General features: G+C 34.5%; 24 protein-coding genes, 1 non-coding gene and 1 pseudogene across 32 annotated transcripts in view; 11 read left to right on the forward strand and 15 right to left on the reverse strand.

Moving 5' to 3' along the window:
* Positions 1 to 2,608, forward strand: part of LOC145562326 (systemin receptor SR160-like) — a 4,312-nt gene extending 1,704 nt beyond the window's left edge. Inside the window, exon 1 of the mRNA XM_081622563.1 lies at positions 1 to 2,608. This exon is cut by the window's left edge and continues 1,704 nt beyond it. Within this exon, the coding sequence (XP_081478689.1) occupies positions 1 to 2,445 (2,445 nt within the window). The 3' untranslated portion in view covers positions 2,446 to 2,608.
* An 8,571-nt stretch (positions 2,609 to 11,179) lies between these two features.
* LOC145625875 (WRKY transcription factor 28-like) lies at positions 11,180 to 15,146 on the reverse strand. Its single transcript, XM_081678592.1, has 3 exons — positions 14,622 to 15,146; positions 14,296 to 14,529; positions 11,180 to 11,711 (listed from the first exon to the last, which is right to left on the reverse strand). Exons 1-3 carry the CDS (start codon positions 14,954 to 14,956, stop codon positions 11,537 to 11,539), a joined length of 744 nt encoding a protein of 247 aa, XP_081534718.1. The 5' UTR covers positions 14,957 to 15,146; the 3' UTR covers positions 11,180 to 11,536.
* A 17,195-nt stretch (positions 15,147 to 32,341) lies between these two features.
* On the forward strand, positions 32,342 to 34,317 carry LOC145625891 (uncharacterized). Its single transcript, XM_081678593.1, has 6 exons — positions 32,342 to 32,834; positions 32,959 to 33,000; positions 33,293 to 33,408; positions 33,530 to 33,635; positions 33,773 to 33,826; positions 33,910 to 34,317. Exons 1-6 carry the CDS (start codon positions 32,514 to 32,516, stop codon positions 34,066 to 34,068), a joined length of 798 nt encoding a protein of 265 aa, XP_081534719.1. The 5' UTR covers positions 32,342 to 32,513; the 3' UTR covers positions 34,069 to 34,317.
* A 31,250-nt stretch (positions 34,318 to 65,567) lies between these two features.
* On the reverse strand, positions 65,568 to 67,062 carry LOC145638682 (transcription factor bHLH30-like). Its single transcript, XM_081689672.1, has 2 exons — positions 66,778 to 67,062; positions 65,568 to 65,999 (listed from the first exon to the last, which is right to left on the reverse strand). The coding sequence occupies exons 1-2, from the start codon at positions 67,060 to 67,062 to the stop codon at positions 65,568 to 65,570; spliced, it is 717 nt and encodes a 238-aa protein (XP_081545798.1).
* A 6,448-nt stretch (positions 67,063 to 73,510) lies between these two features.
* On the reverse strand, positions 73,511 to 76,838 carry LOC145625907 (uncharacterized). The gene is made up of 2 exons (XM_081678594.1): positions 75,455 to 76,838; positions 73,511 to 73,642 (listed from the first exon to the last, which is right to left on the reverse strand). The coding sequence occupies exon 1, from the start codon at positions 76,676 to 76,678 to the stop codon at positions 75,488 to 75,490; it is 1,191 nt and encodes a 396-aa protein (XP_081534720.1). The 5' UTR covers positions 76,679 to 76,838; the 3' UTR covers positions 73,511 to 73,642; positions 75,455 to 75,487.
* A 3,289-nt stretch (positions 76,839 to 80,127) lies between these two features.
* On the reverse strand, positions 80,128 to 88,671 carry LOC145562334 (GPI ethanolamine phosphate transferase 2-like). Of its 3 annotated transcripts, XM_081622584.1 has the most exons (18): positions 88,442 to 88,671; positions 88,276 to 88,369; positions 87,753 to 87,797; positions 87,432 to 87,599; positions 87,256 to 87,340; positions 87,060 to 87,166; positions 86,705 to 86,785; positions 85,929 to 85,981; positions 85,743 to 85,845; positions 83,939 to 84,085; positions 83,596 to 83,692; positions 83,272 to 83,494; positions 83,046 to 83,139; positions 81,813 to 82,820; positions 81,606 to 81,698; positions 81,225 to 81,508; positions 80,719 to 80,892; positions 80,128 to 80,455 (listed from the first exon to the last, which is right to left on the reverse strand). In XM_081622584.1, the coding sequence occupies exons 1-17, from the start codon at positions 88,564 to 88,566 to the stop codon at positions 80,748 to 80,750; spliced, it is 2,952 nt and encodes a 983-aa protein (XP_081478710.1). In that variant the 5' UTR covers positions 88,567 to 88,671; the 3' UTR covers positions 80,128 to 80,455; positions 80,719 to 80,747. The 3 variants fall into 3 exon arrangements, with proteins under 3 accessions (XP_081478710.1, XP_081478702.1, XP_081478719.1); XM_081622576.1 differs by having other exon boundaries at positions 80,128 to 80,892; XM_081622593.1 differs by lacking the exons at positions 88,276 to 88,369; positions 88,442 to 88,671 and having other exon boundaries at positions 80,128 to 80,892; positions 87,425 to 88,205.
* Positions 88,672 to 89,876: 1,205 nt separating this feature from the next.
* Positions 89,877 to 106,003, reverse strand: LOC145562350 (kinesin-like protein KIN-14B). Its single transcript, XM_081622605.1, has 23 exons — positions 105,561 to 106,003; positions 104,438 to 104,561; positions 104,024 to 104,110; positions 103,700 to 103,870; positions 103,507 to 103,613; positions 102,313 to 102,444; positions 102,030 to 102,208; positions 101,279 to 101,440; positions 100,959 to 101,050; positions 100,106 to 100,257; positions 99,804 to 99,977; positions 98,571 to 98,717; positions 97,219 to 97,389; positions 96,205 to 96,276; positions 94,851 to 94,906; positions 94,439 to 94,664; positions 93,197 to 93,388; positions 92,837 to 93,049; positions 92,271 to 92,621; positions 91,843 to 91,941; positions 91,256 to 91,396; positions 91,006 to 91,164; positions 89,877 to 90,546 (listed from the first exon to the last, which is right to left on the reverse strand). Exons 1-23 carry the CDS (start codon positions 105,759 to 105,761, stop codon positions 90,097 to 90,099), a joined length of 3,858 nt encoding a protein of 1,285 aa, XP_081478731.1. The 5' UTR covers positions 105,762 to 106,003; the 3' UTR covers positions 89,877 to 90,096.
* A 5,628-nt stretch (positions 106,004 to 111,631) lies between these two features.
* LOC145562359 (MADS-box protein SVP-like) lies at positions 111,632 to 116,664 on the forward strand. The gene is made up of 8 exons (XM_081622612.1): positions 111,632 to 112,480; positions 113,588 to 113,666; positions 114,547 to 114,611; positions 115,301 to 115,400; positions 115,495 to 115,536; positions 115,768 to 115,809; positions 115,933 to 116,090; positions 116,323 to 116,664. The coding sequence occupies exons 1-8, from the start codon at positions 112,299 to 112,301 to the stop codon at positions 116,339 to 116,341; spliced, it is 687 nt and encodes a 228-aa protein (XP_081478738.1). The 5' UTR covers positions 111,632 to 112,298; the 3' UTR covers positions 116,342 to 116,664.
* Positions 116,665 to 118,006: 1,342 nt separating this feature from the next.
* LOC145625923 (very-long-chain (3R)-3-hydroxyacyl-CoA dehydratase PASTICCINO 2-like) lies at positions 118,007 to 121,655 on the reverse strand. Its single transcript, XM_081678596.1, has 9 exons — positions 121,380 to 121,655; positions 121,100 to 121,211; positions 120,979 to 120,997; positions 120,781 to 120,869; positions 120,598 to 120,651; positions 119,308 to 119,378; positions 119,143 to 119,224; positions 118,450 to 118,546; positions 118,007 to 118,369 (listed from the first exon to the last, which is right to left on the reverse strand). The coding sequence occupies exons 1-9, from the start codon at positions 121,448 to 121,450 to the stop codon at positions 118,299 to 118,301; spliced, it is 666 nt and encodes a 221-aa protein (XP_081534722.1). The 5' UTR covers positions 121,451 to 121,655; the 3' UTR covers positions 118,007 to 118,298.
* A 1,143-nt stretch (positions 121,656 to 122,798) lies between these two features.
* On the reverse strand, positions 122,799 to 130,364 carry LOC145625939 (magnesium transporter MRS2-I-like). Its single transcript, XM_081678597.1, has 12 exons — positions 130,087 to 130,364; positions 128,330 to 128,609; positions 128,194 to 128,223; positions 127,341 to 127,488; positions 127,010 to 127,131; positions 126,464 to 126,538; positions 124,584 to 124,808; positions 124,349 to 124,393; positions 123,884 to 123,928; positions 123,763 to 123,792; positions 123,336 to 123,455; positions 122,799 to 123,252 (listed from the first exon to the last, which is right to left on the reverse strand). Exons 2-12 carry the CDS (start codon positions 128,582 to 128,584, stop codon positions 123,166 to 123,168), a joined length of 1,182 nt encoding a protein of 393 aa, XP_081534723.1. The 5' UTR covers positions 128,585 to 128,609; positions 130,087 to 130,364; the 3' UTR covers positions 122,799 to 123,165.
* Positions 130,365 to 132,663: 2,299 nt separating this feature from the next.
* Positions 132,664 to 133,942, forward strand: LOC145638693 (early nodulin-like protein 20 pseudogene; annotated as a pseudogene).
* A 2,056-nt stretch (positions 133,943 to 135,998) lies between these two features.
* LOC145562366 (O-fucosyltransferase 39-like) lies at positions 135,999 to 140,967 on the forward strand. Its single transcript, XM_081622619.1, has 10 exons — positions 135,999 to 136,671; positions 137,945 to 138,007; positions 138,112 to 138,190; positions 138,336 to 138,406; positions 138,504 to 138,592; positions 138,689 to 138,892; positions 139,178 to 139,445; positions 139,547 to 139,774; positions 139,875 to 140,072; positions 140,308 to 140,967. The coding sequence occupies exons 1-10, from the start codon at positions 136,558 to 136,560 to the stop codon at positions 140,515 to 140,517; spliced, it is 1,524 nt and encodes a 507-aa protein (XP_081478745.1). The 5' UTR covers positions 135,999 to 136,557; the 3' UTR covers positions 140,518 to 140,967.
* A 484-nt stretch (positions 140,968 to 141,451) lies between these two features.
* LOC145562374 (mechanosensitive ion channel protein 2, chloroplastic-like) lies at positions 141,452 to 148,840 on the reverse strand. Its single transcript, XM_081622630.1, has 14 exons — positions 148,687 to 148,840; positions 148,427 to 148,594; positions 148,264 to 148,323; positions 147,531 to 147,688; positions 146,802 to 146,925; positions 146,453 to 146,550; positions 146,166 to 146,279; positions 145,692 to 145,752; positions 145,093 to 145,242; positions 144,843 to 144,953; positions 144,282 to 144,449; positions 144,067 to 144,180; positions 143,834 to 143,890; positions 141,452 to 143,042 (listed from the first exon to the last, which is right to left on the reverse strand). The coding sequence occupies exons 2-14, from the start codon at positions 148,502 to 148,504 to the stop codon at positions 142,176 to 142,178; spliced, it is 2,160 nt and encodes a 719-aa protein (XP_081478756.1). The 5' UTR covers positions 148,505 to 148,594; positions 148,687 to 148,840; the 3' UTR covers positions 141,452 to 142,175.
* A 2,007-nt stretch (positions 148,841 to 150,847) lies between these two features.
* Positions 150,848 to 156,264, forward strand: LOC145625971 (uncharacterized). Of its 4 annotated transcripts, none has more exons than XM_081678602.1 (4): positions 150,848 to 151,044; positions 152,500 to 152,671; positions 153,035 to 153,151; positions 156,128 to 156,264. In XM_081678602.1, the coding sequence occupies exons 1-4, from the start codon at positions 150,908 to 150,910 to the stop codon at positions 156,134 to 156,136; spliced, it is 435 nt and encodes a 144-aa protein (XP_081534728.1). In that variant the 5' UTR covers positions 150,848 to 150,907; the 3' UTR covers positions 156,137 to 156,264. The 4 variants fall into 4 exon arrangements, with proteins under 4 accessions (XP_081534728.1, XP_081534726.1, XP_081534725.1 ...); XM_081678600.1 differs by lacking the exon at positions 156,128 to 156,264 and adding an exon at positions 153,247 to 153,589; XM_081678599.1 differs by lacking the exon at positions 156,128 to 156,264 and adding an exon at positions 153,312 to 153,589.
* Positions 153,621 to 156,117, reverse strand: LOC145625955 (uncharacterized). Its single transcript, XM_081678598.1, has 2 exons — positions 155,936 to 156,117; positions 153,621 to 155,615 (listed from the first exon to the last, which is right to left on the reverse strand). The coding sequence occupies exon 2, from the start codon at positions 155,572 to 155,574 to the stop codon at positions 153,841 to 153,843; it is 1,734 nt and encodes a 577-aa protein (XP_081534724.1). The 5' UTR covers positions 155,575 to 155,615; positions 155,936 to 156,117; the 3' UTR covers positions 153,621 to 153,840.
* A 3,933-nt stretch (positions 156,265 to 160,197) lies between the features above and the next one.
* Positions 160,198 to 164,008, forward strand: LOC145562379 (uncharacterized). The gene is made up of 2 exons (XM_081622643.1): positions 160,198 to 161,613; positions 163,505 to 164,008. Exons 1-2 carry the CDS (start codon positions 161,139 to 161,141, stop codon positions 163,552 to 163,554), a joined length of 525 nt encoding a protein of 174 aa, XP_081478769.1. The 5' UTR covers positions 160,198 to 161,138; the 3' UTR covers positions 163,555 to 164,008.
* Positions 164,009 to 166,444: 2,436 nt separating this feature from the next.
* Positions 166,445 to 170,538, forward strand: LOC145626017 (protein NETWORKED 2D-like). The gene is made up of 2 exons (XM_081678603.1): positions 166,445 to 166,619; positions 167,276 to 170,538. The coding sequence occupies exons 1-2, from the start codon at positions 166,526 to 166,528 to the stop codon at positions 170,296 to 170,298; spliced, it is 3,117 nt and encodes a 1,038-aa protein (XP_081534729.1). The 5' UTR covers positions 166,445 to 166,525; the 3' UTR covers positions 170,299 to 170,538.
* LOC145626034 (nicotinamidase 1-like) lies at positions 169,794 to 173,206 on the reverse strand. Of its 2 annotated transcripts, XM_081678605.1 has the most exons (6): positions 172,978 to 173,206; positions 172,694 to 172,877; positions 172,367 to 172,500; positions 171,882 to 172,067; positions 171,270 to 171,388; positions 169,794 to 169,809 (listed from the first exon to the last, which is right to left on the reverse strand). In XM_081678605.1, exons 1-5 carry the CDS (start codon positions 173,125 to 173,127, stop codon positions 171,308 to 171,310), a joined length of 735 nt encoding a protein of 244 aa, XP_081534731.1. In that variant the 5' UTR covers positions 173,128 to 173,206; the 3' UTR covers positions 169,794 to 169,809; positions 171,270 to 171,307. The 2 variants fall into 2 exon arrangements, with proteins under 2 accessions (XP_081534731.1, XP_081534730.1); XM_081678604.1 differs by lacking the exon at positions 169,794 to 169,809 and having other exon boundaries at positions 171,102 to 171,388.
* Positions 173,207 to 174,374: 1,168 nt separating this feature from the next.
* Positions 174,375 to 179,708, reverse strand: LOC145626060 (protein ecdysoneless homolog). 2 transcript variants are annotated; one of them, XM_081678608.1, is made up of 7 exons: positions 179,372 to 179,559; positions 179,005 to 179,276; positions 177,505 to 177,977; positions 176,778 to 177,116; positions 175,310 to 175,425; positions 174,892 to 175,058; positions 174,375 to 174,712 (listed from the first exon to the last, which is right to left on the reverse strand). In XM_081678608.1, the coding sequence occupies exons 1-7, from the start codon at positions 179,409 to 179,411 to the stop codon at positions 174,512 to 174,514; spliced, it is 1,608 nt and encodes a 535-aa protein (XP_081534734.1). In that variant the 5' UTR covers positions 179,412 to 179,559; the 3' UTR covers positions 174,375 to 174,511. The 2 variants fall into 2 exon arrangements, with proteins under 2 accessions (XP_081534734.1, XP_081534732.1); XM_081678606.1 differs by having other exon boundaries at positions 179,005 to 179,708.
* A 5,006-nt stretch (positions 179,709 to 184,714) lies between these two features.
* Positions 184,715 to 189,999, forward strand: LOC145562388 (nucleobase-ascorbate transporter 11-like). The gene is made up of 10 exons (XM_081622651.1): positions 184,715 to 185,634; positions 186,227 to 186,324; positions 186,444 to 186,614; positions 187,012 to 187,112; positions 187,232 to 187,367; positions 187,520 to 187,570; positions 187,988 to 188,275; positions 188,531 to 188,765; positions 188,879 to 189,159; positions 189,549 to 189,999. The coding sequence occupies exons 1-10, from the start codon at positions 185,034 to 185,036 to the stop codon at positions 189,768 to 189,770; spliced, it is 2,184 nt and encodes a 727-aa protein (XP_081478777.1). The 5' UTR covers positions 184,715 to 185,033; the 3' UTR covers positions 189,771 to 189,999.
* A 121-nt stretch (positions 190,000 to 190,120) lies between these two features.
* LOC145562394 (12-oxophytodienoate reductase 3-like) lies at positions 190,121 to 191,890 on the reverse strand. The gene is made up of 3 exons (XM_081622662.1): positions 191,532 to 191,890; positions 191,259 to 191,389; positions 190,121 to 191,056 (listed from the first exon to the last, which is right to left on the reverse strand). The coding sequence occupies exons 1-3, from the start codon at positions 191,774 to 191,776 to the stop codon at positions 190,260 to 190,262; spliced, it is 1,173 nt and encodes a 390-aa protein (XP_081478788.1). The 5' UTR covers positions 191,777 to 191,890; the 3' UTR covers positions 190,121 to 190,259.
* Positions 191,891 to 192,777: 887 nt separating this feature from the next.
* LOC145562411 (12-oxophytodienoate reductase 3-like) lies at positions 192,778 to 195,323 on the reverse strand. Its single transcript, XM_081622685.1, has 3 exons — positions 194,562 to 195,323; positions 194,235 to 194,365; positions 192,778 to 193,761 (listed from the first exon to the last, which is right to left on the reverse strand). Exons 1-3 carry the CDS (start codon positions 194,816 to 194,818, stop codon positions 192,965 to 192,967), a joined length of 1,185 nt encoding a protein of 394 aa, XP_081478811.1. The 5' UTR covers positions 194,819 to 195,323; the 3' UTR covers positions 192,778 to 192,964.
* Positions 195,324 to 195,465: 142 nt separating this feature from the next.
* LOC145562402 (putative U-box domain-containing protein 50) lies at positions 195,466 to 200,675 on the reverse strand. Its single transcript, XM_081622672.1, has 9 exons — positions 200,273 to 200,675; positions 200,031 to 200,143; positions 199,777 to 199,904; positions 199,229 to 199,652; positions 198,133 to 198,273; positions 197,500 to 198,042; positions 196,708 to 197,418; positions 196,443 to 196,611; positions 195,466 to 196,087 (listed from the first exon to the last, which is right to left on the reverse strand). Exons 1-9 carry the CDS (start codon positions 200,442 to 200,444, stop codon positions 195,990 to 195,992), a joined length of 2,499 nt encoding a protein of 832 aa, XP_081478798.1. The 5' UTR covers positions 200,445 to 200,675; the 3' UTR covers positions 195,466 to 195,989.
* Positions 200,676 to 213,314: 12,639 nt separating this feature from the next.
* On the forward strand, positions 213,315 to 213,387 carry TRNAA-CGC (transfer RNA alanine (anticodon CGC)). The gene has a single exon. It is a non-coding gene; the product is annotated as a tRNA-Ala (tRNA).
* A 17,461-nt stretch (positions 213,388 to 230,848) lies between these two features.
* On the forward strand, positions 230,849 to 236,377 carry LOC145626086 (AP2-like ethylene-responsive transcription factor AIL6). Its single transcript, XM_081678609.1, has 9 exons — positions 230,849 to 231,323; positions 231,415 to 232,102; positions 232,204 to 232,286; positions 234,591 to 234,599; positions 234,728 to 234,816; positions 234,923 to 234,996; positions 235,088 to 235,138; positions 235,237 to 235,313; positions 235,410 to 236,377. Exons 1-9 carry the CDS (start codon positions 231,167 to 231,169, stop codon positions 235,895 to 235,897), a joined length of 1,716 nt encoding a protein of 571 aa, XP_081534735.1. The 5' UTR covers positions 230,849 to 231,166; the 3' UTR covers positions 235,898 to 236,377.
* A 2,987-nt stretch (positions 236,378 to 239,364) lies between these two features.
* Positions 239,365 to 246,493, reverse strand: LOC145562418 (receptor-like cytosolic serine/threonine-protein kinase RBK1). The gene is made up of 8 exons (XM_081622694.1): positions 246,198 to 246,493; positions 245,461 to 246,012; positions 241,011 to 241,271; positions 240,729 to 240,883; positions 240,516 to 240,595; positions 240,248 to 240,389; positions 239,929 to 240,078; positions 239,365 to 239,837 (listed from the first exon to the last, which is right to left on the reverse strand). Exons 1-8 carry the CDS (start codon positions 246,208 to 246,210, stop codon positions 239,679 to 239,681), a joined length of 1,512 nt encoding a protein of 503 aa, XP_081478820.1. The 5' UTR covers positions 246,211 to 246,493; the 3' UTR covers positions 239,365 to 239,678.
* Between the last annotated feature and the right edge of the window lie 4,357 nt (positions 246,494 to 250,850).

A 250,850-nucleotide genomic window follows, 5' to 3' on the forward strand; every position in this document is an offset into this window, starting at 1 on the left:
TTGCCTGATTCTTTTTCTGTTCTTGCTAGTTTAGAATCATTGGATTTGAGTTCAAACAAAATTTCTGGGAAAATCCCATCTGGGATTTGTGAAAACCCTAGTAAATTGAAAGAACTTTATCTCCAAAATAATATGCTCACTGGTCCAATTCCTCCTTCTATTGGTAATTGTTCTCAGCTAGTTTCACTTGATCTTAGTTTCAATTACCTTAATGGGAGAATCCCATCTAGTTTGGGCTTACTTACTCAGTTGAAAGACTTGATTATGTGGATGAATAAGCTTCAAGGGGATATCCCTACTGAGCTTCAGCACATTGCAACACTCGAAAATCTGATTTTAGACTACAATGAGTTGACTGGTACTATCCCTTCTGGATTGATGAACTGCACAAACTTGAACTGGATTTCGCTTTCGAGTAATAGGTTGAGTGGAACTATACCATCTTGGATTGGTAGGTTGAAGAATTTGGCTATCCTTAAGCTCTCTAACAACTCGTTCTACGGCGAAGTCCCACCCGAGTTGGGGGAATGCAAGAGCTTGTTGTGGTTAGATTTGAATAGCAACATGTTGAATGGGAGTATTCCTTCTGCTATTGCCAAACAGTCAGGGAAGATGGCTATTGGACTTGTTGTTGGGAAGAAGTATGTGTACCTTAGGAACTATGGAGGTAAAGGGTGTCATGGCACGGGTAATTTGCTCGAATTTGCCGGGATTAGGTCTGATGCTGTTCTTAGAATCCCTACAATGTGCAAATTTCAGCAAGTCTACCAAGGTCATACTCAGCCTAATTTTAACTACAATGGCTCCATGATTTTCCTTGACTTGTCTTACAACAATCTCCAAGGTGGCATCCCTAAGGAGCTTGGCACAATGTTCTATCTCTCGATTTTGAATTTGGGCCATAACAGTCTGTCTGGTCCGATTCCTGAAGATCTTTCAGGGATGAAGAACATCGGCGTTATGGATCTTTCCCACAACCATCTCTCAGGGTCCATTCCTTCGTCTTTGGGTGGTCTCTCATTCTTGACCGAGATTGATTTGTCCAACAATGAGCTCTCCGGTATGATTCCTGAATCAGCACAGTTTGAAACTTTCCCGGCTTCTAGATTCTTCAATAACACCGGCCTCTGTGGGTATCCCCTGCCAGCATGTGATAGAAACTCGGATGCTAATTCGTCGAACCATAAAAAGCATGGGAGACAGGCTTCTCTTGCTGGAAGTGTCGCGATGGGGTTGCTGTTCTCTTTGTTCTGCATATTTGGGGTGATCATTGTTGGCATTGAGGTGAAGAAGAGGAGGAAGAAGAAGGAATCATTGCAAGATATTTACATGGATGGTAACTCACAGACGGGCAACAACACCGCGTCTGCCTGGAAGTTCACCAGTAATCGCGAGGCATTGAGCATCAACCTTGCAACATTTGAGAAGCCCCTTCGAAAGCTTACCTTTGCTGATCTTCTAGAAGCCACAAATGGGTTTCATGATGACAGTATGATAGGCAAAGGCGGGTTTGGTGATGTCTACAAAGCTCAGCTCAAGGATGGCAGTGTTGTTGCTATCAAGAAGCTGATACAAATCAGTGGGCAGGGAGACCGAGAGTTCACTGCTGAAATGGAAACTATTGGGAAGATAAAGCACCGCAACCTTGTGCCTCTCTTGGGTTACTGCAAAGTCGGGGAAGAGCGGTTGTTGGTGTACGAGTACATGAAATATGGGTCCCTTGAAGATGTCCTACATGATCGAAGGAAGGCCGGGATCAAGCTAAATTGGGTTGCAAGGAGGAAAATCGCGATAGGGGCAGCACGAGGGTTAGCTTTCCTTCATCATAATTGCATCCCCCACATTATTCACCGCGACATGAAATCTAGTAATGTTTTGCTAGATGAGAATTTGGAGGCAAGGGTATCTGATTTCGGGATGGCCAGACTTATGAGTGCAATGGACACTCATTTGAGTGTGAGCACATTGGCTGGTACCCCGGGTTACGTTCCACCCGAGTACTACCAAAGCTTTAGATGTTCAACCAAGGGGGATGTGTATAGTTATGGTGTGGTGTTACTTGAGCTACTAACAGGGAAGCAACCTACAGATTCACCTGATTTTGGTGACAATAATCTTGTTGGTTGGGTGAAAATGCACGCAAAATTGAAAATAAGCGATGTATTTGATCCCGAGCTAACAAAAGAAGATCCGAATTTAGAAATCGAGCTCTTAGAGCATCTAAAAGTCGCGTGTGCTTGCTTGGATGACCGACCGTGGAAACGGCCTACAATGATTCAAGTCATGGCAATGTTCAAGGAAATCCAAGCAGGTTCAGGTTTCGATTCAGGATCTACCATTACAGGAGACGATGGAAGTTTTACTACCATGGGCGGAAGTTTTAGCACCACAGTCGATATCCTAGATATGAGCATAAAAGAAGTCCCTGAAGGAAATTTCAAATAACATCTAAAATTTTCGAATTCGCCGGAACATGAAGGTGGTAGTGTTGAAGCTCCACAAAATTTTCCTCTATACCACCACCATGGAATGGTATAAACAAAAATTTTCACTGTATGTTGTAACCATTAATGTATGTATAATCAAAGAATCCCTTTTTTTTTTTTCATTTTATACATAGGTGGTTATTATTAACCTCCTTTTTTTTACCTTCTTTTTTGAGGTCACTTTGTAGTTTGTACATAATGTATTAGAAGAACTTCTTGTAGTTTTTTTTTTTTTCTTAAAAATGTTGCTAAAATGTTGCTAGAGAAAAAGGCCGTTAGGAGTACATTGAGCCTAAAAACAGGCTAAAATTAAGCCAAAAATACAACACCCAAAAAAAAGGTAAGTATAAAAAAGAAGTGTGCAAAAGACGTAAAAGCTTAGAAATTTGTTGGGAAATGAAAAACATTTACATAGTAATCTGGTGAGTGGGGCTAATTGCGCACTTCCACAGCTTATACACAAAATCATGCACACACGTTTGCATTAATACATGCATCACATTTTGACTTGACTTCTTTTTTCATAACTTCGTCTTTTGTTTCGTTTGCCTTTGTTTTTGTTTTTTGTTTGTAAAATATTCAATTTTTTTTTTTTTTTACTCCAAATAAGTATACTTATAGTCTTGCTAAGAGTATAAGGAAAAAAAAAAAAAAATTGCTAAATCCGTATTTTCTACATCAAATCTACATATTTTAAAGTGAAACTTTAATTAATAATTACTCCTTAACATATTTAAATGTTGGTATAGTTAATTAAATAATTATACTTTGGTTTTGATATATCATAGCTAGGTTTATTTTTTAATTTAATTAATTATTTATTTTTTTATTTTTTTATTTTTTTTTATTTACAAAGGGAACTAAAAAAACTAAACATCGTAGCCAGTTAAATCAAGAGAACATGATAATCAAGAGGTTTAATTTGTTCTGGACTACCATAAGCTTTTTTTTTTTTTTTTTTTTTTTTTTTTTTTTCCCTCTTGTATTTATGTAAGAATAATATACTTACTAATTAAATCCGTACTACTAAACATACTAGTATACTACATATTACACGATAAGCATAATGTACTTAATTAAGTACTACGGAATACTAAACATAATTATATATATTTGCAAAGTATATATGGAGCTCCACGAAGCAATTGTCCATATTGTCTCCTCCTAAAATTGCTAAAATCCCCTTGGTTTTGCTCAATGCACCAATCTATGGGACCATTACTTTGTAAATTAGGAATTTTAAGCAATTTGCAACATTCTATATATGATTTCTAAGGTAGTAAAGGATAACACGCACATTAGCGCTTCTTCCCATGCATATAATAGGGCCATTCTTCGAGTTACAACTTATTTATCCTTTCATGTGTTGAAATGCACAAACATATATAGGGTAAATAATTTGAAAAGCACAAAGATATATAGGGCAAATAATACACCATCCAAAAGAAGAAAACTTATATTATGTACCGTATCGAGGAGAAGTGTATATATTTGTACCATAGTTAAAATTTGGTGGACCTGAAAAGATAATCTCTTTAGTAATTTAGTGATATAGTATAAAACATTTTTTTGGGCCTAAATCATCAAGTTGCTAATAGAATTGAACCGAACTGAACTGATTGAAGCTGAGCTGAATTGAAATTAAGTAAATGTGAACAGACCCTAAGCTAATAGTTGAGGCCCTAGAAATATGTTTTACACTCTATTAATTGAAAAAATATACTTGTATATAACTCTATTTAGCTAGATTTTTCTCAACTTTTTTCGTCTAAAATTTTAAATGTGTTTGAAATTATTGGATCAGAACTTAATAGTGTAAGAATGTGTATTCATTCAGAATTTACTCAATTTTATTTTCCATAATAGGCTAACAAAGATACCGAAAAACATACACAAGAGAAATTGTCAGCACGAGTAACACAAAGACCCTGTTTGATTATTCACCTTAATTTTACTGAACTGAAATTATTTTTACTGAACTGAAATTATTTTTACTGAACTTAAATTATTTTTACTGATTTTCTATTATAATTCTTCTTTAAGAAACTGAATTTTACTGAACTGAACTTATTTTTACAGAACTAAAATTATTTTTACTAAACTGAAATTAATTTTACTGAACTGAACTTATTTTTACTGAAATGAAATTATTTTTACTTAATATTATTTTTTTAAGGTGAAGAGAACAGGGCCAAACAATGATCAAAATCCAATGCCCTAGAAAGTAAACCCAAGACTATAGTCGGCGAAGGACGGATGAATTAGGACAAGGTTTGTTTGTATCAAATAAGGATCTGATCTTGAGGTCGGAAGAGGCTAAGTTAGCCGAGAGTTGATATGATGATATATCATTGTATGTAGGATCGATTGCAACATTTCCTTGTTTAACACAACCGATTGACCAGATGATGTAACAAATTTCATGTGCTAAAAGTTTGGACAACTTTCAACAATAGATGAATACATAAACTAAAATTAGTACTCCGTACTTGTAGACATTAGATACGGAGTGAAGAGTATTTATACATACTCTATATATATGAGACAACTCTTTATGATAAACTAGGTAAAAATGAACAAATTGAAACATATATGAAGTATAAGACAATTTCTATTATACAATAATCTATGCGTATTATGAGTGTGAGTCAGTAAGGGATAACTCAAAAACTCCCCTTTCAGTTTCAAGAGATCTTGATATCAATTCTCATCACTATCCTTAACTCTAAACACCAAAAAAGTTCGGATATTGATTAATGTGTAAATGTACCCAAACATTTTCATGCCTTCATATGATTGGTCAAATAAGTTCTCATTTTGTATACCCAATACCATATAACATTATACTTTGTACATGGATCCAACGGGTTATTAATGAATCCGGGTTGAAAACATGTAATGCATATTCTAATCCAATTTAAATTTTTTATGATTAAATTCCTTAAAATCAGGTCTTGAACGTGCGGGTCACGAGGACCACGTGGTGGGCTCAGTGGACCCCACATGACTGGTCCAATGGGCCTTGCATTGCATTGAAGGCAAAACTCTCCGCTTCATTACGAGGTACACCAAACCCTAAACTATACGAGTACGAAGTATTTTACTGTAATTTTTTTTTTTACCCAGAAAATAAAAAACAATACCATTAGTAATTTAGTAGTAGCAGTAATTATATTTTTTTTTGGGTGTTCTCAGTTAGTTCACCAATTGAACTAATTTGGATTTGATACTCAATTTTAAGTGATTAGGTTCTAATCCCCTACCAATTATTGTTGTGGGAGATCGAACACATAATTCTCCCTACCTAGTACTTATATCCTTGCTCAGATCACATCGCTCCAATTTTGCATAGCTCTTTATCTTTTTAAATCCAACAAAGATCGATAGATTTTTTTTTTTTACTAAGTATATATATATAGTAATCAATATTTTTTCCAAACATTCTAAAATAGGATTAGCTATGTTAGCCTCTTCTTTCAAAATCTACAATGTACTAAAGCAATTGTATGTGATGATAAAATTCTATACATAAATTTCTTGGAAGTATATGAATATAAAGAATACAATATTAACAACATTGTCCACTATAGTACAATATGTGCTGATAAAAATAAAGCATTATAAGAATTGAGTAGTGAGTACTAGAGTATTAAGAATGAGTGCATTTATGTGCAAAATTATTTAGTAGGGTTCACGTGCAACTGCTTTTTTACACACAAGTAATCCTTTTAGGGTATGCTGTTAATGTGGACTTTGTAACACTATTAAATTAATCATGTATATAATTATGTCCTTCGAGTAATTTTTATTAATTAATTATTGTTGCTTAATCTTTCTCATTTTTCTTGATTTAATTTTATGTTATTTTCATTTTTGCTTAATTAATTTTGGCATTTGTCTAATGCTTGTTACATCTCCAAATTTTGGACCACAATACTTAATTTTGTTTGTCTAGCTATTTAAGTCGATTCACCAAAATATGGCCTTTGCCAAGAAAGGACAATGCCATATTATTGTTTTAATTATCGTACTACTGTCATTTGTTGATCTTTATATTATAGGATTGTTTTTCAAATATCAATCAATGATCAACTAATAAGATTGTGACCTAGCCAAATTGAAGCATGTAGGAACTAGGAAGTATTACATGCCAGTATTATCTTATTTAGGTGTCAAATGGCATATAGAAATATAATTTAGATAAAGTCCATAAAAATAAATGACATTTTTTACAATCGGAGACAATTATGAATTACTCTTCGTACTACGAATAAGTTTTGTCCATGTGATTTGCGCCAAACTAACAATTAATGTACTGCTCTAATCACGTAAATCATTATGTAAGTATGCAAGTATTATCTTATTTGAACTTGTCAACTCATATCTTAATTATTTGATCTAAAATTATCAAATCTTATCCGACCTTACTTAGCCTTATGAGATATTATTAAAACTTATTAACCGTTACCTATCTAAAACTAACAAATTGAGTAAGAAGTGTGAATGTTCGTTAATTGATATAAATCATTATAAAGTCACTTTGCTCTATCTTTATATAAGATACTAGCTAGCCAAGCTACTAATTACTAAGCTGTTTAAGATTAGGATTAAAGCAGGCTTAATTAATTAAAATAAGCCCGACAATATGAATGGTATTAGTGTTAATTATGTATGCCTAAGCTTAAGGATATCTCCTATTATGGGAGGATTCCAATGACACTAGTACGAGGCTTCGAGGAATCGTCCTTTGGACAAGGATCCGCTCTAATTGGAAATCCAACTTTATGAATCTAATTGATTCTTTAATTATAAAGAAACTAAGAACATAACAAAAATACAAATTTATTGTTACTTGTATAAAGATGTTTTTTGCATGTAATTTGCTGGCTTTAATATTATAAGATAATAAAAATGTACTTTAGAAATTTAAAAGAATTTTTTGCTCGACTTATAATGTTGAAGTTCGTACGTTAATACGTACAAAAAGTTTGGCATTTTCATACGCATTAATATATAATATTAAGAAACTCATAATTACTTGCTAATGCAGTAATGCATGAGATTTGATGATGAATTTTTAGATTTTATATGTCTCCCTTTTTGTTTAATTTTATGTTCCAATAACTTTTATAATACGTACTAACGTCATTAAAATTGTAACATAACTTGTTTTAGCTAAGAATAAAATGGTGTAATATAAAACACTTGTACTTTATTTATGTCTTTCAATATGTCTCGACACCTCAATTAACCTTATTATGGAATCTATGTTTCAATTTAACACGATTTTTATTTATAGTTTTAAGCGAAAACAAACACCAATATCATTTTTTTTATTTTTTTTTATATCAATCTATTAAATCAAATTTCTATGTTAGACAAGGATTTGATAATAAACCCTCAGGTGCTCTAGCTTACTACTCCGTAGCTAGATGATGATTATAATTGGTTCTGTGAGAATTTGAACATCTAACTTGAGGACCACCTCTATGTATATAGGTCACAAAGGAAGAAAATCCGAATTAAAATCTCATAGAATTAATTCACCATTTAATGTTAAAAATTAAAAGCATACAGTAGTAAAAAGCAAAGTTATGTTAGGTTACCAAATACAAATGCTGAAAACTTAGATGCATCATATAACCATATGTACAAATATGGCACGTCCTTTTTTTTTAAAAAAATATAATTAATCGTATTCATCCGATATTAAAATTTAAAAACATGAAGTACTATAGTTAAAATTAATATTATTTACTACATACCGGCCTAATAGTTCATGTATATGTGGTGATATAACTATATCACGGAATATAATTTGTACTAACAATGCCGTGATCTAGGTTAGCATAAGTTTTTACAAACTAAATCGAAAATAAAATTAATCAGAAAAAAATTAGAATTCAATCTACATATCTTTATCACGACCAGACAAGAATATATAAAAAGACTAACATTGAACTCAAATATCAACAGAGCACGATATTTCAAGAACCAACACTTTAAAATTAATAGTACAAGAATTTGGAGGTATTTGCACCCTTTCATGTGAATTTTAAGCACTAATACTATTACTTATTAAGTAGAAACAAGAAGAAGTTACCTCTCAAAATCCGTACACTAGATATATGTTCTTCAAAGTAAAAAAAAAAAGTGTTTTGTACTTGAAATTAATTTTGAAGTAGTAGTTGATTCTTCAAAATTATGGCTTAATTAACGGATTTGACATATCAAAATTATCATAAAAAAAAGCAATTAATTAATTAATTAAAATTATGGATTTTTGTAGTTGTCTTGATCTATCTATATATATCGAGCAACGTTGTCCACAAAATGGTGGTTGATTTTGGAGCACAAAGTCAATACAAACAGACAACTCTGTATTAGTTGGCTCCTTTAGCACGTACAACCTAGTACTCCAAAATCAATACTGTACAAAGGTACATCTCATTACAATAATCTTTGTTTAACCACTAATCCACATGCTTTCCCTCTAATCTTAACTTCTTAAGCTTATATCGACAAGTGTCGATGTATAATTAGATTATATTACAAGTAATTAATGGTATGATGCAATATCTTTAAAAAGATGTAATTTGCAAGATACTCTAGCTGTTGATATCACTTTACTAAAGGAGTTGAGGGTTTAATTTTTAAGAATATTTGGATCTTGTCCATTAATAGTTTAATACATTCTAATTTCTTATTAGTCGACTTTTAATAATTTCTAAATTTGAATATTGGATAGTCATATACAATATAAGATATACATACATTCTTATAATCTTATTCAATAGTTACAACCTTCCTTTAAATTTTCGAAATGGAGTATAATATGATTAATGAAGAGGATCGATCATGTGAACATACGAATTTTAACACAAGTTTAACCTTCAAAGTTCAAAGCCTCTTTCATAAAGGTTCTCCTTAGAGTGCAACCTTGAGTTTTATTTTAAATTTTTTTAAAATCATTTTATTTTTGTTGGGAACTAAGGTTGTTACATGCAGAATTGCGGAGTATATATTATAAAAATGTTCAAGATTAATCATGAAAAATACAAGAATTACTTGTGGTAATACTAGTAAAAATTTTGAAGACAAGGATATTAATGGGCAAGAAATGCTTAAGTGGGCCTGATTTGAAAACAATTTTGGGCCTATAAATGAGTTGAAACCAAAAGGCCTATATGACCAACAAATGGGCTAAGACAGTATTTTAAAAAGATTATGTTGTGTTGAAAAATCTGAAAAGTGAAAAATGTAAGACAAACTTGAGAAAAGAAAAAGGTCTTGGACTGATATGACCTTTTATCCTCACTGAAAATCTAATGGGCTTGATCTGGCCCAATTATAGCAGACTGACCCATCAAGAAGATTTATTATCTGCAATCCATTTAAAACAAAGGGGGCATTTAGGCCCAGCACTAATCTATTTTATTTTTCACTAATCAATGTAATCTAAAATTATTGTAGAAAAATAAATTACAATATTGTAGGGAACTTTTCAAACTCAACTTTGAACCTCATTGTGATCATGCTTTTAGGCATGACGACGTTTAAAGGAAAGGAAGCTAGAGATAGAAGAGTTGCTAACAAGTTTTAGAAACTTGTTATCCGTAAAAAATTAGGTGTCTATAGATGCACCCATATATTTAACAAATATCATATCTAATAAGTTCAAATAGAATTAGTTGAATTTATAATTAGATTCTAGGCTTTGTTATTGTCAACTTATTGTGATTTAAATTATCTTTATGTTAAATAATTTGATCTAGGAGTATACATGAACTTCGCGTAACTTATTTTGTCAAGACAAATGTGGTACTACGACGTATAAATTATGGAGAACAGAGTAACAAACCATGAAGCATCCATTAAAGTACAATCATGGTGAGAAAATTAGTTAAAAATCTTTTATCTTCTTGTTTTTATATACTACATTCCTATGAAAACTTTACTTAAGGATGTGTCTTTCTTTACAAACTGTGATATCATTTAATTTTATGATAAGTTTGTTAAACTAGAATATATGGATGTAATGAAACAAATTCATTATTAATTGTGTTAGATTTTATCACAATGTTCAGAATATTGCAATTCTTTCGTTATTTAAAATGAAAATCATTCACTACTATGTATAGTATATTAGTATTACGACTTTAGATATGATGAAATTGAATATGAAGTACTCCTTATATGACAATGAAAATAATGAAAAATTAAAAAGAGGAACTTGATGATATACATAAACATTCATTTCCATGAACATTATTGCGCACCAAACACATTGGGATCAGAGCAGAATATTTAGCAAAATCTAATCACAAACTAATACAAATTAAAGTAATAAAATTTCATACTGTTTTCTTTAGCTAAAATAAAGCAAAATCTAATCACAATCTAAAACAAAGTAACATTTGAAACTGTTATCTTTAGCTAAAAAAAAGGCAAAATAGCATTTCCTAGATACTCTTTATTCTGTGCAAACAATCTCTTAAAGTCCAAAATAACTGTTTTCATTCTCAAATAATGCAAATTAAAGTGTGCATGTTAATATATGTACATAAATTTATGAAATATCAACTATTGAAGTTGCTAACTTGACATCAAAATTTCTGTTTAAACGTTTAATGTCAAAGACAAATAGAATGGAAATGACAGCATTTAACTGTTCTAATAATTTAACAACTTCTCTTATATCAAGAAACTACAGTAAAAATAAAGTAAATTTTACAAGTGCTTTACTTTGGTATATTATTTTTCCCATAAAATAGACGACCCACATACAAGAACATGCAAAAAAAGATCAAATTTACGTACTAGACATTTACATAAATGATGATAAACATAAGTACATAACAACTAGTATATATTAGGGATGATTTTGGTTTGGATTTGGCATGGCATATTAAAAACAACACCAGCAGCTCGATACGTACGTGTTTGTCGTCGACAATTAGTGTAATTAAACGACTACATGATACCACAGAGAAAAGGCTAGGTTAATTATAAATCATATAATTCGTAGTTTGTAGCATAATGATCAATGATCACCAGAAGAAGTTGTTAAGCTGGGGTTGGCCGCCTTGCGATTCATCGAGGTCGTTGGAGGGAGAATGGATGTGTCTACCTTCATAAGTTGTGATGACCATCCTTGGATCTTCAGCTAGTCTCTCCACTCTCTTCTTCACTCTACAGTTGTCTTGTGTGCACCGGTAATAACTCCTGCCACATAAAACACAATTAATTAGGTTAACGTTTTAATCTTAAGAGCAATCTGCAAAATTTTCGTCTATAATAATATGAAACGAAGGTAGTACTTGTAATAGTGTATTTTCGTGAGTAAATATGTGTATAATACAACTATATTATTATGGCGCATTTAGTTGAATAACTTGAAAAAGTGAACTACATTACACTCATTGATATTATTACATCTTCCAATTTGATTAAACAAATTAAAATAAATCAAACTCATTAATTATACACTTGCTCTTTTAAAACTTTCGATATTTTATATATTTTTCTTAAGTTACAGATTAAACAAAAGAGACTAAATCAAGAGTGTAAAAGGAAAAGAATAATTAAAGATGAATACGTTCTTCGTTGATTCTTTACTCAACTAATTAAGCTTGACATTATTAACCAAGTTTGGTGAGAAGTCGAGTCGATTATGTTTAATCTAATGCTTTCAACTCAGATCGTCACATCCTCAAGATGCACTAGCATCACTTTTTTTCACTGCTTAGCTTTTTCGATTTGTCAAAGAGGTAGTAAAATGTTAGTTCAAGGTCATCAAGAACTAATTATTGTCATCCATATATGTTCGTTAGCACAGAATTCTGTATTGTAAATACGCGTGAGTTATACTAATAACCACAAACTGTGTTTGATTTTAACATATATGAACTTATATAAACTTATTAAAAAAAAAAAGGAACTAGAATAGCCTTTTATTTTCCTTAATTTAAGTAGTTCTAAGTTATATTACCTTGTATTCAAAAAAAAAAAAAGTTATATTACCTTAATTTTGGTGTTTTGAAGTAGAAAACATGGTTCATAAGCTAGCTTAAAAGTTAACTTGATAAAAATTAAATGTGCAAGCCACAATTGATTTGGGATTATTTATTAGGGATTTAATTAGCTAATGAAATAACATATAACTAAATCTGAAAAGAGGTGCATGTATAATCTTTGTGATGAACTAAAATAGATGTCAAATAGTATAAGATACTCAAGTTGAAGGAGTTATGTAGAGTAGCATATTTTAAGATAGATTGAAAAAACCTTCTTCCAAAATTATTATATATCCCTCTAATTTTCACTTTCACTTTCATGTTTTTTAATAGCATATTTTTTTTTTTAAAGGAATGTTTTTTAATAGCATATATATATTACTCATTTATTATTTATGGAGTTTTTTTTTTTAAAAAAAAATAGTTTGAAATTGTTAAAAAAAAAGTTTACACTTTTTTTTTCTTTTCCAAAAAGTTGTTTTCCATTTTGTCACTTTTTAACAAAAATAAGTAAAAAATAAGTATATACAATTTTTTTTTTTAAAAAAAACTTTTCAGAATAGAAAGATGATCTGATCAGAATTGAAAAGCCACTAAAATGAAACCTTGTATTTAATTAATTACCTGAGACACATTGATGAAATATTAACAATAATCATCAAAGTTACCAGATTTAAAAACTTATAATTATGCGGCAATATTCATCCCTTGATTCAAAAATTAATAGTCCACAATCAACACTTTCTCCAGAATTTTAATCTATACTATATGTTAAAGGGGTTCCTTAACCTTCAACAAATTAGAGATTATTTAATTTATTTATCCTTCACAAGATTAGAAAACAAATACATATGAGGTAAAAAAAACCATAACATCCGAGGCAACACCCCGAAAAAGTCAAACATAATTATCAAATTAAAGTAGTTCAAAGTATAAACTAGCAATCCTAGGTATCGCCCGGGACACACTAATTATTAGCTTATACATCGTTCCATGTAATTGAATTATTTATTGGGTTAAATACATTCAAATTAAATTAATGAAGATCTTACACCTTTAATTGATTATTAAATCAACAAGTCACCCCATTGCATATATCATTTTTTTTTGTGTGTTCCCACCGGGTTCATCCTTTAGGTTAATCCGGATCCATATACAATTGTTTCCTTACAACATCTATCTCGTTAAATGAAGTACTTCTTAAATAATCGATTTATTAATACAAAAAAGATGTACAGAACCTACAAAAAAGAGTACTAGATTCACAAAGTTCTTTCAAATTATAAAAAATGGAGTAATTCTTTTGATCATATATATAATGTACACCTTTTTTATTGATAGATTAAAATGTAAAATGATTATCTAAGGTCCACCCCTACATTACTTTTACCCTTATGTAAAAGGTTCCCTATATTACTATTTTTTTGGCTTAATAACGAGGAATCATTGTATAATTGTTACTCTACATAATTTTTTTTGGATCTATCAAAGAATAATATAATGATATAATTGATCATTTCTTTCTAATTCCATAATAAAATCCTTTTTCCTTCATCGATCGCCTTACAATTAATCTAGGAGCATGACTAATGATCACTTAATAGCATTACTATGTAATTCCATAATTTCTTTTTTGTAGTTAGTTCTTCAAAATAGCTTCTAAATAATTATCATAATTTCAATGCCACAACAATTATAACAATAATTATCTCATGAACATGCATGCAAGAAGTCTATAATAATTATGAAAACTAATTAAGTACTAAATTAATGAAGATGTAGTAAAAATTTACCTAGGGTGAAGGGTGTTCTTGACAACTTTTTGGCCATATTTCCTCCATTTATAACCATCATCTAAAACATCAATATCACTCATGGTTTTGAAGCAAAATCTTGGTTCTCTAACCTTCCTTCTTGCTTTCATCTTCTTCATCTTCACGGTCGATACCCCGAGTATTGGATCATCTCCATTACACCCTCTCTTGCTCCCGGCTAATTGGTACTCCTTCCCTTCACCCCACGCCGCCCTAGCCAATCCAAACATCCAGCAAAACAACAATCAATCAAATCGATTTCAAACAAATAGAAGTACTTGTAATAGAAAGTAAAGTAAGCTTACCATAGATTGTAATTTGGGGTTGGTTTTTGAGGAGAGAAAAGAGGGGGTAAATTGTTAGTAAAAGAAGAGGATAAGTAATCTTCTTGTTGTCTAGGCTTAGTGGAAGATAGGAGAGCTTGAGTAAGAGTACAAGTTACATGATCTAAACCAAAAGAAGAAGGTAGAAAATTATTCAAGGGTTTAAGATCATCAGATTGTTGTTGTTGATGATTTAGAACAAGTGGTGGAGAAAAACTAGTTAGATTTGTAGAGTTTAGGTAAAACCCCATTTGAGAGCTTGATAATCCAACTTGATGATGATGATGATGATCTTCCATTAAACTTTGGTTTAACATAGCTTGAGATTTCAAATTAATGTAATAATAATAATAATAATAATAATAATAATAATAATAATCTCTCTTTTCTTTCTCTTTTTCTCTTTTTTTTTTGCTTGGTTAGGGATGAAGAAGAAGAATGGAGAAAATGGAGAAGATAAGCTTGTAGATATATAGGTAGGTTTTTTTTTTTTTTTTTGTTTGGGAATATTATTATTAACTACGGAGTACAACAGTATTTAGAATATTAATATTCTCTTTTTTTTTTCTGAAAGAAAATGATATGATATTACCTTTAGTTTTATTTTTTTGAAGATCTATAAAAGTGTATGAAAGAAGTCTGAAACTAGGTAAAAAGAAAAAGAAAAAAAATAGTGAGTGAGATTTGGTCTAATTAAAATTTGTGTGTCTCATAACTACAAGGTTGTATAATAAGTATTACACTTTTATTATAAGACTATTTGAGACGAGGTGGAAAATTGATGAGAATTTTCTTTACTTTTTCTCTCTTTCTTAAAGAGCCTTGTCTGTTACTCGGATTAGGTTGACCTGTGTGTCACTACTACCTTTTCTTTACCTATGAAAAAATAAATAAAAAAAAAATTTTGGGGTTGCAGATTTGATAGGTTAACCATTGGATAAAAGAGCAGATAACTAGCACTTAGCAGTAGCTAATAGCAACTTTCCCTTTTTTATTTCAATTTTTTCTTTTTTTTTTCCTTTTTTTTTTATTGAAATAAAATAAAAATTTGATAAACAGGAAAAAGTAGAAATATAGTGGGAGCGTTGAAACAATATAGAGGTGATAACAGTGCCCTACCTGAGAGAGTTGACGAGCATAAGCGACGAATAGAAGACAACAACACATATTGAACGAACTACTACTACTACTACTAGCATTACTTGAGTAAGATTTTCTAGATGCACTTTCACTGTTTTTATCATATGATATCGCTTTCTTTTTATTTTTATTTTAATGGACCAAAATAATATGGCTAGTTTATCTAGCCTTTATTTAAATATAGATGTATTTAGACATGCATACCATACACTTAATAAATTAATCAACTCTTTTCTTTGCTTTTATTTGATCATACATTGATGAATTGATGAAGCATATTTAGAGTTGAAATTTTGGGATTGTGTGAACCCATCATTTTGTTGGTGGCTTCAAGTCTTCAACACTATACACATGGTATCTATATGACTAATTACATAATAGAGTCATAATGTAAGACAAATGATATAGACGAAATTATAACACTAGATATCCTTAATAGTTTAGTCAACAATGACTGGACTATCATTTAGAGGGGACCTTTCAACGAGGCCATTCAGGACCTAATCTCCATTAAATCATTGTAATTAATTAGTTAATAATGAGCTTTAATTTTCATAAATAAAATATACGTATTTATAACCTGCCATTGATTAATTATATTATTCAAATTCCGACTCCACTAATATAAATTTGTCATTGCTATCATTCATTATGTAAGAGGAGTGATGTACTAACATAGCTCACTTAGATCATAAAAAAAATTTACTTATAGCGTGCAATTGATCAACTATATCAATTGCTCTATGTAATTTTGTCATTTATTATGGCATATTATTTTTGACAATTTTCTCTTTGAGGATATGAAACATTGTCCGTCTAAGGCTCTTTTATTTTGAGCTTTTGGGCAGAGCAGGACAGAGCATAGCATAACAAAATAGAGCAGAGCAGAGCATGGCAGGGCAGAGCTGAGCAGGGCAGGGTAGAGTAGGACAGAGCAGAGCAGCTCTAAACAACAGGGCCTAAGAATACCTGAGGTTACCAATTCGGTAGTAAATGGATGCATTATATGAACTATGGAGTATATGCTTTTGAATAACTAGCTAGGTTAGCTTAGCATACAACATTAGATTAATTAAGGATTACACTAAGCTAGGGTAGATCATCCTGTTGAACGCACTTATATTTTCCCAAGATTATGATCATGAAAGCTCAGTTAGCAGGAACAAATAAAACCTAACCTATAAATATGTCGAATAAGACAAGTTAATAATGAAACTCACATACAATACATGGAGTTTTGAGCTTAAACAGAATGTTCAATTATTCCATCAACAGAACTGCTGAAAATTCCATTAAGGTTTATTTTATTTGGATGATATTAAAAATAAAAAAATTAAAAAAAAAAAAAAAAAAAAAGAAAGAAAGAAAGAACAATAAAATGCCATATTTACGCAGTTCCCAATCCCATAAAACATACACAGTAATCAAAATGGCAGTGGCACTATATATGAATGATATGGGTTTATTCTGTAAACATATGACGGTTTTCCACCTCACAATATATGAATAATTGAATATACATTCATTTAACTTATGGTGCTAATTTAACCCTCATCTTGTGGGTCGTCAATTTCTCTCTTTACAGGCCATATTTGCAGATCTAACAACAAACACATGCTACCATAACTTATTTTGTTCATCAATATATAAGATTATGTTGTTTAAAACTTTTAACTTATAGTGTTGTCGTACTGCTCCTCTGTTTTTAAAAGATGTACCTATTTATTGCAGCCTCGGTTAAAAAGTTTAAAGATAGACTATAAATTCTCACTAACATGTAAAATGAAATATTTCTTGTTAAGCGTCTTGATTTTTGATTTAGATAAGATAATCCAAATTCCTCACAATGTATGTACTACCTCTATTTCATATTATTAGCAATGATTAGACATTTATGTCAAGTTGTAATATCAAATCGTTGCAAATAATATGAAATATCTTATTTTTTTTAAACCAACCATGTATCTTGTCTAATACTATGAACTTATTAATCATTTTCCTGTAACATACAATTTTATTTTTATTTTTTTGAACGGGAACATACAATTATTATCATTGGGCCTTGGCTTATTGAACTTATTATGGGATTAAAAGGCTAAATATTATTATGTACAAATGTGCAATTGAAGAGTGAAATATTGCAATAGGTGCAAGAGGATTAGCTCAGAAATTTATGATGCAGAGAATGTAAGAGAATGAGGCAGAGAGGCAGAGAGAATTTAGGTCATTTCTCATTATTTGTCCAAGGTCTGAGAGTGCAGAATATATACAAGCTAGAGGACAAAAAAGTAGCTAGACATTACAGCTCATTACCAGTCCATGACTATTACAAAGATTATGCAAATAACGGCTATAAACTAGAGAAAAAATACTTAAAGACCCTTGGAGCTAGACTGCTGTAGAGAAATGAAAAGAGCATAATCAGCATGTCCTGCATTACCCCCCCTCAAGCTGAGAGGGAGATGAAGATCGAACTCCCAGCTTGAGAAGCAGATCAAAGTGTTGTTTGACAGTGAGGATTTTTGTGAGAGCATCAGCAACTTGAGCATTTGAGGGAACATGTTCAGTTTGTATATCACCAGACTTGATCATGTCACGCACATAGTGACAATCTATTTCAACATGTTTGGTGCGTTCATGAAGCACCAGGTTTGCAGCAATTGCCAGAGCAGCCTGGTTGTCACACTTGAGAACAGTAGGGGCTAGAAGAGTAAGGTTGAGATCCTTCAGCAGAGCCTTAATCCAGGTTACTTCACACACTGTTAGAGCCATGGCTTTGTATTCAGCTTCTGATGAAGATCTAGCAACTACCGGTTGTTTTTTTTACTTCCATGAAATTGGAGAGTCTCCAAGAAGGATACAATAACCTGTAGTTGACCTTCTAGAGAATGGACAACTAGCCCAATCACTGTCACAATAAGCTGTAAGTTGAGCAGCAGATGAAGAAGCTAGCAATATGCCTTGATTTCTGGTTCCAGCAAGATATCTTAACAGTCTCTTTGCAGCTTGCATATGTGTAGTAGTAGGAGAGTGCATAAATTGGCTGAGAACTTGGACAGTGAAAGAGATATCTGGTCGGGTCACAGTGAGATATATCAATTTCCCAAGAAGCTGTTGATATGGTGCTGGATTGTGGATAGGATCGCCCTTGTCTGCACTCAACTTTAAATGAGAATCCATAGGTAATTTCAATGGTTTCACTTGCAGCATGTCATACTCTTTCAGCAAATCTGCAGTGTACTTCCTTTGAGAAATAAACATCCCCTGATTAGACCTGTCTATTTCAAGGCCAAGGAAATATCTTACATCACCCAGATCCTTCATGTGAAATTGAGAAGAGAGTAACAGCTTGACTTTTTCAATTTCTTCTATGCTGTTACCTGTTATCAGCAGATCATCTACATAAACAAGTATAGCTGTGAATTGAGATCCAACAGTCTTTGTGAACAGACTGTAATCAGCTTTTGACTGACAAAAACCAAATGAGAGGATTGTGTCAGATAGCTTTGAGAACCATTGCCTCGGGGCTTGTTTAAAACCATACAATGATTTTTTTAATTTGCAAACAAGTTGCCCATTTTTGCAGGTAGCAGAACCATCAGAAGCCAGTTGAACTCTGCTTCCAAAACCACTGTATCCTTGAGGCATTGACATGTAAACATCCTCCATCAGATCACCATTCAAGAAGGCATTGGTCACATCCATTTGAGTGGTGTGCCAATCATACATTGCAGCCATAGCTAAAATAGCTCTCACAGTTGTCATTTTTGCCACTGGGGAAAAAGTCTCTTTGTAGTCTATCCCATATTGTTGTTTACACCCAAGAACTACAATCCTTGCTTTATGTCTTTCAATTTTCCCATCAGACTTGAACTTGGTTTTGTATATCCATTTGCAACCTATCACCTTTTTACCAGGTGGCAAAGGGATCACTTCCCAAGTTCTGTTTTTTTCACATTGACTAAGCTCTTGATTCATGGCTTCCACCCAATGTGATTCTGTCACAGCATGCTTGAAATGTATAGGATCAGCAGTATCAGAGAGAGTGGTGAGAAAGCAATGAAACTCAGGAAAGATTCCTTGTAGAGTTACATTTGCAATTTGTTTGTTGTTTTTCTTGCCTGGTTGGATATAATCCTTCATCCAGGTTGGCTCTTTTATTGGTCTTGAACTTTGTCTTGTTGGTTGAGGTGGGCTAGGCTGAGAAGTTGTTTGAGGTATTGTGTTTGTAGGTTGAGAAGATTCAAGATCAATCTCAGTATCATGATCTGAACAGTCAGTCCTCTCTTGATCATCATTGGCATCATAGCACTCAACAAATGAATGCTGGTTTTGAGTTGGATTTTGTGGAAAAGGTATGGGCAGAGGTTTCATGAGATGGTCAATTGAGTGAAGTTGAAAAGGAAATATTGTTTCATGAAATACTACATCTCTTGAGACAAAGATTTTTTTGGATGATAGATCAAGCAATCTGTATCAAATGAGAAAATCAATGACCACAGAAATAGAACAAAGGCTGAGTTCTTCAATCCCGATGTCACACCTATGGCTCTGATACCATGAAGAGTGAAATATTGCAATAGGTGCAAGAGGATTAGCTCAGAAATTTATGATGCAGAGAATGTAAGAGAATGAGGCAGAGAGGCAGAGAGAATTTAGGTCATTTCTCATTATTTGTCCAAGGTCTGAGAGTGCAGAATATATACAAGCTAGAGGACAAAAATGTAGCTAGACATTACAGCTCATTACCAGTCCATGACTATTACAAAGATTATGCAAATAACGGCTATAAACTAGAGCAAAAATACTTAAAGACCCTTGGAGCTAGACTGCTGTAGAGAAATGAAAAGAGCAGAATCAGCATGTCCTGCATTAGCAATGATGCTTCTCCATGTATACTATCAAAATGTGTTTGTGTTTAACAGTTAATAAAAATGGAATACTACCTCCGTTAACTTTTATTTGCAACTTTGGGGTATTATTTGTGAGATATAAAGTATTCAAAAGTTGCAAATAAAAGTTAACGGAGGTAGTATATATTATCACAACTACAAATCAGTGGATGGTAATTGGGGCTCGAATTATGTGATTTCTCCACCATTATTTTCACCCACCTTATTGAACTTATGATATATTAAAAATATTATAAAACTCTGTGTTGTAATTGTTGATGCTAATTGGTTGAACAAAATAAAATTTTGTAAGGGAACAATGAAAACATGTAATTCTATTTTGAAATTTTTTTCTTATTTAAATGCTAGATAATTTATATTAATTGTGTAAAATCTAAAAAACGTACTACAAGGTGAAAATAAAAAGGAGCAACAATAATGATTGTAAATCTAAGACACAAATCTCTTTAATCTGCATCAAGGAGTGAATCTAGGGCCTATTGACTTTTTTGTATAAGAGAAAAAAGTTGTCAATCTTTCCACCTTTGTGACATCCGTTGTCCAATTTTGGTTTACAATAATTATAATCATCTAACCTCAAATAATTTTATGATGCCCACCACTTCTAATTATTCTTAACTTATTTTACTTTCTAAGTTCCATCGTTTTCAAGAATATCTTGATGTTATCATAGCTTAAACCTCATAATATTATTAATACTAGTGTTTTTATAAACATGTATAACATGCATATTTTATGTTTTGTACATTATTTTGTTTGTTAAGGCCTATTTTAATAATTTCACTTTACCTAGTACCTATGTATTACAGTCTCTTCACATATTTCTAGCACTTGATGAATAATGATTTAGAATTTGAAAATTTAGGTTAATGAGGATTTTGCCATTGTTTGATGTATTATAAAAGAAAGAACTATACATTTGTTTTCTCTCATAAAACCTTATAAGAGTGTACAATAATTTGTTTTTGACTTTTTGATTATATAGATTTTTTTTTTTTTTGGCAAGATTATATAGATTATAGTTACTCTGATATAATAGACATTTTGTTTCCAAACTCATTTTCTCAGACAAATATGGTTATTATAATAAAATAATTTGACGTCTTAAAGTTATATGATATACAGAGGAAATACAATATACAACGTAAATTTCAAGTTTTTTGTGCAAAATACATGAACCAACAAAAGCATATACAATAGAAGATCAAATAAAATTATCGCTTTGAGTTGTGAGTCACAAGTGCACTATTACCAATTTACCATCAATTAAGTATTGATTTTGAAATCAAAGTTGATAAGGAGAAGGATTCTAATGGGTTGGAACCTCTCACGGGTCCTTATAACTCGAGTTAACGGTCTAGGTACTTTAAAAGTGGGGGGGAAGGGTAAGGGTAAGGGAATCTCCACCCCAAAGTACCTCTAGTGGGAATTGAACCCTCAAGCTTAAGATTTGAATGTACAACCTTTTTCATTAGACCAAGTTTAGCTTCGTAATTTATTTATTTGTTATTTAATGCAAGCCGGGATATGCCCTTGTACTTGTACATAAAATTAAGCACAGTAAAAATATAAAGCAAATTCAGTTTCAAAATCTAGTTGTAAATCTGCTAATTAAAAAAAGTAAGTTGTACATGAAATTAGGATTAGGAAAATGACCTTGTGGTAACGTATATACTGACAAAGATATTTACCTCGGGGATCGGAAAGTATATTCCAATATGTTGCTATCATTTTTGTTTGTCCTTTTCAACCATAGTCTTCTTAATCATCTTGCTATAATAATTAAATTTATTTTCCTTATATCCTTTTTCTTTGAAACCTTATCGTTGGTCTGGCTTGTTGCTCATATAGTCGGAATAGTCCCATGTAACTAAAAGAAGAGATTGAGTGCAATCTTATAAGAAGTAAGTGATTGAGATGGGTTCGTCATATCTCTAAATGATTTACGAACTCATATAAAATCTCATTTGGATTTGTAAGTAGATCGAATTTTATTTATTACGTACTCCTTGTTCGATAGATTACATAGACAAGTTATATTCAGTCTAAATAAGGGTCTTGTTCTGATTGACTGAAATGAGCTGAACTGAACTGGACTGAAAATTATCTGAAAAGAACAGACCTTAAATCAAAGCAAATTAAACATATCCTAATTACACGCATCTCTACTATGTTTATACATTTTAATTTAAATAAATTACATCACATTTAAATGAATGGTAGTGAAAATTTAAATGACAAGTAGGTTAATGTAACTTATAAATGAAGTTGCTTAATCAACGAAATGGACATGAATTATCCTTAACAAATTCATTATCATAACTATCTTTTAGTTGAACTATCAAATCGAGCATTAAGAACTAGAAATCATTTCGATCATCTCCAATAACAATTAATCTGAAAAGATGGAATTTTAATATTACATAATTAGCACTAAACAATTTACTTGTAGGAGTAGTTATCAACAGAAGCGTGGTGCTAACGTGAGAGTGATGTCATAATCGTACGTACAAAGGAAATGATAACTTGCATCATAAATTATGGAGATCGAGATAGTAATTTTTAGTAAAATATAATTAAAATAATAATTGTAGATTTTCATAATGATTTAGAATTCTTTTTTAATAGGAAAAAAAATAAAAATGAAAAAGAAAAGTTAAAAAGGGTATGAGTTGAGGGCAGTGACAAATGAGACAGAGGGCGTGGGGAGTGGCAACTGGCAAAAGACCATCATATCATTTTCTTTTTTATCAATTCCTTCTCTCTTCTGCTGCTTCCGTCCTTCTTCCTCCTGCTATTGTTGTTGTTGTTGTTGATAGGTGGCCATCATTTGCCCAAGTTTGATGTGCTCTTCTCCTATTCACTCTACACCTAATCTTTGGAAAATGATACAGGGACTGTTCCGTTTTATTGAAAACAACTTAAATGAATTAGGGTCTGTTTTCATTGACTGAACTCAACTTGACTGAACTCAATTGAACTGAACTGAACTGAACTGAATTGAATATTTTACAAGAGAAGGAAATTAGGAGCTGAACTGAACTGAACAGAGCTGAACTGAACTGAACTGAATTTCAACGTAAGAGAACAGGCCCTTAAACTGGATTGAACTGAAATAGACTGATTGAAATTGAGCTGAACTGAATTGAATAGAGCTGAAATAAATTGTTTATGAGAGAGGAAAATAAGGAACTGAACTGAACTGAACTGAACTGAAATTAAACTGAATGTAACAGGCCCTTAGGCACATCAAAAATTGATTTTGACATATTATTCACTCGCGCGACAAGAGTATTAAAGGATGTGTTATATTAGCCTGGGCTCTTATAGTAGGTTTGTCTAAATCAATTTTCATAGTTTGTAATCTCTCCCTCCCCCACCCTTTTCTCTTAAGGAAGCCCTAGTGTATGTGTATCTCTTTGATAAATAAAATTTTGTCTAATCAGCATGATATTTCTATAAATAATTGAATACACTCACTACTCACTAGCTAGTATCCATAGCGATTTTTTTAAAAGTGATTAGCGTTATCTAAAATGTAGCAATTATAGCATCCATCCCTGTGACAATAGTTGCATCAACTCTTTTCTCCATACGTATGTGATATACACCATTTTGTCTTTCTGATTCATCTTCTATATGTTATTTTTTAATTTTATAAAATGTAGCAAAAAACGAGTGAGTTGCAATTTTCTTTTTCTTTTTTTTTTTTTTAAAAAAAAATTATTTTGAAGGAAGAGTTGCAAAATCTAAAACCCTGTTAATGAAAATGATTGCACCCACTAGAAAAACTGTCCCTCCTACTCGTTCCAAAATGAAATTCCAATGAAAATGAGCAGTAGATAATAGCTGGGGGTGAGACAGAAAGAATAAGAGATAGGGGCATACCACGCTGTCCCAATTTTAAATTAGGACACGTTATATAAATTGACAAGACCTTTGCGCCCCATTGTCTCTCTAATTTAGTAATTTACTTTATATTACCATCTTCGTTTCATATTATTTACAACGATTTAATATAAATTAGAGAGGAAAAATATCTAATAATTACAAATAATATAAAACAAAAATAGTATTATAAATGACTAATGCTTAACATTGCAAATTACAAGTATATTATGTGGATAATAAAATGGTGCATTATCCGGTCGTTATTGTATAAATTTTTTGGTTGATCTACTCCATATAATTAGATAGAGATATAAAAAGTTGAAATTATTTATACATGTAGATTAATATAAAAATCAAAACATTGTAATTAAAAGAAAGCTAGTATATTCTCTTTATTACTTATGTAGTTATGTCATGATTTTGTATTTTTTTTTTATAAGACTAGGTTAAAGATTTTGATTCTGAACTTTTCATTTTTCACTATGATCACAATATTTTATTTTTTGTACTGTATAGAAACAAGAAAGCCAACCTTTTTTTTGAGTTTGAGCAATACATTATTTCATACAAGTTTTTTTAATTTTAGGTATGGAGATTAGACATCTTTGAGTTTAAACTTGTATGTTTTTTCCTCTTATACTTCATTTTCTTCTGTTTTAACCTTGTATATACTCTCTCCGTCCCATAGTACATGAGATATTGAACTTTTTTTCACTATTCATGCATTAGGTTTTACCATAATTTTTCTACTAACATAATAAAAATATATTTTATTATAAAATATGATGTTAGACAAGTTTTAATATATAGTTTCATAATATAATTTTAAAAATAATTTTCATTAACATTTAATTATATAAAAATAAAGTCAAATAAGTGCATTGACATATGTGCAATATTTGACTATTTGTCATGTATTATAGGACAGAGGGAGACTGTGTTTTTTTAAAGATTATTCATGTAATAGTATTTTATTTAGTTTCGTTTTGTATTTTAATGTTTGTTAAGTTTTATTAATGTCATTGGAATCAGCGCGTTTTCATTGCGGTCGATTGACACACACCAAAATATTAATCAGGTAATCTCTGACCGTCCAACTAACCCCCTAAATAAGTAACCCCATGCCCCAAGCCATGCGATGAGTGTATGACCAGTCACACATATAATTTTATACATTATACTCCTGTTTTCTTTTATTTGTATCAGTTTGATATGCAACTTTGATCATTAATATCTTTAATTGTTAATTAGTAAAAATTATAACGAAATTATATTATGAAACTAGATATTATGACGGATCTAATGATATACTCCGTATATTATTATAATAACATTTATTTATTTTATAGAGGTGAAAAAATCAAGTCAACCATAATATGTAAATAGTGCAAAAATCAAAGTGATACATTAAAAAAAAAAAAAAACAAAACAAAACAAAAAAAAAAAACCGGAGGGTGCATGTATTTAATACGGAGTAATTGGCTTAAGATATGATGCATTGTATATTTGTATTTAATCGCACAAGTAAAATTACACAGTCATATAATAATGGATGTCGTGGGTCTGTATGTCCTTCTGTCAATGTGCGTGACTGCGTGTAAATTGAATTGTACGAATATGAATGAGATTTGGAGTTAGGGGAATATTGAGCTGCATTCCATCACTCGCGTCTCCTTGTTTCTAACCTTTTGCACGTGCTCCTCGTCTTTTCTATTGAATTTACCTCTATCAATCAAATTTTGGAAGAATATAATGATGTGCGGCTAACAGAAAAACAAATTTTTTGAGTTAATTCGTGTTACAATTTGCACTGGTGTACCGTGTACGTGACACTCCATACGTCCTAAAATACTTGAGACGTTGGATTTTTTTATTATTTATATACGAAATACGGAGTATTAGTTTTGATCATAATTTTTACTAAGAGTCTGTTCTCTTTAACTTATTTTTAGTTCAGTTTAGTTCTTAATTTTCTTCTCTCATAAAATATTCAGTTAAGTTCACTTCAGCTCCAGTTAATCCAATTCAGTAAATAAGAGTAGGCCCTAACTTTATAAAAATGTGTTTTATCATAAAATATATGGTTAGAAGGTATTAATATAGAGTTTTATAGTATACTCGTAATGTTTAATACAACTTTCATTAATATGGAGTAGTATTAAATTATACCCTATAAAAATAAAGTCAAAGTGCATCGACATGTATGCAAAGTTAATTGTGTCAAAATTTTTTGAAGCAGAGGGAGTAATACGCAAGTTTGACTGTATTCTTTACTCTCTCCATTTTAATTTAATAGTTTCATTTGACTTTTTATACGTAGTAATTAAAATTCAAACAAAAAACTTTCATTTTTTTTAAAGGGTAATAATAAAGACAACATTAGCAACCCCTATTTACGCGAGGAATTTCCAATGCATCAGAGGAAATAATAGGGTACAAAGATGAGAAAGTACAATATAATACAGGATTATGTACCAGTATCAAAGTTATGAGATACTTTGTACCACTATTCTTACCATTTGAAGCAATTCTACTTTGAGTATCACGAACAGTGGCGGATCTTGGTCAAAACTATTAGAGGGGCCGGGATTTGAATCTTTTATCTCTCACTAAAAATAATCACTATGTTATAATATTTTTTTTAAAGTAAAATAAGGTTGTTTAAAGTTCATTAGCTAATTTATTTCAACAATTTATCGAGGCCGGGCCCCTAATGGCCCCGGTGAAAGGTCCCCCTCTGTTCACGGACAATCGGACATGATATACCAATTTTACAATAAAAATTGCCGAATTTGAATGAATATTCAAGCTACCACAATGCAAAGTGAAGTAATGTAACTATGCAAAAAAACATTTGAATCTTGAGTTGATGATGATCATTATATCCAAATTAGTAGATATCACAAATCTAATTAATATCACATGCACGAGTTAAAGAGTACACAAAATCGACAAGAATAATTAAGTACCCTACGTGTGAGACCCTTGATTGATAGATTCGTTCTAATAATTGACACATCAAGATAAAAATGCATAATATTACAGCTTATAATAATCTAGCTGTTAAAGTTATTTTTCAAGCAAATATCAAAATTAAAGTTATAAAAGTGATTCGATCGACCCCAAACAAGGTAAAAAACATGTACTATAAAATTAAAAATGTTTTTTTTACACCAACAAAATATTATTAAAAAAAAAAAAAAAAAAAGAATTTAAATAAATTTGAAATGCAAACGAAAAGGTAAAGAACTTTTAAAGATACGAAAATAGCATCAATAATAAATCTGTCACCGACCTTTGTAAGGTATTGGATATAGTAGGGGTTTAGGCAATCATCAATTGTGGATGCATCAAATCTATTTTTACTGTCTCCTCTTTCTTGTAATCATTTCTCATTTTACAGATGCACCCCAACATTCGCACTTGTCAATTTTTTTTTTTATTATTTATTTTTCATAACTTAAAAAAAGATACTCCGTAATTATAAGAAGTACTCCATATACAAGTACTCCGTAAAATGTTTGTTACGGAGTATAAGAAGTACTCTTAGAGAGTTAGAGTTGTATACTCGTATTAATAGTTGTACATTTTCTTGTATATTATTGTGTGAAAATCTCTCCTAAAATGAGTTTAATAAGATTCAACCTCTGGTTTCACATCTAAAAGCCGAACTAATCAACTATATTATCTGTCTATCTCTAAATGGGTGTTGATGAATTAGTATGTATAGTGTATTATTGTATTTACTTTAATTTAAGATTTGTACATCTTGAATACCTGTCCGTCATGCATGGTGACTCATGTCCTTTCATTTATTAAATAACTATATATGTACTCAGTAATAAAATCAGGGCCTGTTCTCTTACGTTGAAATTCAGGTCAGTTCAGTTCAGTTCAGCTCCTAATTTCCTTCTCTTATAAAATATTCAGTTCAGTTCAACTCAGTTCAGTTCAGTTCATTTCAGTTCAGCTCAGTTCAGTTCAACTGAGTTCAGTCAATAAGAACAAGCCCTAAATTGCGGACTATGTAAAATGTGATTCGTGTTAAAACACCAGTGTTATGTTTAGGGATGTCAGTGGGGTGGGTCAAGTAGGAGACCCGCCCCATCCCCGCCCAAATGGGGCGGGGATGGGTCTCAGTTTGGCGGGTGGTGGGGCGGGGATGGGGATAAAAACCATACCCGCCATGGGTGATGGGGCGGGGGTGGATTTTAAGTTGTACCCGCCCCATTCCCGCCCCGCCCCACCCGCGCCACCCCTGTCCCGCCCCACTTCGTACCCGCTCTATCCCCACCTCAATATATATTAACAAGCAAAATTATATACTTTATACTATTTTATTACCCGCTCTATCCCCACCTCAATATATATTAACAAGCAAAATTATATACTTTATACTATTTTATTACCCGCTCTATCCCCACCTCAATATATATTAACAAGCAAAATTATATACTTTATACTATTTTATTACCCGCTCTATCTCCACCTCAATATATATTAACAAGCAAAATTATATACTTTATACTATTTTATAAAATAATAACGTGAAATATAATATTAGTTATAATACTTTGTACTACACTTATATTATAAACAAAAATGTGTGTAATATTAAAAATGTTTTTTTTTTATTATTATTATAATCTGTATTAATTACGTAAGATTGTGTATTTAAGAGACGGAGATTAGGTGGGGATTAGGCGGGTCTTTGGTGGGGATTAGGTGGGGATGGATATCCAAGTGGAGGGTGGGGTGGGGATGGTTTTGGAGTTGTACCCGCCGGGGCGGGGATGGGGATGAACATTAGACCCACCACGGGGATGGGGATAGGGATGGGGGTGAAAATTTTAGGTGGGGATGGGGATGGGAAGGCCAACATCCGCCCCGCCCCGCCCCATTAACATCCCTAGTTATGTTGTCCATATGATTTATTTCATGTTACCTTCAAAAAAATATGAAAGACATTTCCGCCTTTTAAACTTTAAAGTTGTAGGTTATTGTAAGTTTGTGTAAATCTCCTTGAGTATCATATTTCAATTAACCAATATACATAGGAATTATAACCTAATCTATAAGATTATGAGAATATAAGATATACATAAATGACAAAAGATATCCACATAATATGTACTAGAGAATATTAACATATACTCTATCAGTTACTCATGTCTATTTCACCTTTTTCTAATATGAATTACGATTTACTAACTACTTCGTATATTACATTGCAAATTCTTATATTTGATTTTTTTTTTCTTCTTTATATACAATTAGAGGTGGGGCTACAAATACTAACATTGGGAATGGTGCAATTTTGTTAAGTTGGGCCTGTAATCATTTCTTTAAGGAAAATCATTTTACCTAATTATATATTTATGAAAAAATGAGGCCCTCTTATAATATTTTCACTTAAGAGTCCTATACAATCGACCACTCTGCACATGCTCCGAACCACCCCTATGTATCATGTAGGTAATGTCATTAATTTGGCTCAAATGTACATAACACCATAATTTTACAAACAATGGCCATGTTCATTCCCCAGTGAAGGAAATTGCGGAAATGCGGAGTAAAAACAAAGAAGATCTCCATTGGGCCCTCCCGTGGGCCACATGTCGTTTTTTTTCTTCTATAGAAAATAGGTGAGGGGGATTGGGCCAAAAGCCTTATAACATTATGGATAGATATAAATTTAACAACGAAATATGACATAATTTAGTTGAAATGGTTTACATCACCCCTGACGATGAAGTTATAATTAATAATTTACTCCATTTGTAAATGAATAAGTTGTTAGTTGAAACTTGAAACTAATTATAATCATCTATTGATTGCCATTAGTTGTTTGTTAAATCCATGATAATTGTTAACATGTTACTACTTAAAAAGTTAAAAAGTGCAATAGAGAGATTTTTTTGTAAAAGGGCTATTGAGTAATGTATATACTTCATCCAACAATAATTTATACATGAATTTGATTTTAGATATTATGATTAGTATTCAAACAACATATACATTGATTCTATGTCAGAAGAGAATCCATCTACATATATAGTCTCACTCTCACATAGTTACAGCGTAAACTACGGAGTAATTTGGTAATAATTGGACTAACCCATTAAATTTTCTTTTTCATTATTCGATATATTCACATGTGAAGTTTTCTTAACAATACCACAATGAGTAAGCCGGTTTATATTATGAGTACTCCTCTAGATCACACTCCATTTATACTTAACGGCTAAATATAAATTTTGTGAAATTTGCACTTTTTTGGCGGCTGGTTTTCGGTTGGTATGTTTATTTTTTCTCCTAATTCCCTTTTTAATGAGTACAATAATTTTTTGAAAAAAAATAGCTTTACTATAAGTCAAAATAATTGCACAACAATTGAAAGTTGAAAACCAACTAAGGGAGGTAGAGGGGTCCGCAAAAATGATTGGGGACAAACAATGAAATCCAACCCCTTAAATAATGTCACATTGGTTTTAGACATAATTAGGGTTATAAGATATGTGGACCCTACTAACTAATTTTTACAATTTTGCCATAAAAAGTCATTGCCATTATTACATTGTTTGCCATTATGACTTACAACAACATGATTTCCATTTTCTAACAAGAGGTAATTATTCCTTATTTTTATATGCTTTGACATTTGCATATACTTCCAAATTCATTTTATTCCGTGATAACCCCTTTTTTAAAATTCCTTTTTCCCCTTTTTTCCTTTAAATTAATGTACCCTTTATTTATTTTATTTTTTAAAAGAAAATAAATTTAAATGTCAAATGTTATGATTATGAATTAATGATTCCCCTCATCGTAAGGTCTTTTCAATTATTTTCGTCCTTTTAACATAATCTTTTCATTATTATTTGATTGGGGTTATTGATGAAATGAGAAAAAAGTAAAATATCCTTTGATTTTGTACAACGAAGGGCTTAATTGTGTTTAGTTCTATGAACTGGGTCTACAATAGAACAAAGGCCTGAAGCATAAGCCTCATTATGTAATTGTGGATCAAGCCCAACTTTGGATAGCCCATGTTGGGGTGTAAATATTCATCGGGCTGAACGTTATATTAGGAAAAAAATCCTAATAACAAAAAAATAGAAAAATTATTTGCCCTTTATTTTTAATACGTATCAAAATTAATAACAAAAAAAATCCCTCTAAAAATATGAAATATTAGGAAAAAAAATAGAACTCATTGAAAAATTGAATGATGAAATCATGGAAGTGTACATGAGGAAGAAAAATTAAATTATTATTGACATCAATTATAGTTTTGGAGGAAAATATTTTAATGACAATATAACATGTGTCTAATTTTTCTATTAAAAAAAAAAAACATGTGTCTAATTTTAAAATCGAATGATTTCAATGGTTGCTGCTTTAGTACGAAGTATCAGTTATTAAACAAAATTCCATATACCAAACATAATTTCATATTTTGGTCTAGTGATAGGGTTTACTTCTCACAACTTGGGATCAAGTTCCACTAGAGATACTTTGGGGTGGAGATTCTCTTAGTTTTCACTCTCACTCTCAAAGTGCTTAGCCCCCCTAGTAAAGGTTGTGGGATCAAACCCCACTAGAGACACTTTGGGTCTTTGGGGTGGGGATTCTTTTATCTTTTGCTCTCACCCTCTTTGGGTCTTTTGTTCTCACCCTCAAAGTTCCAATCCCGCTAACCTAGCCCGGTAACGAACCTATTGATTGATATGTCTGTAATGGTTCCAATCAATTTGTAGCACAAGCCAAGATAAATAAACTCTTCAAATTCTTAATTCTATTAAGCACAGTCAAGAGTTGAAATGAAACACATGAACCATCCGAATGAGTAAACCACCAGGTCTTCGTCCATCAAAACTAGCACAATCAAATAAAACTGTACTTTCATTCCCAGATTATTCAAAATCCAATGCATGTACACAAAATTCCGTCAAATTCCACCCTCTCATTTCATCACCACCATCATCGTTGCAAATTCAACCTTACCAATTTCGCCAATAATCCTCGAATTTCTGTTGCTCTCTTTCTCTCTCTTTCAATTTCATCAGCTTGTACACGAAGAAGGACATCTACCATGGCAGTCGCCGGCAAAAGCGGCGGCGATGGCGGCGGAGCTTTTACGACACTTGCAGAGAGGGTCACGTTTGAGAAAGAGATTAAGAAGAGCAAATTCATCGCCATTGCTGCTCCTGTTTACAGAGAACAATCTGCTCATTCCTTTCTATCTGAGGTCTTTTTTACTTAATTTTCATTTAATTGCTGTTTTTTTTTGCAATCAGATGAATTCTAGGGTTTCGTTGATTTTTATTAGGGTTTTAAATTACGGTGGTTTGATTTTGATTTCTGTTGTTTAGGTGCGAGATAATCGTGCTACTCACAATTGCTGGGCTTATAAGGTACTTAATTTTCTTAATCAGATAGAATTGTTGTTGCTGATAATATGGGCATGTATGAAGCTCAAATTGAATGGTATATGCTGGGATTAATTTAGATTATACACTCGAGAACGTGATGCTCGTGGATATGTACAGTTCCCTAAGAAATAGAGAGAATGAAAGTGTAGATTAAGTAGTAACATTTAGCACATTTATTCATTAAACAACCAATTATTAAACATACATGATTTATGTACTGCAAATTTTCACATTGCAAAGATAAAGTTGTGTAATTATTGATGTGTATTTGTAGATTGGGGATCAGTATCGATCAAATGACGACGGTGAACCATCGGGCACTGCTGGCAAACCTATATATTCAGCAATTGATACTTCGGGTGTTGATAGAGTTATGGTAGTTGTGATCCGGTAATTATGCTTCTCTGGGGATAAGTATAGTTTTTATGCAATCTAGTTGTGGCTTGTTTGTTGATGATATATCATGCATGTAGTTACACCCCTTTGTTTGTTTCTTTAAATGAAATAACAGGTACTTTGGCGGTATCAAATTAGGTACTGGAGGGCTTGTTAGAGCTTATGGTGGGGTTACGTCTGAATGTTTGAGAAATGCACCGACTCGTTTAGTGAAATCAAGAGTAATGAACTTCATAATTTGTTTTCTCTTTTTGGACTTTATTAGACCAATAAGAAACTAAATCTGAGATGAGAGTGGGCGATGTTATGATGCCCCTATTTTGCTTACACTTTTATTTAAATCTTTTAATATCTGTAGGTTCCTATGGGTGTAGAGGTTTCCTTTGATCTTCTGGGGCTTCTGTATCATCAGGTTAGCTTTACTAGCAACATTATGTCCCATTTCATTATTATTGTTAATTTTTGATGGTATTAATGCAAATTGACTATTAGCAGCTCCAATCCTTTCAAGCAGCAGATGTCAAGCAAGATTATGAAACCGGTAAAGATGATACAACTATGGTGACTTTTAAGGTTGATTTTGATAAAGCTGACAGTCTAGAAGATGCTATTAAATCTAGCTGTGGAAGAGATATTGTATTTATCAAGCACTGAATGACAAGGCTGAAAATCGCTTTGCCATTTTATGCCTGACCAGAGATTGCTGGTTCTGTCACAGTTCTCCTTCAGCATGAGTTGCAAAACAGCCATCAAGCATCAATGTTATACTCTGCTACAAGCATCTACAAGTTGGTATGTACAATATATATTTATGTGTTTTTACAAACTTTACCATGATTTTCTTGTACATACATTTACTGATTTACATTTGACATGAATGAAATTTACTACCCATTCCCTGCCTTTATGTGTCTCTTATTTGCTGGTTCCCTCCCTATTTAATGGCAATAAAGTTGAGTTGGAGCTGTACATTGTACACTCTTAGAAATAGAAAAAAGAAGAATAGTCTTTTTTAGAGTCTAAACTCTGTAGTTTTCTCAGACAAGATGAACTAAACTATGGCTTAACATAACGGCGTAGGAGCATTGGCAACCATATGTAATCCTCCAACCCGCAAGCTTAACCAATGTGACTTAGATTTTAATTATGAATCATCTAGAAATAGTATTATGCCTATAGAAAGGGTAGCAATTGACCGTTAGTTATTGGTACGGAGGCGGTGCAACAAAAGGCTCTGCTGAGATAGCAATTCGATAACTTAGTAAATGCCTAAATGGTAATTTTCGCCACAAAATGGCTACTTTGATTGTGGAAGTCTAGGCCACAAAATGGCTAGTTTGATTCTGGAAGTTTGCGCCATAAACTGACTTGTGTGATAGTGGAAGGCATAAAAATCAATGTTGGTATTTGTGAAGGCTATAGGGATGGAGAACCCCTTCAAGTGTTACGAAACTTAACTTGCTTACCTTTGAGGACAAAGGATTAAAAATTATACCGATCCATGTTGGCACTGGCCATGGGAACCATCATCTACACTAGATTCAAGAGATTCACAATTGATGTCCTTAGCAGGCTTAAGGTTATTCGTAAAAGACCTATTCTCCTTTTGTTGCCAGTGTCCATGTAAGTTATTTAGACCATAAAGTAGTCTTGTTAGATCTATATATTACAAAAGATGCGTGCTTATGAGCAGTGTTTTGTAGGTATCCCTTGCAGTGGGGTGGCTCAAGTTGCATGTTTCTTGTAGCCTAATTACTTATAAATGAACTCATTGTGACAAAGTTTATCTGTCCCATTTGTAATTTTCACGTCTCTGTCCTGTTTGTTCATCAGATTAATTTTCTTGCATTAGATGCAAAGTCTGTTAAATTAGCAACATAAACGTTAAACAATAACCTCCAGAGAGCTCTACACCAGATGCTCATATAGCACGTCATGAAAAAAAAAAATCCAACCTCAACTCTATAAAAAGAAAGCAACTACTAAATAAGATTGTAATGTTTCAGTCATTCAAAACAGCCACAAAAGGGAAGTTTTTCACTTATTGGTGGGTGAAGGGAGTTTTTTTTAATTAGTACATACTAGTATGATGTAATGAACAAATCCTTGTGATAGGTCAGAACCAGCAACTATGAACCATTACAGGTGAAAATTCTCACTTAGAATTACCACAGGTATGGTAACTACTAACCCTGCAACTTCCAACTGATGAGCTAAAAGCCTAAAATCAAAAAATGAAAACTTGATATGAAACAACACACTTTATAGAATCCCAGTAGTGTGATGGATCACCATACGAGGGTCAACAGTCAAGAAGCGGCAACCGATGGGAAGGGGACAGCAGAAGCAAAGAAAAGGGAAACTTGAGTCAACACAAGCAACAAAGAGCAAGGGACAAAATCAATTAAGAAGAAGAGAAGGAAAGAAAGCAACCTTAGTCCTATGATGTTTATTTATGTTTTTCTAAATTAGCTAAGTTTCACATGTTAAGCCTTAAGGTCATCTTTGACCATCTTAGTATAAGTAGTATGGGAGAGGCAGGCAGAAATTTGTGAGGAAACTCTTAGAGTGATTTGCAACCTAAAGTTGCTTAGGAGAGTTGCAACCTCAAGTTGCTTGGAGATTTGTAGCCTCAAGCTACTACTTTGTATCCCTTCCATTAGTCAGTTTAATGAAAAATCAGTCATTCTCTTACTAAAGAGTATTATTGAGTGAAATCAGCCTTAGTCTATTACAAATAGCCGAGTATAATTTAGGATAGGTAGTGATAGCTTGAATAATTAATTGGATGGATCTGCTGCAATGGAAGGGATATTTGGAATGGTGGTTGAAGCAATAAGCAACTAGGCATAGTCAAGAGAGGAGGTAATGTTACATTAGGGACAGAGAGCATTCATGGAAGTGGAAAATTGGCCTTTGGCAGGGGTGGAGGGGTGGCAGGGCTTGATGGATTTGGTAGTGTAATACCCGAATATTTTATGATTTTATATATTATGTTTTATAAAAAAATAGTTATTTTTATTTATTAAATAACTTTCCTAATCTCATATTTTTAATTTAGATTTCGGAAAGTTTTAAAACCCTATAAATATTCTTAACCCTCAAAAGATATTTTATATATAAAAAAAAGATCGAAGAAGTCGTTTTCCTTAGCTTTTGCCGATGCTTTAGATTTGTAAAACAAAATCAACTTGTTTCTTCTAGTAAGTTTTTGTTTCATACTCCAATGTCCATCATATGTTCATTAATTTAATTTATGTGAATGATTATATTGTGGGTCTAATAGGAAATTAAAGCTCCACAATATATTTGTATAACGAAGGCCGTATGTAGCTCGCTTGTTTCTTGCTTTGCGTTGAATCTCGTATTGCGATTTTAATTCATGGAAAGGTAATCATACGAACCTTATATTGGAGTTGTTTGTATTATATTTCGTATACTTATGTGTGAATTGTATGATTTATTATCTGTGATTGTGAACGCATATATGATTAATTATTATGATATTATATTATTTGATTGGATATGAGTATCGTATTACTTTTATTGTTTATGATTGATTATTTCTAGGGTTTTAATGTTGTTGCTATAGGGAGTATTGTTTTATTGAGGTTTTAGGGTTATTAATGCAGAGTATAATTTTTGGGTTGTGAGTTAATTATTTTTGGGTGCTAGTATTATTGCCCTAAGAGTTGAGATGTTTTTGAATTGAAATATTGAATTGTTGTCTTATTTGGGAACTTGTGCCATTGTGGAGTTATTATTGTTTGCCATTTATTATTAGAATGATTATTTTGTCCTTGGTTTGAGGCTTGACGTTATATACCTTAGTGATTGGTAGAGTTGTCAAAAGTTGACCCGACCCGGAATACCGACTCAAACCTGATTATTAACCGACCCATTTGAACCCGAAAAAATGGTGACCCAAACCCGACCTGACCCGACTTGAAACCAACCCTAGACCCGAGTTGACGCGAGTATGTGAGACCCGAACCCGAACATGAACTCACCTGGATATGACTCGACCCGAATGTAACCCGTAAATTATTGACCTAAACAGAACCCAACTTGAACCGAAATTGACCCAAACCCGTTTTGACCCGTCAAAACCCGAATTTAACCCGACTTGTTACTAACCTGACTTAAATTCAACCCGACCTGGTTCCTAACCCGACCCGAATTTAACCCAACCTGTTACAAACCTCAAATGATGCACAGGTACGCCGCTGGCTGCCGTCTCTCGTACCCAAAACGTATCGGGGAAGGGTACGCGATGGGGACGGCTAGGATGCGTCCCCAATCCGTCCCCATCAAATGTAGTACGACACGTCATCTAGGGGACGACTAGGGTCATGATCAGAAACGTTTCTGGTACGGGAAATCCCAAATTCTGCCGTAGCCAAGAAGCCCGGCCCAATTTTTTTTTTAAAAAAACCCAAATCAAGACAAAACTTACCTCAAAGTCGATTTCCCCCAATTCTCACAAACCCTAAAATTTCAAACTCCTTCATCTTCTTCTTCCCTGTGCGATTTGATTGACGGCGGCAACCGGAGACTCACCTTGAGGCCGCGACAGTCGACGCTTGGTTCAAGGCGGCGCTAGAGACCCACCTGCGAGGCTTCTGACTCTCTTCTTTCTTTTTTCTATAAGTGTTTTGTTTTCTTTTTTAATTGTTTTTATGTGTTGTTGATATTATAGTGAATTATAGTGACATAAATTGAGAATGTCAGGTGATATATTTTTTTATTTTTTATTTTTTACATTGTGTAGTACCCTATGTTATCGCTGAACATTAAGTGTTTTGTTTTTTTTATTTTAATTTTTTTTTTAATGGATTTATATTTTGCTGATTTTTTTTTTGCCGTATCCGAGCCGTACCCGTTTTTTGAAAAAAAGAATTTGCCGTATCCCGTCCCCGTATCCATACCCGTTTTTGTCCCCGTATCCATATCAGTGCAACCTAGCAAACCTCACCCGAAATCAACTTGACTTGTTATTGACCGGACCCAAGTTTTTAAATTTTTTTGACATTTTTCGCCCGAAATTAAAAAATGCCGAAATGTTTACCATGTTCCCTAATACCCTCCCAATTTGCCTTTAAACGACCAATTTACCGATTTACAACTTGCACTGATTTCATTAATTCAAGCCTACCACGAACATTTATGACAACAAATAATGATCACATATGGTTCCAAATGGCATTATATGACCCCGAGATTTATTCCCTAGAATTTCAAGACTTTTCAACACCGAGCCCCGAAACCTTCAAAATTTCGTAAAATGCGTGGATTAGTCTTCAATATTGGAATTTTTTGGCTTTTTTTCACCTGAAAATAAAAATTTCCGAAATGTTTACCATGGTCCTTAATACCCTTTGGGAGTCCAATTGGGAGGGTAAAAGTATCCAATTTGCCTTTAAACGACCAATTTACCATTTTACAACTTCATCGATTTTATTAACTCAAGCCTACCACGAACATTTATGACAACATATAATGATCTAATATATTTCCAAACGCCATTATATAACCCCGAGATGTATCCCTTAAAATATCAAGGCTTTTGACACCAGGCCCCGAAACCTTTTAAGTTTCTCAAAAAGCGTGGATATTAGCCTTCAATTTTGGAATTTTTTGACTTTTTTTCGCCCGTAAATAAAAATTGGTGTAATGTTTACCATGATCCCAAATACCCTCCAGTAGTCCAATTGGGTGGGTGGAATCATCCAACTTGCCATTAAACAACCAATTTACCGGTTTACAACTTGCACTGATTTCATTAACTCAAGCTTACCACGAACATTTATGACAACATATAATGATCATATATGGTTTCAAACGGCATTATATGACCCCGAGATGTATCACCAAAAATCTAAAGGATTTTCAATGTCGGGCCTCGTAACCTCAAAAAGCGTGGATATTAGCCTTCAATTTTGGAATATTTAGACTTTTTTTTCGCTCGTAAATAAAAATTGCCGAAATGTTTACCATAGTCCCTAATATCCTTCGGGGGTCCAATTCTGTGGGTGGAACCATCCAATTTGCCTTCAAACGACCAATTTACCGGTTTACATCTTGCACCGATTCATTAACTCAAGCTTACCATGAACATTTATGACAACATATAATGATCATATATAGTTGCAAACGGCATTATGACCCCAATATTTATCCCCTAAAATCTCAAGCCTTAGACACCTGGCCTCGAAACCCATTCTAAAAAAAGCCTGGATATTAGGCTTCAATTTTGATTTTTTTTTTTACTTTTTTTCGCCCGTGAATAAAAATTCCCGAAATGTTTACCGTGGTCCCTAACACCCTCCGGGAGTCCAATTGGTTTGGTGGAACCATCCAATTTGCCTTTAAACGACAAATTTACCGGTTTATAACTTGCTTCAATTTCATTATCTCAAGTCTATCATGAACATTTATGATAAAGTATAATGATCATATATGATTCCAAACGGCATTATATGACCCCGAGATGTATTCCTTAAAATCTCAAGGATTTTCAACACTAGAACTCAAAACCTCCAAAATTTCTCAAAAAACGTGAATATTTGCCTTAAATTTTGGAATTTTTTTACTATTTTTTACTTGTAAATAAGAATTGCCGAAATGTTAACCATGGAAGTCCAATTAGCTGGGTGGAAACATCCAATTTGCCTTTAAATGGCGAATTTTTATTGGTTTACAACTTGCACCGATTTTATAAACTCGAGTCTACAATGAACATTTATGACATTATATAATGATCATTTATGGTTTAAAACAGTATTATATGACCCCGAGATGTATCCCCTAAAATCTCAAAGTTTTTCGACACCTGAAACATAAAAAATTTCTCACACAGCGTGGATAATAACCTTCAATTTCGGAATTTTTTGACTTCTTCTCGCTTAAAAATAAAAATTGCCGAAATTTTTACCATGGTCTCTAATACCCTCTGGTAGTCCAATTTTGTGGGTGGAACCATCCAATTTGCCTTTAAACGACCAAATTACGGGTTTACAACTTGCACCGATTTCATTGACTCAAGCCTACCATGAACATTTATGACAACTAATAATTATCATATATGGTTCCAAATGACATTATATGATCCCGAAATGTATTCCCTAAAATTTCAAGTCTTTTCAACACTTGATCCCGAAACCCTAAAAATTTCTCAAAAGCGTGGATACTAGACTTCAATTTTGGAATTTTTTTGACTTTTTTTCGCCCGGAAATAAAAATTGCTGAAATGTTTACCATGGTCCTTAATATCCTTCGGGAATCCAATTGGTTGGGTGGAACCATCCAATTCGCCTTTAAACGACCAATTTATCGGTTTACAACTTGCACTGATTTTATTAACTCAAATCTACCACGAACATTTATGACAACATATAATGGTCTTTTATGGTTTCAAACGGCATTATATGACCACGAGATATATCCCCTAAAATCTCATTTCTTTTCGACACCGGCCCTGAAACCTTCGAAAAAAAGCGTGAATATTAGCCTTCAATTTTGGAATTTTTTGAATTTTTTTTGAACGGAAATAAATATTGCCGAAATGTTTACCATGCTCCTTAATATCCTACGGGAATCCAATTAGGTGGGTGTAACAATCCAATTTGCCTTTAAATATACAATTTACCGGTTTACAACTTGCACCGATTTCATTAACTCAAGCCTACCACGAACATTTATGACAACAAATAATGATTACATATGGTTCCAAACGACATTATATGACCCAAGATGTATTCCCTAGAATTTCGAGACTTTTGACCCTTAAAGACTCAAAAATATCTAAAAAAAGGTGGATATTAGCGTTTAATTTTTGAATTTTTTGACTTTTTTTCGCTCGGAAATAAAAGTTACCGAAATGTTTATTATGGTCCCTAATACGCTCCGGCAGTCCAATTGGGTGGGTGGTACAATCCAATTTACCGGTTTACAACTTGCACAGATTTCATTAATTTAAGCCTACTACGAACATTTATAACAACAAATAATGATCAAGTATGGTTCCAAACGACATTAAATGACCCTGAGATGTATCTCCTAAAATATCAAGGCTTTTCGACACCGGGACCCCTAAACCTCCAAAATTTCTCAAAAATCGTGGATATTAGCGTTAAATTTTGGAATTTTTAAACTTATTTTCGTCCGGAAATAAAAATTGTCGAAATGTTTACCGTTATCTCTTATACCCTGCGGAGTCCAATTGGGTGGGTTGAACTACCCAATCTGCCTTTAAACGACCAATTTACCAGTTCACAACTTGCACTAATGTCATTATATTAAGCCGACCACGAACATTTATGACAACATATAATGATTATAAATGGTTCCAAACGACATTATATGACCCCGAGATGTATCACTTAGAATATCAAGAGTTTTCGATACCCCGTACCGAAACCTCCAAAATTTTGCAAAATGTGTGGATTCAATTTTGGAATTTTTTGACTTTTTTTTGCCCAAAAATAGAAATTGCCTTAATGTTTACCATGGTCCCTTATACCGACCGGGAGTCTAATTAGGTGGGTAAAACCATCCTATTAACAACCAATTTACAAATTGCACTGATTTCATTAACTCAAGCCTACCACGAACATTTATGACAACATATAATGATCATATATTCATATAATCATATATGGTTTTAAACGACATTATATGATCACCCCGAGATGTATCCCCTAAAATTAAAGGCTTTTAGACAACGGGCCCTATAATCTCCAAAATTACTCAAAAAGCGTGGATATTAGCCTTCAATTTTGGAATTTTTTTGACTTATTTTTGCTGAAAATAAAAATTTCTCAAATGTTTACCATGGTCCCTAATACTCTCTGGGCGTCCAATTGGGTGGGTTAAACTATCCAATTTTCCTTTAAATGGACAATTTATCGGTTTACCACTTGAACCGATTTCATCAACTCAAGCCTACTACAAAAATTTAAGACAACATGTAATGATCATATATGGTTCCTAACGGCAAATATAACTCCGAGATGTATCCCCTAAAATATCAAAACTTTTCTACACCGGGCCCGAAACCCTCGAAATTTCTCAAAAAACGTGGATACTAGCCTTCAATTTTGGAATTTATTGACTTTTTTTGGTTCGAAAATAAAAATTGTTGAAATTATTACCATGGTCCCTAATACCCTCCGGGAGTCCAATTCGGTGGGTGGAACCATCCAATTTGCCTTTAAACGACTAATTTACCGGTTTATAACTTGCACCGATTTCATTAATTCAAGCTTACCACGAACATTTATGACAACAAATTATGATTACACATGGTTTCAAACGACATTATATGATCCTGAGATGTATTTTCTAGAATTTCAAGGTATTTAGACATCGGGGCTCCGAAGACTCTAAAATTTCTCAAAAAGGTGGATATTAGCCTTCAATTTTTGAATTTTTTGATTTTTTTTCGCCTTAAAATAAAAGTTGCCGAAATGTTTATCAAGATCCCTAATATCCTACGAGAGTCCAATTGGGTGGATGGATTAATTCAAGCCTACCACGAACATTTATGACAAAATATAATAATTATATATGATTCCAAATGGTATTATATGACCCCGAGATGTATCCCTTAAATTTTCAAGGCTTTCTGACACCGGGCCTCAAAACCTTCGAAATTTCTCAAAATGCGTGGATATTAGCCTTTAATTTTTTAATTTTTCGACTTTTTTTCGCCCGGAAATAAAAATTGCCGAAATATTTACCATGGAGTCCAATTGGGTGGGTGGAACCATCCAATTTTCCTTTAAACGACATATTTAGCGATTTACAACTTCCATCGATTTCTATAACTCATGCCTACCACGAACATTCATGACAACTTATAATGATCATATATGGTTCCAAACGTCATTATATGTCCTCAAGATGTATTCCTTATAATCTAAAGCCTTTTCGACACCGTGCCCCGAAACCTCCAAAATTTCTAAAAAATCGTGGATATAACCTTCAATTTTGGAATTTTTATTTTTTTTCGCCTGGAAATTAAAATTGCCGAAATGTTTACCATGATCCCTAATACTGTACGGGAGTCCTATTGGGTGGGTGGAACCATCTAATTTGTCTTTAAACGACCAAATTACCGGTTTACAACTTGCACCGATTTCATTAACTCAAACCTACCTCGAACATTTATGACAACAAATAATGATCATATATTGTTCCAAACAACACTATATGACCCTGAGGATGTATCCCCTAGAATTTCAAGACTTTTCGACGCAAGGCCCTAAAACCTCCAAAATTTCTAAAAAAACGTGGATATTAGTCTTTAATTTTTGAATTTTTAGACTTTTTTTCGCCCGGAAATAGAAATTGCCGAAATGTTTACCATGGTCACTAATATCCCCCGGGAGTCCAATTGGGCGGGTAGAACCATCCAATTTGTCTTTAAATGACCAATTTGCCGGTTTACAACTTGCACCGATTTCATTAACTCAAGCCTACCACGAACATTTATGACAACAAATAATGATCATATATGGTTCTAAATGGCATTATATGACCCCGAGATGTATCCCCTAGAATTTCAAGGCTTTTCGACACAAGGCCCTAAAATCTCCAAAATTTCTCAAAAAAGCATGGATATTAGTCTTTAATTTTGGAATGGAAAATTTGTCGTGAAGGGACTTATATGTTCACTATTTTGTCTAGAATGACCTTATATGCTGAAAGTTGCCTAAAAGGACCTTATAAGTATGTTTTGTTGTTTGGAAGGACCTTAACATCGGAATTCGGCATTTGACTTTGATTCTCGGTCATTGACCCCCCACGTGCATGTCACATGGCATTAAAAAAAATACCCTCTCCCTTTTTTTCCCCTTAACATTGGAATCCGGCGTTTGACTTTGCTAGTGTTTTGAAGGCTAGGGTTGGAGGGAAAAGGGGAAAAAAAGGGAGAGGGTAATTTTTTTAATGTCACGTGACATGCACGTGGGGTTGTTGTTTGGAAGGACCTTAACATCGGAATTCGGCATTTGACTTTGATTCTCGGTCATTGACCCCCCACGTGCATGTCACATGGCATTAAAAAAAATACCCTCTCCCTTTTTTTCCCCTTAACATTGGAATCCGGCGTTTGACTTTGCTAGTGTTTTGAAGGCTAGGGTTGGAGGGAAAAGGGGAAAAAAAGGGAGAGGGTAATTTTTTTAATGTCACGTGACATGCACGTGGGGGGGTCAATACCGGAGAATCAAAATTAAACGTCGGATTCCGATGTCAAGGTCCTTATAAACAACAAAACATACTTATAAGGTCCTTTTAGACAACTTTCAACGTAAAAGGTCCTTCAAGACAAAATAGTGAATATATTAGTCCCTTTCACACAAATTTTCCTTTTGGAATTTTTAGACTTTCTTTCGCCCGGAAATAAAAATTACTGAAATGTTTACCATGGTCCCTAATATCCTTCGGGAGTCCAATTGGGTGGGTGGAACCATCCAATTTGCCTTTAAACGACCAATTTACCAGTTTATAACTTGCACCGATTTCATTAATTCAAGCCTACCACGAACATTTATGACAACAAATAATGATCATATACGGTTCCAAACGGCATTATATGACCCTTAGATGTATCCCATAGAATTTCAAGATTTTTCGACACCGGGCCCTACCTCCAAAATTTCTTAAAAAGCGTGGATATTAGCCTTCAATTTTTAAATTTTTTTGACTTTTTTCGCTCGGAAATAAAAATTGCCAAAATGTTTACCATGGTCTCCAATACCCTCCGAGAGTCCAATTGGGTGTGTGGAATCATCAAATTTGCTTTTAAATGACCAATTTACCGGTTTACAACTTGCACCGATGGACCGGTTTACAACGGCCAATTTAATTAACTTGCTCTGAACCCGACTTGAATCGAAATTTACTCAAACCCGTTGTAACCGTGAAAACCCGAATTTAACCCAACCTGTTATGAACCCGACCCAAATCAACCCGACTTGTTATTGACCTAACCCAAATTCAACCCGACTTGTTATTGACCCGTCCCGAATTTTACCAGACCTATTACTTACCCGACCCAAAAATTCAACCCGATTTGTTACTAACCTGACTCGAAATTAACACGACTTGTTATTGACCCGACCTAAATTCAACCCATATTGTTCCTGACCCGATTTTAAATCAGCTTAAATGTAATTTAGACCACCTTATTATTGCTGATCAAAGCATTTTTTCTAAGGAGACCAAGTTGGTTTAGGCTAGCAAAAGAAAGGAGCATCATCCTCAAATTTAAGAGTTAAATATAGTTTATATTTGTTATATGGTCAAAGGAGTTAATTATCTTCCTAAATTATATACTATAGTTCCATAGTATATTGTCATATATACTACAATCAAAGGAAATATTTAGCTTAATAAAAATGATAATTATCTATTTATAATTAGTTGAATCCGAATATGACCTGACTTGTAAATGACCCGACCTGATTGTAACCTGCAAATTACTGACTTTAACCGAACCCGACTTGAACTCGAGATGACCCGACCTGATTATAAATCGCAAATTATTGACTTGAATCGACCTGATAGGTTATGGAATTAATCCGACCTGTTATCAAGCATGACCCAACGCAAACACGACCCGTATAAGTTATAGAATTATTCGAATTGACCCGACCCGAGTTGACCCGACTCACTCTTACCCGACCCATACCCAACCCGTTTACCTGAATTGACAGCTCTAGTGATTGACATGTTGGTAAGAGGATGATAATCATGAGTTAAGAATGAGGTACAATCTTTATAATTTATTTTGGTCTCCTACAGTGGGAATTGGCCCGTATGTGGTCTGGTTATTGAGAGTATTCAAGTTTTTATACTTGTTGGTTTGTTATTCGAATTACCCATGTCCAAGGCTAGGTAAAGAACAAAGAGCATGACACAGTTATTGGTTATGAGTTAATTGAGTGAAGGATTGTATTATTATTCGAGGTTTAGTTGACAAAGGTTATTTTCAGAGTACAATGTGTAATGTAGTTTTGTCCTACATTGTTTAATTGATCTAGTAATGTTAATTATAATATTTTTCTTTGTATTCTGATTTGTGATGATTACTCTGCTTTTGCTGGCGTGTGTGTTGTTTGTTTGTTCTGTTACTTGTGTTTGCGACCATGTCTTTTTCTTATGGTGGCCCTGCGACGATCTATTTTGGAATTTGTCCTTAATGGTGAATAGTCAAGGTTGTGACAGGTTAATCAAGTGATCGTCGTAGCTAAAGGAGCTGTGATTCGATTATTGTTTTTATAACGAGTTTGTAAAGCTATATAAATAGCTCACTTAGATTTATTGGGTTGTAATTATTGGGATTTTTGTAAGCCTTAACATTTGACAGGTTGTTAAGTGTGGCGGTAATACCTCCGATTTAGGTGTATGCTTCCGCAATTTTATTTAAAGGTCGTTTATTTTTCTATAATTCTTGTTTATTATTAATAGTAAATCGGGGGTGTTACTGGTAGACTTGGGATATTTTGCAGTGTAGTCAGAAAATTAGCAGGTAGAGATGGTAGGATTGTGGGCTTGGGCAGATTAGAAAAAATTGTTGGCAATGGTGACAAAGTTGATTTTGGTAGCTTTGGGATTGTTGGCAGCAGTGGAGAAGGCTTAGGAAACGGTGGCAATGTAGGCAAAGGACTGGCGGGCAGTGGTGGCAGGATCATGGGCTTGGGAAGGTTAGAAAAAAATGTCTGACAATGGTAGAAAATTTGTTTGTGGTAACTTTGGGATCATTGGCAGCAGTGATGGTAATGTACCTTGAGGCAAGGCTGGAACTCCTGGTAACTGAGGGAGTTGTAGAAGATGCTGGCCTGCAAAGCTCATGTGGAGGTTAGAGATTGATAAAGCTATTAGCAGACATAAGATGAAGTAGAATCGTGAATCAATTATATTTTGAAGAAACCAAGTGAATCTGGGATCTCTAAGTGTGGATGGGGATATTAGTAGGGCGGTTGTTTTTGAATTTGTTTTCCAACATATGGTGTTGGTGGATATATATAGGGAGATTTTGATGGAAGTAGGTGCCAATTAACGATGTCTTGACAAATTAAGATTTGTGGCTAGACAAAATGTATTAACACTTGTATAATCTTTATTCAGATGTTATGTACTTATGCTACTTGAACTCAGGTACCCATGTCTGAAACGGCACCTGAGTCCGCTATATTGTGAAAAAAATCCATGATTTTGTACTAAAATTAAAGTGTCCAAGTGGCACACCCATGTTCGAGTCCGAGTAACATAGGTTCCTCCGTTCCCCTAATATTGCAACATGGGGAACTTCCATAGATATTAAATGAGGAGAGAGATAGAGAAACATAGGAATAAAGACCCATGAGAGAGAGAGAGAGGTATGAATCACTGTGACAATATACTACTCAATTACTCATTTGTTTTTGAAGAATAAGTGTCTTCTAAGTTCTAATGTTATGTACTCAAATCAAACAGTCAATTTTACTTATTTTGTTCTTATTTTTGATATTTAAACAGACTAATATTGATTTGGTACTCTAAACTAACAAAAGTATTGATGATAAAATAAGAAAAGTTTGTGATGCTGAATAATGAGTTTCCAATTGGTTAACTCATGATGTCCTTGACTTTGTATCTGTTGTGCAAAGATGAGGATGAGTGGATAACTAGGCAAAAAACATTATTTTTGAATGATAAGATGTTTGTTTATACTTTCAATTTTATTTTTTCTAATTTGTTAAAAAGAGGAAAAAAAAAACATTTTGTCGTGATTACGAAGATGATCCACAGCAATTGCAAGATGTATTCAAACAGACTATACATGTTTTTATTTTATTTTTTTTATCTATTTTATTTATTTATTTTTATTAGCAGACTTGATATATGTCACCCTATACTTTCCTGAACTTTTTTCCGAATTTGTGAACCTTTAAAATGAGCGGAATCATTATACTACATGCAACTGTCTGTTTCAATGCTTCATTATAAGTTGCAAAGTAGATGTAAAGACGCAGGGGTGGCTTCTGCTTGTGATCTATCAGCTTGCTGCTTTTATATTTTAGGCAGATGACACTTGACATATCTTAATACATTAGTACTTCGTATGTTACATGAACTAAATAATTTCCTATGTCTAACATGCATCTCATTTCCTTATATATCTTTTAATTTATGTTTTATTACATCTGCGTATTGATTTATACTTCAGTTGCATGCCTGTACATGGGCCTCAAATTGCAGTTGCATTAGTATCTTTTGGTTTAACTAGAGCTGAGTTATCAAACAATCCTTTGAAAAATAATAAAATCTTTATTATAACATACTAGTATTTTACAAATATAATGAATCCAAACAATAGAGAACCATTACAAACAAAAAAACAATCTCAGATACAGCAGGAGGCCAGCTAGTCATCCAACAAGCTGGAACTCCTGACCAAAAGAAATAACTGAAATAATAGAAAGCATAGTACAAGTGATGAATATTACAAAACAAATACGATGAAGTAATTGTAAAAGCTGATTATGTAGGGCAGGTACTCATAAAATCTTACTGGGATGGTGGTGGTGTGAGGGAAGGCACAGTAGGAATGGTGGTTGGGACGGTAGGCATGGCAGGAAGAGGAGGCATTGTCAACTTTGGAGCAGAAGGCATAGAAGGCAACGGTGGCAAAGTGGCCTTTGGCAGAGCAGGGGCAGCTGGCAAAGGTGGCATAGCTGCAGGTTTCGGAAGGTTTGTTGCAGCAGGCATTGTGGGTAGAGGATTGGCTGGCATTGGTGGCATAGCTGCTTGTGGCAGCTTTGGAACTGCTGGCATAGCTGCTTGTGGCAGCTTTGGAACTGCTGGCATTGGTGGTATGGTTGCTTGTGGTAGTTTTGGAACTGCTGGCATTGGGGGCATGCTAAGTTTGGGCATTGATGGAAGAGGTGGAAGTGTTTGCAGAAGATGCCGGGCTGCAAAGCTCATTTCAAAGCTCGAGACTGAAAGAGCTAAAATTAAAGAGAAGACAAAGTAGTGCCTTGAAGGTGCCATTTGGTGTGAACTAGTATAATTTAGGGCAGGTATGCTAAGAGCCCGAGTGTTGTTTGTATTTGGGTATAAAACTATAAATGTTTGCTTGAGTTTGCTGTGAGACATATGTTTATTGATGGGAATTTATAGGGCTAATTTGGAAGGATAAAGTGCAGGTGTTTTGATGAACAATGAGATGTGGTTGGCCAAAATGTGGAGAAGTTTTTGTTAGCTCAACTTCTGTTGTTTTTGGGTGAAAGCTTACCTTCTTCTGTGACTATATGTTCTATGTTTAGAAGGAATGAATTGTTTAATTCAAGAGTCAGCAATAACGCCTATAATTAAATAAAGTAATACCTTTGGAGTCAATGGACTGATATATTTAATTAACTTTCAGACTTGAATAAGTTGCGAAATCAATCATGTCATTGAGTCATCAAAATTCTGGGCGAAGATGGCGTGTAGGTGTGAGTTTCAACAACATAACTGATGATCTACCTTTACACTATTCTTTTTTCAATTTTTTATATTTCTATTTTTTAAATGAATGAAAAATTTATTAAATTAAACCAATATAGTGTAATAGACTAATATAAAAAGCATATGTTACTTATTGATGTTATTAGCAAGTAATAAATTTGGGAATATATATTATCACACGATTAAAATGAAGGATTCTCGACACCTTATTAGGATTTGGGATGTCAGTTGGTGATATAAACAACCATCATAAGCATCTCTTTTTTTTTTTTTTTTTGAAGTTAAAAAATAAAAAATAAAAAAAATTCTTATGATGGTTGTTTATATCACCAAAAAGAGATGCTTACCATCACAAGCATCTCTTGATTCCCTTCACTACTAATTTACTAATGCAACACTATCACGAAATAACCACATGGGTGAACTGAACTCATTCTTGAGACTTTATGAACCTATTATGGTTGCAAAACCAACTTATATGACCTCAGGGACACATTACTCATTCACTTCAATTTCCCCCCCCCCCCCACTAGATTGGCTCAAAAACGTGAATTATAGCCTTTATTTTTGGACAACTTTTGACTTTTCTAAGTTTGAAAAGAAAAAAAGTCAGGGTGCTTCTCGTGGACTATTCTGGTGGTTAAAGGTGTCCATTCTGTCTTCAAACTGTCAATTTAGCTATCTACACACACGTTAATGCAACATAATACTCCTTCCGTTTTTTTTTTTTTTTTTTTTTTTTTATTTGCATCACTTGGTGATGCGCGGAGTTTTTGGAAAGCAATATAATATTGTGAGTGGGTAAATAATCTAATATAGTTTTCGACAGCTGGGCCCGAAACCTTCAAAATTTCTCAAAAAGTGTGGATATTAGCCTTCAATTTTGGAATTTTTAGACTTTTTTTCGCCCGGAAATATAAATTCCCGAAATATTTACCATGGTTCATAACACCCTCCAGGATTCCAATTAAGTAGGTAGAACCATCCAGTTTGCCTTTAAATGCCCAATTTACTGATTTACAATTTGTACCGATTTCATCTATTCAAAACCAACCACGAACATTTATGACAACATATAATGATCATATATGGTTCCAAACCACATTATATGACCCCGAGATCTATCCCCTAAAATCTTAAAGCTTTTTGACAACAAGCCCCAAAACCTTAAAAAATTCTCAAAAAACGTGAATATAATAGCCTTCAATTTTTAAAATTTTAAATTGCTGACATGTTTACCATGGTCCCTAATACCCTCCGAGAGTCCAATTGGGTGGGTGAAACCATCCAATTTGCCTTTAAACGACCAATTTACCGATTTACAACTTGCATCGATTTCATAAATTCAAGCATATAACGAACATTTATGACAACAAATAATGATCATATATGGTTCCAAACGACATTATATGACCCCGAGATGTATTCCCTTAAATCTCAAGGCTTTTCGATACAGGGCCCCCAAACCTTCGAAATTTCTCAAAAAGCGTGGATATTAGCCTTTAATTTTTAGAATTTTTAGACTTTTTTTTTGCCCGGAAATAATAATTGCCGAAATGTTTACCATGGTCTCTAATATTGTTCGGGAGTCCCATTGGGTGGGTGGAACCATCCAATTTGCTTTCAAACGACAAATTTACCGATTTATAACTTGCACTGATTTAATTAACTTAATCTTACCACGAACATTTATGACAACATATAATAATTGTATATGGTTCCAAATGTCATTATATGACACCAAGATATATTCCCTGGAATTTTAAGACTTTTCGACACCGAGTCCTGAAACCTTCAAAATTTCTCAAAATACGTGGATATTAGTCTTCAGTTTTGGATTTTTTTTTTTTTACTTTTTTCGCTCGGAAATAAAATTGCCAAAATGTTTATCATGGTCCCTAATACCCTCCGGGGGTTCAATTGGCTGGGTGGAACCATCCAATTTGTCTTTAAACAGCTAATTTACCGATTTACAACTTGCACCGATTTTATAAACTCAAGCCTATCACGATCATTTATGACAACATATAATGATCATATATGGTTCCAAACGACATTATATGACCCTGAGATGTATTCCTTTGAATCTTAAGGATTTTCGATACCGGGCCCCAAAACCTAAGAGGTTTCTCAAAAGCGTGGATATTAGTCTTTGATTTTTGGAATTTTTAGACATTTTTTTCTCCCGAAAATAATAATTGCTGAAATGTTTACCATGGTCCCTAATACCGTCCGGGAGTCCCATTGGGTGGGTGGAACCATCAAATTTGCCTTTAAACGTCCAATTTACCGGTTTACAACTTGCACCTATTTCATTAACTTAAGGCTACTACAAACATTTATAACAACAAATAATGATCACATATGGTTCCAAACGGCATTATATGACTCCGAGATATATCCTCTAGAATTTCAAGACTTTTCGACACCAGACCCAAAACCTCCAAAATTTCTAAAAAAGTGTAGATATTAGCCTTTAATTTTGGAATTTTTTGACTTTTTTTGCCCAGAAATAAAAATTGCCGAAAAGTTTACCATGGTCCCTGATACCCTCTGCGAGTCCAATTGGTTGGTTGGAACCATCCAATTTGCCTTTAAACGACCAATTTAGCAGGTTACAACTTGCACCGATTTCATTAATTCAAGCCTACCACGAACATTTATGACAACAAATAATGATCATATATAGTTCCAAACGACATTATACGACCCTAAGATGTATTCCCTGGAATCTCAAGGCTTTTCGTTACCGGGCCCGAAACCTCCAAAATTTCACAAAAAGTGTGGATATTAGCCTTTAATTTTTGGAATTTTTAGATTTTTTTTCACCCGGAAATAATAATTGCCGAAATTTTTACCATGGTCCCTAATACCGCCCGCGAGTCCCATAGGTAGGTGGAACCATCCAATTTGATTTTAAACGACCAATTTACCGGTTTACAACTTGTACCAAATTCATTAACTCAAGCCTACCACGAATATTAATAATGATCATATATGGTTCTAAACGACATTATATGACCCCAAGATGTATTCCCTTGAATCTCAAGGCTTTTCGATACCGGGCCCCAACACCTCCAAAATAACTCAAAAAGTGTGTATATTAGCCTTTAATTTTTTGAATTTTAAGACTTTTTTTTTTCTTCCGGCAATAATAATTGCCGAAATGTTTACCATGGTCCCTAATACCGTCCGGGAGTCCCATTGGGTAGGTGGAACCATCCAATTTGCCTTTATACGACCAATTTACCGATTTACAACTTGCACCAAATATATTAACTCAAGCCTGCCACGAACATTTATAACAACAAATAATGATCATATATGGTTCCAAACGGCATTATATGACCCCGAGATATATATCCCCTAGAATTTCATGACTTTTCGACACTGGGCCCCAAAACATCCAAAATTTCTAAAAAAAAGTGTGGATATTAGCCTATAATTTTGGAATTATTTAACTTTTTTTTAATTTGCTCGAAAATTAAAATTTCCGAAATGTTTACCATGGTCCCTGAAACCCTATGTGAGTCCAATAGGTTGGGTGGAACTATTCAATTTGCCCTTAATAGACCAATATACTAATTTATAACTTGCACCGATTTCATTAATTCATGCCTACCACGAACATTTATGACGACATATAATGACCATATATGGTTCCAAATGGCATTATATGAACCTGAGAATTATCTCCTACAATCTCAAGCCTTTTAGACAGTTGGCCTCGAAACCTCCAATGATTCTCAAAAAGCGTGGATATTAGCCTTCAATTTTCGAATTTTTTGACTTTTTTCGCCAAGAAATATAAATTTCCCATATGTTTACCATGGTCCTTAATACCCTCCGGGAGTCCAATTGGGTGGATGAAACCATCTAATTTCCCTTTAAACGACCAATTTAGCGGTTTACAATTTGTACCGATTTCATTAATTCAAGCCTACCACGAACATTATTGACAACAATTAATGATCATATATGGTTCCAAACAACGTTATATGACCCCGAGATGTATTCCCTTTAATCTCAAGGCTCTTCGATACCGGGCCCCGAAAACTCAAAAATTTCTAAATAACCGTTGATATTAGCCTTTAATTTTTAGAATTTTTAGACTTTTTCCGCCCAAAAATAATAATTGTCGAAAAGTTTACCATGGTCACTAATACCGTTTGGGAGTCCCATTTGGTAGGTAGAACCATCCAATTTTCCTTAAAACGGCTAATTTACCGATTTACAACTTTGCACCAATTTCATTAACTCAAGCCTACCACGAACATTTATAACAACAAATAATGATCATATATGGTTCAAAACGGCGTTATATGACCTCAAATATATCCCCTAGAATTTCATGACCTTTCGACACTAGGCCCCAAAACATCCAAAATTTCTAAAAAAGTGAGATATTAGCCTTCATTTTTGAAATTTTTTGCCTTTTTTTTGCTCGGAAATAAAAATTTCCGAAATGTTTACCATGATCCCTGATATCCTCTGGGAGTCCAATTTGTTGGCTAGAACCATCCATTTTGCCTTTAAACGACCAATTTACTGATTTACAACTTGCACCGATTTCATTAATACAAGCTTACCACGAAAGTTTATGACGACATATAATGACCATATATGGTTCCAAACGACATTTTATGAACGTGAGAAGTATCTCCTACAATGTCAAGCCTTTTCGACAGCAGGCCCCGAAACCTCCAAAATTTCTCAAAAAGCGTGGATTAGAGCCTACAATTTTGGATTTTTTTGCCTCTTTTTTGCCCAGAAATAAAAATTAACAAAATGTTTACCATGTTCCCTAATACCCTCCGGGAGTCCAATTGGGTGGTTGGAACCATCCAATTTCCTTTTAAATGACCAATTTAGTGGTTTACAACTTACATCGATTTCATTAATTCAAGCCTACCATAAACATTTATGAGATCAAATAATGATCATATATGGTTCCAAACGACATTATATGACCCCGAGATGTATTTTCTTGAATGTCAAGGCTTTTCGATACTAGGCCCCGAAACCTCAGAAATTTCTCAAAAGCGTGGATATTAGTCTTTAATTTTTGGAATTTTTAGACTTTTTTTCGTCTGGAAATAATAATTGCCGAAATGTTTTCCATGGTCCCTAATACTGTCCGGGAGTCCCATTAGGTGGGTGTAACCATCCAATTTGCCTTTAAACGACCAATTTACTGGTTTATAACTTGCACCAATTTCATTAACTCAAGGCTACTACAAACATTTATAACAACAAATAATGATCATATAAGGTTCTAAACGACATTATATGACTCCGAGATATATCCCCTAGAATTTCAATACTTTTTGACACCGGGCCCCAAAATCTCCAAAATTTCTAAAAAAGTGTGGATATTAGCCTTCAATTGTGGAATTTTTTTTACTCTTTTTGCCCAGAAATAAAAATTGCCTAAAAATTTACCATGGTCCTTGATACCCTCTGGGAGTCCAATTGGTTGGGTGGAACCATCAAATTTTCCTTTAAACGACCAATTTAGCGGGTTACAAATTGCACCGACTTCATTAATTCAAGTCTACCACGAACATTTATGACAACAAATAATGAATTAATGATTATATATGGTTCCAAACGACATTATATGACCCCGAGATGTATTCTCTTGCATCTCAAGGCTTTTCGATACCGGACCATGAAACCTCCAAAATTTCTCAAAAAGCGTGGATATTAGCCTTTAATTTTTGGAGTTTTTGGACTTTTTTCTGAAATTTTTACCATGGTCCCTAATACCGTCCGGGAGTCCCTTTGGGTTGGTGGAACCAACCAATTTGCTTTTAAGCGACCAATTTACGGGTTTGCAAATTGCACCAATTTCATTAACTGAAGGATACCACAACATTTATAACAACAATTAATGATCATACATGGTTCTAAACGGCATTATATGACCCCGAGATATATCCCCTAAAATTTCAAGACTTTTCGACACAGGACCCCAAAACCTCCAAATTTTCAAAAAAAAGTGTGGATATTAACCTTCGATTTTGGAATTTTTATAAATTTTTTTTAGCCCGGAAATAAAAATTGTCTAAATTTTTACCATGGCCCCTGATACCCTTTGGGAGTTCAATTGATTTGGTAAAACCATCCAATTTGCCTTAAAATGACCGATTTATTGATTTACAACTTGCACCAATTTCATTAATTCAAGCCTACCACGAACATTTATCACGACATATAATGATCATATATGGTTCCAAGCGACATTATATGAACCTCAGAAGTATTTCCTACAACTCAAGCCTTTTCGACAGCTGGGACTGAAACCTTTAAAATTTCTCAAAAAGTGTGGATATTAGCCTTCAATTTTGGAATTTTTAGACTTTTTTACGCCCGGAAATATAAATTGCCGAAATATTTACCATGGTTCATAATACTCTCCCGTATTCCAATTCAGTAGGTAGAACCATCCAATTTGTCTTTAAACGACCAATTTACTGATTTACAATTTGTACCGATTTCATCTATTCAAAACCAACCACGAACATTTATGACAACATATAATGATCATATATGGTTCCAAACGTCATTATATGACCCCGAGATGTATTCCCTAAAATCTCAAAACTTTTCGACACCGTGACTTGAAACCTCCAAATTTTCTCAAACCATCAATTTTTGAATTTTTTTGACTATTTTTCGCCTGCAAATAAAAATTGCCGAAAAATTTTCCATGGTTCCTAATACCCTTCGGGAGTCCAATTGGGTGGGTTGAACTATCCAATTTGCCTTTAAACGGCTTTAGCGGTTTACAACTTACACCGATTTCATTAAATCAAGTCTACCACGAACGTTTATGACAACATATAATGATCATAAATGGTTCCAAACGGCATTATATGACCCCGAGATGTATCCCTCAAAATTTAAAGGTTTTTAGACACCAGGCCCCGAAACGTGCAAAATTTCTCAAAAACGTGGATTTTACAATTTTGGAATTTATTTTTACTTTTTTAGCTCGAAAACCAAAATTCCCCAAATGTTTACCATGGTCCCTAATATCCTCAGAGTGTCCAATTGGGTGGGTGGAACCATCTAATTTTCCTTTAAACGACCAATTTACCGGTTTACAACTTGCACCGATTTCATTAACTCAAGCCTACCACAAACATCTATGACAATATATAATGATTATATATGGTTCCAAACGGCATTCTACGACCCCCATATGTATTCCCCAAAAATCTCAAGACTTTTTGACATCGGGCCCCGAAACCTCCAAAATTTCTCAAAAAGCGTGGATAATAACCTTCAATTTTGGAAATTTTTGACTTTTTTTCGCCTGAAAATAAAAAATTTCGAATTGTTTACCATGGTCCCTAATATCTTTCGGGAGTCCAATTGGATGGGTGCAACTATCCAATTTGCCTTTAATCAACCTATTTACCGGTTTATAACTTACACTGATTTCATTAAATAAAGCTTACCACGAACATTTATGACAACTTATAATGATTATATATAATTTCAAACGTCATTATATGACCCCGAGATGTATTCCCTAAAATCTCAAGGCTTTTCGACACCGTGCCCCTAAACCTCCAAAATTTCTCAAAAAGCGTGGATATAAGCCTTTAATTTTGGAATTTTTTTGACCTTTTTCGCCCGGAAAATTAAAATTGCCGAAATTTTTACCATGGTCCCTAATACCCTCCGGGTGTCCAACTGGGTGGGTTGAACTATACAATTTGCCTTTAAACGTCCAATTTACCGGTTTTTAACTTGCACCGATTTTATCAAATCAAGCCTACCATGAACATTTTTGACAACATTTAATGATCATAAATGGCTCCAAACGACATTATATGACCCCGAAATGTATCCCCTAGAATTTCAAGACTTTTTTTACACTGGGCACCGAATCCTCCAAAATTTCTCAAAAAGCGTGGATATTAGCCTTCAATTTTGTAATTTTTGAATTTTTTTCGCCCGGAAATAAAAATTGTCGAAATGTTTACTATGATCCCTAATATCGTTTGGGAGTCCCATTGGTAGGGTGGAACCATCCAATTTGCCTTTAAACGACCAATTTACCGGTTTACAACTTGCACCGATTTCATTAACTCAAGCATACCACGAACATTTTCCAAACGGCATTATATGACCCCGAGATGTATCCCCTTAAATTTCAAGACTTTTCGACATCGGGCCCCGAAAACTTCTAAATTTCTCAAAAAGCTTGCATATTAGTCTTCAAATTTTGAATTTTTTGACTTTTTTATTCGACCGGAAATAAAAATTGTCGAAATGTTTACCATGGTCCCTAATATCCTCCGAGAATCCAATTGGGTTGGTGGAACCATCCAATTTGCCTTTAAACAACTAATTTACCGGTTTACAATTTGCACGAATTTTATTAACTCAAGCATATTACGAACATTTATGACACCATATAATGATCATATATGGTTCCGAACGACTTATATGTCCCCAAGATGTATCCCCCTAAATATCAAGACTTTTCTACACTGGTCCCCGAAACCTCCAAATTTTTTCAAAAAACGTGGATATTAGCCTTTTATTTTGAAAATATTTGACTTTTTTTTTCGCCCGGAAATAAAAATTGCCGAAATGTTTATCATGGCCCCTAATACATTCTGGGAGTCCAATTGGGTGAGTGCAACCATCCAATTTTCCTTCAAACGGCCTATTTACCGCTTTATAACTTACACCTATTTCATTAAATCAAGTCTACCACGAACATTTATGACAACATATAATGATCATATATGGTTCCTAACATCATTAGATAACCCCGAGATTTATTCCCTAAAATCTCAAGGCTTTTCGACACTGGGCCCTGAAATCTCCAAAATTTCTCAAAAAACGTGGATATTAGTCTTTAATTTTGGAATTTTTTGAACTTTTTTTGCCCGGGAATAAAAATTGCCAAAATGTTTACTGTGGTCCTTAGTACCCTATGGGAGTCCAATTGGGTGTGTGAAACCATCCAATTTGCTGTTAAACGACCATTTACCGGTTTACAACGGTCAATTTAATTAACCTGCACCGAACCCGACTTGAACCGAAATTGACCATAACCCGTTTTAACCCGTCAAAACCCGAATTTCACCCGACTTGTTACTAACCTGGCCTGAATTCAGCCCAACCCGTTTCTAACCCAACCTGTTACAAACCCGACCCAAAATCAACCCGACTTGTTATAGACTACCCAAATTCAACCCGACTTGTTATTGACCCAACTCGAAATCTACCAGACCTATTTACCCGACCCAAAAATTCAACCCGATCTGTTACTACCCGACTCGAAACTAACACGACTTGTTATTGACCCGACCTAAATTCAACCCAAATTGTTCTTGACCAAATTTCAAATCACTTTAAATGCAATTTAGACCACCTTATTATTGTTGATAAAAGCATTTTCCAGACCAGCAAAAGAAAAGAGCATCATCCTCAAATTTAAGACCACCTTATTATTGTTGATCAAATTATTTTGTCTAGGGAGACCAAGTCGGTCTAGGTCAGCAAAAGAAAGGAGCATCATCCTCAAATTTAAGAGTTAAATATAGTATATATTTGTTGTATGGTCAAACGAGATAATTATCTTCCTAAATTATAGACTATAGTTCCCTAGTATATTGTCATATATATTATAGTCAAAGGAAGTAATTAGCTTGATAAAAATGATAGTTATCTATTTATAGTTAGTTGAACCCGAATATGACCTGACTTAGAAATGACCCGACTTGATTGTAATATAACCAACAAATTATTGACTTGAACATAACCCAACTTGAATCCGAGAATGACCCGACTTGGAAATGACCCAACCTGATTATAACCCGCAAATTATTGACTTGAATTGAACCCGACTTGAACCCGAGAATGACCCGACTTGAAAATGACCCGACCTGATTATAATACAAAAATTATTGACTTGAATTGAACCTGACTTAAATCCGAGAATGACCCGACCTGATTATAACCCGCAAATTATTGCCTTGAACCGAACTCGACTCGAACCTGAGAATTACCCTAACCCGTGAAAACCCGAACTAAACCCGACCTATTGTTCACCCGACCCAAACCCGAAAAGAAGTATGACCCGACGTGACCCAACTCAAGCATGACCCAACCCAAACCCGACCCGCATAGGTTATGGAATTAATCCGAATTGATCTGACATGAGTTGACTTGACTCACTCTTACCCGACCCAAACTCGACCCGTTTCCCCGAATTGACAGATCTAGACTTACCTAATCCCCACCTTCTAAATACAACTATATTACATTACATCATAATGACTAAAAAAAAAAAACATTGTTAAGTTACACATTTTTTTTCCTTGCAAAAAAAAAAAGTTACACATTTTTTTTTATAATTTATATTTAAAATAGTAAAAAAGTATGAAGTGTATATTTATATGTAAAAATATATATGAAGATCGGTATGGAGCAGGTACAAAGTTGGGCGGGGTGGGTATTAAATGGGGATGGGGCAGGTACAAAATAGGACGGGTGGGGTGGGGCGAGTATAACCTAAAATTCACCCCCACACCATCACCCATGGCAGGTATGGTTTTTATTCCCTTCCCCGCCCCACCACCCGCAAAACCGAGACACATCTTGACCCGCCCTACTGACATTCCTTTTCCATATGATACTATATGACCCTGGGATATCCCCTAGTATCTCAAGATTTTTCGACCATCGGTTTCGAAACCTTTAAAATTACTCAAGAAATGTGGATTATAGCCTTCAATTTTGTAATTTTTTTGAATTTTTTCAACCACAAAGAAATTTTGCCGAGATGTTTACCATGGTCCCTGATACCCTCCAGGAGTCCATTTAGGTGGGTAGAACCATCCAATTTGCCTTTAAACTATTATTATACCCGTTTACAACTTGCTCCGATTTCATAAACTCAAGCCTACCTTAAACATGTATGACATATAATGATCATATATGCTTCTAGACGACATTATATAACCTTTGGATATATCCCCTAGTATCTCAAGACTTTTCGACACTAGGTCCCTAAACCTTAAAAATTCCTCAAAAAACATGAATTATAGCCTTCACTTTTCGAAATTTTCACTTTTTTCGCTCGGAAAGAAATTTTTCTGAGATGTTTACCGTGGTCCCTAATACTCTACAAAAATCCATTTAGGTGGGTGGAACCATCCAATTTGCCTTTAAACGATCAATTTAGCCGTTTACAACTTGCATCGGTTTTATAAACTCAATCCTACCACGGACATTTATGACAACATATAATGATCATATATAGTTCCAAACGACATTCTATGACCCCGATATGTATCCCCTAGTATCTCAAGACTTTTTTGACACCGGGTCTCGAAACTTTCAAAATTTCTTAAAAAGCGTGAGTTATAGCCTTTAATTTTGGAAATTTTAGACTATTTTTCGCCCGAAAATAAATATTGCTGAGATGTTTACCATGATCCCTAATACCCTCCAGGAGTCCATTTGGGTGGGTGTAACCATCCAATTTTCCTTTGAACTGGTAATTTACTCGTTTACAACTTGCACCGATTACATAAACTCAAGCCTACCACGGACATTTAAATTATGACGCCATATAATGATCATATATGGTTCAAAACGACACTATATGACCCCGGGATGGATCCCCTAATCTCTCAAAACTTTTTGACACCGAGTCTCGAAAGCTTTAAAAATTCATCAAAAAGCGTGGATTATAGCCTTTAATTTTAGAATTTTTTGACTTTTTTTTGCCTAGAAATAAAAATTGCCGAGATGTTTACTATGGTCCCTAATATCCTATGGGAGTCCAATTGGGTGGGCGGAACCATCCAATTTACTCATTTTCGTACACGCCTTTTGTATTGGGTATAAGCTTTCCCGGGATCTTTACGTAGTCGAATAATGGTCATATATTGGTCAAAATAATATTATGATCCCGAAATGCATCTCATAGTGTTTCGTGAATTTCCGACACCGTGTTCTAACATCTCCTAAATTGCTCTAATTTCGTGTATTATTATAACCTTCATATTTAGCTTCCGTATATCATTTTTTCACCCAACAAGATTATGTATCCAAATACTTCCATAGGTTCCCAAAAGGCCTTGCATTGGGAGTCATAAATAGTGCCTGAAACCATCTCCTTCATCTTTAATGACAAAAATATATACAAGTATGCATTATTCTTGGGTGCACATGTCTTGTGTACATACTGCACGCCCTTTTGCACCATCCAACATCCCAACACTTAGACCTTATGACTAGCTTGTCTTAATCCCGCACTTAGCATTTTTTAGCATATAAGAGGCAACATTAACCTCGTTTTCTAAAATATAGTACGTGTTTCTAGGGAATAGGATGAGGGGGAGGGGGGGGGGGGGGAAGAGGGGGAGAACTAGCTGAATCGAAGCGACATAGGGTTGAATCTAAGTGGAATGTGGTAGCAATACCACTCTACCACTTACAGTACCCCGTTGCGTATTTAAGTCGTTTGCAAAAAATTCAACCCGCCGCTTGGTAGAAATTGTACTTCAAGCCTTTAATGTTGAATTTTTTTTTCACTTTTTCGGACATGGAAAAGAAAGAGGCCAGGTGTGCCCAGGAGCCTATTTGGGTGGTTGTATTTTTCATTTTTGTCTTTAAATTTCACTTTAGCTAGTCGTGTATGTATACGCCTTCCTTCATTATCTTATGATCACCATGGAACTTTATGTGACCGACTATTGGTCATATGTGAATTTAAACAAAATTATAACATTGGAATTATTACGGATAGTTGTATACTATGCATGTAATAATGTGTCCGTGATTAATTGTTAGTTGCAAGCTTGCAACTTTGTAATTTTGTATGCTTCACCAGTTGATGATGATGGAGTATATTATGTTGATAAATGTTAAATTAGATCAATACACACAAAATCTATTATTCCAATGGTGTTATTGTTATGTATGTTAGGTTGGGCTCTCTTGTTGACATGTTTATTACTTGAAATTGATCTGATGAAATATGTTCACAAGGTGGAAATATCACACATATATAGGCTCATATATTTTGACCAGACGTTCATATATTTTCTAGGCTCTAACTTTTTCTAAACTTATTTGATGCCAATTCAATATTATATCAACTACATATATAGAAGAATTGCAATCAAATGATACAAACAAGTATATAAACAACGATACAAATGATAGTACAAGTATATAAGTATATAACAACGAACTCTCTGACAGACAAATGTGAAGGCTGATACAAAAGAAAAATACTGAATCAGACAAAAAATGTAGGAAACATCAGACAGAAATAACACAAAAAAGATGACAGTATAGTCTCAAAAACTGAGGGTAGAACCGCTGCTTAGTTTGAAGGAGGTGGAGAAAGGGAAGGAATCGAAGGGATAGATGTCGGAAGGTTGGGGATGGTGGTGGGAATGGTGGTTGGAAGGTTTGGCATGGGAGGGAGAGCCATGTTTGGAATGGAAGGCATGTTTGGGAGAGACGGGATTTGGGTGCTTGGCATCGGTGGGATACTAGGCTGAGGCAGAGCTGTAGGTTGAGGCAGAGTTGTTGGGATTGTAGGCAATGGGGGGATGGCAGTAGTCGGGTTGGGTAAGGTAGGCACCGTCTGCAATAGATGGCGTGCTGCAAGGCTCACGTCGATGCATGACATGGCCATAAGTAGACCGAATATGATCATGTACTTAGATGAAGCCATTGTTCAAGTGGAGGTGAGGTTAGGAAATAGCTTGCTAACTTGATTAGACACTTGTATTTTTTAGTTGAGTTGAGGATTTAGGAGCTTGATTAAGAGAATTTATAGATGATGAAATCAAAAGCATCATTAGAGTTTGATGAAATGTTGTTGAGGGGGTTAGAGTTAGCTTGGAAGAGCTAGTTAGTTGACCAATCCACTTAATTGTCATGGTTTCAGATTCTAATTTTAGTTGAATTAACATATCTAATCTTTCTGACTTTTAACTCTTTGCTATTGCTTAATTCCTGTATCATAGGATAATTGAGGAGGAATTCAGGAAGATGAACAATAATTAAGGTCAGTATGATCCAACTTGTTTAAGATTATTATACAAAGATGCTGTTTGCATTCATAAAAATTCTATGTCCAAAACATAACATGACAATTTGTACTCGAAAAATAAAACAAAATAATGTATAATCAATGATTAAAGAGGATTTAATTTGTTTCTTGTAACTATTAGAACCTAATTTACATTGTTATATGTAGACTTTTAGGAGAGTACAGAGTAATTGACTTTGTTCTTGGACAATTACATGCATGTCACAACCAAAATTGATTTACTAGCTCTTCTTGTGTTGTGCGGGGTCATATTTAAGTCTAATTGATTTTTGATATTATCAAGTTAGGTCAGATCAATTATGGTTCAGTTTCGATTTATATTATCTAATTTCACGGCCGAGTCATATGATTGAGATTGAATAATATGGTACAATGAGTTGTATGCATCAATTTTGCATATTCATCTCATAATAAAAATTGTAAGTATTTCGGTCAATTTACCAATTTAAAATTTAAATTTCAAATAAACTTGAACTAATATTTAAAAAATCAGCATGGATCATGTTTTTGTCCACTTTCATACATTATTTGCTAGTTACTTCAATACTCAATAGCATTATGTCTAATCAAGCTTTATTTCTATCTTAAAAAATTATTGTTAATTGCATTATTTCCAAGTCTTTACTTTGAAACATCTAATCAGAACATGGATTGGAAGAAATTTCAACGAAGTCAATACTTGCAAAATAGGAGTATCACTAAATAATCATGATGTTGGAGCTTAATTATTTTGGTAATCCTATACAAGAAGCACTAAATATAGAGGAATCCCATGTGAAGTTTCATCCTCTATGGACTAGAGGAGGACTAAAGGTTTCAACTTGAGACTAATTAACTAGACCGTTTTTCTAACGAGTGTCTATGAGCACATGTTAAGTTTTATACGTATATTATCATTTAACAAGTGTAAGAATTTGTACATTCCCCTTGAATTGTCTATAAATCTATAGCTTTAAAACCTTATTGTTGAAGTGAACTTAACACCATTTCAAAGTGTGGTAATTTTGCGATTAGAGACTTTTGTCGAGATCGTTAAATCCTAAATTTTGATATTACATGTGACCTTGGTATGCCATTTTTATATACTTTGATCTTTGATGTGCAATCTAATCTTGATTTAATTTGAAAATTGCTTATATTAAATTATTTGCGCAAGTGTATCTTATGACATTACTAATTTGTAATTTGGCAGTAAAATACTATCATTACTAGTATCATTGGATTCCAACCATTATCAATTAGTTGTGGATTTGTTAGAAATAAAGACAATATTAAGGCTCTAAACAATAATTGCAATAATAAAAAGCACTAATTATTGCCATATTACTATCATTGGCTTCAGATTCCCAAACTATCATCATATTCATATAAAGTTACTAACTAGTACAAGCTGCATACATTAACATAACACAACTTCTATCTTACCTTTTTTTTTCCCCTTTCTAATTGACAGTTAGAAAAACATAGAGTACATATATTTGTTAGTTAGGATTTTCCAACTGTATACTTAACTACCAATATTACAGGCCCAGCCCAACACACTTCCCAATTAATACGGTCGGTGCATCCTTAGCCCATGGCCCAACCCAGAAGAAGAAGGAGCCTTGTCCACCACCACTTTTAAAGCCCGTTTCAGCAGCCCCTCCGGCCCGCCACCACCAACGCCTCGAACCCATAAAACATTCTTGGTCCGACCCCCTACCGTAGCCATCTCCGCCTTCACAACTTTACCCTTAACTGACCTTAATGCCCTTGTCAAGTCCAATATAAGCTCAGGCCTATCCTCACAACACAAGGTAGCAATGAGGGTAGTATTGTCATTTTCACTACGTCGTAGGCTAACCTCATCTATGTCCCCCGGAAGCAAACAAGCATTGCACCCATCGTAATCCTCATGTCCATCCCCTGTCAATTCCGAGGTGGCCTTTTTTAGCTCCCTCACCCGCCGGACCACCTCTGCCAACACCGAGGCCTTGTCTGTCTATACAAAATTTTTGTACATGTGACAAAATTAGTACGTACTCTTTATGTGAGGTCAAGATCACATATAATACATGTGTATTTATCTATTTATGTGCTATGTATAATAATAGTAGTCCCTATATAATATCTTGTTGAAAAGGAAAGTTCGTCAAAGAATAACTATACAATATGCATGTTTTTGCATATATATTCTATTTTGTTCAAATGTAACTAAATTCCACAATCAAAATTTTATTACTTGTTTGTACATGCCAACAACTTGTAATTATGGACAAGTGCAACGAACAAACAAATCAACAATAGTACAAAGTAACAAAATCTTTGGACAACAAATTTGCCTGACCATTCCTTTTAGAGAATTCATGATTATTACAATTAGTCCCTTTCAATGAAAATTTATCCATAGGGACTATATACGTGACGAAAATTCAAACATTTATATAATCATAAAAGGTAATTAAAAAGTCGTGTAGATAATATAATTAATTACTATATTAACAAATATTATTATAACTACTAATCATTTTCTTACACTTTTACTTGTGCTCTTTTTGTTAAAATAAAGTCAATACATATATGTAAAAATATGAACTTTATTTTAACTAAATATATACCTCGTACAACATAATTCAATATGATGCATATATGCAACATACAAGCACTACATACCATAATTAAATGCTTGATGAATTGGTGAATAACATGTTATAGGATAGGGTATGATAAAGTTAATAATCATAAGTTTGGAAAAAAAAAAAAAGAGAGAGAGAGCTTACTTTGACAAGGTTAGGGAGGACGGAACGTAGGGTGGCAAAGTGACCGTTGATACGCTTGCGACGGCGCCTTTCGGCCTCCTTGTGACTCTTGCAAGCTGCTAGAGCTTTAGCCTCAGGGGACAGCCCTGCCTTTGATGAAGAGCATAACATAGACGAAGGAGAAATAGTGGTTGCACTTGCTATTATGTTGTGATTTATAGCGTTATTTGTAGTGTTTTCTTGAATTGTTGGTCTTAGAAGAAAGTTATTAGTATTTGGATAACTAATATTTGAAGAATTTCCCATTTCATAATAACTTGCCATTGAATTTACCAACATTTCCCCCCTGCAAAATAATGTAGGAAAGACATAAATTAAAATGACATGAAATATTAACCAATTTTTTTTAAGAAAAATACATTGAAGACAAATGAAAAGATATGATACAAATGTTACACTTACTAAGGCATTTAATTTTAGTAGGAGGGAATATAAAAAATAATAAAACAAAATAAATGTGAATCTTATAGTATGATTTTAATTTATGTGCTCAAATTATGAAATCTCTACCTTGATTTATCAAGAATCTCTGAGGAGCAAAGATGTTGCTAGTTGTGTAGTGAAGAGTGGTAGCCCTAAATTGCTAGTTGTGTAAAGTCCTACTTATAGAAGACTATAAGAGTAATATTCCTACTATTTGTAGAAAAGTCATTTATTATTATATTAGTATTTTTAATTGGTTAGTCTTCCTATAGTACTATCATTTTAAATTTTTTTATTATTATTATTATTATTTTTTTTTTTGAATTTTACTTTTTCCTCTTTTTTTGTCTTTTCTACTAACACAGTAAATGAGCTATTGAGCATAGTGGTTTCATCTTTTAGGTACAAATTTATAATATATGCTTATTAATAAATAATAAATTAATGTATGCATACTTTTTATTTTAAAGGAGTATGAAGTGTTTTCTCTATTTCAGTACTTAGCTAGTTAGCTTTGCAACATTTTAACCTGCTCATTAATTATTTGTCAACCCATGAGTTTGATTATAAATGTACAAAATTATGGATTACTAGAAAAAATTATAATTGTTAACGAGTAAATTATGCAAAAGCCTAACCAGCTATTACAAGTATTTTGAACAAATGGAGAACGAGTTTTCAAAATATTTTTAAAAAAAAATTAAAATAAATAAATAAATAAATTGGAGAACGTACTATTGTAAAACTAGGTCTGATAATGAACTCAAGCTATATATTCTTTGGTTGGTAGAGAGTGCAAATGAGCAATAAGGAAACAATTCAAAAGATTAGTACAAAGAATATTCACAAAATCAATCTATGTTACATATACTACTATCACTACGTTTAGCATCCTTGTATTCATGTTCTTGCTATCTGAACTTCAAACTTTTTAAAATGTTTTAGATTTTATATATTTTTCGTTTTCCATTAACTTAATTATTGTTATGCATGACTAATTCAAAATGTTAACTTTAGGTGCATTGGAGTGTTTAATTCATGTGATTTTTACTTATTATGTATCTCAATTATCACTACTTGAAACTTATTTTTATAAATTCAGCTATTCAAGCTATATTTCCTAAATTTATATTTTAAGAGCTATTAACCTGACCTAGTGACCTTATCTAAATTTATATATGATAAATTATTTACACTTCGTAACTAATAACATGGAGGACCTTTTATATAAACCTGGGTGTATATAGAGGTATGCACACCTAAAGTTGTTTTTTTTTTTTTCATTTGATATAATTTTAAAATGAGCATAATACACTTGGTGCACCTTACACGCACCCGGGTGTATATAACAATTTCTAAATAACTTGTGGGTTACATTAAAGCCATTAATGATGTTCATTATAGAGTATAATGTACTACACCTTTTCTAGTTTTTATTTTGCAATAAAATGGGAGTCATTACCATTAGTGGGAATGAAGCATGTGATGAAAATATTTAGGGACAAAGGTTTTCCATTTTTCATCTTTTGTAGGCGGTCTACCATTTTTCATGATCAATATAGCTGAACTAACTTTGATTGCAAAATTTGGACTTTGAATTGTTGAATCATAGTCTCTTTAATATGTTTTTTTTTTTTTTTTTTCTTTTCGTAGACTCTCTTCTTATCATAATGAAGTAGCAAATTAATCTACACTCTCTTTTTACTTATATCTCCCAACTTCTTTATATACGTAGTACATTTTGTCATATTATATTGAGTTTTATTTATTAAAAGACATTGTTAAAAAAAAAAAAACGAGTATGTGGCTAGTTCCGAGGAAATGATTTTGGCACCCTCATTATGAACGCACAATTATGCTACTCACAAAGACTAGTGCCAAAATAAACCATGGGATTGGATTACTTAAGATAAGTTTCCCTAGATTACAAAGGGAAGAAACTAAAGCAAACTAGAGAAGAAGGACAAGCTGAAAAGCAAATAAGGCAAGTGGAATATTCCTGCAACAAATGTGTTTGGTTCAGCAGTGATAATGCCGGGACTTTGATGGTAAATAAACAAAGCTCAATCATTTTCTTACATACCCTGCTTAATTTTTTATTTCTATTTTAATCTACATACTTGGGTTAGTACCATTTTTACCGTAGTAAAAATGTTTTAACACACACAACATTCCTTTCATGTGCAGTTAAATTCCCTGATGTTTTTTTTTCAGTTGACAGTAATTATTGACACTAATTACTTGGTTCAGTAAAATTTACTGTAAATTAATAGAAGTTACCTTTCTTAAAAAGTGTACTTTTATTGCTTAAGGTCATCTTACACTTGACTTTTCTTAACTCTGTAAACAAACACTTTTGCACATTTTCATTTTTCTATAATTTCATACCTCTTACCTAAAAAGTAACCTACTTTTAGTTACAACTTATCATTTGTTATAACAGCAAGTATCATTATGATCGGTTCGATTTGCTTTTTTGTAACAGTTTTTTGTGTTTTTGACTAAGGTTTTTTTTAGTTGAAACTTGTACGGTCTCCTTTATCAATCTCAAAGATTATTTAACATGTATTGATCATCATTTTTTAGGACAAAGTAAGTTTATTGACATTAACAACGGGGTAATGCAAGCTCGTAATGTTGCAGATTGTCTAGCAAATCACGTATGAGGGTGACATTCGATGTTTTAGTGTGTGTGTGTGTGTACGTAAACATGTATGTTACATTGGACTATACGGGTTTCACATCATCATATATGTTGTTAGAGGTAATTTAGACTTTAGAGCAAAGTCGCCTGAACTAATGATGGTTGTAAAGATGATTAGTTTCTTAACATATGATGCTTAAAAGAAAGTCTATTATATTGTACTCTTTATGAATATTAGATGATACGGAGTATTCATCATATAAGAAAACGAGTTTATAAATATAATGCATGTATTTCGTAGATACTTCTTATATGTCATGATGTATGATGAGTTTATGAGCCAAAATATTTGTATAAATGAACTTTGAAGATGATTAAGTAATAGGAGTAATACTTTAAGAGTACAATTCAATGCTCTTTTATCTTTAGTAGATTTAAACATTGTCTAAAAACTTTAAAATAGCATGTTCTGTAACTTTGTAGAAACCCTAAAAAAGGCTCCACAAAATATGAAAACAAAATAGTCCAAAATTATAACCTTATAATTTCAAGTCAAGAATATGAATATGAAAAGAAAGAAGAGATCTGAAATTTCTGATCAAAAACTCTGTGAAATAGGGAACAACAAAATGAGCTGGACCCTAAATGTAACAGTTTTTTGTAGCAGACATTCCTCCTTCACTTTATCCAGCAATCACAGAAGATAATTGAGTATATTTTGTTCGGTTTCTTACCCTATTTTTCAACTTTTATTGGTGAATTTCTCAAGAATAAAGTATAGACATATAACTGTTATACACACAAAGTACTTAGTACATGAACATCTTATAAGATGCATATTCATGTTCTATAGGTTTACTAAAAGTTGAACGATGATAAATTATTGGATGGACGAGTAAAAGGAACTACTACGAAGTATGTTAGTCAATCTCCAATTCTCCATCCAGTTCTTCATCGTGGGATAACTAATTTCAACTCACATACATGTAAATTATTTTCCTAACAGTTTTCGAGAGAAAAGTTGTTCCGGGAAATTAGCAAAGTTACAAGTTTGAAGAAATTAAACTACTGATAAGAGGGACAAAATCATTAGCAAAAAGAGCAGAATAGTAGATGGTTTGGTTTCAATAGCCCTGATTTCTGACTATGATAAGTGACGATTGACCTCTGAGAGGAATATTTTTAGCTTTGCCTTTATGCTTGTCCTTTGTTATTCTCTCTAATTCAATCACCAAAATAGTTGGTTCTACTTTTTTTTATTTTTTTTTTTAAGAAATAACAAGTAATCATATCTTAGGACTTTCTGTCTTTGATATTTGATATTACCAATATATTATGACTTTTATGGACCCATATTATTATGAAAATTTGTATATATACTCCTAATCTGGTCTTGGAAATGATATGCTGTTGAGAGCTTCCTTATTTTATTTGAATTCATGTTAGCTAGTTCACATCTTGTCCTATTCACCTTAAACAAAATGTACGTAAATATAATCTCAGCTCAACCAAATAAGTTCATTTTAGCATAAATAAATTAATTTCATTTGAAATACAGTAAGTTTTATTCAATCAGTTAGCGACTTTAAAAAACGTGTGTATAGAAAATCAGGAAAAAATACAAGTATGTTTTAACAAGTAGAATAACTAAATTTCAGCAAAATAGTTGTAATTCAATAAAAATAATTCAAGCTTTATACAGATAAGGATACAGCCTTATAGACAAAGTGCAAAAATTTATTTTTTTGAAAACAAGTGCAATAATTTATTAAGATAACTTTAACAACTTCCTAATGAAATTGGTTTACAGTGTACTAATTAAACCTTATTTTTAGTAAATTTCATCTTACTTGGATGAGTTGAAGAGAGCCTTAGAATAAGACAGAATCGCGCTTGGTGCAGCCGAGTTAAATACAGATTGCTAGATTAGAGAGATGATATATGAATCAAAGATTAACTGTAATAGTAATATGGTGCTCAAGCATGTTTAGACATTTGTGTTATGAATTATTTGTTACTATTAAAGCTTGATTATTTGGGATCGATTATAGAGACCGTGAAATGAAAGAGATGTGTGAAAAGGGCCCAACCTTTTGTTTGACAGGGTTGTAGTATAGTCTTGCCCATCAACTTTGTCTTTTGACCACACCGATTTTGAATTTATGGAACAACAATAACCTCGCTGTGATTTTTGATTTGGAGCTCAGTATGCTTCATGAAAGAGCAATGCTATATCATGCTTTCTCTGTTCTCTTTTAGTTGCGACAATTTGATTATTGTATACATCAGGCCAACATTTGGTAAAGATTTTACAACTTGTTTTTGAGTTGTGTTGACTAGAGTAAATGAACGGAGAAAGTATTATAATTAATCCTATATATAAACATAACCAAAAACTAGATAAAGCCCGTACGATGCACGGTTTGTTTGAATTTTTTAAAATAATTTTTTATATATATATATTTATGTGCTAAAATTTGTTATATATTTAGATAAAATTCCTAATATCAAAATATAATATTTTATATTTAATTAATTTAAATTGGGCAACCTCATTCGCCAATTTTGCTTACATGTCATTTAGTGCAATTTCCCCAAAACCTTGTTTCTAAGTCTTCAGATATCAGAGACAAAAATGATCCAAACCCCTGAGCCTGGCGGTCTAGGCTAGCCGTGCTTGGTTAATAACAAAATCGTGTTGGGTCATACCTGACTAACAGTCCAGTTGCAAGCACTATTAGAGATAGTCAAGCAGGGCTTAACCCAAAAACAACAACAAAGTCCATCTGAGGTTCAGCTCAAATTGGTTAAGAGGTATGTGAAATTATAAATCATGATCTAATCTTCAAATCCAGCAGCTAATTAGCCTGTTTTTTTTTTTAAAGTGAGTGTACTAAATTGACAGTATACAAGGCCACAGTATATTAATCAAAACAAACCAGATACTATCTGGGATCTAGCCATACCTAGGACTGGCCCAAAACACTTGGTCTGGCCTACTGCGGCGTGGTCCACTATTACTCGAAACAAAAATTGGCTAAGTCTAGTTTTGAGTTCAGCTAGTAGCTAGGCCCAATAATTTCAGACCCTGATTAAGAAAAATGATTGTTAAATGAGTCATGTAGTATGAACCAAATTGCACCCAACAAAGAGCAGATGGACGATGAACTTTCCAATTGTTCAAAGTTTAGTGTGGACTTGAGCTTCAAGCTCAGTTTGGGCTCAAATCAAAGCTAGTTATAGTGGAGCTGTTTTGTTTATTGGTTGTCAAAAAGAGGAAAAAGAAAAAAACAGAAAGCAAGAGTGCAGCTGTAACTGGATGGTTTTCCAAAAAAATTTACATTTACATGAATATTAGAGCAGTAATTTAGAACCAAAACTCAAGGCACCTAGATGGTAGACATTTTACAATATTTTTTACATTGGCGATGTAATATGACAAATTGATACATATTGCAAAGATGAATGTATTAGTTACCCCTAGAGTTATTGGTCTTAGGTTAGTCTGAGAATGTCTCATATGGAGTACATAATCTTTCCTTGAATTTTATCTTAAAACTGACAGACCAATCACAGCAAAATAAGCGATGCAACAAAAGTAATGTGTATAAGTGTGCTTACCTTGTGGTTAAGCACCGTAATGCCATGTAACGACTGAGCTACTCTGTTATGTACTGATGATCCATGGGAAAAAAGAGGTGACCTTGGAGCAAAACGAATGAAGAGAAATTACATGCAACAACCAGAGCGTGCTGAGGCCTGCAGCAGTAAGAATAGTCTATAATCTATGTGCTACTCTTGCAGAAAATAGACAGTCAATTAATCTACAGACTAAAGTGAAAACATGAATATTAATCCCTTCAAACCCTACAAATAGAAATCAATGGCATATGCTGGGGATCTAAACCATCATATAGGATGATGATTACCATTCATGCTTAAGAACACGACTCTGTCAAAACACCCCCTCAATGGTAAGATAACAAGGAAGGAAAATATGGATGCTGCATCCCAATTCCTAAGTAAGTGTCGTCTGTTTTGCATGGTGTATAATGCGTGCACACACTCTATCACAATAATAAACCATACAAGTGACTAACACATAGAAGAAATACAGATGATCAGATCAATAGTATTTCACATATGCTTCTTGTCTCCTTCCAAAATACAGAGAATTGGAATCAATATCCAAATAATTTCGTAGTAGTAAGCAACAGACGGTAGCGACAGATGAATATTGATCAAATGGTACATTATTACATTATTTAACATTGATCTCAAGAAAACCAGAGAGAATGAAACAAATTCCTAAGTGAAGATTTCAACAGTAATTCAAAGTCTTTCTAAGCAAAGTAGAAACATTCCAGCAGAAGCATGGAGCCCTGATCGCTAACAATTGTGAAATCTGGTGTAGTAGCTTTGATCAGCTCTAAGGGGCACAAACAATGACAGCAAGGAAGTGGGTGGCTGTTGGGCACCAACTAATGAACTAATCAATGATAAGATGAGGTCTAAGAGCACTCCCATTTCTTTACTCCCATTTCTTTATCAAAGATCCCTACTCCACATAGCCAGTATTCTATTTACATATTTCCACTTCAGTAAAGATGATAAATGATAAAATAAAGGCCTTCGGTGCCCATCACTGGTATCTTACCTTATGCAACATTCTCAATAACATAAACCGAGTACTCTATTTACATATTTCCACTTCAGTAAAGATAATGAATGATAAAATAAAGGTCTTCAGTGCCCATCACTGGTATGTTACCTTCAGCAAAATTATCAATAACATAAGCCGAGTATTCTATTTACATATTTCCACCCAAGTTTTCTAATCTTCAACCCTCTGCCAAGGATACAATCTCATTATCATTGTTTTCTACCAATTTAATTCACATTAAGTGTGATCTACAATAGCCCACTTACGCTCACAGCAACTCAATAATAACAAATATGTTCACAAGTATAACCAACAATGTGATCAGTACAATTCAATCTCTAAACAAAAAGTGGAGAAAAGTGAACGGAGTCAAAATTCATTGACAAAATGCCAACCTAAAAGAAGCAGCAATCAGAATAGTATATGTAACTATGGAAAATCTACAACAGAGAGTACATATGGAACTAAGCAACAATATACTTCTTCATTTAACCTAAGTTGCACAAACAAATCTGAAATTAGCACGCAGGAACTACCAAAAACAAAGAGAAAGATTTCCTTAATATAGCAATTGTTATGATAAGAATATCAGTAATATGGAACCACAGAAGATGAAAACCATTTACAAACTTGAAACAGTCATTTATCCACAAAGTTTAAATATAAACTTGCATTACTTCATCCCAAAAAAGGGCAACCGACTACACAAAAACTTTGCTAATTTCATATTCTTCTTTTTTTGAAAGTGGCTAAATTAATCTAAAAACAAAAGTTAAGCTCCTGCCATCTACAAGACAGCCATTTCACCCAAAAAATTTCTGGACTGTCATTTACTAAACCATGCACTACAATATTTCAACATATCTACATTAGCTATTTCCAATGCCGAAGCATACCAACAGACTGACCTGCATTGCACCTTGTTCCACTTCCTCTATCCATCAAAGTACACTATCAGGCACAAATTCAACAAATATCTCACCATTCTCCTCGAAGAACGCCATGTCATCCTGATCGAAACCACTCCCAACCCCAACATCACCACCATGATCACCCTCGAAAACGGAATCCTGATCTACACCTTCATCCTCATAACCCCCAATACCATTAGCAGCAACACCCTCATTGCTCCTCCTCCTTTTCCCCATCAACTTCCTAGCATTCCGTGCCACCGACTTCCGCTTCGTTGCCCGGCCATTCCCCACATTCATTCCCTCCACATTGCTCCCAACATTCTCCCCATTCACCTCATGATCATTCTCAGACTCATCACTCTCATCAGCAATCTCGATAAAGTTAGTAAAATCAACACCAACATCAACATTAGGATTGCCATTATCATCAACAACAAAATCCATTTTACCAGCACGAGACTTCCCAACTCTTCTCACAGGAAACAACCCCACAATAGGAGACCATGAATCAAATTTCCCAACCCCATTTTCAGGAGAAAACCCTAGAGGAAAATACCCAAAACAACTGAAATACTGCCCTTTATCCAATTCCATTTTAGGAAGAGAATTCAAAGCAACTGCATGAAAAGCCCTTCTACAAGTCTGATTTTGACACCTTAAACAACACCCTTCATAAACCCTATCATACTGAAACATATAAAAACAGTAAGGGCAAAAAGTCCAGAAATTATTACCCATCTCTTCATCACCACCATCTTCATGCTCACTCTCTCTCCTTTGACCAATAAGCTTGGAGTCAAACTGGGTTTTTTTGGTGGGGTCACAGAGACATTCATACGCTTTCCAAATCAAATTAACTGCTTCCTTTGCTAATGGGGATTTCTCTTCAATGGGGTCTAGAATTGAGAGAAGGCGCTTAAATTGAGAACGAATTAGGGTAAAATCGTTGCAGAAAGTATCGATTTGAAGGATTGAGTAGAAATTAGTTGGAGAAGAAAGGGTATTTGAGATAGCAAGAAGTTGAGAAGCATGACGATGATTGGAGACAGAATTAGGGTCATGGGGTTGATGGGATTCAAGAGCATATTGACGACAAAGTGAGAAATTGCGAAGACGAAGATGGGTTTCAGCGAGTTGAAGAAGTTGGGAAGGAGATAAATTTGCATCTTCTTCTTGTTCTTGTTGGGGTTTTTCTGAAGCTTCTCTTGGTCTGTTCATGGTGATTTTTGGTGGGGTTGTGAGAAGAGAAGATGATGTGAGGAAGGAGGAGGAAGAAGAAAGAGGAGTTTGTGTTGCTAATTTTGAGTGTGGAGGATGAATTGGTCCTTTCTCGGTCAATGGGAAATGACGATGGCAAATTGGCAAGTGTTATGAGGGGGAGACATGTGTTGCGTTTAGGGTTAGGTTGCACGAAAATGGCTACACATCCGTTTATGATGACAAGGGTATGGAAAATTAGTTTTACCGAATTCAGAACATTTATATTCATGGGCGCAAATGTCTGGCAAAATATAATCAACCCTTCGTAAAAGGAAAATGATATATGCAATCTTTAAGTTGAATCAAACAATAATTGTGTTGATTGATTCTTATCTTCTGATATTAATACGAGTATCAAATTTATTATTTTAGATTAGTTTATTACCTTTTACAAAATGACGTGGAAATAAAGATTTAAACCTCATATTACTCCGCTCTTCAGAGTATTTCTCTCTTTTTTTTTTTTGTCAGGTTTATCTTATATGAAAATTTTAAGGTGCAGGCAGCTGTACCTTGCTTGGTACAGCCAAAAAATGCAAAAAGAACATGTAACTATTTTGTAAAGAGCATACAATTATTTTGTAAAAAACATATAGTTATTTTGTAACGAACATCTAATTTTATATATTTTTTTCATATCTAAATAACATCTGCAATATTAATAACAGAGCTTTTTTGGTGCAGCAGGCCACACCGTGTGGCCTGCTGCCAAATCAGTAAAAATAACGGATTACGCAGTATAACGGGGTTATTATTCACTCGCATAACGGGGTTACTGGTTTTGTCAGGGTTACTTGTATTTTTTTTTTTCCAGGGGTTACTTGTATTTTTTTTTCAGGACTTGTATTTTTTTTTCAGGGGTTACTTGTATTTTTTCTTTCAGGGGTTACTTGTATGGATTATTTATTCAGGGGTTATTTGTATTTTTTTTTTTCAGGGGTTACTTGTATTTTTTTTTTTTTTTCAGATGTTACTTGTATTTTTTTTTAGGGGTTACTTGTATGAATTACTTATTCAGGGGTTACTTGTATTTTTTTTTCAGGGGTTACTTGTATTTATTTTTTTCAGGGGTTACTTGTATGGATTACTTATTCAGGGGTTACTTGTTTTTTTTTTCAAGAGTTACTTGTATTTTTTTTTTCAGGGGTTACTTGTATTTTTTTTCCAGGGGTTAATTCAAGGGTTACTTGTATGAGTTATTTATTCAAGGGTTACTTGAATGAATTACTTATTCAGGGGTTACTTATATGAGTTACTTCAAAGGTTACTTGTATGAATTACTTATTCAAAGGTTACTTGTTACTTATTCAACGGTTACTAGTAAGCCCCATACCAAACCAGTAACACCCTACAAGTAACCCTTGAGCAAAACTAATTAAAACATCACTCTACAAGCAATCCCTAACCAAACCAGTAACACCCTACAAGTAACTCTTGAGCAAAACTAGTAACACCCTACAAGTAACCCCTAACCAAACCAGTAACACCCTACAAGTAACCCCTGACCAAAACCAGTAACACCCTACAAGTAACCTGACCAAACCAGTAACACTCTCACCAAACCAGTAACACCCTACAAGTAACCCCTGACCAAACCAGTAACACCCTACATGTAACCCCTGACCAAACCAGTAACACCTACAAGTTCTCATAACCAAACTAGTAACACCCTACAATTTTTGACGTAGAATGTTTGATCTAAGATTCCACGAAGAAAACGAGCTCACATTTCTTTGGTTCTCATCAATTTCACTACTTTAAATGTTGTTGATGATTTTAAGGATAATTAATCACAATTTTTCACAGCAATTTAACACCCAATTTCTACAATTTCGGGCTTTAATTGCAGCAATTTGGCAAAGACGAGAGAAAAAAATGGGTGGAGTAGAGATATGGTTGTTGGTGATGTGTGGTTTGGCTTGAAAAAGAAGCTAAGAAAAGAGGAGAGAGAAAATGGGTAGAGTAGAGATATGATTGTTGGTGATGTATGGTTTGGAGAAGAAGATAAGAAAAGAATAGAGAGAAGAGTTGTGGTATTTTTTTTTTAAAAAAAATAATAAAATTTGTGGCTGGCCACACCGTGTGGCCAGCCACATACAAAAATTTGTGTATTAATAAAGAACATGATAATATTATGTAATAAACTTTATCTATATATAACCACCCTAATTTGAAGACAAAATTTAATAAACATTTCACATTAAGCAATGATCATTATGTTGCAAATAAAGTACATTACACTGACTAATCAATGAACATAAACATATGTTCTTTTTATTTATTTTTTTGGTGCAAATATGTTCTTTTCACTCTAGGTATATGTTCATTACATTTTAATAGTATGTTATTTTTACTTTAGGTATATGTTCATTATATTTTAATAGTTTGTTCTTTTATTTATAAGTATATGTTCATTACTTTTATATATCATATTCTTTCCTACAAAACGATTGTACGTACAGGTGCCTGTATGAACCAGCTATTGTATCTTATATTCTTATTTCTAAATCCTAATTGTTAAATGTTTATACCCTCCCTTCCTTCCTACATTTATTACCTACTTAATTTCACAATATCTAAGGGGTTGTTTGGTTGCTAAAGAAAACCACGGGAATTTGAAAATCCTAAGAATTGAAATTTTTTGAAGTTGTTTGGTTAACAAATTCATGGAAAGTAGAAATTCTCCTCATGAATTTCCATTTCCCACAAAAGGGGGGACCAAGGTAAATGGAACTTCCCTTAGTTAACCAAACAATTTTTAGAATTTCCTAGGAAGTTCAATTTCATGGGAAATCAATTTTTCAAGGAATTTGTAATTTCTACATTCAACCAAACAAGCCCTAAGAGTAGGGATAAATTGGTTAGAGATTTCCTCCAAGTTTTTGAATCTTGTGCAATACAAATAGTCTTTTACGAGTAATAAAATTTACAAAAATCCGTCTTATGTAAGACTCATGGGAGTACTAGGAAGTAAAATTTACATAAACAAGGTAAGCAAGATAGGTTTTAAAAAGGGCAAAATCCACAACGAATACATGAATTATACAGAGTACTAGAAAGTCTAGAAAAGGTAGAAAGACTAGAAACTAGACAGTAGACAGTGAGTGAGCCGGCTTAAATTGCAAAAGGTGGATAGATTTTGAGCCCAATATAGTTACACTCTGGCAATCTGGCATCCACTGTCCACGTGCTCACACTTCACAGTCTCACTTGACATTCACTTTAGGGTGTACAGGTGGACAGTCATACAGATGAAAAGTAAATCAGTGACAGTCTAAGATAATTGACAGTTTGACACATGAGTAATTTAGTACTCCCTCCGTCCTATTAAGATATATTGTACCCTATTTATCTTGCATGGGTAAATTGATTCAAACAAAAGGGTATAAATCAAAATGAAGTAAGGATTTTGCAATATTAAGTATACATTGGTACAACAGATTGTTATTTTGTTACAATCAGACAGCATACATTCAATGACCGAACAAGCAGTATAACAAAGAAATAATGCACAAATGAAACTATGGAAGCCTAATGTCGGTACTTGTGTTCAGTTAATTAGATAATGTAAAATGACAGTGATGGATTGGAACACCAAATTCTCTCATCTATTTCTTCCATTTCAAAATTCAAGTACACAACACCTCAGAAGAGAGACAAATGAAGAAACAGCAGATGTTAGCAAGCCTAATTGATAAGACCAGGATGTGGTAGTGAAAGCCATTTCAAACCTGTCTGAAACAAAAGGATTACAGTGTCAAATAGGTAGATCAAGCAAACTTCTTACTTTCCTCAGCAACAGAATGCTTTAATATTCAGGAGCTCTAACAGTCAATGTTGGCCTATCTGCTCCCTGAAAAAATCTTGGGCATCGATACTCCCACATCCAGTGAGCACAGAAAAAGGGTTTGGGTGAGGATTCGGGATATCCTACAGCTCTTTAAATTTGTGTGTTTCTACAGGAATTACAGTATGTGAGATAATTAGCGTGGTCTGACCTGATGAGACCATAGAGATGAATTATTGGTCAATCACTTCTCTTTGTACTATTTTTGACAGAGACAATCCTCTTCCTACTCAAAGTATACACCAAGGATGTGTAAAGCACAGTTGCAGCCACGATAAAACCGCCCATATATACACAAGCTGTTGTTGCACATATGTACAGGTACCTGAGAGTGCACACTGTCAATTATCACAATTCACAAGCTCCACATAGGGATAAAAGCAATACTACATGCATGAAGCCTCAGTAAATTTTTGCTATTCTTGTTTTATTCAGAAATAGTGCTAGGGTTAGCTACTTATAAAACACCACTTTAAAGCATATATACTGATGAGGAGGAAGAAAGCACCAATACACGAAGCGTTCTTCTGTATTTGAAGATAAAGTTCTTGTGCTTCAAAATTCTCCCCCCCCCCCCCCCCCCCCAATAGTGTCACAGTGTGAGCAGAATAAAATATACTAGCATAATGCATATATTACTCATCTGGTAATACTTACTTGGGAGAAAAAACACTCCAAATAAATAAATGGTTCCTCATCTGGAGCAATACGATGGTATATGCTGATAAGAGAACAGAATTTATTCCCAGTGGAACAAGAAATGGAATAGCAAGCTCCGACTTCAGCAATTGCCCAAATTCCATGGTATGGTCCAGCCCATTAACACACTCATCTTTCAAAGAAATGTATATCATCAAAGAAAGAAGCACTGATATCGGAGACGCGTAAGTGATGCAGAACATCAGTATACCAGAAAGTATGGTTGAGTGGCTTGAGATGCCCTATAATTTAATCATTGCACCAGTGTTAACAGCAATCAGATTGATGTAGAGCACTAAAAAATGAAGGCTTCAAGCTCAAGTATATCAGCTGACTTACAATGAAAGCTCCAGCAACATCAATGGTGGCAAGAGTGTTGCTATTGCCGAGACCAAAATGGCCAGTCATCCCAATAAAGTACAATATTGCAACCTAAAAGAAAAAATAATTAACCTCATCAAGTTTTGGCACACTAGCTAAAGCATTGATGAGAACTGGAAAGATTAAAAGAATTTTGGACTTGGATAAAATCATACTTCAAGTTACCTCAACCCATGGCTTTCGATATGTGCCATCATTGAAAAAGTACATCATCGCCGCAGAGATCTGCAGCAGCAGCAAAAATACTGGCATTGAGTTGATTGGTTGCTGTAACAAAAGCTGCAGCAGAGACCAGGAAATCATGTATGCCCATCCAATTAAATAGATAGACTCTTTGAATCCTTTTGACATATGTATCATCTGATTCTTAACTGAATGAGAACCAGCTAACTGGCTATAAGATGTTGAATCTTTACAAATGGAGACAAGAGAAAGCCATGGAGAGGCTAATACAGTGAAGCCCGTAGCTATGCTCAGAACAGCGTAGATTATTTGAGCCATAAAGGTTGCACCATGACCAGATACAAGCAACATGTTATCCTGATATATCATAATATGTTGTAAAACTAAACATCCTGACAGTAGAAAGAAGAACTGGAGGAGGTTACGGAAAACTCTATTCAACCTTGACCTAGAGAATGAAAATAAGCTCAGGCTAGTCACTAAGATGCAGGAAACCACTCTGATTGCCTTCTTTTTATTGCTTCCTCCTTGCTCAAGCCATTTTGATATGTCAGGTAGATGTGTCCAGTTCACACCACCCTGATGCCAAGCTCTTATGATCCTACCACAAATGAGCATAACAAGAATTGGACACACTTGTGAGAAACATGAGTGGTAGTTGCTTTTATTAAGTCTGTCTCGCTCTCCTACAGGAAAAGATTTAATCATCTTACGGATTAAAATCCAGAACAGTGTTGATGTCAGAAAATGCCAAATATATTGCTCTTCTTCTACCATAGAACTAGATCCCATGCTCACAACAAGAATAACAATCACAGCAACAACAAAAATCTCCTCCAGACTCCAGTTGTGCATACTAATTTTCATGTCCTTGAACCCTTGATTCCCTTTTAGGCATTCGTCTCTTCGCAAACAGAACAGAAGTCTCAGAAATACTAGAGAAGAAGTGACCATCGCCAAAATACCTAAAGCAAGTTGACCAATAGGTTTCTGAAATTCATAAAACAGTTTGTTAACAAAATGGAAGATGACAGAATTAACCAGACTACTATCTATTTCGTAAATAAAATAAAATTATTAATTAATTTTCAAGGAACATCCACTCCACAGCCCCTTCATTACTATGGGAGTTTGTGGAGCGTAGGATTCAAGCCACAGACCAAACCAAATGTTTAATGTTGACAGCTTAAAAGGCAGTGCAGAGATAGAACATACATCAGTGACCTTGCGAGTCAACCACTCACTTGCAGTCATCAGGAAGTCATGATATGCAGTGACAGTGTGATTGTAGTGGTTGCCACCATCAGAACTGTTGAAAGAATTAAGTATAGAAACAAGTATTTCAGGTCAGAAAGTTCATGCTATCTAGAAACACAGATCCGAAAAGTTCCTGCAGTTGTAAATCAAAATTTATCTCATTTTAAAGAGCTTCTTGACCAACCTTGAAGCAGTAGAATTCCAGAAAGTGTGAAGTGCAGCAGCTTTAGAGTATAGGCAACAAAACATTTCTTCAGTAGTGCCACTGCATTGACTTACCTTGGGCCATCTAGTATCAACATGGTAACCAGAATCTAAAGAAACACATGATAGACCAGGCAACTGAGCTTTAAGTAACCTCAGTAGTTGCCATGAATTCAATTCAAGTGCCCTCAGCAGCTTTCCATCTGGTCAGGAAGACAAGGTCTAAGCCTCTAAGGTGAATAAATACTAAAGAAATTGATCCGCGTAATTAAAGAATATGTTGCAGCTTGCTTGCAATAAGTACCTGGTAAAGACAGCAAACAGTCCACATTGGCAACTCCAACATTGTTCTTGGGAATTGGCACACCAAAAAGAAGAGCTAGTGTAGGAGGAATGTCAACCTAGAATAGAGAAGAATGTGATAGTAAGACACTAAATTTCATGTAACTAGTAATTATAAACAGAAATTCGGGAGACGCAAAATTCTCTTATTTATGAATTAATTCAGAAAACAAATTTTTACTAAACATCAAAGTTAAAACTAGAATACATTCACGAATTTTATAGAGCAGCTTCAAATAACTCTGCAAACAATCACAAACATGATATTTTTTATGATAGGACATTATGTTGTTGAGAATTGTAACCTGATTCATGGTATCTTGAATTGCTGACACATCATCTCTAGGAGCTTTTGAACTGGCACCGATAAAAAGAGCCAAAGAATCAGTTTCTTCATATGAAGAGCCACCATGATTCCCACTCTCAGTCATGCCATGATCACTGACCAAAAGCTGCAATTTTATGGGGAAAGCCAGAAGAATCAAACAACAGAAATAGTACCACTGTGCTAATTGCTAACAAAGATTTAAAAAATTCAGAAATCCGCAGCAAAAGAGAATCATCATTGAAAAAATTCAGAAGAAACAGCTATTATGGGACAGTTTCATCATATCTTCATCATACCATAAAAGCAGAATTTGTGATGAGTGTTCAGCAGGTCAAATAAGTGATTATGGACAAATAGAATTGCCTCAAATCCCCATATTCATATATAATAATCAGTCATTAGTCAGGAGAAGAATATATCCAACAAATGGGCGTTCTCTCATCTTCTTATTTCGTACTGATCCCTACATGAAACACTCAAAATAAGAGGACAAATATTGCAGAGAATACCAATAAGGCCTATATTATGGCATGGAAGCTGACATGGGGGCCTTGGAGATTTGTTCAAAAATACTTAAGTTTTTTTTTTTCTCATAGTCTCTAGTTTTAATTGTGTGTTCGATCCCCCACAACAACATTTGGGAAGGGACAAGAACCTGACCACCCAGAACTGAGCCCCGAATCCAGATGAGCCCGAAGGTTTAACCGGGTGGAACACCAAAAAAAAAAAAGAAAAAAAAAATCTCTAGGTAACCCCAAGACCTTGGATCAAAAGATTCAAAACCTGGAGATGTTTCCTCTACTGGTTCCTTATGTGCATGAATAGCTGGAGAGTGTAGGATCTACAATGACCAATGGACTGATGACTTCAATTAGAAATTCAGAGTAAGTGTGCAACCACTCAAGCATGGCTAAGCACCAAGCTACCTTATAAGGTGCATAATAGAGTGACAGTATTGGAATGGAACTTACAGGCAATAGCGTCTCATAAGGGAGTTGTGAAGGCTTCAACAATAGAGATATTATAAAAGGTAGATTTGCTGATCAATTCGTGCAATGCAGCGAATACCTAGATTCCTAGACAGCAGAAAAGAGAAGCTACAGTTGGAATCAAGGATGATTAATGCTGTTGCTGATGGTCCAATTTAGGAAGCTAGAACTGGGAACATTAAATACTTTAAATGCCTTTTACTCCCCTCCACTGATCGGCAACAATCTCTTGAAGATATAAGTTTCTGCATATCTAACGGCTGCCTGGTTGTCATTTTAACCAATCTGACCAACCTCATGCTCTTGTAGTAGAGATAGTTGCGCTCTAGCTCTAAGGTCTCTACAGTTTATCTATGAATCATAGGTCATCAAACGCTGAAAACCTCACATTAGGTCCTGGTTCATAGACATGCCTCCAACTAGGATACTGCCACAATGGCATGCCCATGGCAATTCCATTGCGCACACTTAGTCTCTTCAACACCTTACCACTTTTTGGGGTGGTAGTTGGTAGCATTGAGGATATACAGGACAAGGTAAAGCTAGCAATCATGTGATGAGACATAACCCAAAGGAAATTTTGGGTCACTTAGGTGGCCACAAGCATATTAATTATCATATTCTGCATGGATTATAAGAGTTACGTGGCATCGATGCATTTCAAATTCATCTACAAAAATCTAGCAGATCAAAATAGAGAAAAAAAAACCCTGAAATCTAATAAATTAAGCATTAACTGGATAGCTATTAATTGAGGACTAGGCAGGACCTCAAGAGCAAGTAAGAACAAACCAGAAGGGTATCTCCTTGCTTGCTGTCACTGGAAAGAACACTATTCAAATGAATCATCTTGACCACATCATCCATCTCCCTTAATTTTGGAGGCATCAGGACACTGACATTTTTTTAGAGGGAAAAATTCAGACCAAATAGCTAAGCACACGTACAACAATCTTAGATATGAGAAAGAAGAACTACCTTTTCCGTCCGCCGATATGTCCGACATGGTCCACTCCTAAATAATGAAGGATCTAGAAATATGTTGTAAAAGAACAACAATTAGTATCAAGCTTTTTACTAATCACAAACATCTTTGAAAAATCATGTCAACTAATCTCATACAACGTCTCATACAGGTCACAACATAATAAAGCCAAAAAGGTAAATTCATGTTTACACTAAATCCAACTTGATCCATGTATCTCTAATAACAAATCAGTAAACATGCCAAAAATTCCACCTGAATATCTAGAAGGACAACTCATCATTTCAGCCTTTGCTCAAGAGAACCAAGTAAAAACTTTGGATAAAAGAGGGCAGGCAGGAGTTGATCTGTTCTCACCAAATCCCAGGAGGAGGCAAAACAATTCAGCAGCAACAACAACATTCATTCATGGAGGTAACCTTCATGGGTGATTCGGGTGAATACTATGATTCAATAACATAAACTTACTACTTAAAAGTACCTTTATGTCCGTGCCTTCCATTGAATTAATCATTTACTTTGATTTCACGTATCACTATTAAGCTATATGTACTTAAATTAGGAAATGAACAACGACCTAACACCACAAATCACATGAGTGGAGCTAGTAGCCATATAATAGGAGGCTAGCAAGATATTGTGTTTCAAAATTGAAAGATAATTACAGAATTGGCCAGTGCCATTTAAATTCCCAAGCACTGATAGAGGTTCAACTCTTATAATTTCTATATAAACAGGAACTATCAAGACGTGAGTGCTCATAAATTACCATGAGATGCCAATCATCCTGATAAAGTTCTTCAGGCAAATGTCGAGACACGTTGAGATCCACTACTACAGTGTCCTTGACCTACGCCAGAGACCAAAACACATGGAAAAGATGAAAAATCATAGCTTCATTAATTATTCCAAATTTCCAATTGACTTACTAATGACTAATAAAAAAATGAGAATGTAAATAGTTATTTCAATAAAATAATTTTTTTTTAACTAAAAAAAAAAAAAGAAAAAGAAATATAGATTATCCAAAGCACAAACTTTTCCCATTATGTCGCTTCTTTCCCAATATAGATTATCATACTTGATTACCACATCTAGTTAAGGACTTAAGGGAAGAGACTTACAAAGAAGCTACTAACTCCGTCTTGCCTAGTAAATAGCTTAGGAAACAACTTCAGCCAAGTTTCATCACCAAACATTGTCATGTTCCAGCCTATTCTAAAAAACTGGCCTGTAATAAAATAAATAATGCAGATAAGTAGAAATCCCTCTAATCCATCATCATCATGCAAAAAAGCTACCCAGCCATGCAAAACTAACCCAGAAGATTGTCATCTAAAAAAGCCTGTGTATTAAAATTCAATGCTACATCCAAGAATCCACCAATAGCACCAGAAACCATAGCCTGTTGTTAAATTAACACCAATGTGAGCAAAAAAGCTGACTAAAAGAAACCTACCGAACAACAATCAAGCAGTATAAACAATACCATTGACCTTCAAGCGAGGCATCGTTACAGTTGGTGGTGCAGCCTTGGCATGATACCCAATTGCCATGTTGTTTGCTAATAACGAATGAGTGTAGGGCATAGCATCTACAAAAGCTTTAGTAGGAGGTTCTCCATCCTTTCCAAGCACAAATTCTGCTGGAAGACCATCAACAACCTAGAATACCATGATTTTATTATGTAATCGATAACACGTTTCACCTCAACACTCCACCCTCAAAATACCCATATAGGTGACACAAAAGAGTGCATTTTAATATATGTAACCAAAGAAGAAAAAAAAAAAAAAAAGACAAGCAAAGGAAGTTACCATGAGAATTAATCTCCTATACAATGGAGGGACTTCTGATAACTCCTACACCATGAAAATATGATAACTTCATTACATAAAATTCAAATTTTCTGATAAAAGAAAAAAAAAAAAAAGTTTACTTGTATAATACTCCTTTACAATAGATTATCATAACTTTGACGTTTTCTTAACATCTGACACATATTTTAGTCAAGTTCAGTCCAATTCAAAGCATCGCCTACAGTCCTACCCTAAATATAGTGGGAAATTTTAAATTTGCAAACATGAACAAAATGTAGGACAAACAAGGTAAATTACACATTATTTGCATTCCTTTCGATCAATTAAGTTCTAGAAGATTACATTAGCTACTATAATAAGTTCAATTCATCCCTACGACAGTAAGTTCCGATAAGTTCAGATAAACCCTATGCAATTAAATCAAACACCACATTAATCTGAGAGTAATACCCTGAAATTCCATCACCAAAATCTATAAATCAAAAGCAACAAAACATCAAAAAGTTTGAAAGGATCAAACCAGATAAAGAGAACGGAGATCATCGGAATTCATTGAGGAAACATTGAAATCTTCAAACGAGTCGTTTCCAGGAGGTCGATAACTCTCAGGACCGCTAAATTACAGACAAATAACAACATTTAGGAGAGAGAAAGTGATGAAAATCTAGAGAGAGAAAGAGATGGACCTGGCGCCGGAGAGAGCAGGCTTGACGGGGAAGAAACCGAGGACGAAGAGATATAGGCCTGCAATCTGCAACACCATAGCAAATATCGTCCAGATTGTGAGTTTTGTGCATGAAATTGACGACATTTTTGAAGAAAACTAAGCAATTTGGAGCTTAAGCTAGCAGCAACAATGGCGGATTTTCTGCTCCAGGAGATTGATTACTGTTAAGACTTGAAAGAATGTTTCCCGTAAAACCTTCTTATGCTATACACAGTAAAATGACTGATATCTCCTAATTAAATTTCAATTTCAATTTTTTTTTTGTTTGTTTATTTAGGTTTTAGGGCTTATAAAAAGTTACTTTAATTCAATTAGCACAAAGGTTGTAAACACCGTATTTACACTTAAACAATAAAATAAAATAAAATAAAGATTAGTAAGTAAAATTTCTGTGGTGAATTAACATAATGGATGCTCTCTTTGTCTCAAATTAATTTTAATCAAGTACCTTTTTTTTAAAAAGACTTTACTAATTACCGGTTATACTTAATTACTTATTACATAAAAACATTCTTTTTAATTGTTAAAAGCGAAGGTCTCACACTACTTCTCAATCTCTTATTAAATTTAGTAATTTACTACTTCGTATTCAATAAAATAAATGACAATTGATAATCAAACAACTTATCACCTAAAACTATATGTCATAATAAATGTCAAAACTAATTTGAGATTGTGGCAGTATTATTTATCTCTATCGAACTCACCGATTCTTTATTCTTCTCTTGCCCTCTTATTCTCATGATCTCCATTAGCCATCACACAATACTAACGCCAAGATGATTGGGAAGAACTATAAAGGTTAGTGACAACAATCATACCAACTCAAGACTTTGTGTTCAATCCAAATGGCTCTTATTAAAAAGGTTAGTGGCAATGCTAGTACTAACTTCATCACCCTGCATTCAATTCTTCAACTACAGAGTATTTCTTATCCTCCTCCCACTCTTTGATACTAATGATGCGCAATTGCGCATTGCACATACCAAACACCCATAGTATTTTTCGATGGTATGGTGTATGACTCTTAGGCTGGGCTAGTAAGGTTAATGTGATAACACCCTTGCAGAAATTATTCAAGTGATACTTTATATAACATTACAACCTCAAGACTCTTCATCTGCGCAAGAATAATGTTCTAATTATAAGCTTGGATGCTGTATTGGTGTTATACTTTACCAAAAATAAGTATTAGATGTATCCATAATAGGCAGCAAGATCTGCCATTGATGGTACTCAGCAAAGGATTGATAGATATGTATATGTACTCCGCGTGAATACAGGTGAATGGCTGACATAGTTCGTCAATCAAAAACTCTTGCATGCCCCCGGGTGTACCTAAACAACGTAAAGACTAATGTAAATCAGCACTTCACATCTGCCAACTTCTCAAATTCTCAGCAATGGGTGATTTCATTAACAATGAAGAATCGTACAAAATTTACACATAATTCCGTAGTGTACCAAAAAGAAATCCCCTAGATAATATACACACAAGGGTGACAAATAAGAAAGAGATTTTCATCAAAAAGAAAGGAAGACTGGAAGGAAGTGGACTAATAATACATACAATACAAACTAATGGAATTGCATATGGATCATTGGATGTACCCGTTACTTCACATCCTTCAAAATGCCCCCTTTTTCCAGCTCATTAACAAGATCTCTCAGGGCAGGAACTTTCATTGCAAGAGTTCTATACAGTCGGGAATACCGAGCTCTTGTGCCATCAGCAGTTCTTGCTAAGGCAAGCAAACTAAGAGCCTCTGGAAGTTCAGAGAATAAATTTTTCATTTCCTCCAGAGTCATATTTTCCAGAACAGTTGGTCTTGGAACAACTCTCACAATTTCACCACCTTTAGGTTCCTGAACCTTAGCCTCTGCTTTGACCACCAATTCTGAATTTGAGTTGGCTCCACATTTGATGATAAACGGGGTTGTGGAACCGGTGTTGAATTGTAAAACATTCCACTGCGATACATCAGTTTCAGTTGCATAACCGAAATTTGATGATGGCTCGTGAGCATGGGAAGCTTGGAAACGGTCATCTTCTTCAGCAGCAGACTGAGCAGATTTTGCCAACAATTAATACTCAGTATTCAGTAGTTCAAATAAGCAAATATAATCAAACTAAGATTTCTTACAACCACCAAAAAAAAAAAAAAAAAAAAACAAAAAAAACACGAATGATTTAAGTGATCCTATAATTTCTTATACGTATATCAGATCATATTTTAAAAACAAGATCCTGATAACTCAATACATGCCATGCCACCCAGTATTTCAAACTAAGTTAGTAAAACGACATAAATTCAAGATGAGCCACTAAACTGGATGATAAAGCAGACTCATACGTAACGTAGGACTGCAACTGAAATAAAAGGGTATCCACTTTATCTGTTAAAGCCAATTATCATTAAATATCATAAACCCAACTAATAGAACCAAAAAACAAAAGGTGAAAGAATGACAGTGATCATGAAAAAAAAACAATCCTTCCAAGTAGGCAAAGAGAGCAACTACCTCTACGATTGAGCGAGCCTCAGCAATTTGCCTTTGTGCACACGGATGATCAATCTCAAGAAGTGAGGGCATTTGTTCAGCAAGTTCATCCAGAGAAGAAAGCATTGCTCTTTTCTTATTTTTACTTAAAGAGTTTATGGAGGCTTGTCTTGTAATATCCTATAAATGCATTTGTGCTCAGTCATTAATCATCTAGGAAATGTGGGTGATCAATCTATCAATAAAGAAACAATATGAACATAAACCCAACCTTGACTTGCGTCAATATGCCATCAAGGGAAATGAGGGATGCAAGTCTTGCATCTTCAGCTGCAGTAGAAGGATTAGGTATTGGCAAGCCACCACCTTCCAGTGTCAGAAGAGCTGATTCGCCTTTCATTTGTTGCAATATCTGAAAGGGATAGGAAATATTGGAAAAACAATAATCCATGTCTCGTACAAGCAACAAGGGGTAGCTAAATAGTAAATATTGCCTACATAATTTCAATGCTCTCTCATTAAAAGACTCTCGTATGGCAACGATGCAACCCCTGTGCTCATGTAGTTAAAAAGTCTTTCGATGAACTAAGATATATAACTCTGCAAAACATTAATGATAGATATCTGACATGGAACCTTAGGTAATGCCCTAATCAAGCCCCAACCCAACAAAACAAGAGACCCCTTAAACGTACTAGCAGCTGGTTCAACTCTTACATTTTATCAAAAGAGTAAAAAGGAGTGCAACTAAGCAAGTCCTGAGTAACTTTAAGTTCCCACCAACAAAAAAAATGAGGAATGAGCAAAATGAGAAAATGAGCAAAATCATGATAGCAAAACTTTAGCTCATGTTTATACCTTCCGCCTTTTGTGATCAACAGACTCAAGAGCAGAACGTAGTTTTGCCACTGTAGCTGGATCTTCTGCTGCTTCCATAGCCAACGTGCCAGCAATATCCTGATAAGAGAATGCACAGTTTTAGATTATAATGTGTATGTGCTATCAGAATCTACAACAGCTTGCCTATTACAAAAACATAGTACTCCCTCCGTCCCTAATTGATAGCCCCATGTCCCTCATTTCACTTAATCAAGTGTTGTATTGAGTGATTTAAAAGTTGTCCATTTTCACGTGGGATAACAAATAAAGTAGAGACTAGAGAGAGATAACTATAAACATAAAGGAACAATCTGTGGGGGACAAACCAATAAGGAAAATGGGGCAATCTTTAGGGGCAGATGAAGTATAAAGAAATAGGGTGTCCTATGGCTATATGCAATATATACCTTCAAGTGCTGCAGCTGAGATGTGTAAACTCGTTTTGTGTACTCAGATAGAAGTTGACCAAGAGCATCAGTACTGGGAGGCTGAGCAGCACCAAGTCCAGCCATCCAACCATCCATAATTGCAGTTGAGAGGAGCTCTAATTGGCCAGTATTACCGGCTATTGCATCATCACTTGTTACTGAAAGAAAATCAAAGTTCTCAGCCAACCATGATCTAATCTGACGCTGTAGTTCTCCAGCTGGTGTATGAACAAAGAGAGCAGCAAGAGCCTTATTCCCAACAGCAAAGCTTTTGGCCTCCTCTGTTATCTCTCGGAGTTTTCCACCAGTTACATGTTGCCTCCAAGTTTCCTGCAAAACAGTAATGGAATTAACATACTCCTTCATGGAACATTTTCCAACAAAAAAAAAAAACCAAAGCAATAGCATTTATGTATATGCTGCACTTGTATCGCAGTCAGTAGACGCACAAGATTATAATTTAGCATCTTGATTGTCAAAGAAAAAGCTTACTCAGAAAATGAAAAAATACATAAATTATATGCATATCATGTGAACATGCCAACCTCATCAATACCCCGCAACTTCAAAACCACAGATGAAAATTTAGACTTCTTTTCCTGCTTTATATTCACTCTAAAACCTTGGATTTGTCCCTCGACCAGAGAATTTCTAGGGCTCAAATCATAAGCAGGAGATCTTCCAGGGCTGTTTGCACGACTAGAGCTCCTACTTCTTCCATTAGAGGCTCTCTCTAGAAATCGATCAACTGGAGCAACCTTAAGTAGACATGTACAATCAACCACATGAGCTTCTATATATTATTACAAATAAATTTGAAGAGGAAAAAAAAAAATTGAAGCAATAAATATACTATTTTTACCATATTTACAAATTACAAAGTATAAAGAGAGCAATGTTTCTACCTTGATAGATTGCAGCTCTGGAGATCTAGAAATCAAAGATCTTATATACAATATCCTCACACGAGATACGAGCATAGTGTCCATCACCCTCTTTGGCTCCATCTTACGGATAAATGAGAAGACAGCATCTCTAATCTCTGCAAGTATTTCATGCTCTCTAGAGGCACCAGCTTTTATAACAGCTGCAAGAACCTGAATTGCAGATAAATTAAATTAGTTAAATTATGTCTAAGGATTTCCATCTATATACCCATGCCAATCTATGTAACATAATTAGGTCCTTCAGCAGACTGTATGTCAGATAAAGTCAGAGGAAGGATGCAAAACTTGAAACATAAATGAGATGTAAAGAGCAAGACACCTGAATACTTAAACCCCAACATTTACTCGACACACTCAGAATATTGGTAACATCAGAATTCAGAAGCAAATTCACAGACTGACAGAAGCATCATATTTTTAAGTCCTGGCTTTATTTGTGGGAGGGACCTTCATACTTCTATGTGTCTATTTATTGAGTTGCTGTTCAAGGTAATACCAACCTTATCCATAGAATTACAGCATAAAATAATTTAGACAGGAAATGCATTTACTATTGTCATCAATCAGCTCAGGTTAGTGACCAAAACAGAGAGATATGAGGACTGGAAAGAAATATTAAGGGGGGAAGAAGAGAGAATAAGGAAGTGCAAGTAAAGATATGACTAAACAATGCTAAGATTACTACAGCCTTGCCAATCTTTAGAGAGGAATGACACTCTCTCAAAACTACAAATTCTATATATAAATCTTTCCCGCTACTAACTAACAGTCTTCCCCTATAAGTTACTAGACAACTATTTGTAATGCAACTTCTAACTTGCCCTTCTCCCTAAACATCAATTAATAGCAACTTTACTCCTTCACGTTTCAGTAGTTATTTTTCTAAAATTGTATAAAGCAGGTGTAAGTGTGTAACCTAGGATGCTTAAAAGAGACTGAATGAGATCCTGGTTAAGTGGTATACTGGTACGGGCCAACAACAAGAAGATATATCTAGCATCAGGATAAGACTAACTACGTGTTACACTAACAATGGAATTAAATTTCTTTTTCTTGGAGTTGGGTTATCTTCCATAATAATTTAATTTCACATAGCAAGTCGATATTGATCAGCTTCCAAATAGAGTAAAAATATAAACACAACCTAGCAAAAGAACCACAAGATATCTGCAAGAACCACAAGAATTTCCTTGATCATACCAGCATAAGAAGTTTATTTGCACCATCTGAAATAGCAGCCAGGCCCTCATACTGTTCAGGGTCAAAGTCATTCAAGGCGGCAGTCAGATATTCTCCAGCTGGGGTGGTTTTTGCTAATTCATTTCCTGCAGGCTTGACCAAAGCAACTGCCATTTCCCCCTTACCACCGGCTGTTGATCCAGAAACCACTTGAGTAGAATTTCCAGTGCTGTTACTAGTATTGTTCCTGGCCACATGCCAAAATAAAGAATCATTTCACACGTGGAATGAAAGAACAAGTAAAATCAGAAAACCACCACCCTGTTACCCACTCTATCCAACCAAAGAGAGCTCACATACACAGATGACAGACTTGAGAAAAAAAATAAATAAAACAAGAAAAGTTACTAGTATTGATGTGCAAGAAAGGTACCTGGCCAAGTCCTGGTTCTGGACATTAGATTCTCGTCTAGATAATGGACTAGACACCTGGCGTAGTACAGTATAGGAGGTCAGCATGCAGGTAACGAAATGCAGCAGTCACAAAACATAATTCATAAAATCCTCGACTTTGGATTGCAATTTGAGGAGAAGAAAAGGATGCAAAGAGCCAATATTGCTCTCTGCCATTAGGTCGATGGATTCTGAACATGTTAGGAGGTATGACATTTTAAGAGGTTCCTCAAAAGAACAAATGAATAAAAACTATATTTAAACAGCATTATTGGCAGCTGATTTCAAAACAGCCTGAATCCAAATATTCATTTGACATACAATTTGTTGTGTTTTTTAAGATCAGAAAGATGACAAATAGAAAGAGTGAGAAGTTGTGCTACAAATCAAGTCAGATGTCTCAGCTAATATATGTAGCCAACAGTTCAGTAAAATTTCAGTAGTAATAAGAAGAAAATTAGAAAAATTTAGGGAAAAACTTGTATTGGATGTTCAGTTGAATCAAACTACAAGTACCAACTCTATGAGAGGTGGATTCCCACTAAATAGTTTCTCACACTACATTCAGCGTGAAATCCCTCTACAAGCACTTCCACTACATGAGCTACTCCACTGCTGTGCAGCACAATTTCTTTTAAACCAAGCATATTATCCAAAACCATCACTTTTTTCCCATAACAAACTACACTGAAAGCAAAAAATCTTTTATAAATTTCCACTCCAATCCCTGGAGTATCTTCTGGAACAAGTGAGTACCACAGGAGGTTAAGAAAGATACATAGCTAATTGTCACCCTACTCAATTTTTCTATGAAGTTGCAAATCATACAATTCTTATAAGAATATAAGTCATTGTGCAACCATGATGTTTCAATGCTGTATCATCTAAAAATAAAATGAAATACTTCATCTCATTTATATTTTCAAAAACATTTTTTTTTTCTAGTCTTGTTTAATTGTCAAACTACAACTATCAAAGAAAGAATTACATTTTTTTTAAACTATTTTGGCCAAAAGGGCTGATATCAAAGAAAGAATTACATTTTTTTAACTATTTTGGCCAAAAGAATTACAACTATCAAATTATCTTGGCATGTTCCTAATATATGACAACACAATTGGGACAGAGTAATAAAATGAGTGAACAAAATGCAGTAAGTCTTTCCAACTTGAAAGCAGGGAAGATTTATATTATTTGATGACATGAACATTCCACTAGCAAAAAGAGAATCATGAAATAAAAACAAAACTCACAGCATTTATGCATGTGTATGCATAGCTAGATGTAAATATGGGTCTATGATCTTTGCCAAAAATAAATGTTAGTTGATCTACCTGGGAGGATCCAACCGAAGCCGCTTTTCCCGTTAATTTGTCAAATAATTTCTCATTTTCTTCATGCAACCTCTGTCATGGAAACATAACAGATTTAAATCTCGGGATAAAAAAAGGTTAAAACTTAAACAACAAAAATCCCAAGAAGAATACAAGTTCAAGTTAACTTTTCTCACAAGATACATGATCTCTTACAGGAAAGTTCAGAAAGGCTAATTAACTGGAAGGTATGCTAGAGGTGGTAACAAAGATGGTGACAACTGACAACTAGACCTGGTTATTGGCAGGGCAGGTCAGGTCAGGGTTGATGTGGGTCAATTGTGGGTCGGGTCAAAGAGGGTCGCATTTCATAGGGCCAATAATGGGTCGGGCCAAAGTGAGTAGCAGGTTGACGATGGGCATGCCAACAAACTATCAACTAATATAAATATTGGACAAAGCCATTATTAAGTATATATGAATACGAAAATATTTATGTAATTTTTTTTGCATTATCCATTTTCTTTATCTATAAATTGGACAAACATTTTAGCCCTATATTGGCCCTATCCAATAAGGATCCTGTCCATTAAGAGCCCTTTAAACTTCGCCCTAACCCTATTATCATTGGGCTACCCTACTCAATAACCAGGTCTAGTGACAATTGACAGTAAATTATCATCAGAGAAACATGAACTGGTGAACCAAATTCTGTAAGAGTTGTAATCTCAAAGGTGTATCCTAATTCTACAGATTTTGAAGGAAAATTATGGAGGAAAGCAAGCTAGAAGGAAAACTGAATATTTTTACATGCAATACTTAGTAGATGTAAATTTACACTCCCCCCCCCCCCCCCCCCCCCTCCTCCCAAAAAAAAAAAAAAAAAAAAAAAAAAAAAAAAAAAAAAAAAAACATTTTTTATATCAATATTTTAAACTGTAATCAACGCTGAGACAAAAAGAGTTTATAGGAAAACTAGAAGCAGAAGATAATTTTTTATTCTATGTTTGACAGATAAAAGGAAGTGCAACAGACCTCAATCAAGGCATCTCTTTTCAAGAGTTCTTCTTCAAGCTTCTTTGTAACAGCCGATGAATCCGCATTATCCTCTGCAGCCTTGAGATTTGACTCAGGCACACTCCCTGATCTACTTTCAGCAGAGCGAAGGGCCTCATTTAGCTGTTGTTCTAAGCTCCCAATTTTAGCCTAAAGATAAATATATAGTTGGAGTAATATTATGATTCCAGAAATAAAACAAATGTTGTGTTAAACCTCAGTAGTCAAAAGCATTATTTAAACAAAAATTGTAAAATTATTATAACTCTTGTAAGTGACTGCTTTCATGGCAGAAATCTTCATTCTACCCCATTTTTTTATTATGCGATAACAAACACTAGAAATGTAGAGGAGAAAAGATAGGACTGTGAATTTTTGTTCAGGTCTTCTATCACTAATGCTTCAGGAAAGATATGGACATGAATATGCACGAAAATGACAATAATCTCAAAGAGCAATAATTCACATGCAAACAGTTCAAGAAACCAACAACTTATAGAGAAATATAGTTGGACATGAATATGCACGAAAATGACTATAATCTCCAAAGACCAACGATTCACATGCAAGCAATACACCACGAAGCTCATATGTATGGTCTGCATATCAATGAGCTAATTTATAAAGAGCACGTGATGAGCTATGAATACTCGACTGTTTCTGCATTTTCCAGAAGAAAAAAAATTTGCCTGAGCCAGGATCATGACAGAGGAAATGAGGAACATATAAAGTTTACAGAAGGAAGCCCAGACAACAACTATCAATTTTTCCTCAACCCCACCCAACATACAAGCCTCTTGATGGTATGCTTCTTACGAATCTCTGCAACAGACCATCACTGTCAATCAACGATCATACTCTAATCATCCTTCCTAGGACCACATATCTTTTCCCTATTTTCTAAACTTTATAAAGATTTACACTATCCTATCCCAAAAGACACATATCAGTGGTCTATGGGAGCCATGTAAATAAAAGAGGCAGCAATGACAAGCATATCATCAAGTAGCAAAGAGGGCTAAAAGATGATCAGCACCAAAATATAGTCCATCCAATGGGTACTGATTCTTAGCTGAGACAGGCAAGTTTTTTAACTCTAAAGCTGCTTCCAAGCTACCAAGAAGGGAAAAGAAAGTTCAATCACCAAGGATTTATATTTCATAGTTTGTCTCAAAACTAAAATTACCCACAGCTGCCTAATGTAAATCCTCTTAAAAGACAGCCAGAATCAAGGAATCTTTTGGTGCTGCCAAAACAGGATACAATATTGCTAATATAACCCTGAATGCAGGTGAGGAAGCTGACAAGTGACAGTATCAAATAGCACACACCTGCAGGCTCTGAATTGTTGTATCTCTTTCTCTTATTTGCAACTTTTGTTCTTGCTCTACTTGCAATAATTGAGCAACTTGATTCCTTAGTTGAGCATTCTGGTCTTTCTCAATTTTATGCTTGTCAGCAAGCATTATATTTTCCGCCTGCACCATAGGATAAGAATCAAAATCTCAGAAAGAGTGTGGAAATGAAAGCATAAGCTCAATACAAATAATTTAATACAATTTTAATTCAATCTGCAATATTGTCATTCCCCCCCCCCCCCCCCCCTCTTATAAAATTGCCATTTGAATGTTATGGCAAAAGCGCTCACGACAGTCTTAATCAGGGAAAAGTTAAAAACAACAGAGGCTTCAGAAGTTCAGAGAGCAGAGGGCATCCAAGCCATCTGCAAAGTAGAATAGTGCAGTAAAAAGACACTACAAAAAGCTAACTAACAGGCATACGGCCTGGCCTGGAATAATATCGAAATGCCTATGAAAGATGGTAAAACTAGTTAAGGAGCAGAATTATCTTTGATAAATAAATGAACTAGAGTCCATTAAGCAAATCTCAAGACTCAACTAACTCGCACAAAATAAGAGCCATCCAGGGATACCATGTCAAGTCATGTCGATTTTTGCAACAAGTAACCAGGAAAGCAAGAACAATTTCAAGTGACAGAAGTAAAGGCCCAAATATTTCAGGCAGCATGCCATTCAACATGACTCAAGGACCCTAGATAAGCCTGCATTTGATCAGCTACAATCTGACAAAATAGCAGATACATTGCCTAATAAATTTGTAACACATTTTTTCATTACCTAATGTGTAATTAAGGGAAGAATGGTTCCTTACTGTAGTAACACAGAACAAGGAATAAAAAACTGTTGGCAGATCCACAATAAAACAAGCAGGGAATAAAAAATAAAAAAAAAAAGAGTGAGAGAGAGAGAGGTACATAATAGGATGAAGCAGGGGCACCTAACATTAGGGATGCATTTAAGATCAAATAATATAAGTAGCCTGATCATGACTTGACAAATAAACACAAACATCCATAAATTTGTGGATTGTTGACAATCAATGAAAACCAAAATCTAATGTGAGATCAATTAATTCAAATCTAATGAAAAAGAGTTGCTAATATGCTGACTCAATAAAACTTATCATGAATGCTGCAAGAACCCTACATCAATAACTAAGCAATTATGAACCCCAAAAAGAAAAGTATATTTAGGAGACGAGACCTTCAAATCTGACTGTAATGTAAATGAAACTTTCCAAGCTTTCTGAACTTCATTAAATAGGAGGAGACATTGATCATCTGCTTCTTTGACTGCTTGTTGTAAACTCATGATTTCTTCCTTCATATCAATAGTTTCCTTTTCTTTTTCATAAAGCTCTTTACGTGCATCATTAGCCTACAAGCACTCCAAAGTCCAAATACCACAAATTACAAGGAGAAAAACATATTTTATAACAAAAGACTAGCATAAGTTCATCAAATAGTGTGGTTAGTAAAACTAATACAAATCACAATTGAACTCACCATGTCTTTCCATTTCTTAATAGTATCTCTATTTCCAAGGCTTAAAACAGCACTTCGGGCTCTGGAAGAGAAGTTGAGGGATGATAAAGTTTCGGGCAAATTAGAAACATCTGGACATATATTGACAATCATTAAGGTTTTGGAGCTTCCACCTACAGCAAATTGAATGTCAACTATTACAATCAAATTCACAAAATGCAAACTTCAAGAAAGTTACAATTCATGAAAAATGGCCATTGAGTCTAAATATTTAATGCAATAAAACTCCAGGCAGATACTGAAAAGATAAAAGATCAGTCAAATCTGAATGGTTACTCATAAATTTATTGGACTCTCTCATTTCCTCTTCCTAAACACTAACTTTTGACTTTTTTTGGTGCAAAATAAGCAAAATATACACTAATGAACTATTCTTATCACAAAGCTGATAAAAAAGAAGTGTCTTTAATGGTCAGACAATGTTTGACCATTATTTTTGCATTGTTGAAAGCTTGATATCTTATCCACAGACACTAGTTCAAACCTCAAAATCAGAGATCCCTGTACATCTGAAAACAAAATTACAGTCGAATTTCATGAACAAGATCCACAAAGGTCATTAACATGGATCGGAGGGAGTAATTGGATTTAAATCAAGGATACACCACTAAAGTAATTTCACTACAATTTACTTTAGTAAAACACAAATACAAATATGAAACATCTTAAAGCTTCTTGGACATCCTAAAGGCTACAAGTGATGGACGCCAAATAAGGAAGATAGTACAGACAGGAATAGGCAGGTTTAAATTATTTAGGTAGAAGTTAGCGTTAATGTCCCTTCAATTCAAATGATAAGTTCTCCAACACTCACCTATTGAGTCGGCAAGAAGTTTGGTAAGAAGAGAATTTTCATACGGGACATCGTCTTTCTTTGATGTCAAAGATGACAAAACATCTCCCAATCTGTAAAGTAAACATCAATCAGCAAGAAGTTTAAGTTATTAAAGACACCACCAATTTCTGCATTTCAGAAGCCAAAATACACCCACACAAAATGGCTTGTCAATAAGAAAGAACTAAAATAACAATTTTGGAGTTTCAACATTATGAAGCTTACAAGGGGCAGTTGTGAACAATAACATCAAGAACAAAATCGTTAAAAATAAATTTGCCAGAAAAGAGACGACTCACGCTGAAAGGGAATGCATAGCATGCAATTGTTCAGTAACACGCTCACCAGACTCATTGTCTGTACTCAAGCACTCGCTTCCAGCTAAGTCAACCAGTGAAAGTTTGCTGTATGAGTTCTCTCCGGTAATTGCATTGTTATAATATATATGTATGGTCACAATCCTGGGAATAACCACCAAGACAGTAATTCAAGTCAATGAGTAATAAATTCAAATTGTAAATCTCGTCTCAAACAGATGTATAAAATAAAATTTCAGCTTCAGAAAAGGTTTAAACATTTGGAGCCCACAACTTTATTCAAACCACTTAATGCATTCAAGAAGGAAATCACACAATGGCAGAGTTTCAAAGCATAAATTCAAGATTCCTACAGTAGGCAAGTCAATTCCAAGTTTGTATTTTATCTGTAATGAGTGATGACCACTGCAATCAAAGAATTCATAAACAGCTGAGATCACAAGCCGAAGAGTTTATACACTCATTACGTGCTAAATAAAGTGTTTAACACTCCATTGATGAAAAATAGTTATCAAAAAAAGGGGAAAGGAACTGTCAATATGCCTTGTCATGGCCCACGAGAGAGTGAAAGGCAGGCAAAATAATCAGTTTACAGTACAATAGCAACTGAAAAGCATGAGATGCACAGCAAAAAAACATATGGATATTTTAGACCAGAATTCCAGATGGTTTACATAGAAAAATTAATATTTAAATGAGATTTCAATTAGATATGTTAGATTTAGAACCATACAGATGAGAAACGTTGAACTTCTGTGCATCGGGGCCCCGACTCTGCAGAGCTGCTTTTAATACTCTGGAGAACTCTAATGGATTGTCGACTTTCTCTGACACAAGTTCTATAAATGAACCTGGTGATCCCATTCTAAGTTTCAGTGAACTCTTTCCTGATGCTGCAAGCAGATCCTTCACCTATGATTCCCATTAAACAGGGATTCAGGCTTCTAATATCACAAGACATGAAGACATACAAATCAATATATGGCTATCACAAAGCCATAAGCACAAGCACATACCTGCTCATTGTAAAGCTCAAAAACAGTGACTGAAAAACTGAATCGTGAAGTAGTAGTGCTCTCTGAGTTAGATAAATCAAACAATTCTTCAAAACATCGAGCGTATAAACCACGGTCATGGCTAGATCCTTCCTGTAACATATTCAAACATAGTCAAATCAGATGCCAGTAGTGCTATATTAATTTATTTTTAAAGAAAGGGGGGGGGGGGGGGGGGGGATGCAAAAACATTCCTAAAAATACAAACACACAAATTAAAATTTGTACTCAAATTGTTATAAATTGTTGGAAGGGGAACAGAGAGGATCAAAGAGACATCTCAGCTGAGTACTTTCCTTCCAACAAGCACACAAGAGATTTGATTATTAAATTGAGCCCATGAATTACATTGGAGATTCAGCTTGTAAAAATTCATTATTTGGTCAAACTGCAGCTCAGAATATGTAGCATAAGCATATTATGTAACATAACTAACTTTGCAAAAAGCAATCAAGGTTTCAGGTACCCTGAATTGCAGGTAATTTAAAACATAAAGACTTTAAGCTATACCAAAGAATACTTAATTTAGTTGTAAAGTTACTTCACCAAAGATGGAGAGTCTATAATAGCAACATATTACAGAAACAATCACTTAATCACTATCTACTGTAGTACTGTAGCAGTGGTTGACTGGTTTCACATTTAAGGATTTTTTTCACTCCATACCAGTAACAAGAAGCACATTGGTTGTGATGACAATTGACAGTAACAAACTACCTTATTAGTCAATGAGCCTAAATTATAGCTATATTACTCCAACAGACTTTTTTTTTTTATGTGTGTGTGTGTGTGTGTGTGTGTGTGTGCGCGTGTGTATGTTTATAACTAAGCAACTGAGGAAAAGGTAACTTAAGCTATTTACTTTTACTCTAAGCAAAGAAGAAAGGAAGGAAAGAAAAATTCAAGAGGTTCTGCTACAAATGTGGTAACAAATAGCTATATAACCCAGTAATAACATTAGGAATGACGTCTGATACTCATTGTTCATGACTCAAAATAGTTTTAGTACAATTTACAACAAGAGGTGAATGCTAACAGCATGAGCAGTATTACGCATAGGGAAATATACATAATTATTTTTTATTTTTTTTATTTTAACATTCAACGACGCATGTAAACAGAAACACAGATGATTGAGGAGGATGTGAAACAAACCATAGTATAAGTTTTCCCGGAATGAGTTTGCCCATAAGCAAAAACAGATACATTGTAGCCATCCAATGCAGACTGTACAAATGGCTGAACATCAGTGAAGACTTCAGCTGCACTCAAAAAATTAAAATCATTCAGACACTTAAAAACATGACTCCAACCTGATTTAAACTGAACAAGAATATATTGAACTTACATTGCCCTACATGAGGACCATACACCCGGTCAAGTTCAAAATCCTTTTTAGGATTGCTCAATGTCTCGTCATCCGTATTAACACGGACAGTGTATTCATCAGGATATTCAACAATAGACAAGCCTTCATTTTCAAATAGTGGTCTTGTACGACAAAATAACTTTATATTTCCTGCAAATAGCAGTCCCTGTTAATAACTAACTAAAAGTTGATAACCTGGTTATGCTTGCCAGCACAAACTACTGTGACCATATACTCTGAAAGGTGCCATGCATTTGAGGAAGACCATGACAGTGACGGATAACTCACAGAGATTATGAGTACCTTTGGCTGTCAATAAGTCATTGAACAACCTTTTCTTCTCGCTTATCAAAGGAGAAATTCTTGCCTCCGCTTCAAGGGCAGCCTGATCTGAGATGGAAAAAAGCTTAAAATTATTCAAATCCACTAGCTCTTATGAATCAAATCTTATATAATAGAAGACTCTGCAGACGTATAACCAACATCTGAGAAGAAAATGAAGTTGACTCATGGATATATCCAGCGCAAAGGCCGCAAACATGAAAACATCCTTTGATCATTAAACAAGTAACCTGTTGACTCATGCTGCATTAACAAGTTATCTGCTTAATACAAATTACATGACGCACATGTGATCACCAAAGAGAAGTCAGAAAATACAAATCCCCTTACTCGCTCAAAGTCAGCAAAAGTTGCTATTACTAAAACTTTACTCACCCAGTTTACGGGTTTTATCAGCGAGTGCTCCCACATACCGCGTAATTCGATCAAGCTTAGCAATAGAATACTCTTGGAGATCACTGGCCTCTTGTCTCAAGACTGCATAATCTTCTTTTGCAAACTGCCAACACATTTTTTAGTTAGATATGCTAAGCTGATAACATAAAGACATAATTGTTGACTGCAACTAAACTTCTATTAACAGAAAGGACTAACGTATGGAATGAAAAAACAATAAAATAAGTCACAGAGTCCACCAGCTAAAGCTCTACAAAACAACTGCAGCAGAGGCTAAAAAGGACGAAAATTTTAAAATTTGAGGAATAATGTCATCCCGTCTCGAATGAGATGTCGGAGGAAGAATGTCAGCACAATTGTGTGCATGTATCATCATGCAAAGATCAATTCTACGGAGATACTCTGTATATGGTATGTACATATATTTGGTGAGTTATCATCTTCATTGCCAAATTTGTCAAATTCTATGAGCTTTTCTTCACATTTTCTGCCCACATATTAATCAAGATTATCACTTTCATATAACAAAATCCTAGCAACCAAAATGCCAAGCATCTCAAATTCACAATACATTATAGGCCCTTGTTCAACCACTGCTTTCACATCCTATCCATACTTTGCCCATTTAATTTACACTTCGAAACCAAAAACATTCCCGATAATGGTAAGTCATTTAGCTCCATCCAACTTCAAAAACACAACCATATTGATAGCTACTCCACATTGCAAGCTTGCAACCAAAACTCTTAATTAAGCTAAAAACTCCAAGCAACCTAAACATTATACATCACTAATTCACTATACATTTTTGTAAATTTTTCGACCCTCGAAAACTCGATTTCAACCTCATCACATTGGCAATAGCACAGCTCCCATAACTTCCAAATTAGTAGAAAATTCCAATTTTCAATCAACTAAATGCTGATAAATAATTCCATACCACAATACTATAAATTAAAATTTACTCCAAAGACAAATTATCTGAAACATTAAACTCAAAACATTTTCAGCAAAACTGCGCATAAAAACAAAACCAAAACAAATAAATAACAAACACAAATTCAAATTAAGATAAGAATTTAAACATTAAAAGCAAAAAAACCTTGAGTTTATCTTCTAGTTTCCTAACTTTGGAGACCACAGAATACTTGGAAAGTTCAGAAGGCGGCAAAATCGAAGAAGAAATGGAGTATCGTCTTCCCAATGACGCCGGTTTACTCTGATGATCGGAAACATCAAACGACGGCGTTTTCTTAGGTTCAAAACCTTTAACATCCCAACTCCATCGACTTTTGTCCGCCATTAAAGCTTCCGACCAAGCTTAAAACCCTAGAATTCTGACGAATTGCTTTGAAATTGGTGAAATTTTCTCTCTCCTTTATCAGCCAGTGGTGGTAGAGAGAGAAAGTGTAAAAATACTCTTCTTCTTCAGTTTTCTCTCTCCTCTACTTCCAGCTTTTTTGTTTGTGTAATAAATTTTATTTTTATTTTTTGGGATTTTTTTAATTTTATTTTTTTTCCCTCTTTTGGACAAAGCAGAACCAGGGAAACGAATTCAATTTTCAAAAACGAAAGAGGGGTGGCTGGGTAGGGACAAAACGGTGTCGTGTAATTTTTTTTTGTTTTTTAGATAAGAAAAAGGTTTTACTTGGTCGATATCTAACACAAGTCGTCTCGACGTATAATAAATCGCGAACTCTCACCTTAATACTCTCATTATTAATGTTAAAGAACCAACTCTATCAAAAGCTTAACTTAGGGTCTGTTCTCTTCCGTTGAAATTCAGTTCAGTTCAGTTCAGTTCAGTTTAGCTTAGTTCAGTTCAGCTCTTAATTTACGTCTAATGATATTGCTAATGATATAAAGCCAAATTTCATTCTTTTAAACTGTTATTACAACGACGACGACGACAACAACAACAACAACAATAATAATAATAATAATAATAATAATCAATAAGTAATAAATAATAATAATAATAATAATAACAATAATAATTGAAATAATAATACTAATAATAATAATCAATAAATAATAATAATAATCATCAATAAAAAATAATAATAATAATAACAACAACAACAATAATAATAATAATCAATAAATAATAATAATAATAATAATAATAATAATAATAATATAATTATTATTAATAATAATATGTACATTTGTATATACACATATGTATAGTAATAAATAATCAATAAATAATCAAAGATCACTAATCCGTAGTTAAAAATCACTAATTAATAAGTTCAGTTCAGTTCAGCTGAGTTCAGTCAATCGGAACAGGCCCTTAATGGTTGAGACGTAGGAATATGTTTTATCTCTATCATTTTCCCTCAAAATAAAAGGCCCTCTGGGTTTGAAATGCGAATACAGCACATGTTTTTCCATACCCGGCGTGAATTAATTCCATTTTGAAGGAGGGGTGAATGAGATTCGAACCCATGACTATCCAGTAATATATTTTATATTATATCCGTTAGAATCTTTCCCTTTTAGTACTTGTAAGTGGTTTTTTTACAATTTTAACCTCATTGTTCTTATTTAATCCCTAAATTATCTCAATTTTTACTGATTTTTTGTGCCAAATATTTTTAATCCTCAATTTTACTAATTTTTGTGCTAAATATTTATGAGCACACTAATTATTCTCTTTTATCTGTTTCTCTCACTTGTTATTTAATGTAATTGGTACTTCCGGTCACGTGTTTTAAAGAATCTATAAAAAACCTTAATTTATGTGAAAAATGAGAAATGAGACTCTAATAAAATAACATAGAGAGTATCTTTTAATGTGTTTTAAACTTATAACATCATCCTTGTTTCCTTAATACACGTATAATTTTAGTCATTGTAAGATGCAAAACATAACCGTTTTATTTAAGCTACAAAATACTCGTAAGTCTTATTCGACGTCATTTAATAGACGAGAAATGACTTGATGAAGCGTTCCGTTTTACGATAACGTGGAATTTTGTCTCTCATGGAAAATGTATGCGCTTTGTAAACTCACGCTTCGCTATCAAAAATGCGGTCAATTTTTGTTTTTCTTGTTAAAAAAATTAAATGACCTGGATAAGACGGCACGTGAGTGGTTACAGGGAGAGTTGGGTGTTTTGGTTGTCGGATGAACTAGGAAGTTAGATTTTGTATTGACTTGGGCCTGGGTTTGTCAACGTGGGCTTGGGTTTTAGGCCCAATATATTGCTTATACTTCAGATAATTGAGTTCGGTTTTGCCGTTATGGACCACATTTTACTTTATCAATAAAATTCAATATTCCTTTATTTAGATCTGGGTTTTGACTTCAAAGTTTAAAAAGACTATAGCCCAACACTTGAGTGAAGTTTGAATAAAATCGAAAAACAAATAATATGTACTACTTCCGGTCCAAATTACTCGCAATTTTGAAATATTTTATATCTCACAAATAATACCCCAAATTTGCGAGTAATTTGGACCGGAGGTAGTACATATGTACATATACTACTTCACGTAAATAAAGGTGTACTTTTAAGATTCTTGTGGCAAGATTCTAGCTTGTTCTTATTAGCTGAATTGAACTGAGCTTAAATGAATTAAACTTATTAAAGCTGAACTGAACTTATTAGAGTTAAACTAAACTGAACTTAACTGAATATTTTATGAAAGAAGGAAATTAGGAGCTGAACTGAACTGAATATTTTATGAAAGAAGGAAATTAGGAGTTGAACTGAGTTGAACTTATTAGAGCTGAAATGAACTGAAATGAAAATAATCTGACGAGAGCTGGGCATTATATTCCCTCATTTGGAATCTTAAAACATTAGAGTACACACCACAATCAAATATGAAGGTTTCAACAATGGGATATTCATCATGTTTACATAGAAGCAAACAAAGCAACATATTGGATCGCGAATGTAGATCATCTTGTTAGTGGTAACATGGACATTACACTTTGTACTTCCCCATCTTTGTACCCTATTATTTCTTCTGATGATTAGGAATGCCCCTCATGAGGAGGGGTTCCTAATGTTTTTCTTTTTTCTTACCCTTAAAAAAAAAAAACAATCAAATACGAAGTATTATACTTTTGCCCAAAATTGAATACAAGGTACTAAAGTTTACAATGTTGTACACTTGTAGTTAGAGTGTTGGAGTAAGGGTTTGTTCTCTTACGTTGAAATTTAGTTCAGTTCAGTTCAGTTTAGCTCGGTTCAGTTCAGCTCCTAATTTCCTTCTCTTATAAAATATTTATTTCAGTTCATTTCAGTCAAGTTCAACTCAGTTCAGTTCAGCTGAGTTCAGTCAATGAGAACAGACCCTAAGTCATCCCCTCTTTTTTGACCTTCAACAGCCGGTTACTTGCTATTATGGAAAAAAAAGGGAAAACATAAATCTCACCACATTTAATTGATCTTGGAATTCGATTACCCTGTTTTTGTCTATGACATTTATATAAAGAATTTTTAAAATCAATTTTAGCGTTGAATTATAATTAATAGTGAGATTACTAACCTAGTTATATGTAAGAAGATATCGTTTAACTTTTTTTTTTTTTTTTGACAGGAAAAAAAAATAATGTTAAATGATATCTTATTAATGTACATATTCTCTTTGAAAATTATTCCAAATAAAACTCTGTCACATATTAATCACACTCCTTTTTCATATGTTACATAGTACATACTACCTTGATTTTATTATTTACAATTCTGGAATATTTTATGTCTTACAAATAATAATCTAAAGTTGTAAATAATAAAAATTAGAGGTAGTATTAAATTTTATGGAGTACTTCTTTTTTAGGAATTGTTCCGATATTACTTTTTACTTCAAATTTTTATATTGCGCTTACGTAATTTTCTTGTTAACATAAGTTATACGAGTATTCCGTAGTAAATTTATTTTTAGCTTAAGTTGCAATAATATACTAGAAAGCGACATAGGAGACAAGCATTTTCAAGAAAAGTGATTTGTCAAACATTTACTGGAAGAATAAAAAGTACAATGATTTTTTTTTTTGTTTTTTTTTTTTTTTTTTTTTTGGGGTTGCAAAGCTCTTGTTTTGGACAAAGGTAATAGAACATGAGTCTTTTGTTGCAAATCTCTTCTTTTACTCAAAGGTATCTCAATGTAATTCTTTAAATCACTACCAAAAAAAAAAAAAAAAAAAAAAAAAAAAAAAACCTAAACTGTTTACTTGTAAATTAAAGTTTTTGCTATAGAGTTACAAAGATGAAATGATATCTGACTATATAAATTAGTTATATATACGTATCATCCCAATTTAAAATGACTTTGAGTTGGGTCAGCCCAACTTAAAAAAATTATAGCACGATATGTCGATATACACAACTGGTGTAAGTAGACACAACTAACACGTTAAAGTGTGTGTCGGGCCACCTTTGATTTGGAAAAAACATAACAAAACACGACACGACACAATAAAAACATTTTATTATAATCAATGATATTTGGCTTAGGTACGTAAGTATGACACGGTCCAACACTGTGTCACGTGGAATCAAATTTGTGCATAAACCAATATTTTGAAAATTTTGGCACGACACAAAACTCAGGTTGAGCCTAGGGTGAGTTTATACCCAGACTTAGGGTATGTTCTCATTTACTGAATTGAGCTGAGCTGAATGAATATTTTACGAGAGAAGAAAATTAGAAACTGAATTGAACTAAAAATAAATTGAAGAGAACATACCATTAAACTTGTTCTCTAGATCGACTCTGCCACATCAGCTTTCCATTAACTTTTAAATATTTTTTTATTATTCGAATTCATACAAGACTTTTTCCACTTTCACACATTATATCAAGCTCACTCCAGACTCATTTATCATATTCAAAATATATTTTTTTATAAAATATTTTTAATTATTTTTAAAAAATTATTTTATATGTTAAATCACTTTTGATTGGTAAAATGGTCAATTTTCATTGGCAATCAACCAAAAGATGACAACATTTGTTCCCATGTAAAGTCTTGACATGGGTTTGGACTTAGGGCAATCAACCAAAAGATCTACTCGACGATCGTAGTTTTTATGAAGGAAAATTCTATTTGATTCAATATCTTATGTATTTGTTAACGTCGAATCTCTATTTTATATGTCGTATGACTTTTAATTAATGAAATATTTTTGCTATTCAAAAAAAAAAAAAAAAAATGTAAAGTCTTTGACACGGGTTTGGATTTTCCAAACTCCATGCAAGACTCATGTGAGTCTTGGATGAGTTTATTGCAAGAATCTTGAGCTAGATTCATGTTGAGAATTTGCTCAAGACTCGCAATAAAATTACCCTAAGGGTAAGTTTATCCCAAGACTGAAATTTATACTTCAAAGTCACATCAGATTTCTACTAACTTTTAATTACTTTTTTTATTATTTAGACTCATACAAGAGTTTCTCCAATTTCACACATTATTCCAAGACCCACTCCAAATTTACTTATCCAATTAATATTTATAACATTAATTTATTTATATATTTATTAATTATTTTAATATGGTGAGTTGGCAACTCACTATTGGACAATATAGTTATTTTTGTCCATTTGTATAGTCTCAAGATGGGTTTTGGAATCCAAAACTCATCTCAAGACCATATATAGTCTTGGTAGAGATTATTGCTAGAATCTTACTCAAGACTTGTCTAAAGACTCATCTTAAGACTAGGGATAAACTTACCCTAACTAACCTAAAAACACATAAGTTAGACAGAAGACAAGGCCTACAAGGACTACAACGGTACAACAATCTTTGTCCAAAGACTCCAAACACAACCATACAAAGTTAGGCACTCCTCAAGTCCATAACATTCATACAATAGGAGTGAATGAACCGTTGCAAATCAATGAAACCATTTATAATCCCAAGGAAGCAAGTCAATATTTGTACTTTTTTTTTTATTTTTAATTGGTGAAAATTAATTTTTGTACTTTAAGATAACATTAATCCATGTCAATTTCAACCGAAAAACGAACGTGATTGTTTTGGTAAAAATCCTTTTCAAAGGACCCAAAACAAATAGAAATTACACAAAAATTACTCTTTCGTTTGTCGGATATCACAAAAACAAACCAAATGAAGGAATTTCACAAATTGAATATCAAAACGAACGATTGAAAATACCCCCAAAAAGAAGACAATTATGATTTATGAAATTAACTCCCGGCAAAAAAAAGCTTTTGCTTCACTAAATTTGGCTATGTAACTTTACCCTCTTCTGTTTTCTCTCTCCTCTCTCGTTGCTAGGGTTTGTCAATTTGCCATTAAAGTTTGATGCACCTTAATACCCAGATAAAAAAACCCCAATTCAATTATTGAATTAAACCTTATTTTCTATATGTTCACCCCTTTTACACGGTCATAAATACCCAATTTGCCAATTTGGTGTTTCTGCTCTTGGGTTTCTTCAATGTTCTCTTCTTCTTCTGAAAGTTGGGTTTTTTATGCTAATTGGGTTGATTGAGTGATGTATCTAATTTAGGGTTTATACCTTTGATTTCCACTATTTTGTACGCCCTACATTTTGCTTTTCAGGGTTTATGCCTTCCACCTGTTTGGTAAATTGCCTCTGTGAATTTCGTCATACTTTGCTATCAAATCAAAAAATAAAATATACCCTTTTGAAGTATTTTGTTTTTTGAGAGATGGGTTTTTCTGGGGTTTTTGAAATTATTTGTGTTTTGTACACTGGTTTATTCTGTGTTTAAACTCCTTTAAAGGAAGGTTTGGTGGTGGTTAGATTAAATATTTAGCTTTTGAAGGAGAGAGAATAAGTGAGTGAGAGTGATTGTTTGTAAAAAAATACAAAAAAATAAAAAAGTAAAAATGGCGAGGGAAAAGATTCAGATCAAGAAAATTGATAATACAACAGCAAGGCAAGTGACATTTTCAAAGAGGAGAAGAGGGTTGTTCAAGAAGGCTGAGGAGCTTAGCATCTTGTGTGATGCTGATGTTGCTCTCATCCTCTTCTCGGCTACTGGCAAGCTCTTTGAGTATTCCAGTACCAGGTCTCTATCTTGCTCCCATTTTGTATTGTCTGTATATATAAGTGTTGTATGTGCCGCGTAAAGTTAACTTGATGTTGAAGAACATACTATGTGTTTGCATAGTTTGCAGTATACTTGGGTTTACTTGCTTTATTGTGTGCTTCAAAAGGAAGATCGACTGAGTAATGAATAAGCTGTGTATTTTGCTACTTTATTCAGTAAATAGATTGGCCACTAGCACATTACACTTGGTTTTAGAGTGTGAGATGCAATAAACCAGTCCTCTAGTTGTTCTTGGATTTTATTCAAACCCTAACTTTGTTTTTTCTAACTCGCGCGTATACATGGCACTGAATATGATCTGATTATATATATAATGAGTACAGCAATGACGACTATAGGGAAATTGTAATTTTGTAAGAAAAAAACTAAGGAGGGCCTGCAAATTATCTAACGATTCTGATAATAGTATTGTAGACACCTAATTGTCCCTACAAGTATCCTACCCAATCGATAGAGCTCATGCAAATATGTTATATGGCTACACAAGGTGGAAGCTTTTTTGACTGGTTGGTTAATGCATAACAAATCTTTGATATGTTGAACATATTGAGCTTATTTTCTCACTTTGGGATGTGTTATGTCATATCATTTTCTACTTGCAGAATTGTTTATTGACTTGGCGTGTGAGCCTATTCAATATTGGATTAGTTCATCGTATGTGATGCTAGGAACACAAGCATATTAGCCTACTGTGAGAAAAAACTTGCATCGAATGTATATTTAGATTTCATTAAGCATTGGATTGTGACCTCATATTATAGAATTTTGCGTGTTGGCTTTTATTGTTAGTGGTATTTAGGTAGTATATTTTTGGTCATAAGGATGCCAATGTTAAAATTTAGATTTTTTTTTTTTTTTTTTAACTTCTACTTTTTTCTTTAGAAATCTTTATTCTCACGTTGGCCTCTCCGTCTTTGGTTAATCTCCCTCATTATAGGGAGATCCATTTCCAATACTCTACTTTCATTTATATGCTTGGAAAATTAATTACATAGTCTCTCTTGTTTTTTGAATAGTGAAATTATGTATTCTAAGTTCTATCCATTGTTGATTTTTACAATGAAGTATGAAGAAAATACTTGAAAGGCAAAAATTGCACTCGAAGAACTTGGAGAAGCTGGATCAACCATCTTTAAGGTTGCAGGTAAGCTCACTAAGGTGTCCTTTGGGGTAATAAAATAGTTAAAAAAAAAAAAAAGAAAAGAGGTTATTTTGGATCTCTAAAGGGTTCTAGTACACTTCAGTGAACTCTATCTTCTTTTGATCTTGTGAGATACAGTGTGCCCTCATTCTCAGAATGGTTTGTTCTCATCATGATTTTTAGAAATTTTCTTTGTGTTTGATAAGAGTGATTACTGTTTGAATTAGTCAGATCTTGGTCTCTTAAGTGAACTCATATGTAGCATACCTGAAAATCTGAGTGGGTTATCTTATATATGTGGACTGAAAAACTTGCAGAATATGCTAATTTATGTTTGAAAATTTGTTGCCAATATATGCCGGTACGTAGAGTTGTAGACTGGGAATGAAGGTAGTAATTGTTAATTTGTTAGTGTAAACTCTTAAGACTGTGAAGGGAATAGTTAATCATCCTTTGTCACATTGTTAGTTTGAACAATTTCTTGAATTATCAAAATCTTTTTAGCTTGTAGTTTGCCAATTGATAAGGGAGAGTGGGGGTTGGGGATGATTGGCTTGAATGCGCATCTGATGTTGTTGCCCATTATATTTTATATGGTTAATTAAGGGCTGTAAACGCACAAAAACTAACTTTTGTTGGTAAACCTTGAGCTGGGTGCTCCCAAGGCTACATTTGGATGGTGCCTCTAGATAAGCAAAACGTAGCCCTAAATGAGTAGCAAGAATAGCCTTGGATACAATTATCTTCAGATTTACTTAGAATGTAATGGACATTCTCCTGTTTATGTTTGTAGAATGATTTTGATGTATCAATTTCTAGCATTCAGAATATAATCATTTATCTTCTGTTTGCTAATTTATTCAACATATATTTGCTTGTTTAGCTTGTTGAAAACAGCAACTATACCAAATTGAGTGAAGAAATAGCACAACAAAGCCAACAGCTAAGGTAAAGTGTCTTTTCCTTGAGTTTTTAATACTTTTATCTTGGTTCACTTCATTTCTCTTGAGGTAAAGGTGTGGGCGTGTGGGTGGCCTAGATTTGTCATAGAAGATTCCTTTGCTAATTACTCCCTCCATTTTGAAATATGAGTTTTTACATTATTTAAGAATAAGATTTGGGCTATATTGTTACCTAAGTATTTTGCTAAATATAAATAAAAATTCTGTGAATATCTTGAAACACACTTCTGTACTATAATAGTATGTTTTGTAATTGGCAATGGCAATGAATTTGTATATAAATATGTAAGAACAATCAATGTCAATTTCCATGGTAAGATTGGTAAAGCTAGCTGGTTCACCCCAAATTATCTTTTTTTATTTTATTTTATTTTATTTTATTTTTTTATTCTTCACTAATTTTTATTACTATCTAAATGGGTATGAGATTGCATTACTACGGACTTGGGTATGATTGCATTACTATGGACATTACTATGTGTCTATGTTAGTTTGCTTGAAAATTACATTTCAATCTATTCCCATTACTGCTATTCATCACTGGACACTGGCTACATACCAACTAAGTGGTAAGAGAAGTTATGCCAAGTACTGGTGGTTTTATAAGTTGATGCTGATGAAAATCCTTGAAACATCACTAACTGTCCTTACGACGTGTTGTCCTTGTGGAAGCAGACATATGAGGGGAGAGGAGCTGCAGGGTTTAAGTATAGAAGAGTTACAACAGCTGGAAAAGTCCCTTGAATTTGGATTAAGACACGTCATGGATAAAAAGGTTTATATATTTAGGATTTATTTTGCTTCTCGATGTTACACTAAGATTTGGTGACTAATGTTATTTTTGTAACCATTCTATTGTATCTATCCAGGGTGAGAAAATTATGAACGAAATTGACTTACTCGAGCAAAAGGTTAGGGATTTCATGTCTACATGAGCATTCTATACACAATAGAGATAAGAACGTATCAGTACCCCTCCAGGCGGTCTAAATATCATGAATATATATGATGACATTAGTAATTTTTACATATCCCAAATAAGAAAATAGAAAACATTTCCATTTCAAAGATGATTATAAGTTGAAGAAATGCTTTTTCTTCCCGACTTCCCATTCGTAATGACTTAGTTTTCATTTCTACAGGGTTCTGAGTTGATGGAAGAGAATGAGTGGCTAAGACAACAAGTAAGATTGACATCATTTCATTTCCATATATAGTAACTTCTCTTCATTTTATTAAAAAAGTTTCCTAAATTGTATTGATGAGATAATGAAAGATCTTATGAAAATTTTATTACTCTACTAAAGGTGCTGGAAGCATCCAAGGGCATACAACAAGCTGCTGATTCAGAGAATGTCATATATGAGGAAGGCCAGTCATCGGAGTCAGTCACTAATGGCTATAGTAGTTCTTCTGGTCCTTCACAGGACAATGATGAAAGCTCAGATCTTTATCTCAAGTTGGGGTATGTTCAATTGCATTTTGTAATCTTGAGTTAGCTTGCCTCGATGTTGTGCATCATAGAGTTTATTGACTTTGTTCTACCTCATCGTTTTTTCCATACTTTGTATTAGATATTTTGTGGTTAAGTTCAGGAATCTTCGTATGTCAATCTCACTCGATCATTGTTTGTATGTCCTTACGATCACATTGATCTTCCGAGTTCTAATGGCTAATGGATTCGGGTTTTGGTGCAGATTACCATACTCTGGCTGACGAAGAGAACATTAATGATCATTTGCAGTGAGCAGTTGTTACATATAATGCTGTTGGCAGTTGGCCTATGCACTCCTTCCGTATGCGTCTGTTGCTCCCGTAAATATGTAAAATATTAAGCCATGTATGTTGTATTATCAATGATATCATACCATTTGGTCAAGTAACAAATGTGGTATCGAGCGACTAAAATGGGAGTGAATGGCGTGGTGAGGTGATTCAGTTTGTTAGCATCTGCTTTCAGTTTATTTAAGCTCACTTGTATTTATACACTTGTGACAGTACCGTTAAGTAATAATTAAAGTTTTATTTAGATATATAAATTCTGATAATGTCATGAAGGGAAATATAGTATGCGAACTTTTTTTTTTTAGAAAGTTACAATATTACTAGGAACTTATAAAGTATTTAAAACTCTTACACCCATTTAGTGATTTTATCTATCGGATTTGACATATAACAGATCAACAGTTCACGTTTTAAGTGTTTTGTGTTTTTCCTCAAATAATTGATGGATCCCATAAAAAAAATAAAAAAATAAAAAATAATTGAAGTGATTTTAGAAAAGTCATTAATAAAACCAAGCGTAGACATTCAAGATTGATAATACTGAGTAGTATTTGTTTAGGACTTGGGGGTGTATGACAAAACCGAGCATCCCTTACCTCCCCCGCTACTCTTAAGCGTTGACCTACGGAGCTGGGCCGGCTATTAAGCACTAAACCTATGAGAGGTGCCAGATCTAGGATCTTTTATCATACTCTACCTTTTATTTTAAGAAAAGATATCAATTATTGTAAGGACTAAGAAGTGAGTAACTAATAGACCATGTGTTATTTTTAGTTTTTTTTTTTGGCTCCTTAATTTGAATTCTTATGAGTTTATAGTACTCCATATAACATTTTAAAAATTATTTTCCACATTTTATATGTAGTATGAGATTTGTCAGTTTTAAAATACGGAGTACGAGTACTAGACTACTAGTACTCAACAAGCACTAGTGGTAAGTTGTGGATAAGAATATAAGACAACTGCAAGTAGTCAAGTACAAAGATTTTGATTGATTTTATTTATTTATTGCTCTGCTAACCTTCAGCGAATTTAATGGTCCATCTTATTGCAAATTTTCTTTTAAGGTTTTTTAGACTTTACCTTTCTTTTTCTGGGGTTATGTTTCATCAAATCTAAAAAATGATTTTCACATACCTTAGATCCATTATTGTTTTCTATTATTCCATCATTCCACGTGTTTGTGAAAATGTGAGAATTGAAACTCAAACCCATGCATTATTAATGTTACTTCCTCCGTTTTTTTTAGTTGCATCGCTTTCCTAAAAATAGAGTTTTAGGTGTCGTTTGGTTGTTACGGGAATTTACTTCCCATAGGAATTTGTATTTCATGGGAATTAAATTCCTACATCAAATTCATGGAAATTGCTTAAAATTGTTTGGTTGACATGAAGGAAGTTGCAAATCATGGGAATTTTGACTTACCTAGGGGGGTTGGGTAATCAACTTCCCATATTTTGTGAGAAGTCACACTTTCCATGAATTTGCAATCCCTCATTTTCACTTTTTAGTGTCAACCAAACAACTCACCCATTTTCAAATTCCCATGATTTTTGACTTCCTCCATTTTCTTTGTGTAACCAAACAACCCCTTAATTCAATTGCATCACTTTCCTTTTTAACTATCAAATTATCTCTATCTTTGTCCTACCACATGAGTGCTTAAGCCATACTTGGTAAAGCATTATTAATATTAGTCACAGAAGACTGCTGGACAATAAGAAACTCGCATTTAGTTCCTAGTTTACTTGTACAACAAACAAACATACAAATTGCTACTCAACACGACTGACTTCCAGAAAAAATGGAACATCAAAACGACGACGTTGAAATGCAGCAGAGTTCTGTTTACAAGCAAGTCAAAGAATGTAGGCGTACTGCTTCCTCATCAATCTTTCTTGGGTCTAGAAAGGACCTTCTTCCTCTGTCCAAGCATGTAGTTGTACATGTGCGGACTTCCTGCAAATTTACATACAAACTCCATTAAGCCAAAGGAAAGAACAGCACAGCCAATGAATATAGAGGGATCAAACACTAACCTGGAACGTAAATTCCCAGGGTAAGCAATGCACCATAGTAGTAGTCAAAAGAGAAATTCCATTTGTTGGGCATCCTCACACAGTACTTCTCTGAATTCTGTTATAGTAGAAAATCAAGCAGAAATAACATCAGCTGAAGTTGGAGTGGTGTGAAACTCGTATTTTACTCTAAGAGTACTGGGGTAGGGCATAAAGATCAACATGCCTATTTTCACTCTTCATATGCCTTTACTAGGGTACAAAAACATAAAACCTACTCTATTCGCCGAAAATAATACAGTAGGTCACAGTTTTTGTTTTACTTTGTCAAACTGATAAGCAACTTTCTATATTTCGCAAGTGAAAATCAGAGCTATTTTACTCATTGCCTCCAATGATACCCTTAGAAGAAAAACTACAATGGTAAGGCGGTATAAATTAAAGCAGTAAAGAATCTTTATGGTTTTTCTATTCCAGCTAATTTTTTTAAAAAAATAATCTGAAATCAAATGTGGCTCAGACAGAAAGGAGGAGGGAGGGTAGCCGGGGAGGGGTTATTTTTTGGTTAGCGAATAGATGAACAACAAATCAACTTCTAAGAGGAATTTACTCTAAGCATATTGAAACAGCTGGTTTCTATATTTCTAGAATAACAAAACTAGACCACAATTGACGAATTTTAGGGGGATTGTAAGAGTATGATAGATTTCTCACCCAGATGTAAGGTAAAGCAATGTATATCAAGCCAACTTCACTTGTAATGCCGGTTGGGTACAGCAGCATAAAGGTGCTATACCTGCAAAATGCAATCTAAGTTTATTACTAACAAGGGGAAAATACAGAACTCCTGATATAGAGGACACATTGACCAGCTGGTACCTAAGCCACTGAAGCCATGATGGTGCAGAACCAAAGGTTTCTTTTACACCAAAGAAAGAATACCGGATAATCTGAAGAAGAAAAAAAGCCAGGATGAATATCATGTATAATTTTACTGCTAAAAGCAAAGAAACTATATATAGTTCTTAAACAAGTCACAGGACAACTTTTCATAGATAGGGTCATTATACACAAATGAGAATCCCTCTAGATGTGATCTTTTTCTTGCATGGCTAGAGGACCATTACGCCATTATTGTTCTATATATTTTGTCCGCTGTCACACCTTGCCTTACTTTAATACACTCAGATTAATTGGTTCCTCATTAAATCAAATATTTCTATGGGGATAGCCATATCAGAAAATGTAATTACTGCCATTGCTCGACAGGGTCAAACTCTCAGTCTTATGGAAGATACGATATGACGCAAGTAAGCAATACCAATGGATCTTTGGCTACTCCAATCAACGCTTCCAAGATGGTCAAGTGAAGAGAGTTGGATAAAACCCTCGTATTCAATCTATTTGGGTAGAGAGTCTACATACCCCATGAAAGCAACATAGACACAAATCTAGAAAAACCAATAACCAAATTGGACCAGAGCAATGCTTTGTTGATAGACAACTCAAACCTCAGCCATTAATAACATGTTATACTTGAAAACCCTTTCAATTCTAACTGCAGGCCATAAATTTCTCTTTTGAATGATCAAGATCCTTTTACTTTTCCATGTTTAAGATTATACTAAATGAGTAGCTAAGTTTGTTAAATTAAAGCTACCGACTCCTCCTAAAACAGCCCTCGCTTTTAAAAATAGCATGAATCCAGCACACAAAGCCCCTGCTCACAATGGGAGTGTAGACTGTAAGATAACAGATCCTCTAATTCTTTGGCAAACATGAAAAGGCCAATTCCCAAGATATAACTACATACAACTCCATCTATGATAATCAAACTATAATAAATCTTTTAACACAACTTCACCTTTACATTTACCATTTTCCTTTTTTTTCTTAATCACATCTAACAAAATGAAACATACACACCCTTGGACAGAATCAATTTCTCAGTGTAGTCATTGGGAAAATTGTGCCAATCAACAACAATACTGAAGTAATCATCTAGTAATCTATATTTAGACAGCTAATAAAGAAAGAAAGCCAATAATCCTTCTTCCATTTCACATTGAATTTCCTCAGTTCCATTTAATTTATCTATCATCTCTCTATCCATTTAGCATACTGATTCTATTTCGAACGAGACAATATAAGGGATAATAAGAATTTCACCTCTGTAAGAGACCAGCTGATCACTAAAGAGCTAACAAGGAAATGAGTTCGAGTCTGCAAAAACAAAAATGCAGTCACAAAATAGTTACACACTATAATCTGATTTATCTCAAATCATATTGTTGATATCTAAATAGAAAGAAATACATAAACATAATCAAATTAGGGGCTAATATTACAGACCTCTGGAAAGCTATACAAAACACCCCAAGTCACATACAACCTTGAACCAATTTGGGGCAGTGTTGCACTTACAGGCGATCTCACCAAACCTTCAATTTTAACCACAAATAAGCTCAAAATACTTAGTTATCAACCACCCAAATGCATAAAAATCACTTCTTTTTGAAAAATTATATAGAATTACCAAAATTTACTCACCAGTTAAACCATGAATAATCTGTTCGACGAAATGCCCCAAAGAAAAAATCAGGTACCATTGAAATAAAAACTAAAACCCAGAAATAATAATTCATGGAAATGGAAAGAGAAGAAGATAGACCTCCAAAACGGCGGCAGTTTGAGCAAGAAGAAGAGGCTTCTCAACGGCGTCGTATACATGCTCATAGCTTGACTCTGTTAATGTTTTTACAGCAAAGTACAAAACTTGAACCCTGTAATAATTTAGATTAGATTAGATTAGATTGATAGATATAATAATGTCCTCGTGTTTAAAAGTTCTTCCTGTTTTGACTTTTTTAAACGCGATAATCACTGTCCAAACACGAAGAACTTTTAAAGACGGCAAGAGTAAATCAGAAGATAAGGAGAAGAACACAAACCATCCAAAGCAAACAATCCAATTGTAGAGGGAGAGATATGAGCGTCTTAGAAGAGAGAGAAAACCCGCCATTTTTAATTTTTGGGGTACAAGAAAAATGGAGGAAGAAGAATGTGAAAGATGGGGGAAAATAAATGGGAGAAAAATACAGGTGAACAGATCAACTACCCAGATTTGTTATTTATGAATGTAATAACACTGCAAAATATGTAATGGAATGCAATGCCTCATAAAATTGATCAACTACTCGTACTTAACTGCTACAACGACGTGGATCTGAAATACTATGCTCACTCATCAAATCAAATTCAATTCAGTTGTTTGTAGTTGTTCCTTAATATATCATTATCAAATGTTCTAAGGTATTAGATGTTGTGTAACTTGTGTTGCATTGGTATTAACGATGTTGTTGCGGACTATAGTCTCAAATTCTCAACTAGAACCCGAACCACTTGAAATTGTTTAATTAAAGATTGGGATAGGACTATCGAAACAAGAATATGTTGCTCACTTCTATTCCATATATTATTTTCTAATACGGAGTATAAGGGATGTAGTTCAGGTTGACTCGCAAGTCATTTGAGCTTGATTTGAGTGGATCCAGATCCCAACGAACCTGTGTTATAAAGTCAAGTCAAATTTGCTTTGGCACGGCATAATAACCTTGGGAAGAAAATGTAATTATTGTAATTAGTGTGTTGAAAGTGACAATATTATGCGTTGTGTGCTTAATAGTGTTGTAAAAAAAATGATCGTTGTTGTATAATTTATACAAAGTAGATATTTAACACTTAAAAGTTTTACAATACTGCAGACTTTATGGTTAATTTTACATACGATAAAGTGGCAGCAACATAAGAAGAGATTATCATGACATCGTAATTTAGCCATCAAACACACAAATTCAACTAAGCCAAGACTATTGTTGCACATCAGCAAATCACGAGTTGATCTCCTTTCATGACTTCACATCATACGTCTCGTTCCAGTTAGTTTGGTGAAATCCCTGAGTGACAATTCCTGTTAGAACTTGCAAAATCTTTGCGGAATTTAGTCAATTACCTTTTTCGTTCCAGTCTGTTGGTGCTCTTAACAACAAAAACCTTACAAAAGCGACATCATATGGTGTAGCACTGCATAATGTACTGGTAGTACTAGTCTAGCTATTTGCTTCAACCCTCCTGCTTTGTGCCCACTCCAATATGTATCATCATCTTAATTTCGGGTGGGATGACTAGTTCATCAAAAACTTACAACTACTGCTGTAAGGGGGGCATATATAGCATTACAGCAGACACATGCTAATCCTCGGTGAATCAATTTAACAAGGGTAGAATGGTAGCTCGTCTTCATAGATGTCATATCTTGAAAAGAATGCATATATAATTATGCAACACAAGTATATTTAGAGAAGTCAAAATTCAGCAAAAGCATTTGATAGCACTCGATATGAGGCAATTGATGTTTCAATTAGTTGATAAAAACTGTTACTGATAAAAGAAACACCTATTACTGAGATTCAGTAAATTTACAAAAGAAAACTAATATAAAAAGAGAAGCAAAAAAAAAAAAAGCCTCAGCAAGGTCAATTCAAGCATTGTGAGTTGTATCAATTATATCTCGGTATCACAGTATGTACATGAAAATAGCAGCCGCCAATTCAAGCATGCTGGATCCAATAAGACAGTATGTCTGTGTGACTGTGTATTTGGTTAACCCAGAATTATTCACTGGTAGAGAGATTGATTTTGTTATTCTGAGAAAAAAAAATGTGTGATTTACAGATCTCATGATCCCACAAGCCCTTTAAAACGAGCATATGCAACTATAACCACAAAGAGTACCGCGCTAAAAAGTCCAGAAAGGATAATTACCTGCAAAACATGCAAAGACCTATAAGTACAATAGAATGGGTAACAGTAACAAAGCTAAACTTTAATGCAATTGTTATATTTACCCATTTAAAGAGGTAACCATGATTTTCCATCCAAGTGTAAGGTATATTCATGCCAAAGATTGCAGCCACCAAAGAGTAGATTGATAAGCAAACAGTTCCCGAACTCAGGAAGAGCTCCAGCTGCAAGATAAATTTATAAGCATTCACAAAGAACAAAGAACACGTTAAAAATTATAGACTACCCAGATTACTCTCGAGTCTCAGACCATCAACTGAAGAGAATTGAGATAGATTTAGAAGGTTATAATTAAATAATTATGTTGTGGTTCTTGAATTGCATGTGAAATCGACAGTTGGAATTTCCAACCTAGTTCCCACTGACAGCCAACTTGCATAGAAATCAACTTTCTTGACTCTCAAGTAAATCATGATAGACGAAAAAAACTGTATAATTTCAAGCATTAGGAGAGGAAGGAAGTATCCACACCTGAATCAATTGATTTCGATGATTGTCAAGCTGCACAGGAAATCAACTTTCAGTACCATCAAAGAAGGCATTCATGTTTCAGAATATTAACTTCTAGATTGAAGACAAAAGATTTACTAACCTGAATGTTGATGTAATCCTCAGTGTCATCAATGTATTCACGAAGCTGCAAGTTCCAATTCAAAATAATCAATTTATGATAAAAAAAAAAAAAAAAGGTTTTAATGTGCAGAATGCAATTTATGCAAACACCATGACCCAAAAACAGCCTTTTCTTTTCCTCTCATATCCTCTCTTTCAGTCTATATCCCCTTGGTGGCATGACATATTAACTCATATATTTCCATCTCTCTTCCCCAATCTCCACTATTTTGAACCAATCATCATCACCACAGCTGTTCAGCATGTTGAGTGGACTCCAAAATAATCAATTGAACAGAGATAGTTAAACGGGCTATGTCAGATGTTCCTGTCTGTGACACTATGCAGGTTCACAATAGTCCAGATAAACATGTATACACATAGATGCAAGAAGAGTAACTAGAGGACTGCATAGTAAGATCTAATAATTCTTCATTATACATACCGTTGTTAATTTATTCAATGTCCCGTCAATTTGCATGAAGTAAGCCTGTAATTCATATCCGGAATAAAGACATTAGCTATTCACTCCAACCCAAGCACCAACATTCATTTACACTTCGTGCAAAAAAATTGCAGGTGAAAACAAGTTCTAAAAAGAGGACTTAAAATAATGTTAAGACTCAGCACAAGATTGTGAGTCATCTCTTCCAAATAAAACTTGTGAAGATTGTAATAACCTCTAGCAACATCTCGAGTTCCTCAACATCATTTTCATCACTACGACCAGTGACCACACTTGCTCTGCTTGCTCTCGACATCCTAGAGATAACAGTAGGGGAACTGGGAAACCAGTTGGCTCCTGATCCGCTAACAGGTGAAGCAGGAACAGCCAGCTTTCTAGACAGGTAAAGGTCGGCCATATCACCATCATCATCCAAAAGTTGTTCAAGCTCATCCCTCACCTACAACCAATAATCACATGACTTAAACTTACAAGGATAAGCAGACATACAAACTATTTACTATGTAAGTCTGGGTATAGAAAATACAAAAGCATTACGAAGTAGTTCTTAAGCTTGAACAACGGAAAGTTGGAAACAATAATTGAAAAAAGAAAGTCCCAGCTACTCAAACTCTAATTGTAAACAAGATTATTTTTTGCCAGAGTTTTTATGACATCATGATATTAATATGACATCACTATAGTCAAGTCACATCACATTATTACACTTATATGACATCATTATATTCCAAAATTTCACGGATTTCAAAATAGAGTCAAAACTCATTCTTGGTACTTTGTAGACATCTTTATCGGTGTCTTATGGTTTCAAACCTCCTTATATGACCCCAGGAGTCGCCCCACGCATTCAATTCACTTTTTAAAAAAATGTCAAAAATTGACCAGAAATCGTGTATTTTGGACAATTTTCCACTTTTTTTGACCCAAAAATAAAAATTGCCGAGATGCTTACCAAAGACCCTTATACGCCCCGGAAGTTCACTTGGGTAGGTAAAACCATCCAATATGCTTTTAAACGGTCAATTTACCCGTTTACAACTTGCACCGATTTCATAAACTCAAGCCTACCACGGACATCATATAATGATCATATATGGTTCCAAACGGCATTATATGACCCCGAGATGTATTCCCTAGTATCTCAAGACTTTTCGACACCGAATCCCGAAACCTCCAAAATTGCTAAAAAAAACGTGGATAATAGCCTTCAATTTTGGATATTTTTAACTTTTTTTTGGCACGGAAATAAAAATTGATGAGATGTTTACCATGGACCCTAATACCCTCCGGGAGTCCAATTGGGTGGGTGGAACCATCCAATTTGCCTTTAAACGGTCAATTTACCCGTTTACAACTTGCACCAACTTCATAAACTCGAGCCTACCACGGACATTTATGACAACATATAATGATCATATATGGTTCCAAACGACATTATATGACCGCCGGATGTATCCCCTATTATCTCAAGACTTTTCGACACCGGGTCCCGAAACCTTTAAAATTTCTCAAAAAGCGTGGATAAGCCTTCAATTTTGGAAATTTTCAACTTTTTATGGTCTTCAAATAAAAATTACCGAGATGTTTACCATGGTCCCAAATACCCTCTCGGAATCCAATTGAGTGGGTGGAACAATCTAATAATCAAGGAATTTGATGAAAAAGTAAAAACCCTCTAAAATTGTGTTTAAAGGTTTATATCGAGTTAATAAGCATATACTATGCCTATTGTAAATTTGTAATTTATTCATACTACCTCCGTTACAGGTTATGTGCAACGATTAGAAATTTTCCCTCTCTGCTTTATGTCCAATCGTTGCACATAATCTGTAACGGAGGTAGTATTACCAATTTTAAACAAAAATATGGATCATAAGCCATAATACCAAAAAGAATTTGCAGTTTATTTCAAAACTGAATTTAATTTCAGATTGGATTCATAGGCCCAGAACAGCGCAACACAAGACATATATCAAACAGGAAAAACCTTCAACCCCACCCTCCCACCTAGAGTAAGAGGAAGGAAAGGTCTTCAAAAGATGTAGGGAATTAACTGATAAACAGTTGTGTTAACAATGGATGAAAAAGCAATACCTTCTGAACACGAGCAGTCAACCTTGTCATTGCACTCTTCAATTTTCTTACTCTGTCCAAGTTTCGGCTGCTTATCTACAAATAAAACAACACTAATTATCACAGAGAAAGACAAAAAAAATTGTGAAATGTTACATTCTGAACGCTAAGAAGCAATAGATTATCTCACAAAAACAAAACAAAACAAAACAAAACCAAAAAAAAAAAAAAAAAAAAAAGAAAACAACACAGCAAATATGTAACCATGGTGTTAATAGGATCTACCCACATCAAATAACAGTAAAAAAAAATTATAACAAAAACAGCACAATTACTCTCACGACAAAATCAGAATAATTCAGGTGTAGAACATACGGCTAAATTTTACTTGCAGCTTAGATATCACTAGTAAAGCCAAAACAAGAGAAAAATGATCATTTTTTAAACAACATGCTCGATAAGAACAAGCATAATTCCTAACTCAATAGACCTAATATCAATTCACCTTATTTAAGGTTCTTAAAGGCCAAAACATTTGTCAAAAGGCCCACAGGGTAGCACCCTCACCTTAGATGTCAGCTCATCTAATGCTGGGTAAGCAGCAGTTTCCAGATCAGTTGTACGTGCAGCAAGAAAGCTACAAATTGAGTCCAAAGCCACCTCAAGGGCACGGAATTCAAAGGGAGATTCTACAAAATTGACAGAGATAATCAGCAAAAAGAGAGTTTAGATAGAAGAGTTGGACAATGAAGAAGAAGGGAAAGGTGACTAAAATAACTGAAAGAACAATATATCAACTGATTAAGTATAGCAAGACCAAAACCCACAAATCTCGCCCTTGTTGATAATACTCAACAATGAAAATACCCTCAACATTTTGCAGATGAAAGTAACTTACCATCTTCTTCAGTAGCTTCAACATCATGTCCCCCCGATTCCTTCCCATCTCCATTAACTTTAGGCGCAGTACTTCCAGGACATAAGCGCCTCTGAAGTTCTTGAACAACAGGAATTACATTTTCATCCGAAGGGTCTCGAAGCAAGACCTATAAGAATAAAAACAAAATAAAAAACCATGTCCGCAAGAATTGAAGCCTTACTCTTTCACAAGCACCAGATTCATTAAACCTACAGTGTAAGAAAATGAGAAACGGTTTTTGAGGCACTAACGTACACAGAATTATTTGTGGGCATTAATAGGACTATAGGACTGTCCGTTACCCACCTATACTAAAAACTAGAAACTTTACTTGTTAGAATTATTTCAATAACAGTGTCCTAGGTCAACAAAACAACCCATACAAAAAAAAACACTACCAATGTGGCTAAAAAAGGCAGGTTATTATAAGTGAGAAACACAAGCAAAAAGTGATAAATGACAATATTAAAGATACCAAGCCCAAAACAAATGCAATAAAATTCGAGAACAAGATAAAGTGATAAACACACGTGCGAAAATTAATATGCCATTAAAATAGATAGAGTCCAAACCTTACAAATACCTTCTTGATGAAAACATCAGAAGCCATATACTACATATTATTGTTCATTAGTAGATGCAAATATATAGTGCATTTGTCAAATCTCAGACTTTAAGTTGGCTCCCCATTACAGTTCCAAAGATAAACACACCCAATTAACTAATACCAATTACGAAAAGTAAGGGAATGAACAGGACAGTAATAATAAAGATAAGAGCCAAACATACAAAATCATATAGGGTATAAAGAGATGTTAAATTTTGGCAGTACCTCATCAGCAGTGATGATTGCCTTGATATGCTGAGCACCCAAAACACCAAATAAATAAATCAATCAGTAAGAGGCACACGCACTGACAAAAGGAAAAACAGAAGAAAATTGAAATAATTTGAAGTAAGAAAACAACCTCTAAATTTAAAACAATAGCTTTTTCACGACCTAGAATAGCAGAAGGGTAGGAGAGAAGAGGATCTAAAATACGAAGATCACGAGCATGAATTTGAACGCGGTGCATAATAGCGTGCTTGTCAAGGTCAAGAACAGTAGCATGACTAGAAGAATCAAGTAAAATCCAACTACGTGACCCAGCAGGTTTCTTCTTCAGAACCACACTTAAGCTCGTTTGAGGGTCCACGGGAACTACGTATCCTTCTCTACCCATCACTTCTTTTATGTTTTATTCATTCCTGCAATAAAAAAATTACCAAGGGTACTTATTTCTTCAGTGGCACATCCAGAAATTTTAAATGCAGGTATATCTTTAGCTTCTAAATAAATGAAATAACAATTAAGAACATATAGAAAGTCAAATGTACGTAGTACAAAATATGGAGTAACAGCCAGTTCGTAAGATGAAATATTAAAGAGTAACAATAATTCTTAAGTAAAAAAATTATAACTATTCTAAATAATTTTAGTTTCAACTGGTTGATGATATCATCATCACTTGTGAGAACAAACTCTCTCTAAGTAACAAAAAACTATTTAGAAATTGATCAATTAATCAAGCGGTCACAAATTTAGGGAAATTGTTCAATTGCTATAACCTAAGACAATCATTAAATTAGGTATGAAATTAATAACTTGATCTTATTTTCCTTCTACGTCTATGTCCTGAATAATGAGGAACATCTTGGCTTCTGGAGAAGTACAGAGCTAGTGCAGAAACCAGATGGTTAGACAGTGTTAACCACTAAACATGGTTATTCTAGAATGCTAATGATGTATGAGCTTCTTAGTAGTTCTCGTGTTCTAATGACATGTAGGAGGATCCTTTGCAATACCTAGTTTGTACCAAAAGCTTGTTTACCTGCCTCTTGGCTTATAGACTAGCTACCACCTATAGGCTAGCCAACTCGAGGATTTAATGCAAATAGGGTTATTGCTTGTACAAACCGCAAGCTGAATCTTCAAATTACCTTTCATTAGTCTACTTAATCAACTGAAGCGTGGCAAATAGCACTAAAACTGGTATAACGCGTCAGGGCTCCTACAAGAGTTGATCCTAGCCATTATGTTTTGCACATATACCTCTCCAACGGCTAAGCTATATGTCACTCCATACGTGTTTCTCCAACACCGCGTGTGCAATTCAAACGCAAAGGAATATTAACAATAGTATTTTAAGCAATACTTGCTGTCTAGTGCTTGTATGTTTAAAGAATATATCCGGATGACCGGAACTATGTTTAATGTTGCCTGTATAAGCCATAGGATCAAGGTCAAGCGACGACGAAAGCTTTAGCTACAATCTAGTGTAGTATTGATTACTAGTGTGTCTTATTGTCTTAACCTACTTTGCTCAATCTTAACAGCACAATTTCAATCTGGCGTATAAATTAATGCTTAATTTTTTTTTTTTGACGGAAATTAATGCTTAATTTAATTTCCTTATTCGAGCAAACTTTCTGATCATAATTTAACTTCCTTATTCGAGCAACCTTTATAATCATTAATAAAATCATAAACAATTTCATAATCCTAAATCTCAAAGTCGCAAATCATAAACGTAAATTGAAATACTCAAATTGAACTCAGAACTCAAAACACTCACAATTCAATCCCTAAAAACAAAACTCAAATCAATTCAAAAAAGTGAAGAAGACGAGTAAAATCAAAATTTCAACAAAATCAACAACAAAATAAAATCAAAATTTGAAATACCTCGTACAAAACACTCAGCGCTGTTTGCTGCAGCAGAGTGGGAGGTGGCAGTCGGAAGTACGGCGGAGAATGCGGTGGCCGGCGATTGTGGTGCGACGGGGAAGAAGAAATCGCGAGGATGGCCGGCGATTCAGGTTCATGCTATCGAGTTTTGCAGGGAATATGATTTGAGGAAACAACTTTGCTAAGAGAATCAACTACCCTTTTGTTTGTATTATTTCTTCTATTTTTATTTTTGGCGTTACACTCGCCGTCTCTACCTGGGGAGGTGCTTTTCTTTAATCTGTTGACATAAATCTTGGCAGCTTCTTGGGTCTTGAATGTGATTTGTGGGTTCGTGATTGAGAAATTGTTATATACACCCGGTATGGGTATACGGTGCATCCGAAAATATATGTTTGTTCTTTTGATGATAAAATGAGTAAAAAGTACTCTTTTGCGTGCACCTTACACCCGGTTGTCTAAAACAATTTCTATGTTTTATGGGCTAATTCGGATTTGAGGTTTAGTTTTGAGTAATTAGGGCTCCAATTTCCTCCCCCAATTTTTATTACGGGTGATTGAACACACAATCTCACTTACCAACTACCAAGGGCAACACCAATTACCACTGCACCAACAAGCAATTGATCTGACTTAATAATTGACCCGAAATTATTTTGATCTTGATAATATTATGAAGTTCATGATGTATCATAAAATTTGTAATTCATATGAGATAGAATATGAAATCCGTAACTTGTAAATTGATAGGCCAAATCTAGATCATTTTGGCTTTAAAGATAATAAATTCTAAGTACTTGTTAGAAGTTGATTGTTTATTAACCAAACGTTGTTTATCAACCTAAGGTAAAAGTCAAGTTCAAATTATTCATTATTTTTAAAGGGATTCCTTGTTGCTACATTCATGAGAACCCCAAATGCTAATGATGAAGTATTAGGTAACACATAACATGTCTAAGAAAAACATGTAGAACCCAAATGCTAATGATGAAGTATTAGGCAACACATAACATGTCTAAGAAAAACACCAACACAAGTAGTAACAAGCCTACCAAGTTAAGCTTGATCTAGTGGTAAGGATTGTACCTTCCAACTTTAAAGTTCGGGGTTCAATCCCCACTAAAGACACTTTGAGGGTGGTGATCCTCTATCGTCCCTCCCTCACTCTCAAAGTGTTTGACCCGTAAATATCGGATCACAAAAAAATCATGAAAATTGAGGTATCGTCAGAAAGTAGTAACAAGCCTACAAATAAAGCTACAACAATTCCAATATGAGGGGTAGTTTGGGATGGGGAATCCGCTTTTTAGGAACTTTTCTTTACCTTTACAAAATTAAAAAACACTAATACAAAATATAATGTCTTTAACTTTCGCTTTTATTTTTATTTATTTATTTATTTTTTAAAGAATTTGCAAAAATAAATAAACAAAAGGAAAATTATTATTAACTGGCGGAGAATTTTGTTTTCATGATCACCATGACTATACGTAGTTAATAGGGCCTCAACTTGAGGTGTGTTCCCCACTCACTCTACTAAGGGCCTGTTCGGCAGTTCACTTCAACTTAATTTCAGTTTAGCTCAATTTAGTTCAGTTCATTCAGCTCCAATCAGTTTAGTTAATTTCACTTCAGTTGAGTTCCTAATTTCTTTCTCTCATAAAATATTCATTTCATTTCATTTCAATTCAGTAAATATGAACAGGCCCTAAGCTTGCGTGACTATACGATGATGGAGAACTATATCTTAGTTCTTACTACTAGTAGTCCGTACTCCCCATTGATCATTTGATCCCAAAGTTGGAGAAAATAATCATGTTGGGCTCTTACAACTTGGATTTGTATTCTAGACCTACTCACATCCCACTTCGGGAAAAGGCCCATAACTTCTGGAGTCCAAGTGGGCTCTCAAAACCCTAATGTAATTTCAAGTTTCAAAATATTTTTATAATTTAGTGTTGGGCTTGGGCTAGTAGATGAAGCAATGCTTTTCTTTAACCAAACCAAATCAGATTTTGAATACTTAGTTGTATGATATGTCCAATTAATCCAAGACCAAAAGTTTACGTAATAAACAACTAATGTTAACAACGATCATTCATATGACGAATTGACGGGTTATGATTTAAATTATTTTTCGTGTAAAATCGTTGTTCATAAATCATAACGACATACATTATACAAGATGAAAAAAGGTCGTACCATTTAAGTTGGAGTGTTGGACCGTCAACTAACAAGTCTAAAACTAACAACATACATAGTGAGGTGTTATATTATCAACATATCAATTATCATATGAATGATAAAGTGATATTGTAAAATCATAAGGAAGATATGAAGGACATGCAAGGGATACAGTTTTGTACCAAATGCATGTTTTACCATCTTAGAAAACGAAGATGTTATATATATTCAAAACATTCAAACATCTAGTCATAACTAAAGTACCAAAATAGTTTTTGCAAGTATATAATTCAGTTATTATGTATGAAAATTTGTATTAACTATATATATATAGCTCATGCTTTTTTTTTTTCATAAACTTCATACATACCGAAAGCCGAGAAAATAACAATGGAGTCACAAATTTTTTTGGTAATGGTAGGAATAATATTAGGGTTAGGGATGGTGGTAAAAGTAGAAGGAAGATCTCCAGTGTTGCATGAGGTTGGAGGAGGTAGGTTTGGTTGGAGGCTTAATGTCAACTTTTCTAATTGGGCTGCTAATCAACATTTTTATGTTGGTGATTGGCTTTGTAAGTATTATTTTGCCCTAATCTCCTTTTTTTTTTCCATGCATTTTTTTTTAATTATAATTTTGGATTAAGTACATTAAATTCTTATAGTTTAGAACAAAAATTGTTTGTAATATTGAACCATGCATAAATTTTTTATTTTTATTTTTAATTAAATTACATGTTAATATATATGTTGGCCATTGCGAGTTTATGTAGTTTAATGTTATCTTTTATTGTATGTATTATATTCATATTTCTGTGATAGTAATTAGTTTGAGTGCGATAATACTATACATCGAATAAATTAAAAAGTATTGTGATAAATGATAATTGACAAGCTTTCTTAATTAGCTTGATTTGATTTTATGTTTTCCCCTTGATTTCTTAGCTTCTTTGCATCAATTGACACCTTTTTTTTTCATATCTTAATCATATGGGTATCAAATGACAACCTGTCATACCATTAAAATGTGCAAACTTGTTGTATCAATCACTAATTAAGAAAGTTTCCTTGCTAATCCTATCAGAATGTTACTTGTAATAACATGCATCTGACAAGTTAATAATAAGTCGTAGCAATCAATTTTTTCTGCATGTTATAAATTGATTTATTTTCCTTAATAATTTAAAGCAAGTCTTCTGACTTAACTATAACATAATTACTCCCTAATTGATGGATTAAATTAATATTAATTACTAATTCTAATATAGTTTAATTTTTTGACAGATTTTGGGTTTGACAAGAGGATTATAAGTGTACTAGAGGTGAACCAAACAAATTACAAAAATTGCATAGAGAAAGACTACATAACCAACATAACAAGAGGAGGAAGAGATGTATTTAATCTAACGGTTGCTAGGCCTTACTACTTCATCAGCGGTCAAGGTTACTGCTTACGTGGCATCAAACTTACAATCAACGTTCAAGATGCTCCATTGCATCCTACACTCCCTCCTATGTCTTCTGATTCACTCACCAAAACAAGCCCTAATTCTACTTTCATCACTTCTCATGCCACCACCACCACCACCTATTATCGATTGTTCGATCATTTTCTCATCATGATCATTGTCATCATCATGTTTGTAGTACCTAATCGGCCCTTTGCTAATTAGTAGTACAATATTCCATCAGTCTGAAATTAATTGTCATATTGATAACATAATTAACCTGACTAGTAACGTCGTGTATTTATTAATTTCGTGTTTCTTAGATATTATTTGAGGATTTGAGTAGGGTACACTCGATTTGCTTGTTTGGTGTTTCATTTCTATCAAATTAATGTTGGAAATATATTGGTGGATGTGATCATTCAATGTACCACTAAACCAAGGAATAGTACAACAAATTTTCATGTGAAATGTCCAAGAAATATGATTAATCACATCTTTGTACGGTTACCGTGCTTTTATTATTAAATTTTTGGTGTGATTCAAATAATTGCCGATACTCCGGCCCCTTCTTAGTTCCCACCTAAGAAAATAGTACACCTTATATTATTTGATATTACTATATGGTTAAATATGATCCTAATTACCTTTGTACCAACAAAAAATTATAATTATTAGCTTAATTAACTCCGCATTATAGGTAAGCATTTTAAAATAATGATTTAAATATTTGTCATTTGAGATTAGTGCCGTTTAAAATACACTATAATCTTCAACCGAGGTTTTAGTGTCACCTTTTTAAAGGGTGATATAATTAATATTATCCACAATCCTAAAAAGAATTTTTATGTCATGGAAGCACATAGAATAAGATGAAGACTTTGTATAGAGTAATCATGACGAGCATTAGACAATAATAGTACGAGTACACCGCAAATGATATTTACAATCCTTCAAGTTGTTTTTTTTGGAAGATATTATACTCCATCAAATAATTGTGTGAAAAGATAAATCGCACTCTCAATGATTTTTTAATCTATATTTTATTCAATGAAGAGTATTCCTTAGCAATAATGTCAATACAAATACTAATATAGAATATTACTCCATACATGTTTTTAGGTTGTCACATATTCAAAAATAGATATAAACTCCCAACAAAAATAAATAAAATTTAAGCTACCCTTACATGTATGAATCATACTGAAATGAAATGAATAATAGTCTTTAGTTAGCTTAAAATGTTTGTATATATATATTCAACAACTACATTACCTTCGTTTAAGGGCCTGTTCTAATTTACTGTAAACAATGGAACTGAACTGAATTGAATGGAGCTGACTTATATTGAACTAAATAGAGCTGAAATGAATTGTTTATAAGAGAAGGAAATTAAGAATTGAACTAAGCTGAACTGAAATTAAGTTGAACATTACAGGGCCTTAGAAATGTAATGGTAATTTTTTAATCTTAACAATTAACAAAGCAACGTGATAGTGTAACTATAAATGTCAAATAGCTCCTTCGCCTCATATTATGCAACTAAGGGATGTTAATGAATTGAGATCAGTTAAGATTAAACTTGTTATAGTTTAATTTTTTATTTACTTGTCCGAGCTTAATTAGTTTATTTTTTGTTGTATGAAGGGTTTTTAAACAATCAAATTTTTAATTGAACGCAAGCGATCCATTTTTTAGCATAAACAAGTCGAATAAAAATTGTTCAAGATATGCTTCTTTGTTTCATTAAGCAAGCTTGATTGCCAACCCAATGATCGAACGTTCACCAAGATTAAAATTGAGCATATATGTTTACCAACTTATCACACTATCGGTTTCCATACTCGATCCAACCCGACTAAACTAGAGTTATCAGACAATCGACTCATTGAGGATCCAATCCAACTCAAGCCGAACATCTCAAAACAACATCCGTGACACCATGCCAACTCCAATTAATTACCAAATGACAAATAAAGCTAACATTGAGATCTTGAGATTGTATAAACCAATAAATAGTCCATAATAGTAGTAGAGTCATAGCTAGCGTGGTAGAGGCTACACTATACCGTTATATGCGGTCCACACGCATAAAGGTGGAGATTGAAGGAGTTGAGTCGTGAGAAAAGTGTCGGTGACACGAGCATAAACCACCCAACTGTCCCTTCTCTGTTTGCAATTATGATTCATAACCATTATCAATTTTTACACCTTTTCTTTTATTCTTTTTTTTCTTTTTTTCATTTCATTTTATTTTCCTTTTGTTTTTATAATAAGGGGGAAAGAACCCAAAACTTTATTTTTGGTTTATATTAATTTTTGCACCTACCAATAAAATCCAAATTCCTTGACCATTTTAGCCACCTCCTTTTCTTTCTCTCTCCTCATTTTTTTGTCTTTTGAGGTGTCCTTAATTCTCCAAAATATACTCTTCAATAAAAATTCAATCTCTTTCACCTTTTTCACCAGTATATCCGTTGTAAAAACAAACTTTCATCATCTTCTTTATATAACTTCCTACTCTATAATATAGTTAGAAAATTAAAAGAAAATCCCAGAAATTCAGTGCTATTATTTTCCAATTTCCAACCTTTCTTTCTTCATTTTGTACCATGTGAGTTGGGACTGTGACTTAATAATTAAAGTCCTGATTTTTTTAGTGTTCTTTCCTTTTATGGCGCTCATTTTCCAGTAATTAATACCCCTTTATAAATCAGCTGTTTTTTTTTAGTGGGAAATTTAGAAATTGATTCCTTCAGTTAGGGTTCTTCTTTAATTTTTCTGGGGTTTTCTTTAATTTTTCTGGGTATTGTTAGATTTTCCTGAATCTTCAACTGGGTATGTATAGTAATACAATGAAGTTCAGAAGAAAAGAAGAAATGGGTTTCTTGTTGATGCTGCTGATTTTCCCGATTTTATTGGTTTCTGCTGATAATTCTCCTAATCTATACTCTGTATGTTCTAACTCTTCTTCAATTCATTTCAATTTCATAAAATTGTTATTAATTTTATTATAATTCTAATTCTCCTATTTTAAGTTTTTAATTGGGTTAAATTTGATAGATGTTGTGATCTTGATGTGTTTTAGATAATTATAATAATTCTTTGACTTTCTCAATGTGAACTAGTTGACAAGAGTCTTAGATGTGAAGACCAACGATAGTTTTAGGAAAAGTTGAACTCGATATTAATGGTTGTAAATGACTATATTTCTTACTCTTTGGAGTAATTTCATTTAATTTGTATAAATTGGGTAATATATTTGATATAATTGGTCATATTATGCAGAATTAACTCAAGGCGCTGTTTTGTTAGATTGTTTTATTAAGATTGCTATTTTGCTATAATTAGTAAACATAATACAAGAAATTGAATGATTCTACGGTTGAGATGTCTAGTGCTGGAGTTTGTAGTAATTTCTATTGTTATCTTAAAATTAATAAGTTTAGGACATTTACATTATAGTGTGTTGATTTTGCTTACTTTGTGTATTTTGGGGAGTAGCTGTTTATCTCTTTTTTGCTTCATCATGTAATGGTTTATTTTTATGCCTATTTTTAAACACAATAGCTTTAAAAAAACATATGTATAGATTTTATGGGTTTACTGATCTCATAGTAGGTGAATGATGATGTCAATTGAATTCTATTGGTGATAGTTGAGGGAGCACAAGCGTGCGAGCCTCCTAATCTTCTTGTTAGGTGGGAGCGCTAGTATGCAGCATTTGTTAATTGTTTCCGAGCTAACAATAAGGTTCATATTAGATTTATGTTCAACTATAGTGAACATTGAATAAATATGGTTCACAGGATGCTCTTTTATTAGATTTAGTGATTCTTGCTCACGATTATACTATGTTTGGCTTTTATAGCAGCAGAATTTAATGTCAAGCAAAAAAATAGTAAAAGCATATTGCATTTATGTTAAACAGTATTTGGTTGATGCTTACAGCTTCTTGCTAGCAGTGCTCTATGTTGATTGGTCTGTTCTTATGACAAAGGCAGCTTGAATTGAACTGTACTACTTGTTTTGGCAATTCTTAGTTAAACACTGATACCTTTTTATCTAATTCCCTCAAGAGAAAGATATCCCTTTTTCAAACTATAGGGTGATGTGAATAATTTTCGGATGGTCTTTTAAAATGTGGTATACTGCTATGTGCATATTGAAACAAAACTATAGTTTGGAGAATTAGAGGTGCTGACTTGAATCTCTTTACCTTGGCAGGAATGGCTGTCTGTAAAACCTCGACACTCAAATCTTCTGAAAGATGCTCTTAAAAGTGAACCTGTGAGTAAATATAAATGGGACATCGTCTCTTTTGACACTCCTTGCTTGCCTTTTTTTTTTTTTTTTCACAATCTGATGTCTTTACGTTGTTTTCCACTTCCTAGTCAAATGACGAGCCTTCCGAACTCTGGTCCCCGTTACCTGATCAAGGATGGAGACCATGTGGAATAAGTTCTAAATCTGGTGAGCACTGTAATTTAACAATACTGATGATATATATGTGGCATTTTCCCTCCACGAAAGAACAAAGTTTATATTTATTATTTGTTATAGTCTTTTGTTCAAGTTGTGATGATAGTCTCTCATTAGCCTTTTCTTATTTATGCAGAAAAGCCAACTAACTCATCTGGATACCTCCAAGTATTTCTTGATGGAGGTCTGAACCAGCAACGCATGGGGGTAAGTAGGGATTTTAAGATATTTGCCAACTATCATTTTCTTTATTTTTGTCTAAATTTGAGATGCTGTAACTGAGAATTTGTAAATTTTTTTCCAGATATGTGATGCTGTAGCTGTTGCTAAGATTCTGAATGCAACATTGGTGATTCCCCTACTTGAAGTTAATCCTGTTTGGAAGGACTCGAGGTATTTATGAATAAGTGATGCAATACATATTCTTTTGGGATCTAAAATATGTTTGTGAGTCAAACTCTGAAGTTGTGTTCAATTTTCTTTTGGCAGTTCATTTGAAGAAATTTTTGATGTGGATCACTTTATTGATGTCTTAAAGGATGACATTAACATAGTTAAGGAGCTACCATTTGAGTATGCATGGAGCACCAGGGAGTTCTATTCCACTGCGATTCGTGAAACCAGAGTTAAAACTGCACCTGTGCATGCTTCAGTTCATTGGTACTCTGAGAACGTGTTGCCTGTACTTCAAAGGTGATACACAGACTGTTGACTTGATATATTATTAAGCTTTACGCTATTTAAAGTTGTCCACTACAAACAAAGCACGCATCATGATAAAATACAATTAAGCTGTTACACTTCATGTTAATGATGCCACATTAACATTGAGTTAGTGAATGTGATGTCTTAAAGTGAAAATTTCAAAGTTTTAATAACATGAAAAAAAATACATTACGGAATGCTAACACTCAGGCTAGTGGAAATATATAATTTTCTTTGCAACGCTAATGCTGATGCTTTGTTTATGTGCTTCAGCTATGGGATTGCTGCAATTTCTCCTTTTTCTCATCGTCTAGCATTTGATAATATGCCTGAAGACCTTCAACGTCTACGCTGTAAGGTTAATTTTCAGGCACTGACGTTTGTCCCACACATCAGAGCACTTGGTGATGCTCTTGTGAGGCGGCTCCAATACCCATCTTTGAAAAGTGAACCAGAGCATGGGTTACTTCGACAGTTTTCTTACAGGAAAGGGTCAAGAGAGCCACAGAAGTTTGTTGTTTTACACCTCCGATTTGATAAGGTATGTTGTACACTTGATTATCATGTTGGTTATATACAGTATGTTTTACCAATTTTGGTTTCTAATTGTATCTGCATTTCTCAAATATTCCATTTGTGCAGGACATGGCTGCCCATTCAGCCTGTGATTTTGGTGGCGGTAAAGCAGAAAAGCTGGCTCTAGCAAGGTATAGGCAGGCAATGTGGCAAGGAAGAGTTCTGAACTCTCAGTTTACTGATGAGGAGTTAAGAAGTCAAGGGCGTTGCCCGATGACCCCAGAAGAAGTTGGACTACTTCTAGCTGCTCTGGGATTTGATAACAATACACGTTTATATCTTGCCTCGCACAAGGTAGTAATAAACTACTTGTCGTATTGTTGAACCAGAAAAACAAAGTTAATTTTGATTGACTAATGACAATTTTTTACATGTGTTAACATCAATCTTTTAGGTTTATGGCGGAAAAGCTAGGTTAGAGACTTTACGGAGACTGTTTCCCCTGATGGAAGATAAAAAGAGCCTTGCTTCTGCTGATGAGCGTGCACGAATCAAGGGGAAGGCTTCCTTGCTAGCGGCTCTTGACTATTATGTCAGCATGCATAGTGACATTTTTATTTCAGCTTCTCCAGGAAACATGCATAATGCTCTGGTAAGCACTTTAGATGGAGAATAATATGGCTTCTTACATTAGAAAATTCATCATTATTGCTCTCTCTATCATAATACGGAGTATTAAACTATATAACAAAATAATGCATGGTACATTAATTTCAGGTTTAAGTTCTTTTAGAACTTCCTGACTTGAACGATTATGTTTGGCATTATATAACTAGAACTCTCTTGTCTTGGAAATTAACAAGAGACATTGTATTAAATGTTTACAGGTTGGGCATCGAACGTATGAGAGTTTGAAGACTATTAGGCCAAACATGGGTATGTTGGGTCAGATCTTTTTAGACAAAAACATGAGTTGGGTAGATTTCAGACAAGCAGTAGCCGAGGGACACCATTACAGACACGGTCAGCTACGATTACGCAAACCGAAGCAATCTATTTACACATACCCTGCTCCGGATTGTATGTGCCGTGCTTGAGATTTGTTAATATACAGTCTTTAGGAGTTTCCTTACCTTACTACACATGAATTTTGTAGTCTCACCCTATAGTTATATCACTTATATGTGGGTTCTTGTAAGCATTCCAATAAAACTCTAGCCCATTCGTTTTACTTGTAAATGTCGCATAGTATTGAACGTGTTACAGCAAGGCCAGAGTAGATGTATGGTTTGAGAGGCCAAGTTTATCATTTTGGGATGTTGGTATACGAGTAATGAATAGTAGATACATATCTTTTACTTGAATCGATCATTGTACAAAGGATTACTTGTTCTTGATATAACTCTTCCACTGCGATTATCTATACGAGTTGAACCGTGCTACTTCTTTACTACCAAGTTGCTTTATGCACATTGATTCTTGTTGAATTAGATTAATATTGTAATTTTACACTTGATATTTCAATATTAGATATTTTACTTTTTCTTTTTTTGGCTTCCTGTTAAATTTCTGACTTCATGTTCTAGATTGTTCTGATCTCCCTACTGGAGTACTAGTTGTTTGTCAGCATCCTTATTCACGGGCATTTGCCTCCATACTGTCTTTGGAGCTAGAAAAAGTGAGAAGATAGGGTGATAAGGGATACCAATGAACGTTCATCATTATTGGAATTGCCTTCACATGCTTATATGAGCTTTTTATTTTGGATTTACCCTCACATGCGCATCTCTGTTCTGAATTATAGGAGGGACTCAGGGACTATTAGAACCCCTGTGAGGTAATATTTTAGTGGGGGATAAACTCATAAACGCGTGAGGCGATGCTAGCGAAGACCATCCAGAGTGAAGCTAGTTGAGGCGCAAAATCAAACGTGAATGTCAATTAGTTTAATTAGTTAAATAATGAAGCTAGTTCAGGCGCAAAATCAAACGTGAATGTCAATTAGTTTAATTAGTTAAATAACGAAGCTAGTTCAGGCGCAAAATCAAATCACGTTTGCATTATTGACATTGTGCAGCCTCCTGCGCACTGGAGTAAATGAGGAGCCACTAAGTTAGTTCATATTATGAGATTCCTAACAAAAAGTCTCGTACCAAATTAGCTGTGTAAAATTACACAAGAATGATTAGGCAACAATTTCAGCCATTTTGTTTTTAAAAAAAAAACTTGCATTTTTGTGAACCAAACAACTTTACAATGTTCTACACTTCACAAAAAATGCAAATGAGTACTTTTATATCATCCAAACAGGAACCAGGTGCATATATAGAGCAGCTTACTTTTTTACTTGAACGGCCGAACTTGAACCACACAATATAAGAATGAATCATTGGTAATTGATACTCCGGATACTGGAATCAAAATATATCTTCCTACCTCAACATCAACTTTACTACCCAGAATGGATGACACTGGAGCTTAATATGGAACAATTTGGAGGAGATTGATGAAGAATGTGCAGTCTCAACACCAGAGAACTGCAAATCTGCTATGACACAAATCTAAACACCGTAGACTCCTAATAATTGCATATCAACACCTGACAACTTGCCAGTTCGGTGTCAAACAAATACCACACCCAACTGGCAATGAAATCGTAAACTAGCTCTTTAGCAATTTACAAGGAGCAATGAAGCCCAACGAAGCTTAAGAGATTAGTTTGTGCAAGCAAAGGTCAATTGAAATAATTACTTTCCTACTTGTCTTTTGCATCCTTGTCTCCTGCAGAATTTCCAGGTCCACTACTCCGTGCAGCTAAATCTTTAGCCTCTGCTGGAGTTGGAGGTGGATCAAGCTCATCCTCTATAGGAAGGGTTCTCTTTGACCCCTCCAATGCAACCCCAAGAACTATATTCTCTTCCAAGGAAGCTGGTGTTTGTTTGGATGATTCAGATGATGTCGATTTCTCTACCTGTTTGGACTGAGAGCCGGTTGTTTTGTCATTAATAACATGAGTTTCAGTATTCAATAATTGTAGTACATTCTCCGAATTCTTCGATGTATTTTCACTAACGGAGCCTGCAGTTTTGGAGTGTGAGCCTGCAGCATCCGTTGTGTCCTTTTCCAACTCCGAGATGGGCCTAGATGTAGAATTTCCAGTAGGCTTGCTATCAGCCTTCCGATCCATTTTGGAAGCCACGGAAGCCTTGCTTTCATCTCTCGATCTTGAATGCAAAGTCTCGCCCACTTTACCCTCAGCCTTGTTGCCATGTTTAACGTTTTCTTTCTTATCTAAGTCAGGTGCTGATGTTCCTTTGACTTTACTATCGTCAGTCTTCTGGTCTCCTGGTGGCTGTCCTGTGCCACGACTGTCTTGCTCTCCGATTCCACGAACTGTACGAGCCTGAGATTTTGACTTATCTTCTCCATTTATCTTGTAAGGAGGTTCAATGAGAAGCATTTGGCTTTTTGACACGGGTCCACCACGAGTGAAAAATGAACTTGAAAATGACATGTTGTCCAAATCAGGCTCATTATAATACTTCTGTATAGTCCTAATTGGTGTGGCAAGTCGAGCCCTGTGATGGCTGACGACCCTCAAAAGATCCAACAATATACCTTCCTGCAACCCCAACCAACATAAGCACTCTGTCCATTCAGAAAATAGTCTAGCATTTACTACATATTTTTGGATATCCGGGGTAGTCTCAAATTTTGAAGTAGATAAATATATTTACCTTTTCATTTCAACATATATGCTTACTCAAATTCAATCGTGGAAATATGAGAAGAAAAAATTGTTTCAAAGAACAGTAAGAAAGATCTAGAGGAAAACTTAATTGTGAGGATTGAATAATGTACTCCCCTCCATCCCTATCACTTGCCTCCACATAAGCAGGTATCAACACACACAGATACTCCCCATACACAATTACTTCCTATGAACATGAAAACTCGCCTATCCCTTAAGATTTATAATTTTGGCTTTGGCACAGATTCTACTGCCAAGGATAGTTACCAAATGTTAAAATAAAATTTAGTAGCGAAAAGAGAGAAAAGTAATGTAAGAGGGAATGCAATGATGAATTGACAAGGGGATGATGTGATGGAGAGGAGAAGGGAAAGTTTACTTGAAATGGAAGTGTGACTTTATTTTTATTCTTTTTTGACAAACCAAAAGGATAAGACTATAAGAGTGAAAATTATTAAGGGATGTAGAGAGTAGAATTTACTAACAGTCATATCTACTAACATAAGTCGAGTTACGTAGACAATCAAAGCAAGTTTTTGAGTTTTTGTTGAAGAGAGTAAAAAAGACATGTACGGACTACACATAAACATATGGGCAATCTCCAAAATTAAACTTATACGCTAGAAGTAACTTGCTAAGAAAAAATTGAAACCCAAACATACCTTAACACACAAATACTCTTCATGATGTGACGTCTTCACGAAACAGGAAATCAATATCTGTACCGTTGTAAGAAGAATTAGATAACTGAAATGGTTCTATAACTGACAAGGACGAAGTTTTGATACCCAAGGAAAAGTCCCATGTCCAATAAAAATAGTAGAATCTAAAATCTAGTGCTTTTGCTGTTATCAAAGAAACAAACAATAAGTGACCAGCACTTATCTGGACTCACCAGAAGAGCTTGATTTTCAGGATTGATGTTTTCCAAAAATACTCTTCTATGAAGCTTTTGCTGTTCAACTTGAGGATTCTTGGCCAAGACTTTACGCATGTCCGCAACAATATTCTGTAAATTTTGAATGTGGAATATTGTAATCGTGTGAAAGATCAGTCCACTAAGACAATAATAGCAAGATTAGCAACACAAATATGATCAAGGTCACTTACATTAATTTTACTAACATCAAGGTGACTGATTGCAAGATGGGTTTTGATTCGCCAATGAGATTTTTGACTGAGATTTCTCACCACATTCACTGTGAACTTATGGTTAGGGATATGAACTGCCTCACGATCTTCCCCCCTTATAATTGTCGGTGACCACCACCCCACATGCTGTTGTATAAAGAACGTAGAGAGAGACAATCAATTGAAAGTAATTATGATGCATATACACTACTACAATCAGATATTCTAGCTAAATCCTTGCTTAAACTAATACAGTAACAAGACTAACAACAACAGCAGCAAAGCCTTAGTCCCAAAATGAATTGGGATTGGCTAACATGAATCGCCATGAGGAACCATCCGAAATAGGAAAAGGAGCTTGCCCAGACTAATGACCAAAAAAAAATATTCGCTAGTAGCACAACGTCAATGGAGTACATAGAGCAGTCTAAAATCAGAAAGCTATCTTCCTCCAGAACTCTTAATGTTTTTCCTAGAACGCCTACTCTATTTGGTGGGGATGTAAGAGTATGGACCATTTATTAATGTTAGGATACAAACCTCAACAGTGCCCGAGACTTCATACCCTTCAATTTTTGTTTGAATCCATTCATTCAATACAAATGGTCGTGTAGCATGAATCATTATACTCGACAAGAAATTTGTAAATATCTGCAGATCAGGAACAGATTGAGATGGTTACTTCCACAGCTAAGTCAAAAGTTCTGTTTGCACTATAATGATGATTTTAACACCATTATGTAAAAATATATCTACCAACAAAAAACTCTGTCACAACATAGTAGCATACCTCACGTCCAGCAAGTGTCAGCAGCACAGTTCCAAGGCCTCCAGCAGTCATCCACTTCTGGGTAGAGAAACCCAACAGCTCCATGAACAACGAAACCGCTGCAACCCAAACTGCGGAGTATACAGCTTTCCCAGCAAATTGAAAACCCATCTGTAAAGGCATAGTGAGCTTCTATCAAGGGAACGTTGGCAATATCAACAAGGTAATATGACAACATCTACAACAATCAAAAGTACTGCAATTTCCAGCCTAAATTTAGAAGTCCAGTACAGGGAGAATGTAAGTAACAGGGTTTAGTAAAGTTTATGCCATGTCACTTACCTATTGCCATACCATAAATAAAAGGAAATTCAAAGAAAAGGTTGCACTGAGGTAACTAGTATGTTTTGCAACCATTTGTAAGCTCTAGCTATATTGAACATAAATTATTTTTAGTATAGTCAATGGAAAGTGGAGACTGCGATAGACTACAAATATATAAAACAGTTTGTGTATGAATATGAAATTTTATTTCCTATGCTGAAGGCAGATTGAAACTATATGAGTAGATTCATAGTATTTTTTTTAGTGCCTCAAAACAGCAAAGTGTAGGAACATACATTTCGTGCATCAGAGGGATCATTTGCCTCCATCAAGTATTTCTGAACTTGTTGAATCACACTGCATAAAATCGATATTAAATTATCAGTACCACAATACAATAAAAATAACATCAAAACTTCAATAAAAAGTTCCTGAAAATAGAGACTCCACAAGACAAGTTAGAAGTGACAACTGACAAGCATACAGATTACACATAGTATCCATGGGTAGGGTTTGGAAAGATTACAAGTACCATTTAATTAGAAGTAGTGATGCCCTTAACTAGTCGATACCAGAAGATTAAGTTTACTTTCAAGAGAGAAAGGGGGGAGGGGGTGAGGAGGAGCATATAACAGGACTGTAGAGGACAGAACGGTGTCAAATTAAGCACTATGAAAGACTGCTTTCAATATTTAGTCAAAAACCAGGCTATAGTCAAAACCTGGCCCTATTTCCACAGCAAGCAATATAAAAAGAAAAGGAAAAAAAACCTTGACAAACAGTAGGCGAATGCCAGAACTGTTGAGAGTGACTTCACGAAACTCAGAGATCGTTGCTTGACAATCTCGCTAGCTTCTGTGGGCATTACAATAGGATCCAAAGCCCTATACAGTGCAAAAGTTGTAATGAATAACCATCATCAAGAAGCACAATTAACCCATTAACAATGGATACAAATGAAACAAAATATTACTTTACTAAAGACCAAAGGAAAATATTTGACACAAATAATACAGAACAATACAAATAAATTTAGAAAAGTGTAGCTAACAAGGACCTGCATATAAGAAATAAGCCAGTCCACAGCAACATGGGTTGCAGATAAGATGTCAAAACAAGGTTTGTTGTACTTTTCTTCCAAGTGCTGTCAGTTTTCTACATGTCAAAAAAATTGGGCTATCAGGTAACAGGATGATGCAGGATGTATATCTAAAATTGCAGAAACCTATATTCTGTCAGAGAAAATCCAGTCAAAACATAAGTATACCACAACAATGGCTCTAAATTCGTAAACTAGCATCAGCTTGTAAATTAAACCCAAAATTTCACTCACAACTAACATAAAGAACAGTTTTACTTCAAAAGCTTGATGTAGCAGACTGCAGGCAAGCATAAAGGCACCTTACCTTTAAGAAAATGTTTCTGCTCATTCGCATGAGTGGCCCCAAACCCCATAGAGTGAATATGATAATGCCAATAGCTGGAACCAATTTATTGAGAAGGGGACTAGCTTGTAAAGCATTGCATGACCTGCACGATAACCATGATTTTTTTTTTTTAAAAAAAAGATAGAATAAGAACACACCATTAACCCCACAAAATGGATAATGAGGAAGAAAGCAATCTAGCAATCATGGAAGCCTAGGATCTTAAGGGTAGGAATACTATTTAGTCCCTTGCAATAAAAAAATAATAAATAAATAAATCCTTTCAGCTCTTAATGCCTTCTTATGGGAACAGCATTTACACCCATTAGGCTGTACATCTTCAAAATGGCAAATTTAAGTAAACAAAATATCATAACAATCTTGCTTTCAAGATCAAATGTACCCAAAATAATATTTTCCTTTTTTGATTTTCCACTCAGTGCAGGGAATGAGGGCATCAAAGTGCTTCCGTAGTCCACTAACCAAAAGTTGGACAAACAACAGCCTTATGCCCTTATCTAATGATCAAACTGAATCTTTACAGCATGACTCAAACTCAAATGACTCTAATTATATGCAAAGCCTAAAAGTTGCAGCAACCTTTGATCCTTACAACCCTCTTCAGGACAAAAAAAAAAAGGTGGTGATGGAATTGGGGGAGGGGGGTAAAAAATGATGCAAAAGGCATAAACAGCTTGAAGAGCTTACCTTGTCAATGCCACAGAAGCAGTCTCCATGCTAGGAATTGCAACATTGTGACCCAAAAATAGAAAAGAATGGCATTTCAGGACACTGCACCTGTAAGGCAGGCTACATAGTGGTTTATTTACACTAGATGATAACCGATGTGTCCATGAATCTTGTCTCTGTTATGGAAAACAGAGAATAATAAGTAAGATGCAGAGAAGCTATCAGACTTAAATAATATTTCAGTTCACAATACTACTACAGATTACAGAGTGAAACAACACAAATCAATTGACCAAGAATCATTGCAGTCTCTCTAACCCTCTAACTAGTCAGTAAATACAAACAATTATTTTGACATTATAATTATTTTCATAAGCTTCCAACAATAACAGCAATAGGTGAAAGATAAAAACACACCAAAGTATTGTAACACAGCAATCCAACTTTAGCAGACCATTAAATCACTAATGAAACATTTAACATAGAGACATAAAAACAAAAAGTATCGTTATCTCTCTTCAATTGGGCGCGTTTAAACTAGAATACCTAATAATCATAAAATGTCATTACCTAAACATTCAACCAGTGGCATAATAACTATCCAAAATCAACTCAACCAGCTACTAGTTTCGGCATTTTGATCACTACCCAAATTATATCACAAAATTTGCAGCTAAACCCTTATTCAATTGCTTAACAAAAATTAGCAATAATAACAAGAAATCAATGATATGAATAAGAATAAACTTACAGAAGCACATGAAGATAACGTACTGAAGAGCAAATGCTGATTCCCTCTTCCTGTAACATACTGAAACAACAATCATAAGCAACTCATATCATAATTTTCAATAATTACAATCATACTAGCAAAATTAATCAAAAATTAAAGCTAATTACAACAATTAAAGTACCTTAAATTGTCTACTTCGCTCTTGGCTCTTGCAAATCCCCAATGACGGAGATAATTGCAAGGAACCAGTAAGTGCCATTGTTGTTTGATGATTGATACACTCAAAATTCGCCCAAAATCATAGCTCAATTTCAAATTCCACACTATTCAAACCGATTACGCCGAAACCCTAGAAAAAAAATTAAAAAATTAAACGTCAACTCATTTTAAAAATTTCCATGATTTTTGTTGGGAAAATGATGAAAAATTAACAACTTAAACCTCAATTGAAGATAATTAGATGAAAATGAGCGAAGAATTAGGGTTAATTGTGAAAGTATCTTCTTCAATTAGCGCGAATATTCGGATATAGTTGAGAAATGGAATGAAAAAAGAGGAGAGAGACAAAATTGGGAAAGTAAAAAGGAGGTTAGAAATTCCGACAATTTGCACGGAAAATTTTATGAAAATAAAATCAAAAAATAAAAATTTGTGTCCCGGATTTTCCACGTGGAAATTTGTCTAGTTTGTGATCGGTTATTGTTTGGCGTCTAGGTGAAGCAACCAAAGAGCTACTCCGTAATTGGTTAATGAGTTACGGTCTTACACGGAGTGATATGACGGAATTCACATGAACTTCTCGTGATCTTAATAAACTCCCAAATCTCATACTGAAACCTGTTCTCTTCACCTTAATTTTGCTGAAATGAAATTATTTTTATTGAACTTAAATTAATTTTACTGAATTAAAATTATTTTTGCTTAACTGAAATTATTTTTACTGATTTTCTATTATAATTCTTCTTTAAAAAAACTGAATTTTACTTAACTGAACTTATTTTTACCGAACTAAAATTACTTTTACTAAACTGAAATTAATTTTACTAAACTGAACTTATTTTTACTGAATTGAAATTATTTTTACTTAATATTATTTTTTTAAGGTGAATAGAACAGGGTCTGAGTATGAGTAAGAATTTTGGGAATGTAGATGTAGTGTAATAGTGTATAGTAATGCACGAAAAACAATTGCCAATCTTCCAATTAAATATCTAATTATTACTCCGTATATCTTATCACAAATTTTCATAAATGACTTGTTACACCGTGTGGCCGGGGTTACTCATTATTTTGGCTTACTCGGTCGTTCAAGCGTTAGGGGCTGTTCTTTTTAGCTTAATTTCAGTTCAGTTCAGAAATTCAAAACTGACCCTTTAGTTTCACACGAAAAACACGCTAACCGACTGAGTACTCCCAGAATAAGTAAACCTTGTCCGATTAAGTAACCTTTATATAGTAACCCAGGGTACACGGTATGGCCAATCACATAAAAAAACACGTGTAAGTAGTTGGTTGAAAAGACACATAATAAACTATTTGTGAATGTGAAGTTAGTGAGATAGATGTAATAAAATAATAGGTCTATGATAAGTGTTACAATTATTATGACATATACTCCGCACATAAAAAAAAAGATTTACATGCAATTATTACAAAACGGATGAAATATGAAGTATGTAGTGTTTGTGTACTTTATAAGAGAGTGGATAGATATATTTAATTCAAATAATTTTTTATAAAATTTTAGCTCGAATTCTTTTATATGGCATGGTCAATTCACAAATTCACATTTAACTATATAATATAGACATAAAGGGCCTGTTCCTATAGACTGAACTCAGTTGAATTGAAATGAATATTTTTTAAGAGAAGGAAATTAGGAGCTGAACTGAACTGAAAATAAACGTATGAGAACATGCCCTAAATTACACTTTCTTTTTTTTTTTTTTTTTAACAAGCACACAAATTCTTATATGTGGTCAGTCATTATAGTCCCATAATTACTACTTCATTAATATTACAACCCTTAATTATAAGGTTATATCAGTGACATAAGATTATTTTTTACAATGGCCACATGGGTCAGTCGCATACAAAATGTGTAGCTAAGTTAAATAATGTGGTTTAGGAATTAGGATAATGATCAAATGAAGTGATGGTTTGACGGATGAGACCCTTTAGGGTTAGGATATGTTCTTTTAAACTCGTTTCATGTACTTATTACATATTTTTTTAATTAATAAATTCAGACCAGACCAGAAACATTCAGATTAGAACTTTTAATTATTATTTATTTATTGCTAAATATCGTTAAATGCGTATTACAAAAAATTATGAAAAATACATATTTGAAAATTTCATAATGAGACGAATTTATTAAGATCCATTTTGAATTTTTGATATTAAATTAGATCAGACCACATCAGATAAAAAAAATATTAAAATCAGACCAAATCTCCTTGTTTCCGCCTTTCAAGTGAAGAGAACAAGTTCTTACTTTAATTTTTTTTAGGTTAATTTTAAAATAAAAAATATCAAAGTATAAAAAAGAAAAGAAAAGAAAAAAAAAAGAAAAAAAAGTCGCGGGAATACAAAGGAAACAGTACGCCAAATTGCCAGAAGTTTCCTTCACCCCCATTACAAAGAAGGGAGGAGAGAGAAAATGGCAGAGCAGCGGGAAGAAGAAATGGAGGAACTGCAGAAAGTTAAGTCTGAAGCAGCTCAGATCATCAATGGCTGTCCGATTCTTCCTCTTCTCGTCGTCTTTGATCTCGATTATACTCTCTGGCCTTTCTTCTGGTATATTCGATCATCTTCTCCATTTCGCATCATTTTTTTTCATAATTTATACTTGTTTTTGTTACTAAATTCACTTATTTTACGGAAATTACATGCACTTGAATAATTCAGGATGTTTGATTGAATTTCTGTCAATTGTGATTTAATTGGTTGATTACTGTTAATTACTGTTGAATTTATCAGCATTTTATTGAATGTAATGAACTAATGACTAAATTCACTTATCTTACGGAACTTAAATGCACTTGAATAATTGAGGATGTTTGATTGAATTATCTGTCAATTGTGATTTAATTGGCTGATTACTATTAATTACTGTTGAATTTATCAGCATTTTATTGTATGTAATGAAAATTGACTACTTACAGTACTTGATTTTCTGCTGTTACTGAGAACTGAGAGGAAACCCTGCTAAAATGTAGCCAAATTCGCTGTTGGAACTCGGAACATTGGTTGACTCATCGGTCTTACCTGTACATTGTAAAGTAAATTTATCTTGATGTCACTAATTTTTCAAGCATTAGTTTTAAATCCATTGATTTGTGCGGAGTATGAATTTTTGTTAGTCAAAACGATAATAATGTTAACAAACCCCTTAGGAATGTACTCTTGAATAAGAAATTAAAAGTAGCTTTTAAGTAGAATTACTAAACTATAATAACTACGATCGATGAGTGATTTTAATGATAATTTTTTGCCTTAGTACTCCGTATTGTGGAAACACAGTAATAGCTTTCCAGAAAAAGCTCTACTGATTTGTAGCTCAAATTGTGGCGGATTAGAAGGTAGCTGGTGTATCAATTGATGGTTGAGCCTAATTGACAATGTTTCAGTTTCATTCTATAAGGTGTATTAGGGTTCAATTTCACTATTCTCTAGAGTTCCATGCTTCTTAGGCGTGTATTGAACTTGCACCTGTAACTCATGCTCAACAAGGTTTTAAATTATTCATAGAAAGAGGAAAAGATCCCCTTATCGTCAAGTAGTACAGTGAGACTAATAAAAACGGCTAAAGATAAACTAATTCAGATGTGGTGCCAGAACTTCTCTCGTCTATAATCTTCTAATTCCATGTAGTTCACACAAGCTTAATAGGGGTGTAATCATCTTATTTTGTTTTGAATCATTTCCGACATTATAAGTTCAAATAAGACTAGATTGTTCATATAAGTTCAGACGCTCACAAATTCAAATATATTTAAGAGAGGATTCCCTTGATATTTCAAAGCTCAAAAATATTGTCAGGGAAGTGTCCTAGATAGTAAGAGGTAAGTCTAATTTTAGCCTTTGCACACTTTTGTATGTGAGTTATTTTCTGTGGTAATGCAAAATTGATACATTCTCTGCTTGTCAATTGTGATGATTAGCTCATTTTGGTGTTAATCATCTTTGCACTTGCATGCTTTCCCATTTTCTTCTTACTACAAATGAAATAGAAATCGTGTCATTTGACAGTGAGTGCTATGATGAGGATGACATGCCATGGCTTTACCCTCAAGCTAGAGGCATACTATGTGCTCTGAAGGATAGAGGAATTGAAATGGCCATTGCCTCAAGATCACCAGCTTCAGATGTAGCTAAAGCATTTTTAGCTAAATTGGGCATCGAATCTATGTTTGTGGCACAGGTCAGTCATGCAAAACTTCAATTATAATTTTTGTGATTACATCCCTTTCTTCCTCTGATTGAGGCCGTTATACATTTCTGACTGAAAAGAATATCTTTCATTGTACTCTATTTCTTGTCCATTATTAATTATACCCATATACTATTAACCCCTTGGAATGTAGCATTGTTCTTTACTTTGTCTAATTGTGTCTGACCTTCTGTTCACTGGATTTCTTTCATTGGGTTTTTAAGGGTAAGGCTGCATAATTGTGTCCCATTAACCTGCATTGAGTAGGAATGCAGGATTGGATGCATTGGGGTTGAGGTGTTGACTTTGTGTTAGCCGTAAAAACTTCAGCATATGTATTTTGACAATATGCAGGAAATCTACTCCAGCTGGACACACAAGACAGAGCACTTTCAGAGGATACATGACAGGACTGGAACACCATTTGACTTGATGCTTTTCTTTGATGATGAGAATAGGAATATTGAAGCGGTAAGTGTCCTTGTTTACATGATTCTCTGTAAACGATTGCTCTTTTGGAACCATTACATCAGTTCTAAATGTCATGATTTATAAGACTTGTATAGCTTTTGAAGACAGATAGCAGCAAGCTGAAAATTAACATGCCTGAATTCTCTTATGAGAATTGCAGGTCACAAAAATGGGTGTAACATGCATTTTGGTGAATAGAGGATTGAACCTAGAGGCATTAAGGCAAGGGCTCACAAACTTCTCTCAGAAATCCCTAGGCATGAATGGCAAAGATTGAGTTGTACAAGTATAACTCCTCTTTTTTTCCTTGGAATCTTATGATTGGTGTATGATTTGACTTGTATAGCAATGGTAACTATAGGAATCTGTTTCACCTTGCTACTGTAACACACAGATACACATTATAATTCCGTTACTGAACATTTGATGGTTGGTCCATTGCATCAAATTGAAGTTTGATTATGTCATTGAAAAAATTTGTTTGTACAAGGATGAAATCAGATGAGGGAAAAAAAAACTAAAAAGGCAAAACTAATAAAAGCATTACAATGCACACAAAAAGAATCGGATGCTTCTCCATCTAAGCAATGGGAGTAATTAATGAAAAAGAAATGTCAGGAGTGGGTGACTTGACGAAATGTTCCTCATTTACAAGTCAAGTGATTACAGTAGTTCTTCTAGATTATCTCCTAGTTAAGCTCTCTGAACGGCGATCTTTCCTCAATGAGGGATTCGCTTGTCTTTCTCAAGTGAGAATGTCGCTGACTTGCATTCTCTTTTGAGGCACAAATATCTTCACCTTCAAGACTTATTCTTATTTTGTTATCATCGAATCCTTGAACTACCATTCTTTCATGCATTTCTGCAGGTCCCATGCCTTCTTGCGAACTCTGATCAAATGAGTAGTCTCTCTCTTCCATGATATGTACAACTACGGCTTCTTCAAGTTCTCTTGCCAGTAATTCCAGTTGTAGTTGTTCATCTTCCAACTGCATCCTTGGTGATACTTTTTCGTCCTCTTCAGTGGTATCATCCTCTTCTATTCTAATCTCTTGGTCCATCAAATATATCTGCTGCTCAAGATTACCTATTCTTCTGTCCTTCTCTTCTGTATCTATCTTAAGCATTTCCTCAACCTCTGCCTGTTCAAGCAAGGATAATTCTAAATCTCTGCGCATTGCCTGGCCTTTTATAACCTGCATTTCAAGGTGCGCTGCTATAGATATCCAATCTTGTAACTCATATTCAAGTCCATTCCTCTCATTAGTCTGGTCTGTCAACTCAGAATCAATCACATCTAAAGCTTCGCGCAATTCTTCTAGCTCTTCTCTTAGTTTATCAAGGTCCTCCTGCATTCCAAGCTTTTCCCCCCGTGTCTTCTCTAACTGTTCCATCAATTGTGCTGTACTACCCTCTGTGTCTTCCGAACCTTCTGATCGCATCAACTGCAACATTAAAGACAGTTCCTCATTCTGCATCTTCAACTGCGTTAATGAAGAATTGCAGCCTTCTAGTTCCTTCTTCAGCTCTTCTATGACTTGATCTTTAACCTTCAAGTTGGAACTACACCGTTCAAGCTCTTTATCCATCTTATCAGCTTTAGAACTCCATTCAGCTTCCTTAGCCTTAAGATTAGCTGAACATTCTTTGTGGCTGAGCTCCAACGATTTCAGTCTCGTCTTGAGCTTAGCCCACGAGGATGGAGTTGGAATTGCTCTCGGTATATGAGCTTCCTGGAGCTCTTTAATAGAGGTCAGGAGTTCCTGATTCTCTTTCTCCAGTTTATTAGCCTTGTATTCCATATCCTTCAAGTCCATCTCCTTCACACGCAACGAATGCCTCAGATTCGCCACTTCCTCCTCGCCATTCTCCTCAGCTAAGCACTCCCCCTCCATCTTCCCTTCAAAACCCTCGCGTGCCACACTTTCCAATGACAATTTCATTTCAGAAACTTGCTCTTCCAGCTTTTTCCTCCGGCTTTCTTCATTCTCCAAGGCTTGCTTGCACATTGCTAATTGAAATTTAAGCCCTTCTCCAGCCCGGTTTTCATCATCAAAGCTTTCCTGCAGCTTCGATATCTCATCAACCAACGATGATTTCTCGGTCTCCCATTCTGTTTTACTCGCACGAAACTGATCTCGAAGCTTCTCATACGCTTCCTCAAGATGCTTAAACTGCTCCACCTTCCATTTGAGCTCATCTTCCACCTTTCTGTGTCTCTCAACTAACTCTTCTAACAAATCACCTCCCTGATTGTTTACTGGTGATTTGACATCCTCCTTTTCTTTCTTCTGCAGCTCCGAAACGAGCGTTTTGAGCGTTTTTGATTCATCCCATTGCGTTTTTATGATGTAATCTTTATCCTCCAAGCTACATTTAAGCCTCTCAATCTCCGCTTTCGCCTCTTCTAGCTCTTTCCCCATCTATCTTACAAATCTCTGTTTTAGGAATTCAATAACCTAACCTGAGAACAATTATGAAAACCAATTTTCTCATTTCATCCTTCTAATTTCAACCCAAACATATACTATATGAATCTACAAAAAAAATTGATCTGAAAACTTCTGAGATCATCTATTTTTAGCTACTCTTATAAGAATCTTTGAATACCCATTAATCAGGAAACTTAAATGTAATTTACAGTACCATATATTAAGGTGATTTATCTTATTAATTATGCTTATAAATCATAAATTCTAGGTACGCATTATTGAAAATTACACGATTAATTGGCTTTCACCGAAAAACCAAAAGGAATTAAAAGAAGAGGAAATTGTTACGAACCTTAAGGCTTGATCATTCACCAATATTTACAAAATGCAATTTCTTCTTAATTCTGATTCTTGCTAATTCTTTGATCAAAATTTACAGAAACAGGGGAGGGTAAAAAAAATTTTAAAAATAAAAATAAAAACAGGGTTGTTTATTTTTGGAATTAATTGACGGAAGTGGGTTATGTTTTTTTGTAGTTGGTAGATGAAATAAAGAGAGATAAAGAGAAATTAATGAAAAAGTAGAACAAGAAAGAGAGAATCCAGAGAAAATCAAGTCGTTAAAAATAGCCGTTAATATTATGGAGGAAGAGGCATTAGGGGTTTGAAATTTTCTGTTTCTTTTTGTTTGGATCCGTTGTTACACAACACTACTAGCCGTTAGCTATTGGGTGGGCCAAATTTATTTTGGGCCAAACAATTATTTTTTATGGGCCATTTGGGCCGTTTTATATACAACTACTAATGGGCCAGAATAGTCATCTAGTCGATCATCAATTCATCATTTCCATTGATTTTTTTTTTTTTTTTTTTTTTTTTGAAAGGGATTTAGGGCCTGTTCTTTTCAAATTATTTTCACTTCATTTTAATGTCTAATTTTCTTCTCTCATATTCAGCTCAATTATAATAGACCCTTATTGTTAATGTATGCCATTAATAGTAATATGCCAATTACCTTATTGTTTGCCTAGTGTAATGTAAAGGAAGGAACCATTAAGCTTCAAATTCAATCTCTTAGGCACTTTGAGAGTAGAGAGCCCCAAACTTTCTAATACGCTAACTTGATACTCTGATAGGGTTGACCTTTAAAAGGTTTCAGATTGGTCATTGGTGTACCTTAATCTCAAATCGTGAGCGTACAATAATTTGATGCGTTACATATGTACTATATTGGTGTTATGCACAAAGAATTAATCTTTGGTCTTTTCATCTTAGGGTCATTAGGTGATTCGGATCTCTAAGCCAGAACTCGCCAAATATTTTGACTTGCACAATGCTACAACCAACAAGCTTGCTCTGATGACGTTAGATTAATGTCTTAATCTTGCATTTAAAAGTGAAATTTTTCTATCATAAAACAGTGTTAATTCGGCTTTGATGTGAAGTGCAATTGAGTCAACCTTTCTAACTTATACAACTTTTTTTTATTTGTAATTTGTAAATGTATATTGGAAGCCACATATGGCTTATCTTTTCGACTTTTCCCCATATACAACTTGCAAAACATAAACTTGTATTAATGCTCTATTTTTGGCTTTCTTGGGGGTTTATCAAAAGTGCATTAAAATGACATACTTCCACAATTTTATTTTATTATTTATTTATTTATTTATTTATTTTGTGGCTTTCTTGAGAGTTTATTAAAATGACACACTTCCACAAATTTATTGGCAAGGTCCTAAGTACTTCCTCCCTTATTAACTAATTATTTCATAGTGTTTCACTTTTATAACATCAAAAATTGAATTGTTAGTATTATTTTTAGTCATCAATAAATAAAAATATAAAAGTGAAATTTAAGAATATTTAGTACAAATCTAATACTTCTTCCTAATATTTTTAAATACTAGGGAGTACATATAAAATGATAACTAGAGACTGGATAAATGACATACACACATTAAGTTAAAGAAAAGAATATCTTGCAACGATAGATATAAAAGGTAGCAAATCTAGTTCGGCCTATTCAGATGAAACACCATAAAATGAAAATCAATACCCAACTAAATTTTACTAGAAGTACATATAATACATGACTCCTTGATTATATTGAAAGGTGCCTTAGCTTCTTCCTTACTACTTTGCCTTCTTACAAAGATAACTCAAAAAATATGCCAAAAAAAAATAAAGGTCATTTCTTTTGGTTTGTCTTTTGATGACCCAAAATGCACATGGATATGGAAGACTTTGAAGCTTCAAGTGGAGGAAACTAAGATTTGTGAATAAAGTTGGGTTCAGGGTGATGGCAACAATATACCAATAAATAAGGCAAATGGTCCAGAGTATATTTTGCTTTTTTATGGATTGGATTTGTCATTATCTTAATTATTAATTGACTAACCAAAGTAGGTTAACCTTTTCATCACAAAGTAAGCAATTGGGCATATTTTGATTATTTGGTTTTAATCAAATTATAAATATTCTCTTAAACAATAATTTGTCAAACATAAATGGGCCAATATTATGTTTTGTTGCAATTTGCACGATCGGTAGGGATAGAGTATTGGTCTATTGGATGGTTGAAAATCAACTTTTTTTTTTTTTTTTTTTCTTTTTCTTTTTCTTTAATGTTTGTTGTAAATATATGAAAAAAAATGCCCAAAGATTCCACAAAAGAAGGGATTTTAATTCAAATATTTTCTAACTCGTTGAGAATGTATATTGTATCACAGTTTATATTAGCATATTTCATCATCTATTTTTCAGTGATCATGAAATTGATTAGATTGCGATCAAATCATGAATTATAGAGCATATTAACCAAATATGTGCTTCAACAATCATATTGAGTTTTTTTGTTGAGTTGTGGTCCTTTAACATAGTTTTAAGAACTATCATGGTAATAATGTTACTAGTTTTTTTTTTTTTTTTGACAAAATAATGTTACTAGTTCCAATCTCGTACATCTTTCATTTTAAGTATAATGTCAAAAACATTGGGTATGAGATAACATTGGATATGATGTCTTCACGTTTCAAATTCAAAGGGATCTCATATGAAAGGACGTAATTAATCAATATAAACAAATTATAAGTTTCAATCATCAATTTATTTATTGTTTTTTGTTGAAATTGTCCTCTAACAATGAACTCTCGACTTTGACCATCTTATACGAAGAGTCTATGAGCAAAGTTTGTTAATCTTATGAAATTATAATTTCAACGTAAAGTATTCCGTACATTCCATTATTAGTGGTCTTACCCTAAACTTGGGTTAAACTTTAATTGGAGAGATAAGGAATTAAAGCAAAGCATAACAAATTGCCGTGATTGTTGACAACTTTGTGTGTCAATTTGTAGGTGTGTGGAGCCTAATCTCTAGAAAATGACATAAAAGGGTAACTAGTAACTACTTATAACTTGTATTGTGTAAATTTGTCAAATTTGATTGCATTGAATAACTTGTAGTAATCTTGGAATAATTTGTTGTAAGATACAAACCTTATTTTAGATCGAAATGCTTATTGAACACGACTTATTAAGTTTTTTTTACACGAACACATACCACAAATTTATTACTCAAGAAAGAAAAAAAATCAGTAAACCACAAATTATCATCCACAAAGAAAGAAAACTAGTAAATTAAACCACAAATCAATCAATGAAAAGATGGATATTGAAGCAATTGTATGCCACGCGTCTTTTTGCTGAGCACACATATTCAATGATTGGCCTCCTCAAGTTGCCATGTCATTATCCACTCAAATAGAATTTGCCATGTCATTACAATATTATCCGTTTTTTATAGGCACTAATTTAAAAAGGAAAATGTTATACATAACCCTTAAGGCTACATATAAATATTAAATTTATACTTGAAAATCGTAACAAGTTAAAAAATCATAAAAATATAAACACTAATTACACTGATTTACGAGTGTTTTTGTCATGAATTCTTAATTTTATACAATTTCTAAGAGTGTATTTAATGCTTATATATAGCCCTAAAAAATAAACCGTATAGCTTTAACAATGATGATATAATGAACTAAAGTACGTACTACTCCGTAATAAAATATTAGTATGGTGATGAACAAAATAACATAAGTTTTGAGTACAATAATCATGTTTTTTTTGGTATGATCATTACGAAATCTATTTTATATTATTTGCAACGATTATTAAACATAATCTATTCACACTTTATGTCAAATTGTTACAAATAATATGAAATAGAAGTAATATTAAGAATAATATGAAGTATAATTCATGAAACTAATATGGTTAAAATATGATTTACTACATACAAGTATTATATTAGTTATCAACCCGTCAAAAAAAAAAAAAAAAGAGTATTAGTTATCAAATCCATTGACCACTTTAATACTCCGTATCATCATGAGTATTATAATTACAGCTAATAGACAATTCATTGTATAGCTTAAAAACACATAAATAACTTTATGTTAGAGAAATTGAACACACCCTTAATAGTGCTCTGTATTAACATGAACGTCTTTATTTTTAAAGTATCAACATATGTGCCATGTACATTACACGGGATTTGAACACTAATTCATCTTTCAATATTACCCATAAATAAAAATAAAAATACAAAAAAATCTTAAAACAACGGAAAACAATTTGGGCCCTATTGGAGTATATTTAAGGCTTAAACTTGCTCTCTCACTCCACCAGAATTTGTCAGTTGACAACATCCTTTCTTTGAGGAAGAGAGTTTGAGAGAGGGTTGATTATGGTAGGGTTGGAATTTTCCAGAAATTTGGTTCTCGAAATTTGAACTCAGTTTAGGATTACTACTCTTCTTTCTGACTCAATTTCTTCTTCAAAATTCTGGGGTTTTGTTTTTCAGTGTTTTTCATCATTTGATGTTGCTCAGATTTCTGGGTTTCTCGGATTTTTATCCAAACCCCTTGTTAATCTCTCCAATTTATCATTCTTTGATTGAATAAACAATTCTTGTTTCTGGGGATTTTTCCTTTTGATTTAATTTTGTACGATTATTTTAATGTAATTTTTTGTTTTTGTTTTTTCTTCTGCAGTTATATTTGTCTCTCTTTATTTTCTAAATTTGGTAACTTATGCTTGCTGGGTACACTCATGTGTTGTAAATTATTGCCATGGTGTTGCCATAATTAGAAATTTTTGTCAGTTAAAAAACCAAAAAAAAAAAGAGGGTCAGTAATTGATGAATTATTTGCAACTAGTTTCATCATGACTTGGATAGTTGGATGTAACGGGGTTTTCGCTTTTTTCTGGTAAAAAAATTCATATATGTTTGGAGTTTGAAGTGATTGGTTTCCAATTTGTGAGAAATCTATATGAAATTTCAGGTGAAAGCTTTAAGCTTTGAGAGGTTGAAGGAGATATTCCTCACCATATTCTTTGAAAGTGTTTTTTTTAGGGTTTGAATTGAAAGAAATACTTCAACTTTGATATAAAGTCTTCAACTTTGATATAAATTCTTCAATTTATACTTATACCCATCTCACAAATTCAACCAAATTGTGTTTGGGTGTGTGAATTTTGCTCAAAATGGCATTTCCTAGGTTTCAATTGTGGGGAATGCCCTTGTGGGGTGGCAAGGAGGAGACAGAAAACGTCTCGAGTGTTCGTGCTTCGAATTCGATGCCTGATTATGGTTTTGGTGTTAGGGAGATTGATAGTGTGAAGTTCCCATTAAAGGGGACTAGGATTGCTTCATCTTCTTCTTCATCTACACCTAGGAAGATTAAGAAGAAGTGGCATAGTAGAGAAGAGAGGAAGATTGAGAGAGAGCATGATGTTGTTATGGTTCCAAATGATGGGGTTTGCTTGTCAGGGTCTGAGTCTGATGATTCTGATTGGTCAATTGGGTGGTTGGAGCCACATGGACCTGATTTCTTGAGTGATGATGAAACTGATGATAGCTTTGCTGTTCTTGTTCCTTGCTATAGAAGGGGCCCAGTTGAAGGTCCTAATACTCAATTTCTGAATACTATCAAGAATCTTACTAGCGAGCCATTCACTGGTAACAATTCTTTTTCCTCAAATTCCTGTTATAATCTGTACTGTTAACTGTGTTATTAGTACTCTGTAATATTCTAGTATGGAGTTCAATTATTGTTTCATGTTCCAACTGTTGTTGATAGATGAAGACATGCTTGGATGTGGCAACTGATTGTTTTGATTGTAGGCTTATGTTCTTTTTGGTTTAGGTGTTATTACAGGACATAGACTATTTAACTTGTTTAGTTGATGATAGTCTGTCTAATTTGTGTTTGATTGAAGGGTTCTTGTTGCTAGTCCCCTTACTAAGCCATGTGTTTGATTAATATTTCTGGTTAAACCTAACTGATTGTTGTGAGTGTCACTGCTTCCATTTTGCGGGTTCACAGGGTATTCGACTATTCGTAGTGTAATAGTCTTTGATTTCCTTGTCTTCCTACATGGATTATTTTCTACAGGCCAGTTTCTCCTTTTGGAGCTTCTTTACCTTTTTTTTTTTTGCCAGACAATAATGAAAACATTGCATCTCTAGTGCTTGTACTGCCTGGCATCTATAATGATGTTCTATGAGGTTTCATGTTGTGAAAATTTGCACTATATAGTGTAAATAGGTAGCACCGAAATGTTGTGGGCAACCTGAATCATTACTTATTTGGTGGGAATTTTCTGCTAGTTATACTTATGAATGGCAGTCACTTGTAAGGACTAAGGATAAAACTGTCAGGACTTTGACCATCTATATTGCTTATGAGTAATCATGTTACATTGCTTGTTTTTAAGATTTCATTTCAGGTTGTTGTGTATGGACTTTGGGAGAAACCAGTTATTATTGGCAGTGTCCTATTTTAAATTATGCAAAAACTGCTTCCCAATGACCGTCTATTGGCTTTTACCAACATTAAGAACTAAGAAGTGTTGTTAATGAATACGTTTTTATCAATAATGTGTTAGTATAGCAAGAATTGTAATGGATGATTGAATGAATATGCATATATCAGCCAGAGAGGGCAATTATATAAAAGGAGGAATATTATTGTCGGGTAAAGGTTCTTTTTTTGGTTGCAAGAGACAATGGGATTATCTGGGTTTGAATGTATTGGAATTTCTTCATTTCTCTGCCTTTCTGGTCTGAGTTTGACGTAGGTTTTACTGTGTAATTTTATATATGGGTGTCAGACCCTGGTTCCTCGGGCTTGAATGAGAAGTCATATAATTTGAATTGTGGGTATGCTCATCTTTGTTCATCATTATTTCGGACAGTGTAGGATAATATACTGTGGGCCACTAGGAATTATTAAGTTCATGCTGATGCAAATGGTTGCCATGAGTTGAGAAGTTTGGGTGTATGCTCAAGGAGTGAAGGACTTTAGATTTGGAGGTTTCTTATGTGATTCATAGAGAAATTGAAGATAATGGAGTCTGGATTGTTTTGGGAAAAAATCCAAGTGTTAAAGAACTATTTGAATTAAGCAATAATATCATCCGACTTGATACCAATCAACTGAAAAGAACCAAAGTAGCTAGTCATGTCTCCGTAATTGTTTTAAACTCTGACCATTTTGGGCTGTTGGAGATTTCTTACGAAGTGTTTTATTGTGAAGACCAAGCTGTTCAAATGTTTCTTCAGCATATTGTGTTGAATTTATGTAAAATTTTCCATAGCCTGATATTGTTTCATTCAGTGTTTCTGTGTTGGAAATATCCGAGTTATAAGCTGTCTTACTCTAGAGAAACTGAATGTTTGCACCTTTGCAAAAAGATGTCTTCTATCTAATAACTTTTGATAATTTTGTTATGTTTGCATCTTGTCTTGTTCACGTCGTTTGGAATATTTCTCTATTTGCTTACATTTTGGTATTGAAACTTCAATTTTTTACAATTTTACTTAAAAACAATGTGATGGAACCTTGCAGAAGGGAAGAACCTGATGGACCAGTGGCTCTCCTCACTGCAAAACTTCTGAAGGCTCACCATCATAGTTTGTTAATAAATAAGGTGGTGGTTCTTGTCATGTGTTTGGAGTTTGAAGCAATTGGCCACTATATCTATGTTAAATATGAAGGTTTGTGGAAAAACACAAGAATCTTAAGTGTCCACAAGACCAGGAGGCGAGATGTTCTAAGATGATAATCTGGACACAATAAAGATGCTGCTGCAGTGCTGCTATAAGGTTGTTCTTAACCGCGATTAATATAAACCAAAATGGGTTGCTTGATCTTTTCCTTAATATTCTGAGCCATTGTATATACCATTAGAATGTAAATAATCTTGTAATATGATTATGCTTGATTTCCAGCTTCCATTCTGAAGTAGTCTGTAAATATTCAGCTCTTCTGTAGAACATTGCTCTTCCTACTAACAAGAGAAGCTTTTCTAGTATTCGTTTGCAGAACCGACAGTTTGCATTCGATTGTAAACATATTGTTAATTACGGCGTATCTTCCTCTTATGCTTTGTGTGGTGTACCATGAAAGGTTCTAAGGTTGCGGTCGCAACGTGATTATAAGTGTAATCAGGGAGTTGCAGCAGGATTTGGGGCATCTCCAGCACATTGGAGGCTGTATATGGTACTTGACCATATTGCTATATTTCCAGTTGCTCTTTCTCTGGTGCAGCTGATCTGGTTTCAGACTGGAGGTCAACTTTATAACGTGCACTCTACTCTTTTTTTCATAGATGAATTGGTCAAGGTAATTAATTACTTAATGATCACTTAATCCGGTGTTTATTAAATATCGTATTGAATAAATTAGTGATTAGAATATGTGCATTATTATGTGATTCAAATCATTACCTTTGCTTTTCTTTTGCAAAAATTAATGGCTAATGCGATTCTCATGTAGTGTCTTAGGTAAATGCCTATGTCAATATGTCATGATATGAACTGTGTCTTAGTGACGTTATATGTTACTATTATTGATAAGACATTTCATTTGGGATAATTATTATTAATGATGATTATATTACAGTAATATTAATACCCCTTTGCAATCATTGATTATGGTGATTAAGACATTTTTTATCATTCATCTTTTAAATATACTTGTATATACTTTCACTTGATTATAAACATTGATGAAAGAATGTTGGACGGTTATAATTAAATGTATACAATGTTACATGATGAGGCGAGTATTGATCAATTTAATAAAATAACGAGCATTGATCTAAATCTAAATGGAGTTCAGCTAACTCAGAATTTTGTGAAATGGGCTCAACAATGACTCTCATTCCAAGCAATACCCCCTTGATATTCCTGTGATAGGAAATTAAAGTGGGGCCCACCCCTTACCCTAAAAAAAAAAACCAATACAACATTTTTTTTAGATAAAAATCTCATGAAATTCACCTTTATTGCCCCAATCAAGTCTTAGGCTGTTGCACCATATTTATTTTATGTACAGATGTACACATGATTAGGAAAATTTGCAACCATCTAAAGTTAATAATTTGTAAATTGCAGTCATTTGTTTTTAAAAAAAGTTGTAAATTGAAGCCCAAAATTCTTATAAATTGTAAATTGCACTCTGATTTAACCTTTTCATCGGTTTACATATCAAAAAATATTTGGTTAAGGGTTCGTTTGGCATTGCTGTGGTTTTCTGTTTTTTGGTTTTTTGTTTTCTAAAAGTATATGATATGAGTCCCATAATGAATAAAAAAATTATATAAACTTATTAAAATTATGATAATTTTGAAAATTGACAACATAAAAGTGGAAACACCTTTTTTTTGTTTCCTGTTTTTGGTTTTCAAAAAAACAGGAAACTGATAACCAAAACTGATGCCAAACAAATCCTAAGGTTTTAGAGGCCATTTTAACTCTTAAGGGACCAAATTGAGCTCGGAATCAGCAAAAAAATAACGTAAGCGCTTCGTTTTGCGTAACAAAAATGTATCGATATGTGGGTAACTATTTTTGCTGTAAAAATGAGGCACTTACATTATTATTTTTTTTTGCTAATTTCGAGCTTATTTCGGTGCCTTAAGGACTAAAATGATCCCTAAAACCTTAATCGAATATTCTTCAACATGTAAACCGATAAAAAAGTTGAATCAAACTGAAATTTACAATTTATAAGAAATTTTGCAATTTGCAAAATACAAACTTTAAATGGCTGCAATTGACAAATTTCCCTTTAAAAGAAGATTAAACCCAAAACATGTTCAGCTTTGACGCAAAGTAAGAGAAATCTTGTACTTCTTTTCAAACACTTTTGTTTCATCCATGAACATATAGAATAAACATAATACGATTCATGATAAATACCATAATTACCATTTACAAAAATTAAAAATTTACCCTCCTTCAAAAAAAAAAAAAAAAAAAAAAAAAAAAAAAAAAAAATTACCCTAGTAATGAAAACAACTCAACCACATAAAATGTGAAAAAATGAAAGAAAACTCTAAAGTAAACTGAAAAGGTTACCAAAGAAACAAGCAACTCTGTCTTGGTATTGCTAGGCAAACTTAAAACAGACACATGTAAGAAAAATAATTGCAAGAATTTCCTACCTTTTTAGTGGCTTCCCTTTATTTATTTTTATTTTTGATTGTTTTAAAGGAGAAAGCAAAAAGAAATTAAAGGGTCATGGAATACTACAAGTACTATATTTGACAACCTTTACAACCGAAGTTTCCTCCATACCACAACCCCACATTATAGGGGGTATAGTCTTTGCACATTCCCTTAATTTATTTTATTTTTCTATTTCAGATTTTATTATTTTTCTCTCTCAAATATAATCAAAGCAAAAAAAGACCTTAAATTTTTTATCATATTGAGAATGAGAGATGGGATGAAGGAAGCAAAGAGAGAGTCAACTTAGAGAATGTACAAAGATAAACTAGTTTCTGGCATTTTTCGCCGTTGATCCAGGAGGATTGAAGAAAATCGTCGTAAAAGTATTCAAAGATCCGGCCAGAACTGAATAATGTTGCAGAGGGCAGCAAGCAATGCATACTCTTGGTGGTATGCAAGCCATGTCAGGACTAAACAATCCAAATGGCTGGAACAAAGTCTTCAAGGTATGTTTGTTTGACGTACCATTTTGCTTCTTTTTTCTATCATGTTTGATTATTTCTTCGGCCATTTTGTTTTCGATCATTCCTGCAACAAATGCATAATCAACATCTTTACTAATTCTGGAAAAGAATCAAAGGATGAAAAAGTCAAATGAGATCACATTGATCTCTAAAATTTTGATTGTAATGAAACAATAAAACTAGATTATATGTAATTAATGTAACATATCATTATCTTGAGGAAATAGTATGATCATGCATGCAATAAATTCAGAAATTATAAATTAAAGTTTAGAATATATTCATTTATACTATAAATCGCATGAATCTTGTAAGAATAAAAAAATTGATGAAACAAGAAAGTCGCATACATTTATAAACTATAGCTAAAAAACTGATAAAATAACTAGTCTATGTACATAGCTTAATATAGGTGATTTTATGCCAAATAATAAAAATGCTAATTAACAAAAATGAAGATAAATGTGGATTCTGCAGTTCTACGGTTGATGAATAATTCAAAAGCATTGTGGCTAATGATGAAAATACTTCATCAGAATCTAAATAAACACACCTTATAGATTCAAAAGCTCTTTAGAACTGCTTTATAGTTTAAAAATATACGAAGTATTTACCAAAGATTTTGTGACATGCTGCAGATATGGGAGATAAGGTGGAAGCTGTGCTTAAACTCATTGAAGAAGATGGAGACTCCTTTGCTAAGAGAGCGGAAATGTACTACAAAAAACGGCCAGAGTTGATAAACTTTGTCGAGGAATCGTATCGGGCTTACAGATCCTTAGCAGAAAGATATGATCATCTTTCAAAAGAGCTACAGAACGCAAACAACACACTCGCATCTGCATTCCCAGATCAGTACCAGTTTCCAATGGATGATGATGATGATGATAACACCTCGAAAATGCCTAGGAAATTTCAAGACAGATCACCCAACCCAAACATCCCACAAGCTCCACAAAAATTCCCTACCAAAAATATTAAGGCTATCATGGCATTAACATCAAAGTTGAAGAATAACCCAGCTCCTAGGAATATGCCTAAATCAGGAGCTCATGCTAAGAGATTACCGAAATCTGGTCTGACAATAACTGAGGCTATCAATGAGATTGACAAGCTTCAGAAGCAAATTCTGACTCTCCAAACAGAGAAGGAATTTGCAAAGAGTTCTTATGAAAACGGGTATGCCAAGTACTGGGATATTGAGGAACAGATAAGTACAACACAAGAAAAGATCTCAAAATTACAAGATGAATTTGAGGTAGCCCAAGTTATTGAGGATGATGAAGCTCGGACTTTGATGGCTGAAGCAGCTATTAAATCATGCAACGATACCTTGGCACAGCTGCAGGAGAAGCAGGAGAGAGCAGAAGTGGAAGCAAAAGAAGAGCACCAGAGGATTAAGGATGCTCGTAACAAGTTAAATTCTCTCAAGGGTGAGTTTCAAGGCAATCCGACTGATGCCTCTGAAAGCAGAGATCCCTTGAAAGCAGAAGAAGATCAAACTAGCATTGATGATGAAGCAGCAGGTGGTTTGAAAGAATCTAAGGATCTAGAAATAATTCGGGACAAGATTAAAGAGCACTTTGATGTAGGTGAAACTGCATCGCTCAGTGTGTTAGAGATGGCTGAAAAGATCGATGAGCTAGTGAACAAAGTGATCAGCCTAGAATCTTCTATGTCTTCTCAGACTGCTCTAATACATAGATTAAGGTCAGAAACTGATGAGCTACAAACGCAGATTAAGGGCCTTGAAGATGACAAGGCAAACCTGATCGCTGGTAAAACCAGATTAAGGTCAGAGACTGATGAGCTGCAAACGCAGATCAAAAGCCTTGAAGATGACAAGGCAAACCTGATTGCTGGGAAAACCACTCTAAGTGACAAGCTGGGTGAAATGGAAAATAAGTTGAGAGGACTTCAGGATCTAAATGATATCTTCGATAACCAAAATAACAGCCTAGAAAGGCATTCAACTGCAGTACACTCTCATCTTGATATCAACTCGAAGAAATCACATGATGTAAACATAGAGACAGAAAATAAGTTGAGAGGACTTCAGGATCTAAGTGGTAGCTTTGATAACCAGAATAACAGTCTAGAAAGTCTTTTAAATGAAAAGCACTCCCATCTTGATGTCAACCAGATGAAATCACATGATGTAAATCCAGATGAAGGAGAGGCCGAGCAATCAACCAAGTCCAGAGAAAATGTAGATTTAAAGAAAAGAGTAAGTGATACGAGTACCTCCAGTCTTACTCAAGATGAGGGACAGAAATTTGGTGAAACAGCTCTACTAGAGCCAAAGGTTGAATACTCACATCCTTTGGAGATAAATGATATTCATCCACAGGAATCTATACCAAGCACCATTGAGTATGATCAACCTCAAGAACAATCAAACAAGATAGAAGAGGAAGCAGTATGTTCTCAGGTAACTCAGATACAGGATCCTTCAATTCAGCAAACATATCCGTCAAACACTCCTCAAGAGGTCGAACCAAGTCACTTGGTAGGCATGCGAAAAGATGAGCCATATGCACCATCAGCAGTGCAACCACTAGAAGAAAGAAAAGAAGAATATGAGCCAGACTGGCAGCAGTTATTCACAAATGGTTTGCAAGGAAAGGAAAAAGTTCTTTTAGCAGAGTATACAGTAACTCTTCGAAACTACAAGGAAACCAAGAAGAAGCTTTGTGAAGTAGAGAAGAAAAATGAAGATAGCTTCTCAGAGATGAAGAGTTCTCTTGCCACAAAGGATGAAGAGATCCACTCCTTACGCCAGACATTGAGCCTTCTGCAAAAAAGGTTGGACGAACATAAAAGTGTAAAAGAGAAGGATATGGAGACCTCTCAAGAGCCATCACCTCCCCTTGAAGAAGAAGATGATGATTATGATATAAAAGTTATTTCTCCAAGTGAAGAACAAGAGATCTCACCAGTCGAACAGAAACTACGGGCAGAGATGGATCAGATCCTTGAGGAAAATCTAGATTTCTGGATGAGGTTCAGTGCTTCATTCGGTCAGATCCAAAAGTTTCAAAATGGAGTTCAAGATTTGCAAGCAGAATTAGCAAAACTTGAGAAGAAACATGAGAAGAAAGAAGGGAGTAGTCATGGGGGGGATACTCACAAGACGCTTTTGAAATCAGATGTCAGGCCAATATACAAGCACCTGAGAGAGATACAAACAGAGTTAACTGTCTGGTTGGAGCAAAGTGAAAATCTGAAAGAAGAGCTACAGAGAAGATTTTCACAGTTGTGCCACATTCAAGAAGAAATAAAGCTAGCTCTAAGTGATGGTGCCGAAGATGATGACATGAAGTTTACTAGTTTTCAAGCTGCGAAATTCCAAGGAGAGGTAGCAAACATGCAACAAGAGAATAACAAGGTTGCTGATGAGCTTCAAACCGGTATGGATTATATAACAAGTCTCCAACTTGAAATGGAGCGTACCATAGCCAGGTTGAATGATGAGCTAGGATTTTCTACCTCACAAAACCAATTTGAAAATGAGAGGTCTGGAAGCCGGGCTCGGGTGCCATTAAGGTCGTTCATTTTTGGGGTTAAACCACAGAAGAAAAAGCAATCAATATTTTCCTGCATGCATCCAGGAATGATGAATCGGAGATACCATCATCTAAAATCTGACAAGTCACCTTAGAATCACTAAGACATATTCTGCGCTTTTCATCAGATACATGTAATTTGACAGTATTGTATCTATGTTTCTGGTATTTGCTGATGATATTAGATAGAGGCTATAGGATCATCTGTTCAGTATTTATGCATTTTTGAGGAGAAACCAGTTGGTATGTGTAAATTAGTTTATAGGTGTTTTTATTTCCCCAATTCTCAGAAACACTCTTTAGTTTTGAGTTAGTGAAGTTTATTGATTATGACTTATGAGCGTGAAAGCAAAGATTTTCTCTAATGACAGAGACAAGAAAACAACCAGCTCACTTTCCCCCGTCCCTTCTAATGATCAAGTGGTCACTCGTTTTCAATTCCTAGTCCATATTTATGATTAATGACAGGTTTTGTCAATACTACCTACGGATCACTATATAACCCTTAGAAACTTGGGTCTTTCTGACAAAACCTTATTCCTCTGAATTATTCCAATTCAGTGAGAGAGGTCATACCAGAGGAAATCAAGAATTAGCCCTATCATTTTTATTTATATTGGTGGAGTCATGAGATAAACCTACAAAGACCTTTTTGTATTTCTTGCATAACCTCTTAAAATAAGGGTCGAAACATGATATTATAAAGACTCCTAATTGTTTCTTGCATATCCTTTGTGTCCCACCCTTTATTTTGGACACATGACTAGCATACAATTAGATATTTAAAGATATGGCACATTGATGATGTGAGATAATCATATGCAATGGGACACAAGATGAGACACGCAATAGGAAGAATGCAGATTATGAAGCCCTTGATAAATTTTTTGGAACTGAAATGGAAACTTCAGAAAAAAAATTCCCTATTTTTATCAATTTTGCGTGGTTTAAACTTTAAAGAGACGTTAACCAAGTTGAATTAGTTCATAATACATGTAAAGTCCTCAAAAAGAATTTTATATAGACCTAAAATATGATCATGTTCACGCACAAGAAGTTCGTGAACCTGCAGCATTTGGGGAACCAAGTCTTGCAGAGTTGCAGTTATGTAGTGAAGGACACCTCTGATACCACTTTGGCTCCTCTTCCCTGAGCCATGTAAAGACCTATATGCTGCATCAAATCCTGCATTTAGAACACGAAAAGAACAAAAGTCAGCAATATCTCTCACAAGTCGCAACAATAAAGCATTTATAGAATTATTTTATTAGAAATTTAGAACTCTGGCAGAACTGTTTGATTGAACTACAAACTAGCAATTAGAATCTAACTATGCAAGATTCATATATCATTTAAACTCTGAAATCGTCACTGCCTACATTTCCTCATCCAAAAACCTGAAAGGGGCATAATAATAAGCTTTAACAGATGGAGAGTCACTTAGAGCCCCAAAGCCTGAGGCCATAGGTACTATCCATCAGTTCAAGCATAGAAAAATTACTAAACTTTTCAAACACCATAACCAGTGCTAAGGTTAAACTAACAAAGACGACTCAGACGGGAATGATCCTTTCTGCCCTGCTATACTGCAAACTACTTCTAATTGTCTATTTGTCTAAATAACTCAACATGTGGTGTGAGATACATCAACATGTGAAATAAAGAGATATTTGATTACCTGCGGATGTGCTATTGCATCTTCAATGGTTTCTGAAACATGCACTGGAAGATCATATGTAGCACAAGCTCGAGAGTACACAATCACATCTTGCAGAGGAGCAAGGATACCTCGATTTCTGGCTGAAAGGGCAGAGGATACAAAATCCAACACACATATATCTGTACATATACCGGCAACCAATACCTTCACCAAAAATATAAAAATTAATCATCATTCACACAATCTTCACTTCGTATTAGAGCTCACAATTACTCGAATTTTCTAACATTTTAAACTTTACACTGGTTCCCTATGGTAAGTACTACAACTTACAAGGTAGCTGATAAAATAGGAGTATTCAAATGCAGTGGAATATGAACAAAAGCAACACTACATCTGAAACAATACAGAATTTCTTTCAAACATACTTCACACCTACATTTCAAACCACTATTCAAAAAATTGAACCAAGAATGCTATACAAGAGGTTTAAACCAACTTACAGCTTTAAGCTTGTTTGCTTTCACCCAATCAACAAACACATTGGATCCATTTTCCTCGATCGAACCGAGAAATCCATCAATGCAATCTTTAAGCCTCATTGTTACATTAGCTTCACCTTCCAGCCATTCCAATTCTACCATTCACAACAACAATAACAATTAAGGCGCAAAATAAATAAAAATTTAACATAGCTCCAATATGACAATGCACCAAAATCAAGTGCAAGTCCTTTTTACCATGTGTTCATACACTAATTTTACAAACATTTAATAAACTTACGATAAATTCAAAATCATCATACAAGCTCAAATTAATTAAAAAAAAACCTGGAACAAATTTGGATTCCAAAGTGCCAGCAAAACAATGAGGAGGATAAGGAGGTTCAGGAATAAGAGGATCATGAGAATCAAGGAATGCGAAAACCGGCCATTTTTTATCGCAAAAAACCCTAGATAATTTCGCCGATTCTTCCACCATTGCCGCGATTTGCTCATTCGGCCCTTTCGGAGCCTTAATCATCAATAAAAACTTTCAAAATCAATTCAAATTCCAACAAAAAAAACCAAAAATTCTGCAAAATCAATCGAAATGAAGAGAGAGAAGTAAGTACGAGGTTTCCGGCGCCGACGGTGCAGAAGCCATTGACGATGTCGACGAGAACAAGTCCGGTGGAGGAATCGTCGGACAAAAGCAGAGTATCGTGTTTCAGAGAAAGTTGTTTCTGAAGTTCATCAATGGTTTTTGATGTTGATGCTACCATTTTTATGGTTTTGGGTTGAGAATTCAGAGAGAGGAGAGAGAAAATGGCAAAGGAAGAAATCGAAGTTGGGAGAAGTTTGACGGAGGAATACGTTGATTTGATTGTATAAAGTATAAACTTGCTGGAGGATCTATATAATAGACCAACCTGAATAACGTGATAGTCAACGAAAGTTCTTTTTCAATTACTCCAATTTAGTCAATATAGCGATAGTTTGTTTGATGGTTTTTTTTTCATTAAACGGGTTTAATCTATCGTACATTCGTACAATCAAAAATCGTTGGTTTGTGCTCTTAAAAAAAAACATTATTTGTGTGTAAATAACATTTAGTAAATGTAATCTAAGTTGATGGAGAATTAAAAATGATCTTAAAGAAAACAAACGCCAAGCTTATTCTAAATGGAAATATTCGTAATGTACTCATGGATTACCTGCATATCATCCTCTAGATCAATGTTATATTGTGCTAAGCTTATGTTATTGTCATCATCTCATCAAATCTACTCCAAATTAATGATACTGTGAATTTTGACATTTTTATCTCATGGATGTCAACTAGTTTAGTTGGTTAAAGTCTTGAAGTGTTACTTAAAACATGAGATTGAATCTCGTCTATATCATTACCTTTAAGATCTCTCCACCAAAAAATATCATTTAAATCAAATCTCATCTTTGAAGATACTTAATTTGAGACTACTTTGAGTTCAACAATGTAGTATTATGTGTTTCACATTCTTTAAAATTTGTGTTAATTTAATTTGAAACTAACGTCATTCATTTTAAGTTTTAGTGTAAACTGATCGGATCATCGGAGTACTATTAAACTGATACACGAATGTTTTTGTTCTTTTTGGTGCTTGCCCCTCTTTTTCACCAACAAAAAAGGACTTACCTACCATTTTGCAATATTACCAAAACAACAAGCTTGGCCTCTTTGGCACCAAAATCTCATAGACTCCAAAATGTCATCACTCATCACAGTCATCAGGTCACAATTCAACAGAAACAGAATCCTGGGCCCATGAATTATTTTCTGAAAACAGAATAGCAACTACCAAGGCAAACAGAATCGTTTTGCGATATACAAGTAAAATTTTATTTTCTGTTGTCTTTCTGTTACATCCCAAACAGAGTCCACAAGGTTGCTTCATACTCTGTACTTCGTATTTGGTTATCTCTCCTGTTATAACTCGAAAGAGTTAAAATAACTAGAAAAAGCGGTACTGACATTGGTGGTTGTGGTAAATAATCTGTAGAAGGGGGTGTTATAATTTAACATTATCAAACATACAATTGTCACTGTACAAACAACATGAACTCCTAAAAGGCTAAAACTATAACATGACTACATGAGACTCGAAAGCAGTTAATGAAAGGGCTTTTTCATAAGATTTTGCCCTTGCCTTTCCCTTTGTCAGCATCATCTTGTGGGATCTGCTTGCCCATAAGACCAAGCAGGTTGGAAGCAGGACCGGGGAGGCCCTGCTGAGAAGAAAATGAATCAAGCAAGCTCTTCACAAGATTCACATCTACATCCACCGGAGTAAAGTCCTCGTCCATGTCTTCTGTAGCATTTGACATACCCTGTACACCAAAATCAATCAGCAATAGGAACCTTATTTCTATACTTCATATTGTATTCTAAAAATCCCCTCAGAAAAATTAATTTACAATAAATGCTGGAAATGAAAGTACTCTGTACAAGGGCAATCAACCAAGAAAAAAAAAAGGGATCAAGGAAAAAAAAAAGGATCAAGAAAAACCTCATCTTTCTTTAGAGATTGATCAGTTGCCCGTACAAAGCTCTTCTTAAGAGTAGAACTTCTCAGCTCTTCATTAAGAGCATCTGTATAAGCATTCATAAAATCCCCCTGCTTCTCTTCACCATGCTCTTCAAGTTCTTCCATATCACTCTCGTCCTCGGACTCATCTGCACAATTTGATCACCAGTCAAACCTAATCAAACAAAACACATGCAAATATGCCTATGCGTAGAAGGTAGCCAATACTTTTTTTCCCCCTGAAACCTATGACCTCCTCCTCTTGGAGTGAGGATGTACAACAGTTGAATCATTAACATTAAGCTAGAGTATAGCCTGGTTGGCATTTTTGAGTGGAAAAAACCCAATTTAACAGATCATACCCCCAAAGGCCCAACCTCCCTAAAGTAATAAATCATACCAAAATCCATGTCAGAAGATCCTTCCTCTGCATCATCTTCACTACCAGGAGCCCTTGTTACTGATTCAAGCTCTTTCATGAAACGATCCATGTCAAATTCCACATCTTTCAGGTCTCTAAGATGGAGAAAACAAAATCAATTAAACTTTAAGCACAAAAACACAATTAATAGACGCCTTTTTCCAGAGGAATAATCATGAGTAATCATTTTTCACCCCTTAAAGCACAAAAACACAATTAATAGACACCTTTTTCCAGAGGAATAAGCATGAGTAATCATTTTTCACCCCTAATGCTGCTGGTTATGTTGATTATCAAACATTTCAGTATGCACACAAACAAAGAACAGCATTCCAACTAGCTAACCTATAAACATGCAATGGCAAATGCCAACGATTTCTTCAACCCCCCCCCCCCCACCCCCACCCCCACCCCAACCAAAAAAAACTCGTAATAATAAATAAAGTTCTGTAGATATAACTTCTGTGGTGCTACTGAGCATTAGTACAAGCTGTCAAATAAAGTTTTAACAGGACACTTACTATACTGAAGATTTTTCAAGAGAAATGCCTCTTGTTCAACAAAAGTTAATACGAAGAACTACTTTTGAATAATTTACTTGGACTTGGGTGCAAGTGTCGGAATGGACGCATCTCCATGTGTGAGACTGCTATTATATAAAAAGTTTATGTGGTTTTGGTTCAAAATGAAGTGTAGTGTCCATAGTCCATAACTATGTCAAAGATAGGAACAAGCATGAGTAATTGGGATAAGATAAAGAGTCAGATGAGAGATCAAACCATTTACCATATTGACAAGATATCATTTCCTTGGACCAATGAAATAAAGGGCAGATCCAATAATAATGCCCAAACAAATTATGCCTCAATTACATAGAATACTTGTGAAGTCCAAAAAGTCCTATAAGTGAAAAAAAAAAAAAAAAAAAAAAAAAAAAAAAAAAAAAAAGAGAGATATCTTTGTAGGAATGCATGAGCAGCCTAAATAGAAAGGAAGCAGTATCCATATGGGAGTTCTCAGAGAGACTTCACACCGAATTTAACCAATAAGCAGAGAGGAGATTTATATACAACATATTGACATGAGATCAATCTTCTAGGAGCTAAGGCTTAACAATTAAAGCACTAGGTGTCATCAAGTGACTAAAAAGGCATCAAATTTGAAAATGCTGTTAACAACACCAGTCTGCATCAAAGCCCAAACAAGTAAACATCACAACAGAGTAGGAAACACTTGGCACCCCCACGTGGAGTATCAACAATCAAGTCTACATCTCAAAGTTTCGAAACACTAATCAAGTGGATTAATCAAACTAAAAAGCACTACAGAAGTACAGAGCAAGAAGTCATTTGTACAAAATGTATCAAGTTACCAAGGCAAACAGATAATGATAATAATAATAACCAGATTCTATCAAAAGCAAAAGGAAGAAAATCAAAGCTAGTACCTGTCATCAGGTACTTCTGCTCCTTGGTAACTTGATACATTTTGTACAAATGACTTCATGGACTTTGCTATTTCTCCTAAATCAAAATCGTCCTTATTCAGGTTGGATGAATCATCATCATTGACCTTATCCTTTCCTTTCTGTTTCCTTTTCTGTCGTTGCTCATAATTGTCCATTTCCTTTTGTCTCTCCTCAAGAACAGATTTCAACTCTTCTTCCCCGCCATAAAGCCAAGAATCATCATCAGATGAAGGCACTTCTTGATCCTTGAAATCATCAGGGGAGTGTGATGAAGCAAGAATCTCATCTATTCTCTTCACTGGAGCATTTAAAATTTCACTGTTTCATTCAAAAGATATTAATTATTGAAAGTCAGGAAAGATAGGTTTTAACATAACATACAGATGCAAAATAAGCATTGTCAATTCAAACAACAAATGCAAGAGCATCAAAATTTAACCTAGACTAAGGATACAAATCTTTTAATTGGTCTAAATAAGGTAAGCTATGAATGTTCTTTTTCCAAATTTTTGTTGCGGCCACAATTTGTGGACATATAGCAACTGTTTCCCAAAACAGTTAGATATGAGAACACTATTTGCATATTAAAACAAGAAATTACAAGGGTAAAATATAACAAGTGAGCTTAAAAAACAGTTTCAGGCACTGAAAAGTGAAAACATCAACCAAAGTTGAAGATTTTGATAACTAATAACCAGTATTATACCTGGCCCTATAATGCAAGGCACTCTTTCTGTAGTACTCCTCTGCCTTCTCCATCAATTGCTTGTACTCTTTAGATCCTGGAAGCAGTCCTTTGAAGTACCCACTCTTCTCCAAACTCTCCCTAAATGCCTCCCAAGTACCTCCTTTTCCTTCCTCTCCCTCCCTCTTCCTATGCTGATAAACCATTTCAAACCCACAAGCAATCTTCATCCCCAGTTCAGCCTCTGTGTATGTAGACTGATCTGTCCTTGGTGGCATGGGAGGCATGGGATAACACTTAGGAGCCTGAAACTTCTGCTGCAACAATTGAGCATACATTGCCCTCGACATCTTCACAGATACCAGAACCAGCTCCTCCTCACGACCCTTAGGCAAAAACTTCTCCATGTTTGCAGCATATTTCATTGAATCAATATCACGGTCATAAAATCCCTCAACTGCCAAGGAAATAAGACAGGGCTCATGCCTCAATACCTACATTAAAAAATGTAAAAAAAAATATAAAAAAAAAAAAATAAAAACAACTCAATGAGATCTAGAAAAATGCAAAACGTAAGCAGTCTGACCCTGCAAGAAAATGAAAAATATAAAAAGTAATAGCTCATCTTTTTGTACTCTTGAAGGTAAAAAGTAATAGCTCAACTTTCATAGGATTATCTTAGATACCCCTACGAATGTGGTCAATTATACTAACTTGAACTTGAATCCCTGATAAACACATTGAACTCCCCATATTTATCATTAAGTAGTTTGTATGTAAAAATCACGTTTCACTTTATCAATTTCTTTCTCTTTTCTATTGTTATATCAACCTCTCTTCTATATCTACTAAGGGGGCGTTTGGTTCATGAAATATAGGAATGAGGTATGGATTTGGAACGATTTAAACCCATATCATGTGTTTGGTTGATGATTTTATAATTTTAAATCCAAAAACCCAAGGGGATTGTGGGTTTGGGTCATACCAATACTTAAAGTATCAAATTAAAGAAGAAAAACTCATTCCAGAATTGAACCGAACACTTAGTAGTTAGTACTAAGAATTAAAATCCAAACATAAATCATCATAGCTTCATTCTTGATTCCAACCCCATACCATCATGCAAACCAAAACACTCCCTAAGTCTTATAGACAAACTGACAATTGCACGGATTAAAAACTGTCAAAATCATCATTTTATTCTTGTCCAAACGTATAAACAATAATATAACCAGACTTCCAAAGTTCAAGCCCAATCTATACTTCTAATCAATCATTTGAAGCAAATGTAAAACCTTCTCATTGCTTCAAAATTAAAATTCATCGTGTCTACACTACTAAGCTTAAATGAAGTATAATTTGAAAATCATACATACTTCATTGCTTCCAAATTATCGACTGGACGACTGGTTTAAATAAACTAAACTAAAGTTAATTCCAATCAAATTGCATTAGGTTAACATAAAATAACGATTATAAGTAAATACGGAGTAAAAAACAATAATAGGTCAAATTAATCACCTGAGCAACAGAAATCGGAACCCTAACCCTAACACGATGAATATTCCGCCTCGCTCTTTCAGGATACTCCGAAATCCGACCCTTAATCGCCGACTGAACCGAATCCGAAGCCCTAGTAAGCTCAGGATGCTCAATCAACAACTTAAGAGCATCTTTCAAAGTAGGAAGAGAAGGAAACTTCTTCTTCGGAATAATATGAACTTCATTTTTCCGAATCAAAACGCGATTATTTGAATTTTCTGGATTAATCCAACGAGGAAGATGAAAGGCGGCTTCAATTAGCAGAAACTCACCATCAGAATCCCAAACACGAATAGAAAGAGAAGGAAATGAGAGAGAAAGATGAAAGAGAAGGAAGACAACGAACCACTCGTCGTCGAGGTTGTCGCCGTACCGAAGCTTTCCATGGAGGTGAGGGAGGTCGTCGGAGGAGGAGAGAGAAAGGGAGAAAGGTTCGTGTTGCCAAATGTAGTCGGAGGTGAGAGGAGAGAGAGTGGTGAGGATTTGGAGGTGCAGAGCTTGGAGGTCGTCGGCAATGGCGGAAGAAGAAGTTGAAGAGAGAGAAGAGTCGGAGTAGATGGAGTAGAAGACGGTGTCGTCTGGAAGTCGGGAATGTTTGGTTGAGAAAGGATCTTCGAAGGTTTGGTAATGGTGGTTTTCCGCCATTGTTGAAGGTTGGAGAAGCTTTAAAACTATGTCGCTTTAATTTAGAGAGAGAAAGTAAACCCGCGCTTTGTGGTTTTGTTTTGCTTGTGGACTTGTTGAGGAGTAGTTGAGTTGCTTCTTGAGAGTTCTCATTTCAACCCATATTTTTTGGTAGTCTAATGGCGGTGTCTAAAAAATTCACTCAACAGTCAACACTTCATTTGACAAGATTTCGAGTGTTTTATGAGACAACAAGATTATCAAATGAGTCAAGTTTTAATGCTATACTTTTGTGTGTTTTTTTGTTTTTTTTTGTTGCATGTGTATAGAGAGTAAAAAGAATAATGATGTAGACAAAATTTGATCTCAGGTTTTAAATGTAGTCAAAAAGTATAATAAAGTTTTGTGATAAGAAATCCAAGGTACGAGGGAGCATAGCTCTTTCAATAACATGATAAAAAAACTCATTTTACACCTAACATTTACTTGTTATTTGTCACAAATTCATTTTTAGAGGATCACACGTTCTTGAAGAAAGTATAAAGCTAATGATAAATATCAAGCCAATATTTCTTATGTTCACTTGGCAAGTAATTAATGGTTTTTAGCCACAAAGTATGAGGTTACCGATAAGTGTGTCTTTTGTTTAATAGTGGAGGATAGGGAAGATACTAGAGGGAAATTCAGTTAGAAATACAAGGAAAATAAGAGGTGGAAGATTTTTTATTTTTTATTTTTATTTTTTGACAACAGTCCAAAAAGGATGCTAGTTCCCAATTGACTCAAGACTACAAAGCGAAAATTTAACTCTCTGAAGCCAGACTAATACAAGAACTAAATTGGGGATTGGGGGTACAAACATTGTAAACTACTTGTCGATGCAAATAAGGGGGTTGGGGGGATTTATTGAGTATATATCGTCGATACTAAGAGGACCTAAGTAGCCTCTTAACCACAACACCGATGGGACCATGGGCAAGAGATCGGCCCATGGGACCATTATTGTGTTTTCGTCAGTTGGGTGTTCACTAGTATCACTTAACCAGATCAATATAAAGCTCTTTAGGGGGCAGGTGCTTGCTCATGGGTTGGTGGCCATCCTTGGGTGGCGTCATGGCCAAGGACCATGAGCGTAGCCTTGGACATAGGATAGCCTATGGGGGCTATGGCACGATGGGATTTGGTTAGGGGGTTGGCTTAAAGTTACGACTTGATCCAAGTCGGTGCACCATGGCTGGAACACATTGGCTAAGATTTGTGAGGCTCTGGGAGTCTAAGCATAACTTAGTGTGTGTGTGGTTGTTAACTAGAGTGAACCCTATTTACAGGGATCACGAGTGGGGGTAGTTACTTGACGATTACTTGGGTGACTTAGTGGAGAACGTGGGTTGACGATTACCCGCGTAATGGGGATCATGGGAGACGGTTACCACGAAGTGATAACCGCTCATCAGTTGAGAAGAATGTGGGATGGCGTGGCATCCATCCCTTATTTCTAAGAGGGGTTGGTAGTGGGGAAGTGGGCGGTTATAGTAACCACACACGAAGCCCACTACTCCCCCTTAAGTGGCAAACATGCATGCAAGACACGTTGTATTCCTATTTGGCCGGGATGTGGCCAACCCTTGAGTAGTATAAATAGAGGACTTGCCCCATTCGTTGGGCACTCACTTATTCGGGCTCATTGCCTTGTATTGTACTCTCATTCTCAAAGTAATAATAAGTAGTCTTGTTTTTGCCTTAGTTTGCTTGTCTTGCCTTGGTTGTCGTAGTAGGTTGGTATAGACGCCATCACGGGAACCTCCGTGATCCCTAAGTTAAAAAAAAAAGTTACTCTGTAGTTTTTAAATTTTCCCTTGACAGATGGAGTAGTGGCTAAAGCATTAAGCATAGCGACTTAAATTGATAGCATTAGGAGGGGGATTCGTCAGCCTTGTTCGGTTATTCCCATGTCCCCAACCCCCTAAAAAAAGTCAACAAGTCAAGAACTCCTGAGTTCCTTGACTTTGGACATTCCAGTCCCCACCCGCCACCTCATATCATAAATCTACCCTCTATTTTTCTCTCCCCTTTCCCAAAAAAAAATAAAAAATAAAAAAAAAGATAAGGATGTGCTACAATCACGAAGAAGAATGGCGACGAGAAAAAGACAATCACACGCCGCCACAATCGACGGCCGCCGCCGTCGCAAGATCGGTTGCTCTTCTCGAGGATTTGAGAGCGCGAGCAGCTGAGACCGAGTTCAGACTCCAACAAGCCAGGGCTAGAGAAGCCGCCCTCACTCGTCAGCTTCATGAAACAAAACGCTTCGTTTTAGTCATGGAGATCATTGAATCCTACCTTCAACGACGCTTCCTTCAACAGCAACAACTCCTCGCTCGCCTCCTCTCCCCTGTATCTGTACCCCCTCAATAAACTTTTTACCTTTTTTTTTTTTGTTGTTGTATATATTTTATGTTTGATTTTCATTTTTTTTGCTTTATTGATAAAAACAAAAAATTAGGGTTCGTGTTGTATAATTTATCAACTAATTTATAAGAAATCATTTCTCTATTACAAGATTCATTTAATTTCTTTTGTTTTTAATTGTGTGTGGAATTTAGGGGTTTTCTATGATTGTGATTCTTATGCTGTCAAATTTATTTATTTTTGGTTCGAAACAAAAATTCAAGTTAGTTGATTTGTGTTCATTAATTTTTAATTGGAATGCTGTTGTGAATTTGTGATATGGAAATATAATGTTTGCTAACTAAATTTGGACTGCTCTTGTAATTTGTTGTTGTAGAAAATTGTCTAAATTCATTGATGTTTTGTGATCTTTAATTGTATTTTCTGCAACATTTTTTGTAGTCAAATCAAAGCATATTTGATTATTTTTGTGTAACATTCATCTACTTGTAATCCAATAGATGTTGTGTTATGTGAATGGTCTTGGCCACTAAGTGTCAAGTAGTTCAATTCGTATTCAAATCATCATACATGAGAAATTACGACCCATTGCTGTGTATATATGCTCTCTTCATCTTATAAATTACTTCCGTTTTACAATAATTAGTGCTTTGATAATACGAAGTATTGAACTTGAAATTGTGTTTTGTGTCTACATTTATGATAATACGAATTAGGATCATACTCTCTTCCATGATGGCTTGTTGTTGTGTTCTTCCGAAATGCACCTGTCCATTTATACTGTATGTTGAGTGCGGCTTTATAGTTTTGAAACAACATTAACAGGGTTTTGAAGCAAGCTTCAGCCATTGAGAATGATGTATAGCTTTATATTTTGGGGAAATAACAGGATTTGGTGATTGTAGATTATAAATCTGGTTGATTATATTGATCATGGGCCTTGGCATGTTGCATTGTCACGATTGAGGTTGGTGACCGCCACGTTTATTTGTCAAACCTGTGAGTGAAATCCAACTTGTTTAAAGCTGATACGAACTCTTGCTTTCATTTGTGCTGCTACTTCTGATAGCAATCCTCTGATTCCGCTCTTAGAAGTTCTAACTTCTATTTCATTTTACTTCTGCTTGATTCATGATGCTTCTCTTGAAGTAAGGTGCAACATGTTTGAGAATTTGTGATGATTGTAGGAATTAAAATGCATATAAGTGGATATAAGCAACGTGTGTTCAATCTAGTACTTCATATTTGTATTTGGTCTGCAGATGTGTATGAATTTGTATTGGTTATCGGAACACATTTTTGATAGATTTTCAACTTTTCCCTTGTATATAAATATATTGGTGATGTAACGACAATGGTAAACCTGCAATGGTCCGATTGGGTTTGGTATTAATGAAAGGCATATTGGTAGTTTGGTACTAATATAAACTAAGCACAACTTGGTATCATTAAACTTTCGTTATTAGTGTTAGTGATAATTCAAGCTATTATAAATCGAGATTAGTCCAACTATCCTAATCATTTTGTTTAACTATAAGATTATGTCACATTGCTGTATATTCCATATTGAGGGATTAAATCATTTGATAATTAATTTCAGGACTCTGCTATCTTGAAAATCCAAAGTTGCACTTAAAAGACAATTGAAGGAGGGTATTGTAGAAGACTGTTATTGTAACTTTTTGACCACAATAGCTCTATCATCTTAACTTTCGGATGAATTTGATCTATCATTGGATATGTGATGAAATTGATTCACATTTCTAGACATATCCACGTCATTTTTTTTTGGATTTTATATACTTCTACTTTAGCCTAAGAAATGAGAAAATTGACCACAATGACATCACGAGGTGGAATCTCTAGTGGAATCTCCGACCTCCAGTTTCAATAATGTCATTTAATGCACCCTATACAATAGGTTGTGTTATAGATTAATTTTCGAATAAGTGGTGCTATTCTATGCACCTTGTTAATAGGTGGTGTTATTGTGACCGATTTTCCCTAAAATTAGTTTGATGTGATAGGATTCATAGGAATATTTATTTAATTATTTTTTATTTATTTATTTTGGGCATGTCACTTGAAAAGTTGTCCAAATTTGATTGATTCAACCCCACTTTCTAACTCACTATCTTAAACTCCTCTTTAATTTGATTGTGTTAGGCAATTTCAGTTTGTCCTACCAAGTTGGGATAATGATTCTTAGTTTCTTACTAATTAAATCTTCAATTTATACCACTCTGAACTTAACTCTATCCTTGAACGATATATAAATAGAGAACATAATATATGTATCTTATAATCTAACACTTTGCATCTTCTAAATAAGAGGTTTTTTTTTTCCCCTTATGATCACTTTATGTGTATCTTATAATCTTCTGATTTTAGGTGAAGAAAACAAGTTCGACATTCTATATCTGAACCAAAAGACTTCTCATCTGAATTTGATTTGGCCCGTGTCCAAATCAAACAGCCCGACTGTGCCGTACCCACCACCCAGTTAGGGTCCGCAAGATTCTTACCCGCCCCAATCTTCCAACGGCACAAAAAGTACATTTATCAATGAAACATTTTTATTACAGTTCCACTTCCAAACTACTTTATTTTACTCTCATTTGTAAATTGTAACAATCAACTGATAAACAGTTTTGCAGGTTAGAAAATTTGAATAGGAACATGCTAAAAAACAAAAAGTGGCAAATTCAAAAGATAGATTAAGAAATCAAAGATGCTCTCATTATCAATTTCATCTCCTTTACTCTCCTAAAAACTTCATTGAACCACCAAACACACTTCATAAATCATAATTACATGCCACCATTTCCTAATTATGTTGCTAATTCACATTATTATTAACTCTTTTGCTTAATTTTTACTCTTTCTTCAAAATCATTCCTTTTCATACTTCAATCTTAGCACAGTACCCCAGTTCAAATCTTCAACTAAAGCTTGTATTTAAGCAATACCCAGAAATGGTAAAAGGGTCAAGCTCAAAAGCCATGGATAAGTCTAAAAAGCAAAAGGGCACAAGTTCGAACCCTACCAACGACGTAAAAATTGAGACATTTGTTCCAAAGAGAGATCATGACCCAAGAGATTTAAGATCTTGGGCTAAAAGAACTGGGTTTGTCTCACTTTTCTCTGGTGAATCAACTGCTTCAACTTCAAATACTAGGAATAATTTAAGGAATGAAAGAGTTGGGAATGATTCCATTGAGGAGAGAGAAAATGATGGTAATAGAAAAAGAGGGGAAACAGATGCTGAAATTCAGCCACTTGGTAATGGAATCCAAAGGAATAGGAATGGGAATGGGAATGGGAATGAGGAAAGGAGGGAATTCAATGAGAATACAGATGTTTTGGGGTCTATAAATGAGGAAAGGAGTGTTGGGGTGGATGAGAATGGTAATAATGGAGGTGGGAATGAATTTCATGAAGGTCAAAATATGGAGTTTAATGGTGAAAATGAAGGGGGTTTGTATGGGAAGTCCCCTAATTTAGAAGACCCAATTTTGGGAAGACAGCCTAAGGTTTTTAAAGTTAAAAGTGGGATTTTGGATAATCCTGGTTTTGGTGAGTATGTTTTATTTATTGTTATTTGTTTTATAAGTTTATAATTTTGCCTAGTTGCTTCATACTTAAAAGCTATTGCTCCATATTTATGATTTTATAAATAAATATATAAAGAACTTGAATAATCATGCATGATTCTTGCAATGAATTGGAATATGACAAGATAAAATGACTTGTTACTTGTTGATAAGAGATGATAGTAAGATAAAATGACTTGTTAATTGTTGATAAGAGATGCTAGACCTGAGGCATAATGTTCTGTTGGAAATTTGTTATCTTTAGAATGAAAATGTTGTTTTATTGGAGCTTCAATTAGCATTGGGCAGCTTTTTCGTGTTAGACGAATGGTTTGGATGAGATGAAAAGTCACACGGTCCTTGAATCCATACATAAAATAAGATTACCCATGTTCTGTTCTATCAGTTTTAATATCCAAGGTTTTAAGCATGAAACACTAAATCTATTGAGTTAGCCAGCAAGGTGCCTTTCATATTTTCATATAATCATCGTCGTTGTCTTGTAATTTTCTTCTTGTGAGATTACTATCTTGTTTGTGTAGACTGTGACTCATATTTGGTTCTTTGTATGGCAGTTCCAGTAATCTATTATGGTTTCCAGCATTATTTCTCAATTGCTGGTTCACTTGTTTTAATACCTCTTATAATGGTACCAGCAATGGGCGGAACTGATGTAAGTATCTTGTTGCTTTTGTCTAAAATTATTACACCGTATTTTGTTTATAAAGCAAGACGAGTGTACTGATATGATGAAATTTGTATCTGAAATCAATTTGTTCTTCCATGTCTCAGAAAGATACAGCAAATGTAGTGTCCACAGTGTTGCTGGTGTCTGGCATCACAACGCTGCTGCATTCATTCCTTGGGACTTGTCTTCCTTTGGTACAGGGAGGCTCATTTGTATATTTGGCTCCAGCACTAGTTATTATGAACTCTGAGGAGTTTCGCAATCTTACACAGCATGTAAGTTTTGTTTTGATTTTCTTTATTTTTATTTTTTTTGTACTTCATATGTTTTAAGCTGTAGACTAGTAGAGATAGGCAGATATCAATATATCAGTGTCTTCACTCCTTAAAACACAATTAGTGTAGGATTAAAATGAAATTTGATTGTATCTTGAGAAATATTCAGTATTGTTTAACAGAATTGTTAGGGATATAACGACATCCAACTCATTCCATGTAATATAGCTTATGAGTGTTTACCTGTCTGCCTCGTTAATAAGTGATCTAAGTCAACTTACTGGTTTCCATGAGATGAATTCAGTAACACAGAGTCCTGCTGCTACTCTTCATTTATTAATGTTATTGCCATTCCAATGACGTATTTTTCTATTTTATACCATTTAATGAAATACAGAAATTCAGGTACATAATGAGAGAACTACAAGGGGCTATTATGATTGGGTCACTTTTTCAGTGCATGTTGGGATTTAGTGGTCTTATGTCTTTGCTATTAAGGTATGTTAAAGGTTCAATTCGAAGAATAACTTTTGAAAAGTCTCATAGCCTACCTTATCTCTAGATAATATTTTTATTTTAAGTTTACATCAGTGTTCATTTGAATGTTTCTACTGCAGGTTGATTAACCCGGTTGTGGTTGCACCAACAATGGCCGCTGTAGGTTTAGCATTTTTCAGCTACGGGTTTCCTCAAGCTGGCAGTTGTGTTGAAATAAGCATACCCCTAATAGTGTTGCTTCTTTTCTTTACCTTGGTGAGCCGTCTTATTGCTATAAGTGGTTGTTGTTTGCTAAACTGAAATCTGATTCACATCCATGGTGATATGAGTTATCCATAAATGTAAAAACTTCAATGATTATTCAAGATTTTGAAAGCTATTTGATTTTTGTTTCCCCTGATTTTCAGTACATTCGGGGAGTATCTATATCAGGCCATCGAATTTTCCAAATTTATGCGGTATGTATGTCAATTTCCTGTCTAGATTTTCTGGTAAGCTGCATGTTACTGCAGTCTTTCCATAATAACTTCCATAATTTTGAATTTATGCAATCATAGTACTGAGATAATCTTCCTATTTATATTGTGGGGCATTGGTCTGAGCTCTGATTCTTTTGTTAAGTTGTATTCTTTCCTATTTTACAAGGCAGATTGATTGGCTACTAATACTTTAGCTAACTCTGCTTTTTCCTTCGTTTAAAACAAGGATGATATACCAAAATGAGCTCTTTGGAATTTCTTAATCATTCTAATTTAGTAAATTTTATTAATTGAAACATATACTTCGTATAGAAATTGAGGGGCAGGAAATTTTCTGCAAATTTAGCTGGCTTTTATTTAGTTATTTTACTGACCTGTGTCTGTAAACATTTGCAGGTGCCGCTTAGTATTATGATTGTATGGGCATATGCTCTCTTTCTGACAGTTGGGGGAGCCTATAACTTCAAGGGTTGCAGCCCCAACATCCCAAGTTCGAACATACTGGTTGATGCATGCATAAAGCACGCATATACCATGAAGCACTGCCGTACAGATGTTTCAGATGCATGGAGTACTTCTGCTTGGGTCCGGATTCCATACCCATTGCAATGGGGCATCCCTATCTTCCGCTTCAGGACCTCTATAATTATGATCATCGTATCACTCGTTTCATCAGTAGATTCGGTAGGTACCCTTTCTTCTAGGATGGTATTGCTCATAGATGTCCAAATTAAAAAGAAAAGAAAGCTTCTTACATCAAGGAAATCTATTTCTAATGATAATTGATTATGTGCTCCAACTTTGCATTTATCAAAATTTACTTTAATGTGGAGTTCTTTAGTAGTTTACCACTTGAACTGTGAATCATATTGTTTTCTGGTACCATTTTAATCACGTGATGAATTTTTAGTACTCATTGAAGATACATGTAACGAGCAGGTTGCAACATATTATTCTGCATCATTAAAAGTCAATTCAAAGCCTCCAACCCCAGGAATTGTGACTAGGGGAATTGGGATGGAAGGTTTTTGCAGTTTACTGGCTGGACTATGGGGTACCGGAACTGGATCAACAACTTTAACTGAGAATGTGCATACAATCAGCATAACTGAGGTAGCAAATCGAAAGGGTGTACAGCTTGGTGCTGTTCTTTTAATTTTTTTATCTTTTATAGGTAAAATACATCTTGCCACACAGATTCAAGACAATTCCAGTTAAATATTTCTTGTTTCGTTATAATTTTGTGCACCACTTAGTAATGTATATCAATATGTTTTTTGACTGCAGGAAAAGTAGGTGGTATCCTTGCTTCCATTCCACTAGCACTTGCTGCATCTGTGTTGTGCTTCATTTGGGCCCTCACTGTAGCTCTCGGTCTCCTAAATTTGCAATATACTCAAGCATCTAGTGTCCGAAACATGGGAATAGTCGGTGTTTCCTTGTTTCTTGGATTGTCCATCCCTGCATACTTCCAGCAATTTCAACCTGAGATAAACCTGATTCTTCCCAGTTATCTAATTCCATATGCAGCAGCATCAAACGGGCCAATTCACACTGGCAATAAACAAGTAAGTAGTGCTTTTATGATACAAGGAAACTGGCAATTCATAGATAATTAGTCGAGAAAAGATTTTATGTGGAGTGTTATATCTGTACAGTAATTGAATTTATTGTTTGTGCCTTGTAATGCCTGAACTTGGTCTGGAATAACACTTTAAATAGCTTACCATGTCTCGAATCACTGTTTGTTATCACCTCATGTGAGTGTCCCTTCTTTCCAGCAGTCCAAATGAAGCTGAACTTAAGAATTTTAGACACATACATCAAAAGCATATGAAGAAGTTAGTTTATGTTTTTATTATAGGCACTCTCATTCATATTGGTTTTTCTTGCCTTTCCATATCTTTTTACCCTGATTTTCTTGGAGCTGATTTCTTGTTTCTCTTATATGTACCAGTTTGATTTTGCCATGAATGCTCTCTTGTCTATGAACATGGTGGTGAGCTTCTTGATTGCTTTTGTTCTAGACAACACCGTTCCTGGCACCAAGCAAGAACGAGGGGTATATAAGTGGTCAACTTCTGAAGATTTGGCAACAGATGCTTCTTCCCAAGCCAGTTACAAGTTGCCTAGTGGAGTTAGTCGTGCTTGTTGCTGGGCAAAGTGTCTAGGTGTATAACCTCAGCAGTTGGTTCGTGCTGCTTCTTTGGGCTTTTGCTTCTTTTTGGCCGTCTCTTGAACTTTTGGGTCTCGTGGTATGGCTCAACTGGGTGAAGGGTTTCCTACAATTAATTCACCCGATTTTGGGATTATTGATCTAGAGTTTAAATAGAGTTAAGGAAATTGCACAAGCATACTAGTTCATTATAGGAAACAAATGAAAAGTCTATGTATTGACATAATATAAAGTGTATGTCACATGCCTTGCAAGTTACAAGAGTAGAGTGTGAAGTAGGAAGTGTGAATTAATTTAAAGAGAAAGTTGTGTTTATTCAGCAAGATTGTAACTCAGAAATCAATGAAAAAGGAAAAAAAAAAAACTTCTACTTGCATTCTTCCTTCCATTTTTGATCCATTTGAAAAGAATTATTATGTCTGTTATGCTTCTTCTTCTTCAGCAGTCTATCAAATACTAATCAGTTCTTTTTACAAGCTAGTTATTCCTGTATCAGGGTTCACTATTTTCATCCAAGAAGGGGTAGTCAGTGTAACCCAATATAGGATCATGGGTATAGAATGTAGCAGCATCATATGCATTCAATGGAGCATCAATCTCAAACCGACGAACCAAATCAGGGTTTGAAAGGAAAAACCGGGCATAAGCAATCAGATCAGCATCATCATCAGCAATGGCTTTCATCCCTAGCTCTTTGTCGAATCCTCCGCTGATCATGAAGGTTCCCTGGTATGCTCTCCGGAATTCTTTCAGCTGCTCAGCTTCTTTCTCACCAATGCCATGGGTAAGCGTTCCTGCTTGAATTTGCAAGTAAGAAAGTTTAAGTCCTATTTCTTCTTGCCGTCTGTTAAGTCTCTCCAGCACTGCTAAGCCTAAAGCAAGTGTGTCAGAATCATGGGCGTCGTGGGTGTACATTGTTGGTGATATTTTCACGCCGATTCTCTCAATCCCAATGGCTTCAACTACAGCATCTAGAATCTGCATCAAGAATCTGCATCGATTTTCAAGGGATCCGCCATACTGATCTGTCCTATCATTGACTCCATCCTTTAAGAACTGGTCAATGAGGAAGCCATAGGCTGCATGAAACTCAACCCCGTCGAAACCTGCTTTAATGGAATTAATGGCTGCTTGACGGTATTGATCAATGATCTCTGGTATCTCTGAAGAAGTTAAAGCTCTGGGATTTGAAAAATCTGATGGTGATCCATTAGGCAGTATCACTTTCCATCTGCTTGATATAGGTTTGTTTGTTGAAGATATTGGTGGTACACCTCCGGGTTGATATGCTATACCACAAGAAATGAAGAGCTCACCAGGTTGGTATGAAAATTCTGATTTTATTTTTAACATTTTAATGGCTTGAACTGAAAATGATCTCGGATATTAATTCTGTAAGATGCTTCATAAAAACTACTCCGTATCTTAAGTTACTTTGTTTGCGAAGTGATGAAAATTAAATTTGGTGAAGAACAATGAATTTAAATGTACCAAGGTGTGAGGCGCGCCCCACATGCCACAACTGACAGAAGATGTAAGCCCCTTTGGCATGAACGGCATCAGTAATTTTCTTCCATGCCTCGACTTGCTCCTCCTGGTAAATTCCTGGGCAGTGAGGATACCTGCAAAATTGACTCTTCTCCATTAATAAAAAGCCTATGATCAACTTTTGGGAAAATAGAGACAGGAAAGTCTTGAGCTACAAGAAGAGATTTGAAAATGATAATTGTTGTGTCAATTAAAAGGAGTAAAAGGAGAAGTTACCCATGAGCAGTAGGAGAGATGAAAGTGCCTTCAGAAATGAGAAACCCGCCATTAGTAGCACGCTGAGAGTAATACTCAACCATGGCATCATTAGGGATGCCATTCAATGCCCTACAACGAGTCATAGCCGCCATAACAACTCTGTGAGATAGGCGTAGCTCCACCTCCTTTCCCATCCTGTATGCACTCAATAGATCATGCTTCCTCATCACCTCTTCCTTTCCCGTTTCTTCCTTGGTGTTCATCTTTAATCTATCTTTTCGTCAATGATGAGGCTGCCGTCTATTAATCTATTATCATACAGCATATAAAACAGCATAAAAACAAGCTTCTTTGTCTTCAGGTGGTTAGTAACATCACAAGTAGTATGATAAAACTCTTCTTTAAGCTCAGTCTTTGACTTTGAACAATAAGAAAATATATTCTTTTGTCAAATTGCCAATCATACTTGTGACTTGTGAGCACTCTTTCATAGTGATATTAGATAATTACCTGCTACGTCATTAGTGATGCCAAGTGCTAACTAATTCACATTCTATGATTGGCTTGTCATGTATACGGATTTACTATTACTTTATTAGTATTCAGATCAAGATTTCATAACAAAATGTTAAGTCAATTTTGGTGTGCATGATGAAAAAATTATTAACCACTACTACTATTATGCCAATTATGATAATATATGGTTGAATTTAAAAGCTCATATTTTAAAGAGACTAAACTATTATATTCTGTTTTCAAAAAAAAAAAAAAACTATTATCTTCTACTGTTATAATGTCAATTACGATAGTATATTGTTATTTGGTCTTAAAGGGACTTGTTATATTGTTGAGGGATATATGCCATGTTGTCCTAGTTCTGTTAGACTGTTGCAAGTTCGAAAATCAGTCTTCGAAGTTGAATATGGTTAATGTGTATAGAGGTTAGAAAGCCAAATGAAATGAAGTTTCCAATGGAAACTTGGAAAGGGAATCACCATTTCACAGCCTCTCATAATGTTGGGGTGACTATTTAAAAATTGAAAGGTGGCTTTTTGTCATATTTTTAGATTTCCTGTTATCTTTTCTTGATGATGTTTTTATAACTTTGACAGAATCTCAGATCTCCAACCATTTTAGCTACTGCTGTGTGTAAAAAGCATGCAAGTTGTGATTTTAAAGAAGTAAATAAAATAGCAACTTTTTTAACTTCACTAAAACGAAAGTTAAGGTTTAAGATATTAAGTAAGAGAGGTACATAAGAGATGAAATTCTATGTTAGAGTTAGAACAGGAAATCGAGAGCATTTTCATTTAAACTTGTAGGCTTGTAACTGAGAATTCTGTTAGGAGTACATTCACTTGTATTCGACTTGTATTCTCAGGAAAAGGTTAATCAGTTACACTTCTTAGTTCTTAATAATCAACCTTATTTAAAAGCTAGTTTTCTTTCTCTCAAGGATGAGTGCTTTCATCCAAGAAGGGGTAATCAGTGTAACCCACTACAGGATCATGGCTATAGAATGTAGCAGAATCATACTCATTTAATGGTGCATCAATCTCAAACCTGCGGACCAAATCAGGGTTCGAGAGGAACAGCCGGGCATAAGCAATCAGATCAGCATCACCTTCAGCAATGGCCTTCATCCCCAGCTCTTTGTTGAATCCTCCACTAATCATGAAGGTTCCTTGGTATGCTCTCCTGAGTTTTCTCAGCAGCTCGGCTTCTTTCTCTGTAATCCCATGTGTAAAAGTTCCTGCTTGAATTTGCAGGTAACAGAATTTAAGCCCCTGCTCTTCCTGCAGCTTGTTAAGTCTCTCTACCACTGCTAAGCCGAGGGCTAGCTGATCAGAATCGTGGGCTTCTTGGTGGTACAATGTAGGGGATATCTTCACCCCGATTCTTTCTATTCCAATGGCTTTGATCACAGCATCGAGAATCTGCATCAGGAATCTGCATTGATTCTCAAGGGACCCTCCGTATTCATCTGTCCTGTCATTGATCCCATCCTTCAAGAATTGGTCAATGAGGTATCCGTAGGCTCCATGAATCTCAACCCCATCGAATCCTGCTCGAATAGAATTTATGGCTGCTTGACGATAGTGTTCAATGATCTGTGGGATCTCTGAAGTCGTTAAAGCTCGAGGGCTTGAATAATCAGAAAATGATCCGTCAGGAAGTAGAATTTTCCACCTAGTTGGTATGGCCTTGTTTGTTGAAGATATGGGCGGTCCACCGTCTGGTTGGTATACTATATCACCAGAAAATATCATCAGGTACTCCCATTTCACTATTATGTATCTTAGTATCAATGTTCCAATTTAAATTTTCCTAATACTTGTTAAATATGTAAGATTCAAATGTTTTTATTGCATCAATATTACTTGTGTTCATTCTCCAAGATGGTTTATTAAGAATTCTAATTACTCCCCTAATCTAAAACTAATTATATCATCCTAACTTCTCATATGTCCAGAATTAGTTGCCGCCTTCTAATTCATTTTTAAGTAGTGGCGCATCTAGTTATGAACCATTCTGCTATGTATTATGTTAGGAAACATGACAACAACAAAAAAATTCTGAACATCCTAAGATAATAATACTGAATATGAATATTAATTCCTGATGAAGAGCGTATTAATTGAAACTCCAAGAACGCAATATGAATTTGTTTTTATAGTGTCTGAGTAATAAGTAGATGAAGATTAGTGACTGTTAATATACCGTTGTGCGAGGCACGGCCTACATGCCACAATTGACAGAACATATAGGCGCCTTTGGCATGAACAGCATCAGTAACTCTCTTCCAGGCCTCCACTTGTTCCTCCAGGTAAATTCCTGGGCAGTGAGGATACCTGCAGAAAATTAACTCTTTTACATTAATATTCATCTCTGATTAGAGCTGTAACAAGTTTCCAAATTTAGGATTAGTGAGATTTTAATGTAAAAATGCTGAATTTTATGATAGTATAATGGAAAATTAGACTATTAGAGAAAGGAAGGACATGATCAAAGTTAAGAAAAGTATCGAAAATATTACAGTCAGTTTACCCATGAGCAGTGGGAGAGATGAAAGTGCCTTCAGAAATGAGAAGCCCACCATTAGTAGCGCGCTGTGAGTAATACTGAACCATGGCTTCATTAGGAATGCTATCTAATGCCCGACAACGAGTCATAGGTGCCATGACCACTCGGTGAGATAGACGTAGCTCCACCACTTTCCCGATCTTATATGCACTCAATAGATGATCAGATTGATCATTCCCCTGCAGTTCAACCCCTACTGCTGCTGCTTTTTTCCCCTTCATTCTTGGTGGTTTTAGTGTAGTAAGTTTGTTGTTTACAAGAACAACAGGAAGACAAATCCCTAATGACTTCTAGTGAATACTGTCAATCTGTCATACTTCATGGTTCCCATACTAGTTTTGGATCTTTAGTGCTATCTTTTAATTATTTGTGGTACATACAAGTTCACTTTAACTCTGTCCTGATCATGCGTGATTTAAAGCTGATGACATGAGACAAAAAATCTAGATTATTATGCACGTGGACAGTTGAGTATGTGGTGCAAACAAGTACTTACTACAGAGTACTTAGTTATCCCATCAAACAATGCATAACTTTAATCATTAAAAACATTTACTCATCAAAGTTGTAAAAAGTTTACATATTTTGGAGGCTAATATTAGTCTATTGGATTTTTTTTTTTTTTTTTTAAAAAAAAGTTTGCTCAAGTATAAATTATGAAATATAAAAGTAGTGTATGTAAATAAATAGTGCAAAAGTAAAAATAAATAAATAAATAAAAATAATAAAAAAATAATAATAAAAAAAAAATAAAAGACTGGGCCTTACCTAGCATGCTCTGATCTCATGAATTTAAGAGTGCTATTGAGCTAAATGTAACCTTTCCAATCAGGATTATGTTGCACATATCATCAAAAGATGGTCTTAACCTATTTGTTACTTTAAACTAGATAGACTTGAATAAAAAAAAAATAGAGTTAAGACAAATTTATTTACAAACTAGGACTAGTAACCTCATTTCAGTTCATGAGTTCAGGGTGAAGTAATGTGTAGAATTTAGCTAGACCTCACCAATAATGAGCTACTGCATTCTCATATCTCACAGAGAAGGTAGTCACAGACTCACAGTACTTGGCGACAACGCCGACAAGTACTAAATTCTCATCCTTCATCTCCGTAACCCCCTATGAGTCCTTGTGTCAAGCACTTTTCAATTGATTCATGAGAATATCATATTAGCAGACAATCTAGGCTGTTTTTCCCTCGACGATCCAAGTATATTTTCAACATTAATCTTTAGGGTATGAACAGAGAATATTGTAATACACAACATTTCAAATTTTTTTAACATTTTTACAATCACAAAGTGAAAGAAGTACAACAAGACAGAGAGAAGTTATACATTCCCATTCTATTCTTGTACTCTTAAGATATAATGAAGCAAATGCCCTTCTAAAATATCTTATACACACACATATGCGGAACACTGAGGGAAAACTTATCGCCATCACCTGAAGAATCCATATTTTTGTGTAGATAGAAAAACTTACCTGTGAAAGGAAAAAAAAAAAATAGAGAAGGTATAACTAGAACATTGTGAATTTTATAAATATTTATAAAAATAAGATCTTCCTCTGTCAATAAATAATAGGCCACATTGCATTTTTATATGGGATATACTAAAGTAAGATATTTAACTAGCCTATATTAGCTCTAATGATACCTTTGACTAAAAACTGTAATGAAATATTATGGTAGGAAATTAGGGATGTATAAACTAACTATAGAGAAAAATATTTTCAGATATTTCTATTCTGTTCTTTAAAAATGACCTCTAATCAAATGTGGCCTACTAAATAGAGATTGAGATATTAGTACTGTTAGTGTATTAGGATGTGTTATTACGCCAGTCTTGGATGAGAAAACGAAGATTGTTGTTAGGAACGAGATGTCTGTGCTTTAGCTTCTGGTTGGTCACAGGAGAATTATGGTGCCCCTGTCGCACCCATTCTTCTATGGCTTCTAGCTCATATGAGTATCCATCTGCTGCTATATGTGGATTGTCCATTACCACCTGAATTAAATTCATTGCACGTACATTATACAAAACTATCTTTACTCAGACAGCAAGTATAGGAAGTCGTGTATGCAAGGAGTTAAGGTCGCTAACCTGAAGTAAGGGGCACAAGAAATTGGAAGGAACTTGACTCCACTCCTCGCCAGAGGATGTACCATCTTCACTTCCCATATGATATTCTCGTTTAGTTATCACATCATCAGCCTTTTTCTTTAGTCCATTCAACTCTTTAGTCACTGAAGACATAATATCTCCTGCACTAGGCTCTGAGTTTATGGACCTACATTTCATTGCTAGCTTCACAACCTCCTCTACCAAATCTAAAGGCCAATCACCTGCATTTTCATCCAAGGCTTTGAGGATGACCTGACTATTGTCAATCATCATAGCCTCGTGATCAAGCCTAGCCCAGTTTCTTCCTGTAAGAAGCTGAAGCAACAAATCTCCGAAAGCAACCACATCTGATTGCATATCAGACTCATGACACTCATCAGGGCTTGGTCTGAGTTCAAATGAATGGAGCTTGGCCACAAAATTACGGTCCAGGAAGATGGTGGATGGATTAAGTTCACTACATACTATGGGCATGGGTTTCGCAAGGTGGAGGAATCTCAATCCCAAACTGACTTCGGCTGCAATATGGATCCTCTGGTGCCATTGGAGTGCCCTGCCTTTTGTCCTTGAGAATATGATGTCTCTGAGGCATCCGTTTTGCATGTACTCAAAAACTAAGCACTTGAGCTCTGAGCAGTAGCCGATAAATGCTGTGACTTGGGCATGTCGGATGTTTGCTAGGAGATTCACCTGCTTCAAAGTTCGATTTAGATACGAGAGCTAAACAAAAATACAGGCACTGGCAAATAAAAGGATATGTGGGTGTTTTACCTTTGCTTGGAAAAACTCCTGAAACATATGATCATTGGAATCGAGCACCTTCACTACAACAGACAGGCGATTGATCCTGCCTTTGTACACATTAGTCCAATTTCGTCCATATGTCAATCTCCTGTATGTAGCAAGGTTATCAGTAGCTAATCTGATCTCATCTGCACTGAACTCCCTGTGGCTGCAGCTGACCTGATCACCCATCCTATTAGCCGAGCCAATAGCATCCTTTTCTTTGCAAAACTCGATCCTCCTTTGGAACACATCTCTCTGCTTTCTCAACTCCTCGATTTCTCTCACTAGCTCAGTTCTTTTATTGGCTGCATTCTCTAGCTTAATCTCAGCTTCCCGCTTAGCAACTGAGGAAACTTGGAGTTTGCTAGACAGCTCAGATTGGAGCTCGACTAATGAGCTTAATCTGTCCTTGCTCTCTTGCACATCAGCTTGGATTTCATGAATCTGCTCTTTGGTGTTGTCTATGTCTTTGGTTAGTTCAGTTCGCGTTGAGATCTCTTCTTCTATTTGAGCTTGGAGCTGCTCAGCCTGTACAAAATATCAGTATTTGTATTCAGAGATATCTATCACAGGATATCAGGTGCATATCAACTAGATATATCGAGAAATTCTAATTACCCGGTGATTGCACAAGCAAATAGCCCATGAAGCTTTGGCTTGTCTGTCTACTTCAGCCTTGGCTGCATTTTTATTCAACTCAATCATAGCGCGTGCTGCTTGTAAATCATTTTTCAGAGTTTCAGTTCTCTCACCAGGACTCTGTAATAACAGAACATCACTACATCAGTTACAGTTTCAGGCCATTAAGATGATCAGGTACCAAAAACATAACAAACAGTACTAAAAATACTTCAGCATTACAATATCACCAATTTAGTTCACACAATTTGTTGTCATCTTTTTCCCCCTCAATAAGTCAATAGCATCTATTTTTATTTTTTGAATTGTCAATAGCATCTAATTCAATAGAATGGAATTTTAGTCAAGGATGACCTCTCTTTCTAAACTTTGACTTTTTTTATTTTCTTTGTTACAATCTTGAATGCATAGTATTTTTTATAAAACGGAGGGAGTACTACTAACAAGAAGGTACATAATTGAGTAGATGCGAATCAAGGGTAAACGTGAATACTTGATAGTATAGTCAAGCTATACGGTATATAATTTTGCAAAATCGAAGGGTAAGATAAAAGGGATCCTAACCTTCATGAAAAACACTGAATAAAGACTCGTAACTCAATTGGACTTTCTACCCATAAAAACATCAGACGACACCCAACCTTGAGTAGGTGCACGTCGAATCCCAACCTTCTCCGTTCAATTTTCAAATAAAAAAGAGCTCCATGTATGAAAATCTTCACACAGCACATAGGACTTCTTGCACCAATAAAACAAATCAACTTTATATCACCAATATTCAAATGCTTCAAAGTCAAAACATGAGTAGCATAAAAGGGGGCCATCCAAAAAAAAAAAAAAAAAAAAAGGTGGTTGTTGGTACAACAAGACAACTAAAACCAAGGTATCATCTTTATGCAATTACTAGCCCAAACCCAAACACTACGTCCATATTTGATACTACCTCCGTTACATATTATTTGCAACGATTTGACATAAAGTAGAGAGGAAAAATGTCTAATCGTTGCAAATAATGTGTAACGGAGGTAGTATTTCTAACAAGAATATAACATAGAAGTCGGTACCTAAAACATACCTGTATACAATCAACGAACATGTCTTGCACATTTGTATTATTTTCCTCGGCATCATCTTTATCCTCGTCCTTTAAACTTGACTCTAACTCATGGAGATACTCCTCGATATCTTGTTCATATAATTCCCATTGATTAGTAACCGTCCTTGAAAGAGGGGAATCCGAATCCAAACTCGAACATCGTGATGAGGGGTATGTTGGGGAATTCACTTGTCCATGGGATAACATTTTTCCTAACCAACCTTTAAAATTAGTTTTTTGCTTATATTTTGCCACAATTACCCCTTCCTCATCTTCCATGTACCCTTCATCATTTTCTTCCTTAAGCATTACCAATTTTCCTCTGCTTAGTATGAATAATTCACAGAAATCCGGCTTTGATCGATGAACGTAAAACGACCCGCTAATCGCGTTCTTTGATCTCCTGTATAATTTGATCAAGCCATTGAAAACAAAACCCACAAATTTAATCAATATATACTTTTAGAAAAGAATTAAAATTTATAGAAATAAATAAAGAATTAGTATAAGATTACAATTAAACATACCCTGATGATGATCTCATAAATGTCATTCCCATAACAAGCTTAGTAATTTTCTTCTCTATGATTAAGTCAACCACCGTCTTTTGAATTGGTTCATCATGGTTATTAATATTATGCACCTCTGCTTTTACCTGTTAAATAAAATTCATAAAATTTTAGCTTTGACTAGTATTCTAATTTCACGAGTTCTTGAAAATGTTGCAATTAATTTGAAACAGGACGAATATAAAATCGACAAAATTAATAAAGGAGCTTACTTTTCCACAATAGGCAATGTATCTGGATAGGAGTTTGTCAGTTTTCTCTTGTTCACATTTCCTGAGAATCTGAATTTTATCATCACTTACAGAACTTGCAGGAAGCTTTCCAACTATAGAATAAAAAAAAAATACATCATCATAATTCATTAATGTATGATCATATAGTATAATTAAACAAACTAAAAATATAAAAATTATTAAAAACCCAAAAAATGACAAAAATGATGGAATTTGCTTACATGGGGTATCAACAAATTCAAAGGAAGAAGAATTATTGATGAAGAGAATAATAATGGAGATAGGATGATGAGAACCCCATTTTTTAATAACCCAATTCAAAGTCAAACAACCTTCTTCTTCTTGCATTTCATTACTCAAAGCCACATATATTTTCTCATGAAGCTGCATCATGTTCGTGTTCGTGTTTGTTCTCGTGTTTTTGTTAGTCGATTATAGATAATAAAATTGATGACTAGGGAGTGTGGTTTATTAATAACCTAAACCCCATTTTTTTGAAATGATGTGAGAATTGTAGTGTGAATGCTACGTGTTCGTACGTGAAGGTGATGGGAGAGGAGAGAGAAAATGAGAGGATTTGGATTGGGAGGTTTTGATTTTGAGGATTGAAATTTCTAAGGAAAGTGTTCTTTTATTAGGCTGGCTGACTTGTCTTCTTAAAGAGACAGGTTTTTTTTTAAAAAGGTTTAAGACTTTTTAGTCGTTTGATTCACCAATTTGGATGATTGGATCCTTAGTTCTTGTCAATTTTTGGGTTTTGTAATTAAGTTATGGATGGATGTGGCCGTTTTGTTGATTTGGCTTTGTTTTTGTCTTGTTGATGACTTACGACGTGTTATGATTTAGAACTTATAATTTAAGCTCAAAAGATAGTAATGATAAAAGATTTTTGAACATAAAAATGAGTCTAGTAAATAATACGTAATTCTGATCAATTCACGTTTTGATGGGGACAAACCAATGCTAAATCGCCAACATTTAATTAATACACGAATGTGACATTATTTAGGATTTTAAATAGAGTTATATGGTGTCATTGTTGGTTGAAGAATATATAAGAATATCCATGGATTCCATGGATAGAACTGCATTTTAGAAGTCATGAGGAATTTGCTTGTAACTTATAAAACACCTCCCAAAGGACCCCAAGGGTTCGATTGTGACCTTTATCATAAGACAGCAGGCAAGAAAAGTTAGCACTTATATTGCCGTGGAAATTAGATTTATATTTTAGTATTATCTTTCCAAATTATTATACTCACATAAATCACATTACATAGTAACGAACTCACGACGGAGGCGGTGGTTGGGCCAAATGCCCAAATCTACATGTTTTCCCCATTTGGATTTTGGAGAAACAATTGGTCTTGGCTGCACTCTAATGCAGACAAGATAGCTACAACAAGTGAGGCTCAAAACACACGGCTCAAATAAAAAATGAACATTTAGTTAAAAAAATGAACATGAAAAAATGAATATTTAATAGCAAAAAATGAACACGTAAAAAAATAAACATTTAATACTAAAAAGTTTATATGTTATAAGGAAATGATCATTTATTAAAAATGAATCAGATTATCATATAATCATATATTTGCTAGACCATGACCTTAAAAATGAACATTTAGTTAGAAAAATGAACACATTAAAAAAAAAAAAAAAAAATATTCAGTAATAAAAATGAACACGTAAAAAAAATGAACATTTAGTAATAAAAAGTGAACATGTCAAAAAACAAAAAAAAAATGAACATTTAATATATTAGAAATGAACATTTATCATACAACCATAAGATTGGGATCATATACATCAGAAATTCTCCAACTTAAAGGCAAATTCGTTGTAATATCATATACTTCTTCATCACTTCTTACTTGTTTCTTCATTAATTCAGAGTCTTTGTCTTCTACAAATACAATTAATCTGTACTCACTAAAATATAACAAATAATCAAAATTCATAACCATCACAACATATGTTCATAATAATTATTTAGAATGTTCATAATGTATAATCATCAATACAGAAGTTAAAAATATAAATAATTATTGTTTCGGGGGTTTTTGTCCCTCGGGAGAGTTACAACACTGAAACTGGATCCAACTGAAGATGCCTGTACCTGCAAAGCAAACGGACCGCCGGATGGTCGGTGGTCCGCCTCCGAAGACTAAGTCAGTAAATATTCGGAGATAAAATGTGCGGAAGTAAAGTTATCTGCTTGGATTCCAAGCTCAGGTAAAGTGCTGTGTGTTCCCTGAAAACGACAGCTCTGTGGTAAGTGACGTATTGTCTCGTATTGTGTGTCAAAAATTCTCTCTTTTTTCGTCTCTCTTTTTTCGTGTCTCTTTTTTCGTCTATCGTCATAAATGACGTAATGTCCCTATTTATAGGGAAGAGTGTGCCCTCCTAGGATCTCGTGACCTAGGAGTTAGGTCACGCCGTTTTGCGGCGCCTCGGGATTTGGGCCTTAGAAGGCCGCCATCCCAGGGCCAATACCTGAGTGACACGTGTCACTGTGCCCAAAAGGATTCTGAAGCACCTTTTGGGTGACACGTGTCGCCGACTGAATGGTCCCTGCTGGACCTTCAGCCCACGTAGGACGGAGAAGAGTCCTCCCTCCACATGTCATCATTCCGTAGGTCCAAATGGCACCTATATGGAGGACACGTGGCACTTTCTGATTGGGCCACTTGGCCGGGTATAAAATACCCAAATCATTTGCCCCTCACAGGGGACACGTGCATTGCACGCGACTCCTGTGACAGGTGTCAGTATCTGAGTGGTCAGATTCAAAAATTACTGGAGGGAAAAATTAGGGTTTTTATCCCCTATAAATAGTAAGGTTTGACCCCCTCTTGGATTCACACCTTGGCGAATCTCTGGAGAATCTTGGACTTTTTGACTTAAAGAATCTCAAAATTCCCTAAGCGTTTTTCAAGCATCCGACACTCGGCTACCAGTTCGACTGTTCTTTAGTCAACCAGGCGTCTTTCTCCCTTCTTCTAAAGGTAACGCCTGTATTTTCTTTTTACTCTTCATTTTTTCTTTGTTTTCGAAAAAATGGTTCCCCAATTGCATGCGGCACGGCGTAGGATAGTGATCAGCCGGTCACCGGGGACGGCTGAGTCTAGAACTAGCAGTGCCGAATGCTTGGCCAAAGACCCTGCTTTGCGAACTTCTCCGAATCCGACCGTTTCCGTGTCTGTGCAGGACACTATGGCCAGAATCAAAAGAACAGCAAGACAGTGTAGCTCCGATGGAGTTTTCTACCATTCGGATGGGTCGACTGTTTTTTCAGACGGCTCAATAAGAGTGCCTCGAAGTGAGCTGTCGGAACACCCTGACAGCCCTTCCTATCTTCCTCCTACCCCCACTTATTACCATTCGCCCACATCTAGTGGAACTCCCAGTGATGGAATCCTAGGGGAGGCGGATGAAGAATATCAACCCGGGCCTTCTGGACAGGCGCCGGAAGAGAGTCTAGGGGAGGACCCCGCTGGCACCAGTCGGCGGTCCCCTAGCTCTAATGAGAGCTCTGATGACGAGTCGGCCTCGTCATCTTCTTCAGAGAATGCCTCCGTAAAATCAGAGGAGGCTAGATCAAACATAGATTCTGCCAGAGAGTCCCTGGCAGTGGATAGAGGGGAAAGCTGGGCCGAGCCGAGTGCTTCCAGGCGCTTGGAGAGAGCCCCCTACTATCAGCATGTTCCGCCAGGCAGGCGGAGTGCCATGGCATCCGGCCTTGCCAATTTTAGGCGCAAGGTCGTCCTAGGCTATGGCTACACTTTGTCGGTCCCTAACGAGGGCGACACCATAACCTGGCCGAGCCTGGCCAGCTATCAAGACAAAGCATTCGGCTGCTATGAAGCGGCCTTCCAGGCTGGCCTCCGCTTCCCTCTCCATCCGGCCGTGGAGAGGATCTTGGACGGATACCAACTAGGTATCTGGCAACTTGTACCCAACTCCTGGATCAATATTCTGGGGTATGTTGCCGCCTGTGAGATGCTGCAGGTGGAGGCAAGCTTTGAAGCGTTCGCCCATATGCACTATCTGAGCAGGGCGCCTGCTAGGGGCGGTGAAGGCTGGTACACCTTGACCACTTGCAAGGGGTACATGATGGCTGTTGGCAAAGAGAACAAGTGGAAAGACTGGAGGACTAAGTTTTATATAGTCAAGTCTGCCGACAGCCGCCTGAACCAAAAGTATAACAGGTGGAATAAGGATCCACCTCTCCTAGCAGGCAGGAGCGCATTGCCGCCTATTCCCAGGCGGGCAAAGGAGGAGATCATGGACGCGGGGTTGTTTACCGTGTCCGTGTGGACGAATGATGAGGGGGACAAGGAGGTCACCCCTCAATGCTATCTCCCTTTGTACAAGTGGTTTGAAGAAGGGACATTCTTAGCCGCCTGTGGGCTAAGTTCTGAGATGCCGAGAGGTAGTCGGCCGTCTGTTTTATATGCAATTTACTTCCGCTTTTCAGTACTTGTTTAATGATGCTAATCACTTGTTCATTTTTGCAGATAAAGCAATGGAAAAGCTCTCGGCCACAAGGAAGCCGGCTGTATCTGCTGCTCGATATAGGTCGAACGTTTTAAACAGGGCAGAAGTAACCACTCACACCAAAGTGGATGAACAGAAAACTGGCGGCACCTCCAAGGTAGAAAATTGCTCTTTCATTTCTGACCAATATTAAATTTGCCCGAATGATTTCTAACTTGCGTTTATCTTGTGTTGATGTAGGGTGCGCCTTCCAAATCTCCTTCAAAACCATCCGACCCTAAAATCCAAAAGACTAGGGCGGGTGATGTGAGCGCATCCGGCAAGGGCGGCCGGAAGCACGTTGCTCATAAGCCCAAGAAGGGCCCAAACGCCTCTCCTCTCGAAGCTGAAAAGGAGATCAGCAAACCGGATGCCCAGAGGGCATCGAAGGGTGGCTTTAAGCAACCCACCACTGCTGTCGGCTCAGCAGGAGAGAAGAGAAGCCTGGGGAGAGAGGAGGAACAGAAGGACGACGGTAAAATTCATTCGCCCCCCTTGTTCTCCCATATAGATGTACTTTAGTTATTTTCTCTAACTTTCTCTCCTTCTCAGTTCCGGTGCAGAGGCCGACTGTAGTCCAGATGGCCAAGTCCATGCTGAGGGCGGTCGATCCTGACGACAAGGCGTCTGTCAGAGGAGTCGGCACCCTTGACTTGGATGGCATCTTGGGGAACCTCTGCGAGGTATGAGTTAGCTCAAGCAACTCTCTCTTTTTTTTTTTTTTTTTTTTTAAGCATTATTCCTTTTTCCGCCTAGTTTTAACCATTCGGTTCTTTTGCAGGCCATGCTGCGCGTCCAAGGGCTCAGGCAACCCCTCAAGGAGAAATCCAAAGAGGTAACAGTCGCTAAAGCTCAGGCCGAGTCCGCCTTGGATCGAGCTCAATTTGATATTGCTCAGAATGAGTATCTGACGCTTGATATGATGTATTCGCAGGCGGAAGCCAATATGCAGGTGAAGAAGGACCTGGACTCGGCCCGCCTGCGCATCACTTCCCTTAAGAAAGAGATTACAACTCTTAAGGAGAAGCTCGAGCCTCTTCAAGATGCCAAAGAAGAGGCCGAGAGAGCCAAGCAGAAGGTGGGCCGCCTGGAGCAGCGCCTTAGCAACCAGGAGCATCAGCTGAAGTCCAAGTTTGAGTCCGTGGCTGATCAAGAGAGAGAGGCTCTTGTTAAGCAAATGATGAGCGATTATGAAGCCATCATGCGGGACACTTGGGCGGCTGTTCAGCCGGACTCGGACTATCAGATTTGGAAATCCAAATTTGACGAAGCCAGCAAAGCATTCGACGCTCGCCTTATTGAAGAGGCTGAGAATGCTGAGGCCGAGGAAAGTTCTGGGTCCGACTCTTCTGGGGAGTCGTCCTCTGGTGGCGAGGAGGAGGATCAGGCGGAGGAGCCAGAGAAAAAGGAGGAAGAGCAGCCGAAGGACGACAAGCCGGCTGCCACTGAAGAGGCTCTCCCCTGATCACTTAAGCTTTTTATTTTTTCTGTTTCTGTGGCCGAATGGCCAAGTACTTTGTTTTTCCGGCCTGCGTGCCGAGTATTTGTATTTTTACCGACCGAGGGGTCGGGTAATTTGACAATCTTTCTGGCTTTGCCAGGTAACAATCTTAACCAATCGTCTGGTGACGATTGGTCTTTTTTAATTTAAATCCTTCGGCTATTTGGCTGAAGTTATCCATATTGTTGTTGTCCTTTGCATTTTGAATTTTTCATTGCATGTTTTTGGCTAAGTATTATAACCTGTATACCATGCGAATGTTCTATGCGAATGTTCTTGCCCCTGGACGGATGTCGGGTGGTTTCGGTTTATTGGATTGATTGACTTAGAAATTTTTGATACTTAGAAGAGTATGCATGGTTTCTAAGTCAATCAATCACTATGGTGATTGCCCCAAACCACGCGGCAGACGTCCATCCAGAATTGGCAAACATAAGTGTTCATTCGGCCATTGGCTCGAACTAACTCAAATTTTCAACTTAGCTAATTTGCTAAGGGTAAACCTCCGCTTGTTCTGCCCCATAAGCAAAAACAAGCGCCTCCGGCCATAGGCCTCTTTGAGATAAAATGCTAAGTTTGTAACTTAACCAATTTTCTTTAAAAATAATTGTCCGCCTGTCTTGCCCCATAGGCAAGGATCAGACGTCATCCGGCCAATAGCCTCAATAATTGCTAAGTAGTTAACTTAACTTGTATAAAATATTCCGCCTGTTTTGCCCCTGAGCAATAACAGGCGCATCCGGCTTTATGCCTCAATTAGCCTCTACTCATGAAACAGTGACGACTGCGTTAAATAGAAAATTCAGGTCTTTTAGATTTCACTTTCGATTAAAACAAACGACTGCGAATGCTGCCTTAGCATTCGGTAGGGCCGCTTGATATATTCGTAGAGCAATGTGCCACCCAAATGGGAGATGCTTCTCCTCGACGAATTCGCCCAAATGGACGTCGCCGGTTATCTGACTCATGTTGGAGCAGACGGTCATGCTCATGTTGGAGCAGACTGTGACCATTCGGTCTCTTTTTGTTTATTAACATCCGGCCATAGGCCTCATCATGTTTTTATCTGGCCTTAGGCCTCTTAAATGATCAAGTAAATATTCATCAAGTGTTGGTGTAAACTTGATGAATTTCGTAGGGACGACTGTTCTAAAACAATCGGCTCCTTCAGAGGGATTGGGGCGTCTGCTGTTGGGACAGACGTTTTCCAGACATATTGGCCGTCTGTATTTGGTACAGGCGGCACTTAAAAAACTTAAATATAAAGATAAATTGGGAAATGAAGGCATATTCTCATTAACTATACGTGAGATTTACAATATTGAGGTCTTTACATTCGTACTTAGAAGTAGTACTTTTTCAAGTTGTCTACATTCCAAGTTCTGGGCAGCTGCCTGCCGTCTGGTTCTTCCAGGCGGTAGGTGCCGTCTCTTATCTCCTCATAAATTCGGTAGGGGCCTTCCCAATTTGGGGTTAGCTTTCCCTGTTCATTCGCCCTACCGACTGCCTCCATTTTCCGTAGCACAAAGTCCCCCACTTTGAGAGGACGCTTGTGTACTCTTTTGTTATAAGCCCGAGTCATTCTCAGACGGTATATCTCATGACGCAAGGCAGCATTGCCCCTGCGTTCTGGAAGTGAGTCCAATGCTAGGCGCATGGCCTCCCAATTTGCCTCTTCATCATACAACATGATTCGAAGGGTAGGCTCATAGTGCTCGATGGGCAGAACAGCTTCTGCACCATACGCCATTAGGAACGGGGTTTCTCCCGTTGCCCCTTTAGCAGTCGTTCTGATGGACCAAAGGACGTGTGGTAATTCATCCGCCCAAAGGCCACCAGCCCGCTCAATCTTCTTTTTAATCCCGTCTGAGATTAACTTGTTGAAGGCTTCGACCTGGCCGTTTGCTTGCGGCCGGCCGACTGATGCGAAAAAGCTTGAGACCCCCTGATCTCCCAGCCAAGTCTTGAGTTGGGGCGTCTCAAATTGAGGACCATTGTCAAAAACCATAGACATAGACACCCCGAAACGAGTGATTATGTTCCTCCAGATAAAGGAAATGACGTCTTTAGTCTTGATGTTTTTGACTGCCTCAGCCTCTACCCACTTGGTAAAGTAATCCACAGCCACCAATATATAGCGCTTGCCGCCTGGTGCAGTTGTATATGGCCCCAGAATGTCCATGCCCCATTTGGCAAAGGGTATTGGGCTGTGGATGGCCGTCAGGTCTGTAGCCGGACGATGGATGAGCTTGCCAAACTTTTGGCACTTGTCACATTTTTTCACTATTTCCATGGCATCCGACTCCAGAGTTGGCCAAAAGTAAAGCCGCCTGGCCTTGGCCGCGAGGGATCTGCCGCCTATATGGGAGGCGCAGAATCCCGAATGCAACTCTTCGAGAACTTCCTTCCCCTTTTCAGGGGTAACACATTTCAACAGGGGTTTCAAAAAGCCAGCCCTGAAGAGCTCTCCTTGCCGTAACTCGAAGTTAGCTGCTCGTTTTTTCAGAACAGCCGCCTCCCGTGGTGAGTCAGGGAGCGTGCCGTCTGTAAGATAGGTCCGGATGCTGTCCATCCAGGTTGAGCTTCGGTCAAGAATTCCAATGGGGTCTTCCTCTGATATACTTCTTTTTTCCATGACCTCCCAGAAGACTGACCGAGGCGTTTCACAGGAGGCGGATGATGCCAACTTGGACAGAGCATCCGCCTGATTGTTTGAAGACCTGGGCACCTGAGTTAGATGAAATTCTTCAAGTGACCCAACTTCACTCTTGACCGCCTGCAAATACTTTATCATGGCCGGATGAGTGGCCTCGTACGTTCCATTAACCTGGAGTACGACCAGTTGAGAATCAGAGCAGGCGGATACCTTCTTCGCCCCTGCCGCCTTGCAATACCGGATGCCGGCCAGCAGGGCCTCATACTCGGCCTCATTATTAGAGACCTGATACTTTAACCGTAGTGCGTATTCGTACTTATCTCCTTCAGGAGATTGACAGATAATCCCCGCACCACAGCCGTTCACAGTGGAGCTCCCATCCACATATACTTTCCAGACCTGGTCCGTATTGTCCGGAACAACCGGCCTTGTCATTTCGACAATAAAGTCAGCGAATGCTTGTCCCTTTATTGCCTTCCTTGATTCATAAGTGATTTCTAATCCTTGTATTTCGATTGCCCATTTGAGCATTCGTCCAGAAGACTCCAAGGTTGTGAGTGGCCGTTTGATCGGTTGGTCAGTATAGACCTCTACCGCATGCGCCAAGAAGTAAGGTTTAAGCTTCTTGACGGCCATGTAAAGGGCAAGGCCGAATTTCTCAACCATGGGGTACCGAAGCTCCGCATTTCTCAAAACATGGCTTATGAAATACACCGGGAGCTGGATGCCGTCTCTTTCAGCTAAGAGGACAGCACTGAGGGCATGATCAGAGACGGCTAAGTACATGAAGAGCTTCTCTTTAGGCAAAGGGCTGACAAGCCTCGGCAAAGAGTGCAGATGAGTTTTTAGCCTTTGAAAGGCCGCCTCTGCATCATCCCCCCATTCAAAGTTTATCTTCTTTTTGATTGCCTGGAAAAAGTAGAGACACTTGTCGCCTGAACGGCTGAGGAATCTCCCCAGGGCCGCCAGACAACCTGTTAGTTTTTGCACTTCCTTCACAGTACGGGGCAACTGCATGTCGATTACCGCCTGTATTTTCTCAGGGTTGGCCTCTATTCCTCTTTGGTCAATCAAAAATCCGAGAAACTTCCCAGACTCAACACCAAAGACACACTTTTTTGGGTTAAGCATGACCTTGTGCCGCCTGAGTGTGGCGAATGTTTCTCGGAGATCAGCAAGGTGATCCGCCTGCTGTTTGGATTTGACTATCATATCGTCAATGTACGCCTCTACATTCCTTCCGATTTGATTAATGAAGACCGTATTAATCATTCGTTGGAAGGTAGCAGGCGCATTCTTCAAACCAAACGGCATCACAGTATAACAGAACAACCCCTGATCAGTGACGAATGCCGTCTTTTCTTGATCTTTTTTCCACAGGGGGATCTGATGGAAACCTGAATAGGCGTCCATGAAACTCATCAGGGCATGTCCGGCTGTTGAGTCGACCAGACTGTCGATCTTAGGCAATGGATAGCTATCCTTTGGACAGGCCTTGTTGAGGTCCGTGTAATCAACACACATCCGCCAAGTTCCATTCGGCTTTTTAACTAACACAACGTTAGCTACCCACTCAGGGAAGTTGCACGGCCGGATGAACTTGGCATCTAACAACTTTTTTACTTCGGCAGCTGCCGCCTGACTTCTTTCTTCGCCGTGGTTTCTTTTCTTTTGCCGGATGGGCTTCTTTTTAGGATCCACGGCGAGTTTGTGGACAGCGAGATCCGGGCTGATGCCTGGCATCTCTTCCACATCAAAGGCAAAGATGTCTTTGAAATCCTTGAGCAGCTGGTGAAGGTTTTCACCCAACTTTGCAAAGGCAATCGTCCCCACCTTAACAGTTCGCTCTGGACGGCTATCATCCAGAGGGATATCAATGTGCTCTCCAGTAGGCTGGGGACGAAGATCATCCGGCCTTTCCCCGGTCAGTGATTGCTATTGCTTTTCTTTTTTGACCTCCACCAGCCGGTGGCGCCAAATGTTTCGGGGGTTTTTGTCCCTCGGGAGAGTTACAACACTGAAACTGGATCCAACTGAAGATGCCTGTACCTGCAAAGCAAACGGACCGCCGGATGGTCGGTGGTCCGCCTCCGAAGACTAAGTCAGTAAATATTCGGAGATAAAATGTGCGGAAGTAAAGTTATCTGCTTGGATTCCAAGCTCAGGTAAAGTGCTGTGTGTTCCCTGAAAACGACAGCTCTGTGGTAAGTGACGTATTGTCTCGTATTGTGTGTCAAAAATTCTCTCTTTTTTCGTCTCTCTTTTTTCGTGTCTCTTTTTTCGTCTATCGTCATAAATGACGTAATGTCCCTATTTATAGGGAAGAGTGTGCCCTCCTAGGATCTCGTGACCTAGGAGTTAGGTCACGCCGTTTTGCGGCGCCTCGGGATTTGGGCCTTAGAAGGCCGCCATCCCAGGGCCAATACCTGAGTGACACGTGTCACTGTGCCCAAAAGGATTCTGAAGCACCTTTTGGGTGACACGTGTCGCCGACTGAATGGTCCCTGCTGGACCTTCAGTCCACGTAGGACGGAGAAGAGTCCTCCCTCCACGTGTCATCATTCCGTAGGTCCAAATGGCACCTATATGGAGGACACGTGGCACTTTCTGATTGGGCCACTTGGCCGGGTATAAAATACCCAAATCAATTATCACTCTATATGTCATATGCGTTCATAATCAATAACAGATATGTTCATAATGAATAACGAAACATATATATTCATAATAAATTGTTTAGAATTTCAACACTAAATGTTCAGATAATTTAACTTTCAACGTATTATATTTTACTTTCAACTTAATAAAAATGAACATTTAGTATTAAAAAATAAACACTTATAAAATGAGCATGTAACAAAAAGTTATGAACATTTAGGATATTAAAATGAACATGATTTTCATAAAGGTTCAAATTCATTGTATATAATTATTAATGAAAAATAATGATAAAATAAATTGTTGAAATATGTTCATTTTTTATGTATTTAATATTCATTTTCGGTGTACTAAATGCTCATTTTGTAAAAGTTGTTCATTTTTAAATTCCTACGTGTTCATTTTTTTTTTTTACAGAAATTATATTCAAGATCGATTGTAATTATTAAAATTCTAAAAAATTGAATATACACCTTAAATCTAATCTTGATTCATCATAGAGAAATTAATTATTGATTTGTAACATGATTAGAAATTAAAAGAAAAAAATCAAAAGAAAAAGAGAGAGAAAGAAAGAGAAAGAGAGAGGGGGGGGGGGGGGAGAGAGAAAATAACTACAAATTAAGCAATACAATTGATATTCATTAACAATTAAGCAATTTAATTGATATTCATCACAAACCCATAATAATTTCAAACAATAAATCATCATGCATGGTCAATGAAATCATACAAAATACAATTACAAATTGATAAAATCTAACCTCCATTGTTTTCTTTGACCTTAAACTTTCTCTCTCTTCCATTTTTTTTTTCTTTCCTCTTTGATAAAGCCAAATGATTGAATCTAAAACTCGTAGATTTAGAAAGAAAGAAGTATACCCAACAAAACACGAATTAGTAACTCAAAAATTTATATATAGGTGAAGAAACTTTAAAGATTGAAGGAAAATGAGGTAAAGAGGAGAGAGAAAATGTTAAATTGAGAAGAAAACTAAAGAAAGAGAAAAATAATAGATCTAAGGAAGAAGAAGAAAGAGAATTAAAATATAAGGAAGAAAAAAAAACGTATGTTCATTTTAACGTACTATACGTTCACATTTAATGGTGTTGCAGCTAGCTTGGCTGCACTAGAATGCAGCCAAGAATTTGCATTGGAGAAATAAATAATTTATTCGGAATAACAGTTAGCCACTTAGCCATAGAAATGAAGAATTTTTTTTGTAATTTGGTGTTTTTATAAAGAGTAGTTTTTTACAACCATTAAAAAAATAAAAAAAATAATAAAAAATAAATAATAATAATAATAATAATAATAATAATAATAATAATAATAATAATAATAATAATACCTCCGTTAGTAATTATCTGCAATTTTAGAATTTTTATATCTCCCAAATAATGCCAAAAATTACACATAATAATTAACAAAAATAATAAATACATTAAAAGTTATGTAAAACATATATGTTGAGACAAACCTATCGAGATCTGATTGTAGTTCTCCTAACATATACAAGTAATTATATAAATCACAAACAAAAAATTAAATATAAATGAAGAACATAAAATTCAAAACATTGCAGTCAAGAGAAGAATACTTGGTATTAACAAACTCTTTCCCTCATTGACTAATGCGAGCAATAATAAAAGTGAGGAATAACTCAAGTGGTTAGATCTTGAATCATATTCTCATCCCTTACTCTAATAGCTCTCTTAACACCAAAAACACTAGGTGGGCAATAATTCGGTGTTGGACTGTTGGAGGCTCTACTATCATCCAAAGGAGCAATTATAAAAGTCTTTGTTAACTTGGCCCAAGCCAGGCCCATGCTGAACTAGAAGCTTAAAAATATATTGAGATATAAAACAATAAATACTACAAATCGACGATACAAAATAATTCAAAGGGGGTGTAGCTCATATGGTAGAGCGCTCGCTTCGCATGCGAGAGGCACGGGGTTCGATTCCCCGCACCTCCATGTTTTTTCAATGGGCTTAAACATTTTTAAAGCCAGGTTCTCTACTCTGGACCGAAAATATTGGATCTTGGCCCAATTTAATAGTTGTTCAAATCCAACTATATTACCTGGGCTAATGTGTTTGCATGATTACATGAACCATGCTTTTAAATTTTCATGACACGTTCAAATTTTGATCACTACATAATACTATGACTTCAAACTTCAAGTAGAGCTTTTGATCAATACATAATTCTATGACTTCAAAGTTAATGTACAGGTGTCAATTTGGGTGTTTGAGTTAGATTTTGTAAGGTCGGGCTCGATTATTTATAAATTAGAGTCATGCTAAATTTTGTATCCAAACAACTCAATATTTGATATTAATATTTTGCATTTTGCGTCACCCTTGAAGCATTTTGACACCTCTAAGTTGTTACTCTTAATTTGTACAGTTCATCTTATTATACTTTACAAAACTTATTTCTTGTTTTAACTATTACAAGATGAAATCAAATTAGACAATAAGGGTCTATTCCGATTTACTGAAAACAACTTAAGTTAACTAAACATAACTAATTAAGGCTGAACTGACTTAGACCCTAAATATATGGAGAACATTAGCCTAGCATAACTTATTACTGTTTGCTTTTATGCCAAATATTTGATGTTTGTATAGTTGAATATATATATATATATATATATATATATATATATATATATATATATATATATATATATATATATATATATATATATATATATATATATATGAAAAATTGATATTTGAAAATTTGATACTCGCAAAAACTATGAGAATAACATCGATATTGATCTTATTTGTGTCATTCAAATAATCCAACACACAAGAGTCATTCTCTTACTTTAAAATGGAGACTATGACATAATATCTACTTATCTAGTGAGGTTTGGTGGTTAAAACATAAAAGTAGATATGACATTAGGGATATTACTAATTTAAATTACAATGTTAAAGTATCATTAACGGTCTTAGATATTTATGTATTTCATGTCATTCGAGATTACATCTTCAAAAACATGATACAAAAATATAACATGATAAGATATTATCATAATCCACCATATCATTCGAGATTACATCTTCAAGTGTACACGATTAATGTATAATTAACAAGCTAAGATATTATCATAATCCACCATATCAATCAAGATTACGTCTTCAAGTGAACATTAAAATATACCCAAATATTTGAAGAGTGCAATATAATATTGAACAAAATGCAATGAAAATAAAAGAAAAAAAGAAGAGAGATTTTGGGAAGAAGCGAGACAAAAAAGGCTTTAAATGAAATGGGAACAAGAGTGAAGGAAATAACGGCATGGTCTCGGCTAAAATAAACCCCTCCTCCATTGGATTCGGCCCTTCCAATTTTTCGAAATCCTCAAAATATCAAAACTCCCCCTCTCTTTTCTCACTTTCCCTTTGTTTTTGTTTCATGTAATTTACTATTCCGTAATATTTTAAGAATCCAAAGAATGTACGGAGTAACTTTTTTTTTTTTTTTTTTTTTTTTTATTAATCTATACCACAATTGGCCGGTAATTTAAATTATTATTAACCTTCCTCTGTCCTGTATTAGTGTGCGTGTAATTCTCTGGCTGTCCTAAATATTGTGCTTATTTTTAATCAATGTATTTTGTGTGCAACTGCTCATACCATGTGACCGCTTGTAAAACAATGAAGTAATTCCTATAACATTAATCGAATAACCTCTATTATACTGACAAATAAGATTCTGTTATTTAGATCTAATATGTTTTTATTGAAATCTGTTGTGCTGAAATCTAATGTTCTCTGCCCAAAAGCTCAATATAACAAGGTCTAAGGGCATGTTCACTTCAACTTAATTTCAGTTCAGTTCATTTCAGCTCCAATCAATTCAGTTCAGTTAATCTCCTAATTTCCTTCTCTCATATAATACTCATTTCGCCTCAGCTCAGATTTAATCAGTTCAGTTTCAGTTCATCTCAATTCAGTAAATATAAACATGCCCTAACTTCTATGACACTGACTGAGTAGCCCTGCAATATTAACAGTTTTTTTTTTTTTTTTTTTTTTTTTTTACATAACACTAACTACCTTGCTAATGACTGACCACACACTATAGTCGGTCACATGTAAGAATTTATGCTAATAATTCCTATTTTATACCGTGTATTACATATATCATAATATATTGTTTTACATTTTTCTTATCAAAAACTCTTTTAAGAATATTTTACTTCTTTTGCTACTCTTAATTCTTGTGAAAAACAAAGAAACAAAAAAAAAAAAAAAAAAAAAAAAAGTAAACAAACATTATATTATAAGGCGAAGGTAATATTGATAGAGTGTATTACATATTTTTGGGATTCAATCAAAATTTTAAACTTTTGGTTGAGATAATCCTTTGATATGGTATTAGAAGCTAGCGTGATACAAATATCATGGTTCGAATCTCATCCACCCTCCGCTTTCAAGTGGAATGTTAAATGTTAGGTATAATGCGCTTATTCTACATCCACACTTTAAGTTTAATGGAATCTTGTGTATGGGACGTTATAACGTATAAAACATATTCTTGAACTTCAATTATAAGCCAGTAAAATACTTCATAGACTAGTAGCCCAAATAGGCCAAGTAAAATACAAACATATAAAATACCTAAGATTAAAAAAATTAATGAGCAGTAAAAAGAAGGTTAATAATTAATGACAGTGGGGGATGGTATAAATGTGTCGGGGAGGTGGTGCACGTGCGTGTAGCGGAATCCTCTCGTAGTAGAGAGGAGGGAACGAGAGATATTTGGGGAGAAGAGAGTAGTCAAAAGATGCCGCGCACGTGCCTTTGAGTCAAAGGTCAAACTTTGAAAAGCAAAGCAAAGTGGCCCAATTTGAGGGGTGTCATTACAAATTATTAGTACACGAGTCCTCTACCTCCGTAAATATTGCTTTCTTTTTCTTTTCTTTTTTTTCTCTCTTGTTCTACTCAATCATCACTTTTCCACCGTATCAATACCTCCAATCTTTGCCGCTCTTTCTTTTCATTTTTTTACTTTTAAATCTAATTATTATTAGTATGTGATCTTATCGATCCTTTTAGTGTTATGATTATGTATATAAATGTGGTAGCAGATAGGTTGTTCGGATCGGATCAAATTTAATTTTAATTTGGTGGAGTTATATCGCATTGTTAATAATCGAAGAAATTCAATAATATCATTGTCTTTTATCATTTCACGATTTACTTTACGCTGAGAAGTAAATATTTAAACGAAAAAAATGACATTATCATTATTAAACACGTAATAAATTATAATACAACATCTACAGGTTTACAATCGGGGATGGCCACATAAGATGATTATAATACAATGCAATAATTAAACAACTGGATTTATGAATGATTATTGTAAATGAATCATCAAAAAAATAAGAATGAAAAAAATACTTTCCACAAAAAGGGATGGATATGCTTATGTGTACGTATGACTAACGACTGTCCGTATGCAAGGTGTCAAACAAGTTGATTTGTATGCAACCTTTTATTTTGTATTTTTATTTAATTTAATGAAAAATGATCATGTGATTTGGCCTCATTATTCCTTTTGTTCAGTTCATTTTTCTGCTAAACTCCAAACTTAAATAGATTCTCATCCTTCCATAAGATGCGCAGTTTTTCTTTTGCATCCCAAAAAGAGATCATTTATTTGATTTACAAAATCACATTTTCACATACGTATTGACATGATCAACCTCTGTTTCCACATATAGGAATTATGACAGTGATCTTACAAGTAAGTACAATCAATATATGAGAAAATAGATTTTCTATAATAACTGTTTTATTTATAGCATAAGAAAAAGGTGAATGAATGGAAGATGAGCTAGTAGGCATTATACAGATATTAGTAGGGCCTATTCACTTCAACTTAATTTCAGTTCAGTTCCAATCAGTTCAGCTTACTTCAGCTCCAATCAGTTCAGCTTACTTCAGCTCCAATCAGTCAAGTTCAGTTCAGTTCAGCTTCTAATTTCCCTCTCTCATAAAACATTCATTTCAGCTCTATTCAGTTCAGTTCAATTTAGCTCTAAGCAGTTCTATTCAGTTCAGTTCAATTCAGCTCCAAGCAGTTCTATTCAGTCCAGTTCAGCTTCAATCAGTTCAGTTCAGTTCAGCTCAATTCAGTAAATGTGAATAGGTCAATTGTCTCAAAGTAAAAATATTGCTTGTACTCTATGTATATATATGGATCCTCTATTGCCTGCCCAAATTTATATGTACATTAATTTTATCAAACACTAAATTGAGAAAAATTTTCATACTCATCATTTAGTAGTAGATTTTGTATTACTTAGCTTATAAATCGATCACCCAAAAAATTGTGCATTATCAAATGTCTATTAATGGGATACTAGACTACACAGAATAATCAGAGTATGTTCTAATTGACTGAACTCAGCTGAACTGAACTGAACTGAAATGAAATGAATATTTTATAAGAGAAGGAAATTAGGAGCTGAACTGAACTGAATTTCAACGTATGAGAATAGACCCTAACTTTTAGTTCATGCAACCGATCCCACTTAGCTTATGAGCTGAGATAGAGACTTTGATTAACTGATGTCAATTGGATATTAGTGTGTGCTCATATGAATTATGTGCGGGTGACAGATATATCTATACAAACAATGCTCCACCTAACCTAATGAATAACTGAACAAGTTGCCTTCATTTCTCATTTTGTCTCTCTTATTAGGGATATCAGCCATAATGATCAACTAAATAGTACTTTGTTTCATATCATTGTCTTAAAACAAGGCCCGATTCCCATAAAAAAAGTGGGTGTAAATCGACAAGCTCATATAATTTGAACCAATTCAATATAACCTTCCATCATTATTTAATATGCTCTAAAAAAAACTACCATCATCTTCTCATACATTTGTTACACCACGTGTAAGGTCATTGCCTCCCAAAAGATCGACCTACTCCACAACTAATAACTTAGATTCCAATCCTATAATAATATATATAATTTGATTATGTGAGACATGCATGCATGCATGTATTCTCACAAAAGTTAGGTTAAATTTTGATACGAAACTCAAATCCAATTACAGTAGTGCATAATCATTTTTAGATTTGGATTGGTAATAATAATTCTACTCCTATAGCGCAAATATGTTTACTAGTATTTTTTAATTTCCTAGATTGATAGTGATTTATTGGATATGGAAACCTAATCTTGTAGATAAAGATTAATATTAATTAATTATTTTAGGATTAGAAGCAAATCATCAATTGACATAATATATATATATATATATATATATATATATATATATATATATATATGTCATGAATCCATGTGACAATGTGAGTTATAATTGTGAGAATAGCACTGGTTTCCTGAGTTGTTGCAGTCTTTGTCTTTGGATTGGAGCTGATTCATCCAATATGTCCTGCAATTTGCGAGCAACTTGAAACTTAAGTCTAAACATTTATATAATCTCAAACTATAACACGCTTGGTAGTCTTTCTAATTTGACCAATTTATACGTTCACAACAAGTCCCATGTTTTAATCGAAAATTATAAATCCGAATAAAAGGAGTATACTTGTACCAAATATGATAAACTAAATAAATGAGGGTATGTATTGATATAAATATGGTGATTATTGTCTTTAATCATTTAAACAATATTCATTGAATGAGTTTATTATAAAAGTTTGCATCAATAATAAATATATATATAAAGTAATATAGAGGAGGATTGATTAGATCTACACGACTACAACTAAAAATGAGAATAATAAGCTGCCAAATTTGAGCCTGTATGTCTTACTATACATTTTTTTTTCTTACAAACACATTGCTACGCCATAATTAAATACGTAGTATAAGGATTTAAATCGAATATTATTTGTGGATGAATTTCTCAACTATTATATTAGAATATAAGTTATCTTGCTCATAAAAGGGAATTTTATCAATCTAATTAAAAAAATTTGGGACAAACAGTAATGTATCGAATAAATTGGGACAAATAGAATATGTATATTTATACGATTTTAAGAAGATCTAAATGAAGGCTATCTAGAGTTTTCTTCTAATTAATATAGTAAGCAAATAATATGAACATGACATGTACCTAAATATTGTCAATCATTGGTTTGCTACCTCATCAAATTATCGTTTTGGCTTCGAATCTATGAAAGATGCTGTTCAACTAATTGGTATAACATAATTAAAATATATATTAAGGTTCGAAGAGAGAATACAGTGTAGAAGGTTTAAACAAAACATACATACGATGCCAAACTTTGTTAGATGAGAATGTTTGGAGACATGTAGGTCAAATTTTCAGCATGATAGGTAATTGAAAGCAAAGTTAATTAATTATTGATGATAATTTACTTTGTAATAGCTAACTTGATTAGACGTGCATAATATGAATTTTGTTTGTAGTATGAGTCATGCTGTAAGATTAATCTGATAGGTTATATATATTCCCTGATTTAACCTAATTAAATTACCAAAAGCTTAATTAATTGGTGGAATTTGGTGGAGGAATAGTGGTTTTAGATCGATAGTGATGATTAGAGAGTTGTGTTAATTAATATTAATCTTTAATTATTAAGAAATACTTAGCTTTGAAAATATTTCTTCTCGTTAAATAATGGTATACTTAAATTATAATTAAGTTATTCATGTAGCAAATTAAACTCGTACAAAAAATTATACTCCGTACTACGTAATCAATCAATTACATATTACTAAAAGCGAATCTTAACACATACTTGTCAATGTATTATTAAAAAATTTCCCGCCAAAAGTACCTTCTAAAAAAATTATTGTTACTTAAGAAAAAAAAAATTATATCTAAATTATGACATAATTTGTTTTATATAAAATATAAATCTTTTCCTAAAAGATTAAACTATCCATTATAAGTTTATAAATATTACATGTTTTTTAAATATTTTCTCTTGCATGCTTTTATTTTTAATATACTCTATATATATTTTTAGTAATACTCAAGTCATTATATTAAAAAAATTTATAATAAATTGTCAAAAATAATTAACTACCGTGCATTGCACGGGATTTAACCTAGTTAATCAATAAAAAAAATCAAAATGAATTTCTTTCATAATATGTTTGGAGGACTCATATCTGGCGCGAATTAATTCCACTTTAAAAGAGGGGTGGATGAGATTCGAACCCGTGACTTTTATGTCACGTTGGCTCCAATACCATGTTAGTAGACCAACTCAACCAAAAGTTTAAGCTTTATGGTTGAGGCCCAAAAATATGTTTTATACTCTATCAGTTTCCTATAATAGTAATTATAGAGGTGGCAGATAATGAATGTTGTTATTTGATTTTGGTTTAGGGTAAGTCATTTTAGGATGCAATTTCTTTCAGATAAGGTAAAGTAACTTTTGGACTTATTGTCGAGCAGTTTTATAATAAATACCAGTCTTAAAATACGAAGTAATTCAACTTCCTCATTTTGGGTCAAGTCGGTACGAGTCATTTTATTTCGACTACAAATTAAAATTTGTATGGATATATATAATACGGGTAAATGATAGAATATCAACACTTTAAAAATTACTACCTCCGTTACAGATTATGTGCAACGATTAAACATCTTCCCTCTCTGCTTATGTCAAATCGCTGCACATAACTTGTAATGAAGGTAGTATTTTAAATTTAGAAGTGATTAAATTTTTAACTAGAAAGATTTTTGCTTGTCTAAACTAATCCTATTTTAAAGTCGAGTCATAACTTATCATCTCAATTTAATTAAACTGTCTTGGATTACATCTATTATTGTATGTCTTTAAGTCCTTAGTCCAACACCTCAATACTTTAAAAACTGAGATGTCCAAATGTCCAATAAATAACTTAATTATATTTGTTGTTCTTTAAAGCATATTGAATTCTAAATAACAACATTATTAGTATACTACTCCGTATAAATCTTGAATATAGATAAGGTATTCTATAATTTGTGAAATACAGTATTTCCTTCTGATTATTCCGTATATTTTTTATGGTTTTGTGGCTTGAGATGAGGCTCCGTAGTAGTAGCAGCAAAACAAAACAAAAGGAAGAAAGAATAATAGTGATTCCTATCTCTAAAAAAAAACTCGACGGGTTGCCACGTCCGCTACTTTTCCTATCAAGTAGGCCATTAATAATTTAAACATATTAATCATAACATTAAAATAAAAATTAAAATAAAAAAGGTAGTAGAATATACGAGTATAAGTTAACTTTAATTGGTTGTAGGTATGGTGTATCGGATTGAGTCGAAGATCGGAAGAAAGCCATGTGCATGCGTACGTGTGTTAATGTACATCCAAATCTTTCTAACTATCCTATTTATCTTTGCTTCATTTCCACTTTTACTAAACCATGTGAGATGATAATGTGATCGATGCTCTTTTAATTTATTTGTTCTACCCGCCAAAATTAAGCATGTCCAAATTGATCTTAACCCAAATAATATTTGAATGATTTGAAATTGAATTAATTTAGATTTAATTTTAAAAGGTACCCCGAATCAGATGATTGATATATTGATATTACTCGAACAAAACCCTAAAATCAAATACTTTTATTTAAGATTGACTTGTTTATTTTCACAACCATATATGAGTGGTTTATGTTGGATTTCGGGAAAACTCCACAATATGGAGTGTGTACCATTGATTAATATATGTAGAGTTTACAAGGGTCGTAAAACCTAATACGATAAGGATATATCTATCACACCCCCGCAGTCGTAGCGGGAGGAGGCCAAGTGGTATGCTAAGATTGAATCTAAAATCCATAAATACTTCGTTCTCGTGGTAGGCCTTTAGTGAAAAAATCTGCGAATTGATATCTAGACAGAATATACAGAACCCGAACTTGTCCCAAAGCAACCTTTTTCTCGAACAAAATGAATATCCATTTTCACATGTTTGGTGCCTTGGTGTTGTATCGGGTTTTAAATTAAATAGTATTAGTGCATGCAAGTATTAGTATTGATAGAATATAAGATTAATATTCTAGATATTCATTATGAATTTTTTCTGGTCTACTATGATCTTATCTATATTTTAATTTTGTACGTGATTTTTTAGTTACATTTATCACTTTTGTTTATCAAAGGTTTTCATATATCATATCATTTGAAAAGGTGATTCATCAGGCTTCTAAAAATGGACTAGCATTTTATTTACTTCGTACACTTTAATACCTAACGAGAGAAGTGGATGTTAATAGAGCATGTAACATCATCATGTATTTTCTTGTCTTGTTTGTTATCCAAACTCTATCAATTCCAAATTGTTAAGAGTAAAATCCAAGGTCCCTTTCGGAAGCAATAAAAAAGATAAGAATTGAAAACTTCTAACGGACAAACAAACCAATACAAAGCAGATGGTCCAAAATTATTTTAAACATTTCCAAATTCAAAAAATGATCTGTTAAAAAATAGACCTATCAAGTATTACCACATTTAAGGTCCCATATTAATTGAAAAAGAAAGAGCTAAGAGACTACTCCTCATTTAGTCATATGATTTTGGGATAAAATCTCATTTGGTCTTATAAAGTGAAGTCTCTCCCTTAATTGCGGGTACGGCCCAAATCAGTATATAATAATGATCAAATTTGAAATCAATTAAAAAAAAAAAAAAAAAAAAGGAATAGTACAAAATTTAAGTTGGCAACTTTAAACGATAAGTGGAAACTGTAAAAGTAAGGGAGCAAAAATGAGGAAAATAAGGCTATATTATTTATATTAAAAAATAAAAATACAATATTTTGTACTCCAATTTTAGTGAAATAATTATATGCAGAGTTTCTGCAAGAAATACATTTGGCCATAAAAGTGGGAGTTTATATCATTAGAAAGGTAAAATAATAATGAAGAAAATCTAAGGTTTCTGAGCAGCAGCTAAGCTATACTATACGATCTCCTCATGCTGATGACCAGGTTTACTGTTTCCCCGGGTTTTTCGGTTACTGTTGCTCTATATTTCAACCTTGTACTTTTGACATTCATTGGTGTTTTTATGCAAAGATTGGCTAAATTTTGCCATTATTTTGTTTTTGTAATAGGACAAGTAAGCATTTTGGTTCATGCATTATGGATTGTCCACGATAATTGGTACGAACTTGACATTATAAATATATAGCACAAAGTTGATCGAAATTAGTTACAATTTACTTAATTAATTGCTACACAATGTTCAAATTAGTTACAAATTTTAATCGTATTGTGTGTTTTACACTAATTGTATATAGACGCATTATATTAATTGCTACATTTTGTACGGATTATTGATTAAAAATGCAAAATGTAAGTAAATTGTAACAATAGGTGTGTGTCAGTAATTATCGATTGATGATGGAAAAAAGTCTTGAATGTCTCATTAATCAATCAAGTAATTGAGATTACTTTAATAAGTGTCACTATACAACAAATATTTGCAATACCAGTAGTTATGCTTGGTGCATCTAGATGGAGTTTGGTACATTCAAAATTGGAGTATTTGAATATATTTGTGCATTCAAAGGACTTCCAAATAAGCAAATCCTAATCAACATTTGATATTGATTTGCAAACATATATATCATGACATTCAAAAGTACTATGTAAATCTTCACCCAAAAAAAAAAATACTATGTAAATGGTATCAAGAGCAGGTTAAATCTTGGGACCGTTCATAAAAAATTTCCCCCCCTACCGGTGGGTTAGAAATTAAACCCACCGATGGGATGATCCTTTAGCAAAAATTACCAATTTTTTTTTTAGTTTATTCCGCTGTGCAAGTTAGTGTTGGTGCAGAGTTTGAGTTGATGACTTGATGTATACATTACATCATGCGTGGCTTTTCTAAGCATTGAGATCAAAATAAAGTTGTTGGTGTGTCTTTGACTCTCTAAAGATGAAAAAAACAAAAAAAAAGTTTTCGGCTCTCTTGTGTTGTGAGACAAGAAATTGGTTCTCCTTGTGCCGTGAGACAAGGTTTGTGAGTTGATTCGAGCATAATTTTGCTCCTTTGGATTTGAGTGTGGTTTACTCTGAAAGACCAAATAAGAAATTTTAGTGTGGTTTACTCTAAAAGACCAATTTGAGTGTGGTTTACTCTAAAAGACCAATAAGAAATTTGAGTGTGGTTTACTCTGAAAGACCAATAAGAAATTTGAGTGTGGTTTACTCTGAAAGAACAATAAGAAATTTGAGTGTGGTTTACTCTGACAAACCAATATTTGATTGGAGCTCGGTTTTGCTCTGGAAAAACCAAAATTTGTTATATTTGCAGGTTCGAAAAGAATGACGTTCCTGTTTGATTGATGACAGATGAGTTCGAAAAGATGAACGTTATCATCATTGAAAAAAAAGAAAAATTGAAGGCGACATCACAAGAGTGTGCATCTCGGCTTCAACAATTTGAAGAATTTCCAATCGCAACGTTCGTGTTACTGCCGTTACGATTGCGGGTGGGTGTTAGAGATAATATCGGAAAATATATGTATGATATATTTTCCGTAGATATCATTCAGAGAATAATATATTCAGTATTATCTTATGTTAAGATATTATTTAGAGAATATATCATTAGGTTATGGTATATATTGTTTCCTATCTTATATTCGTAGGTTTTGTATAAATACTCTACCTATTGATGAATAATAATCAAGCCATTCTATTCTATATTTCTCTCTAATTTGTCAAATATCGTACATTATACTTTTGTGATATCTATTATCTAATATTACTAACGGGCTAGATATACTCTAATGACTTAATTTCTTTAATTTCATACTGATATGGAACATAACAAATAACATTATGATGCTTTAAAAAAAAAGGTAAAAGCTGATCAAATAGGTGCTCAGGAAGTCATATTTTAATTTGCACATTAATGTTTTTTTTTTTTTAAATGTTGAAGTTTCCTGTAAAACTACTTTTATTATAAGTGTCATTCATTATCTACTGTACTTGTGTATAATTTTGCATGAGATGATTGTTTTTTACGTTTGATGAACAGATGTAGTAGTATGCTTTTGCTTTCAGCTAGCCCAATTATATTTAGAAAATACGAACGGCTATTTTAAATTGATGTAGTGGATGTTACCTTGGTACTTGGTAGGTTATTCACGGAGAGGGTGAACGTCTTTGTTTTATTGACTCACTTGATGTGATTTTAAAATTTGGCCTTGTTTGGCAAATGGTTGTTGGCTGATTCACTTGGCTTGTTTGACCAGCTGGAATGTTTGGCTGTTTATAATGACTTTTGAAATTGGCTGTTTATAAAAGTGTTTGATAAATTAATTGTTGGTTGTTGGCTGTTTTTTATTAGATAATTTGTGGACTAACAAGCCAAAAGCCAACAAAAAAGCTACTCAAAGCAGCTTTTTTGGCTTAAAAGTCAATTTTTTCGCTGACTAAAAAGCCAATTATCAAACACTTTTTTTGGCTGTTTGACCACCTAAAAAAGCCAAAACCCAAAAGCTAACCAAAAAGCCATTAAAAAGCCAATTACCAAACATGGCCTTTGTTTGAGTACAACTTATTTGCTTTGATATTTAGCGTGGATGACTTCTTATAAAGTTAATCTAAAGTAAATTGTAACTACCTACGGAGTACTTATATTCAAATATTATGATAAATTGTAACACTGTTTTCTTGGTTTATACCGTGTACATATTATTTGTTAAATTCGACTTATTTTTGCTGAAATTCACTTGATTTTGCTAAACTTTTGCTTGACATGACTCGTCTTTCTCGGAAATTTGTTTAATCTTTAATTTGTCGAACTTTATTATTTATTTATTTTTCCTTTCTCATCCTCATTATTGCTAAAATTTACTTGATCTTTATCATCATACGCACAATTATTGTAGGTTAACCTCCGAACAGGTCTTTGCAGGTTATGAAATAATAATTTATGAACAAACTTACATCCCAAAAATAATACGAAGTACTTTTTCACATTTAAATTTTATACGGAATATTAGACACAAGGGAGAGTGATAAAAATCAATCTCAAAATTACCTAAAATCAAGATGGAAGTTTTAACAACTAGCCATGAACTATCTCTCACTCTCACTTTCTCTCACTTAACGGAATGAACTAATTAATTACAATTTAATGATTTGTTTATTACAAATAATATAATTATCATTCATGTCTATTTTAATTTGATTAAACATGCATGTAGATCTAAATTCTTACAAATTAATTTTAAATCACAGTTTCTTAAAACACACGCGTTCAAATTATTCTTAAGATTGACTATTTTTGGCTCTTGAAATAGCTATTTTGTCTATATTATCATCTTAAGGCTGTTGCAGAGCTGGTAAAAAAAAGTGTGATACGCATGGATTAACAACTTTAGAAATTTTGTACTAGCATTACTATTAGTACAGTAATAATATACTTATTGTTTTAAGTAATTAATTAAAGATAAAACAAAAAAGCAAAAAAAAAAAGGGAAGAAAAGAAGTTAACTCAAAAGGCTAATCTACTTACTATTTTTAATTGCTTTGACTGGTCTTCCATGCTTAGAATAGTTAATTTGTTCACAAACTCTATTATTTATTTTAATTGTCCTTTTCCCCTTTTTAATTTAAATTACTATAGGTGTAGTGAAGGTCGGTAGATCGAGAAATTATAGTACAAGTAACGAATTAATATCAAAATGTACATGATAAATGATCTAAATTTATTATACATAAACGGACAAAAACTGTGATTAGTTTCTAAATAAAAATAAAATTGAAGTTTTCTGCAAGATTTTTATCTGCATCCCATGTTAAGTTTTTGTCTCTTAAATTCTGCTAATTTTCTACTTTGTGCATATAAGACAAGAGTCTCCACAACTAGAAAAACCAACAGTTTTATTCATTCATTGATTAATCTATATGTTTAAGATTACTAATCACGTAAATAGTGTAATCTGCACAATAAAAATTATACAATATATATAATTGTTGTTCAGTCTACTTTAACCTCTTTTAATATCATGTCGAAAAATATAATAGTTTGTTCTAAGTATATTGAAAGTGCGATTATTAAGGGTTTGCTCTAATTTACTCAACTAAACTGAAATAAACTAAACTTATTAGAATTGAACTGAAGTGAAATGAATATTTTATGAGTGAAAGAAATTAAGAGCTGAATTGAACTGAAAATAAGTTGAAGGGAACAGACTCTAAGGGTCTGTTCTCATTGACTGAACTCAGCTGAACTGAAGTGAACTGAACTGAACTGATGAATTGAATTTCAACGTAAGAGAATAGACCCTAAATCCGAATTAATTGAAGGAATATAATTGTAATTATTGTAATTAACTCTTTAATTTATTCATGTAGGTATACATAAGTTGTTACATTAATTTCCGTAGTAATGAGAGGACTATGATGATGAGTCTGAAAAAATGCATGAAATTTGGAAGCATGGAAATGGAAAACACCAATAGGAAGATAGTTTACAGCTAGAAGAAAGCAACAAAACAAATTGATCAGTTAAAATTAGCCTTTTATTTGTTTCTTTTTGCTCTTTTGAATCTTGACTATTCATACACTTTCTCAACTGCGGAGATAAGATTAACAACAAAAGGGTGATAAAGAGGTATGCATGAAAGACAAGTGTATTTTGTTGAATTGTCCCCAAAACACCGGGACACATTCATTTTTTGTCAATTTAATTCAAAAAATAAAGGTATGGAAAATATTCAAATATGAAGCACTAAGTTTCACTAGTTGAAAAAATAAAATAAAATTGTTTTTGTTTCAACAAATATGCTATATGCATGCTTTGATTTTCTTTAAAAGGAGAAATCATGGAGTTTTTATAGTCAATAAGTTGATTAATAAATAGCAATAAGCACACTAAAATACCTCATTCTTTTAAATTGGACGTTTTAATTAAGTAGTTTAATTTACACTTGCTATTTGCTTGAATTATAGAATTGAATGAATTTGCACAAGGTATGTATTACAGGCTAGAGGGAAGTTAATAGGAGGGGAAGGGTAGGTCAGAGGAAGAAGCTAAGATCTGTATTTGTCTCTAACTTGACAAATGCGAAGTGTTTTTAAAATGTCGAACACATTATAATTTAAATACAAACATTATAATTGAATATAATCAAAGGAGTAATTGATATTAATGATGATGAGCAAACAATATTTGGAACATTGAGATATGTATGATTATTATGCAACTTACCAAGTTTAAAACTAATGCTAAACTATACTTTAGGGTAACGGTGAAGAGATTTAGGGCCTGTTCTCGTTGACTGAAATGAGCTGAACTGAACTGAACTTATTAAAGCTGAACTGGAATGAAATGAATATTTTATAAGAGAAGGAAATTAGGAGCTGAACTGAACTGAACTGAATTTATTATAGCTAAAATGAACTGAACTTATTAGAGCTGAACTGAACTAAACTAAAAATAATTGTATGAGAACAGACCCTCATTATTCATGAAGCTAGTAATTAATCCGTTATAAAACTAATTAATCCGTTACGCTTATACGTGTCCTCGATCTACAATCATTTAGAGATGAAGCTAGTAATTTATCCCAATAAATTAAATGACTATTCAACCAATAACATTTTTGATCTCTAATCATCAATTCATCACTAATCACATACGAAGTACACTACAAGTATACAATTAAAATTGTTGAAGATAATAACATGTATACTTTTTTTTTTTGAAGCTAATAACATGTATACTTTAAACTTCAAGTAGTAAATTATTCACCCTATTCACCTAAACAAGCTTTAATTGACCTAAAATTGTTTATCTTATTACCATTTGATTAAAAAAAAAAAAAAAAAAAAAAAAAAAAAAAAGTAAAGATGGAAGAGAAAGCAAACAAAGTCTCCGATTACCGCCAGAGCCCGGATCTTTCGGGACCTTGTTTGTTTCAGACAAAACTTCTGCCCCCCTCTCTCCCTCACTAGCTAAAAAGCCACACCTCCTACCTCACCCCTTTTTTAATCTAACCCAAACCAAACTTACCTTCACAGATTAAATTAAACAGTCATTTTAACATTTCTAATCACATCCTCAAATCTTTGATCCTTTATAAAATTTACACACTCCTTTTTTCTTTTTCTTTTTTTTTTCTTTTTTATTTTAATTTAATTAACTAATTAATTAATTTTTTATTTCTAGCTACCCATAATACAATTTGAGTAACTAAGAGATAATTCTTAGTTTGCAATTACTATTAGTACCAGTTTATATATGTTAGAGGACCTCATCTAAAATCTTAAACTTATGGTTAAGGCCCAAGAATATATTTTTATACTCTATTAAGGCCATTTGGGCTTAAAATGTGGATCATCTTAACCAAAAGTTTAAGCTTATGACTGAGGCCTAAGAATATATTTTTATAATCTATAAGGCCATTTGGGCTTAAAATGTGGATCATCTTAACCAAAAGTTTAAGCTTATGGCTGAAGCCTAAGAATATATTTTTATAATCTATAAGGCTATTTGGACTTAAAATGTGGACCATCTTAATCAAAAGTTTAAGCTTCTGGTTGTCCCAATAATATGTTTTTATACTCTATCAGTTTACATTCGTAACTATGGAATATTGTTAATTTACATTCACAAATCACAATTATGTTTTATCAATTTACATTTTATGGTTTGCATAATTTTAAAGTCTTACTATCAACGTTTTTAATACTTTTAATAGTTTGACTGACATGTGTTTGAATTTCGCCAATGTACAAATTAGACATTAAATGTTTGCAATTATGCACAAGTATTAAATTAAAATATGTGTGTTTTTTCTAAAATAAAGATACATTGAGATTAATCCTACCACATTAACAATGATTTTTATATTTTTAGAAAAAATATCTAGCCAAAATTTAAATAATTACTATCAAAGTCAAATTATTACGATTATTTGACAATGGTAATAAGAGTGATATAGATACATAAAGTAAAAATAGTCATACATGTCATAATGATGTTAATTTTAAAAACTAATTACATGTTATGTAGTACTTATTTCGGTATGAATCAGTAAGTCTTAAGATTATCTATCTTTAAAAACGAAACGATAATTTATATACCCTATGCATTAACATATGTAATAAGTTCAGATAAATTAAGTTAGAACATACAAAGTTAAACTTAAAAAAAGTTAAATTAGTTTAAACTCGGTATACTCCATTAATTAAAATAGGTAAAATAAGATGAAATAAACAGAGTCGGATAATATAAAAGTAATAAAACCCCCAAAATGAAGTCAGTCACATACTGTTGTTTGTTATGCAACGTATGTGCGTGTGTATCTGTCTCTCTGGACTAACGCCGGTTGGCACCTCAAACCGCCCCTTCACCCCCTTATAACCCTCCACATCTCCCTTCCCTTTTCTCTCTTTCCTTTCTTTCTCTCTCCTCACTACACTCCATTTTCTCTCCTTAATTCCATGCATCACTCCCTTTAAACGCTGTGTTTAATTCAATTCGTTGCATGTTACATTAATTACCCCTTCTCCCCTTCATCCTTTCCCCCTGACTCATCACTTATTCACTCCCACCCTTTCGTCATTTATTCTTCATTTCGTACCTCTTCGTTCGTATCGTTTCACACACACACACATATATATATATTGTTAGTCTTCGGAACCCATTACTTTGACTGTAACGGTTTTGAATGCGAATGTTATAATATAAACAACCATTTCAACTTTTTTATTTTTCGTGTTTTGAGTTAATCAAATCAATGGCACCAGCAGCCGCAGCAAGTAATAGCAACTGGCTATCGTTTTCTCTTTCTCCTATGGAAATGCTCGCTTCTTCTCATCAAACTCATAATCCTCAGATTCCTATTAATTCCCCTTCTCCTCATCATTACTTTCTCGACCCCTTTTACACCACCGGTACGTGTTATTGTTATTATTACTACCTCCGTTTCATATTATTATTATTATGTCGTATTATTTTTACAATAATGTTTTATATTTTGGACAGATTGGGGGAATCAGAAAGGAGCAGGAATGGGAATGTACACCGACTATGTGGTGGACCAACAGATAGACGATAACAACAACAACAACCACCACCACAATACGGCGTCGTCGTACAACAACACAGTACCAAAACTCGAAGATTTCTTTGGCGGTGATCATAACAACAATACGGCGTCGTACAACAGTCAAAACGAGTCAACAACTCAGGACTCATCCTCTCAGTTGACTCACCTCTACGAGCCACACCACCACCAACACCACCAACAACAACAAAACTCCGTTGCTGACTATTTCAACAACCAACAACAGCAACACCAGCAACAGCAACAACAACAACATCAGGATCTGAAAACGATGGGTTCTTCAGGAGGGTACCAAGGTGCATTTTCTGGGAACTCAGGTTCTGAAGTTGATGACTCAGCGGCGACTCATCTTGGGGCGGAGTTTCTAGGTCATTCTATTGAGTCCACTCACACCGACTTGGTTCCGAGTTTTGGTGGTGGTGCTGCTGCTACTACTACTACTAACAACAATAGCAATAGCAACAATGGTGGTAATTTGTCGCTTTCTGTAGTTCCGCAAACTACAGATAAATCAATTGTTACTGTTGCTGCTGATTCTGATAATAGTATTAAGAAGATTTCTGATACTTTTGGTCAAAGGACCTCCATTTACAGAGGTGTTACTAGGTATTTCATTTTTTTTTTCTTCAAATTATTATATTTATTTAATTTTCATGTTTAAATTGCAAATGGTAATTTTTTTTAATTATTAAAAAAATAAAAAATAGGCATAGATGGACTGGAAGATATGAAGCACATCTATGGGATAACAGCTGTAGAAGAGAAGGGCAAGCAAGAAAAGGGCGTCAAGGTAATTAATCTCACTTCATTTTTTTAATTTTTTTTTTATTTTTTATATTCATCTTGCTTCAAGTAGTCAAGAACAAAGTAGTAATTATTATTGGATTATATATTAATTAATTTATTAACTAGTAGCTTTTGATGTCGAGTGATTAAATATATGGAGCAGTTTGTACCTATTTTTGTTATAGACCGTGTCAAGGATTTACGGAGTAATGTTATTTTGTGTTTATTTTTTCCGAAACTTGCTCGTAGTAGTGCATTACAGTAATATGTTACATTAGCAAATAGTGCATTAATTATCTAGATGATGGGTAATTACTAATTAGGAATGAATTACATCTGTTAAGTGGTCAATTAATGTGGACTAATTCATTCCTAATTACTGGTATATAATTGTCATTATTGAAGGTAATGCTCACAGATTAAGCACAGGTTAATTATTGTAACAGTATTCAATGCTTGACCAATAATGCATACTAATTAATACGGAATACGTTATTGCACTTGTATTATGAGGTGACAAATTAAGAACATTTGATGACGGAGGGAGTAGAAATTATTACTCGCATTATATATTATCCAAATTTGAATTAAATTGATTATCAAGTGATTGAACATAAAGAGATACATGCAATAATAACAAGAGATTAGAAATTGATTGTGGAGTACAAGTTCAAAATCTAAATGAATGATTAATATTATATAAGTACTGTAGTAGTAGAATCTAGTGAGAAGGGATCTAAAAATGAATAAAAACTAAAGGTTAAAGCCTTTATTTAAATAACAGTAGAAAATTATGATTGATTTGATGTAAGTGGTAGCTTAGGTGTGTATATGAATATAATTGGTACAGTATTACTACTAGTACTGCTAAACAGTCTGAGGTCTGAGTCCTTGCTTTCATTTCACTGTTTAACTCATCAGTCAGAAATATGCCGCCATTTTGCTACTCTCTGCTTTCATCTGGGTCTTGCTTTCTTTCATTTCTGTCTTCTCTATCTCTTGTTTTTTACAACTATTTCTCTCTCCTCTCTTTATTATTATCATTATTATTATTTTTATTTTCCTTTATTTTGGGTATTTTGCTTTGGTGGTGTTTTGGTCAGGCCGAAAGTAAAAGTTGTAACCTAAAGTTGTATACGTGCCAGCTGCTACATTTTATGTACATGTTGCTTACTTGTTGTGTACCATTTTGCAATACAATGGCTCTTGTGTACTACTTGTACTACGTAAAAACCTTTACTTGGCGAGTTACTAATAAAACCCGTAACTTGTATCGTTGTATTCCCTCTGTGTGAAACTTGCTATGGTTTGTGGTCGGATATTTAAGATGTGCTAATGTTATTCGGCGTGGTGATGAGGGTGTGAATTCCGGACTTATGTAAAAGGGCATTTTGGTAAAATTAATGTATTGATTATCGATTGAAATGAAAAGAAGGTCCAAATTTGGTTTAAGGGCTAAATTTAGTTTACAGATTACAGTAACTGAGAATCTGAGATATGTTAGAGTGATGCTGATTTCGTTGTAATCTAAAGTTTTAAAATTTTGTGACTCGATCGCGATGGGACCGAAGAGTGGTTCCACATGTAAAGAAAAGAGAAGCAAAAAAAACAGTTGTGGTGGCAAAAGTTTTTTACAAGGCCAGCCTAGCCGTGGTGCTTTTTGTCATTCACTTTCTTACACCAAAGTCTGAACACAAACTGCTAAAATTTAACCCTCCTTCCCTTCCCTCCACTTCTTTGCTTTTGCTTTATTAAATTTTTTCCCTCACTTTATTATTCTCATGCACCGTTTGGATTGAGGCAGTCCAATTTGTAGGTTTGACCAAGCCACCAAATTGTCCTGCACTGAAAAAAAACACTAGCCCTCAATTTAGGCCGCACCTTTTTTGTAGTTTATACACTTTTTACTATAATTTACTTGTTAATACTTTGGTGGGGTGATTAAATTATTTGTTGTTGATTTCATTTTTTTGCTGAACTTGGTCTGTGGTGTTTGAGACAGTATGACAAAGTTGGTAGTAAGTGCCGCGAATTCACAGTTAGTTCCTGTTGCACTGCTTAATATAATAGAAACGGTGCAATTATTTTATGTATGGACATGTAAATGTTGTTATTTATCAGTATTATTATGACTTGAGTATGACTTCTGAGTTACTGTCCTTCGCTGTTTAAACTTTGCTATTGACTTGATATTGTCTGGATTGTATGTGTGGTTGCTACAAAAGTTTATTCAGATGTTAACATTCTGTTTTCCTTTTTTTGACATGGTTCGCGGAAATTTTGATGATCGGCTTTCCTTATGTTGCAGTCTATTTAGGTGAGTTATTATATCAATGTGTTATCATTGACTACTTCATTCCAGATTATTGGATGAAGTTGTGAAAATTGGCAGAGCATGTTAATAAGATAAGCAAACTTATAGAAAATTTGTGCATTATGGTCCAGGTGGGTATGATAAAGAAGAAAAGGCAGCTAGGTCATACGACTTGGCAGCTCTTAAGTACTGGGGCCCCACTGCCACCACCAACTTCCCGGTAATTTGAAATTTGAATTCGAGCTATACTAATTATACTTGACTAAAAAGCTACTCGAACTTGTCAAAAATTCTGATTACTGATGTAATTTCTCTTGTTTATGCAGATATCTAATTATTCTACAGAATTAGAAGATATGAAACATGTGACTAAGCAAGAATTCATTGCTTCACTCAGAAGGTTGGTCTCTAACCATATTTTGTTATTGATTTTGGTGTTGATTATACAATTAGCATTACTGATGTGGTTTTGTTTTTTAAAATTTTTCTAGGAAAAGTAGTGGTTTCTCTAGGGGTGCATCTATTTACCGGGGTGTCACAAGGTACATACACTAGTCATGTATTTCTTTCGTATGTAATATCATGCTTATTATGTTCTCAGCTACTTAACAAAATATACAAATGGTCTTTTGATATGCAGGCATCATCAGCAAGGGAGATGGCAAGCAAGGATAGGCCGTGTTGCTGGCAACAAAGATTTGTATCTTGGAACATTCGGTATGTTACCATCCCTTTTGCGTGCCATACTGTTTTTAATCTCCCTTAACTTATTGAAGAATCTAAATCCCAAATTGTGATAATATATATTGACAGCAACTGAAGAGGAAGCAGCCGAGGCCTATGACATAGCTGCCATCAAGTTCAGGGGTGTGAATGCAGTCACCAACTTCGAGATGAATCGCTATGATGTTGAGGCTATCCTTAAAAGCAATCTTCCTATCGGTGGGGCTGCCAAGCGCTTGAAGCTTGCTACAGAGGCAGCTGATCAGAAACCAACACTCAGCCTAGACCAACAATCCCATTCAAGCAATGGGAGTAGCGGTGGTACAAGCAGCACCATTAACTTTGCTGCTATCCAATCTGTTCCTCCCATTTCATGTGCTGTGCCATATGATGCCGCAACAGCCATCTTCCACCAGAACCTGTTCCATCACCTGAATTCCAATGGTGGATCCCACCAGGCAGTTGCTTCTACTGAGGCTTATGGTTCGGGTATGGGGATGTCTTCAGTAGCTCCAATGATGTCGCTGATGCCACAGACGCCTGCAGAGTTTTACATATGGCCTCATCAATCATATTAACAAGGTGAATAGGTGATCTACTAATGGGGGGTTGAGAGTTTAGAAGGTTTTAGGTATTAGTTCAGCTTAAATTAGTGCTATTGATCAAAGAAAAAGCTAATTTTGAATCCCAGAGATGTCTCTCTTATTATTAACAGGTTTTTCCCTATCGTTCGTTCTCAGCTGACCCAACATTGTCTTTTGATCTTAGAATCTGACCCATTTAGCCTCCTAGTGTAGTGACTAGTGATTAACCTTTGACAAGGCTGATGTTATAGAACTCTGGGGTTTCATTTTGAAAGTTGGTAGAAATTAGAGGCATATACTGGAAATTTTGTGTATGTATAGTTAGCTTTATTTTCAATAGCTGCATCGCGAGATTGATGAAAATAGGTCTTGCAGAAATGTCGTCTAGAAAAAGAAAAAAGGAAAGGTTTTATTATTTTTTCGAGTTATTCTTATGACACTACATATATTTTTCACCATTAATGTCTTCGCTTGCACTCCTCAAGGCTCATACAAGCTGTATATTCACCATTAGTCTTCACTTGCAAACTTCTAAGGCTTATACATGAGTAACACGACTTTATATTGCACCATTACTATCTGCTTGCACTAGGGGTGAGCATAACAGGGTACCTTGTAAAAATTCCAGGAACCGGAACCGGAACTTGTTGCAACAGGTTCCTCAAAATGAGAACCGGAACCTGTTGAACAGGTTCCTGGAAATTGGGAACCGGAACCGAAACCTGTAGGTTCCAGTTCCGATTCAGGGTACCCTGTATTATAATATACTCACTAACTTTTTCGCGGAATTTTTAATAAAAAACTGGTTGATCACTAATTTATAATGTTTGTAACTTGCAAATAAGACAAACTAATAGTAGTTGTCTAACAAATTTAATATATATATTTTTATAATTGTAATTTTGATATTTATTATTTAAAAATTGAGTAAGAATTAGTGTATAATTTGAAATTAAGTGATACTTTTATCAGGTACAGGGTACCCTACAGGTTCCGGTTCCAAAAAATTGAGAACCTGAACCGGAACCTATTACAACAGGTTCTCCAGCTTGCTACCCGGAACCGGAACCTCTTGTACAGGTTCTGGTTCCGGAACCTGCGGTTCCTAACAGGTTCCGGTTCCGATTCAGGGTACCCTGATTTTTTGCTCACCCCTAGCTTGCACGTCTCAAAGGCTTATACATGACTATATTTATCACCATTACTGTCCGCTTGCACACATCCACGGCTCATTTATGATTATCAGACTCATAACATTAACAGAGGACTTACTTGAAACTCTAATCAACGATCATCTTCTCTATAAACGATTATTGGATTTTTGTACTTGAATATGAATGCCCCATTTGAAAATCTAATCAATGACCGTCTTCTCTTATTTCCAACAGCAACATTGATAACACTTCACACATACTACGTACATTGATAGCACATAGATAATTTGCATGTCTGAAAGTATTTTAAGCAAATCAAGGCCTATTTCTACTTAACTGTATTAAATTTATTTTAACTTTTAACCAATCCTAAGTCAAAATGGGGATACAATTGTGCAAATAACATTGCACCATTGGAAATATCACCATCGCAAATTAAATCTTTTACATGAATTTGTTGCTTTCTACTCTGTAGAATTCTCATCAAAAGCTTAAGGGATAGTTTGACATCGTTTTTGGTTTTCAATTTTTTGTTTTTTTTTTTAAAACAAATATAAGAAAAAAGTGTTTTTACATTTTAGAGCTTGTTTGACATTGTTTTTTGTTTTGAGTTTTTAGTTTTTTTTAAAACAAAAAACCAAAAACAAGAAAAATGTGTTTTCACTTTTTTGTTGTCAGTTTTCAAAATTAGCGTGATTTTAATAAGTTTGACTAATTTTTTATTCATTATATGACATATATCATACACTTTTAAAATATAAAAAACCAAAAAACTGAAAACCGCAACAATGCTAAACAAACCCTTATTAGTTGTTAGTTTTTTAGTTTATCATGATTTAATAAGTTTAACTATTTTTAATTCATTATATGACATATATCATATGATTTTGAAAAAACAAAAAACCAAAATGGTTAGAAGACAAAATGATTTGAAATGTTGAATAACTAACATACAAAATACATAATTCTCAGAAAATATATCAAAATAAATTACAACAAGGCCAAAATAACGTTGATAATAACTGGATCATGTTGATGAATTCAGTCGGCCCAAACCTTGACGGGCCTGAGTGGACTCGGGCTCAATCTTTAGGGCTTCGCGAAAGGCCTCACAAGCCTCATCTTTCATCCCTTTAATCTCATAACACTGGCCCAATAAACAAAACCCCTTTGGATTATCCCGAGTCAGACTCATCGCTTCAACAAGGTCCGATAAAGCCGAGTCAACTCTTCGCCGCCGATTCACCGCCAATTGTAACTCGGCTCGCTTCACCAGCGCATCTCCTTTTTCTCTCCCTAACAGCGACTTCACCGCCGGCGGCGAGAGCGCGGCGTCGAGTGATCGGAGCGCCGACGTACGGCGGCCGAGAACGTCCAGCGCTAAGGCGCGGAGAATCAGCGCGGCGGCGTCGCGCGGGAGGAGAGAGATTGCGCGGTCAGCTTCTGCGATGGCGTCTTTGGCGAAGGATTCGGCTGTGGCGCGGTTGCGCGCTGATCTAGCGCGGCTGAGGAGTTGAGCGCCGTTGAGGAAATGGCGGCTAGATTGGGAGGCGGCGCGGTTGTTCGATCGAAGCTTCGAGAAGGCTTTTTTCGGAAGTTTGTAGATGACGAAGAAGATTGCTAGGGTTAGGGCTAGAAAAGCTACCTGAATCGCTGTTTCCGATGATATGACTTGCATCTTTGGATTTTGGAAAAAATCAATTTGATTGCGCCTGATTTGTGGAGTGTTCAGGTATGCTATTGTTTAATTGTTCTCTTTTTGTGGTGCATCGTTGTGATTTGTGATTTTTTACATGCTAGATTTCATGGCTTTGTTAAGTCTACAAGTAAATTCACAAATGGAAAAAGTTTGTCATTTAATAAATCGCAACGTATTCTTTTCAAGAAGTAATGTTAATTTAGTGTCGCCTTTTAATACGGAGTAAAAGGAGAAATAAACCGATAACTTTGTACTTTAGACTAGTCTCTTGCTAGCCCATTCAAGTTGATTTAACTACTATGAGATTCGAAAGTTGAGCACTTATACTTGATAGGAAGTTATTGTTGTTGGGAATTGGGATTTAGATAGCTTTTATTTGAGGATCTCGTACGTGCCTTGGTGGTGAAAAGAATTTGAGTTTCACTAAAGTTCTCTAGAGTTTGAGATCAAATTTCGAATCATTTAGCTATTTAGACCTTCTGCCATTAGAATTAATTGCTAACTTTGGTAAACTTGTTGAATTTCTTATTAAGGTTATAACCAATCTTCTTTGGTTCCCATAATTTGCAAGCTAAGTCATGTTTGTTTATGCACATAGGAAGGAGAAGTCCTAAAGAACGAAAACTCAAAACCTATTGAACTGTACAGAGCATTTGATTCCCCAAGCTAACCAATACAATATTTGTTTTTCCTCGAGTGAGGAAGCAAGACCTTGAACCTTTCTACTTGATGATGACATTAAACTTATAATCTCTACGCTTCACAGTTGTTGATATTACTTATCTTTACACTCAACATCCTAGGAAGGAAAGCTATATAGCCTAGATGCCAAGCAAATTGTTTGCAGCATCAATGTCATCCCATACAAATAGAAAAAATCGAGGGATAACCAACGACAAAAGGTGGCAGCTTGAGGGACATATCACTCCATGACTAGTTCCTTATGGCGATTGAGATCCTGGAGGTAGTTAGAGCTTGTGTAATCTTCTAAGTCACAGGCGTCCAACATAATTGATCTTTGGGAATTCGACTTTTCCTTTATCTGTTCTGCTCCATCCTCTCCCTGAAGTAGCTCTACAACCTTGATCATAATTTAAAATTAAAGGTAGTTAGCTTTACAATGGATAGAGTAATACATCAAGGGAGGATAAGTTTTGGAGAAAAGGCATTACTTCATTCATGAAAGGGCGTTTGCTTGGTGTATGATGAATGCACATGGAAGCTATTGCCATCATGCGTTTCATTTCCTCTGTATCATAATTGTTCCCCAAATTTGGGTCTGCTATTTCCTTCATGTTGCTTGAGTCAAGGAAAGGTTTTGCCTGATGGGAAAACAGAAGTTTCAGAACCTTCACAAAACGCTTTTTGTTTCAGGTTTAACTCTAAGAGTGTTTAAGACATTGTTGTTGAGGCAGGTAGTAAAAATCTCTGTTCCTAACTTCCTTCATTCCTTTCTAAAAGATTAAGCATATCAACAATCTGAATACATACCCACATCACAAGGCTTTGTCGATTGGAACCAACAGCAACAGCATGACGTCCTGTTATGATTTCCAGTAATACCACGCCATAAGCAAATACATCTGTTTTCTCATCAGCAATCCCATGCATGAAATACTCTGGAGCCAGATAGCTGGGAAAAATAAAGAAAGAAAGAAAGAATGTAGAGAAATTAGATTAGCCTAGATCTAGTGAACTAAAAGGCGAATACACTTGCTTAAATTACATTATTTAAACTAGAGGGAGTCTATTTGCTTACCCAAATGTGCCCTCAATAGGATACACCACATGGTGAAGCCATTTTTCAGGAAGCCATTTTGCTAGCCCAAAATCAGATATCTGTGTCCAATTTTCAGCCAAAAGCAAGAATAGAAAACAAAAAACAAGTTCAATTTGTTAGGTGAAACATGAAGAAGATGAAAAGCTTTTAATCACACTTGAATATAGTTGTTTGTTTAAGATAGATGGTCACCAATGGCTCATAGTCTTCAGCAAGTAGTATATTCGAGGCTTTGATGTCTCGGTGAATTATCCGCCTCTGGCAAGTGTGATGAAGGTAACTCAATCCTTCTGCTACTCCTAGAGCTACCTTGAGCCTTGTTGTCCAATCCAAACCTCCTAATGATCCTGCATTTTTGGGGGTTTATCTCTAGTTACTTTTATATCTCACTGAGTTCATATATTAATGTCTGTAAAACTGTTTGACAGGTCTTGCTTCATATGTGAGAATGAAAAAGATGAACACAAAAGGCACCTTGAAGATAAGACTCAATACTGCCGTTTGGAGCAAATTTGAGGACCAAGTATAGACCGCCTTCAACACTAAATCCAACAAGACTAGCAGTATTAGGATGGTCTACATGGGCAATTATTCCAAGCTCTGATAAGAAATCTGCAGTTCTCTCTTCATCTTCCGTTTCTCCCTTCTTCGTAAGCCTCTTCACAGCTACAATTGTACCATCAGGTAAACATCCCTTGTACACTTCTGCATGCCCCCCTTTCCCTAGCAACCTCCCTGCAAAAGGTTTTAGAAAAATATAATTCTTCAGTAATTATGTTTATAAGTTTATGATACATCTATTTCATCGATGTCTATATTCATTTTTTTGAAATAAACTGATATAGTAGACTAAGTAGAATAGGATATAATCGTTGAACTCTGTATTCAGTTTCAGTTTACAATTTTTTTTTTCAGAAAGGTTTTCCATCCTCACTTCTCAACACTTATACTATGTTAGATGGAATTCCTAATTCATATTTGAAATTGTTGTTAAAAAATCCGATATAATGTGTTCACATTCCAAATCTATCCATTTTAGCCATAATGTTCCTAAACTAATGATGATGGAACCTCTGTACAGTAGGTAGCAAACCAAGACAGACCCTAGAAGAGCCAGCACAGATCCAGACATCAGGACATGTATATGGTGTTACAAGTTACAACTGTTGGAGACTTGGAGCACCATTTACATGTCCCTCCATTCTTAATTATATTATTAGGTGCGAGTGGGGAGGAGTCGAGGAGGAAATGAAGGGGAGGGTTTTAGAGTGGCCGGACCGATAAGGATTGGTCTGACTATATGTCATTGGGCGCACCTTAGTACTACCTTATACACCCATTTTAGGTTGTGCTCATCCCTTCACCAAAGTTGTATTATGTGTCAGGTAAGCCTTTTTTCTGCAGGCAAGCATATACTCCGTACTATTTTTGTCTTTAATTTTTACTAATGGGCCCTCCATCTTAACAACGTTAAACCTGCTGGTATAATAAGACATAATCTACCCATATTTATCTAACTCAAACCACATACAAACCAAAGGTTTTTCATTGCTTGATCCAAGAAACGAAAATGACTATAATTAAATGAAATGAGAGGACTAAGTTTTTTTATTTTTTTGAAAAAATCAAATAAAAAAATCATCTAGTGGCTGACAAAAAATGAGTAAATGACTGACCCTAGTTATCAGCAAAAATGTCACGAGTTTCTCATTAAACAAAGTTTCGTGTGTCGCTTAGCTTTTATCAATGTAACAAGTCGAGTAACATAGAGGCATAGAGCTACCTATATTCCTGTAATGGTTCAATCAAAGCTTGAAAATAAGTTAAGATTAGTCATTACATGGTCCAAACGGCGAAAATGACCTGATAACTAAAACGAAATGACCCAACCTATGTTTGTCCTTATCCGCACAAACCAAACCTGTAAGTCTGAAAGGCAGATTGACCCAACCCTCTAATGATCAAGTGTCTATATTTATTTGTATAGTAGTTTGTGGTTGTAACAGTGTAACTTATGTAAGGGCCACGTTAAACATGAGCTTGAGATGTGTCATATTTTACCTTTAACAAATAGCAATTGCTGGCTTGCTGCAACCTAATCCTAGAACAAGGTAGCAAAAGTAGACCGCTGTGGGTCAACTATAATAGATAGGTAGTTGACCTTTTGTTATAACTCTTTAATTAGTCTTAATGTTTGGAATGAGAATGAGGTCCATATATAGCACTTTATAAAGGATTAAAGGGTACTTGACATGGCACATGAATAATCAATAATGGACCTATATGAATACAATCATAGTGTTTTAAATTTCCCCACAAAACCAGTCAAATGGATAGGTCTTGTTTGGTAGACTATGATTTTATTTTTATTGATTGTTTGGTAAAGAGTGATTTAATGAACAGATTGTGCTCAACCCTCTAATATATAAAAAGGGAGCTTTATCGGATAAAACATAAGGGAGCTTTATCGGATAAAACATGTCATGTAACTAGGTACTACAATAAGCTCGTTAAAACATAAAACCAGCTACTTAAATCAGTTAACGTGACTAACTTATAGCAACCAGCTAACCGCTAATTAATTACCAAACAGAGTCATAATGAGAAAATCTCAAACACGTATTGCAATCAATACACCATTTTTCTTTCTGGTTCATGAGCATTGTCAACCCATTAACCGTTACCCTGTCCTCCTTCGGTTTAATACAGTGTGGTACAGAGTACTAACTACCAAAAAAAAGGGGGAGAAACAAAAAGGCATCAATGCTCTTAAATATTAGGCAGTAGTTCGGCTTAATTAGAACCTAACACCCTATTTAAACAACCATGCTGCATTGCTGCAACCTCCATTAATACCATTTTTCCTTCTTTGACAAACGTAAGATCAGAAGCAACCCTGACATAAAGACAAAATACTGTGCTAGAGCATGCTTATAGCCTTATACTACTATCTTCATTGCAAAATAATAAACCATAATTTATTCTGTTTTATTGGTAGGTCAAAGATCATTAATTGTATTCATGTACACTGTACAGTACTACCATATGTTTAATTAATATGCATTCAAGTACCTAAAGTTTAAGTTTGTATAAAATTTACTCTACCTAAATTAAAGTTGTCGTACAGTTCTTATTTCTCCCATAAACACATATCTTGCTGTCCTGCCCAAGTGTAACTAACGTTTTCCGGCCCTATTTTTTTGACTTGTGGTGGTTGTTATCGGGTGGAGGTTGGATTAGTTATAACTCTTAATACTTTCTCTGTGTGAGTAAATGTTATAACGACAAAAGATCGAAAAAACTTAAGGTATAAGATCGAGTTAGATAAAAATGATACGGTGTATCTCATAGAATCATGTCGATCTTATATTATTGATTTTACTTTGTTATACTATTAAGGTTTGATCACAAATTAAATGTTGATATTTTTGTTATGATATAAAGATTATACGTAATGGTTCATAGAGACTTAAGTGTTATTTCATGTGAATATCTTATGCTTTGTGTCTCTCCATCCCCAAGTGGAGGTGGTAATGAGCATTAATGTCTAATATACTCTTAAGTACTCCATTAAGTATGAGTACGTGTACGAGTGTCACATTATGCCACCATGTGTATGCCTAGGTCGGCCAAAGTATCCATTAGAAGCGGTCCATTTTGCCGACAAGATCGTACTTACGTACAAGGCATTGCCAACCTACTAGGGTTAGCCTTGATTTCCCTACACAAGGCCAATCATCCCTCACCACTCGCGCACAACCACGTACTATACGAGTAATCTATACAAACCCATAATTACACACCATTTAACATCAAGGTATGTAAGAGCATTCGATCCAAGGTACTAGTTTTAGCTTATGAAGAAAACCCCTAGAGTCGAAGACCTAGGAAGACAATGAAGTTGTAGAACCATACATCTTTTGTACTCCAGACTATACACAAATTTATTGGTAATAACTTAATTTGAAATTTCTACTAATACGAGCTTTCAAGTCCTTTTCCCTACGCCACTGTCAATGAAGCCGGCCTAAAATTGACAATTTTTCAGGCGGCTTTTATTTTTTTGGTCCCGTAGTCTGCTGGTCAAAGTAAATTACGCACTTAATTTTAACTTATTTCAACCTAAATCACTAATTAGGCGCATAAACACACCGCAAGTCACAACTTCCCCTCTATATGGACTGAAACCAAAACCACTAATTAGCCGCACATCATTACGTAAACATACTCAGTTTACTAACTTCTATGAACTTAAATTACTCGAATTCGGCAAATACTATATTCTTTTAATATTATATTTCCTTCGTCCCACAATACTTGGATTGACCTTTTTCACTATTAATGTATTAGGTTTGACTATAACTTTAAACTAACATAATAATAACATTTTTTTATCATAATAAAAACATGTTGGATAGGTATTAATATAAAATTTTATAATACTTCTCATTAATATTTAATCACATATAAATAAAGTCAAACTAGTGTATCGGTATGTATGTAAAGTTGACTGTATAAATTATTATGGAGTAATAAGCTATCCATGGTGTAAGTGTACAACCGATTGTATCATGCTCTAATTAAATTTTATTTTTTTATTCTCTATTCATTTAGAGTTCTCCCAAATAAGCACGAGAATAGCCTTAATTGTATACAATTGAAATTGTCTGGCAACATGCTCTACAAAGCAATCCTCATCCTCAAAAAATTAATTAATAAGTAACCTTAATCAAATAATTATACATGTTAAAATATTATGATAAGTTATTATTACTTTTCTTTTCAAATTTAATCTACCAACATGAGATTCTTGTTAACATACTCATAAAGATAATTTGAGCTAAGAAAAACAGAACACCAAAACTTTGCTTAATCAAGAAAATGTAAACATTGGTAAAGGTAGAGTTTTGTTTGAGTTTCATACCAGGACTAAAATGGTCTGTAGCAACAGCAAGCTCTGAATATTTAAAGTTCCTCCAAGAAGGCTTAGCTGCCGATAGAAGACCGCAATCGAAACTATCCTCGGCGCTGCGAATCCTAGCCAATTTCTTGCGCAGGCTCTTCGCAGAGAGATCATAGTTACTAAGTAAATTTATAGTTGTAGTGGACAATCTTCTAACCCCTGATTTCCTCTTCATTATATCAAAAAATCCCTTAAATTGAATCCCATAAGTCAATGGATTGAATAATGTTGCTCCTCCTCCTTTGCCTCCACCTCCACCTCCTCCTCCGCCTCTGCTTTCACTTTCGCTTTCGCCTTCGTCTGCCTTTTGAGGGGAAGAAGGTTTTTCTGAGGGACTGCAACTGCTGCTGCTGCTACTGCTGCTTTTTGGGCTGTCAGAAACAGAGGAACCATCTGAAATTGGAATATCCAGCACTCCTCTTGGAGATGCTTCGCTTGTTTTGATTCCCAGATTTTTGAATGCATCTTCTAATTCTGTTTCTGGGTTTTGTTGGGTTTTATGAATTTCATCCGCTGCAATTCACAACATAAAAAAAATATTAAAAAAAAATTATCAGAAATCAGAAAACAGAGCACCCCTGTTTTTCATGACAAAATTTGATTATGCAATACACGTATAAACATGCTAGATTTTGATTATACGATTGATAAAATTGAAAATGGCTAATCTTATACACAAAAGATGGGAACTTTCTTACCTGAGACGGTCATTATGGGGAAGATTTACGGGTTCCGGTATCGAAATTCTAAGAGCTCTCTTATCTGCAATGGTTATAACAGAATGCAAAGAGAGCACTTAGAAATGGAGGCTTCCTTAAATTACATTCATAGAAATTTCTGGGTTTATTTGGGAGGCCTAGGAAGAGGAAGATTGAAGAAGAAGAGAAGAGGAGGAAAAAGACAGAGAGGGAAAGAAGGAAGGGAAAATGATCCAAGAGAAAAGGGTATATCTTGTAAGGGTGGTTATTCTTGGGAATAACAGGGGAAGGGAGGGAAAGTAGTTTAGCTTATGATGATTTGGAATAAGTTTTGCTATATATACACTATTTTTTATATTTTTGTTTTTCCATGTTATGGGTTAGGAATTACTAATTTTTCCTCTTTTAAGGTTCACTTAATAAGATTTGGTACTTCTTTTTATTTCATGTGTTTGGTATATTATTATATTTTCTTGTATAATATATTTGCTTATTGATACAACATACAACCAATCTGCTTTCTTATTAATTTTTCTTACATAAATCTCATTTACACTAGTACATCTTATCTTACCCCGCATAAATAGTAAAGAATGTATTTTGCATCTATGTTATCTTTCTATACACCTTCATTGGATTTTGGTTTGACCCTTATCATAACAGTCATTTAAGAACGAATGTGATTTTTTTTTTTCTTTTCTCTTTTGATGTAGAAATAGCCACAGATGACAATGATGTAAATGAGATTCGATTTCTAATCTTAAAAACCACCTCAAATACTCAATAAGACATATACCCACTTATGGTGAAATATACTAATACTTACAATTCTTATGTAGTCATCAAAAATCATCCCAATACATTCAATCTATATAATCACTAAGATATATGTAGTACATAAAATTATTGAGATACACATAAATGATTACAAAGAATGATATCAAAAATTATTGGCGTAATAATATATGATATCATAATAATCAAGATACCAAAACATAGTGTATCTCTTGATATCTCTAATACTAGTGTCGATCTTTATCTATGTAATTTGAACTCTTCATTTTACTTTAAGTATTCGTGTCGGATTCTTGACAGTCAGATATGAGTATAACACTTAGACATTTCATTTTAATTTAAAATCATATAAGTTTTTTAAAAAATAATCAAGTTAGACACTTAAACACGTACCTGTATCAGAAATGGATACTTGAATACGAGTAACACTCGTGAATAAAATATGGTGTGTTGTTTGTAATATACCTAGCATGGCATGCTTATGAGATCGATGGATATTGCGCCTTTATATGCTCGTAAATTTAGCCGCAACCAACGGTGCGCAAAAGCTAAAGACGGCAATTAACGAACCAACTAACTGATGTACACACTATTAAAGCCATTATAAAGGACAATTCTAGGGAAATTGTGGAGACCCCTTTTTTGGATTGGAGCCTGCTTAACTTTGGACTCATCTTTTGATATTTTCATGCCACAAAAAAAACGATTTATTATTAGAATCTAATAAAACAGAAAATATAAGAGGTAAGTGTGTTCCATTAGACTTGTCTACGTGTCCTTTTATACGTGTTCAATTGTTTCAAGAACCTTTTAATCTTTTAAAGAATACTATTGTACGAGTACTCCACTAGTAATTCGTTCGGAACTAGAGCTTCTTAAACTTTGATTAATTTGATTTGGGTCTAAGTGTTTAAGGGCCGAACTGATTGGAGCTGAAATGAAGTGAAAGAAATATTTTATGAGAGAAGAAAATTAGGAGCTGACTGAACTGATTGGAACTGAACTGAAATTAAGCTGAGATAAATAAGCCCTAACTTATAATTATTGTATCTACTGCTGTAACTTGCATAAAAGCACATGTCATGCTCACAATAGCCACAAGAATGTATAACACATACGGAGTATTTGACAACAATGAGTACTTGCATCATAGAGACACCTTAGTTGCATCATATAAAAGACACTCGTAATGATGTTTTGAGTCAATTGTTAAAATAAATTATAATATCTTAATGAATTGCAAATCATCAATCTAATACAAAGTACAAAGTAGTTAGTACCATGACGATATAGTGATATATTACTAGGAAAAAAATAGTCATGGATGAGACAAATTTACAATAACTTATTGTGAATCATTATAACTTATTGGTAATAAAAAGTAAAGTGATGCATTATAGTCTTTATAATCAAATATTGTACAATACATTATAAAATGGAAAAGGGTGTTGAGACAATTTTATATAGTTTTTCCTAAATTAAAATGACTACTCATAACAACTAGAATTGAAAACCATCCTTGATAATTGTCAAGTGACTTCTATATGTACCATCAATGTGATCAACAACGATAAGTCTTTACTCTGTTTATTTATCTATATCCTTAGACTCTAATAACAACTTTGTTAGTACATTAATTACTCTATAGCCATCAATAGAAAGAGGAAAAGAAGTGGTAAAGCCATGTTGAATTAGTTGAACTTTGGAAGGTACAAAAACACATACTCCTACTTCATATCTTTACCACTAAAGGATTATGACTTGTGAGTATGACATGAACTTGTTGAACCCAAAAAGTAGGTGAACTAATCCCGTTAAAATTGCCATTGATTTGTTATTAATTTTTGCAAAGATATTGATTTTCCCAAGAGTTGAAACCAAGAACACCAACTTCACTAAAATCACTTCATATAGAGAAGTGAGTATAACTGAATTAACGCCTCTCTAAACTACAATTATCCTCATCAATGAATTTCAAGATAAAATAGTCAACAATATGTTGCAACTTTACTTTCCACTATCTATTTTAATATAATTAAAATTAAAAATTGTAACAATTTGATTTAATTAAATTTAGTTTTTTTTTTATATTGTTACAACATCCATTTGACCAAATATTTTGGGTGATCCAAACCATGGTGGGGCAACTAATCCATGCGTGTGTTTAGAGAAATATATTATGATTATTATTATGAACTCAGACAATGATGAAAAGGGTGGGTTAGATTAATTAGAGGGGGGTTTATTAATTAATTAAATTAATTAAGTGATTAGTGGGTTGGTTTAGGTTGTGGATGAAGATAGATTTTCAGCTCTGGTAATCTGTTTTTCACCAATTAAAGAATAATAATGTTAACAAGGCTTAAGATGGTAACCAGTATCCCTTATAATGTGGGATAGTATCAAATAAGAAATACCTTGAGGAATATCAACTTGAATTGGGCTACTTTGCTTACAAGTATATATAAGTTGTACGTACTTTAACAATTGTGTCTATAAGAAGTGTGAATTAACCACTATAGTAAGCATCATTTTTGCTTTCATCAAGCTTACACAACTTCATATGCATTCCATTGAATAATCTTTGAAATTCATTTAGTATTATAAATTGCATCTAGATAGAAGGATAGAGAGATTGTTGGAGAATAAACCTCTCAAGTGACACTACATGTAAGTGTCCCACATTGGTTAAAGAAGAGAGAATTAAACACTTTATAAGGCTAAGGGACTACTCCTTCTATTGTCATATGGTTTTGGGATGGAACATTTTTTTATCTTATGAAGTGGACTCTCTCTCTCTTGGTTTGCGGGCGCGGCCCAGACCCGCGTTTAATAGAGATGCTACCAAATTACTAGTATTATGATTGGTTATTTTGATCAAATTACAATTTTTACGTGGTTCATGTTTTATATGTGGGTTGGGTACTAGAAAGTTGAGGGAATATCCACATTTAAGCATCTATGTTTGGTAAGATTCGAACCATAAGCCAATGAAGCTAAATTTTGCTAGATGCTTTTTAAATCTTTACCATTAGACGAAACATTGTTTTGTATGTCAAGTGTTTATTCTAGTGATAAAAATGTTTTGTTTTTTGTTTTTTGTTTTTTTTTTTTTTTTTTTTTTTTTTGGTGAAAATTATAAACGGATCTCAAACTGCTGTAGTTACGTAGTACTCCGTAGTATGTGTTGAAGGTGATTAATATTTTAGGTGCAAGGTAAAATACATAATGATATACAAATTAATTTAAGTTCTATAGATTTCATAGCTTGATAAATTAATTAAATTATGATAATTGTGCAACAAGTTTGATGTGCATGTTAATCCCGTTCTAATTTATTAATAAACAAAAGTAGCATTTCAACCAAAATTCCAAGTAACCATTAAATATCGACTTCTTCCTTACAAATTACAATAAAACTTACTATATTAAACTAATTAATTAACATGTGTACCATAGCTATAAAAAAAAAAAAAAAAAAAAAAAAAGAAAGAAAGAAAGAAAGAAAGAAAAGGAAAAAATTGAATTCTCTTAAAAAGTATTGCTACTATAGTACTAAAAACTTAGAGCATGTTCTCTTCACCTTATTTTCACTTCAATCCAAATCCAATCAATTCAGTTTAGTTTATTAGTTTTTTTTTTTTTTTTACTAGACAATTTAATTCTTAATGTCCTTCTCTTATAAAATATTCCGTTCAGCTCACTTCAGTAAATCAAAACAGGCCCTTACACTATCCATTATTATTGTCTATATTATTATTCCAACTCATGTTAATAAGATAATATGTATTTCAAGTAAAGCTTTGTTCAGCGGTAGTGTTTGAGGCAGTGGTTAATAATATAGTGTTGAAAATTATT

The sequence above is a fragment of the Chenopodium album genome, chromosome 1 (genome assembly GCF_948465745.1).
Source record: "Chenopodium album chromosome 1, dcCheAlbu1.1, whole genome shotgun sequence".
NCBI lineage: Eukaryota > Viridiplantae > Streptophyta > Magnoliopsida > Caryophyllales > Amaranthaceae > Chenopodium > Chenopodium album.

What these genes read in the sequence shown, in the direction of transcription:
- LOC145625939 (XM_081678597.1), bottom strand. Translation starts at nt 128,584, where the DNA reads ATGGGTAGAGAAGGATACGTAGTTCCCGTGGACCCTCAAACGAGCTTA. An exon ending in CATTGAATAAATTAACAACG is followed by an intron (nt 123,929 to 124,348) that starts GTATGTATAATG and finishes TGGAACTTGCAG; the next exon opens with CTTCGTGAATACATTGATGA. An exon ending in AGGATTACATCAACATTCAG is followed by an intron (nt 123,793 to 123,883) that starts GTTAGTAAATCT and finishes TTTCCTGTGCAG; the next exon opens with CTTGACAATCATCGAAATCA.
- LOC145562418 (XM_081622694.1), bottom strand. An exon ending in CTGAAGACTATGAGCCATTG is followed by an intron (nt 240,596 to 240,728) that starts GTGACCATCTAT and finishes AATTGGACACAG; the next exon opens with ATATCTGATTTTGGGCTAGC. An exon ending in AACGCCCTTTCATGAATGAA is followed by an intron (nt 239,838 to 239,928) that starts GTAATGCCTTTT and finishes ATTATGATCAAG; the next exon opens with GTTGTAGAGCTACTTCAGGG.
- LOC145562334 (XM_081622584.1), bottom strand. Translation starts at nt 88,566, where the DNA reads ATGTCGTCAATTTCATGCACAAAACTCACAATCTGGACGATATTTGCT. An exon ending in TAACGATGCCTCGCTTGAAG is followed by an intron (nt 87,341 to 87,431) that starts GTCAATGGTATT and finishes ATTTAACAACAG; the next exon opens with GCTATGGTTTCTGGTGCTAT. An exon ending in ACGGAGTTAGTAGCTTCTTT is followed by an intron (nt 86,786 to 87,059) that starts GTAAGTCTCTTC and finishes TCTCTGGCGTAG; the next exon opens with GTCAAGGACACTGTAGTAGT.
- LOC145562388 (XM_081622651.1), top strand. Translation starts at nt 185,034, where the DNA reads ATGGTAAAAGGGTCAAGCTCAAAAGCCATGGATAAGTCTAAAAAGCAA. An exon ending in TTTGGATAATCCTGGTTTTG is followed by an intron (nt 185,635 to 186,226) that starts GTGAGTATGTTT and finishes TTTGTATGGCAG; the next exon opens with TTCCAGTAATCTATTATGGT. An exon ending in TTCACACTGGCAATAAACAA is followed by an intron (nt 189,160 to 189,548) that starts GTAAGTAGTGCT and finishes TATATGTACCAG; the next exon opens with TTTGATTTTGCCATGAATGC.
- LOC145626034 (XM_081678605.1), bottom strand. Translation starts at nt 173,127, where the DNA reads ATGGTAGCATCAACATCAAAAACCATTGATGAACTTCAGAAACAACTT. An exon ending in AAGCAAACAAGCTTAAAGCT is followed by an intron (nt 172,068 to 172,366) that starts GTAAGTTGGTTT and finishes TTTTTGGTGAAG; the next exon opens with GTATTGGTTGCCGGTATATG. An exon ending in ATGCAATAGCACATCCGCAG is followed by an intron (nt 171,389 to 171,881) that starts GTAATCAAATAT and finishes TTCTAAATGCAG; the next exon opens with GATTTGATGCAGCATATAGG.
- LOC145562379 (XM_081622643.1), top strand. Translation starts at nt 161,139, where the DNA reads ATGGCATTTCCTAGGTTTCAATTGTGGGGAATGCCCTTGTGGGGTGGC. An exon ending in TACTAGCGAGCCATTCACTG is followed by an intron (nt 161,614 to 163,504) that starts GTAACAATTCTT and finishes GGAACCTTGCAG; the next exon opens with AAGGGAAGAACCTGATGGAC.
- LOC145638682 (XM_081689672.1), bottom strand. Translation starts at nt 67,062, where the DNA reads ATGGGAAATTCTTCAAATATTAGTTATCCAAATACTAATAACTTTCTT. An exon ending in TCCTCCCTAACCTTGTCAAA is followed by an intron (nt 66,000 to 66,777) that starts GTAAGCTCTCTC and finishes AATTTTGTATAG; the next exon opens with ACAGACAAGGCCTCGGTGTT.
- LOC145625955 (XM_081678598.1), bottom strand. Translation starts at nt 155,574, where the DNA reads ATGGGGAAAGAGCTAGAAGAGGCGAAAGCGGAGATTGAGAGGCTTAAA.
- LOC145626060 (XM_081678606.1), bottom strand. Translation starts at nt 179,670, where the DNA reads ATGGCGGAAAACCACCATTACCAAACCTTCGAAGATCCTTTCTCAACC. An exon ending in ATCTTCTGACATGGATTTTG is followed by an intron (nt 175,059 to 175,309) that starts GTATGATTTATT and finishes CAAATTGTGCAG; the next exon opens with ATGAGTCCGAGGACGAGAGT. An exon ending in AATCTCTAAAGAAAGATGAG is followed by an intron (nt 174,713 to 174,891) that starts GTTTTTCTTGAT and finishes TTTGGTGTACAG; the next exon opens with GGTATGTCAAATGCTACAGA.
- LOC145625875 (XM_081678592.1), bottom strand. Translation starts at nt 14,956, where the DNA reads ATGTTAAACCAAAGTTTAATGGAAGATCATCATCATCATCATCAAGTT. An exon ending in ACCCCAAATTACAATCTATG is followed by an intron (nt 14,530 to 14,621) that starts GTAAGCTTACTT and finishes TGGATTGGCTAG; the next exon opens with GGCGGCGTGGGGTGAAGGGA. An exon ending in AAGAACACCCTTCACCCTAG is followed by an intron (nt 11,712 to 14,295) that starts GTAAATTTTTAC and finishes TTTATGTGGCAG; the next exon opens with GAGTTATTACCGGTGCACAC.
- LOC145562359 (XM_081622612.1), top strand. Translation starts at nt 112,299, where the DNA reads ATGGCGAGGGAAAAGATTCAGATCAAGAAAATTGATAATACAACAGCA. An exon ending in AACCATCTTTAAGGTTGCAG is followed by an intron (nt 113,667 to 114,546) that starts GTAAGCTCACTA and finishes TTGCTTGTTTAG; the next exon opens with CTTGTTGAAAACAGCAACTA. An exon ending in TTGACTTACTCGAGCAAAAG is followed by an intron (nt 115,537 to 115,767) that starts GTTAGGGATTTC and finishes TCATTTCTACAG; the next exon opens with GGTTCTGAGTTGATGGAAGA.
- LOC145626017 (XM_081678603.1), top strand. Translation starts at nt 166,526, where the DNA reads ATGTTGCAGAGGGCAGCAAGCAATGCATACTCTTGGTGGTATGCAAGC. An exon ending in GCTGGAACAAAGTCTTCAAG is followed by an intron (nt 166,620 to 167,275) that starts GTATGTTTGTTT and finishes GACATGCTGCAG; the next exon opens with ATATGGGAGATAAGGTGGAA.
- LOC145625923 (XM_081678596.1), bottom strand. Translation starts at nt 121,450, where the DNA reads ATGGCGGGTTTTCTCTCTCTTCTAAGACGCTCATATCTCTCCCTCTAC. An exon ending in TGGATTGTTTGCTTTGGATG is followed by an intron (nt 121,212 to 121,379) that starts GTTTGTGTTCTT and finishes AAATTATTACAG; the next exon opens with GGTTCAAGTTTTGTACTTTG. An exon ending in TTTTGTATAGCTTTCCAGAG is followed by an intron (nt 120,652 to 120,780) that starts GTCTGTAATATT and finishes TTGTTTTTGCAG; the next exon opens with ACTCGAACTCATTTCCTTGT.
- LOC145625891 (XM_081678593.1), top strand. Translation starts at nt 32,514, where the DNA reads ATGCATGTACACAAAATTCCGTCAAATTCCACCCTCTCATTTCATCAC. An exon ending in GTTATGGTAGTTGTGATCCG is followed by an intron (nt 33,409 to 33,529) that starts GTAATTATGCTT and finishes ATGAAATAACAG; the next exon opens with GTACTTTGGCGGTATCAAAT. An exon ending in TGGGGCTTCTGTATCATCAG is followed by an intron (nt 33,827 to 33,909) that starts GTTAGCTTTACT and finishes GACTATTAGCAG; the next exon opens with CTCCAATCCTTTCAAGCAGC.
- LOC145562366 (XM_081622619.1), top strand. Translation starts at nt 136,558, where the DNA reads ATGTATAGTAATACAATGAAGTTCAGAAGAAAAGAAGAAATGGGTTTC. An exon ending in ATTCTCCTAATCTATACTCT is followed by an intron (nt 136,672 to 137,944) that starts GTATGTTCTAAC and finishes TTACCTTGGCAG; the next exon opens with GAATGGCTGTCTGTAAAACC. An exon ending in TGGAATAAGTTCTAAATCTG is followed by an intron (nt 138,191 to 138,335) that starts GTGAGCACTGTA and finishes TTATTTATGCAG; the next exon opens with AAAAGCCAACTAACTCATCT.
- LOC145625907 (XM_081678594.1), bottom strand. Translation starts at nt 76,678, where the DNA reads ATGAACAGACCAAGAGAAGCTTCAGAAAAACCCCAACAAGAACAAGAA.
- LOC145562402 (XM_081622672.1), bottom strand. Translation starts at nt 200,444, where the DNA reads ATGATGCAGCTTCATGAGAAAATATATGTGGCTTTGAGTAATGAAATG. An exon ending in TCTTGTGCCCCTTACTTCAG is followed by an intron (nt 196,612 to 196,707) that starts GTTAGCGACCTT and finishes AATTTAATTCAG; the next exon opens with GTGGTAATGGACAATCCACA. An exon ending in TTTTCTCATCCAAGACTGGC is followed by an intron (nt 196,088 to 196,442) that starts GTAATAACACAT and finishes TTCCTTTCACAG; the next exon opens with GTAAGTTTTTCTATCTACAC.
- LOC145626086 (XM_081678609.1), top strand. Translation starts at nt 231,167, where the DNA reads ATGGCACCAGCAGCCGCAGCAAGTAATAGCAACTGGCTATCGTTTTCT. An exon ending in CGACCCCTTTTACACCACCG is followed by an intron (nt 231,324 to 231,414) that starts GTACGTGTTATT and finishes TATTTTGGACAG; the next exon opens with ATTGGGGGAATCAGAAAGGA. An exon ending in TTTGTATCTTGGAACATTCG is followed by an intron (nt 235,314 to 235,409) that starts GTATGTTACCAT and finishes ATATATTGACAG; the next exon opens with CAACTGAAGAGGAAGCAGCC.
- LOC145562411 (XM_081622685.1), bottom strand. Translation starts at nt 194,818, where the DNA reads ATGAAGGGGAAAAAAGCAGCAGCAGTAGGGGTTGAACTGCAGGGGAAT. An exon ending in ATCTCTCCCACTGCTCATGG is followed by an intron (nt 194,366 to 194,561) that starts GTAAACTGACTG and finishes AATTTTCTGCAG; the next exon opens with GTATCCTCACTGCCCAGGAA. An exon ending in AGGCCGTGCCTCGCACAACG is followed by an intron (nt 193,762 to 194,234) that starts GTATATTAACAG and finishes CTGGTGATATAG; the next exon opens with TATACCAACCAGACGGTGGA.
- LOC145562350 (XM_081622605.1), bottom strand. Translation starts at nt 105,761, where the DNA reads ATGGCGGACAAAAGTCGATGGAGTTGGGATGTTAAAGGTTTTGAACCT. An exon ending in TGACTTATTGACAGCCAAAG is followed by an intron (nt 103,871 to 104,023) that starts GTACTCATAATC and finishes TGCTATTTGCAG; the next exon opens with GAAATATAAAGTTATTTTGT. An exon ending in GCTATGCATTCCCTTTCAGC is followed by an intron (nt 101,051 to 101,278) that starts GTGAGTCGTCTC and finishes TTTACTTTACAG; the next exon opens with ATTGGGAGATGTTTTGTCAT.
- LOC145625971 (XM_081678599.1), top strand. Translation starts at nt 150,908, where the DNA reads ATGGCAGAGCAGCGGGAAGAAGAAATGGAGGAACTGCAGAAAGTTAAG. An exon ending in ACTCTCTGGCCTTTCTTCTG is followed by an intron (nt 151,045 to 152,499) that starts GTATATTCGATC and finishes GTCATTTGACAG; the next exon opens with TGAGTGCTATGATGAGGATG. An exon ending in AGAATAGGAATATTGAAGCG is followed by an intron (nt 153,152 to 153,311) that starts GTAAGTGTCCTT and finishes TGAGAATTGCAG; the next exon opens with GTCACAAAAATGGGTGTAAC.
- LOC145562374 (XM_081622630.1), bottom strand. Translation starts at nt 148,504, where the DNA reads ATGGCACTTACTGGTTCCTTGCAATTATCTCCGTCATTGGGGATTTGC. An exon ending in CGTTATCTTCATGTGCTTCT is followed by an intron (nt 147,689 to 148,263) that starts GTAAGTTTATTC and finishes TTTCCATAACAG; the next exon opens with AGACAAGATTCATGGACACA. An exon ending in GCTTCTGTGGCATTGACAAG is followed by an intron (nt 146,926 to 147,530) that starts GTAAGCTCTTCA and finishes GTTATCGTGCAG; the next exon opens with GTCATGCAATGCTTTACAAG.
- LOC145562394 (XM_081622662.1), bottom strand. Translation starts at nt 191,776, where the DNA reads ATGAACACCAAGGAAGAAACGGGAAAGGAAGAGGTGATGAGGAAGCAT. An exon ending in ATCTCTCCTACTGCTCATGG is followed by an intron (nt 191,390 to 191,531) that starts GTAACTTCTCCT and finishes TCAATTTTGCAG; the next exon opens with GTATCCTCACTGCCCAGGAA. An exon ending in GGGGCGCGCCTCACACCTTG is followed by an intron (nt 191,057 to 191,258) that starts GTACATTTAAAT and finishes CTTGTGGTATAG; the next exon opens with CATATCAACCCGGAGGTGTA.